The following is a 288,358-nucleotide window of genomic DNA, read 5'->3' on the forward strand; positions in this document are numbered from 1 at the left end:
TCTGTCTTCCTTGGGTCAATCAGAGACAGTTGTTGCCCAGGTGGGAAGTAGGAGAGATCTTCTGATGCAGTCTAACACCAATCACCATCTTCAGTACCTCCCAAGAATAGAACTAAGTTTCACCATCCTGATGTTTCTCAGTCATCTCTAAGTCAATTGGCACTGGGTCTCATCAGAGGCTGTGAAAGACCACTCTTCAGTACTATGTAAAAAGACCCATGCTTCTGAGTTGACCACTTCAGTACCATTTACATTGTATACCATCTGTGTCAGTACTGATTCTTTTTGCTATGCAGACAGCTTTTACAATTCCTGATGATATAGTGAATACTCTGGAACTGGAGTCCTTGCTCTTAGAAATCAAAAAATGCCTGTTTCTCAGATGATAGAATCTGGATTTCTTAGCTCTGTTGTAATACCTATGAGATATGCACCACCGAGGAAGAAGTTTTTGCTCTTCTGTGTTCTCATCATCTTGTGATGATAGCAGCCCTTCTTGTGGATTTTCTTCTCATTCTCAGAGTCTGATTCCTGAAAAGGACATGAGAAGGAGTCCCTTTTGTCATAGATACCATACTTCTGAGAGGTCTCAGCATTTCGCTTTTCACCCTTGTGACATTACATGCCTTACTGGTTAGAATGGAACCTCTACAGTTTCCAGGTCCATCTTCATCCAGATCAAGGACCTGGTAAGGAACCATTGAAACCAGTACAACCATCTGACCAGGTAGTTGCTCATAAACTTTAACATCATAAGGGACTATCATGATCATCTAATTTGACCCCCTGCACATTTCAGGCCACAGAACCTCACCCACACACTCCTGAAATAGACCTCTAACCTCTGGCTGAGTTACTGAAGTCCTCAAATCATGGTTTAAAGACCTCAAGTTACAAAGAATTCACCATTTACACTAGTTTAAACCTGCAAGTGACCATGCACCATGATGTAGAGGAAGGTGAAAATCCCTCAGAGCCTCTGCCAATCTATCCCGGGAAAAATTTCTTCCCGACCTCAAATATGGTGATGTTAAACCCTTAGCATGTAGGCAAGACCAACTGTAACACGGACAGATCCTGGTCGTCGGGATCAAACCTGGGATCTCTGGAGTTAAATGCATGAGCTGCTACTGCATGAACTAATAGCCATATGACTGTTAGCTAAGGCTATGGAGCAGACTCCATAATCTCTCTCTAAGTGGTCTCAGTGCCACTAGATGGGACAGAGGACCACACCCAGGAGTTGTATGAGTTACACAACCAGTCAGATTCATAGAATCATAGAATCATAGAATATCAGAGTTGGAAGGGACCTCAAGAGGCCATCTAGTCCAACCCCCTGCTCAAAGCAGGACCAATTCCCAGCTAAATCATCCCAGCCAGGGCTTTGTCAAGCCGGGCCTTAAAAACCTCCAAGGAAGGAGACTCCACCACCTCCCTAGGTAACGCATTCCAGTGTTTCACCACCCTCCTAGTGAAATAGTTTTTCCTGATATCCAACCTGGACCTCCCCCACCGCAACTTGAGACCATTGCTCCTTGTTCTGTCATCTGCCACCACTGAGAACAGCCGAGCTCCATCCTCTTTGGAACCCCCCTTCAGGTAGTTGAAGGCTGCTATCAAATCCCCCCTCATTCTGGAGACTAAACAATCCCAGTTCTCTCAGCCTCTCCTCATAAGTCATGTGCTCCAGACCCCTAATCATTTTTGTTGCCCTCCGCTGGACTCTTTCCAATTTTTCCACATCCTTCTTGTAGTGTGGGGCCCAAAACTGGACACAGTATTCCAGATGAGGCCTCACCAATGTCGAATAAAGGGGAACGATCACGTTCCTCGATCTGCTGGCAATGCCCCTACTTATACAGCCCAAAATGCCGTTAGCCTTCTTGGCAACAAGAGCACACTGTTGACTCATATCCAGCTTCTCGTCCACTGTGACCCCTAGGTCCTTTTCAGCAGAACTGCTACCTAGCCATTCGGTCCCTAGTCTGTAGCAGTGCATGGGATTCTTCCGTCCTAAGTGCAGGACTCTGCACTTGTCCTTGTTGAACCTCATCAGGTTTTTTTCTGCCCAATCCTCTAATTTGTCTAGGTCCCTCTGTATCCGATCCCTACCCTCTAGTGTATCTACCACGCCTCCTAGTTTAGTGTCATCTGCAAACTTGCTGAGAGTGCAGTCCACACCATCCTCCAGATCATTAATAAAGATATTAAACAAAACCGGCCCCAGGACCGACCCTTGGGGCACTCCGCTTGAAACCGGCTGCCAACTAGACATGGAGCCATTGATCACTACCCGTTGAGCCCGACGATCTAGCCAGCTTTCTATCCACCTTACAGTCCATTCATCCAGCCCATACTTCTTTAACTTGGTGGCAAGAATACTGTGGGAGACAGTATCAAAAGCTTTGCCAAAGTCAAGAAATAACACATCGACTGCTTTCCCCTCATCCACAGAGCCAGTTATCTCATCATAGAAGGCAATTAGGTTAGTCAGGCACGACTTCCCCTTCGTGAATCCATGCTGACTGTTCCTGATCACTTTCCTCTCCTCTAAAAGTTTCATAATTGATTCCTTGAGGACCTGCTCCATAATTTTTCCAGGGACTGAGGTGAGGCTGACTGGCCTGTAGTTCCCCGGATCCTCCTTCTTCCCTTTTTTAAAGATGGGCACTACATTAGCCTTTTTCCAGTCATCTGGGACCTCCCCCGATCGCCATGAGTTTTCAAAAATAATGGCTAATGGCTCTGCAATCTCACCCGCCAACTCCTTTAGCACCCTCGGATGCAGCGCATCCGGCCCCATGGACTTGTGCACGTCCAGTTTTTCTAAATAGTCCCGAACCACTTCTTTCTCCACAGAGGGCTGGTCACCTTCTCCCCATGCTGTACTGCCCAGTGCAGCAATCTGGGAGCTGACCTTGTGCGTGAAGACAGAGGCAAAAAAATCATTGAGTACATTAGCTTTTTCCACATCCTCGGTCACTAGGTTGCCTCCATCATTCAGTAAGGGGCCCACACTTTCCTTGATTTTCTTCTTGTTGCTAACATACCTGAAGAAACCCTTCTTGTTACTCTTAACATCTCTTGCTAACTGCAACTCCAAGTGTGATTTGGCCTTCCTGATTTCACTCCTGCACGCCTGAGCAATATTTTTATACTCCTCCCTGGTCATTTGTCCAATCTTCCACTTCTTATAAGCCTCTTTTTTGCGTTTAAGATCAGCAAGGATTTCACTGTTTAGCCAAGCTGGTCGCCTGCCATATTTACTATTCTTTCTACACATCGGGATGGTTTGTTCCTGCAACCTCAATAAGGATTCTTTAAAATACAGCCAGCTCTCCTGGACCCCTTTGCCCTTCATGTTATTCTCCCAGGGGATCCTGCCCATCTGTTCCCTGAGGGAGTCAAAGTCTGCTTTTCTGAAGTCCAGGGTCCATATTCTGCTGCTCTCCTTTCTTCCTTGTGTCAGGATCCTGAACTCGACCATCTCATGGTCACTGCCTCCCAGGTTCCCATCCACTTTTGCTTCCCCTACTAGTTCTTCCCTGTTTGTGAGCAGCAGGTCAAGAAAAGCTTTGCCCCTAGTTGGTTCCTCCAGCACTTGCACCAGGAAATTGTCCCCTACGCTTTCCAAAAATTTCCTGGATTGCCTGTGCACCGCTGTATTGCTCTCCCAGCAGATATCAGGGTGATTAAAGTCTCCCATGAGAACCAGGGCCTGCAATCTAGCAACTTCTGCTAGTTGCCAGAAGAAAGCCTCGTCCACCTCATCCCCCTGGTCTGGTGGTCTATAGCAGACTCCAACCACGACATCACCCTTGTTGCTCCCACTTCTCAACTTTATCCAGAGACTCTCAGGTTTTTCTGCAGTATCATACCGGAGCTCTGAGCAGTCATACTCCTCTCTTACATACAACGCAACTCCCCCACCTTTTCTGCCCTGCCTGTCCTTCCTGAACAGTTTATATCCATCCATGACAGTACTCCAGTCATGTGAGTTATCCCACCAAGTCTCTGTTATTCCAATCACATCATAGTTCCCTGACTGTGCCAGGACTTCCAGTTCTCCCTGCTTGTTTCCCAGGCTTCTTGCATTTGTGTATAGGCACTTAAGATAACTCAATGATCGTCCCTCTTTCTCAGCATGAGACAGGAGTCCTCCCCTCTTGCGCTCTCCTGCTTGTGCTTCCTCCCAGGATCCCATTTCCCCACTTACCTCAGGGCTTTGGTCTCCTTCCCCCGGTGAACCTAGTTTAAAGCCCTCCTCACTAGGTTAGCCAGCCTGCTGGCGAAGATGCTCTTCCCTCTCTTCGTTAGGTGGAGCCCGTCTCTGCCTAGCACTCCTTCTTCTTGGAACACAATCCCATGGTCGAAGAATCCAAAGCCTTCTCTCCGACACCACCTGCGTAGCCATTCGTTGACTTCCACGATTCGACGGTCTCTACCCCGGCCTTTTCCTTGCACAGGGAGGATGGACGAGAACACCACTTGCGCCTCAAACTCCTTTATCCTTCTTCCCAGAGCCACGTAGTCTGCAGTGATCCGCTCAAGGTCATTCTTGGCAGTATCATTGGTGCCCACGTGGAGAAGCAGGAAGGGGTAGCGATCCGAGGGCTTGATGAGTCTCGGCAGTCTCTCCGTCGCATCGTGTATCCTAGCTCCTGGCAAGCAGCAGACCTCTCGGTTTTCCCGGTCAGGGCGGAAGATAGATGACTCAGTCCCCCTGAGGAGGGAGTCCCCGACCACCACCACCCTCCTCCTCCTCTTGGGAGTGGTGGTCGTGGAACCCCCATTCCTAGGACAGTGCATCTTTTGCCTTCCAATCGGTGGAGTCTCCTTCTGCTCCCTTCCCTCAGATGGGCCATCTAGTCCACTCTCCGCATTAGCACCTGTAGAGAGAACATGGAAATGATTGCTCACCTGTATCTCCATTGCTGGTGCATGGATGCTCCTCTTTCTCCTTCTGGAGGTCACATGCTGCCAAACCTCCTCACAATCCTTCTGTCCCTGCTGCGCCTGCTCTGAATCTTCAGAACATTGTGGCCGTAGAAGCATCTCCTGACGTCTGTCCCGGAAATCTTCATTTTCCCTTATGCAACGCAGAGTCGATACTTGTTTCTCCAGCCCTTGAACCTTCTCCTCCAATATGGAGACCAGCTTGCACTTTGTACAGACAAAGTCACTTCTGTCCTGCGGAAGAAAGACAAACATGGCACAACCTGTGCAGGTTACAACAGCTGATCGCTCACCTTCCATATCACCGTCCTCTTAGGAGCGTCCTCAACTGTTGCAGGAACTACTCGGAGAAGCCTGCAGCTGAAAGCCTCAGTGCGCTCTCCCCACGCGAACTCCCAGGCAAACTCCCGCTGTTAGCCTCTGCTGTTCGCCGCTCAGCTGGTTCGCTGCTGACTAATTCCTGCAAAAGAATTCTCTTTAGTAAATCAGAGCACTCCCTATCTAGTGTCCTGTCTCCAGCCATTGGGTATTTTTGCTACTGGCAGTTGCCGATGGCCCACATGCCATCATAGGCAGTCCCATCATACTATCCCTTCCATAAACTTATCAGGCACAGTTTTGAAGCCACTTAAGTTTTTTCCCGTCATTGCTTCCCTTGGAAGGCTGTTCCAGAACTTCACTCCTGTGATGGTTATAAACCTTTGCCTAATTTCAATTCCAAACTTGTTGATGGCCAGTTTATATCCATTTGTTCTTGTGTCCACATTGGTGTTTAACTTAAATAACTCCTCTCTCTCCCTGGTATTTTTCCCTCCGATGTATTTATAGAGCGCAATCATATCTCCCCTCAGCCTTCTTTTGGCTTCTCTTATAAGGTAGGTTTTCCATTGCTCTTATAAGGTAGATTTTCCATTCCTCTGATCATCGTAGTAGCCCTTCTCTGCACCTATTCCAGTTTGAAATAATCTTTCTTAAACATGGGAGACCAAAATTGCACACAGTATTCCAGATGCAGTCTCACCAGTGCCTTGTATAATGGTAATAACACTCCCCTGTCTTTACTGGAAATACTTCACCTGATGCACCCTAGGACTGCACTAGTCTTTTTCTCTGCCACATCACATTTATAGCTCATAATCATCCTGTGCTCAACCAATACACCCAGCTCTTTCTCCTCCTCTATCATTTCACCAGCTTATAGCAAAAATTATTGTTATTAGTTCCTAAATGCATGACCTTGCACTTTGAACTATTACATTTCATCCCATTTCTATTACTCCAATTTACAAGGTCATCCAGATCTTCTTGTATGATATTCCAGTCCTCCTCCTTATTGGCTTTACCTCACAACTTTGTGTCATCTACAAACTTGATTAGTACACTCTCACTTTTTGTGCCAAGATCAGTAATAAAAATGTTAAGTAAGATTGGACCCAAGATCGATCCCTGAGGAACTCCACTAATAACCTTCCTCCAGCATGACAGTTCACCTTTCAGTATGAGCCATTATAGTCTCCCCTTTAACCAGTTTCTTATCCATCTTTCAATTCTCATATTTATCCCTATCTTCTCCAGGTTAACAAATAATCTCCCATGTGGAACTGTATCAAATGCCTTACTCTAATCCAGGCAAATTAGATCTACTGCATTTTCTTTGTCTAAAAAAATCAGTTATCTTCCCAAAAAAGGAGATCAGGCTGGTCTGGCACAATCTACCTTTTGTAAAACCATGTTGTATTTTATCCCAATTACCATTCACCTCTATGTCCTTAGCTACTTCTTCTTTCAAAATTTGTTCAAAGACTTTGCATGCAACTGAGGTCAAACTACAGGTCTGTAGTTTCCTGGATCACGTTTTTTCCCTTTCTTAAAAATAGGAACTATATTAGCAATTCTCTACTCAGATGGTATCACCACCGAGTTTTCAGATTCATGAAAAAAATCCTTACTATTGGGCTTGCAATTTCATGTTCCAGTTCCTTTAATATTCTTTGATGGACATTATCTGACCCCCCAATTTAGTCCCATTAAGCTGTTTGAGTTTGACTTTCACCTCGATGTGATTATTTAATAATTTCACTGTCATTAGCCACCCTGCCAATACCCCTAAGCTCTTCATTAGTTTTATTAAAAATTGAGGCAAAGTATTTGTTTAGGTGTTGGACCATGCCTAGATAATTTTTAATCTCCTCCCTATCCTCAGCACTTAGAGGTCCCACTTCTTCTTTCCTTGTTTTCGTCTTATTTATATGGCTATAGAATCTTTTACTACTGGTTTTAATTGCCTTTCCAAGGTCCAACTCTGCTTGGCTTTTGGCAGTTCTCACTCTATCCTTATACTTTCTGATCTCCAAGAGGTAGCTTTCCTTGCTGATCCCTCTCATCTTCCATTCCTTCTAGGCTTTCTGCTTTCTCTTAAGCCCCTTTCTTAGAATATTGTCCAAGGGCTCCTGATGCTTATAGGAAGAGGCTTTGTTTCCAAACTCAGAGAAATATTTCTTCCTCTGCACGTAGCACGTAATCAGAAGCTGCAGGTTTGATGCGGTCAGACAACATGATAGTGATGTAGTATACAGATAAGTCAATGCAAGATCTTCTCCCTTATATCAGGAAGGAGTTTGTTGTGGGAATGGTGCAATTTTCATTGACTTAAGATAGTAACCTTTTATCTATCTGGGACACAAAACAGTTCAGCGCATCATCGGAACAGGAAGGGCACCATCAACCACAGTAAGGAGATAAAGGACTTAGATTTAGATGAAATATTCCACGGTTGACAAGTTTCCTTAGTAGATCTTTTAGCCACTAACGTGAACAAGAAGTGTCTCATATTCTGATCCCCAGGAGTCTGGGCTCTCTTGCAGATACATTTCTAATTTTGTGGAATTGAGGGCTGCTAAATGCTTTTCCCTCCTTCCTGTTAATTCCCAATGTCCTCAAGAAGATACATCGAGGCAAAGCCCAAGTAATATTGATAGCTCCTCCTTCAGAAGCTCATCAGTTTTGGTTCTCCAGCCTGATACACCTGTTGATCTATCCACCTTACCCTTTCCCAATTCTTCTGGACATCATCTCATAGAACAAAGGCCTAGTGCTACACCCAGACCTGCAATCTCTTTATCTGAAAGCATGGAAACCAGCTGGTTTAGTTCAGTCAGAAAAATTGTTTGACAGAGGTTCATGAGGGTTTGATCCACAGCAGGCAAATTTATACAAAATGACATCTACTTGGAGTTGAAAAGTAAAGTAATTCTGCACAACTTGTTTTATACAGAAATCTTTACATTCTAGACATACCAAAGTGGTTTGGGCAGAAACGAATAGGATAATAGTAGTATAGAGATTGTATGGACAAAATTTTTCAGTAGCAACTACATATATTATAGACCTTTCTTTAAAACACTGATTGATAAATAATAAATCTATCAGACCAACCATTCTTTTTGAAAAGTGTCTTAGAATCTTTAACTTCTATCTAAACAGCCACAAGTGACATTTGTTTAAACAATCCTGCAAAAACTGGCATCTGCAAGGACTTGTCTGCATTAGGCAATTTTGCAAAAATATTTCCACTTTGGCTATCACCGTTGGTTCAGCTCCAACAGTGCTAGCAATGTAATTAAGCACTGGTGTCTGCCAGTATTTTAAGTGGATTGCGGAGGGCTACTCTGAGCAGTGCAAGATGGAACCTTGCTTAAAACAACAGCAGCTGCCTCATGACCTTTCTACATAGGTAATCCCATCATTGCTACCACCAGTGGAGTTTACCATTGTAGAAATGCTATGAAATCCTTTTGCAGAAAAGCTTAGTGTAGATACACTATAAAAATGTATCATCCCTTCTCCCCATACTGCAGTGTCAACTCAAGACTAAATATAAACCCAGTTGTTGGTATGTTGTTGCTTATATTGGTATGTAAACTGCTTATTGAGTAGTCTTAGGCTACATCTACACTACAGGGGGGGGGTCAATTTAAGATATGCAAATTCAGCTACGCTAATAGCGTAGCTGAATTCGACGTATCGCAGCCGACTTACCCCGCTGTAGGGACGGCGGCAAAATCGACTTCCCGTCGACGGCGCTTACTCCCACCTCCGCTGGTGGAGTAAGAGCATTGATTCGGGGATCGATTGTCGCGTCCCGATGGGACATGATAAATCGATCCCCAAGAGGTCGATTTCTACCCGCCAATTCAGGCGGGTAGTGTAGACCCAGCCTTATTCACTTCCTCAAGGAGGAACACCCATGAGGAGGAGTTCAGGGAAGCAAGCAGCAGGGGAACCCCAGGCAGCATGACTTCTGCAGGAGTTTTATGATGGAAGGTACATGGGAGGAGAACTGGGAGCCCAAACAGAGACATGGGGCCCTCCAGAAGCCCTCTGAAGACTCCCAGGAATCTGCTGGGATCTATCCCTCAGTGAAGTAATAGCAAGGAAACTCTGTGTATTCAAAATTGTAGACCTAGCTTTCCTGTAAGCGTAGGGGATGATAGTTCCCTGTACATTAATTGCCCAGAGGAAAAGGAATGAAGAGCAGCAGTAGATGACAAAAGCTCTAATCCCTTCAGTCTAGTTGCCATTATTTCAAAAATTAACACAGTCAGTGTGGTGGCCTGTGTATAGCTCAGGGAAGAATTTGGCTCATTATGTGTACTTTGTTAAAGGTAGCCTACCTAGTTGCAGGACCTTTTACCACAGAAGATTTTAATAATTTCAAAATCCAGGAAGATAGTCAGCCTCCTTTCAACAGCAACAGAAAATATTAAAATGGACTCCCTATTTTTTCTTTACCATCATACTGCAGGTAAAATCCAGGCCAAGATTTTTTTTTATGGTGAATTGAATCAACAAAGAAACAAGCAAAAGCCAGTGCCAAGCATCCACTTCCCTCAAAAAGATCTTCATGGCTTGAATTTCATTACTGTGTGACAAATGAAAAGATTATGTGTAATGCTACATTTAAACATTTAAAACAATTCAGCGACTGACCTTTTGGACGATTAAAAAGAAAAGGCATTGTAAGCAGACAGGGCAAATTGCAAGAGCAGAAAAGGATGAAGGAGCCTGTTCAGCATGTAATCAGTGAAACTAATTAATTATAATGATGAATTTATCAAAGCATATTCTCCATACTTGTGTGAGCAAATTTGGTAATAAACACTAGTCAACAACCACATTTTTTTTTTATCTTTGTTGTTTTGAAAGCTTTATGGACGGCATGGTTGCTTATACAGGTTATAGTAATATATAAAACACTGTGTTGTGTGTCACACTTAAGGTTGCACTGTATGTAATTAGTGAAATACAAGCCTCATTGAAGTCAACGGGAGTTTTGCCACTGACCTCAACAGAGCCAGGATGTCACTCAAACTTTAAGTTATGACTACCAACAATACATACCCTCTACTCGTCCCAGAAGTGTAGTACTATCACAATACACTACAGAGAACACATAACTCTGTCTCAGTATGGATGCCAACCTTCCAATCTCCCCTTGCCTAAATTGCATCTTCTCACCTCCACCACAAATAGACCAGATTGCCCCCTCTACTGTCTCTTCTGCACAGTTCTGTGACAACTACACACACACAGGATTGGGGGTGGTTTTTTTATGGGCAGAGCAACCCTACCTGTCACAAAACACAGTATTTATGTATTATTTTCCCAGGTTTTTCAGATAGAACCTTCAGCAAAGCATTGACTCTTTTTTCAAAAAAACAGAATCTTGATGGCTCAGGAACTTCTGACATGGCTGAATGGTTTCATGGAGGTCCTGTTCTTCATTAAAGCAACTGCTATTGTGTTAAAGATTGTGATCTTCATGAAGCCAGCTGGTTGAGGAGCAGACTGGACAGTTCCACCAAAACTCTAATCTTCAGCAAGTCAACAGCTACTATGCTGGAGATTCTGAACCAGCTAACAGTTTTATAATAACCAGGATATTTAACACAGCTGCTGTTTATTTGTATCAGAGTAGGACCTCTGTGAAACTGTTGAACTTTGCTTTTGAACTGGCTGAACAGTTCACAAACAGAATTCAAATTCTCCTTCATTAACCTAATCCAGTCCCCATGCACCACATTAACTCCCAGGACATAGCTGAGAATGTTTGGAAACATTATTGAGAGTGTGTCAAAAGTTAGTTTTATAGTCCTCTCCTAAACCATTTAAAAAGACTTTACATGCCAAAACAGAGAATGAAAGTAGGAAATGTAGCAAATGTTCTCCATTGGTTAGCAATGGCATATAAAATTCAGTTATGACATATGACACTATCATTCTGGTTAATTTAAAACACGTAATTACATAATCCTAGAGAGCCAAGCAGCCCTCACTATGTACACATTGCTTATTTTGTACAGTTATAGAGACCCCCAAAATCATGAGACTCAGAGTGAAAACTTTATCTGGGTCCAATTTTTTGTTGATTAGAACTCAGACTAATTAATCAATTTTCTTGAAGCTCCTCAGAAAATTTGGAGCAGTTACAGTGTTTTTTATATAAAACTGAGAATGAACTCCCCATACTTTAGTCACAGACAGAATTCAACTTTAACTTTGGTGTCACAACAGTTCCACCATAATGTATTTGCCTTTCAACAAAAGTCATTTTTAACCATCCTCATAGCTGACCTTTTCAAACCTGCCTATGCGTACTGTTTGTCTGAGCAATAATTTCTCACAACTTTGCCTCTCAACAGTTAAAATGTAAGCTGCTTATTCAGTAGTCTTACTGCCTTTTGAGGGTAGTTGCAGCGCATATTTTTTTCAATTCATAATTACATCTGATTACTCATATTGGTCTAGATCTGTAGATGGTGCATATTGGCATAGCTCCATTAATTTTGATACAGATATACTAACTGAGGATCTGGCCCATCATCCTAATTAGTGTTGGACCAGTGAGTTTGGGAGAAGTTCAAGAACGTCCATATATTATCAAACCATTGCCTGTCTACAAATAGTTTGGATATTTAACTATCCTTTCTAACCTACCTCCACAATGGTACTTGAAGCCACTTTGAATGGAGTCACTACAAGAAGTTCCTTCTCGGGAGCAGTACTTATTGCGAGCAATATTTGGCACTTGCTGTGCTGCACATTTTGTGACTACTTAGAACTTTATGGTGAAAGCATGGCTAGAATCTAGATTTTCTTTCTCTGAAAGCACAGGCCCCTACAAGCACATTAGGATAACCTCTGTTCTGTTAGCAGTATAGGGCCCATGAGACGCAGATGAGCAGCTGTAATTCACTCCAGAAGTGGAGAGCGGTATGCATACACCCTACCAGCCAGTTCTTTACAATATGCCAACACTAGAATTAATTCAATGGAGTAGTATCAGATCACCCCGGACACACCACACAATCCATCGTCTATAGCCAAGCGCTGAGGTACAGCCGCATTTGCTCCAACCCCTCAGACAGAGACCAACACCTACGTCTTCACCAAGCATTCTCAAAACTACAATACCTGCACGAGGAAATAAGGAAAGAAATCAACAGAGCCAGACATGTACCCAGAAGCCTCCTGCTACAAGACAAGCCCAAGAAAGAAACCAACAGAACTCCACTGACCATCACCTACAGTCCTCAGCTTAAACCTCTCCAACGTATCATCAGTGATCTACAACCCATCCTGGACAATGATCCCTCGATTTCACAGACCTTGGGAGACAGGCCAGTCCTCGCCCACAGACAACCCGCCAACCTTAAGGATATTCTCACCAGCAACCACACATCGCACCATAACAATTCTTACTCAGGAACCAATCCATGCAACAAACCTCGATGCCAACTCTGCCCACATATCTACACCAGCGACACCATCACAGGACCTAACCGGATCAGCTACAAAATCAGCAGTTCATTCACCTGCATGTCCACCAATGTTATGTACGCCATCATGTGCCAGCAATGCCCCTCTGCTACGTACATCGGCCAAACTGGACAGTCCCTACGTAAAAGGATAAATGGACACAAGTCAGATATTAGGAATGGCAATATACAAAAACCTGTAGGAGAACACTTCAACCTCCCTCGCCACACAAAAGCAGATGTAAAGATAGCTGTCTTACAGCAAAAAAACTTCAGGACCAGACTCCAAAGAGAAACTGCTGAGCTCCAGTTCATTTGCAAATTTGACACCATCAGATCAGGATTAAACAAAGACTGTGAATGGCTAGCCAACTACAAAAGCAGTTTCTCCTCCCTTGGTGTTCACACCTCAACTGCTAGAAGAGGGCCTCACCCTCCCTGATTGAACTAACCTTGTTATCTCCAGAACGATTCTTGCCTGCATATTTATACCTGCCTCTGAAAATTTCCATTACATGCGTCTGACGAAGTGGGTATTCACCCTCGAAAGCTTATGCTTCAATACATCTGTTAGTCTTTAAGATGCCACAGGACTCTTTGTTGCTTTTTATCAGATCACTGTCACTCATTACCCATCCACCTGTTTTACATGGTTAAACTTCAAATTGGTACATAACAAAATACTGGAAGGCAGAAATGAAAAAAAAATCTTCAGAAAACAAAAAAGTTTAGCTATAACCAGCAGGTTTACATCACAGCAGACACATTCTTGCTACAAATTAAAAGCCTAGAGTATGCTAGAAATTTTTTTCCTACTCCTAACATATCTATCTACTTTGTGTCTCTACAGAACTACTCTGCATACTTGTGTCATTGAAAGCAAACCATTGTATTAAAAAAGATAATATCCCAAGCATTTATTCAAGGCCTTTTCATTTTAATCACACAGCTACCAGGCCTGTTTCTTCATTTTCAATCCCCTTGCAGTTGATATGATGTCATTATGTATAGAGCCAGTCTAATTTTCTTGATATTGTACCATTATATATTGTACCATACTTAAAGAAATTAATCAGCATTTTTATCTCATTGGGAAGAAAAATTACTTCTTTCTCTTAAAAAACCCTGGAAACTTGGGTCAGCTGCTTGCTACTGTTAGTCATCCAATCACTTGTCTCTCTTTAAAACAAGATTATTCTTCGGTACACCTGCTTTTCTAGGGCAGCCATTTATACTTTGCTACAAGTAAATGAGTCAGACCATTTTACCTGATTTAACTGATCTCCCTAATGTCTGATTTAATGGAGTGTAATCACATCAGATATTTTGAGTCTATTCTGTTTGGGAAAATGGAAACCAAACAATCTTTTGTACCAATTATAAAGGTGAGAACATAAAGCAGCATTTTTTCCCTGTTACATTCTCAGTCAGTTCAGCCTAGTGTGTCTTTCAACTATGCTAATTCTCTACAACGCTCAGATGCACTTCTCGCATATTTGAAAAATGTCAACATTCACTTTTATAGCATTTGATTTCACACTTTTTAGGTCACTAAACCTTTCATAATATACAGCCATCATTCGGGAATGTGTGAAATGCAGAACTGAGGCAGCAATCAAAGTAAAAGATCAATCTACCAGACTGACAAACCCATGTTATCAATAAAGATTAAGAACTTAAAAAAAAGCACAATAGTTGCTTACTTCTGATTTCCTGTAGTATCATTAAAAATGCTAGTACGTAGCATTCCCATAACATCTTTTGTGTTCAAATGGCTGTATGTTGTGTTAGACACTTTACAAACAGAGCAGTAGACAGTACCTGCCCCCAAAGAATTTGCAATCTAAATAGACAAAACAGACACAGGGTAAAAGAAAGGGATATCACACACACATATTTTGTTTTTGTAATGGAGTGGCAGAGCTGACTACCTCATTCATATGAGTGTGTCTACTATGGCAGTATGGACTCCAGCTGCCCACCTCCCATAGAAGAGCAGTAGAACCTGAGCTGCTGTTCCCTGCTAGCCCTTCCCTTAACGCTGATAGCTATCGAAAGGAGAAGTATGGTGCCAGTGTTTGCAGTGTGATTAGCTTTATCATCAATTGCATTAAAAAGTAATCCAGAGGGATGGAAATTGCAATTTTGAACTCACAAACATGAATACGTATTGCCAGGGAGCTGAAGGATTGAAATTCTGGGAAGTAATTTTCTTTGGCAAAATTCTTTCAGATTTTGCTGTTTCAAGTTGTGTTTTGTAGGGTCTGTAAAGCCAATCAGCACTTCTGTATTGCTGTGGAAAATTGACCACACGTTTGATTTTGGATCAGACAGCCTAAGGCTCCTTTATTGATCAGTCATACATGTATGCATGGGGGAGTCAGCCAAGGCAGCCGAACCCCCCTGATGGATAAAATACGGGAGCTTATATAGGATAAAACCACAATTAGTAATACATACTTTCTTATCACCATTATTGAATGTGCTTAGCTTGACTTTTTGACTTCTGCTGTGTCAATAGGATGGATTTAGGCATGTGCTTAAGTGTGTTCCTGAATTAGGCCCTAAATTAGTTTTTGTTTCACAATAAGAACATAAGAATGGCCATACTGGATCAGACCAGTAGTCCATGTAGCCTGTCTTCTGTCAGTGACCAGCACCAGATGCTTCAGAGGGAATGATCAGAACAGGACACTTTGTTGATTGATCTACCTCCTGTCATCTAGTCCCACCTTGGAGCAATAAAATGTTTAGGGACATCAACTGTATGGGGTTGCATCCCTAACCATCTTGACTAATAGCCACTGATGGACCTATCCTCAATGAACTTATTTAATTTTCTTTTGATTTTGGTCTTCACATTATCACCTAGCAATGAGTTCCACAGATTAACTGTGCATTGTGTGCAGAAGTACTTCCTATGTTTGTTTTAAACCTGCTTCCTATTTTTTTCCTTGGGCGATCCCTAGTTCATGTGTTATGTGAAAAGGTAAATAACACTTCCCTATTCATTTTTTCCACACTATTCATGATTTTATAGACCTCTATCATATCTCCCGTCAGTTGTCTCTTCTACTAGCTGAACAGTCCCAGTCTTTTTATTCTCTCCTCAAATGGAAGCTGTTACATACCCTTAATCATTTTTGTTGCTCTTCTCTGTACTTTTTCCAATTCTAATATTTTTTTGAGATGGAGTGACCAGAACTGCATGCAGTGTTCAAGGTATGGGTGTACAATGGATTTATGTACTGGCACTGTGATATATTCTGTCTTATTATCTATCCATTTGCTAATGCTGCCTAGTGGTCTGTTAGTTTTTTTGACTGCTGCTGTACACTGAGCAGCTGTTTTCAGAGAACTATCTACAATGACTCCATGATCTCTTTCTTGAGTGGTAACACCTAATTTAGACCCTGTCATTTTACATGTATAGATTGAATTTTCCAATGCGCATTACTTTGCATTTATCAACATTGAATTTCATCTGCTATTTTCTTGCCCGGTCACCCAGTTTTGTGAGATCCCTTTGTAATTCTTCACTATCTGCTTTGGACCTAACTATCTTGAGTAATTTAATATCATCTGCAAACATTGCTACCTCACTGTTTACCCTTTCTCCCTTGAACAGCACAGGTCCCTGTACAGACCCTTGGGGGACTGCACTATTTACCTCTCTCCACTGTGAAAACTGACCATTTATTCTTACCATTTGTTTCCCATCTTTTAATCAGTTACTGATCCATGAGAGGACTTTCCCTCTTATTCCATGACTGCCTACTCTGCTTAAGAGCCTTTGGTGAGGGACCTTGTCAAAAGCTTTTAAAAAGTAAGCATTTCTCTTGCAAGGTGCTCTGGTTCTTTCTTGTAAATTGGAAGAGAGACTTGGATCACACCCCCCACCCCTTGTGATTCAAGCCTTTCCACACTAGCATGTCTAAACTGAGTTAAAGAACCTAGTTAATGTGGTTTAAAAGTGGGTTGCACAGTTGGCAGATTGCAGCTTTGAATATATCCTAGGAACAAACAACAGAACTATGGACATGTGCCTGATCCAAACAGAGATTAGAGTAGAGACCATGTTCATGGTGTACTAGTGTGAATGGATTAAACCAGTTTTGAAAGTGTTTTCAGGAGTACAGTTTTCAAAAACAGTTTAGCTTATAGCTGTCATGGCGATGGCTTAAGAGAGCCAGTCAGCTGTGCGTATCTGGAGAGAAGCAATTTAGAAACTGCTTCAGTGAAAGGAAATGAAATTTAAACTAAATCATCGGAGCTCTCAAAATAATAAATCCTGATAGGAAAAAAAGGCTCAAACCAGTAAATCCAACCAAAGCATTCAGATCTAGAACTGATATCGTTGTTGAGGAAAAGATGGTTGAAAGCATTAAAGCAGCAGGAAGCCTGACTTGATTTTTTTGGAATTGTATAGTACAAGGTAAGATTGGCAGGTACATTATATACTGGAAAAACCCCTACTGTGAACTAGGGAGACATGTCTTTTTTATGAACTATCCGTTGACATCTCTAAAGACATTGATAAGATAAGGTTGCTTCCAGCTACAGTGAATTTCAATGACGGCTGGCTATTGAGTGAGGTTTTTCAAAGGAAGAACCCAATCCATCTTTACATCAAGTCAGCCCTTTCCAGGAAGAGATTTAACCTTTCCAAGTGTAAAAAAAGTAATTGCAAATTAAAAGTTTAAATAGCTAAACACTGAAGCTACTTTAAATCCTTTATATTTAGAAGAAGAAGGAGAACAACTTTCGGCAGTCTGTGAGTGATGTAAATCTACAATTTAGTCACATTTTTGCAGGAAATTTCTTCCCACAAACGTCCACATTCTTCCTACCTCAGTTAACACAGTTTGACATGCACAATGGGCTGCAATGTGGGGATGGTACTAGAAGCACTTGGGTTCTGCAATTTTGAACCCACTAGCACATTGCAGACTCTAAATTTTTCATATACCTTAATTTTATCATAGCTAAGGTGTGTTTAATGCTCCACCTTTTAATCATGCTCACATACTAGCCAGTTTACTAATGTACCTTCTCACATACATGAAGAGGAAAGCCAGGACTGATTATCAGGTATCAGGACTGCCTGATTTGCAAATAATACAATTTTATACAGTGCCTTTCATCAAGGTTCAAAAAGCAATTTGAAAGTTTGGTAGGAAGTAATATCCACATAGATGGAGAAACCAAGACACTGAGAGGTTTACAATGGACCATGGGAAACCAGAAAGAGATTCAAAAGTGATGTGGGATAGGAGGGATGTTGTCTGAACAGTAGTAAGGGATGAAGAAACAAATCACTTCACCTACCAAGGATAAGTCGCTAGGTAGTGTGGAAATAGTATCTGTGTAACACTGAATAACAGCACCACAACAATTGTGACAGGAAGGAAAAAGGCATAACTGTTACCTGTCAGCTCTGTGTTCTTGGGGAACCAAGGTCCAGTACCCAGCCTGTCTGACTCATGAAAGACCTTCCGCCCACCCCCAACTTCTGCTTGAACCAAAGCCGATCAGAAGAAAGACTTACAAAAAGCAATGAAAAGGCAGTGGGAGGCACACCTAAACCCCTCCAGACAAAGGTAACAGGATTAAGGAAACTCCCCTAGCCTTATTTGCAGCGAAGATGGGACAGGGAGGCATCTCCATTAGCATACAGAATGGAGAACAGAGATTCCAAGACAAGAACTGAACTATGGAACCAGAAAAGCAGGAGAGCATTGCATGATGGGGGATCTCTGCTCCAGATGTTAACGAACCCACGCCTGCATACACCCAGCTCAGTAGTTATCAGACCTATTCTAGTGATAAATCCTTTATTGATATCCAAAATACAGAAGCTGCCTAATTGCATTGTGAGCTCCCTGGAAGGAACACCGCCCACAGCCAGGAATGATCCACTCCTATTGTCTAGCCTGAATAAAACAACTTTAGTACACTCACTTGAGCCATCAGTTTACCCATAATCAAATCTAGTATTCTCCCTTGAACCACCGTTGTTTCCCTACAAAAACTCCTACCCATGTTCAAGTAAGTGTTCTGATGCCTGTATCCAACATCTACATGATTCCATTGGGACTTCATCTTCTCCTGACTGATCGTGCTGGGGGCTCTGCCTGTCTCCAGCACTCCGGACCCTCAGCTACCACCACCATCTGGGAACCCCGATTGATTCAAGTTTCATGGAGTGGTGAGAACCCAGGTTTCTCTCTCTCTCTCTCTCTCTCTCTCTCTGTATAGCCTTCTGACCCTGACTTGTGTGATCAGTTAGTTTTCTAAACCTGACTTTTATAATCAAATTTAAGTTAGATTTAATATTATAACTGTTTTGTTTGTTTGGCTCCCCTTGTATGGTTATTACCTGGCAATAAATAACTTTCATGGTTAAGTTTGTTGCTTCTCCTTCTCTCTCCCTCCCCCTTGAGGGTGTTTTTTGGCTTCCCCATTCTCTCTGCAGCAATGCTCTTCATACCTAAGCTAAAGATCCCTGCAGCACCCAAAAATCCTGTGGAGTTTGCTCATCAAGTGGGTTACTACCAGAACAACTGTAACATGACAGTGGGGATAGGGATGTGCTGAATCTGTGACATATGAGGGTGGCAGATTGAAAGTGCTGCTTAACCCAACCTGCTTTATTCCGGTGCGGTGCCCCTGGCATATGAGGGTGACAGCTTGGAGGTGCTGTTCGACCCAGCCTGCTGAATCCAATGGCCTATGTGGCTGATAGTTTGGAAAGGCTGCTTGACCCAGCCTACTGACTCCAGGGACATATAAGGGGTCAGCTTGGGAGTGCTGATTAACCCGGTCCTCTCAGACGTGCTCTATTTAATCTGTATGTTTGTGTGTGTGTGTGTGTGTGTGTGTGTGTGTGTGTGTGTGTGTGTGTTAGTCTGATTCTGGGGCTGGAAGAACCCAGCCCTGGGGAATCTAGGTCCTGTAGGATAGCTCTATTGGGAGGGAACTTGCAGAAAGGAGAAGTAGAGCTCCGTATTAGAACACAAGTGACACAAGCGGTAAATTGATAGAATTACAGAACATCACCCCCCACCCCCCAGAAGAGTAAACCTAATAAATGAGTGTACCCCAAAGTAATGGGCAAATCTGATAACATAACTTATTCAATGGAATCTGCAGTGGATAACAACTGTACCTGTGTTAGGAATTGGTCATAATCCATCCTTCCTACTTTAAGAAAAAGGGCAATGGGATATTTAATGACTACAAGTGGTCACACTCTGAGCTTTACCTCATCTTAAAGGTGTCACCTCAATACCACACTGCTCCTCTAGCATTGCACTGGGAAATTGGTTTGCTACTTATTCAGGGGGAAGAGTTCCATCAATACCACTTCCTGCACCATCTATGTATTCTGGATTTTTTTTCCTATCCAAATACTGATAGATTCCAGTGTTAGAGGCATTCCAGAGGAAATGGTCAGCAAAAATTTACCAGTTAATACTCTGTGAGGCTGGGAAGTACAAGTGCATGAAGGGCAGTCCCTCTCACCAAGCCCTGTTTCCTCAGATACTACAAGACTGGAGGCAGAATATTATGATGCCTCCCTCTTCCACCCCAGTCGACAGGATTTTCATCCCCTCCCCCCATGACTCCTCTTGACTCATGTGGTGGTGGTGGTGGTGGTGTCTATTATTTGTATTTCTGTAGCTCTTAGAGTCCTCAATCGGGGATCAGGGCCCTCTTTGTGTTAGGGGTTATACACAGTTTGAATTTCTGTTGAGGCGTCATCAATTGGGTAAGATATTTCAGCAAGACACTTTAAATTTGTCTTTAAGTTTACGTCCTCATAAAGATGCTGAGGCATTTTCTTGCCCTCTACATCGGACTTCTGCTTGTCCACTCCCTTCAGTTCCTGGACATGAATATCCAATGATTTGTACTCTGTAGTCATTTGCACTTGTACAGTGTTGGTGGAAAATGTTACTATTCTGATTTGATAGTACTTTGAACCCATTTTGCACAGGTCTGAATTACAGCAGCTTGCAAAGCAGTACAGAGCCCTACCTGGAAGAAAAGAGAGAGGCCCCGTGTCTTTGGAGTATTTATATATTTCTTCCATTAAATTCATCTCTGTCATTAGAACATGGAAGTCCTTGACCCTTTTTTACCAGACACAGGCACAGATTGCTGTAGGAAAGGACAAAAAGAAGTCATCTGTGACTTTGCATTTCAGTATTCTGACTGAGTAATGCTTAGTAATTAGTTGTGACTTTTCCCCTCTGTGGTTAGCTATTATATGTTCCTGCTCTATACCTTCCATTCATTATATTTCTGGGGATTTTTAAAAAAATCATTTTCTTTGCTTCATTTTTGGGGATGGTGCTCTGGCAGGTTAATATGTACAAACTTGTGTTCTGTATTTGCTCCTCTTGATATATGTGCTGAATACTAGTAATTGTTTTTCTCAAAATTGTAATTTTCAAACTTTCACAGAATGCAACAAATAACTGTACACAGAAATGTACAGTGTTAATGTATGATTAGAACATGACTCATATCACCAATGTAAAGGCTTTGTTTTTTTAAAGAGAAAAAGATTAAGCTCATTGTATATTGTCCAGCACCAGTGATGCTCCTTACTCTCCCACTCAAATATACCAGTATATCTGATAATTAATTAGAGAGAAGAAGATCTTCAAGCTCAATTGAAAGTTTCCAGGAAGATTTCACAGTAGGATTATTGCTTTTTTAATTAGCTGAACTCCATAATAACATATTAAAACTGTTGAAAGCAGGCTCCTCAGTGCTTCACAAACCAAAGCAATTCAGTATCTCATTTACATTCCTCTCCCAGTCTCTGCAGCAGCTCTATAAATAGAATAGACTATACACAGAAATTTATTACTGCAGCTGATAGCAATTTTCTTTTTTAAAGGTGTCTGGAGGCATTATTCAGGAGGATTCATTCTGGTAGACTTTCCAGCTGAGATTCTCCCTCTCCTGGAACTGTGGGTGGTCAGTTTTGAAATACACTAATGCACTGTTAGAAACAAAGACTGTCAGCAGAGTTATTTATTGTCTTCAGTTAATAATTGCTGGAGTTCTCTCAGCTCTAGATTATTTCCTCTAATCGGACTGTCTGCATTTTGTAAGCAGTGAACATATTTTGTAAAGTCACATTCCTTTGACTTTTTATCACTAAACTTTCTAAGGATTATGTTATTATCAGGAAAAACATAATGGCTGTGGTTTGACATGGCTCACGTCACGTCTTCTGCAATCAGACCCGTAGGCATGTATGACCTTATCAAGTGCAGAACAGATGTGTTTGCAAGTTCAGTATATTGAGAATCTGTAGCAACCATACAAACCAATCTGTCTTGTTGTCAACCTAATTTCTATCATAAATCAAGAAAAAAAATCAGGAGCTTTTAATGACAGTGATCCTAATAATACACAATACCTGAGATGCATGGCATGCATTTCAGTCATTAATATAGCATCTTATTCACATGCAAATCTCTATCCATTTAGGCATTTATACCACACACCCCACCATGGTATGTATGTACGCTAAAAATAATGTATATGAATGGCCTAACTCAACTGCCTAATATTTGTTTCCTCACCCCATTCAAAAGAAAATAAGATTGGTTAGAACTTAATTTTTCTCTTATCCTTCTGAATTCATTTAATGTCTCCATAAATGATAGCATAGGAAGTATGCAGGAAGACATGTTACTTTTCAATATTCTGGTTCAATTTAAATGTATATCTTCTTTCAGGTCCTACTGTATTGTCAAGTGCGATTTCAAATACTTAAATATATATCCAGATGCTCTGAGTGCATTAACATTTCTCTCTCTCTCTCTCTCTCTTTCTCTCTCCTTTTAAGACATTAGGGAACAGCAGTTTTTTTCTTTAACAGTTATTTTAAGCTTTATTTCCAAAGGCAGGACCACAAGTACTTAATGAGAAGCTCTGAAAAAAGTCACATACTGTGAAATTAAAGGAGAAATAAATTAAAAATATAGTATGGATTGTTGAAAGTAGAGCTTTTTAAGTCAAGTAACCTATAAAGCAGTTATCCATTTCCAGTGTAAGTTACATAAGCTGAAAAAATGCTTATATTTGAAGCATGAGCTAAGAGCAAAGAGGAAAAATCGTTTCAATAATAAAGCTGAAATTACTTGGGTTTTTATGAAAGTGAAGAAAATGCTTTTTCTTTTAAGAATATTTTGATATTTATAGGTTTTTTATTTAAATCTATCAGTGATACAGAAAACTGGTTCTGTGAGTGCCCTGGACTCTACTCTGGAAAACTTTGTCAGTTCACAACTTGTGATGAGAATCCATGTGGGAATGGTGCTACTTGTTTTCCAAAATCCAGCCAAGATGCGGTTTGCCTCTGTCCTTATGGAAAAACTGGAATCCTCTGCAATGATGGTAAGGATGATATAAAATTTAGCAAGTGTTTTGACATGAGTCAATGGACAGGAGCAGGAGGATAGATGGGAATTAGTAATGTTACTCAAGTAGGTTGATTTGATTCATATAAAGATGACAATATTTCTACTTTTTATCTTTGCCTTTTTAAATATCTGTTCCTGAGATTCACTGACCATACAGATGCTATTCGTACTTAGGAATTAGGCATTAAATAAGCATTATCTGTTGTCTACAAAGAAAAGCTGTTTAGCATATTGCAGTGGATCTCAAACATTATTGTAAGGGGATATACTGCCCCTTTAAGGCCAGAGAGGGAACTTTGGGAGGCCAGGCTACCCCTATTCCAAGAATTCTGGAGGAGCAGACAAGGGCATAGAAACTGGCAGCAGCAGGTGCTGGGGGAAAGGAAAACCCAGCCTACAGTTTCTTTAAAGGACCAGTACAAGGAGCCCAGTAGTACAGGGTGGGATAAGGCTGCTCTCTTTCTCAGCAAAACCAGCCATGATAAATTCTAGAAATGAGGGCGGCATATAACGTGCCTCTTCCCTCATAGGGAGAGACATTAGCAGTGAAAGGACTGCTTGCCTGCTGATCTCTCCCATCCCAGGGGAGAAATGACTGGTGGTGTGATCTGGTCTCCAAGTAGGGGAGGAAGGCGGGAAGACTGCACCCCAGCAGAGATGCCTGGGAGGGAAAGACGTTTGTTAAGAAGGCTTTGTTTTGCATTCTGTTTGTTTTTGAAAGGCATTGGTGCTAGCATGAGGGGAACTGAGGGCAATTTAAAAGGGCCAGCTGGGAGAAGTCACCTTAAGGACCTTAGCCTGCTACAATCATATTTAAGGAATACACAAGCCTTCAATTGACCATTTAAATTGTAGGTTTTATGGCTGCTATTATCAATCCAAGTGATTAAATAAATAATATTTCAGGGATAGAAGTGAACTGAGCCTGGACTGAGTCACAGAGGGCCCAATACTGTAACTCTTAGCCGTGTCAAAACTCTATGATATCAATCAGAGTTGCAGGTTACAGTGACAGCAAGATAAGACGCATTATCTAATCCAGTAAAAATGATCATTAAACAGTAAATGCATCTCACAAGATAAATAAATACATAGTTTGATTACATCATGGGTGCAGAGTTCTAAACCTGAGGAAACTATAGAGCTATTGCAGGGAATTCAAATTATAATATTAAATATGTCAAGAAATAATTTGCATGAAATGTCACACACTGAGTGTCACAGAATTTAGCAGCTGTGATATTGTGTACTTGTGGGAATGCGGTGGTGGTAAGAGAAGACAGAAATCCTGAGTTCTGTTGTAGCAATTCACCCTGCTTTATTTTCTAGTCTCTTAAAAGTCACAAACCCAACAGCTGCCTGCTAAGGATTCTCGGTAGTATAGCCCAACAAGTGTTCTCCCTGTACTAGGTAATGTTATAATTAGAACGACCAGCTTGGTCTATTTTACCTTCCACTAGATTAGTTCAACTTCTAAGAATTTAGTGGCAGTTTCACCCTTCTAATTAACAGCAGAATTGTAACCTACGTCAACAATTTTGTGAATTACAAGTAGTCGCTGTCTTAAACAAAAGTGCAGCTGCCTCTAGGATAGAAAACAACAACCATTTAACAGTTCACATCAACACTACACCGTAGTTTGGAACAGAAAGTAAAGAATACTTTATTCAGTTTAAAAATAGAGAGAATTTTACATAAACAGAATATAATTACTCAAATATGTATTTGGCCAGATAACTAGGGATTACATGAAAGCAAGGCCATGGATTTTTAATGGTCTTAAATTGTCAAAGGCCTCAGCATAGAGTAATGGAGGTTAAGGTCAGAAGGGATCACCAGAACATTTAGTCTGACCGCCTATATTTCACAGGCCACCAACATCAGCCAGCGCCCTCTCACTGAAACTAGACCAAAGTGTTACAGCCCATAGAAGACTAAACTATTATGTATCATAAACAGAGGAGGGACTGAGCCCTCCCTTTGCCCGTTGGCGTGCTCGGACCCTGTCCCTGGCAGCCAAGCCCGGGCAGGGAGCAGGCTGCTGCCGCCTCCCTGCCAGGCTCTCTCAGGCAGAAGCGGTTCCATCATGCTCCCTGCCTGGCTGCCAGGGAAAGGCAAGAGGGAAATGTAAAGTTCTAATTCTATTACAAGGTTCTGGTGAACTCACAAACCCTGAAAGTGAGACAAAAGTGGTCTATTTAGTTATTGAAGCCCCAGAATGGAAGTATACACTTCTAGTTCCTACATGTATTTTTCAAAATTGCATATTAGGCAAGAATATGACACTGGATCCAAAGTGTTAGTCACAACAATGTATACCATTGTAAGGAGCAGGGTGGGGAGGAATACCAGGAAGCATTGAGTCAGAGCTAACAGAAAGGACAGAGCTCTCATGTAATCAAAAGCAAGAATAAATCCTGCACAGGTAAGCAAATGTATGTATTACAGTGTTTTAGACCAAGCCTCAGTGTTTGATATTTCTTCTTTGCAATATAAAGATATGCAAGTGAGGCTATATTATGGGATCCATAATTATGTTGTTATATGTGTTACAACACATGAATAAAGAAGCCATCCCTCCCAGTGGATTATCACCTATGCATATATTACTCACAATGATACATATTTTAAACTACATTTTCTGGTAATATTGGCCATTCTGAAGGCTCAGTACATTTTTCATGTGAAATATATTCCCCCCTTCCCCCCAATGTATTCAACCAACTTTAAAATGCTGAAATGGGAATACAAGCTCCAAGTTACAAAGCTTTATGGAATGAAAATCTGTCTGCAAGTGAGTTGCTCATATTTAGCTATGTTTGTTACACAATGTCACCTTCAGAGTACTGCAGGTCTACAGTCTAAATGTAGCACCTTGTTGACAGTAGATGTCCAAGGGGAATTTCCTTAGGTAGAAAGCTGCATGATTGTAAGGGTTCGGGCCAGTGTTGAGAGAGCTGCTTGGATGATGATCAGATTTGCTGTTCCTTCTACTTAGAGACATTTTTCCAGGTCACTTGCTGTCAGCCCAGTTCTAATGCCCTCTCCACTCCATAAAATGTAAACAGAACACAATGCAAGCAGGTATATCATTAAGGAAGTGGTTAGCATAAAGGCCCAGATGTTTTTCAGGTAGGGAGAGGGTCTCCAAAGGAAGATACAGAGAGGCAGTTTCCTCCTTTTCTATTTCTCCTTTTCATTACTTATAAAATCATTTTATTAATGCCTCCATTTTGCTTCCAAGTGTGAGATGAGAATCTGGCCTAAGCAATGTATTGAGCTATGGTTAAACACAGAGGGCCAGATTCTGAGCTCTCTTATACTAGTGTAAATAAGGAATATGCCATTAAAGTATAAATGAATTTGTCCATGGTAGTTTGGGAGTGATGAATATTCTGTAACAGGCATATGAAAGAGACAAATGATAAAGACAATCAGTCAAATTCAGCCTCAAGTAGGTAAGTATAACTCCACTGAAATCTCATCTAAATCTTGTGGTGATGGAAAGAATATAAGCATGGATGGGTGGAATTATTTTAGAGGATTATTCCATTGATTGTGGTCCAAGCCTATTCTTTTAAAAATTCAAAAAGTACATTGTTAAATTTTGTTTCGTATTTGCCTTGCCATACATAACTGTTGGCTTACTATTACAATGCATAGATAGTTTCATAAATGAGTCTTAGGCTCTTAAATTGCTTAGGGGCTTTTGAAAGTTTTAACTGTAATCTTCATTTGCTGAACCCAGACCACTATATAAGTGGTATCATTACCAAGCAGATCTTTGGAAACAACACAGAGAAAAGAGAACACACAACTAATGCTATATTGAGGAAACTCAAATAAAAGTTAGGAATGACATCAATAGAATTACTCAGACCTCTCAACCTAGAAAATTGGCAGTGTGAGACACAACTCATTGTAATATGTGAAATTACCTAAAAGTGGAACACCTGTATGTTGTTGTGCATCATGCTATAAATGACAGGTTATAATGGTTTATAAGAATCAAATCTGTTTTGTAATCTGTAATAGATTAATGTGAAGGAGTGTTACCAATTACAAAACTGATTTATATAAATTACATAGTGAAAAAAACTTAATTCTATATGCATCTTATAATAATATGTACTAAAAGCCAATAAATCTATTGTTTACAGTGTGATGTATGAAAAACACAGGTGCTTCACACTTTGGTCATTTGGGGCCCTGGTACAGGGGTTGCAGGGGTCCTTGTCCTGGTTTGGAGAGAAAATCATCCTGTCAGTTAAACCAGGGTGCTTATTTTTCACTGTCCCAATTGCCCTCTCCCAATTAACATCAGATACCATCTTCCTTCCCTCCATTAGTTAGTTAGTTCTTGCCTATCTCTCTTTGCCTGCTGGATGGGGACAGAAGGTGGTGGCTGCTGGGTGCTGTAAGACTGTAAGGCTTTTCTGGAGCCCAGGTACTCCCAGCCTTCTTGCAGCTTTGGGCACCCCGCTTTTCTCTCGCCTTCCCCTCCAAAAAGCCTGCAACGGGAGACAGAGAGCTGTCCTGGAGACAACAGTAGATAGAGGAAGGGTGAATAGGAAGAAGCTGTGCTGGCTGACATTATTCACAGGAGCTAGGTAGAGAGGATAGCAAAGTCCAGCAGCTCAAAATCAGCTCAGCTCCCTTCCCCCTTCACCTTCGTCCCATTGTGTGAATAAGGTGTAGGTCCTGCTTCCTCCTCACCCCTTCTCTATATACAAACTGTGGTTGGTCCCTGCCCCTCTCCAGCTTTACAGACCTCTCTCTCTCCTCCTGGGACACAAGGAGCAGGAAACCTAAGAGTAGAAGCAGACGTATCTCCTGCCTCCACTTGCCAGCTAGCAGCTCCCTGTCTTGACTGAGTAAGCTTTATAGTGGGATAGGGAGCCTACAGTGTATACAGTGTGGAATGTACCACACAATGCAGTACGCTTGAGAGTGTCTGGAGTCACACTGGTATAAAGGCCCTGATTCAGTAGACTAGCCCTGTTCATGTGCTTAAAATTATGTATTAGATCTGGTCAATATTATTTCCCCTAAAAAATGATGTTTTATCAAAAGTGAAAATTGTCATGGGAAAATATTGTGTTCAATTGGTTTTTTTTTAATGATGAGAAATTTTCAAATGAAACAAAATGAAAATGTTCATACTTTTCACATTTAAATTTTCATTTCGGTTTTCAAAAATTTTCTAAACTTGAGGAAGTTTTGAAAAGTTACAGAGTAGAAAAAAAGTGGGGATAAAACCTATACATCCTCCATTCTATTGCATTTGGGGGAGATCTGAAATGTTTCAGATTTTACAAATTGAACTGAAATGAAACAGTTTACTTCGTTTTGAATTAAAACAACAAAAATATTGTTTTGTTTCATTTCAAAAGTTTCCCACAAAAAATTAAAAAATCAAAGGAAAAATTTGTCTGAGGAAAAATGTTTGAATAAAGTGAAACAAAGTGTGTCTGTGGGCAATGTCCAAAACATATGTGACAAGGTACTTGATTTAATTCTGTGCTGTTGACACAGATGATGATGGATAGAATCATAGAATCATAGAAGATTAGAGTTGGAAGAGACCTCAGGAGGTCATCTAGTACAACCCCAACTAAATCATCGAAGCCAGGGCTTTGTCAAGCCCAATAGTGGATTTACCATGGAGTCACTGGCACAGCCACACTCCAAGGGGGCCCCGACCAGGGCCACTCTTCTCCGTCCCCCCACTCTCTCCTGCAGGGGGCAGAAGCTTGGTGCTCCTGGCACTGAGGCTCCTGCTGCAGTAGGGCAGCCAAGCTCCCCCTCCCCGCCTCTTCTCACAGCTTGCTCCCTTCCCACCCTCCCCCTCCCTGCCGCCGATTAGCTGTTTCGATCAGCTGTTTGCCAGCAGGAGGGTGGCGGAGGAGCACAGCCACAGCATGCTCACCTGGGGAGAGGAGGCAGAGAAGAAGCAGGGGTGAGGTCTTGGGGAGGGGGGTGGAAGGAGCAAACCTACTCTGACTGCAGAGCTGCACAGCCAGGCTGAAAAAAGAAGGTGCTGCTCAGCTCCCGGGACTTCGCAGCTGGACACCACCTTCTGGGTCCTAGTGCTGGTTGAGCTCCCTTCTGTGTGCTGGGAGCCATCCTTCATCCTGTACAACAGTGAGTGCCCGTGGTGGGGCAGGCAGGGCAGGGGGACAGAGGCAGTGGGGAAGGAAGGGGGTGGGATGGGGCAGAGATGGAGTGGTGGGGAAGGGGCATGGGATGGGGAAGAGAAGGGGATAGGGCAGGGATCGGCAACCTTTGGCCTGCGGCCCGCCAGGGTAAGCCCCCTGGTGGGCCGGGCCAGTTTGTTTACCTGCCGTGTCTGCAGGTTCGGCCGATCACAGCTCCAGGCCAATGGGGGGCTGCAGGACAAGGGATGTGTTGGCTGTGGCTTCTCGCAGCCCTCCATTGGCCTGGAGCGGCAAACCACAGCCCGTGGGAGCCGCAATCGGCCGTACCTGTGGACGGGGCAAGTAAACATACCAGCCCGGCCCACCAGGGGGCTTATCCTGGTGGACCGCGTGCCAAAGGTTGCCAATCCCTGGGATAGGGGAAACGGGGGCCCAGCATGCGGATCCCTTTGGCAGCAGCTGGGGCTCCCGTGTTAAGCAGGCCCATCAAACCCTCACCCTGACAAGCCCCACCTCTCCTGCATCTGTACCACCCCGATGAGCCCACACACACACCCTCCCCACTGAGCCCCAACCACCTACACCTAGACCCCCACCCAAATGAACCCTGTAGATAAATCTCTGTATTAAGCATCTTCACATAACTTTCATATGACTTTGTATTATGCCTCTTCATATAACCCTGTATTAAACTATTTTCATACAACTTTGTATCAAGTCCTTTGATATAGGAACTTTGTATCAGATCCCTATGTAGAAAAACTTATAGAAAACTTTTTGTTAAGCCTTGGTATAATGTTATAGCCCCTAAGGATAGTTAAAGTAGAAGAAAAATGTCTTTTTGCTAGGAGTAGAATAAGATTCCCCCTCCCCACACTCCCTTAATCAATTGGCATGTTGAATGAGGCATAATGAGCAAGGCGTGGAAGGCAAGCACCTCCAGACAGCTAGTTGGAGAGGGGATGGAAGCCAGACCCAAGGACAATCAAACTTGTCAAGTGGGCTCACTAAAGAAGAGCAGACATATTGATGGCCTCGGGGGGGGGGCGGGGTTAGAATCAAGCACCTTCTTTTGGAAACAACCTCTTTGAACAGTATTGGGACAACACCCAGAAGGAAGCAGCATAAAGGACCAGTGGACACAGATTTTGAATTTGGTATATATTTGCATGAGAGGGAAGCTGCTATAAATGTGAGGTGTCTTGCAGAGGACCCTGGGTCTTGTCAACATCGGCGCATTGATCCAGATCAGCAGAAACCCGGCTCCACCCCGTCCCCCATCTAACTCACCTGGCCAGTGAAGTTAAGGGGAGCAACTAGTTGGTAACCACAACAAGACGGAGTGTGTTTGTGTATGTGTATGTGAATGCATGAGTGTAATGTAGATCATATGCATATGATGCAGTGTTGATTGATGCATGTATTACCAATGAATGTGCGTCTAGCAGTTTGGGGTTTGTAAACAGTGCCCTTGTGCTGGGCTGAGTGGAGCCACTCCTGCTGCGCTGTGTTTCATTGCCCCCAACCGGCCTCTCGCTCTGCGGACCGCCCCCCATCACATGCCCTATTTCCCCAATGGGGGCCCACAAATATGTTTGGCGCCACAGAAAGTTAATCTGGCCCTGGGTCAAGACAGGCCTTAGAAATCTCTAAGGATAGAGATTCCCCCATCTCCCTAGGTCACCCATTCCAGTGCTTCACCACCCTCCTAGTGAAATAGTTTTTCCTAATATCCAACCTAGACCTCCCCCAATGCAACTTGAGACCATTGCTCCTTGTTCTGTAATCTGTCACCACTGAGAACAGCCTAGCTGCATCCTCTTTGGAATCTCTGAAGGCTGCTATCAAATCCCCTCTCACTCTTCTTTTCTGCAGACTAAATAAGCCCAGTTCCCTCAGCCTCTCCTCATAAGTCATGTGCCCCTGCCCCACTGGACTCTTTCCAATTTGTCCACATCCTTTCTGTAGTGGGGGGCCCAAACTGGACACAATACTCCAGATGTCGAAGAGAGGGGAAGAATCACTTCACTCAATCTGTTGGCAATGCTCCTACTAATGCAGCCCAGTATGCCATTAGCCTTCTTGACAACAAGGACGCATTATTGACTCATATCCAGCTTCTCGTCCACTGTAATCCCCAGGTCCTTTTCTGCAGAATGGCCGCTTATAGCCAGTCAGTCCCCAGCCTGTAGCAGCACATGGGATTCTTCCTTCCTAAGTGCAGGACTCTGCACTTGTCCTTGGAGAACCTCATCAGATTTCTTTTGGTCCAATCCTCCAATTTGTCTAGGTCACTCTGGACCCTATCCTTGCCCTCCAGCATTTCTACCTCTCCCCCCAGCTTGGTGTCTTCTGCAAACTTGCTGAGGGTGCAATCCATCCCATCATCCATATCCTTATTGAAGATGTTGAACAAACCAGCCCCAGTACCGAAACTTGGGGCACTCCGCTTTATACCGGCTTCCAACTAGACATCGAGCTATTGATCACTACCCACTGAGCCTGATGATCTAGCCAGCTTTCTATCCACCTTATAGTCCATTCATCCAATCCATCTGTGGGAGACCGTATCAAAATCTTTGCTAAAGTCAAGGTATATCAAGTCCACCGCTTTCCCCATATCCACAGAGCCAGTTATCTCATCATAGAAGACAATCAGGTTGGTCAGGCATGACTTGCCCTTGGTGAATCCATGTTGACTGTTCCTAATCACCTTCCTCTCCAAGTGCTTCAAAATGGATTCCTTGAGGACTTGCTCCATTATTTTTCCAGGTACTGAGGTGAGGTTGACCAGTCTGTAGTTCCCCAGATTCTCCTTCTTTCCTTTTTTAAAGATGGGCACTATATTTGCCTTTTTCCAATCGTCCAGGACCTCCCCCGATCGCCACGAGTTTTCAAAGATTATGACCAATGGCTCTGCAATCATATTAGCCAACTCCCTCAGCACCCAAAGATGCATTGCATCCGGCCCCATGGACTTGTGCATGTCCAGATTTTCTAAATAGTCCTTAACCTGTTATTTCACCACTGAGGGCTGCTCACCTCCTCCCCATATTGTGCTGTCCAATGCAGCAGTCTGGGAGCTGACCTTGTCTGTGAAGACTGAGGCAAAAAAAGCATTGAGTACTTCAGCTTTTTCCACATCATCTGTCACTAGGTTGCCTCTCCCATTAAGTAAGGGTCCCACACTTTCCTTGACCTTCTTCTTGTTGCTAATATACCTGTAGAACCCCTTCTTGTTACCCTTCACATCCCTTGCTAGCTGCAACTCCAATTGTGCTTTGGTCTTCCTGAGTACACCCTCCACTTATAAAACAAACAAACAAACAATCAAAAAATCTGGCAGATGGTTCTCTAGCCAGGAAATAGAAAGCTACCATGGAGCCAGATATGGTCAGTTGTGCTCTGTGCTGTTCTGTCAGCTTTTTAACTAATTTATAAATACCATTTTTAAGGACTGAATTTTCAAAGAAAAGAGAGCTAAGTTCCTACTCATAATATTTTGTCCCATATAATAACTCCTTCTTCTACAGTGAAAAGGGAGAGAATAAAAGGGTAAAGGGAGAAAAGAGGAAGCTATTTCTCTTGTCACAATGTCAGTGCAATGTTCCAAATATATAAAAGTAAACCAAAGTATTCTCTGTTTAAATCAAAAGAAGACAAAAAATTGTTGGCAATCAGAGTTGAGAGGGGCATGGAAAATGCTTCCAAAATGGGTGACATAACTTTTACCAGCATAAGTGCTCGTGTGCACAGTGGTCTGTCAGCAGAAGACGCTCTCCTGCCAACATAGCTACCACCACTTGTTGAGCTGGTTTTATTATGTCGATGGGAGAGCTTTCTCCCATTAGCATAATGTGGCTATGCGAATGCTCTCACAGCTGTAAGTTTATAAGTGTAGACATGCCTTAATGAGAACCTCTGATTTTGAGGTGAGGGTGAATAAGGACCTGCTGTCTGTTCACAGCAATGTTGACTATGGAATAGAATTGTGTTAAAATGGGATTATGAAGGTCTACAAGCTACAGTCCAAATGCAAACAAAGATGTGGAATGGATGTCATCTAGCAGGTCAGAATCTATCTGTCCAGAAATGTAAGCCTTTGAAAGTAAGTTAATTACCATCCCTAAAAGATCTTTTTGCCCTCCCTAGACAATTAGCCTAATACAAATTGTTTAGAAGCAAACATCTCTTGTGGATGTCTATCTGGTTGGGGTAAAAGTAGAGTAGATAACTACTGTGATAGACCCAGGTGAGTTTGGTACAGCAGAGTAGCGGAAGGCAGATATACTGGCCACTGGATTAACAGTTTTCTGTTCCCTGACTGACCAGAGCAGAGGCCGCTCCAGGCTAATGAGAACACCTGACTCCAATTAACCTGCAAAGAGTCAGGTGAGTCCATTAAACTAATGTGAGCACCTGACTCTAATTAAGGCCCCTCTGATACTATAAAAGGGCTCTGCCAGTCAGGCAGAGAAGAGCTAGAGGAGAGGAAGTGCGGTTGAAGGGCTGGTTAATGAAGACACCCTCAAGCCCTTGTTAAGGGAGCCCTAAGGTAAGGGTGTAGAAGAGAGAAGCAGGAGAGCTGTGGGGAAGTTGCCCAGAGAAATGTAGCAACTCTGGCAGTGAAAGGTTGGCTGCCAACAGCTGCTACCATTATGGTCCCTGGGCCGGAAACAGGAGTAGAGGGCGGGCCTGGGTTCCCCCAACCCACTACTACAGGAACACCTCCTGGGAGGGGAAGACAGGCCCTTGTCAGGACAGGAGGTTAAAGTGTTGTGAAACAAGCCCCTAGGGACAACAGAGACTGTGGGAGTTCTCTCACCAACCTCCTTGCTGGCTTATGATGAAAAGGGCTCAGTAGACTGTAACCCTGGCCCTAGAGAGAAAGGGCTACATGGAGGGTCACAGAGAGCCACTGAGGATAGTATATCCGCCTGGAAGTGTGGGACCCACGGAGACAAGGTCAGAGCTCTGCCACACTACATATTGTGTTTTATTGTGAATGGATTTGGGAAACAACACTTTGTTTGGGGGAACAGGAGAGGCTTTCTGGTAAGACAAACCAAAGTAATGAATAAAGCCTTTGTTAAGACATGGGGTATGATACTGAACTCTGAAAAAACCCATGGCCATCAAAGAACTGAACCCGGGACTTGAAAAACAGGCTCTAAAGGGCAGAGGTGAGAAATTTGGGGCAACAAGGAATGGAGATTAATTGCTAACAGGAGGTCTTGGTCAAAAGTGACCTCTCCTGTTTTGAAAGGGGCTGTGGTCAGACAAACCAAACAAAGGGAGAAGCCAAAGGTTTAAAGAGGAAGGAAGGCTGGTTCAATGGTTATTGCATTAGTCTGGCACTTCAAAGAGCTGGGTTCAATTCCCTGATCTGTCCCAGACTTCCTATGTGACATCGTGCAAGTTACTTAGTTTGTGCCTCAGTTTCTCTTCTGTAAAATCAGGTTAAAAATACTCCCTTACCTAAAGGTTCATGTGAGAATAATGATAGAAATACAATACATAGCGTAGATGCAAGTTGGGGGACAGATGCAGGAGACAGTGGGTGTACATCAGATTGGTGGCTACCTTGTGGGGGCTTCACCTTCCTATGGGGCATGGGTTGCTTGCTGGGATTAGCTGCATATATTTCACTTAATTCATTCCTTGCTATTACTGAGGGTCAGGCATAGGTGCACATTGGTTCTGCGTGTGACATGTAATAGTTTAGTTTAGTCTCCTAGACACTGTAATATTTTGGTTTAATGCTGGTTGTTGGGTTGATTGGTGGTGGTAGTGTCTGTTATGCAGCAGGTTAGACTAGATGAGTTGGTGGTCCCTTCTAGCCTTAAATGCTGTGACTCTAAATCAGTGCTAACAAGTGCAAGTGTCATTGATCCTCCAAATATGAGATGTGCTTTACTAAATAGAACTATAATAAAAATAAATTAAGTAATAAAACAGTGTGATAATTATTTAAATATTAATGTGAAAGAAAATCTGTTTGTATTGCCATATAGTAATTGTCAAGTATCAGAGATTCCCGTAACGGCGTGTGCATAAGACAGCTGTAGAGGGACTCATGTATTGTACTTGCTCTCCCCACCTCTAAATGCTCCTCAACCCCAATAACACTGGAGACTTTCAAAGTAAAGCATACTTGTTGGGCCTGATTCTGAGTTCACACCAGCACAAGTCAAAATAGAATCTAACCCAGTACTTCTAGAGGAATATCTGGGTTGGGACTATCATCAACATCATCACTCCCATAACTGCATTGGTCGTTGGGGCACCATCATTGATGAGCAATCAACCAATTGTCTCCACCCCTGACAATTGTGTATCAGTGTTTGAGTCTCCATGAAGTCCATTCCTATCCACTCTTTTATGTTGTCAGTCTCTTCTTCTGTCTACCTCTTCTTCTCTTCCCTGTACTGTCCCTTGAAAGATGATCTTGGATAGGCCAGAAGATCTTGTTACATAGCCGTACCATATTGCGCTTCTTTACAGTAATCAGGAGATCTTTGTATGACCCAGTGCGTTGGGTGATGATGTTGCAGGACCTCTTCATTAGTGATGTGGTCAAAGTAGGAGATGCCCAGGATTTTACGAAAATATCTCATCTCTACTACCTGTATTTTCTGTTCAAGTTCTTCCATAAGGGTCCATGTCTCACATTCATACAGAAAAATGGAGATGACCAGTATTGGAAAGTCATCCTCCTCTGCTAAATCTGGGCTGTCTAGGACACTAGAATCTCCATTTGTCTCGTCATTGTATAGATCAGAGCAGTAGTTGGTCCATCTATTGATGATGTCCCTTTCTTCTGTAAAACTTTCCCTTCTTTGTCTTGAATTGCGTTAGCTTTGATCCATCTTTCCTTTGTCAGATCTTTTACAATCTGGAAGGCCCATTTGCTATTTTTATTATTGATACACGCTTCAATTTTAAAGCATTGCTTTTTGATCCATATCTCCTTGGCCACCTTCATTCTTTTCTTGATCTTTCTGCCAATCGCTCTGTATTCATCAGCTTCCTCAGTGCTGTTCTTGTCTCTCTTGTCGTCTTGACTTCTCTTCTAAGGTCATACATTTGTGACCCAAGGTTTTTTCTTCTTATGGTGTTTCCCAAAGATATCCATTGCTGCCTCATTAATTACAGTGTTGAAATTGTTGGTCATTCTTTCTACATCTTCCTCTAGAGCAAGCACCAGGGCAAATTTTTTGCCGATCATTGCTTGGAATGACTGCAATGCTTTGGTCTCTAAATCTTTCTAAGTCAAACTTGATTCTGGTGAACTTTGGCCTGATTATTTTCTTTAGCCACAGCCAAAAGTTTAGCATCACAAGGTTGTGATCACTTCCAATATCAGTACCGGGGAAGCTCCTTGTTTTAGCTCTGTTGATCCCAGAACAAAATCAGTTTTGTACCATGATGTAGTCAATCTTTAGCATTCCGATCTCCCTCCAATCAGGATATCTTTCTTGTGTAGCTTATTGATGATGTCTTTGAAGATTTTTACAATGAGCTCCGTTTGCTCATTGTCATAGTCTGTTGTAGGGGGGTAGACTTGTACCACTGTGATATTTAATGGTACCACTTTTAGATGGATGGAAATAAGCCTGCTGGATATTGGGCAGCATTCTAATACTGAATTCTTGATATCTTTTTATGCACAAGAAATCCTACGCTGTTGACATGTTTGTCCTTTCCACTGTAATAGAGTACATGGCCTTCTTCTGTTAGGCCAAAGTTCTTCCATCTGACCTCAGATATTTCTAGGAGGAGCCAGGTGTACTGTTCCATTTCGTACATGAGTTATTTCAACCTCCCTATTTTTCTCAATGTCCTTACATTCCATGTGGCTATGGTGATATCTCTTCCACTGATCCTCTTCGTTGGGTTTACACCAGTAGTATACTTGTTGTGTCCACCCTGTTGGGAGATGGATGGCACGGTCATTATTAACCCAGGCTGCAACCAATCCGGTATGGACATGGTTGACTTGCTCATCATATGGTGTGTCTTGGGCAAATTTCTAACCTGGCATCCCTCTCCAGGCAGCCTCCTTTTAGTCGCCTCTTATGATATGCAGGAGGATCAGTGGGCCTATTCTGTTGCCAGGCCCACAGGGTTGTGACTATAGTCTCTTCCTATCTCCCTCACACAAAGGCTATTGCTACACTATGAGGCTTTTAGCAACACAGCTGTGCCACTACAGCCGTGCTGCTAAAATGCATGCAGCGTAGCTGCTGTTTGTCAGCAGGCAAGAGCTTGCCTGACAACAAAAAACTTCCACCTCCCCACGAGCAGTAGCAGCTTTGTCGACAAGAGAGCGCTCCTGCCAACAAAGTGCTGTTCACACCGGCGCTTTTCTTCGATAAAACTTTTGTCATTTGAGGGGGCGTTTTTTAACACCCCTGAACGACAAAAGTTTTGCCAACAAAGTGCCAGTGTAAACAAACCCAAATACAAAGTAAAGATCATGGGAACAATCAGTTCTTTCAGGTGTCCTCAAAACAGCTGTCCTGCCTACAGCTACTCTCAAGTTATGTGTAATATGTTGACAGTCTCAGAACTACATTCTTCAGTATGGTTTTCTTTCCTTGCACAATTCTGTTCCAAAACATGTCACTTCTGTCTAAGGTATTTCTGAGGTGTTTCTCAAACTAGTGTCACTAAGATTCCAGAGTGATGCCTCTATGAATGATTTTAAACCTACTTGACAGTGTTCATGAAGTTCAGATGTGCTGCAGATATCTAAATATGTGATTTACCTGCAGTCTCAGAATGTCCCCATCTATATTTAGAGGTGCTTTGTACTTTTGTTGAAGCTGTTTAACCCATCTGTGACCTTTATTTGTTTAAGCATTGTTACAAAGTTCCGCTCTCAGTTTGGTCTTCTAAATCTCGTTCTCAAACCTCTTTCCCCAGAGCACCTCCCAAATATAAAATTTGAAAGCAACACTAGAAAAGGCTGAGTGATGACTGTAACACTCTGGTACCCCAATATTCACGACTGTCATGTAATTAGGATATGTTTTGTACAAAGTATGCCTTGTGAGGTATCATTCTAAGTCTTGATCTGCTAGACATTAATATCTCATTGGATTCTATGTGCTATCGTCATATGTGAAGTTATGAAGTTTGGCTATGTATGTGTTACTGAAACATTTTGTGAGGTTGAAAACAAACACAAAACACCCACCTTCCAGGTACAACAGTAAAAAGGCCAAACCATGTTAATGGCTCACTGAGAAAATGTACACAAGCACACAGATTACCCCAGGAACTGGGTACAATAGAAACCTCTCAGAGATAGCACTATACAATGGGAACTGTTTGACCCAGGTCTCAGCAAAAGAGCTTTCCAGCAAGTGGGAAGAAAATATAAAAGGGGGAATATGACATCATGATGGTACCTCACTACCCCCTACAACAACACACCTGGAAACAACTGAGGAAAAAAGACTGAACTGTGGGAAGTGATGGTCCCAGACTAGAGAGATTTCCAGCCTGGGTATGAAAACCTGGGAAAGCCAAGGAAGATTGTACCTCAAGAATCTGCCAGCCTGTTTATCGCTCAAAATATGAATTAGCAAATTCTCATCCTATCTATCTAGTGTGAGCTCCGTTTTCAGTTTTGTTTATTTATTAAGGTAGTCTGCTTTGATCTGCTTCCTATCACTTATAATCAGTTAAAATCTATCTTTTGTAGTTAAAATTGTTTTTGATTTGTCTAAAACCAGTGTGTGGAAATCATACTTGGGGCAGAAAGCTATTGCATATCTTCCTCCACATTGAGGGAAGGGGCAAATTTCATGAGCTTAAGCTGTACAGTTCTCTGTGCAGTGCAAGATGGTATAATTTTGGCTTTGCCTTCAAAGGGGAGTGTGCACTTGAGTAATTGGGCAGTTCCTTAGCTGAGCCTTCCCATGCAGAGCTGATCTCAGCATCTGTGTGAAGCTGCAGCTGGGTGTGTCCCTACCTGTGTGAATGCTGGTGAAAGAGCAAGCTTGGAGGGCTTTGCAACTTGTCACAGCAGCACAGTGTGAGAGGGAGCCCAGACTGGTGGGTCAGGCAGGCTCAGTGGCATCCCAAGGGAACCTGTCATTAATGTCATTATGGCATTTAATATCATGATGACATTAAATCCTAGAAAATAAACAGTTAACTCTATGTATTATCATTATATGATACAGAGCTGATTTTAATTATTTTTCATTTACCAAAAGCAATTTAGAATATTTCACAATTGTGTCAAAAGACTTTGGCCAGCTCTGTATAATACACATATCAAAAATGTCCCTCAGTATAGTATCTGGACACTCGTATATATTTGCCTTGTGCAGTGCGGGCAGTCTAGTCAACATGCAGACCTATGTTGCCTGTCATACACAAATAAATGAATAATGTCCAGACTTTATTTCTCATGTTTGGCCCTAAATAACAAAGGATGGGGGGAACGGTTATTAATACATGTCCCCTGAGCAATGCAATATAAATAAATTCTGAAACTCCCTTTCATATATAGGAAATCACAATCTTGTCCCAATTCTTACCTGCTGAAAGTCACATGCATGATCCAGCGTTGTTGATATTTTTTTAAAAAATCATGTTTCCCTTGCCATACTCTTGGGAAGAAATCAGTAAATAATTGATTTGTGGGTGGGGGAAGGAAGGGTTGTCAAATCAAGTCTGGGTGTTTGTTTGTTTGTTTTTTTTCAGTTTTTCTCACCAAAATGAAAAACCAAAATAATTTCAGTGTAAATTCAAAACATAAAAAATCAATACCCAAAGACAAATGATTTACTCACTGTTGTAAATTATAGAATTTTTGGTATATTTATTGCCTCTGTATCTATGTTCCCTGTAAGGTGTGCACCTGCACGGCCGTGCAGGAGGTCACAGAGGGCTGCACACTTAATTAGCAAAGCCGCGCAGGCGTGCACACTGCACTCAGAGGCATGGCCATAGGTGGTCCTGAAAGATGGCAGTGGGATGAGGTGGGGAATAATGGATAGATGGGGGCAGTGGGATGAGGTGGGGGGTGGAGATAGGGGAGCTTGGGACGTGCGGGGCTATGGCGATTTCCCCAGCCCCGGGGCTAAGTGGGGCGAGACGCCTCTCTCCCAGCCCCAGGGCTGTGGAGGGGAGAGATGCCTCTCCACCCCAATCCCAGAGCTACACAGGGCCAGACCCATCTCTCCCAACTCTGGAGCTGCAGCGGAAAGAGAGGACTCCCCTAGCCCTGGGAATGCAGTGGGGCGAGACATCTCTTCCCTCCCCCCCAGTCCCAGAGCTGCGGTGGGACCAGACACCTCTTCCCCCTAGCCCTGGGGCTGCAGCGGGGTGGGACATTTCTCCCCACCAGCCCCGGGCTGCTGCAGGGAGAGAGGTCTGTTTACTTTTGGATTCAGATCAACTTACTGCAAACTTATCCTCATGTTACTACTTTTTTATTAATTCATATCCCTCTAATACATTTCTGTATGTCTCATTCATATATGTGTAGGAGAGAGTGTTGCTTAATTGAAGAATTTCCTTTGTGGCCTTTCTTTTGTGTCTCTCAGCATTAAATAGTAAATGGTGCAGCTTGGTCCTAGATACAAGTAATACCTTCCCAGGACCAGCAGATGGCATCAATTGCTAATAATTCAGTTGTAAAATAGCCCCATTTATAAAGGCTTAATGGTAATGTTAGAAGAATTCAGGTGAAAGGTGGGTGTGTGTGTAAATCTGATGTACAGCACAATAGAGTAAATGATTATTAGTATTTATTAGTTTTCAAGTACAAAAATGGATTTCTACATTCTTTTTAAAAAAAATCTTTTGCCAGATTTGCTGTAACACTTAATTTCTTTGTTTTTATGCAGCTATTAATATTAGCCACCCCAGTTTCAATGGCACAGATGTCTTTGGCTACACCTCATTCCTTGCCTTTTCTGCAATCCCAAATATCAGCTTCTACTATGAATTCCGCCTGAAATTTCAACTGGCAAACCGCAACTCAGCAGTACAAGATAATCTGATATTTTTCACTGGACAGAAAGGCCAGGGTAAGTTACTTATCTCTTACAGGATATTCCTAGATAAATCTACAAAGGGAAAAAAGTTACTTTCATATTATTATTTTTGTTAAGGAGAATTCCAAATCTTATGGAACAAATAGGAGGGAAGTATGAATAGATTTTTCATAGTGTTTTCTTGGTTTTGATATATTTGTATTAGAAGGAAAATCTCTTTAATGAGTGTTTCTTTTGTAAACAAACATCAATCTGCTAAAAACAAATGATACAGTTATTTCATAAAGAAAACCTAATGCCATTAGTGGTGATTAACATTAGCAAAGCAATTCCTGCTTCAACTAGTAAATTTCACGACAGTTTACTATTTATTTTGGGTGAACGAGTCCTGAAAAGCTACTTCAATTCCTGTTTTCTTCATTGGGAAATCGATTCATGCGTGATAGACATGTTTGGGATTGAATTAAACACATGAACTGCTACAGTTTGAGTGAAAGAACCTTGGCTGGAAAGGGAGTGGCTGCAACAAGTCATATCCTCTGTGGAGTGGTGCAGCAGGAGCCTTGAAATATGCACCCACCAGAGGATTATAGATTGAAGTAGTGTCATTTTAAAACCTACTCTACATAAAACGTTAAGCCCTATCCACACTGCAATTAGAACTGTACTAGTGTGATTTGGTAACTCCATTATAAGAAACAAAAATGTACATCAGTGCTATTCAGAGAAACCGTGCTGGAATTCTGTTCGCAACAGCCATTCTTTCAGAGCTTTGTGGCTCTGTCTACACTAGCCTTATTTGGGAATTCTCCCACAGTTCTACTACCACTAATGCATCTCCTCCAATAGGAGCAAAGTGATGAAAATGTTAGAGTAGCAAGGCTTCCGTTTGTACCACTGTGACATCTAGGTTCTGAACAGGGTTAGACAACAAAATGGATGGTGCTTTGGTCCATTTCACTACCAGCTGTGGACCTGCCACAGTGGTGGTAAAAAGGTAAGAAAATCCCCAGAGAACGTTAATGTAGACACAGCCAGAGTAGACATGAGTTTAGAGTTAATAGGTTAAAAGAAAGACATTATTTATTCCTCCTGTATGCTGAGGCACTCATTTCTGAAATTTGAGCTGGGCCTAACTTTTGTGCTTTGGGGTTTTGTGTCTTTTCTTGGGAATATGTCTTCATATTTAAATCCACTTATTTCAGTCCAGGTCTACACTATAAGCTCTTGCTGGCATAGAGCTGTACCAGCAAAAGCCCATAGTGTAGACACAATTATACTGGAAAAAGCTCAGTTTTGCCCCAATATAAACTGCATCCACACTAGATGTGCTTTTCCAATATACTATACCAGTATAGTATACCAACAAAGTGCTCGTAGTGTAGACCTGGTTTAAGAGTGACTTGTTCCGTTTCATTGTTCAGGATGGGGGAAATGAAAACAATAAACAAATGCCATAAATGATTAAAAGAAAATGAGATTTCAGAAATGTTCTGTATTCATCTAAGATACTATTAATAAAATGAGGATTTTATATTAATTTAATCTTGACAACATTCTTTTAAATCCCTCTGTATAGGTATAGTTTTATTCAGTCCCTTCATGTTGAATAGTAAGTCCTGTTTCAGTCACATAGTTTTTAAAATGCCCATGTACACTATGGGTACATCTACACTACAGGGGGGAGTCGATTTAAGATGCGCAAATTCAGCTACGTGAATAGCGTAGCTGAATTCGACGTATCGCAGCCGACTTACCCCGTTGTGAGGACGGCAGCAAAATCGACTTCTGCGGCTTTCTGTCGGCGGCGCTTACTACCACCTCCGCTGGTGGAGTAAGAGCGCCGATTCGGGGATCGATTGTCGCGTCCCAACGGGACGCGATAAATCGATCCCCGAGAGGTCGATTTCTACCCGCCGATTCAGGCGGGTAGTATAGACCTAGCCTGAATGATGTGAGCCATATGTACAAATATAGGTAACAGTCATTATTGTCACGGACATATTTGGCTGCCTTGATCTAAAAAGAGACTTCTAAAGTGAAGTTCCATGGTTTCATTTTTTTATTAACCAGAATATTAACATTCTAAGTTAACTATACAACTGAGAAAAAAGGCAAAACTGGGACCTTATTATTTTGCAAACTTTTTTATAATCAATACAGTTGGAGGGGAAAAACTTAAAACAGATAGGTGCACTTTCATGTTTCAGCACCAGAGGGCACCAGAGCAAATGCAAAACTGGAAAATAAAGGAAGCCCGTCTAGATCTCTGCATAGTGGTCTAGTAATGTTTTAAGTATCTTCTGTTGAAATTGACTGGGTGGAGGGACTGGGCAAACTGCCCCCACTCATCCTCAAAAACCAGTACCTCTTCCTGAGAGGAATTCACTTCTTTCTTAGAGGAGCCATACTATGGTTTTGACAAATAAGGTTTTAAATATCCCAAGCAATAGAACTTCCACCTTTCTTGGGGAGACAATTCCACAGACTAAAAGATCGTCCTGTTAGAATATTTCCTAAATATTCAGTTCATCTGATGATTCCTGGTTAACATTCCCTTGTACATAGCCTCTTAATTTTAGCCTTCCTTCTTCATTAAAAATAAATTAAATAAAGGGTGAATCTAACTATGATCTCTGCATTTCCTGATCAGACGCCTGCTTCTCAGTACTTTTTATTATTATCCTTAGAGTACAGTCTTTGAGCCAGCTTTCAATTCACATGAATTTTCATACTCAGGACAATTTGAATCAATCTTGATACTGACATTTTTTTTCAGACACCATCTATGTTTTTCTAAAATTCCCATTCCCTTCCCTTTCTTTAAAGGGTACGTCTATACTTACCTCCGGGTCCGGCAGTAAGCAATCTATCTTCTGGGATCGATTTATCGCGTCTTGTCTAGACACAATAAATCAATCCCGGATCGATCCCGGAAGTGCTCGCCGTCGACGCCGGTACGCCTGCTTGGCGAGAGGAGTACGCGGAGTCGACAGGGGAGCCTGCCTGCCGCGTGTGGACCCGCGTTAAGTTCGAACTAAGATAGTTCGACTTCAGCTACATGAATAACGTAGCTGAAGTTGCGTATCTTAGTTCGAAGTGGGGGGTTAGTGTGGACCAGCCCTATCAGTAATTTTGCAATTCTATCAGAAAAGTCATCCATAGTGTCCTAATGCCTCATTTAATTTAATATCACATTGAGCCTAATAACCCTTCATATTCCTTCACAGACCTTTTGTGGGGGGTTTTCCTTTAATGGCCTTTCATTACCATTATAAAATGTAATTTAACATTGGATGCCAGTGTTGAAACCCTCTTGCTAACAACAAGCCACTAGTTTTATCATTTCTTCAGGACATTATTCTGAATGGAGGTGGGGTGGGGTTCTTGAAACAAGCAAAAAAACAGATGTCTTCCGTGTTTATCCAGTCTATAGTACAGTGTCCTAGATAATTGTTTGTGTTCAGGTTTCCCAGAAGTGAAGTACAATATGTCCTGGAACAAAAAAGTGTCATTTGTGGATAATTACAGTATTTGTATCAGTTCTTTGCTTTTACAGAATGTACAGAGCTTGGAACTTTCCCATTTGAGAGATCACCTTTCTCCCAGTCCCAGTGTGATTCTGCTGCAGTTGTAATCAGTGGAGGCGCTTGTGCAGGAGTCCTGGATGCGGGGAGTGGAGGGCGGACTATGGGCAGGGTGTGCTCCCTGAGGAGCCTTTGCCTTTGGAATTCATTCCACCCTTGGTCCAGAATAGACCAAATGTGCTGACCTTCAAAGTAGACCACAAAGCCCATTTATCATCCCAGGTCTTTGGAGAGGGGGTGAGGAGAGGAGCTTTTGGTGAGCACAGAGAATGTTAAGCTTTAATCATTTTGTTGGTAATCCCATGTGCATATGGTTTAGGATAGGCTGATGTATTTGTTACTTTTTGTATGGATTGTTTTAAAACATGCTTCAGAAGCAGTTGCAGCTTGGGTTATGTGCTTTTTATTTTGTATAGAAATAAAACCAAATGAAATACATAGAGATGCCATTTTCATTATAAAGTCATCAGCTGCAAAAAGGCATTACTATCCATGAAATTCCCATGAATCTTGGGGGGGTGTGAGTTATGTTACTAAACTTAATTAGATCCATCAGGTCATAGATGACAGGTTTGGAAGGGACCTGTACCAAACAGAACAGGCCCTCTCTAGCTTTTTTCATAAAGTAGCTATGGGCTAAATAGCAGATTCTGGATAGCATACATATTGATTACAGTATCATAGATATATTTATCTTATGTTGTCAGTAATCCTTAAATATTTGTAAATAATTACTTGATTCTTATTTAACATATAGTAATTGTCTTATTAAATCAAAATTAAAATAGTGTGTGCCTTTTGCCATATACATTTTTAGATGGCTGTGTGGGGTAAATGGGCAGAACTTTCTTTTAAGATCATCTTTAAATCAAAATGATGAATTTTCCTTACTACTTTTCAGTGCTTCTTGCTGGCTGAACCCACAAGAAAATCTTTATTTAGGTTGAATTAATGTTCCCTCCCTTACCTACAATCTAGAAATGTAGCTGTAGTGGAATAAAAAATTTATCCTCAAACTGTCTGCAACACAGTTCGGTGTAAGGGCCCAATTCTGCCAGCACTTACATATTATGATTAATTCTACTACCTTGAGTTACACCTGTGTGTGTAGGATTGAGCCAATGGAAGTAAACAGTATTAGCTAGGTTCAGTGACTAAAGTCTGGAAGGAGAAAACTACATTATTCATTTGACTGGGAAAGAAATTAGTCTCAGAAAATGGCAAAGCTCTTGGTATAAAGGCATGTACAGCTAATGAAGTTAGAGTTTTGTCAAAATGTGATATTTGCAACTCAAGCATGAGATTATTTGCATATACTCAGGCCAAACATTTGCTCTCAAAGTAATTTTCTAATGAGGTAATGAGAGTCTTAACATACAGAAAATCTAAAGCATAATATGTGTTTAAAAGTGAAAGCCTAAGAAATGTTCAGAGAATGAAAGAATATGACTGTTCCAGGCAGAGAAGTTGTATTAACAAGTATACTAATGGGCCAATATGTGGCCAGTGCTCATGTAACCCACATACCTCCTGGGTGTGGTGCTCTATCCCATCTAGTAGCACTGAGACCACTTAAAGAGACAGAGAAAATGAGTCTGACCTACAGCCTTAGCTAACAGCCAGTTAGCTTTTGGCTCAAGCAGTAAGCTCCAGAGATCCCAGGTTCGATCCTGCCTGCCGTCGACTGGAGTCTGTTGGCATTCCTCAGCTAGGGGAAGTATGTAACCCACACACCTCCTGGTGTGGTGTTCAGTCCCATCTAGTGGCATCAAGACCACTTAGAGAGAGAGAGAGAGATAAAACAAGTCTGCCCTAGAGCCTTGGCTAACAGCCAGTTAGCTTTTAGCTCATGCAGGTGAGGCTCATGCACTAAGTTTCAGAGACTCCAGGTTCAATCCCACCCACCGACGACCGGGGTCTGGCAGTGTTACACTTAGATGGAGCAACAGAAAATTCAACTTCCTGGTAATGCTCCTTGCGTGCATATGCCAGTATGTACTCTACTGAATAACAGTCTGGCAGCCAGCGATGTTCTGATGTGCTGTACTAGTCATTACATTTACAACCTCTAAAAACATTAAATGTGAAAACATTTGGGCTTGATTTCCTTTTTCTTATATCAGTGTAAATGAGAATTAACTGCAAAGCAGTTAGTGATATTATACCAGTGTAAAACTGGATTAAGAGTAAAATAAGACCCTTATTGTTAGTTTAAACATTTGTTCAGTAACTAACAGACCTAAAAGTGAATTAAAATGGCTTGGTTTCCTGGAATCTTATCTGGAAATATATGTTGCATTAGTTTCATTTGAGGTGGGGAAAGAAAGATAAAAAAGCAGTGCGACAAGAGCCAGTAAAATCAGATTGGCCTATGCAGACATATGATGAACATTATCTTTGCCATCAGCCATTCCATAGCATAGTGTCATTTCACAATCAGCAATTGTGTCCCATGCTTCATTTTCTTATAACAAAGAAAAACATCTATCATTTCCTTTGTCAGGATGACTAAAACTAGAGCTAGACATAACTCTACCATAAAAATACAAGCCAGTAAAGCTTGAAGGATCACTAGAGTAGATATGGGGACAGAGTAGGCAACAGGATTTGTTATACAGGGATTGGTTCCCTGCAAATACTCATCAGCAACTACACACCACACCACAGAAACACTAACCCAGGAACCAATCCCTGAAACAAACCCCGTTGCCTACAGTGTCCCCATATCTACTCTAGCGACACCATCAGAGGACCTAACCACATCAGCCACCCTATGAGGGGCTCATTCACCTGCACATCTACTAATGTGATATATGCCATCATGTGCCAGCAATGCCCCTCTGCCATGTACATTCTCTATGAAAAAGAATAAATGGACACAAATCAGACATCAGGAATAAGGATATATTATATCTCCTAGAACTGGAAGGGACCTTGAAAGGTCATTGAGTCTAGCCCCCTGCCTTCATTAGCAGGACCAAGTACTGATTTTGCCCAGATCCCTAAGTGGCCTCCCCTCAAGGATTGAACTCACAACCCTGGGTTTAGCAGGCCAATGCTCAAACCACTGAGATATCCCTCCCCCCTATTGGGGGCGTGGTGGTAACATACAAAAGCCAGTAGGAGAGTACTTCAATCTCCCTGGACATTCAATAACAGATTTAAAAGTAGCCAGCCTTCAACAACAAAAATTCAAAAACAGACTTCAAAGAGAAACTGCAGAACTACAATTCATTTGCAAAAGTAACACCATTAATTTGGGCTTGAATAGGGACTGGGAGTGGCTGGCTCACTACAAAAGCAATTTTCCTTCTCTTGGTATTGACCCCTCCTCATCAGTTATTGGGAGTGGACCACATCCATCCTGACTGAATTGACCTTGTCAGCATTGGTTCTCCACTTGTAAGGTAACTCCCTTCTCTTCATGTGTCAGTATATTTATGCCTGCATCTGTAATTTTCACTCCATGCATCTAAAGGAGTGGGGGAAGGGGGGTGCTACCCATGAAAGCTTTTGCCCAAATAAATCTGTTAGTCTTTAAGGTGCCACCAGACTCCTCGTTATTTTTGTGGATACAGACTAACACAGCTACCCCTTCTGATACTTAACTCCCTTTAATATCAATGGGAGTTAGGTGTCTAAATACATTTGAGGATTTGGGCCCAAATGCATTATGGTTGCTTGTTGGGATTCCCTCTGAGACTGCTTTCAACTCAACTTTCCAAGAACTCAGTTTGACTCTGGCCTTCATTACTCAGGTATCTTTATTTCATGTACAGCAGTGCTATGCTCAGATGATCAATTCAAATGCAAGAGGGATGGATACAGGGTACATCAGAGTTTCCCAGAAACCCTCTCCTTTTACATCCATTACATACCTTATTGCATTTACTATATAACATCACACACTTTTTGATTGGCTTCGTTACTTTGCAGGAACCAATCCCCGTACAGCATGCATGGTCCATGCACTGTCCATGGTTCGATGTCCTCTTTACCTCATCTCTACGTTCTTAACTTATTTTGTCTCTTGTTATCCAGTTCATAGTAAATAGTTCCCTGGGTGTTCTCCCTCTTATCTTAGTTGGCTCAGACATTCTGTCTTCTTAGCCTACTGACATATTTACTTGTCTTATTTAGCACAAACATTCTGTTTTCAACCTGATGATTGATTTACTTCCCTAATTCTGTCTTCCAAAAGATGAGGCCTCCCTCCATGTGTAAATTACTCATGTCAGGCCAGGCCTCAGCTACAGTGTTAAGTAAGTAATGATGATAAAGGTTTCCCTCAGTGACAGTTTTGGAATCCTATTGCTTTCAGTGGGGATGCCCAGATATAAATGAGGGCAGTGAGGTTAAAAAGATGATCATTAACAAGTCTGTCAAAGATAGTGAATCATAAAATAAACCATTTTGCCCTCCACGTAATGAGTTGGTTCTCAGGGCTAAGGTTAATGACACTATTATATCTTTTCCTTTTAATACATTAAACAAGCAGTTATGGCTGGAAACAGGAGGAACAAATCTGCTGAATGTCAACCTGCCATTTTTTACAGCATCAGTTTTCAGTTTTATGAGCACGGTGCTCTTCCATTGAAGTTCATGTGACTTTTCCCATCACTTCAGCTGAAGAAAGAGAAGGCTCTAAATGCCACTTGTCAGTTACTCACCCTGATTTCTGTAATTACACCATGTGGCTCAAAAGACCAGGAGCCTTAAAAGCGCATTTATTATTAATTATTGCAAAAAAATTAGTGTTTGACTAGAGCAATGTGGTGTGAGTGAATATCTGACCTCAATGTTAATTTGTCCTTTAAGTACTGTGCTACCAGATGTAGTAAGAACATGTCACTTGTGTCTGTATAAAGTAACTCATGTGATCTTTTGTAGTTTTACTCTGACATTTATACATTGCAGTTTCATTCTGGTTTTTATTTGTAAAGAACTTTTAAAAGCTTTAAAGAATAAAAAATTTGGGCCACATCTTTGTTGACATCAATGGGGCTTCACTGTCCTACACCAGCTTAGGATCTTATTTCACAGTTGTACCGGTGATATCAATTCTGAGACTGTGTCTGATTCTTCATAAGAAGTTCAATTAAGCAGTAATCATGTGTATCACATAATCGGTGATTGTGACAAATGCTATTATTAAGCCACATTCTGAGTTATTTGTGAGATGTACACAGTCCCCGGGCAATCTGGTTAAATTGGTTTGAAGTTACTGCCAACATTAAACTTTTTTACTACCAGTTTGAATAAGTATTGAATAAAAAAGTATGAAAATAAATGATGATCTACTATCCCAATGAAATAACATTCTCTGAGCAATATAATCTTCCACAGTTCTCCTTTCCTTCTGTTCCCCCATTCTGATCATCTCTGACCTCCTGTATAATACAGGCCATAGACCTTCCCCAAAATAATTCCTAGAGCATATCATTTAGAAAAAATATTCAATCTTGATTTTTAAAATGGTCAGTGATGGAGAATCATCTACACCCTTGGCAAATTGTTCCAAGGATTAATAACTGATCATTAAAAATGTATACCTTATTTGCAGTCTGAATTTGTCTGGCTTCAACTTCCAGCCATTGGATAATGTTACACCTTCCTCTGCTCGACTGAGGAGCCCATTATTAAATATTTGTTCCCCATGTGGGTACTGTAATCAAGTCACCCCTTAATCTTCTCTTTGTTAAACTACATTTTTATGTTCCTTGAGTCTATCACTAAAGGCATGTTTTCCAATCCTTTAATTATTCTCATGGCTCTTTTTGAATTGTGGGCACCAGAACTGGACATGGTATTTCAGCAGCAGTAGCACCCAGGCCAAATACAGAGGTAAAATAACCTCTCTACTCCTACTCGAAATTCCCCTGTTTATGCATCCCGGGATTGCATTAGCTCTTCTAGCAATGGCATCTCACTAGGAACTCGTATTCAGCTGATTATCCAGCATAGCCCCCAAATCTTTTTCAGAGTCACTGCTTCGCAGGTTAGAGTGCTCCATTCTATAAGTATGTCCTACATTCTTTGTTCCCACATGTATGCCTTTATATTTAGCCATATTAAAACACATGTTGTTTGCTTGCTCTGTTTACCAAGCAATGTAGATCACTCTGAATCAGTGACCTGTCCTCTTCATTATTTTTCACTTCCCTAATTTTTTTGTCATCTGAAAACTATCAGTGATAATTTTATGTTTTCTTCCAGGTCATTGATAAAGATGTTAAACAGCACAGGGCCAAGAACCTATTGCTGTGGGAACCCACTGCAAACAGACCTGCTCGATGACAATTTCTCATTTACAGTTACATTTTGAGAACAGTTAGCCAGTTTTTAATCCATTTAATGTGTGCCATATTAATTTTATGCTATTCTAGTTTTTTAATCAAAATGTCACCAAGTCAAACTCCTTACTGAAGCCTTGGTACATTATGTCAATACTATTACCTTTATCGACCAAACTTCTAATCTCATAAAAAGAAGATATCAAGTTAGACTGACAGGATCTATTTTCCATAAACCCGTACTGATTGGCATTAATTATTATGCCCTTCTTTCATTCATTATTAATTATGGTAAGTCCTTTATCAGCCACTCCATCTTGCCGTGGATTGATGTCAGACTTTCAGGCATATACTTACCTGGGTCATCCCACTTACCCTTTTTAAAAAATTGGCACAATATTGGCTTTCTTTCAGTCTTTTGGAACATCTCCAGTGATCCAAGACTTATTGAAAATCATCATTAATGGTCCAGCAAGCTCCTCGGCCAGCTCTTTTAAAACTCTTGGATTCAAAGTTATGTCGACCTGCTGATTTTAAAATGCCTAACTTTATTAGCTTTGTTTAACATCCTCCAAAGCTACAAGTGGGATGGAAAGAGTGTTATCATAACCATATGATGAGATTGCATCATCTGTTTTTCCACAAGTATAGAACAAAAATATTTATTGAACCCATCTGCCTTTCTGTATTATTATTGATAATTCTACCATTTCCATCTAGCAATGGACTGAAATCACAGGGATTCCAAATTCCCCCTTCAGGATTCAGAAAATCCTTGTGTAAATAGCCGTGCTGTTCTTGTTTTTGCAGGTCTCAATGGAGATGATTTCCTGGTGCTAGGCCTGCGTAATGGCAGTGTGGTATACAGCTACAATCTGGGCTCTGGCACGGCCACTCTCATTAGTCAGCCACTCGATCTGACACTCAGTATTCATGTGATCCATCTTGGCAGATCTCTCCGAGCAGGCTGGCTGAAGGTAAGGGATCATACCTTTTTTTTTGAGAGACAGCTATCAAACTGAAAGTGGTTTTCCCTAAAGGACAGTGTGATCTTTACCATACCCCTGTAAATGTGCCATCAAAAGAAACTGTTAAATAGCTACAGGAAATGAAAAGTTTTTAAAATTATTTTATTCATGTGTTTCTTTATTAAGATAATTGGGAAGCAAAGGGGAATCTCTTGCTGAAACATGCCCATTAGGAATCATTTCCTTTGTTGTAAGTAGTGTAAATGTTTTTATCGACAGGTGGATGATCATAAGAATAAATCCATCACATCCCCAGGAAGGCTGGTTGGGCTCAATGTCTTCAGTCAATTTTATGTAGGCGGCTACATTGAATACACTCCTGAACTCTTACCAAATGGATCCAAATTTGAGAATGGCTTTCAAGGTAAGAACCATTTTAAAGAACCTCCTAATACTATTTTCATCATAATATTTGTAATGCCTATAAAACAATTATGTAAAAATAGGTTGTCTTTTTTTGGAAAAAAAAAAGTTTCTTCATTTGAATAGCTTAGGCGAGGGTTTATATTTCATTTTTTTTTTCATATTTCATTTTGATAAGAAGCAGGATGCTTGTAAAATGTCCCCATTGTTGCTAGTATACATTACTATGTTTGTCATGATTAGCTGTTACATTTGTTTTAGTGAATGGGAACACATAGGAAGGATATCTCCATGGTTTTAAGGCATGAGATTAAGACACAGGAGAGTTAAATTCTATTTCCAGATATCAGTGATTTGGGAAAATCCTTTAACTTCTTTGTTTTTTCTTTCCTAAAAATTGAGAGCATAACTCTTCCCTGCCTCTTGGGGGGGTTTAGCGAGACAAGGTGGGTGAAGTAATATCTTTTATTGGACTTCTGTGTGTGAAACAAGCTTTCGAGCTTAAATCGAGCTCTTCTTTAAGGGAGGATGTAAATTGTTCAAGTTGTCTCTTTAATGTTTGTAAAGTGTTCTGAGACCCTTAGATGAAAAATGCTGTCGAAGTGGAAAGCATTGTCATTTATTATTTTGTTTTGATTTTAATTAGTGTAAGCAAAGTTCCAAAAAAATTGTGAAGGTTCAATTGCCAGGTAGATACGAGCCCAAGATGCTTCTCTAAAGCTATTGTAACTCTTTTTTTTTTTTTTTTTTTTTTAAATGCTGACAAGTCTCACAAAAAGAAGCTTTATTATGAGATTTTCAGTACATGTTTCAGGGCAGGCTGGAAACACCATGAAAACAGCCCTTCCTAGAGTCCATGCCATTCCTTCTTCCTCACATTATCCTCTGCCCTCGTACTTCAGCCGTGATCAGGAATGGACTACCTTTCATTATGAGAGGTAGTTCAGACTCTTCTCCCATCCAGATTTTAGTTTCTTTGGATACTCTCATTAGCAGGAGTGGTGCTAGCTGTGTAATGGTGATGTGGACAGTTGCCTGCTAGAAACTATAATTAGGTTGCCAAATCTATGGTATTTTTTCCTATAAAGCAGGAATCTTTTGAAGTTCACCAATTATTAATTGTGCTTTGCAAATGTCTTTATGTATTTGTATTTCTTACTATTTATTTTTTTAAAAGGTTCTGACCCATGCTCTGAGTGTTAATATACTACATTTACACATATGGTGTCAAAATATAAATTCATAATATAAATGATCAAATAGACTGCTCATAATTACTGCTAAAACTTAAATATTAGCTCCCCCACCTGTTTTCCTATCTAACCGATTTACTGTTTTCTTCCAGTTTGGGCCACTTTACTGTATTTTCTACTCTATTTTCCCAGGCCCAGTTACGCAAACAAACACTCCTTTAAACAGAGGTCCAACCTTATGTCTTGCTGTTCCTTTTCTCTATACTGTGTCCTTTTCTTTTCCTGGATTTTCTGGTCCTCTCAATTTTCTGTGCTTTCTTTTCCTTTCATGCTCATCTTTGCCTCACTGTTCCAAATGTTGCTGGTATAATAGTTCCAATCCAGAGTGATTCTGTTGGAATCAACAGCTTTACACTGATGGTGTAAATGAGTGCAAAATTTGGCATTGCCAAATTTGGCTCAGATCTACACATTTTCTCTCCCTCCCTTGCCTTCACCAACACCATCAATTCACCTATTTTCTGCAGTTCATTCCATGACGCCACTCACATCAGATCATCCCATTTCTACCCTCCAGATCACGTTCCTAATCACCCAGTCATACAAACCCATCCAAAGTCAGGCTCGGAAACACTCCTCCTCAGAGTTCCCACAATCCCCTCCCTGCCTGTTCTTCCAGTTTAGAAATTACCCTAAATTCAAGATCATATGTACATTCCAGGGTCAGAAATCCAACCATCCCTCAGGCTCAGAAACAACATCCTTCCCCTCCCCTATACGCTTCTCTGTTGCTGGGATTGAAATAGTAGGAGCAAAGATAGCAGGGAAACTTGGAATGAGGTACATCAGCGCTTCAATGTCCCTCCTGTTCCCAGTGGTGCAAGGAAGCAGGTATGGTCAGGTACAACATACCATTCAGATATTTATTATACCAGAAAGACACATTTTCAGAACCGCAGGGCTCTCCTGGGAACCGCAGCAGCGAAAGGAGCAGAACGTGAGGCCAGCAGGGGGCCCTCAGCCCTGCTCCCAGCCTGGTCCTCCAGTGGGTCTGTACAGACCCCAGACAGAAAAGAGGAGACGCAACTGCATTGAAGGGCTGGGGATCAGATATCAGATTTCAATTGACCCTGAGTCTAAACCAAGATAAAGCAAATCCGATGTTTGAAGCCATCTCTTTGCTTTGAAAAGAGATACTCATTGCTCCTTAAAATTTATCACCACACTTCCGAGTCTACCATGTGATCTAGTCAGCACTGACAATGTGTTTTAAAGTATGCCTAAAAATAAATCTCTAACCTAAATCTTCCTTGTTGCAAATTAAGCCCATTACTACTTGTTCTACCTTCAGTGGACATGGAGAACAATTGATCATAGTCCAATTTCTAACAGCCCTTAACATATCAGATGTTCCACCCCAAATCTTCTTTTTGCAAGACTAAACATGGCCAGTTTTTTAACATTTACTCAAAGGCCAGGTTTTCTAAACCTTTTATCTTTTTTGTTGCTCTCTTCTGGAGTCTCTCCAAATTTGTCCACATCTTTCCTGAAGTGTGGTGCTCAAAACTGGACATAATCCTCCTGCTGAGGCCTCACCACTGCCAAAAGGATCCAGGCAATTACCTTCCATTATTTTACAGACAACACTCCTCTTAATACAGCCCAGAATGATTTTTTTTTTTTTTTTTTTTTTTTTTTTGCAACTGCATTATATTTTTAATTCAGATTCAATTTATGGTCCGCTAGAACCTCTCAGATCTTTTTCAGCAGTCCTACTGCCTAGCCAGTTATTCACCATTTTATAGTTGTGAATTTGATTTTTCCTTCCTAAGTGATGCTCTTTGCACTTGTCTTAAATGCATTTCATCTTGTTGATTTCAGACCAGTTCTCCGATTTGTCAAGGTCGTTTTGAATTCTAATCCTGGTCTCCATAGTGCTTGCAATCCCTTCCAGCTTGGTATCCTCTACAGATTTTATAGTTTCCACTCCATTATTCAAGTCATTAATGAAAATATTGAATAGTACCAGACCCAGGACTGATCCCTGCAGGACCACACTAGATACATCCTCACAGTCTGACAGCAAATCATTGATAACTACTCTTTGAGTATACTCAGCCAGTTCTGCACCCATTTGATAGTAATTTCATCTAGACTACATTTCCCTAGTTTGCTTATGAGAATGTCATGTGGGATGGTGTCAAAAGCCTTACTAAAGTCAAGATATATCACATCTACTGCTTCCTCCCTATTCACTAGGCCAGTAACCCTGTCAAAGAAGAAATAAGTTTGGTTTAACATTATTTGTTCTTGACAAATCCATGGTGGCTATTCCTTATAATCCTATTATCCTTTAGGTGCTTACAAATTCATTGTTTAATAACTTGTTCCAGTATCTTTCCAGATATTGAAGTTAAGGTGACTGGGCTACATGTCCCTGGGTCCTCTTTGTTCTCCCTTTTAAAGAAAGGTACTATGTTTGCCCTCCCACATTCCTCTGGGACCTCACCCATCCTCCAGGATTCCTCAAGGATAATTGCTAACAGTTCCAAGATTGCTTCAACTAGTTCCTTCAGTACCCTAGGATGAATTTCATCAGGCCCTGCCAATTTGAATACATCTAACTTATGTATGCATTCTTTTAAATGTTCTTTCTCTATTTTGGCTTGTGTTGTTTCCATCTTGTTAATTTTAATTGTCGAGTGGTCCTTTTTAAGAAGAACAGGAGTACTTGTGGCACCTTAGAGACTAACAAATTTATTAGAGCATAAGCTTTCGTGGACTACAGCCCACTTCTTCGGATGCATAGTCCACGAAAGCTTATGCTCTAATAAATTTGTTAGTCTCTAAGGTGCCACAAGTACTCCTGTTCTTCTTTTTGCGGATACAGACTAACACGGCTGTTACTCTGAAACTGGTCCTTTTTAGTGAAGACTGAAGCAAAATAGACATTAAACACCTCAGCCTTCTTGATGTCGTCGTTATTAGCTCTCCTTCTCCACTAAGTAGATGACCTACACTTTCCTTCATCTTTCTCTTGCTCCTCATGTATTTAAAGAACCTCATCTTATTCCCTTTTTGTAGCTCTTGCTAGTGCAGCACATTTTGTGCCTTAGCCTTCCTGATTTTGTCCCTACATGCTTTTGCTATTCTCTTGTTTCTCCTTAGCTTCTCTCACTCCTTCCTTTCCTTAGAATCATGAAATCTGTCATTTCATGATCACTTTCACCCACATGTTATCTTCCACACACATGTGGGAGTTACTTACTTAGCCCATAAACTTAGTCTTAGAGTTTTTGTGGCTGCAATGCCAGGGAGACAGCGAACAAGAATAAGACCTTGAGGGAAGATCCTTACTACAACTATTCTGCAACTCTCTGGCATAGTGTTGGATGTTTTTCTTTTTTGGCTTTATTTATCAAAATAGTTTAATTGTGTGCAGCAGGCATAAGGGTATGCGGCCTTGTGGAGCCTACGTGCCTTATATACCACAGGTATTTTGGTCTTGAAAGGACCCTTATATAACAACACCTTTCATCATTCATCCCACCAAGGAAATTTAACCAACAATGTCCAAAAAGGACACAGTCTGTGGAAGTGAAAGGTGATCTAGAGCAAATAAAACAAATAGATACATAGCAGAGGTGCCAAGCAAAGGGCTAAATTATGCTTGCCCGTTCATAGATGCAATAAGGTGGAAGCCCTTCCTTTTCCCTTCCCCCAATGCACTGAGGCAGATATAATTTGGGCCTAGAGGGAAGATAGTGCTGCCAGTAGAGTAGCACCCAAAGAGTATTTCAAGGCTTAGATGGGGCCATTACCCTGACTTCCCTTTGTGCCAGATGGGCATCACATCTCCCCCAAGTGACCTCTTGCTCTGGCAGCACTTCTTCTTCCTAGTACATGTCCACATCATAAAAGGCGTAATTTGGCCCTAAGCAATGGGGCAATTAGATATGTATAGTTACAGCGTGGGGGGAGTTGCCTGCTTGCGATGCCTTGAAGCGATCTGGAAATTCATGATTGATCATCGATTCCATGCATGGCCCTTGTGATGTGGACATCCTTCTGATCTCGAGCTCTAACAATAACATAGTCAAGAAGGTGCCAATGCCTGGAGCGAGGGTGTCTCCAAGTGGTCTTATGCTTCTCATTTTGTCTAAAGAGGGTGTTCATGATGACTAGGCCATGTTCTACACATTTGCTCAGGAAGAGGATGCCATTGGAGTTAGCCTTTCCTACTCCTTCTTTTCCAATAGTGCCATTCCAGAGATCTGACTCCCACCCGACTCTAGCGTTAAAATCTCTGAGGAGAATGATTTTGTCCTCCTGGGGAATGTTTGTCAAGACTCTGTCAAGATCTGTATATAATTCTTCCTTGATATCCTCGATAGAATCAAGCATTGGGGCATATGCACCGATGACAGTAGCAGACTGATTTTTGCTGAGTTCAAGAGGAAGTCATAAGACGTTCATTGATTCCTAAAGGAAATTCTGTAAACTGACTGACAAACTTATTCCTAATTACAAAACTGACACCATGAATATGCCTGTTCTCTGCAGATTTTCCTTTCCAGAAAAAGGTGTAGCCTCCACCTTCTCTCAGTTGACCTTCAACTGGGCACCTTGTCTCACTCAGGGCAGTGACATCGATGTTATATCTCACAAGTTCCCTGGCAACGATAGCAGTTCTTCTGGGGGAATAATCACTTCCTTCGATCTGCTGGCAATGCTCCCACTAATACAGCCCAATATGCTGTTGGCTTTCTTGGCAATGAAGGCATGCTGCTGACTCATATCCAGCTTCTCGTCAACTGTAATCCCCAGGTCCTTTTCTGCAGAACTGCTGCTTAGCCAGTCGGTCCCCAGCCTGTAGCAGTGCATGGGATTCTTCCTTCCTAAGTGCAGGACTCTGCACTTTTCCTTGTTGAACCTCATCAAATTTCTTTTGGCCCAATCCTCCAATTTGTCTAGGTCACTCTAGACCCTATCCCTACCTTCTAGCATATCTACCTCTCCCCCCAGCTTAATGTCATCTGTGAACTTGCTGAGGGTGCAATTAATCCCATCATCCAGATCATTAATAAAGATGTTGAACAAAACCGACCCCTGGGACACTCTGCTTGATACTGGCTGCCAACTAGACATTGAGCCGTTGATCACTACCCGTTGAGCCTGACAATCTAGTCAGCTGTCTAGTCACCTTATAATCCATTCATCCAATCCATACTTCTTTAACTTGCTGGCAAGAATACTGTGGGAGACTGTATCAAAAGCTTTGCTAAAGTCAAGATATATCACATCCACTGCTTTCCCCATATCCACAGAGCCAGTTATCTCATCATAGAATGCAATCAGGTTGGTCAGGCATGACTTTCCCTTGGTGAATTCCATGTTGACTGTTCCTGATCCCGTGGGACAACCGATATGATCTTCATTGCCCACTAAATCCACGAAAAGTCTTGGGAGCAAAATCAGGACCAGTACATGGCCTTCTTTGATTTGACAAAGGCCTTTGACTCTGTCAGTCACAAAGCCCTGTGGAAGGTGTTGGCCAGATTTGGCTGCCCTCTAAAATTTATTAAGGTCCTAAGGTTTTTCCATTATCCGATGACTACCACGGTTCTCTGTAATAGCCTTGAGACAGAACCTTTTGTCATCAAAATTGGGGTTAATCAAGGATGCGTTATTGCCCCAACCTTGTTCTCCATTTATATTGCAGTCATTTTGGTCCTCATCAAAGATCACCTCCCCAATGGAGTTGACATTCAATACAGAATGGATGGGCAGCTTTTTAATCTTCGACATCTCCGCTCGAAGTCTAAAGTCTTCAGGGCATCCATTACTGATCTTCAGTATACTGATGACTCTGTCATCTTCATGCACACTGAGAATGACTTTCAGTTCATATTGGATTTTCTTGCACAAGCTTACCGAAGCCTAGGACTCTCACCCAATATTGAGAAGACTAAAGTGCTCTATCAACCTGCTTCAGGCCTTGCACATGACCCACCACAAATCACCATCGAGGGGGTCAGATTTTGGAGACAGTCGAGCACATTTGCTACTTCAGCAGCCAACTTTCTCAAAACACAAAAATAGACAGTGAGACCAGTACAGGATCCAGTGCGCAAGTGCTTCCTTTGGGAAATTGCTCAGATATGTTTTCATGAACCGTGACCTACGACAGGACACCAAGATCTAGGTCTATAAGACAGTTGTTGTTCCTACGCTCCTCTATGATTGTGAAACCTGGGTGACCTATTGATAGCACCTCAAGAGTCTGGAGAGCCAATGATGACTCCAGAAGATCCTTCGTGTCAAGTAGCAAGATTGCCGCACTAACGCCAGCATCCTTGCTGAATCCAATTTCATCAAAATTGTACCAGCTTCACTGGGCTGGACATTGTGTGCAGATGCCAGACTCTTGCCTCCCAAAACAAGTCCTCTACTCTCAGTTCATCCATGGTCAGAGATCCCGGGGTGGTCTGAGGAAATGCTACAAAGACACACTGAAAGCATATCTTAAAAAAAAAAAAAAAAAAAAAAATGTGACATCACAAGCTGGGAGGAGCAAGCCACCAACCGACCCCAATGGTGCCATATCCTCCATCAGGCAGTGTCTCACTTTGAGGACAAGCACCTTGCCCTCGATGCTGAAAAGAGAGAGAAGGAAGGAAAAAAGAGAACTTTGTCCCAGCAGGCAGTTGGCCCGCCACGAAATGTCTGTACTTACTGTAGGTAGATTTGCCATTCCAGGATCGGACTCCTGAGTCATCCCATATGTGAATCCATGGTAGTGATCCTCGTCTAATCAAGGGATCACCAATCAATCAATCACAGCAGAGTGACTGAAGCTTACACTTCAGATAGGTTGGTGTAGACTGTAAGCTCCTCTGGGCAGGGGATTCTATTTTTCCCTATGTTTGTATAGCACTGAACGTTCCAATGGTGTTCAGTAATAACAACAAACTGGCACTTGAGTGAGTTTTTTTACCAATGGCTGCTCCCAGTGAGACATTTGCTTCCTGTGTACTGGTGTGCCTGGGCAGTCTGGCTGTTTGGATGGCTGAGATGAACAGGCCGGGGTAGAGGCCATCCAACTGATATTGCTAGAACACATATTCCATTACCAACAAAAAACTAAGGAGCACTGCATAGCACAAAACACTGTGGGACATGTGGTCCATCTTCATGCAGGCCATAGCTGCATATCTCAATGCAGGCTACATTTCCCAGCTTTGCTGATTGCAGTTTTGGGTACCCTTGCCTGAAAATATGTATTTTTTTGGTCAGTTTAGTTCCAGTTAGGATAAAGGCTGTTTGAGCTCATCAGTTGCTCAAACAAAAGTGACAAGTTTTCTGACGGAACATTTGTATAAGAAGCGTAGTGGGAGAAGATTAAAAAAAATCTATTTTAAGAATATCACAAAAACATGTTCTGAAGACTTTTTTTTTGCTATTTGCTCATTAAAACAACCAACCCCAGAAGTAATAAAGGGAAAGGACTAAAGAGAGATAAAAGAGGCCAAAAAATGAGACTAAGAAGAAAATAACGCAGCAAACAAACAAAAGCTGCATCTTTTTTTAAAAAAAGATAGAAAGTGACAAACCAGATTAAGAGATGAGCAAGGATTAAGGGGAGCAGGTTGCACAATTAAGGCCCAGACCTACGTTTGGGGTGTCTTGCAGCCAAAGTAATCTGAAAAGAGATTGGGGAGTACCCTTTCGGGGTATAATATGTCTCCTTTGGAGCACAGTCATTGCTATTTTCCTGATCCCTTGTGTGAGGCAAAAGGGAGCAGGAAGGCTCCTTGTGCTCTGAGTTTTCTACCCTGTGCAAAGGCTGGGCTTATATATTAAACTCAAAGGTCAGAGGTAGGGAGTGAAAATTCAGAGACTAAGAAGAAACTGGAGAAAAAATAAAATAAGTGAATCGAAAAGGAAATATGTGGCCAGTAGGCTATACACTACCTTTTCCGTGTGAAAAAACAGGGCCAGCTTCTGATGTCAGATTATTTCAATTGATTTACTTCAGCATCTGACCTCTGGGATCAAACTGAGCTGAGCTCACAAGTGGAAGTGGATTAGGTGGTTTCATTTTAGTCCTTATCTTGTCCTGTCCAAACTTATCAGCTAACCTCCCACAATTCGGCTCAGTTCTCTGCTCAAAAGAGGCCCAAAACTGGGAGAGTAAGGGGAATGCATGTCAGAACTGAAGGGGCATTTATTAGCAAAGCTCCCTCGGGGAGTTTGCATGACACCTGCCTCCACTGTTCCAGGCTCAAATTGTTAATGTTAGTCCCTCATCAGCACTCACAGATTTAAAAAAAAAAAATGGGAAAATGTAAACGAGAACTCAGTTGAACTCATGAGGCCAAGCAAGAGACTCCCTAGCACACTTAGTAACTGCTTTATTTACATTTGTTCGGGAAGCTGTTTCTAAACTGGATGCTTTGCAGGTAAGTATACAGTTAAACCATCTGTCACTACCAATGCCACCTTATTTTCCATGATGACCTTATCAAATCTTTAGAACTTGCTGTGCTTTCCTTCAGTGTTTACTGTTTACACACGTCTCCGGGAGAGGTTTAATTGGTATTCTAGCAGGATCTGAGGGAACAGAACATGCTTTATCCGTTGCTGACAAACAGCAGAAACATTAGTTAGGTTTGACTGAATGTGTGTTGAACAAAAAGTAACAGGATTAAAAGTATTGCAAATAGTCATCAAACTAGGTTATGGTTACTTAACGTACATTCTAAAATTATGTTAGGTGGAAGTATAAACAAAACTGAAAAAAAAATCTTGTCTAAGAACAGGGGAAAGGCACTTTTTTCAAAAATACATATTTTTAAACAAATCATTAGTTCATCTTTCCACAAAAAGCTAAGCAAGGATTATACTCAATGGTATTCAATACCAATACTTTCTACTAGACACATTTTTTGGTTATAATCTGTAAAGAGATAGCAATATCCCAAAATTAAAGGAAAAGGTTTTACTTTGGGGTGTAAAATTAGGTACCTAAATGAAGGAAGTCTGATTTTCAGAAATGCTAAACATCTGCAATTCCAGTGATTTCAATGGGGGTTGAGAATGCGCAGCGTGTTTTCAAATCAGGTCATTTATTATATGTCTGGCTGTAGGCACCCAACTTTGAACATTCTGGCCACAGTTTTTTTGATTAGTCATCAGAATGGCCAGCTTTGCTGGAGGTGGGGTGGGTGTGTGTGTGCGTGCAGTCTGGCTGTTTGGATCACTGGGACCTGCGTGGGTAGGTGGATAATCCAGCTGGATCACCTCAGCAGCAATCACCCAGCGTCGGTCAGGCTAGGTCTACACTACCCGCCTGAATCGGCGGGTAGAAATCGACCTCTCGGGGATCGATTTATCGCGTCCCGATGGGACACGACAATCGATCCCCTAATCGACGCTCTTACTCCACCAGTGGAGGTGGGAGTAAGCGCCGTCGACAGGAAGCTGCGGAGGTCAATTTTGCCACGGTCCTCACGGGGGTAAGTCGGCTGCAATATGTCGAATTCAGCTACGCTATTCACGTAGCTGAATTTGTGTATCTTAAATCGACTCCCCCCTGTAGTGTAGATGTAGCCTTAGTTTCCTCACCCTATCCTCAGGGCCCAGCTGTGAATTTCTAGGCTCATTGGAATGATAGTGGCAAAAGCAAGATCAGAGTGGCTGATGATTTTCACCAAAACTCCACTGTCGCACCAGTCTTTTCTGGTACCATCCCCAAGAATCCAATCAAGTGGTGTATCAAATAGTAGCTGATAATGATACTATGCACTGGTGTGTGAGCTCTAAGAGGAGTTTGGAGATGTCTACCTGGAGACAGGACTATCAGGTCCTAACAGGAGGCCTTACCCAGCTCAATCCATGGTAAAAGGAATGTTAAGAAAGGAACTGAATCATCAGGGCTTCTCAGTAGGTTAGTTTAAAGCATATTGTCTAGCAGAAGAAGATAAATTGACAATTAAACCTAAACCCAAGTCCTAAAGGGAGGTGATGAAGGGTGTGTTCATCAGATTATCACATGAAGCTGTATACAGTGTTTTATGCAGTGTTGTTGTAGCTGTGTTGGTTCCAGGCTATTAGAGAGATAAGGTGGGTGAGGTAATACCTTTTATTGGACCATCTTCTGCTGGTGAGAGAGACAAGCCTTCGAGCCACACAGAGCTCTTCTTCAAGTCTGGGAAAGATACTCAGAGTGTGACAGCTAAATACAAGGTGGAACAGATTGTTTAGCATGAATAGTTAACGCATATTTCAAGGAACCTGAGAGGTGGTAGGGTCTCAGAGCTTGGGCTTCAGCCAGAGCCTGAACATCTACACTGCAATTAAACAGCCCCTTAACTGGAACCACGCAAGGCTGAGTCACTTGACATGGGCCAACTCCAGGAGTTTAACTGCAGTGTAGACATACCGTGAGCTTCACTCACCAGTCACCTTCAGAGAGTGAGCAAGATCCAGACCCCAGAGCTCATTTTGAGAATGTGGAAAAAGGGGCTGAGTGGAAGAGCACTGGTGTCTGCCTCAAAAAAAAAAAAGTGCCTTTTCCTTTAGGGGCTGGTGATCAGGGCAGCCACTTTAGGTGCCAACATTCATTTTCTGTTTTTTGCAACAGTTTTGCTTGATGCCCTCTCTCTCTCTCTTGCATCTTTTGGGGGGAAGTATGGGAAAGTGCGGGCATCGAAACATTTTTTTGCCCTGGGCAGAAAAACACCAAGGGTGGTCCTGCTGACACTACTTCCTCCATAAGCGAGTACCAGCCCTGCCTACTGAAGGGGAGAAGGGAAATGCTGGATTAAACTTAAATTTTGCTGCATTTCCTCCATCTCTGCTGCAGCAGTGTGCAGGGAAGATGGGTTAGTGCTGCTCTGAGCTCCTGCCAACTGGTTTCCCTCTTCCTCAGACTAGTGGCCTGCAGAATAAGGAGGGGACTATAGCATGTGGGAAAGGACAGAAGACCTAGCGTTGGAGGGGAAAGAGCTATGAGATGGGGCCAATAGAGCCGGAAGAAATCTGGATGTGGGTGGGAATTGGAGAAGAGAGCAGACTGGCGTAGTGTGTGAATGGAAGAGAGACAATGGTGTAAAAAAGAGGAGGACACAAAAGAGAGTAGGGAAAAACACTGTAGATAAATATACGTAAGGGGAGAAAATATATGAGGAAAATGCAAGTATTCTATGACCCAAAAGGTTTGCTGAATATGAGAGGGTAGCCATGTTAGTCTGTATCCACAAAAATAATGAGGAGTCCGGTGGCACTTAGACTAACAGATTTATTTGGGCATAAGCTTGGTTTTTTATCCACGAAAGCTTATGCCCAAGTAAATCTGTTAGTCTTTAAGGTGCCATTGAACTCCTTGTTTTTTAAAAGGTTTGCTGTCTGTGCTAACTAAATATTTAGAATCTGAGATGGGGTGCTGGAACAATTTATACAATGGGGGTGCTGAGTCATTGAACCAAACTGTAAACTCTGTATATAATGGAATCCACTTCAAGCCAGGGGGTGCTGCAGAACCCCCAATATCTCTAGTTCCAGCATTTATGACCTGAGAAATGACCACACTCCACACAGTTTTTGCAGTCTGGCACAAGGTTCTTAAGAATGTCTAAGGTGACGCGCCCTATTCTGCACCCCTCGTCGCCCAACTACTCAAGAATGTGAAGAGCTAGGTGTTATGAATTACAAACTGTGTAGAATTTTTAGTTTTTAACATACTATGCTTATGTCATGCTATAATATGCTTATGTCACTCATCTGTAGATATCTGGGAATCTGGCAACTCTATAAGGGACAAAACTACCTGCAGAACTTATAGTAGCCTGTCTTTAACCTACTAAATGCCAGCAATTGCCTGTGTCACTGGAGCATGAAAAGGTCCCTGTGCTCTACCAATTCTTAATTCATAAATAGTCTGGCCCAAGGGAGAAATCCAAGACTACAAATAGTAAAAAGGATTTGAAAGTCAAATCTCCTAGTGATGAATGTGTACATACATGCAGCCAGATCAGGATTATATCCATACATTTTAAGCATAGAGAAATTACATTCAACTTTATTCCCAGCAAGGATATGAGGCTGCATGGGTGCATACAATAAATAGAATGTTGATGATAAATACCCGGACTGAGACAGACATTGGGAATATTTAGTACGTTCTCTGTAACTGTTGAAAGTGCACGAATACTGGCATTGGGTAAACCCCTTGACATCCATCATGTCTATCAGTTGCAAATTTGCTTCCTCTATGATTTCAACAAATCATGCAAAATTTAAGGTAGGGCCTAATCCCTGCAGTGCTGAACACCTGCCATTCCCATTTCAATGGGTGCTGTGGGTATTCAGTATCTCTCAAACTTAACTGCCACAAACCAGGTTGAAAAAGGTGTGTGTCCCTGCCCAAAGTTACACTGATTAACTAGAGCAATTTAAAATTGGACCTGTAGTTTAAACCAGTAAATGTTTGTGAGTAGCTCAGGGGTAAAATTTGCCCAGATTTCTAAACATACGTAAGAGTTGCTCTGATCATCACCACAAGGCCTAAATGGCTAATTCCAATTTTTGAAAATGCCTTGGTCTCAGATCACAAATGTAGTTAAGTGCCCAAGTCCCACTGAAATCAATGGTAGTTAGGTGCCTAAATACATTGAGGATTTGGGCCTTAGATGCGTGGAGCTAGAGCCACAAAGGTACTTAGGCACTTAACTGTCTCCTTAGGTGCCTGCATCCAACATCAAGTGAAAGGTCCTCTCACGGATCAGTAACTGGTTAAAAAGCAGAAAACAAAGCGTAGGAATAAATGGTCAGTTTTCAGAATGGAGAGAAGTAAATAATCATGTCCCCCTGGGATCTATACTGGAACCTGTGCTGTTCAACAGATTCATAACTGATCTAAGGGTAAACAGTGAGGTGGCAAAATTTGCAGACAATACAAAATTACTCAAGATAGTTAAATTCAAAGCAGACAGAAGAGTTAGGAAGGGATCTGCCAAAACTGGATGACTGGGCAACAAAATGGCAGATATAATTCAGTGTTGATAAATGCAAAGTAATGCACATTGGAAAAAATATTCCCAACTATACATACAAAATTATGAGGTCTAAATTAGCTGTTACCACTCAAAAAAGAGAGCTTGGGGTTATTGTGCATAGTTCTCTAAAACAGTCACTCAATGTGCAGTGGCTGTCAAAAAAGCTAACAGAGTGTTAGTAACCATGAGGAAAGGGATCGATAAAACAGAAAAGCTCATCATACCACTATACAAGTCCACAGTAGGCCCTCACTTTGAATACTGCATGCAGTTCTGGTCACCCCATCTCTAAAAAGATATATTAGAATGGAAAAAGTAAAGAGAAGGGCAACAAAAATTATTAGGGGTATGGAACAGCTTTGGTAGGAGGAGAGATTAAAAAGACTGGGATTTTTCCTATTGGAAAAGAGATGACTAAGGGGTGATATGATAGAGGCCTATAAAGTTGTGAATGGTGTGGAGAAACTGAATAGGGAAGTGTTCTTTATTCCCTCACATAACAAGAACCAGTGGTCACCCAATGAAATTAATAGGCAGCAGGTTGAAAACAAATAAAAGGAAGTACTTCTTCCTACAATGCACAGTCAACCTTTGGAATTCACTGCCAGGGGATGTTGTGAAGGCCAAATTTATAAAGAACTAGATAAGTTCATGGAGGATAGGTCCATCAGTGGCTATTAGCCAAGTTGGTCAGGGATGCAACCCCATGCTCTGAATGCCCCTAGGCTCTGATTGCCTGAAGCTGGGATTGGACGACTTGGGATGGATCAGTAAATGATTGCCTGTTCTGTTCATTCTCTCTGAAGCATCTGGCACTGGCCACTGTTGGAAGACAGGATACTGGGCTAGATAGACCTTTGGCCTAACCCAGTAGGGACATTCTTGTGTTCTTATTAAAGTACCATTGACTTTCTCAAGATCACTTCTCTGCTGCTGCCCAACCCTATAGATTCCTACATTTCTGCTGGTGGGCATGCACAAAGCTGCTCAAGTCCTGACACCACTCCATCATTAACAAGCTTCTCAGGGACCTTCCTCATACCTAAACCGCGGGAGGTTTCTCAGATTAGGCATTCTCCCACCCGTGAGGCCAAGCAGGTAGCCATGCTCAGAGCACACCTAACTCACACAAAAGCCAGCTGGCAAGGGCGGGAGTATGTCTCAGAATATCCAGTAGCCAGTACACTCACCTGGGGACACAAGACCCCATTTCAAATCTCTTGATTTGGAGCAGGAACTTGAACGTGACTTTCCCACATCTCAGGTGAGTGCACCAGCCACTGGGCTATAAAGTCAATCTCTGGCCTACTGACTATTAAATTGTTACACATAGTGGAAAAGCTTCAAAAGGGGAGACCGAGAGAAACCCAATCCAGAATACCCTATAGCTGGGGCCACGCAACCTCCTGCATAGCAAACACAACCATACTCCTTCTTTTGCTTTGACTTTCTGTTTGTATTTTGAGGCTTATTCCCTTCGCTTTTCTTTTATTTTTTTCCAGGATGCATTTTTGACATAGAAGTTCGCACTGGAAAGGATCACCGATTTAAATCACCAGGGACTCCGGAAGGCCATCCCAACTCAGGTCGCAGTGTAGGACAATGTGAAGATTCCCCATGCAGTTTAATAAAATGCAGAAATGGTGGAATGTGCATGGAAAGTGGCTCTACTGTTTAGTGAGTATTATTTCAGTATACTAAAACATGAACGTGCTATATTTGAATGTTCATAGAGTGAGTTGAAAATAAAAATGGAAATCCATGTTACTTGTGAAGAAAAAAATATATGTTGGAGGACTGGTTGGCTTAGGATCTGGTTAAGGTACATAGAGCATGTCAACATTTTTAATACTAGAGTACTAAAATAATAATATTGGTTTTTGTTGCATGGGACTCTCAAAAGTGCTCAGCATTGTCTAACTCTGCTCTGGTTAATGTTAATGGGAGTTTTATCATTCACTTTAAATGAAACAGAGTTAGGCTAACCCTCGGTGATTTTGAAAATTCCAGCTACAGTTAGTTAATAGTTGACATAGCCAAACATGTAAAAACAATTAAAGATGTATTGCTATCCCAAAGAGGAGGCACTCTAAATGTAATATGCATGGTACAGCCCTGGCTGAGTTCCCCTTCCAGAAGGTCACCAGGCTGTTATAACTAGACCCAACCATTGGACCCTCCACCATGCTTTCACACCACCTGGATCCAAGCAGTGTCCAAAAGTTCTTGGCCTCTAGGGCACACTCCCAGGATACAGACTCCCTGTCTGGCACCCCTGTTTGGGATATGAGCCCCCTCCCCCCCCAGTCCACCTGACCTTGACCCTGAGACCAGTGTATGTTCTCCCAGAGTCCACCTTTGTGGGCACTCTGGATTATAGTTTAACTCTTTGGGGACTCATGGCAGTTAAAGTAAGGAGCGTGGGTTTCACAAAGGAACATCTTAAACACACACTTTACTCATAAATATTACAAGAGTTATAGATCCAGGCAAAACAGCAAACTCCTGAACACAATCCCCCTTAATATGGTCTCACCCCTTTTTGTGATTCTCTATGTTTGGTCCAAGTTCTTAAGGGAGGCCACTCCTTCAGCCTCACTCCTCCTGCTGAGTCTTCTGGTTCTGGTGACTAAATGGCTCCTCTTGCTCAGCAAGCATGTCACTTAAAATAGTCTGACTTTCCTTCTGCTGGAATTTTCAAGGCTGCAACCCCATACGGGATTGCCAACAGAAAGTCATTAAAAGTCAATGGCTATGGCTGTACAGGGTATAGTTATTCAGTGTTGATGATTCTTTGATGGCCCTGTTTCAGTTCCCCAAATATAGCCTGTTTCTATTACAAAATAGACATTCTAATCCACATGGAAGGTTACAATCATAATTGCTATATAATAAAGAGGAATTTATATTTGAACACAGATATAGTCCCCAAACTGTTACAAAGATACAAGAGGTGAAGGTAATAAACAGCCCAAAAACATGGAATGGAGAATGTGGGCAACGGTCGTGCCATCAATAATACACACGCATGCCATGATGGTTTTGCCAACTAATTATGGGATTGGGGTTTATTTTTTCCTTTTCTTTCACCTCAGGTCTCGTAGGCAAGATGGTAGAAGTGAGATTTTAGGAAAATTTGAAAGAGGTAAGGGAGGATGGCATCTTAGATATGGAGGTTCTATTTCCTGATGCACCATAGACTTCCTACATGATCTTAAGCAAGACACTTGTTTCTCTGAGCCTGTAAAATGGGGATAATAGTGCTTCCCCACCTCACAGGGATATTATGAGGATAAAAATATTAACGATTGTGAGGAACTCAGATACTATATTGATGGGGGCCATATAAGTACTCCGATAGATTAACAGAGTCTATCTGTACAGTTTTATGGTTTCCTATCCACTCTGGGAAGAAACTCTTGTAGAATGGAAGCTAGAGACCTCTTGTTCCAGATGTTGCAACCAACCAGTATGATTAAATGTTATAAAATGCCTGTGATGAGCTGTTTTGTGTGGACACAAACTACTTTTTAGAATTCAGTATTGCAGCTGTGGGTCAGCACTTCCATTGAAATGAACCTTGGTTTTGCAATAGATTATAACTCAACTGTAAAAATTTTGCTCTGTGTGGAAACTTGGCTTTAAAGGTATTTACTGGGAGAAGATTATTATTTTTTACTTTGTTCATTTATTAGATACTTAATATAACTTTCTACAAAGATGTACTGATTTAAATCACTTAAGAAAACATAACACAGGAAAAGGGATACATACATTTTACATAATAAACTCTGTGTATGCACAATGTGTATGTAAAATATAGCCATACAGCTCCAGAAAATCAAATAACAATGTGGTGTGAGGGAAAAGGATTGCACACCTGACAAAGCCTGTGCTGATTTTGTGCTGCTGTTTTATCCCTTAAACTCCTGCAGAGCAGCAATCTATTTGTGATTTGGTTCTAATCACTCAGCCATAGTGCATTCCTATATTAAGTGTCACATCCCTACTGGCACAAGTGCAGGACCTTTCCTGATCCCTCCAGAGCCACAAAATCCTTATCACCATCTACACTGTGCTCTTTCTGAAGAGCAAAGCCTCAGAAAATCATATTAAAGCTTCATTTTCATTTACAGAAGCATATGTGAAAAGAGGTCAGTTGCCAGCCAGAAAGACACGAGTGGCCAAAAAAATAGGCTGAAGCCCGGAACACTGGCAGCCTCCTTCAAGCTGCCCACCTGCAGCCTCTCTGCTCAGCAGCTCTTGTGGCTCTGTTCTGAGTCACATGCCCCTCCAACATTCCTGAGGAACACAGAGCCTCTGTCAAGTGTGTGCATGTGTGTGGAGGGAGGCAGCAGTTGGGGAACATTTGGAGAGAGGACAGAAAGCCAAGGTGCTGGTGGGAGGGTTTGATACTATGGGGATTTTTATCTACCTTTTAATATTTTTAAAACATGATTTTTTTAAACTCTAGCTTAGGTTATGGCTTGTGCTAGTGTTACATTGATTTTCACTTAGCATGGTCCTTACTAAACAGTACCGGTCTGCTGTACTAATTCAGATGGAATAAATGTGCCCAAAGATTCAAAGGTGTTAACATCACTCAGTCACTATCTGACATAAAACAGTTTTAAACAAGTTTGGAGTTTTGGTAGACAGAGACCTCTACCTACTTAGTACCATGGCAAACACATTATTAAAAAATCCTTCTATTTAAGATACAGAAAAAGCAGGAAAACCAGTTAAAGTATTTGAAATTTAAATACCATCCACCCGCATCAATGGGTGGGGGAACTTGATAGGGCTGGAGGTCCCAGCAGTAGGGGACGGAGACACTTGCCAAGGGATAATAAAGAGCTCCTACCTCTGGGAGGCTCTGGCAACCATTGGCTGGCTGAGGCAGAGGGGTATTGATTGGTCAGCAGTCCCCAGCTCCCAGGATTTAACCCAGTGCAAGAATGATATGGAACCTCTTTGGGTTCCATTCCAGCAGCCCACCTGAACCAGGAATTGGAAAACAGCCTGAGAGATGCTGCAGGTCTAGCCAATCACCTGTTATAGGAATCAGGAAGGATTTTGTTCTGGGCCAGTTGGCAAAGGACTATGGAGCTTTTTGCCTTCCTCACAGCACTTTCAAGCCACAAGTGGGTTGAGTAGGAACATGCTTAGTACCAACTGAGGTACTGGGGTGGAGTTGTTTATTCTAGTGTGGTTAAGAGAATAAAATTCAGAGGTAGAAGACATGCAATTTTGGCATTGGGCTTTGGGCGCATGTGATAGGATGAGACCTTGTGGCCTTCATAGGCTGAGGTCAGACCTTGTGGCTCTTGCGGGCTGAGGTCCCCACTTTGCTCCACCCTCTGTCCTGTGGGGGGAGGGTGCTATGGCTCAAAAAATGCTGAGTCCTGAGGCATAGGCTGAGGATATCCTACCCCACATTATGGGTTATATCTTAAGGAGCCCTGTAATCCTGCCGCGAGTTATGGGTAATACAGTAAGAATCCCTGACACCTGTATGGGTTATATGGCAAGGAGCCCTGTAGCCCCTGCACTGGAACCAGTAAATGCCTGGTATAGGCGAGTATGGTGATGGGTGGGTAGCACCCCTCTCCTGTGTTAAAATTTAATAAAAGTTGCGGCCTGCTGCTTAATTCCATGCATGTGTCTGTCCTCATGTTGCTCCTGTGTCCAAATCAAAGTATTAAGTAAGGCTTTAATCTTAACAACTTCCCTTTCTCTTTAGCAGGAGAGAGTCTTTAAAGGGGGGAAAAACAAACATCCCTTGTTTGACATCGCTTACGTGGTATTAAGGGTGGTAACTACTCTCCTTTTGGGGAAAAGAGAAGTTAGTTGAGATGGACTTGAGATGTAGTTGCTGCTGGTTTTGTTACAGTCCGATCCCATTTCTTGGAAGGCAAAACAAGACCGAAAAAAGAAAGAAAAGAAAAGATGTAGCTTCTGATTCTGGTGTTGACAGATTCTGGTGCAGATTCTGATTCATTTGCAGTCTCACTGCTTGAAAAACACAGGCACAGCCACTCAGAGACCTGGCAAACTCATACCAGCCTCAGGCTGTTTAGGGCATTGCTTTTAGCTGCTTCTTTCTGGTCACTGGCTTACATCAGTGTAGAAAAATATACAGTCTTGGCCAGCCACGCCAGATGCTTATTAAATAGAAGGTGAGAGAGCAGGAGGTCAGACTAGATGATCATGATGGTCTCTTCTGGCCTTTGAGAGGGATAGGAGAGAGGAAAAAAGAGAAGTGGGTGGGGATGTGAGACAGGTGGTGTTCAGGATCCAACCAACACTGGTGGACGTGGTGATGTCATCTGGCGTCTTCTCTCTGGCCCAGTCTGCTCAAGACATCTTTCAGGATTGGGATGAAGAAGGTCTAGGGGCCCGAAAGATGGTGTGGGGGGGATAGCAGCCATGATAGTGAAGCTCACTCCCGTAGCCAATTTTTCTCCCCAAAGTCATGTTCTTTAAAGATCAAAAAAAGGAGTAATGAGTGGAATAGTTCACCCCTCATCCCCATTATTTTTGCCACCAATTAGGCTCATTTCCAGCACACCAATTCTGGTTCAATGATTTCAGACTCCACCCTTTTCTTGTTTACCAAGTGTGATCTTAACACAAACCTTGGGTTTTATCAAGAGGCCTTTTTGTTTGTTTAGACGTACTGAGTCTTTCTTTTGCACCTTTGCCCATAAACAGTGGTTGTTATAGTTAATTGTGACATTTAATGAACTTTCACTTCTCACAGTTGAGCTCACAATTAGGGCAAATTTGTAAGCCCAGTTATCACAGCAGGCCCATCATATCTGTCTCTCATGTGTATTGTGTGTACACGTATGTATGTCTTTTTAATGTTACTTCAGTCATTTCCTAAACAATTACACTCCCTGAATTCCCCTTGGCCACAGAAAGTGCAGCACCTTGACAACGTGGCAGCTCTATAGCTCGTGTGATTTTTGTCGGTGTACAATATCCGACAATACCAGCTTACACAGGCTCTGTGGGTGCTGCTTTCTCTTTTAAAATCATCTGTGGCCCTCTGAAGAGGGGGTCTTTCGGGAAATTTGGTTTGTGTTCAAATATTTTGAGTCTCCTGAAAATGATTTCCCTCTGGAGATTTTGTTGTTGCTGGTTTGAGCTATTTCTGCACTTTGCCCACACCTCCACATGGGAAGAATGTACAGTGTAGTTAAACTGGAGATTCAGTTGCTATGGGGATGGTGCTTCAGATTTAAGTAGCAGCAGAAATGTACAGCATTTTCTGTGATCTTTCAGTTAAACTTTACATTCCAGTCAGCAGTAGGGCAGCCACCAGTTTTTTAAGTAAATGAAGACCCACTATTTGAAAAATACAACAGGTTTTTTTTATTATTTTTAAAGGGCACTAATACCTGTCAGTATTCTATTTGCGGGCCAAAGTTGTATATGCTAGAAAATCATATATTTGCATCATATTCTATGATGCCTTGCATGATTCTTGCTGAAATAGGGAACAAAGTGTGTCTTTGCCCAGGACAAGGGACTTTATACCCCATTAGGGATACTCTTAAAATGAGGGATTTGTATTTTGATCATTAGAAAGAGCCCTTTTTGATCTGATTCCAGGAGTGGGGCCTATATGTTTATAGGTGGAAAAGTGAAATAGAATCCCTCAGTGTAATTATTATGATTAGATTAGTAGAAAGTCTCACTTTTATTCAGTATATTTAATAGGTCTCCAGATTAAGGACCATTGGTTGCCTTCACTCTTTATGCAATGCCTATTCGTTTGAATAACCATTGTGCATGCAGACAGAGCAATACAAGGTTGCTATTCCCCTACACTGGTTTAGGTGAGTCTGTTTCACCGCTTAGCATTTCTTCTAATCAGTGAAGATCAGCGACCTAGATGGCAATGGGGCATCTGTTTCAGGCATTACAACTGCTTGACTTTTTTGTATCATATCTTACGCCAAGTGTGTCATTAGAGTAAAATCAGTCTGCTTTTTTACTTACACAATGCAAAGAAAAAGAAGTCACATGCTTTGCTGAGGTAGAGATTTCAGAAGCCTTTATTTTCTCTAGTGTCAGTTCTGCAGCCCTTCAGAAGGTTCTTTGTTTACAAATAGTGATGTTTTCTATCAGAATGCATTTCTCTCTCCATGCTCCATCTTTGGTTGACTATTTTCCCTCAATGTTCTAGTTCAGTATTCCCACAACAGGTTCCAGCTCCTCCTGTGGGATTCCCAGGCCAGCCAAGAGATATAATCCCTCCAGCATGTCCTGGGTCAGCCTCCGGGCCTCCTCCCAGTGGGATATACCTGGTAGAGTTCCAAAGGAAACCTCCCAAGGGGCATCCATCCTTATCAGGTGGCTGAACCACCTCAGCTGGCTCCTTTCAATCCAGAGGAGTAGCAGCTCTACTTTGAGGCTCAACCTGTCTCAAAGAGTAAGCCCAGCCATGCTGTGGAGAAACCTCATTTCCACTGCTGGTACTCGTCATCTCATCCTTTTGGTCATTACCCAAAGTTCATGACCATAGGTGAAGATGGGGACATAAATCACCCTGTAAATCAAGAGCTTCGTTCAAGAACTCAGCTCCCACTTCTCTTCCACGGATTGGTACAGTGCCTGCATCACTGCCGCCGCCACACCAATCCACTGGTTGATCTCCTGCTTACCATCATTTGGGAACAAGACCCCTAGATACTTGAACTCTTCCACTAAGGGCAGCTGCTCCCATCTCACCTGGAGAGAACAGTCCACTTTCTTCCGGGAGAAGACCATGACCTCTGATTTGGAGGTGCAGATTCTCATCCCAGCTGCTTCACACTGGGCAGGAAAACATTCAAGTGCACAACAGAGCTCACAGGTTGAAGAAATTAAACCTTAAATTTGTAAATCCAGAGTTTGGATTTTTAAAATCTCTTTGGTTCCTGCACACTGTTGTTGATATATTTACAATATATATATAAACATATAAATATATCATATAAATATATTTTGTAAATATATCAACAATAACTGTTGATATATTTAGAAAACGTGTGTGTATTAATAAGGTAAACCTACATCATGAAGATGCACAGTGAATAGGAATAAATGTGGAAAGATCTGGTAGAGAAAAAGTTGAGAGATTTTCTTCAGTCTCTCGGAAAATACGGGAGGTGCTGACTATGTCAGTTCAGTTTTGGCTTTTTTCAGATTATAACTTTTTATTTCCCAGAATACCTTTCTCTGGATCAGATTGTAATATGCTTACTCAGTTTAGGTTGTTCCTTACCTCAGAATTGCCCCATTGATTTCAGTGTGATTACTCATGATATAAAATACTATTCAACATAAAATTATCACAATATGGCCAAACGTTTTGCTGCTGTGATGCTGTGTAGTCTGTCTGATCCGTAGACGGTTTCCAAGTTCCAAAAAGCATACAGAAGGTTCATAGAGGAGATTCTCGGGGTTTTATAAAATCCTCCCATTCCTAATTACTGCAAATTGCATAGTTGTGTCCTGGCCTAACACAGATGATGTATGCCTACTATTCAAGAAGTAATGTACAGCGCTGCTTTCTAATAAATTATACATATTTCTTGACATCTTTCTAAATTCCTTTCACAAATGTATGATTAATATTTAAGAGCCTCTTATCCTAAAGAGAAGAAATTTGCAATCAAATTGAATTAATGTACGATAATATATGAATCATTCTTACTGAGTAAAGCCCTGATCTCATGACTTTTAGGGTTTAAACAGTGACTCATTTCACTTGTTAGAGTTTGAGTAAATATGAGAGGATCCCTGGGGTATTTGTTTTTCTGTGATTAACTATGACTTGTTTTCTTTGATTCACATTCCTATCTAACAAGACACACTTTCAAGGATGCTTTGTGTTTAATGCAGGAAGATGTGTTTAATGGAAGCAGCTGTTTTAAGAACTTCAGAAAAAGCCATAAGGCACAGGGGTCAATATTACACCTTGTAGTTTACTGTCATGTAGGTGCCAGGAAATGCAACACAATTGCACAAGCTTCAATGATGTAAGATACAGACTTAGTATGAAATTAATAAAGAGACATTTTGGAAGATACTGAATAGCGTAGATACATTATACTTTAGTTATGGGTCCCAATTTGGCAGTGACATACAGAGGCCCAGCTCTCCTTAACTCAAACAGGACTTGTGCTGCTTACTTCAGGGCTGAATTTGGTCCCTGGTACGGTCCCTTAAGCCTATGAAATCACTGTATGAGGGTATTTATACTGAGTGTTGTCAGGTATGTAAGTGGCAGGGCTGGGTGAACTGTTTCAGAAAAGTATGACACCCTGAAATATGAACCAAAGTGCAAATGTTACAAAACTTTAACCTGTATCTGAGACTTACAGATGGATCCGTCAGTCCAAAGTGATCTTTTTGTTTCATTCCTTTGGGGGTTGTGTGTTTGAGCTCCTTTCTCCTTCTGCTGGACCTGCTCCCCCACATCTGCCTTGTGCAGCACCTCTCTTAGGTACGTCTACAGTACAAAATTAATTTGAACTTATTCTATTCGAATTTTCGGAAGTGATTTTATACATTCGGTGTTGTGTCCCCACTAACGCGCATGAATTCGGCGGAGTGCGTCCACAGTACCGAGGCTAGCATTGAATGTCGGAGCGGTGCTGTCAAGGTTCCTTCCCCACTCTGAACTTTAGGATACAGATGTAGGGACCTCTAAGCTTCTCTACCAGCTTAGATCTGCTTTTGCTGCCACCACTCCCAGTGTGCTAATTCCCTTCCCTGGGTAGCCTTGAGAGACTTCTTCACCAATTTCCTGGTGAACACCGATCCAAACCCTTGGATCTTAACACAAGTAGAATTTAACTATCCCCCCTCCTTTCCCCGACCAGTTTCTGGTGAGTCCAAATCCAACCCCTTGGATCTTAAAACAAGGAAAAATCAATCAGGTTCTTAAAAAAGACTTTTAATTAAAGAAAAGGTAAAAATCATCTCTGTAAAATCAGGATGGAAAATAACTTTGCAGGGTAATCAAATTCAAAGAGCCCAGAGGCACCCCCTCTAGCCTTAGGTTCAAAGTTACAGCAAACAGAGATAAACACTCTAGCAAAAGGAACATTTACAAGTTGAGAAAACAAAGATAAAACTAACATGCCTTGCCTGGCTGTTACTTACAAGTTTGAAATATGAGAGACTTGTTCAGAAAGATTTGGAGAGCATGGATTGATGTCTGGTCCCTCTTAGTCCCAAGAGCGAACAACCCCCAAAACAAAGAGCACAAACAAAAGCCTCCCCCCCCCAAGATTTGAAAGTATCCTGTCCCCTTATTGGTCCTTTGGGTCAGGTGTCAGCCAGGTTACCTGAGCTTCTTAACCCTTTACAGGTAAAAGGATTTTGGGGTCTCTGACCAGCAGGGATTATAGTATTGTACACAGGAGGGCTGTTACCCTTCCCTTTTAGTTATGACAGGTCCATTGTGGGAAGCTATCCCACAGTTCCTGCAGTCCCTGCCACCCATTGGAATTGTGGGTTAAGCTCCCAGTGCATGATGGGGCAAAAACATTCTCACGGGTGTTTCTGGGTGTGTGCCATCACTCGCTCCTCCTTCCATGAAAGCTACGGCAGACGCCATACTGCCAGCAGACGGTGCAGTACGGTGCACCGCCTGTCTCCTGGTACTATGAATCCAACGTGCATGTCCTCTCGTCTTTTGATCTACTCTTTTATCTAATTATTTCCTGCCTTTTTTCAGCTACCGTGAACCGAGCAGCACAGCTTCCGCCACAAACTCTGCTCTCCCGCTCTTGCATCGCTAACTAATTTTTCCATGTTGTCTGTCCTGGGCTCACATGGAAGCTACAGACGGCAACAATTCCCCGCTGTTTTTCGGCCATCGTGAACTAAGCCGCACAGCTTCCACCGCTTTTTCCATGTTGTCAGTCCTGGGCTCCCGTGGAAGCTACAGACGGCAACATTTCCCCGCCGTTTTTTGGCCATGGTGAACAGCTTCCACCGCAAACTCTGCTCTCGCAGCTCTAGCGAGCTTCCCGTCTCTGTGAAAGCTACAGAAGACAACCATTTACCGCCTTTTATCGGCCATCTTGAACTGAACAGCTCTCCTACGTTTCACGCTCTTTTTCCAGGATTACCCATGCAGGCGTCATAGCGCGGCAAACATGGAGCCCACTCAGCTCTCCGCTGCAGTTTTGACCATTGTAAATATCTCACGCATTATCCAGCAGTATGTGCAGTACCTGCAAAACCGGGTGAGGAAGCGACGACAGTGCGATTACTATACTGATGAGGACATGGACACAGACGTTCCTAGAAGCATGGCATGTGGCAATTGGGAGATCATGGTGGCATTGGGCCAGGTTCATGCCATGGAAGGCCGATTCTGGGCCGGGGAAACAAGCACAGACTGGTAGGACCGCATAGTGTTACAGGTCTGGGATGATTCCCAGTGGCTGCGAAACTTTCGTATGCATAGGGCCATTTTCATGGAACTTTGTGACTTGCTATCCCCTGCCCTGAAGCGCAAAGACACCAAAATGAGAGCAGCCCTCACAGTTGAGAAGTGAGTGGCCATAGCACTGTGGAAGCTTGCAACGCCCGACAGCTACCGGTCAGTCGGGAATCAATTTGGAGTGGGCAAATCTACTGTAGGCGCTGCTGTGCTGCAAGTAGCCAATGCAATCATTGACCAGCTGCTATCAAGGGTAGTGACTTTGGGAAATGTGCAAACCATTGTGGATGGCTTTAATGCGCTGGGGTTCCCTAACTGCGGCGGGGCGATAGATGGAACGCGTATCCCTAAACCGCAAGGGGTACTTTTCCATGGTGCTGCAAGCACTGGTGGATCACAAGGGATGTTTCACCGACATCAGCGTAGGATGGCCGGGAAAGGTGCATGACGCTCGCATCTTCAGGAACTCTGGTCTGTTTGAACAGTTGCAGGAAGGGACCAGAAAATTACTGTTGGGGGTGTTGAAATGCCTATAGTTATCCTCAGGGACCCAGCCTACCCCTTAATGCCATGGCTCATGAAGCCGTATACAGGCACCCTGGACAGTAGTAAGGAGCAGTTCAACTATAGGCTGAGCAAGTGCAGAATGGTAGTAGAATGTGCTTTTGGACATTTGAAAGCGCGCTGGCACAGTTTACTGACTCGGTTAGATCTCAGCACAACCAATATTCCAATTGTAATTGCTGCTTGTTGTGTGCTCCACAATATCTGAGAGTAAGGGGGAGATGTTTATGGTGGGGTGGGAGGTTGAGGCGACTTGCTCGGTGGGCAATTTCGCACAGCCAGACAACAGGGCGGTTAGAAGAGCACAGCAGGGCGCACTGCGCATCAGAGAAGCTTTGAAAGCCAGTTTCATGACTGGCCAGGGTACGGTGTGACAGTTGTGTTTGTTTTTCTTGAAGTTATCCACCCCGTATATATATATATGAAAGGAAATAAAGTCAAAATTGTTTAAAAACTGTTCTTTATTATTTGTTGCACAACACATTGAGAGAAATCAGAAGGTAGACCGGGGGAGGAGGGGAGTGTATTGGGTTAGGGGGCTGGAGGAAGAGGGAAGGACAAGTCCAGAAACCAAATCAAAAGTTCGCATATGCCAGCTTTCTGTTGCTTGGGCGATCCTCTGGGATTGAGTGTGTGGGTCCCCGTAGCCAGGGGTGGCTCTAACTTTTTTGCCGCCCCAAGCAGCAAAAAAAAAAAAAGCACTGTCCCGTCGTAACACCAGCCTCCACCCCCCAGCACCGCCCTGCCCGACCGAGTGCCGCGCCGCCGAACCTCCCCACCCCCGCCACTCTGCTGAACACCCCACGTGGAGCGCCGCCAAACACCCCCCGCCGAGCACCGCACTGCCGAAAACCCCACCCCCCGTGGAGCACCGCGCTGCCGAACCCCCCGCCGAGCACCGCGCCGCCAAACATCCCCGAGCGCCGCGCTGCCGAACACCACCCCCCCGCAGAGTGCCACACTGCCGAAACCCTCCCCCCTGCGCGGAGCACTGACAAACACCCCCTGGCGAGCGCTGTGCTGCCAGAACCCCCCCCCCGCCGAGCGCCCTGCTGCCCCCCGCCACCCCAAGTTTGGCCGCCCCTTACCAGGTGCCACCCCAAGCATGTGCTTGGTTGGCTGGTGCCTGGAGCCAGCCCTGGCTGTAGCCTCCCCCCTCGTGTTCTTGGGCATCTGGTTGAGGAGGCTATGGAACTTGGGGAGGAGGGAGGGCAGTTATACAGGGGCTGCAGCAGCAGTCTGTGGTCTTGCTGCCTTTCCCGCATTAGATCCACCATACAGCGGAGTATGTCAGTTTGATCCTCCATGAGCTTGACCATAGCATCCTGCCTGCTCTCATCGCGCGCATCCCTCCTCTCTTCGTGTACCTGTAATGCTTTATGGGACTCCGCAATTGTTTGCCTCCACACATTCAACTGGGCCCTATCAGTGCGGGAGGACTGCATGAGCTCAGTGAACACGTCGTCCTGAGTTCGTTTTTTCTGTCTTCTAATCTGGACCAGCCTCTGGGACGGAGTAGGTAGGGGCCTCATAGAAACATTTGCACCCGCGGGAGGAGAAAAAGGGAGGGTAGTATTTTAAAAGCTACATTTCAGAGACCAAAGGGGACGCTTTGGTGTGAGTAAGCCATAACACACGGCCAGGCAACAGAATTCAGCTTGCAGGCAGCAAGGGGCACACGGGGTTCCAGATCCAAACTTTGTGAGTTAGTGCTCTCTCTAGTATGAGCCTGAACCAGAACCCAAAATCCACACAACTCTGAACTTTGGGAAAGTCTGGGTGCAAATCTATAATCAAATTGCTAAGCTGAGGCACATCTGTCCTACCATTGATACGGGGTGATGTGTGTTCATGGCACTTGACATGTATGGAAGAAGGAAGCTGATCAAATTCAACCCTCATGCAGGTAGGTTTAATCCCATTTAAATCAGTAGAACTAGTATTTCACTTTTAGGTTGCAAGAAAATGTTCTGATATACGAGTGTCAAAAAGAAATATGGTGTGGAGGGGGGACAGAAAAAAAACACTCCTATGAGTCCCAGCAAGTGCAGCCACAGCTTCCAGCTCCTTAGTCCATCAGAGCACAGAAAACCAACATTTCTATCTGCCACTTAGGAAGCTAAATTACTTTCCCACCTCAATGGTTTCTATGCATCAAAGCATAATGGTTAAGGGTGAGAGAGAAAATACCCTAATGCTCAACTCTGATGGATTGAGGTGCTTTTGTTACTGTGAGGTCTTGTCCTCTTTTCCCCTTAATTTTAAGTAGCTGTTTATCATTGTGAAGAGGTTGCAGGCAGTGGTTTGCTTACCTGTTGTCCTTTGCCCTGAAGGCTTAAAGAAACAATAATAGCAGTACTGTGCCATGTTTATGAAATGTCTAGGAAATGAAAAATAGTTACAGATCATACCTGAGATCAGGATATAGCTCTTGCCACCATTTCAAAGATTCATGGATGTCCTTTGCCTAGAAACTGTGAGTTGATTGATGGAGACAATGTAGCTCAGCAAGTTTGAACTAATGTCCACGAGGGACAAAAACAAAAGCCTGAGAAAAGGACCAGTCAAAATATATGTTCTATTCTTGGCCTTGAATTTTACAGGCAATCAATAAGAGACATCCATTTAGAGCAGGGGTGGGGAAACTACTGCCCGGGGGATGCATCCGGCCCTTCAGGTGTTTTAATGTAGCTCTCAAGTTCCTGCCAGGGAGCAGCTCCCGGAAGCAGTAGCATGTCCCCCCTCTGGCTCCTATGCATAGGGGCAGACAGGGAGTTCCACACACTGCCCCTGCCCCAAACGCCATCCCCACAGCTCCCATTGGCCACCCTCTGAACCCCTCCCACCTTCCAAACCCCTCGATCCCACCCTCCTGCACCCCAGAGCCCACACCTCCAGCCGGAGCCCTCACCCCCCCCACCCCACCCCAACCCCCTGCCCCAGCCCAGAGCCCCTCCCGCACCCTGAACGCCTCATTTCTGGCCCCTCCCAAGCCCTACCCCAGCCGGATCCCTCACCCCCTCCCGCACCCCAACTCCCAATTTCATGAGCATTCATGGCCCGCCATACAATTTCCATACCCAGATGTGGCCCTTGGACCAAAAAGTTTGCCTGCCCTTGATTTAGAGAAACACTGACAAGGCATAAATCTGAGACCAAGTGGGATGAAGAAGAAGAGCTCTGGGTACAATGTTTAATTTGAAATGAAAGCAGTGCCGGGGCTCAAGCTGGGCGGCTGCTGGTCAGAGACTCGTTCTGAAGGCAGCGCAGCTACTGGCAGCAATGCAGAAATAAGGGTGGCATGGGATGGTATTGCTACCCTTACTTCTGTGCTGCTGCTGGCAGAGGTGATGCCTTCAGAGAGTGGAGGCTGCTGGCCGGGAGCCCAGAAGTGCTGGGGCTATGAACTGCCCAGGCTAGAGGTGCCAGGGCTCAGCTCCTGCAAGCCCCGGCACAAATTAAGCACTGTCTGCGTAATTCACAAGTTTGTCTCTTTCACCAACAGAATTTTGGACCTGTAAAAGATATTACCTCACCTATCTTGTCTCTCCAATATCCTGTGAGCACTATGGCTATAACAGGTCATAAAACTGCCAGTGGATGATAAAATGCAAATTTATTTAATACATGTAAACTATTAAAAAGAATTCTGCTTTCAAGGAGAAGGTCCATTTTTAAATCTCTGTATCAAGTATGTTCTCGGATTTTACAAGCTCTACAACACTCAGACTGACTTTAATATGGACAACCAGCAATATGGTTTGTTTTTCTTGTTTGATCTGAGTGATTCCCCTGGCTCTAATTAAACACAGAGGTGGGAAAGGCCAGCAGACACTTCCCTTTTCTCGGGTTCCCTCAGTATGATGATGGCATTAATGTCTGCAACTAGCAACTATATGCAACTTCTGACACAGGCCTCACTCCCCTGCAAACCTCCTACCCTCTCCTCCTTCAAACCCTTCCCCAGATCCCACTTCTGCTCTGCCTCTGAGAAGAAATCAGCCAACTAACTAGCTACCTGAGAGGCAGCCACAGAGCCTGATCTTACCACTTTTCCCTTGGGCCCACTTCATTATTTTCCCTTTCCCCCTTATTCTTTATTACACTTACTTATTGTGCCATTTCTTAATTTAGTTTGTAAGTTTTTTGGGGTAGGGACCTTGCCTTCTTCTGTGTTTTGTCTAACACCCAGCAAAAAGGAGATGCAAGTCTGGCTGGCGTTTCTGGATGTTAATACCACAATACAAATAATAAAAAATTCAAATGTCTCATTAAATACAAACAGTGATCCCAGGCTGTTAGACTAAAACAAATGTGATGTAAATTTGGGCTAATGGCTTAAAACTAAGCTGCCTAAAAATACAATCCAATGATAGACTTTAGCACCACTGAAAACCTCTGATTTAGCTGCCTAACTTTAGGCATCAGAGTCTGAAAATGTTGACTCCAAATGCTACTGAAACATTGATTTGTTCGGGTAATAATGTTGCATTGTTTCCCCTCTTTTATGTACTGTAGCTGTGACTGCCTCACTGGATGGAAAGGAGCATTTTGCACAGAGACAGTTTCAGTTTGCGATCCTGAGCACAACCCACCACATCTGTGTAGAAAAGGTGCTACCTGTGTGCCACTGCCTGATGGATACACATGCCACTGCCCTCTAGGAACTACCGGCATCTTCTGTGAACAAGGTATGCCAAAGCTAGTAGGTCTTTTCCATGTTATCCATTTGTGGTTTTTTTCTCCAAAGATTGATTTTTATTTGCATGGATCATGTAGAGAGCAAATAAAATGATGGAAGGAGAGTAATACAAATAGAAATTGGATGTTTTGGTTTCACTACCCCTCTGGCTGATCTGCACCCATGCTAGTCAATAGCAGAGCTCCAATTGACTCCTGTGCATGTGGGGTTATTCCCTTCCTGACTGTGAAGTACTCAGAAATGTGGCATTCCAGTCTTCCCAAGCAGCTGAATGTATGAAACCGTAGGTGAAATGACATGATCACAAAGCACTCTCGGGAGCCTAATAAACCTTTGTAGAAAATTCATCTTAGGACGAAACTGTCCTTTATTTGCTTTTGGTTCTTTGTAAAAAAAATAAAAATCAGTTAGTGTAAATGGCCAAACAAAGAAGCACAAATGCAGGGCCACACTTCCTAAAGGCCTCAGACTCCAGCCTACTTTTAAACAACCTTTAAAAGGTCCAGTGGATAGGGCACTGGACATGGAGTCAGGCGTCTCTGGGACCTTGGACAAGTCACAGCATCTCTCTGTGACTCGGTTTCTCCACCTGTCAAGTGGAGATAACACTTAGCCACTTAGATGAAAAGTGTGATGTACGAAGTCAGTACAAAGTGTATTTATTTCATAAATGAAACCAAGTGGCATCCCAGCTTTGTGTTTAAAAAAAAAAAAGTCTCTTAAAACCATTGGTCCTAACCCAGTGATTGCTGACTCTGTGCTTACACTTATTTTCAACTACCTCATTTTTCCAGGTCCTTAAAATTATTGGAGCTGCAAATTCACACACCCTTTGTAAGTTTGTCAGAAAATGAGTGCATATTAGGCACTGTGAAAGCAGCATTATGGTCTACCTGGCTTTATTCCCATTCAGAGCCCCAGGAGTGCTGTACACCTGAGGTCTGATTCTATGTTTCCCATTGACATTGATGGAAACATTCCTGTTGACTTTAATGGGCATTGGATTAGGCCTCAGGATTAGGGTAATGATAAAACAGGCAAACCTTTTTGAGCACATTCATACATCACAACACTAATAGTTATTAGTTGCCAATCTCAGAGGAGATGTCTATGCTCCCTTGCCTCCCTTTCACTGAAAGGCTTTGCATCTGTCTGCTGCCTCTCCCCCTTAAAAAAAAAAAAAAAAAAAAAAAAAGTCTTCAGCCTTGTCTGCCTCATTTTTCTCAGGCCCCTCTTTAGGGCTCCTTTGAAGGGTTTTTGTTTGTCCTTTACAGTACGTGCTGAGGCCTGGCCTCCCTCGCTGAATCCACAAAGCAAACTGTGGGCACAGAACTGACTACACCACTCACTATGTGAGTTGCACTCCCCATCTGGAAGTCTGATTTGGGTCCAAAACTGAATTGCACAACTCAGGTGCAAATTTGCCAGCTCAAACTCTGCTCACAAACCACTTTCTGAAAAGTCACTGCTAAATCCTTCATTCCCTGTAAGAATACTGCTTGCAGCACTGACTCTGCTGAAGCAGCCTTTCAGGGGTCTTAGTATTAACGCTTAAGCTTTGAATTTGCTTCTCATTAGGGGTTTATAATTGTGATACCATCTGGATTCAGGACAGCAGACAATATAGGAAATATGCTTCACACAAAGCAGATAATTTAGCTTGTAATAAGTCCTATGTACCAGGACTTCAAACAGGTTTTGCTCTTTTTGCAATGTTCAGTACTGCAGGTACTCACGTTGGAGCCTATGGCCTGGTCCACACTAACCCCCCACTTCGGACTAAGTTAATAACGTAGCTGAATTCAAAGTACCTTAGTCCGAACTTACCGCGGGTCCAGACGCGGCAGGCAGGCTCCCCCGTCGATGCCGCATACTCCTCTCGCCGAGCTGGAGTACCGGCGTCGACGGCAAGCACTTCCGGGATTGATCCGGGATCGACAAGACGCGATAAATCGATCCCAGAAGATCGATTGCCTGCTGCCGAACCAGGAAGTAAGTGTAGACCCACCCAAGAGAAACTGTGCTGCTCATAGTTTGTTATTCTTTTAATAAATCCTAATCCTGTAACTGGAAAGCACACAGGAAGGCATCCGTTGTACTTTGGCTTTAGTATGAACTGGAATTACTATACTTGGCCAAAACCCTTTGACCATCATTTCACCTTACTATGGCAGAGTAGTGAATTATCATATTTTTTAAAGTACGGTTTTCACTTTTAATGGATGGCAAACTGCTAAAAAACAGCTGTTTACCGAGACTGAATATCCCTTCCCTGGAATGATGGTGTGTGTTGGATGAGGGAAAAAGAGAGAACAAAGGAAGATAAAGTGATGAAGACTAATGAACACCAAGGAAAGAAAGAGGGAGTGAGGGAAAAGAGCAGTGGACATATATGAGGCACAACAGAAAAAACAGCATAGAAGAACAACAATAAAAACAAGCAGGCCAATGGACAAGGGCCAGTAAACACAGGGCAGTGATGTGGGTCATATACTGATGAGACCAAGGCAGGCAAAGTCAGCAAGAATAGCGTACAGAACAAGCATGGGCTCATAAAGAATGATGCTTATGGTGACACAGTTTTGTTAATTTGGGCAATCTATCTGAGTACAATTTATGAATTTTGAGTTTATGAACTCTGTTTCTTCATCAAGCTGCAAGCGCCATTATGAATGTGGGGTTTGTTGGCCTTCTCTGTTTGTCCATCGTGGAGATAGGAGGCAAACTCCAGGGGGTAGTGGCCCATAGCTAACAATAAAGAGTCATTAAATGTTGATGGTCCTCCATTCAAAAAGAAACACCTTAAAGAAGAAAGACCCTTACCCAGGAGAACTGGTTTACCAAAGGAGAGGCCACCTGTCAATGAAGTCATCAGGCAGGGGTCTTTGGTCACCTGCTGAGGCAGATCAGTGTGTCTCAAGACAAAGGAGGCTAGTGGTTATAAGACAAAAGGTAACAGAGGAAGAAAAGACCCGAGACTGGATGTTATGGAGAGAGGTCATGTGCCGGAGGGTAGAGGGGAGAGGAAATATCCGGGACTCCTTAGAAGACTTTAGCCTGTGCCCAAAAAATTCTCCAAGGCAGTGAGGGGACTGAGCGAAATGTATACTGTTGTGTTTATTATTTTGTATGGATCAGTGTATTTGTCATGATACCAAGTAAAGAGTAATGATGTTTTAGAATCCTATGTAAAGTCATTCTGTATATCTGTTGACTCTCTTTATCATGTACCCCAGGAGAGGTAAACAGTGAACCTTTGGTGGGATTCTGGGGAACATGGAAGAGTTGCTGGAGAGGCTAGGGGGAGACAGAACTGGTTTCAAGGCCTAAGCAATTGGACTTTGGGAGTCCCCATTGCCAAGAGGGGTATCAGACACGAGGTCTGTACCTAGAGTGAATGCCGATAGGGCCAAAGCCAGTGCTAAGCTCTATATAGCCCCAGTAAGATGAGGTGGGATTCAGGGTTTGGATCCCTCACAGCAGGCTAGCGCATATCCAACAGGGGGTGCTTTACCCGATCTGTGGGAACAGTTCACACTGCAAATGTGAAAGATAGTTTAACCGAGCCTGACTGAAGTCATTAGACACATTAAATACCATATCTAACAAGCACTAATACCTGTTTTGATCTGGAAAGTAAGAATCGGCTGTCTATAGTTACCCATTTCTTGTGTGCATAAGGAAGTTGAGCAAAATGTGTTAAAAATCAACACATAACTGTCCTCAAAATGCTTTGCAGAACATTTGCATGTACAACAGAGGAGTCAACAATACTACCAAGAATGAAACAATTTCCCAAATGGAACTGGGACTTGATACAGCACAGTTGAATGATAAAACTTGAGGTTGTAAGTACATAACTGTACAATAGTAAATCAGCTAAATCTGAAGTTGTATAAACCCCGGAAAAGCAGGATCACCTATGGAAAATGCTCTTATTATTCAGATAAGTCAAATCCTGTCAAATCTTACTCAGGGAAATTCTCACTGACTTCATTGCCTGATAAGTACTGTGTGTAAATACTGAGCAAAGCCCTTAGAAGACTGCGTAAAGAAGCAAATTAAAGCATATTTTTAAAAGAGGGAAAAATAAGTCAAGCCTCCTTTTCACAAGCTTGAACAAACTAAGATTGTCCTCAGTGATGTTGAGCACCCTCCGTTTTTAATAATGCTAATAGGAGCTGGATCAGGCCCTACGTATCCAATGGTAAAGTGATTTAAAGGGGTATGATTTATTTGTTGCTTAGAAACAAGAGCTGCTGTAATGAAATAGGAAGGACCAAATCAGGCAACATTAGAATCTTTTCTTAATGTTAACATCACCATTAGGACTTACTTAGAATTCCTCTAAGATATTGTGACTCAAGTATCAACAGATCATTCTGATCCAATGGCTTTAAAGCTCACAACTATAATAGTAATACAAGAAATTGAGCCCAGCTGCTGGAGTGCAAAAGCATTCAACCGAATATTGTCAGGAGCTGACACTGTACCAGTTCTCAGTTACCAAAACCCCTCAAGGACTAAGAACATGAAAAAAGAAATTGAGGAAACTTCATCAAAGTAATGATGTTTTACAGAACACCAAAATGGAATTTTATGTTAATAAAGTCTAGTTTTTATCATTTAACTACAACTTGGCAAATAAAGAAATGGCTGGCACTAAACTATATAGAATTTGAGAAAATTAACTTTAAACTGTAACCCAGAATAATAAGAAACTAAGGCTGGTCACTTCAATACCATTGCATTCAAAACAAACAAAATACTCCAATTCCCAGCACCACTGCTAAAAGGTAGAGGAGCCTACTGCATAACTGTGTGTGTGAAGGATGTGCTCTACCTAAACCAAAATGGAACCAGATTGCTGGCACATAAATTTTAAAAGGTCATAGAGGAGTTTTTTAAACTAAGGGCGGAGGGGCGCACAGTTTGGACAGACACATTGCTTAGGGGAGAATTGATTAAAGAAGATATTCTATATCCTAGTAAAGAGGAGAGGATAGAAGTTGATAAAATACAGTTAGGAACTGAAAAGAAACAGTAAAACAAAAGAGAGTCCCATTCAGTTACATCACATGAAGGCAGAAATCTAAATAGTGACAAATTTTATAGGTGCATATATACAAATGCAATAAGTCTAAATACTAGGATGGGTGGACTTAAGTGTCTGGTATTTAAATGAGGATATTGATATAGTAGGCTTCACAGAAATTTGGTGGAATGATGATGATCAATCATATCAGGGTACAAAATATATAGGAATGGCAGAGTAGGTCGTGGGTATGGGAGTGACCGTATACAGACTCTCCCTAACTTACGCAAGTGTTCCATTCCAGAATGCCTTGCGTAAGTCGAATTTTGCGTAAGTCAGGAATGCATACCCAATAATTACGGGGGGGCGGAGGGGGGAAGAGCTTACAGAAGTTGCGGAGCTTTTTCTGTAAGTGCAGATTTGCATAAGTCGGGTCTTGCGTAACCCGGAGAGCATCTGTATGTGGAAGCAAGCATAGAGTCAAACAGTAAAAATCTTTAAATGAACCAAACTATGCTATAGAATCTCTCTGGCTAGAAATTCCATGTTTGAATAATAAGAGTATAGTAGTTGGAATATACCAGTGACCACCTGACCAGGATGGTGATTGGGAGATGCTCAAGGAGAGGCTACAAAAACTGAAATGGGGCATTTCAACTATTCTCATATTGACTGGGGACACGTCACCTCAGGACAGAATGTAGAGATAAAACTTCTAGACACCATTAATGACTGCTTCTTGGAGCAGCTAGTCCTGGAATCTGCAAAGGGAGAGGCAATTCTTAATTTAGTCCTAAATTGCACACAGGATGTGGTCGAAGAGGTGAATATAGCTGAACTTCTTGGTAATTATGACCATAATGTAATTAAATTTAACATCCTTGTGGGGGGGGGGACCAAAGAAACCCACCATATTAGCATTTACCTTCCAAAAGGGGAATTATACAAAAATGAAGAAGCTAGTTAAATGGAAATTAAAAGGAAAAGTCACAAAAGTGAAATGACTGCAAGCTGCATGGAAACTTTTTAAAAACATCATAATAGAGGCTCAAGCTATATGTATACCCCAAATAATAATAAAAAACCTGTAAGAGGACCAATAAACCTCCATTGTAACTAAACAACTGAGTAAAAGAGGTGGTTAGGGACAAAAAGGCATCCTTTAAAAAATAAAAGTCAAATCCTATTGAGGAAAATTAGACTTGACTTGCCAGAGTTTAAGTATAATTAGGCAGGGCAAAAAAGAATTTGAAGAGCAACTAGCAAAAGACAAAAAAAATGCTGTTAGAGTTTGTAAGTACATCAAAAGCAGGAAGCTTGCTGGTGGACAATTGAAGTGTTAAAGGAGCACTCAAAGACAAGGCTATTGTGGAGAAGCTAAATGAATTCTTTTGATCAGTTTTCACTGCAAAGGATGAGGGAGATTCCCACACCTAAGCAATTTGTTTTAAGGGTCACATATGAGGTTTCAGTAAAGGTGGTTTTGGAACATATTGATAAATGAAATAGTAATAAGACACCAGAATCAGATGGTATTCACCCAAGAGTTCTGCAGGAATGAAAATATGAAATTGCAGAACTACTAACTGTGGTATGTAACCTATCACTTAAATCAGCCTCTGTACCAGATTGCAAATGTGATGATGATTTTTTTTTTAAAGGCTCCAGAATCAATCCTGTGAATTACAGGCCAGTATGCCTAACTTCTGTAGCAGGAAAACTGGTTGAAACTATAGTGAAGAACAGAATTATCAGACACACAGATGAACAAAAAACAATGTGCTGGGGAAGAGTCAACACGGCTTCTGTAAAGGGAAATCATGACTCACCAATATATCAAGATTCATGGAGGAGGGGTCAACAAACACATAGACTAGAGTGAACCAGTAGATATAATGTACCTGGACTTTTCTGGAAGTCCCTCACCAATGGCTCTTAAGCAGCCATGGGATAAGAGGAAAGGTCCTCTCATGGGTCAGTAACTGGTTAAAAGAAAGAAAACAAAGGGTAGGAATAAATGCTCAGTTTTCACAGTGGAGAGAGGTAATAGTGGGGTCCCCCCACTATATCTATTGGTACCAGTGCTGTTCAATATATTCATAATGATCTGGTAAAAGGGGTAAACAGTGAGGTGGGAAAGTTTGCTGATGATGCATAGTTACTTAAGATAGTTAAATTCGAATCAGACTGCAAAGAGATCTCACAAAACTTGAAGACTGGGCAAGAAAATGGCACATGAAATTCAATGCTGATAAATGTAAAGAAATACACATTGGAAAACAATCCTAACTATCCATACAAAATAATGGGGTCTAAATTGCTGTTACAACTCAAGAAAGAATTCTTGGAATTATTGTGAGTAGTTCTATGAAAACTTCTTCTCAATGTGCTGCACAGTCAAAAAAGCTAACAATGTTAGGAACCATTAGGCAAGGGATAGAGGATAAGACAAAAAGGCTCAGAATGTTACTATATAAATCCATGGCATGCCCACAATTTGAATACTGTGTGCAGTTCAGGTCATCCCTTCTCAAATAAATAAATAAATAAAATATTAGAATTGGAAAAAGTACAGAGAAGGGCAACAACAATGATTAGGAGTATGGAACAGCTTCTGTGGGAGGAGAGATTAAAAAGAGTGGGATTGTTCATCTGAGCAAAGAGACAAATTGGCGGGGGGTGGGAGGGATATGATAGAGGTCTAAACAATCATGACTGGTATGGAGAAAGTGAATAAGGTAGTGTTATTTACCCCTTCATATAACACAAAAACCAGTGTTCATCCAATGAAATTAATAGTCAGCAGGCTTAAAAAAACATAAGGAAGTACTTCTTCACACAACACACTGCCAACCTTTGGAACTTGTTGCCAGGGGATGTTGTGAAGTCCAAAATTACAACTGGATTCATAAAAGAATTACAGTAGATAAATTAATGGAGGATAGATTCATCAATGGCTATTAGCCAAGATGGTCTGGAACACAACCCCTATGCCTGTGTGTCCCTAAACCTCTAACTGCTAGACGCTGGGACTGGACAACAGGGAAGGGATCACCTGATAAATTGCCCTGTTCTGTTCATTCCCTCTGAAGCATCTGGGCACTGGCCACAGTGAGAAGACAGGATACTGAACTAGATGGACCATTGGTCTGACCCAGAATGGCCGTTCTTAAGACTTTTGAAACACCCACTTCCAGTTTATTCTCTGCCAAATAATTCACTTTGCAATTAGACTGACAAACTCTAAGAATCCTGTCTTGTCAGCTCTTCCTTATGTGAGTAGCAGTCTCACATATGACTCCTCAGATGAGGAACAGTGGGCAGAATCAGGCCCAAAGATGCCTCTTTCTCTGCAAAAAGAAATAATCTAAAAATGTTTTTCTGTATCAAGAATGTGTGGCTCTATCATGCATCATTATTTATAAATGGCATAACATTACCTTCTTTCATTGTCACTGAAAGACTCTCTGAAGTTCAACTATATAGACACAGAAAACTTCCATAACCAATGTGCACATTTTATAACAGTGAGCCTAAACAATACTAAGCCATATAAACACAGACTTTCCTTCTTTGCTTTTTATTCCTCTTCTCTTTCCTCTCCTCAGTTAGCATGGAGTACATTTGGTTCATCTTCCTCATATGAGTAGTGCTGTTTAAACAACTAAAGCTACTTGGCCCAAAGTAATTTGGAGTGGAAACAGCAGGAAGACGCAATGATGCTTCCTTGACAAAGCTATAGGAGTGCTGAACTATAGTATTTGAATTGATCCGTTGGAATTCCTCTGGGTACCCAGCCAAACAGTCTATAATCTAGACACAGTTTAGGAGATTCTTAAAAGAGTGGGGGGAGCTGTACTCTCAGACCATATTAGCAGGTTACCTGGTTGTAGTGCCTGATACTTTGTTTTGGTGCCAATGGCGTAATATGTCAAAAGACGCTGTAGATGGCAGTATTGGAGAACTGTTGTATATGGCTTTTAAAAAAAAAATCACAAAACATGTATAAACTTTAATCCAGATTTGTTCAGCAATTTGCTACGCTTCCAGGGAAATTACTGGACTGTATGTTGTAGTCAGTACGCTGAGATGCAATGGTGATCAGATCCACATATAGACATACACATACTATTTTTTCCCATGTACTGTACAATATAACTGGGCTCATGGGAAGATTAATATTTACCATAATAGGTGTTTAAAGGGCTTGATCAGGTGCTTTTGCAAAAATCAATTTAAATCGTTTTCTTTGGTTTCAAGGAAGCATAATGGAAGGATAATGCTATTTTGGGAATCAAAGCAGTTCAGCTAACAAGTAGACTATTTATCTATGTAACAGTCCCTTAACTCTCCACAGCTACAAACACGGATTGTCTGCGTTGCTCATGAGGAAAAGACAGCGAACCTGTATCTTGCATTGCTGCACACCTGACTTAACACGCTCAAATACTCCCCCAACTAGTAAAAGGATTCCCTGATAAACACATGAAATAGACACCAATCACAAGGTGAACTGGCCATGTTTGTCAGCTCACATGCAGTTCTAAGCTAGCTCATCATTCTTGTAGTGTTTGCAACCAAAACATTACAAAATTGTGCTAATGCATGAGAACCTGAAGATAAAAATGGCTAGGAACCAAAAGTCAACTAGCTAGTCCGTTTTCATTATTCAAGTTGAATAACTCGAAAGAGAGCACACACTAACTGGTGAAATTAATATTTGACTTTTAAAATCCTTAGATTTATTAAAATAAAGGCATTATTTTAAAAAACACACGTCAAATCTTCTTACTTGTATTATTATATTAGGCCAAATTAATCCCTAGTGTGATTGCTTTGAAGATGGCCCATGATTTTTAGTCTAACAAATGTATATTCTGTACTATATATATACTGTATATAAATGTGGGAGGGGGAGAGGGTGCTTATCTGATGGCACAGTTGTTCCTAAGTGCTGAATCTGCAGACTATTTTGGACTTGGAGGAATGCAGTACTGTATTGCTGTTCCAATGCATTTCAATCATTTAAAAAATGTAACTGCAGGCACTTATTTACTTGTTATTTTGAGACATAGTAAGTATTGTTTCTCTTAGTAATTCATGCAACCAATCAAGCTCTATGATTCACCGGAGATTTTTGAAACCTGGTGGTAACATGCCAAAAAATACCTCTGCATGGTTGCTATGGCAATCATGCTCTCTAAGGATAAAACACACTTTTAAGTTTTGTCTACAAAGAAAAAGCATCTGAACTTTCAGATTTATCATCACCAGCCCAGTACATTTAGTATTCACAGAGGGGACACATGGAAAAAACATGCATTTACAAAAAAGAAAAAAATCTCTCTATAATTTATAGTGCCAAGTAGAATAAAGTGCTGTCGTCGGGCTAAATTCATGTTGTGGTTTAATACCGTACATAAACTCCTTGGTGGTGGAAAGGAGGCTGGTGAAAGGCAAAACAGTTGTAACCTCCTTCATACTGAGGTGATCATGGGTGTTACACTGGCAGAAATGTAGTTATGTTGATCTAGCACCTCTCTCAATGATCTCATCAAGAAGAATTAAAGCTGTGACCAGCTAACATGCATTCAGAAAGATGGTGGTAGTAATATCCCACCACCTGATCCCCATCAGGATCAATGACGCTGAGCCATAAGGGGCCTCACAGGACCAGGGAGCAGGGCCGGCTCCAGGCACCAGCTTGCCAAGCAGGTGCTTGGGGCACCCACTCCGGAGAGGGGTGGCACGTCCAGCTATTCAGCAGCAATTCGGTGGACGGTCCCTCACTCCCACTTGTAGCGAACGACCTCCCGCCGAATTGCCACCGCAGATCACGATCGCGGCTATTTATTTATTTATTTATTTTGCGCCGCTTGGAGCGGCAAAATCCCTGGAGCCAGCCCTGCCAGGGAGGTGTAATTTACATATCCCTGCACCATATTTATCCCAGCTGATCCATATACCTTAAGTTATGATTGAAATCTATTAAATGATTTATCTTGTGGAGGTATTTAAATTTGGAAACTAGACAAGGTTTACCACTTTGCTGGCCTGGCTATGAAATAGCTCATATCTTATTAGCATAGGGCCAAATCCTGAGTTCCTTACTTACTTCTTCCTCACAGCACAGTCACTGTGAAATCAAAGTCAGTTAGCCCAAGGAATGACTTAGGGCATGTCTACAGACTTAAGTCAAGCTATGTTAGGTCGCCTTACAGGCACTGCTGAATTACTACGGTGGCTCATGTCCACACTATCCTCTTTCTCTCAGTGGTGCACTTCCTGGGCTCTCAGCTGCCTGCTCCCAGCTCTTCTCACCTCCCTGTTCCCCACCAGAAGCAGGGGGCAGCTGCCCAGGTTTCTCGGCTCTCTAAGCCAGTGGTCTCCAAATTTTTTTGATCGCGCACCACTATCAGTAAAAAAAATTTTGAGCACACCCCCCCTGCTGCACTGGCTCTACTATTTTTGCCAAAGCAAAAAAAAAAAAGCCACTCGGACGAAGAAACTAACAAACCAAAAAACCGCTTCTCCTGCTGCGTACCACCAAGGATCCTCTTGCGCACCCCACTTTGGAGACCACTGCTCTAATCAGGGAGCGGGGAGCAGCGCAGGCCTCAGCCCAGCTAAGAGTGGGGAGCCAGGGGCAGCTGGGCTCTAGCTGCCCAGCTTCCTTGTCAATTTCATGGCTCCAGCATGGAGCCAACAGCTAATGTAAGTAAGGCAATGTCTACATAGACACTCTGTTGCCCTAACTATACCAACGTAAGCCCTACACCTCTTGTGGATGTGCAGTTATGATGTTGGTATAATAGGGCACTTACATCAGTGGGGCAAGGTAGGGTTGCCAACTTTCTTATCACACAAAACCAAACACCCTAGGGCCGCCCCTTCCCTGTAGTACCACCCCTTCTGGAGGGCTCGCCCTCCACTCACTCCAGCCCCCCTCTCTTGGGGGCTTGCTCTCCCCCACCCTCACTCACTCTCACTGTGCTGGGGCAGGGGGTTAGGGTGCCGGAGGGGGTGACAGCTTCAGGGTGTGGCCAGAAATGAGGGGTTCAGAGTGCAGAAGGGGGCTCCGGGCTGGGGTGAGGGCTCTAGCTGGGGGTGCAGGCTCTGGGGTGGGGCTGGAGATGAGGGGTTTGGGGTGCAGAAGGGGGCTCCAGGCTGGGGGGCGGGGCTGTGGGATTTAGTATGCAGGAGGGGGCTGTGGGTTGGGGCCGGGGATAAGGGGTTAAGGATGTGGGAAGAGGCTCTGGGCTGGGGCAATGGGTCCTGGTCGCCTGGGAGCAACCGCTCAGGATCCAGCCCTGGTTCAGGGCAAGATTCCCTGATGGTGGGACAGGTTCATAGATTAATTCATAGAATATCAGGGTTGGAAGGGACCTCAGGAGGTCATCTAGTCCAACTCCCTGCTCAAAGCAGGACCAATCCCCAGACAGATTTTTGCCCCAGATCCCTAAATGGCCTCCTCAAGGATTGAGATCACAACCCTGGGTTTAGCAGGCCAATGCTCAAACCACTGAGCTATCCCTCACCCCTAGTTCCGGTATCAGCTACATTGTCGACACCAAAACCGGCCCTGTGGCCTTAGGCACAGTGGCCGGCGCTGTGGTATGCATGGAACCTGTGGGGGTTCACCCAGGCCTACCGCTCGATGTCTGGAGCCTCAGAGACCAGCTGCCTCTCTCTCCCACCCTCCTCCGGTGCACGAAGCCTTGGGCGCAAGGACCCCACAAGTCCACGAGGGAGTAGGGGAGCAAGCCACTGGGTCACCAATGGTGCTGTAGGGTCCTCCACAACTGGCATCCTCCTTGTCATCACCAGAGGAGGCTATAACAGAGCCCCCTCCCCCAGTTCCTCTGTATGACGCTAAGGCACACCAGCAACTACTGAGGAGGGTCGCCGCCAACCTGAGTCCTCAGGTGGAGGAGTTAGAAGAGCCCTCAGACTCTCTCTTCAATGTCCTCTGCTCCACTGCACTGGCCAGGGTGGCTTTGCCCCTTCATGAAGGGGTCTCAAAGATCACCAATGCCCTGTGCAAACTCCTTCCTCCCTTCCCCCCATCTCCAAGAGGGCTGAGTGCAAGTACTTTGTGCCATCCAAAGGCCACAAGTACCTGTACACCCACCCTGCTCCCAACTCCCTAGTGGTAGAGGCGGTTAACCACAGGGAGTGACAGGGTCAGCCTGGGGCTATCCCTAAGAATAAAGGACTCCAAGAGACTAGACTTGTTTGGGCGTAAGGTTTATTCATCTTCTAGTCTCCAGTTGAGGGTGCCAACCATCAGGCCCTCCTGGGACGCTATGACTTTAACATGTGGCAACCTATGACCAATTTCTGGGAAGGAGTTCAGGGCAATCATAGAGGAGGGCATGAAAGTGGACTGGGTGATGCTCCAGGCAGCGTCAGATGTGGCGGACGCCGCCACCTGAACCTGGGCCTCAGCCATCGCTATGCGCTGGGCATCCTGGCTGCTCCACTCCAGTGTGTCCAGGGATGCTCAGCAGTTGATGCAAGAGCTTCCCTTCAATGGGCAAGCCCTGTTTGTGTAACAGATGGACAATAAGCTCCATGGCCTCAAGGATCCCGCACGACTCTTAAAACATTGGGACTGTATGTTCCCAGCCCTCCCCACAAGTGGTTCAAGCCTCAGCAGCCTCAGGGCTAGGGGAGCCACCCTCGCCAGGAGCCTCCCCATAAGAAATCCAGAGGCTACAAGCAGTGTCCTAGCCACCAGCCTTCTCAGGCTTCTCAGTTGAGCTTGGCCTGCAATAAGCTGGCGGGCAAGTGCTCATTTTGAGGGTACGCCCAAGGGTGACCTACCGGACTGTTCCCAGGATCCTTCCTCCCCTATTTTTGCCAACCACCGTTCTCCTTTCCTCCCTGCGTGGGCATCTATAACATCAGGCTGATGGGTCCTCAGTACTCTGGCACGGGGTACACCGTTCAGTTACTTTCTACCCTCCTTCCCACTTCCTCTCCCTGTCCCTCTTCAGGGACCCTTCTCACAAGAGTCTCCTCGCACAGGAGGTAGAGGGGTTACTGCAGCTAGGTGCAGTGGAGGTCGTTCCTCCAGAGTACAGGAACAAGGGGTTCCATTCCTGTTACTTTTTAATCCCAAAGGTGGTGTGCGACCTATCCTGGACCTGCGAGAACTGAACTGCTTCCTAGTGAAGCTGAAGTTCCCCAGAGTGTCCCTGGCCTCCAGGAGACTGGTACGCTGCCCTCAATATGAAGGATATGTGCTTTCACATCGCCATCTTCGAGAGACACAGATGCTTCCTTTGGTTTACAGGAGGTCCCAACCACTGTCAGTTTGTGGTCCTCCTATTTGGCCTAGCGACAGCACCACAGGTATTTACGAAGTGCATGCCAGTGGTGGCAGCTTATCTCAGACATCAGGGTGTCCAGATCTACCCGTACCTCAACAACTGGCTCACCAGAGGTAGCTCCAGGTCCAAAGGGATGTTGCGATGTTGTTAACCACTTGCCGTTGCCTCAGCCTGTTGGTAAACAACAAAAAATCCACGTTAGTTCTGGTACTGAGGATAGAGTTCATTGGAGCGATGCTCGACTTGACCTGCTCCTGGTTGTTCATGTCGCTGGAGAGATTCATGGCATTGACAGATCTCATCACGGAAGTCTCCACGTTTCCCCGTACACAGGTTTGCCTGTGCCTCCTAGGTCACATGGCAGTGTGCACATATGTGGTGCACCATGCCAGGCTCCAGATGCAACCCCTGAAGCAATGGCTGGCGCCAGTCTACTCCCAGTCAAAGGACCACCTGAAAAAGGTTGTTACCATCCCTGTGATGGTACTTACCTCACTGCGATGGTAGACTGACCCCGGAAAGTTCTGGAAGGAGTTCCCTTCATTGGCACTCCTCACTCAGTCAAGTTGGTTTCAGATGCCTCGGACCTTGGCTGGGGGGGCACACCTTGGCACTCTCCAGACCCAGGGTATGTGCTCCCCAGAGGAAATGACACTACACATAAATGTCAAAGAGCTCAGGGCAGTGCACAGGGCATGCGTGGTCTTCCTTCCTCACCTGTCGGGCAGAGTGGTCAGAGTCTTGACAGACAACATAGCTTCAATGTTCTACATCAACGGACAAGGGGGAGTGCGATCCTCGGCCCTCTGCCAAGAGGCACTCCATCTCTGCAATTTCTGGATTGACCACAGAATCCATCTAGAAGAGTGTCACCTTCCAAGAACATGCTAGCAGATTACCTAAGCAGGGACTTCTCCTCTCACCATGAGTGGGTGCTCCCCCCGGAGGTAGCCGGCACGATCTTCCAGAAGTGGGGAACTCCCCAAGTGGATTTGTTCACCACCAGGCAGAACAGGAGGTGCCACAGGTTTTGCTCCAGATGGGGTCCGGGCTAGGGCTCCCTTTCCGATGCCTTCCTCCTGCCATGCACAGAAAGCCTAACGTACGAGTTCCCTCCGATTCCGCTCATCAGCAAGGTCCTAGCAAAAATCAAGAGCAAGAAGGTGCAGGTTATCATGATCGCCCCGGTGTGGCCTCGCCAGCACTGATTCGGGACACTGTCGAGTCTGGCAGCAATCCCTCCATGGCCCCTGCCGAACTGACCGAACCTGCTATCACAGGATCACGGTCGACTCTTGCACCCAAATCTCACATCCCTCCACCTCATGGTGTGGATGTTGCATGGCTGAACCCTGAGGAACAGGCCTGTTTGGAAGGGGTCCAGAAGGTCTTCCTCGAGAGTAGAAAGCTCTAGACCAGACAGACTTACTTGGCAAAGTGGATGAGGTTCTCCCGCTGGACAGCCGAACGGGGCATCTCCCCTTCGCATTCTTTGGTGCAGTCCATCTTAGACTACCTACTTCATTTGAGGAACCAGGGCCTGGCACACTCCTCTATCAGGGTACATGTAGGGGCCATTTCTGCTTTCATCCGCCAATCCAGGGGCAGACAGTGTTCTCCCATGACATGACATTCAGGTTCCTCAGAGGTATTGAGAGACTTTTTCCACAAGTTCGGTCCTTCAGTGGGATCTCAACTTGGTTCTGTCCTGGCTCACAGGCCTGCCCTTTGAGCCTTTGACCTCATGCTCCATCTCACCTATCATGGAAGATAGCTTTCCTGATGGTGGTGACGTCAGCGAGGCGAGTCTCTGAGCTGCAAGCCCTGACCTCAGAACCGCCATACACGGTCTTCTATAAGGACAAGGTCCAGCTCCGGCCCCATGCAGCCTTCCTTCCCAAGGTGGTGTCTACTTTCCACATGAGCCAGGACATCTTCCTTCTGGTCTTCTGGCCCCAAGAACCATGAGACTGGTGAAGAGAGGCACCTTTATGCTTTGGATGTAAGAAGGGCCCTGGCTGTCTACCTAGATCGGACAAAGCCCTTCTGTAAATTGACTCAGCTTTTCATCTCTACAGCTGATAGAATGAAGGGCCTCCTGGCGTCCACACAGAGGATTTCTAACTGGATCACCTCTTGCATTCACACCTGCTATGAGTTGGCAGGCGTCCCTCCACCACTGATCGTCAGAGCCCACTTGACCAGAGCGTAGGCATCTTCGGTGGCCTTCCTGGCACACTTCCCGATCCAGTACAGCTGTTGAGCTGTGATGTGGTCCTCAGTGCACATGTTCATGGCCCGCTACGCCATCACTCAGCGGGCCAAAGGCGATGCTGGGTTCAGCAGAGCTGTGTTGCAATCTACGCATCCGTGAACTCCTACCCACCTCCACGGGGTACTGCTTGGGAGTCACCTAAGTTGAATGAACATGAGCAAGCACTCTAAGAAGAAAAGACAGTTACCTTTTTCCATAACTGGTGTTCTTCGAGATGTGTTGCTCCATTGCACAACCCATCCTCCTTCCCCACTGTCAGAATTTCTGGCAACAAGGAACTGAGGGTGGGAGGAGCCGGCAGCACCCTATATACCGCAGCATACGTGCACACTCCAGGGGGTGCCGGAGCCAGTCCCCTACGGATACTGATGAGCGGGCAAACTTCCGGCACCGGTGCATGTGGCAAGCACACACACCTAAGCTGCATGGACATAAGCAATGCATCTCGAAGGACACGTTACGGAAAAAGGTAACTGTCTTTTTCCAATTCACTTCTTTTGACCATGGGGCCTAACTCATTACCGATTATTTGTCTTATTTCACAAAACATTCCACCGTGTGACCATCTTTTATTATTATATCACTTCCAACCCTTCTCGCTTAAAAGGTTGCAAGAGTCAGGAGAAGATTCCAGTGAAAGAGGCCTTGCTAATAGATCTGAGGCAAAGAGCTGTCAGAGGAAGCTATTGCAACTGCACAGGCAGTGTGCTGGGAATGTGCTTAAGCACCCCATTTACACCTGTTGGGAATTGGGCTGCAAGAATCGCCTAGAGAACTCAATGACGATAGCAATGGACAGGACAGGACATCTGAGCACGGCAGGATTGGCCAACAGGGCATAGTACAGGGAACCTAACAGATAATAATGAGTACTAAAGGGAAAGAAGAATGTGCTTCAGCAATAGTAGTTGCAGCAACAACATGCTCCTGGAACTCTAATTGGTCTAGAGGGATTTAGAGTTTAATTCTCTTTATAACATTTAGAGATGTGCTGGCTTCATTAGATACCTACTTTTTGAGCTATCTACTGGTAACTACAGACAGTCTGGTATTTATTTTTATTTATAATGGAGATATCCCATCTCCTAGAACTGGAAGGGACCTTGAAAGGTCATCAAGTCCAGCCCCCTGCCTTCACTAGCAGGACCAAGTACTGATTTTGCCCCAGATTCCCAAGTGGCCCCCTCAAGGATTGAACTCACAACCCTGGGTTTAGCAGGCCAATGCTCAAACCACTGAGCTATCCCTCCCCCCCATACTCCTGGTATGGAACAGGAGTGTTTGTTTAAATATCGATTGTGCTTATTTTAAATGCAATTAAACTGCATAATGAGATATTTGGTGGCCTAATTAGAACAATATTGTGATACAGCACTATTCCTGCAAACTTGGCTTCTGAAAGGACTGACACAGAAGTCCATTTTTCTTAGCTGTTTTGGTTTAAAATATCTCTCAAATGTGTATGCTGAGTACGAAAATCATCCTGTTGCCACTAAGTCCCACCAGTCAAACATCTTATTTTCAAAGCTCAGCAAAAAAATAGGTGAAGTGCATTGCTAAGCACACAGCAGTCAGGCAGTACTGCATTTGACATGATGATACTTTTGCATATACCTGTCCTAAGATAAATTTAAGAACCTACATTGTCTTATTTTTTGACTTAAGAGTTTTATAATATACTGTTATTATAAAGCTGAAATGTTATTCTAAACTAGAGCTGTGCAAATAACTGATGTGTGTGTGTGTGTGTGTGTGTGTGTGTGTTGGCAGTTTGCAAATGAGTTGTCTGAAAAACTTCAGCAAGCTCTAACCTGAGCATCTCTGTTCTCAAATATACTTAAAGCCATGTGATCTCAGCAATATGGGTTCATATTTCCATGTATATGTCAAAGCACATAATTTTCATGCATGCAGTAGCTCATTTTACAAGATAATGTACAAGCATTTAAGTTGGTCTGAAGCACTCCAGTACTTCAGCTAGTCAGTCCTATTGCATTGTGATGACATGAATGGCTTATTTTCTGAGACTGGATATTAGCTGTATTAGAAAGAATTTATTTTACACTAATAGAAATAAATGCTTATCTCAGAAGTGTCAGCATAAGGTATGTAAAATGAGATATCTACTCCTTTTTTGCAAAATAAAAAATCATGGATCTTCTGTGTTCTTTGTGTGGTCCTTTGAAATCACTACTTTTCCATCCTTATACGCTCTCTCCTCAAAGGCCCTGTATCATAGCCATTTTTGTTCAATATAGTCTGTCTGTGCCCAGCTTCCAGAGCTCCTCAATGCAGTTCCATTGTCCAAAAGAGGATACTAAATAGCAGTGAAACACTCCATCCTCTGGAGTTGAGCCGTTTGTATCCACAGTCTCCACAGTCCTTGCTGATGCCCTAGGGAGGATGGACTGAACTAAACTCAAAGCGAAACTGGATCCCTCATGCTGACAGCCAGACACAGTTGATCTGTGTACTCTTTACCCAATGTCTCCGTTTGAAAAGCAACATATTTAAACATAGGGTTGACTCTTACAACATAGACCTTCTCCATATAATTCAGGCTGTGAGTATTTTTTCTAACAGAAGAATAATTCTGAAACCCTGGGGAAAGCAAAGAACATACATTTAAAAACAAGTGACTTTTAAACAAAAATCAGCATGATGATTGTTTACTAACCTGATAATGGAAACTACATTTATTACATATTGTAAAACCAAGGACTGGAAACTCCAGAAGAGGGAGATTTTTTTAATAGCCTTTCATGCTACCTTTTGTACTCTGTTTTCATGTATCGGGGGTAGCCGTGTTAGTCTGTATCCACAAAAACAACAAGGAGTCCGGTGGCACCTTAAAGCCTAACAGATTTCTTTGGGCATAAGTTTTCGTGGGTAAAAAACCTCACTTCTTCAGATGCATGGAGTGAAAGTTACAGATGCAGGCATTATATAATGACACATGAAGAGAAGGGAGTACCTCACAAGTGGAGAACCAGTGTTGACAGGGCCAATTCAATCAGGGTGGATGTAGTCCACTCCCAATAATAGATGAGGAGGTGTCAATTCCAGGAGAGGCAAAGCTGCTTCTGTAATGAGCCAGCCACTCCCAGTCCCTATTCAAGCCCAAATTAATGGTGTTAAATTTGTAAATGAATTTTAGTTCCTCACCCACAACCATTTCAGATTTGGGGACAACTTATACCTTCAAGTCAGTGGCACTGCTATGGGTACCTGCATGGTCCCACCATATGCCAACATTTTTATGGCTGCCTTAGAACAACACTTCCTCAGCTCTCGCATCCTAGTGCCCTTCCTCTACTTGCACTACGCTGATGACATCTTCATCATATGGACCCACAGAAAGGAGGCCCTTGAAGAATTCCACCTGGATTTCAACAATTTCCACCCCACCATCAACCTCAGCCTGGACCAGTCCACACAAGAGATCCACTTCCTCGACACTACAGTGCAAATAAGTGATGGTCACATAACCACCACCCTATATCGGAAACCTATTAACCGCTACACTTACCTACATGCCTCCAACTTCCATCCAGGACACATCACACGATCCATTGTCTAGAGCCAAGCCCTAAGATACAACCGAATTTGCTCCAATCCCTCAGACAGAGATAAACACTTACAAGATCTTTATCAAGCATTCTTAAAACTACAATATCCACCTGGGGAAGTGAGGAAACAGATTAACAGAGTGAGACGGGTACCCAGAAATCACCTACTACAGGACAGGCCCAATAAAGAAAATAACAGAACACCACTGGCCATCACATACAGCCCCCAGCTAAATCCTCTCCAGTGAATTATCAAAGATCTACAACCTATCCTGGAAAACGATCCCTCACTCTCACAGACCTTGGGAGGCAGGCCAGTCCTTGCTTACAGACAACCCCACAACCTGAAGCAAATACTCACCAGCAACTACATACCACACCACAGAAACACCAACCCAGGAACCAATCCCTGTAGCAAACCTCATTGCCTACTCTGTCTCCATATCTACTCTGGCGACACCATCAGAGGACCCAACCACATCAGCCACACCATCAAGGGTTCGTTCACCTGCAAGTCTACTTATATATGCCATCATGTGCCAGCAATGCCCCTCTGCCATGTACATTGTCCAAACCGGACAGTCCCTACGTAAAAGAATAAATGGACACAAATCGGACATCAGGAATGGTAACATACAAAAACCAGTAGGAGAACACTTCAAACTCCCTGGACATTCTATAACAGATTTAAAAGTCACTATTCTTGAACAAAAAAACTTCAGAAATAGACTTCAAAGAGAAACAGCTAAACAAATTCATTTGCAAATTTAACACCATTAATTTGGGCTTGAATAGGGACTGGGAGTGGCTGGCTCATTACAGAAGCAGCTTTGCCTCTCCTGGAATTGACACCTCATCTATTATTGGGAGTGGACCACATCCACCCTGATTGAATTGGCCCTATCAACACTGGTTCTCCACTTGTGAGGTACTCCCTTCTCTTCATGTGTCATTATATAATGCCTGCATCTGTAACTTTCACTCCATGCATCTGAAGAAGTGAGGTTTTTTACCCATGAAAGCTTATGCCCAAATAAATCTGTTAGGCTTTAAGGTGCCACCGGACTCCTTGTTGTTTCCATTTTCATGGTGTGTTTTAGTGGCATAGTTTACATTAAATGTGGTTGGCAGCTTTTATTACTGCTAATTATTAACTAATAATTGCTACTATTGGGAGCATGTCTTCATCATTGATGTGTCATCTTTCTAGTATAGTGGCCAGAAACTTTATATTTGTGACAAAAATATTCCTAACTATATACTCTATCTAGATTTTTATACCAGGTCTACCACCATGGTATCTGTGCATTGGGGCATGTTCATTTGTTTAATATGTTTGTATGTATTAAACTGAGATGGTCAGATTTTGATCACAGTTATACCAATGTAAATCCAAAGTAACTCTGGTATAATTGGGATCAGAACCTGACATTTATTATGTATCATTACAAAGATGTGAATTATTTGGTTGATAAATTGAGGGCATTTTCTCAAAGGTAATAACTAAAACCTATAAAAAAATCTAAGTATGAAGCTAAATGCCAAGGCAAGGTATCATTATTATTATCTGTACAGCAGGGATCCTCAAGTTATTGTACTGCTTTGTCCAATGATTAACCTAATTATGTCTCAAATTTTTAATAATGGCTATCTTTTCACTGGAAGAAAAGCTGAAACAGTTTAGAGCAGTATAAACAAAACAGGGTGAAAGTGGTCGATCCAGCCATGTTTATTGTGGGCATAGGGAAGATGACTACTAAGGACAATAACAAATCAGAGTAACAGACCTGTGCACAGTCCATCAGTCTACATCAGATCTTCTGTCATATTGACTGAGACTCCTCCATGCCAGTATAATGTAGAATAATTTGAGCTACAGAGTGGTTCAGTGTAATTATCCAAAAGTACTTTTTAATTGTCAGAAAAATTCCTATATTAAAGTTTGCTTCTGCATATGGAAGAAAACATTGCTTATTTGTACTCCTGGAAAAAATAGCTTAATACTTAACTTTTAAAAGATTTTTAAATTATACCTAAATTTCACTGAAGCTGAAGTCTACAGAGTTTCCATTATGTATTAATTTCACCATGAGGACCATGGACTGGACATCTTATTGAAAATAATGTACCAAAAAATAAAATGGCATGGCATCCTCTCGCTATTGATTTCAAATCTGTGCTCAGGTTATGTTTAGTCTTGTGGAAGGAGACTAACTGAAAATATTGCACTTATGAACAATGTAAAAAGGCTACAGAGAATCAGTTCTACCATGACAGATTCCCCTCCACTAAAAAAACCCCAACCTTTTTATAAAATATATTTTTCCTTCCTGTATTTTCCAGCCTTATCCATAAGCGATGCATCTTTCAGAAGTAATGAATCATCGTGGATGTCATTTGCTTCCTTTCATATCCGACACAAGACTCACATCCAACTACAATTTCAGCCTCTTTCTGCAGATGGTATCCTTTTTTATACTGCCCAGCACCTTAGTCCTCGATCAGGTAAGGACATTCAGGGCTCTGTCCACAAGTACTGGGTCTGTATCATATAGGAGGGTCCTTTCTTTAAAAAGAAAAAAAACATAAATGTAAACAGTACAAATGTTCAGTCTTCATATTAGTGTTCAACGTCCATTTGAGTGCCAGTGGCTTTTGAACTTTTCAACCAAGCTCTTAAAAAGTGGCATAATGTACCAAGTTTTGGGTGGATCCAAAGCAAGCATGTACTTTTTTTGTCTTAATGGAAATGGACCAACAAATATACTTTGAAGGATTTAAATATAGACATTGGAGCCAGCCCCCCAGCTGCTGTACTCTTGCATAGCTCCGTAGGCTACAATGAAGTTATACCAATTTACATCAACTGAAGATTTAGCCCATATTTTTAAGACACCAAAAATAAGGAAATGCAGAAGTTAGCTGAACTGAAGCTCAGAGAACGTAAATGGAATACAGAGAGCTCATGAAGTTCATGAAGAGTTTAAATATTTATTATACCTAAAGATGGATCAATGCTGACAAGTTTGCGGTTGCTAGAAAAATATTTACCTCAGTAAAACATCTGAGTCCTGTACTTGCTAGGCAGGCAGAATGATACAATTAGAAGTAGTCAAGTACAACTGTTTTACTATGTATAAAATATTTTAAAACCTTGATAAGTTACAATCACATTTTTAAAACAAAAAGAACAGGAGTACTTGTGGCACCTTAGAGACTAACAAATTTATTAGAGCATAAGCTTTCGTGGACTACAGCCCACTTCTTCGGATGCATACAGAGTGGAACAAATATTGAGGAGATATATAGACACACATACAGAGAGCATGAACAGGTGGGAGTTGTCTTACCAACTCCGAGAGGCCAATTAAGTAAGAGAAAAAAAAACTTTTGGAAGTGATAATCAAAAGTTTTTTTTCTCTTACTTAATTGGCCTCTCAGAGTTGGTAAGACAACTCCCACCTGTTCATGCTCTCTGTATGTGTGTCTATATATCTCCTCAATATTTGTTCCACTCTGTATGCATCCGAAGAAGTGGGCTGTAGTCCACGAAAGCTTATGCTCTAATAAATTTGTTAGTCTCTAAGGTGCCACAAGTACTCCTGTTCTTTTTGCGGATACAGACTAACATGGCTGCTACTCTGAAACCTATTTTTAAAACAGTATGGCATAAAATCTTATTTGCCAAGCCATGTATATAAATTTTCAAATCTAGTCTTTTAATTGTATACGGAAAATTACTTTATTTATGTATCTTAACTTTATAGTATATTCCTCTAGTGTCTTTCATGATTTTAGACAGAAACATTTCATATCACTGCATAAGCTATTATTAACATTAAGGCACTGGTGAAACTTCCCAACTGGATGTCAAACGGTAAGTTATGCAGAAATAGGGATTTATGTACTGGAAAATAAATAAATAGTTTGTCATATTTTTAGATTCCTTTGTTCAAAGCCTAAAGGATTTTAGAATTTTCAATAACATGCTCAGCCATATGCACAAATATTACCACCTTCTCATTCCCTACACAGATGTCTTAATGGGCTACTGCCAGGTGAAATTGATATGGGCATCAGACAATAACAGTACCACCTGTTCAAATTATGACCCCAATATAGAAATGCAGTTTCAAAGAAAATAGATGGCACAATGTGTAACACAAATATATTTTTTGCTAAGAATCCTATTTTCTACTAGGCATCTTTTGTAGGTTTATAATTTAAAAAACAGTCTGGGGTTCTACATGAATAATTTCCTCCCATTCAAACTAAACAATTTCATGTGTCAAAAGATCTCAGAAAATTAGAGAAAAAGAAAAAAAAACTACAATTTATCTAGCTCAAAAGAAATAAAAAAAGTCAAAGGCCATGATAACAGCTAATACAGACAGAAAGTAACCACCCCTTTGGAGAGATAAAAGGGAGTGCACTAAGAGATTCTACAGCCTTTTTAAGTTAGGCTGCAACTGGTTAGCATGAATATGCTCTATTTCTATTGCTATTAGTGAGAATGTTTAGTCTGTTCAGGAGAGAACATTTCTTAAAACCATCATCCTGAGCCATACAAATTTCATTTCAAATGTTTTTCCCAAAAAATACTTCCCCTTCCCCTTAACAAAAGTTGCTGTCTATGGAGTAATTTAATTGCTTTACAACTTTCATACCCCTCATTCTCATTACACTGAAGTTTTGAAGGCTAATCTTGCAAGCTCTTTACATATGCCTTCATATAATCCCGTCAAATCCAGACAGAATTAGACTAATGAAAGACTCAAAGTATTCTTAGCAGCCAACAGATGTGAAAAGGCTTTCTTTTGCAGATTAGTTTACAAAGCACTTTATATAATGCCTTTTCTTTTTACCTAGTTATGTAACATTTAATAAATGAATTGGTTGCACAAAGCACAAGGAATTTTAGAAAATTCCTTGTCTAATGGGGAATAATTGAAAAGCTTCTCTTTTCTATTCTCCTCTCTCACTACAATGGACTGTTCTTGAAAATCACCTCTGACTTCACAACTAATTTAGAGGTGCTAGTGACACACAGGCTATCTTCACTGGCACAGCTGTACAGGAGTTGTTACTAGTTTGCTTCCGAGCTTCAGACTGGGCTGGAGACACAGGCTTTTGTTGTCATACTGAGCTCCTAGAGGCATTGCTGCCACCTGTGATTTTGCTGCCTGAGCCAGTTTTAGGGTTTTCCTATGACATATATGCTGTCCTTCCTTTGGGACTTCTGCGACAAGGATGGATGAAAGAAATGTTGCTATCTGCTGTTGTCCCCATAGTCCTTTCTCGAGGCACTGAGTGGAGATGGAAGGGAATACTTCAGTTTGGATGTGTTGTCTGTATTTTTTTCTGTAAAGAGAGAACCCATGAATTTAGTGCTCAGGATTTGTTTGGTGTGGGTATCTGTAGTCCAGGGGTATGTGGCCAAATTAGGGTGACCAGACAGAAAGTGTGAAAAATTGGGACCGGGGGTGGGGGGTAATAGGAGCCCATATTAAAAAAAGCCCCAAATATCGGGACTGTCCCTATAACATTGGGACATCTGGTCACCCTAGGCCAAATGTGGAACCTGGCTGTTCAGATGGATGCCATGGCCCTATCTGAGAAGCTCATCTTGTCCATTGAGGTCTCTGCAACAACCACCTTTGCCAGGGATATTTTCTTAAGGATGGATCTGTAATCAAGATGGTCTCTGTTGTCTAGGTCCTTTATGTTAGCCAGACAGGACATCATGGTTCTGGCCCAGACAACTAAGAATTGCTAATGACGACTTAAAATCCCTCCTGAGTCTTCCACCTTCCTGTCTGTTGTGTTCTTGTGAAGGGGGAAAAAAATCCCTTCCTGGAGCAATTATCATATCCTTCGCTAGTGATACCACCACAGCATCTACCTTTGGTATCTCTGTAATTTTAGAGGGCATGGGGGTTGGTGCTTGCATCTTTTAAAATTTGATTGCATGTCTACTTATAAGGCATTTCCTTTAATCTCTGATTACATCGTCGAAGGAGTATTGCTAGTTTGGGCTGAGATTTAGCTGACGAGGCTTTGCCCTTTGCCTTTTCACCTAAAACCTCATTGTCAGGCTGGATCTAAACAGTGGATGCTAATTTCCTGCACCCAGAAACAAATTTTGAGGGGAGTTGGGTGGAAATGGGGTGAGGTAGGGAGAATTCTTTCCAGTTTTTCCCCCCCCCCGTTTGCCATATTCTGAGCCCAAATCAGAAAGCTGTCCTCCCTCACTAAAGAAGATGGAATCTGAGTACATGGACAAGTATTGCTCAGCCTTTTAATATTTTCTTTCTCTTTGTGTGTTTCCAAGATTTGTGGGCTCTTTTTCCCTTTTTCACAAAGTTGCTATACGGCTGTGGCCAGAGCAGGGTCTCTTTTGGCCTTTATACCACGAGCCTTAATCTCTTGACTAGATCTCCCTCTGCATCCTCCTCCTCTGGATCTAAAGCCTACATTTTGTGTGGGTGTCTTTTCATAAGAATCCCTAACACACCTTGGGAAGAAGGGGAGGTTAGCAGGAACCCTGTTTCTTTCCCGAGGGTGCTAAAAAACTATGTAAACGTGATGGGGAGCAAAGGGGACTTTACGAGGCTTTTTCTTGCAGATTTGGGTTGCTGCAGAACTTACCCCCACGGGATTTGGTTGAATAGCATTCCCCAGACCCTCTCCATGAGGCTATCAGCTCACACCTTTCTGCAGTGGAGGTGTGGTGGCTACATGGGAGAAGGGATGCCCTCAGATGCTGGTCTGACCTTGAGCCCCATGCCTCAAGCCAGCGGATAAATCACCCTTTTCGGAGCCTGCAAAAGCTGCCTCATAGATAGAGCACTACTGTGATTTAGTCTAGCAATTGCAGGTTTGCTGTGCATACCTGAGAGGGAACAGAAGAGTCCCCCAGGGGAGGCATTGCAGCAGCAGATCCAGGTCATTGACACCAACATGCTGCCAACTGGGAAAAGGAGGGTAGAGCTTAAAGTACTTGCTGCTGCCTGAAAGGCTTTAAAAAAAATCAAAGTTGGCAAGAAAGCATCTGGAAGCAAAGCAAACTGCCACTGACTGGTGCTGCAAAGCCAGATGTTCTGGCAGGCTCCATGACAGGGCATGGTCAAGTACTGACTCCAGACTGCAATGGTGAATTGTTTCCAGAAATAGCAGAGAGAAAGGGACAGCTCACATGCAGAACTGCAGGAGATGGTGGGCTGCAGCCATAGATGGTGGAAGCTCAGTTTTAATGGGGAGGAACTAAGGAATAGCAGGATGGGTGCTCTGCAGAGGCTGTTACTGAGACCAAGTTGGAGGAGAGTAGGAAGTGCCAGCTCCAAACTGGAAGGTAGGGGCCTGGCGGTTTGTTTCTCTCTCACCAGCTGCAGGGGTAGCTGGTCCCAGTCCTACCCCAATCACCCTGGTTCCTACTTGCTCTGTAGAGCAATGGCCAGCCCTGTGACAGCCACTTCAGCCCCTCTGGATAATGCTCTTGCTTCTGTCTCCCCATACGACTTATACGTAACATTGGGTCCCAGTATATATAGTGGAACAACTAAGGGAGCAAAAATATAGATCAGCCCACACAATACTTCCAATGCAGGGGTGTTAGCCCCCACTGTCCCTCCCCATTCCACCACGCCTGGCAGTAGATATTTAACACAGCGTGAGGAGCTGAACTGTCATGGTAGGGGAAGATTGCAAAGCTGATAGGAAGATATCATCCTTCCTTACTGCACCATTGATCCAGCCTTCCTGCCGCCGCACAGATCGCTCTGGGGGAAGAGCTCCATGTGGCAGGGGGCTATTCACAATCAGGCCGTGGGATATTCTTACTTTACTTTAAGGATTTTTAGAAACTGAGCATTAACTCTGTGTGCTTTTGTATATACACACACACAACACACTATTATGCTTGTCTAGGGTGCACTGAAACCATAAATAAAGTCCTTCCATAAGTGCCCACTGCCCACCTTGATGGATTTATATTTTCACAACAGCCTGCTCTAAAACTTAACATTGCTCTAGGTCAGCTCTTCATTCAATAGTTAAAAATACCAGTTTACAGTCTGTCTCTTGTAGTCCACTGGTTTGAATCCAGTCTAAGGCAGGAGGGATAAATGTCATTGCCGCATGATAGCATGAAATAAAGTTTTGTTTTCCTAATCTGATTTTCTTTGAATGTACATTACAATAACCAGATTAGTAGTCAGTAGAGGGCAAAGATTGAGTGGGCATGTGGAGACAGTCCTACCTTTGCTGCCTTAGAGTATGTACGCTTTGAGTTGGGCGATGGGATTCCCACCTTGCATAGTCATACTTGTGCTAGCTCTCAAGTTAACAAGCTAAAAACAGAATGCAGCTGTGGAAGTGCAAGCTGAGGAACAAGCTAGACACCTCAAGTACATGGCCATTGAAACCTAGTCACATACTGGGGACAGTTAGCCTGGCCCCCTGCTCATGCAAGTATGTCTCCTTGCGCTGGGAATCACACCCCAGCTTGCAATGCAGACACCCTTAGAAGTAGTCCTTGCAGGCTTAAGACCCATGAACTAGGGTAGCTCTCGGAATGCACTTTTTGCTTCACTTTTTTTCAGTCCCCACACCATCCCCCAAATACTTGAACCCCAAGAAAGGAACAAATGGCCAAATAAAAATGGTGGCAGATCAAATATAAATTTTATATTCACCTAAATATGCGACCTGCAAACTTTCTGAATATGCTTGCCTCTAGTTCAATGTAGTTCAATTTGACAATCCCAGCTACCACCCACACCATTATTTATGCTATTGTTTAAAGTAAAAAAAAAAATAATTTAAGTCAGTCACAGCTGAATTTTCGCTAGATCTTATGCAGTTTTAAAAGATTTAGGAAAGCTAATTTTAAAGATTGTGTTATTATAGCAGCAGTTAGGTGTTAACATTGAATAACAATAGATAAACTTCTACCTGTACTTTTTATATACAATTAAAAATTTTGAAGGCCAGTAAATACAGGCCAGAAAATCTCCAGTACTTAAGCACTTTTCCCACATATCAATAGATAGGGTAACATGTGTATTCTTTAGTTACTACAGGGTACCGTGAGTATTACAAATAGTTATCTAATAGTACACACTAAATTATCTAAATTTAAGTATCACTACTGTACTTGCCAGCCTGAAATATGATGTACCCAAGTCCTGCCCAAATTGTAATCAAAATAGATTTATGGTGTTCAAACCCTTATGGGTGTGGTGACATTTACAAATCCCACATAAAGCCAAAGCAATCAGGCTTTATACAGATGTACTGCAGGCAGCTGAAGGCACAACTTGCTCATCAATCTGGGATCCTAAGGCTTCAGGGCAAGCTCTTCATGACCCTTTACAGCTGCTGCACTGGTCACAGCTCTGCTATTCTCCCCATTTTAATTCCCAGGATACTGGATCCATCACACAAGTGCTGACCCAGTAGCCTTTCTCCATTTTCCCCTTAATATTTCCCTCTCTGCTATCATGTTCTGAGCTGGTGGAAAGCCCACCTGTCTCCCATGTGTGGGGTGCTGAGATCAGTCTTGTGGGCAATCACTATGATGGCCACAGCAAAGAGTGTATTAAAGAAACTCTTTTAATTTACAACCAGTATTTATTTTTAGAAATGTGATATTCACATTCCCACTCCCTTAAGTTGCTTCCTGAGACATCAACCCTCTCCTCCATAAATTAACAAAAAATAATAATTTTGTGAGTTATACATATTCCCCGGGAGAACATTATCTTAAGCCGTTCCATGCCCCGTCACTTATACTACAGCAATGATAACTGTGTTACATGCTAATCAATAATAACTTTGCAGTGCAACAAATTATTTTAAGCCTAAATACCAGTCCTCACCACCTTCACTCCTTGGGTATACAAGGCCCCAAAGTCAATGGAATCAGTGCAGTCAGACAGTGTGGGGAAAGATGGCTCCCCCATCTTTCTCACCCTTGAACTGTGCTCCATAAGGATCTATCCACAGTATTATGAATGGTGGCTCTTGAGTGAGGTTGTGGCCAGTTGCTGCATAATTCCATAGATCTAGCTATTGCACACAGTGTGAAAGGGGGTGCAGTTACCATAGTTGCAGAGGTGCTGCAGTAGTCGCAGAGGAGAGGCTGCACTGCCATTTGGAGACGGGCTTCTGTCTCTTCTCCCTGACAAGCCTGAAAACAGGTTCAGGTTAGGATTTGACCCTAAATGATAAATCCCTTGAGCAGCCACTTGAATAAAGCAGAATCAAAAAGTCTGCTGCAAGATACAAGCATATGTATTTATTTTATAAAATTATTACTGTTTTTTGTGACAAGCAACTAAAATTAAATGTCATCAAATTTTTTGTTTAACTCTTTTGAGAGGAAGGGACTCTTCTCAAATAGAAGTATTAAAATGAATAAATTATTGGCAGAAATTTGACAGAGAACATGAAAAAATGGGTGTTGCCAAACCAACTCTAATGAGATTAATCAATTAATTAAAGTTCCTGAATAGATAAGGCTGTCACAGCTCTGACATTCACATGGCAGATGTGACAGTTAAGAAACAAGTCAATGGATAAATAAAAGGCTGACACTGAAGTCAGAGGCTCAAAATGATGGCTTGTCAGAGCCCTAAAACCTAGCAGTAGGTTCCATTTTGGAAAGTTTCCTGACTGCCAGTCTGGCTAATCAGAAGGCCCCAAGGAATGCTACCCGTGGATTGTCTTCCAAGGAGACTTAGGATCTTACGAATAGCACACTACTAAGAGCAGACAACTGATGTGCAATGGTACTGGGATGAAGGCCTCTGTCTATGCCTTTTTGGAGAAAGTGCAGAATGGTTGGCATTCCTGAATTTGCATTGTGCTCTTGGTACCACTTGTTGAATCTGGATCACACGGAGGATTACCCTTTTAGTGTTGATACTCTCCTAGATGAAAATAATGTCTTAATGACTATGAAGGTCAGGTTGAGACCTTTTAGTGCCTCCCTTTCAATTGTCAGGCTGTTAGTTAAAATTGTTTGGGGTCTGGATGAAGAAGACGACTTTGTGAGAGGATGTCTGGTCTCCATGGATGGTGGAGTGCGGGCTCCAATGTCAGCTCTATCAGGTTTGAGAATCAAGGTCTCCTTGGCCAATGGGAAGTTATCAGTATTACTGTTGCCTGTTCTTTTATTTTCTGGACCACTTTCCCAAGTAACAGAGAGTGGAATCATGTAAAGTAGGCCCCGAGGCCAACTGGGTGATAAGGCATCTGTCCCCATGGATCTGTGGTCTGCTTCCCTTGTGAAGTATTTTGGCCTCTTCGCATTTGTATGATTTGCGAACAGATTGGTTGAAGGGAGACTGAAAGATGAAACTGAAAATCTCCAGAGTCGGGCACCATTTGAAGTTGTTGATCCTGCACCAGCTGAGCCTGTCTTTCGTTCAGATTCCATGTGATGTGGATCGCTCTGGGAAAAAGGAGGAACTGTTCTGCCCACTTCATTATATCCACTGCGTCCACACACAGTGCTAGACTCCTTATTGTCCCTTGGTTGTTTAAATTTGTGACCACTATCATATTGGCATATTGAACCAGGACATGGTTTCCCCTTAGAGGGACTGGCACTTTTGTAGAGCTGGCTTGACTGCTCTCAGCAGCTTAGGATGAGAGCCTTTTCATCCTCACTCCAGAGGTCCTGAGCTGTTTGGGTCTCCGAGCAAGCTCCCCAGCCCTCCAAGCTGGCGTCAGTTGCAAGGACTAAAGGATCTGGAAGGCAGATAAGCATGACTTTGTAGTTATATTCATGGGCTGACCGCACTTGTAAGGAGTTGAGCATCTGTGTTGGAATCAGTACTTGATCTTTCATGTGTTCCAAGGAGTGGTCCCACACCTTTAGTGTGAATGCTTGAAGATTTCTGATGTGTGATTACTCCATGGAGTAATCTCTAGTCATGACACCAGGAGTACTAGAAGTTGGAGGCAGCTCTGGAGCAAGAAAATAAATTCCTGGATGGAACCAGAGAACTTTTCTTGTCACTAATGATGAAGCCATGAATCTGAAGGAGATTCAATGTTCAAGACATGGCCCTATACAATGCTGACTGTGATGCAGCTCTGATCAGGATGTTGTCCAGGAAGGACTACAGGTGAGCTCCCTGCTACTCAAGTCTGGCTATTATCACCACCAGCATTTTAGTAAATACCTGGGGGGCCAAAGGCAGGCCAAATGGGAATGTTAGGTACTAATAAGGTTTCCTGCTGTATGTGAACCTCAGAAGTCTGTGGTGGCACAGTCTGATAGGGACAAGGAGATATGCATCTGCTAAATCTACTGAAGTAATGAAGTACCCCCATGACAGAGAAGGTCATTTTCTTCATCCACTTGTTGAGCCTTCTGAGATTGCAAATGGCTCTAATATCCCCCCCATGAACTTCTGTAAAATGAAAAAGATGGCATGGAACCTAGAGAACCTTTCATCTGAAGGAACACTATCATTCCCATATCCAGATCGCAGCCAGAGATGCTTGGAAGGTAACTGAGGAGGCTTTGAAGCCCCTTTTTTGAGCGTGGCCTCCATCTTTCTACCCACGGGGTATCCTTCTGAGGGAATAACCATAACCCTGGTGAGGTATGTCACAGCAGCATCCATCTTCGGTAGCTCAGCAATAGAGCCCTTTTGTTCTTGAATGTCACAGAGCCTGAGGACACTCTTGTTAACGTGCTTGCCCTTGTCAGACTTGTTCCATTCATCCCTAATCACTTCATCAAATGAGGAATAAAGGGGTACCTGCAGCCTCATGAGAGGATTTTGAGGGGAGAAATTTACACTGAGACTCACTCTCAGGAACCTGCTCAGGTTTCAGAGCCAGACAACTCACCCTCCTCAGTGGATGAGAGGGAAGAGAACTTAGCTCCTGGAGTTTTTCTGCTTTTTCTTTCAATATTTAGGCTTTTTTTATTTAACCTTTTTTGCGGGCTTTGGGAGCATAGCTTTCATGAAGTCTTATGAGACTTATCTTTTTTAGGGCCTGTAGCCCTCGAGAGGTCTGTCTCTGAATCCTCACACACGGAGTCCCATTCCCCCTGGGAGGAGAGAACTCAACATCAGAGTCCTCCTGGTCAGCTTGGGAAGGAGGGAGGTTGATTAGAAGCCCTGTTTCTTTCCCCAGAGTGCTCAGGACCCACTTTAAAACTTGGGGGAGGGAGGGCTCAGTTTTGAAGGGGTCCCCTGGGACTTATCCATCAACTCAAATGCTCAGAGTCCTCCTTGCTTCTGGAGTCTTATCCAGCTCTGCATTGGCATGCCTGGTCCATTTTTCCCCTGGTGGTATGGCAGCTGCTTCAGAAGGTCAGGTACCACACCCTCCTGTCCGACTTGTAGTTCTGGGATTTAACAGAGTTATGGACAGACGGCTGGGTACATCTGCTGAGCCTGGGAAAGCTGCCTTATATATAGAAAACCACTTGGTGCTTTCTTGATCACTCTGCTAGGCCTTTAAAGGACAGAGGAGCTGGCAGGGAGATGCTGCAGTGGAGGCTCAGGGACAGTTAAACCCCTGAGTTAACTGATCAGTAGAGGAGGAAGAATACTAGTCCCCACTGCCCAAAACACTAGACAGAAAAGTTAAAAAAGAAAGGAGTAAAGATGGTAGCAAAATAAACCACCGTCTGCTGCAGTGGAGGCAGATAATCTGGCAGCAAGCCAGAGCAGAAGGGGCATGGCCAAACTATACGGCACCAAAACATGGATCCACCTCTCTTAACTGCAGAGAGGAGAGCAGCCCAGACAGCCAGAATTGTCATGGATGCTGAGCTGCAGAAGCAGAATTATCTTCATTGAAACTAACATGCAAAAGCATCAAAAACTGATGTTTTGTCGTATCAATATATTATGCCAGGCTTACTGTGGAAACAGCAGATGTAAAATGGATGCACATCCTAGTTTTGTACTTTTGTTTCCTTTATTATTGTGCAATTTTCATGCAAGGCTTTGCAAAATGTGTATACCACTTACTTCAACCCCAAGATGAGAGGGTATTTGCATAGTACAAGTTGTGCAGGGTAACAGGTCCAGTAAATAAAAATATCAAACTATAAATCCATATTCTCACATTTGATTTAAAATGACGTGTGTTCATGGGAAAGATTTAGTGAGACCGGTATCAATCAACATACAATGAACCATTAGATTTAAACAGATCATTCTATTTTTTGCACATGGTAGGTAAAGTAATTCACCTTTCTCTCAAACTGAACTTGTATGACATGTCCTGCACATTCCCAGCTTGTGAACTGTTCCATGACTGAGATGGTGAAACTCTGCCTCATTTGCTGCAGACTTATAAAACCAATGTTAAAAACATTCATTCCCCACTGTAACTCCATTAAAGTCAATGCAGTTCTCCTGGGATGCATGTGATCTACTCAAAATAAAGAATCAGACTGAGTTTCTCTAACAGAGAAATTAGTCATTCATGAATTTAATCCTAACGAACTCATCACTGGTAGGTGATTTCATTTTTAAGCATGATGAATCACAATAAAAAAATACCATATTTAATTTTCTTACATTTTAATGTCAATTTTACTGATAAAAGGCTACAGAGGGGGAAAGCGCCTGTTTGATAGAACTGTCATTTATATCTATTACAGACAAGAAAAACTACATTAGAAGAAAATTAAGTTGCAAAGTCAAGCACTCAAATGTTAGGAAATGCAAGTGTTAAGGTTACCGTTCCAACCTCAATTTGGCACCCATTGTGTGCATGCATAATGATAGTCCTTAATTTCATGACCACATACTATTTTCCTGCCTCATCCCATGAACAGAATAAGCAGTGCAGTTATTTCTTCTCTTGTCCCCCACCTCAATTCCTGCCCATGTTCTCCCCTCCCTACTTCTATTCCCCCTGCCCCCATCTCCAGCTCCTGCCCTCCCATAATCCCCAGCTCCTTTCCTTAGCAACTATGCCCCACTCCTGTCTTCTGCCCGTCCTCCCAGTCTTGGCTCCTGCTGCTAACACAACTGCTGTTCTCCATTTCTTCACCCTCCTCCACACTGTTCTTCACCCCTCTGCTTTCAACTCAGGCTGTTCCTTTTCCTCCTCCTCCATGCTGCCTGGATGTAGAAGAAACATGGAGAGCACATCTTCCTCCTCAGGCCCTGTGCCTGGTGCCACAGCAGTCCCAGGGAGAAGCAACTGTAAGGGACTTGAACCCCTTGGATGAGGCATGCTCAGATGTGCTGGGGATAGCACATGCACAATCTGGTTGCAGACAGGAAGGGATAAGGCACGTTCAGTCAGTGAAGACAGAATCTTCAGGGAATTTAGCTTCTAAATTCTAGCAAGCCTCTGCTGAGCACTTTTAAATTGAAATTTTTCTGGGACTTATAACTTGGCCACATTTGGACAGTTTTTCAGGGACTGCACAACACATTGTGGATATGAGGGCAATCTTTCCAATCTCCCCTTCCACCTTGCCAAATTTCAAATCCCTGCTCCAAAGTGTGGCAACAGAGCTTCTCAAGCAGTTGTAAGACTTTAACACAGGCCAAAAATAATAATAATAATACATTTTCCCTAATCTCATTCTCAGAAATAGCTGAAATACATTATTAAAAAAAATGCTGACAGAGGCACACCCCCAACATGGAAAATTTCAGCTTGAATGGTTTGAGTCTGGTAAAGTTACAAGAAATTGAAAAGAGGGTATTAAAATGAAGTGTCAGGACACCTTAACTATATGAGTTGCTACCTAAACCATCTCAAAGTAAAATCTATTTGACATCAAGTTAATTTATCTCCACAGGTGACTTTCTATGTATATCCTTAGTAAATGGATTTGTACAACTACGCTACAGCCTTGGCGACAAGATAGTCATCTTACAGTCTCTTCAAAACGTATGTACAAATGGAAGTACATGGCATTTCCTTAAAGCAGGAAGAGTAGGTAATGAAGGTTACCTGGATCTGGATGGCATCAACATTACCCAGAAAGCCAGTGCTGGAATGACTGCCCTCGACATAAACACAGATTTCTATGTCGGAGGAGTGTCATCCTTAAATCTGGTCAATTCAATGGCAATAGAGAATGAACCCATAGGTTTCAGTGGGTGTATACGAGAAATTATTATAAACCACAGAGAACTAAAACTCACTGAGACAGACCCTAAAGATGGTTCCAATGTAGGTGACTGTGATGGAACTGTTTGCGGGTACACAGTGTGCAAAAATAATGGTAAATGTCAAGTTCAAAACTCAGGCTTTTCTTGCTTATGTCCTCAACCCTGGACAGGGAACACATGTGAACAATCCGTTTATTGTTCACAGAATGTGTGTCTGCACCAGGCTCTTTGTATTCCTGATCCCATTTTATTTTCATACAGTTGTGCATGTACACTAGGATGGTCAGGTAGATACTGTGACAATGAAATCTCATTTTCTACAGCAAAATTTGCAGGTAATTCATACATCAAATACATGGATCCTCATTATGGAAAGAGAGACCTCAGATTTACCAGTGTATCTCTAAATTTTACTACTAGTCAGAGTGAAGGCTTAATTTTATGGATGGGAAAAGCTGAAAATGAAGACAATGATTTCCTTGCAGTTGGTCTTACTAATGGGACCTTGAAAGTTGTGGTTAATCTTGGAGAAAAAATCTCTGTCCCTTTAATTCACAGTAAACATTCCCTTTGTTGCAAGAGATGGCATTTTGTCACCATAGCTCAAAACCAGACTTCTATTAAAGTGTACCTTGATGAATATCTGGTTCTCTTTGAAGATATTGATCCACAAAGAAAATACATTGCTCTAAACTATGGAGGCATTTGCTATTTTGGGGGGTTTGAACTTGGCAGAAAAGTAAACATCGTCACTTCAGGGCTTTTTAGTCAGGAGCTAGTTGGTAAAATTAAAGATGTTGTACTCTTTCAAGATTCTAAAACAATCCAATTAATTAAGGCAGAAGGCTACAATGTTTATGATGGAGATCGGGATTAACTGAAAAAAATTAGGGATAAACCCCCCCACATGAACAGATGAGTAGGTTTATGCTCCACTCTGTCTACTGGCTAGTAATATTAGAAAGACTCCTTTTTAGTAATATGCTTAGTAGTATTACGCACATGCTGTAACTACTTGCTTGCTACTATAAACTACCTAACTTTTTATATGGTTGGGTGAATAGCACAGATGAAAAATGGTCGAATTTACTTATGCTACTAATCTCATTTCTAGATACTGTTTTGAAAACAGGAAACTTTGATTTTATAAGTTTATTTTGCGTGAGACAGTTTTGTACTCTGAAAGTGAGTTTACAAGAAGAACTGCCCTGAGAAATGTTTAAATTACTCCCTCCTTTCCAGTTTCTTTAGCCCAGCATTCTCAAGTACACTGTATTAGTAAAGAAATAGAAAGGCAGACATCAGAAACCAGTTCTCAGGGAGGGTGATGGAGTACAGGTTGCCTAGTTTTACCTGGAATTCCTGGAAACCAACTGGCAATAGTATACAAAAAATTAACTACATTTTCCTGAGTTTTATTTCACACACACAAATCTGTCTACTACTGTCATCCAGAATTCAGTACTTTTCCCATTTATTTTAATACCAGAAAGTTTATCCAAGTCTTAGTTTCTCTTACAAATTGCCTGTAAAGCATGAAAAAGTCAGCATTTGTGGAATAACTTCATGCATACACAGCATTTCATAGGAAAACACTGGAGTTTTCCTTCAGTGTAGGTTCAGATTTTCCAAGATGTCTAGGGGATATAGCCACACATCTCCCTGAAGTTCAATCCTCGTGTCAACTTAAAACCTCAACCATAGATAAAACCCCAAAGTAAACAAGTTTAATTCATTTTGCAAATGCCTAGTTATCATTACTTTAATGATCAGTACTTTAATCAACAAGAAATAAAACAGATACTTGTGTTATATTTAATGTGCTCAGTTATGATATGGCCTCCAAAGCCATTTAAATTTTTAATTTCAATCGACTGCTATTAATTTACTGTATAAATAAAATGTTTACATCAAAACAAAAGTGGTGGATTTCTACCTTCTTCCCTTTTATTACAGCTCAGGATCAAGCTCTCTTCTCATATTAGAAATTAACTATATATACACACACACACACACATATATATACACACTCTGTACTCAACTGCAGAGAAGAGAAATTACATGGATTTATTTCAAGATACAAATCCAGCTACTCAACAAGAATCATATAAGTAAAAGGCTGGATGCCTTCTAAGGAGACAATATAAATAATTTAAATCTATCTGAAGTACTCAGTGACACGCCAAATTTCCAGGCCCATTTCAGGATACATATAAAGCAGCAATGTCTCCCCTATTCATCAAACTATTTCTTAAATATTAAGGGACAACAGTCAATACTGTGGGACAGACACTTGCTTGGTCCACTTCTTTATGCTGCTCAGGCAATGCAAAGGGAGCGGAAACTGCTCACAAGTCCTTTGCTGGGGATTTCTCCAGTGTAAGGTTGTCCTCAATGAGCACAGAGGTTCCTATGCCTCACACTTCCCAGTAGAGATATCAGAAATAGAGAGAAGAGTAGCTGAAGAATATTGCTTTCCAGCTACCCCCCAATGGACTGTTGCCATTTAGCAAGTTAAAGAAGCCTACTAGGATAACTGGAGCCAAGAAGCAGGGAGGAGTAACAGGTATATTAGGGAGGTTATTGGTTCTCAGCTATTCCTCTTTCCCAGGCTCTCTCTTGGTGGGAGGGGAAGGGAGCCATCTATCCTGCTCTCTTCCCCAAGTCTCCCAGAGCCTAGCAGCTAGCCAGACAATGGAGTAACCAGTTACTCTCTCCCCTTCTCCCACCATGTGATGCAGCAGGGGAACAGTTAACAGCTGCTCACAGCACTCCCAGCTCACACCTGAGGAACTCCCATGGCTACAGGGGAGAATATGGGAGGCAAACTGGGGAGGCAGCACCCTATACTACCACTCTATAGTGATGAGACGTATTCAAACATTTCAGTTTAGAACTGAAGGGCAGGACTCTGGGAACAGATTTCCCAGTCATCATCAACTAAAAATGTTCTTAATACAGGTGTCTTTGAAAGCCACAATTGAGAGCTACACGGTGGATACCACTGTTACCCTATATCCACTGACCCAGTTTTTGAAAATGTGATGCAGCATGGGCCAAGCTATCATGTTCACAAATTACCTTTTCAAGCAAACCATCTTAACATAATTAGGCATGCTAATTTTTTTTAAAGGGTAGCAGTTCAGTTTTACTGGTACTGAATTATTTTTATGATACAAACAGAATATGAGGTGGCTTGTGAGTACCAGCAGATTGGGAAGAAGACTACTACTAGGCAGATTAAAAGAAAGCCTATACAACAGACATCTAGTACAGATATTGAAATTATTTAAATCTTAATCCCATAAACAAAATCACCACTTTAAATCAGAATATAAATCTAATAAACACAAAACATTACCTACTTCAAAATGAATATAAAGGAATGGTATTATGCATATAGACCCCCAAAGGAAAAGGATATTTAAACTTAGATTTCTTGGCCGAGAGAACCCAATTTGTTGACATGCTAAGCAACACCACAATGCTTGCAATTTATTACCACCCATGAAATTAATAGCCCAACCACCACTTCAATTATTGAACCAATTTTGAACAGAATGATTTGAGTCCTGTAGTCCATAGGCCATGTAGGATTCTTAAATTAACGTTTTAAATATGGCTTTCAGTTCCTAATTTAGTTGAGAAATTATTTTGTGAATCTTCAGAGCTATTGGCCTAGGAATAATTATACAATAAAAGCTACCACCACCTTTATTTGGTATAAAACATTTTTAATTTTAACCTTATTTAATTTGGCTGTAAAGCTATGTGCAATGTCTGCAAATAAGAAGCTACTTTTAAATATATGACCAATTAAAAAAGTTAACAATTATTGTCTTTTAATCACATATCTGTTATTGGAAAGAAGAGGTTTATTCTACACCAAAGTGCAAAAAGCTGTGTTCATAGGTAAGGCAATGTATTCAAACTTCTTTATACACAATATTCTTAAGTAAAAATAATTAGACCAAATACTGCAAAATAGTATGATGGACAGAATAATGTAATGGTAGACTATTTGTTTTTCAAAAGCAGATTCAACAAAATGAGCAATATATTGTATTTTTTTTTTTGAAAGTATAAGAGTAATATTTTGGTTTAAAAAAAAGTATCAGTGGATGCCAGTCACCATAAAATCTGAACTGCTCTGTTTATTAAAAGCCCTGACATGGTCAAAAAAAAAAAAAAAAAATCACTAGTCATTAAGTGTAAAGCAAAGCTACAAGAGTCATTCTACATCTTGTTTGTTGTATTGTTTAGTCTACTGCTTCATACCTATGAAATCAAACACACAAAGTATGTGAGAAAGTTTTATCATTTTTAGAATCAAAATATCCCTTAAAATATTTACATTTTACAGTAAAAAGGATAGCAAAACACAAGATAATGTACAAGCTTAGGTATTCAAGTTTTTGAAGCATGAAAAATTATGGGAAAATTAACTGACTAGTAACAAATCAAAGTTTAAAGAATATAGTTTAAAAATGTTCTTATTAAAACAAGTGCAGTTTAAAGCAATAACATTTGGACAGCTCAGCCTTCTAATTTCTGGTCACAAACTGCTTCAGATGCTTGGGAAATACTTGATTACTACTGGAAATAATGCTGAATTCTTTTATTGTATTACTGAATCATTAAAAAAACTTCACACTACTCAACGTATGTTGTATTTTGTGTTGTAATGTATGAGGGATACTAAGACTCTGCTACAGTCCTCAAAAACAGTGCAATTTAAAAACAAGGCTATTATGTGAAATTCATTTTTAAATTTACTGGAGCATCTTAAAACAGAAGAGAGCACAAATTACCAAAGGCAGCAACTATAATGCATACTTGACTAAAGCCAACTTCATCAACTAAGAAATTTCTAAGCCTTTATTGCATATTAATAAAAGAAATCTTTAAAATTTTGAATATACAGCAATGTAAAATTCTGAAAAATATTAAACTATTTCTAGGTATAGTCGGTATAATGTAAAAGAAGATGAGTATTGGTACACAGCTTTGTACCAAAACACAGACTTGTTTTTGCAAAACACCAACAATGAATAAAAAAAGATGGCACAATCCTAGCAGGCATTTTTACAAAACTTTAGGACACAACTAACAATTATTTAAATAGGATTTTGAAAGACTGCCTGCTCTTTTTACCTTTTGCTTTTAGCTCTGTCATTGTGGTCCCTGTCTTTGTGATGTCTGTCTCTGTTCTTTTCACTTTCTCGTTCTCTATGTCTCTCCCTACTTTTCTCCCTCTCTTTATCCTTTTCATGAGAATGTTCTTCACTTTTAGGTTTATCTATCTTTTTTTCTGGATTTCTACTCTCCCTAGAGGATTTTCCATCAGATCCCCTATCACTGTGTGAAAGTCGTAACCTCTCTTTGTCTCTATGTCCTTCCTCTCTGCTTTTTTTCTCCCTCTCTTTTTCCTGGTTTCTGTCTTTCCGTCTATTCCTTTCAGAATCCTGTTCCCAGTATTTTTCACTGTTGCACTCTTTTTCATGTCTGTCTTTCTTTTGGTGGTGGGATTCACTATAAAACCTTTGTCTATGCTGATCAGTTTTTCCCCTACTGAACCCTCTCTCTAAATGTTGTTCTTGTCTGCCCCAAGGGTCACTATGGCGTCTTTCTGGTCTCTTATTGTCTTTACTCTGATAAAAGTTTTCTGGCCCTGGAAATCTTGATTGTTTATGAGCCAGCGATGGCCCTTGCACAATGGGTCCAACGTAATTTGGTGGCTGACCTGATAAATGAACAACAGGTGGCCATGGCATCATAGGATTTTGAGCAAAACCAAAACCTGGAGGAGGAAGAAGTGGAGGTGGTAGATGAGGAGGAAATCCAAACATGGGGCTGTTCTGGGGGGGGAAGTTAGGAGGTGAAAGTGTTTGAAACTGAAATCCAGGTAAATTAGATTTAAGATGCTGAAAATTGTGCTGCTGAGGTCTAACTGGTGAGAAGTTTCCACTCATAACTGGGCTGGGGACTTTGGAAGTGAATTCAGAATGAGAAGAATTTTCTTTTTCAAAATGAGATGAGGTTATTGCTGGTCCTCTTCTAAATGAGTGCACTGTTTCAATATTTTTCATCGGTGTATCTTCCTGTAAGTGTTTTGTCTCTTCCATTTGTGAAGCACATACATTATCTGTTTTAGTTGGAGCAGAGGTACACTGCATCTCAGATGTCTGACTACCACTTTGATACACGTTTAAGCCCTTTTCTCCCGACTGTTTATTTTCCATCTCCATTTGCTCACTTCCAGAGATGTCTGATTGTATATTTTGTCTTTCTTCATTTCTGTTAGTGTCCCCTTCCTTATTTTCTGAAGCATTAATCTGTTGGCTTCGTCCAGCTGCTTGTCTTGGGTCCCTTTTAAGATTAATGAACTGTGGAGATTTGGAAGTATTAGCAATTATACTTTCAGCAGAACCTATGTTAACATTGTTATCACCACTTGCTTTACCTGCATTTGATGAGGAAGAAGAGAAGCTAGAATTTGTGGTCCTTTTGCTTTCTTGCAAAACATTCTCTGTGTCATACAGCTGCCACTTTGGATCATTTTCTTTACACTCCTCAGTTTCCTTGCTCTGTGATTGAACAGATAAGTTTGTTAAAAATGCTTCTGTAGAAACATCTGGTGGTTTTCCCTTAAGACTTAAACTTATCAGAGTTCCTACAGTTCCTGCAGAACATGAGGTCCCTGCAACTGATGTGTCCATTGTTACTGTAACATCAGTGGATTCTTGTGAATCATCTAGTCTAGTCTTAGTTTCTATAGCTTCATCAGCAGTTTCTTCAGCAACATTCATTTTTTCTTCTTTTAAGCTTGTTTGTTCAGCAAATAAAGGCATTTCTTGACTAGCACACTGGTCCACCACTGACTGATGGTGTTCATATATCTGTCCTGTAGTACCCAAAAGACTTTGAAGAATATCATCTACAGGCAGTGGTTTATTTGCTAGTTCAAGAGTAGAAGACTGATTTTCCCATCCAACAAGAACTCCAGGAAGAAATCTCAGTGGCTTTGGTGGCTCATGTTTGATGCTTTCTACTACAGGTTCAATAACTGCTGGCATTTCTTCTGTATTAGATTGTTGAGGCTTATTTCTCTGCTTATGTAACACAGTTGTGAAGGAATTAAAAAAATCATTTTCTTCCTCCTCTTCTTCTACTACTACTTCAGTACTAGAGACATCAGGCTTGCTCGATTTGCTTTTTTTTTCTGGAGGCAAGTTACTCGGGGCATTTTCAGGGATTTCATCCACAACGCTAGTGCTAGCACTAATCTGTCTCTTCATTTTTTGACGAATTATCAAACCCAACAACAGATTCGGTCGATGTATTTCAATCCCTGCATAAAATCATAAAAAGCAATTAATAAATGAAATACATTTATCTGGAGACAATCATTTTAATAAAAGGATAACCTATCATATGTCTATAGTATTCTTTGGGTCCCATCAGCCCCCCTCACCCAAAAGAGCTGTTCTATGTGAAAAATCAGTTACACTTCTTCACGCTTCTTAAACGATGTAGCAAGGACTGCTTCCCAGTATGCTCTCTCCTGTATCTAAAGGTACTGTATGTTTCAAAGGCATAAGGCAACCAGACAGCTGGCTCAAGCAGTGCACCTCATTTTCATGCCATTGCCTCATAGGAGGCAAATTCTGCCCATCAGGTAGTTTGGGATAACTTAGGTTCCCTTAAAAATGTGGGTCTCCTTTTAGCAATCTGAGTCAAACATATGGGCAATGATAATGCAAGCTTACCATCAACTCTGCAGAACAATGCACCATATTAAAACATAGCAAAAGGTTTAATTTCGGATATTTTTAAATATACCTAAAATGAGCATAAGTAAACTTGATATCCAGAAGGACTGGCTTAAATATAGGTAATGGCTATCCTACAATCAAAACACAAACACTGTCAATCTCTTGCCCTCATATTTAAATGAATTTAGCCCAGGGAAATCCTTCAAAAATAAAAATGAACAACACTCAAATATCTTGGCCCAGATCCCCAGCCCTACTACAGCAGAAAGGGGACATAAAATCCACCTTAACTAGTTACTTGGGTTCCCCCCAATTCAAAGTAGAGGTAATCCTTTGGTGGCACAAACTCCCCTTTCCAGGACTCCAGCATAATCAGAATGGCCAAGCAAAAGCAGGTATGGTTGGAACATCAGTGTTTTCATTAAGAAGAAAACTGAATATAAAAATAGCATAACAAATACATAATTTTTCAAAGGATCAATGTCAAGGTTGTTCAGCCTAAAAAAAAAAAACAGCTCTACACAAAAATGTCTTACCATAAAGAATATATGTATATATTTTTAGGTTGGCTAAGCCTTGCTACTATGTAAATAAGTAAAAATTTCAAATGCCTGACTTGGAATGCAAAATCTAAGTATACAGCTTGTCATTCTGTAACTAATATTCATGTATACAAGTGCTAACTGATTTTTTAGCATAGAATTTCTCACAAGTTTCACTTAAATAATAATGATTCAATTGAGGTTTATTCAGATTTTTGCATGTGTAGGGATTCACAATATTAACTTCCAGAATAAAGAAGTGAAACAAATAGACCTTAAAGGGAAGAATGCCAGCTGTTCTACTGAACATTCTATGCCCAACAATCATTTCCCCAAATGGGAACAGAGAATCATAGAATCGTAGGACTAGAATGGACTTCGAGAGGTCTTTTAGTTCAGTGCCCTGAACTCACGGCAGGACTAAGTATTATCTAGACCATCCCTGACAGGTGTTTGTCTAACCTGCTCTTAAAAAGCTCCAATGACAGTGATTCCATAACTTCCCTAGGCAATTTATTCCAGTGCTTAACTACCTTGATAGTTAGGAAGTTTTTCCTAATGTCCAACCTAAACCTCCCTTGCTGTAATTTAAGCCCATTGTTTCTTGTCCTATCCTCAGAGGTTAAAGAGAAAAAAAATCTCCCTCCTCCTTGTAAAAACCTTTTATGTACTTGAAAACTTATGTCCCCACTCAGTCTTCTCTTCTCCAGACTAAACAAACCCATCTTTTTAATCTTTCCTCACAGGTCATGTTTTCTCGACCTTTAATCATTTTTGCTACTTCCCTCTGGACTTTTCCAATGTGTCCACATCTTTCCTAAAATGTGGTGCCCAGAACTGGCCATAATACTCCCAGTGAGGCCTTATCAGCACAGAGTAGAGCAGAAGAATTACTTATCACATCATGCTTACAACACTCCTGCTAATACTTCCCAGAATTATGGTTTGTTTGTTTTTTTTTTCCAACTCCTCACTCTCAATTAGCTTGTGATCCACTATGACCCCTAGATCACTTTCTGCAGTACTCCTTCCTAGGCAGTCATTTCCCATTTTGTGTGTGCACAAGTGATTGTTCCCTTCTAAGTGGAGTACTTTGCATTTGTCCTTACTAAATTTCATCCTATTTACTTCAGACCATTTCTCCAGTTTGTCCAGATCAGTTTGAATTTGAATCCTATCCTCCAAAGCACTTGCAACCTCTCCTAGCTCGGTATCATCCACAAACTTTATAAGCGTGCTCTCTCTGCCGTTATCTAAGTAATTGATGAAGATATTAAACAGAACCAAACCCAGGACTGATTCCTGCAGGACCCCATTCAATATGCCCTTCCAGCTGGACTGTGAATCACTGATGAATATTCTCTAGGAACAGTTTTCCAACCAGTTATGCATGCACCTTGTAGTAGTTCCATCTAGGTTGTATTTCCCTAGTTTGTTTATGAGAAGGGCATGTGAGACAGTATCAAAAGCCTTACTAAAGTCAAGATAGACCACATCTATCGCTTTTCCCCCTATCCACAAGGTTTGTTACCCTGTCAAAGAAAGCTACTAGGTTGGTATGACATGATTTGTTCTTGACAAATCTATGCTGATTGTTACCTATCACCTTATTATGTTCTAGATGTTTGCAAAATGCTTAATTATTTGCTCCATTACCTTTCCAGGTATTGAAGTTAAACTGACTAGTCTGTAATTTCCCGGGTTGTCCTTATTTCTCTTTTTATAGATTGGCACTAAAGTTGCCCTTTTACAGTCCTCTGGAATCTATCCCATCTTCTATTAGTTTTCAAAAATAATCACTAATGGCTCAGATATCGCCTCAGTCAGCTCCTTGAGTATTCTAAGATGTATTTCATCAGGCCCTGCCAACTTGAAGACACTTATCTAAGTAATTTTTAACTTGTTCTTTCCCTATTTTAGCCTCAGATCCTACCTTATTTTCACTGGCGTTCACTATATTAGATGTCCAATCGCTACTAACCTTTTTGGTGAAAACAAACAAAAAAGTCATTTAGCACTTCTGCCATTTCCACATTTTGTGTTATTGTTTTCCCCCCCACATTGAGTAATGGGCCTACCCTGTCCTTGGTCTTCCTCTTGCTTCTAATGTTTTCTTGTTACCTTTTATGTCTCTAGCTAGTTTAATGTTATTCTGTGCCTTGGCCTCTCTAATTCTGTCCCTACATGCTTGTGTTGTTTGTTTATATTCATCCATTATAATTTAGCCTAGTTTCCACTTTTTGTAGGTCTCTTATTGAGCTTCAGATCACTGAAGATATCCTGGTTAAGCCACAATGGTCTCTTGCCATACATCCTATCTTTCGTACACAATGGGACAGTTTGCTCTTGTGCCCTTAATAATGTCTCTTTGAACAACTGTCAATTCTCTTGAACTGTTTTTCCCCTTAGACCTCCTTCCCATGGGATCCTACCTACCAACTCCCTGAATTTGCTGAAGGCTGCCTTCTTGAAATCCATTGTCTTTATTGCACTGTTTTCCCTGCTACCATTCCTTAGAATCATGAATTCTATCATTTCATGATCACTTTCACTCAAGATGACTTCCACTTTCAAATTGTCAACCAGTTCCTCCCTATTTGTCAAAATCAAATTTAGAACAGCCTCTCCCCTAGGAGCTTTCTCCACCTTCTGAAATAAAAAATGGTCTCCAATATATTCCAAGAACTTATTGGATAATCTGTGCCCTGCTGTGTTATTTTCCCAACATATGTCTGGGTAGCTGAAGTCCCGCATTACCACCAAGTCCTGTGCTTTGGATGATTTTGTTACGATTTTTTTTTTTTTTTAAAGCCTCATCCACCTCTTGTTCTACCATGACATCACCCTTGTTTTTTACCCATTTTATCCTTATCCAGAGACTTTCAACAAGACTTTCAACAGACCACCACTGCAGTGGACCTGGGCACCAAAGGTGCACATATAGGTGAGTTTTCTTCCCCACAATCCAGAACTCTCAGTATCTATAAAAGCTGCCCCAGACTCACACTACTGCTGGCCCCAAGCAGGACCAAGGAACCAGAGACATGACTTCACAATGCTTACACATTATGGGTTCACTTCTTCAAGCTGCACTTCCCTCACCTAAAGCCTTTGTCTAAACAAGAAACTAGCCTGGTTTAACTAAAAAGGGTTTTTGACTCAATTTAAGGTTTATCTACATGAGAACATCCACGAAAATAAATCAGAGTGAATGTGAATAAACCTCTTCCAGAAGTCACTTGCATCACTCTATTCACTGAGCTGTACTAAATATCAGACTTTCTCTCACCTTTCCCTCTATCCCCTGCCACCTGGCAATGTGGGTTAAACATTACTCACAAGACATTTTTTGGATTAAATATTTAAACACATTAATCCAAATAATTGTATGGGTTGGAAACTGGTTTCCAATCTGTTACAAAAGATTCTCATAATACCAGGACGATCAGTAATGTTTTATTCAAATAAGATGTGCAATACTCAGTTTGCTCAAAAACACTGTTGTAACTTAAAACGTTAAATTTTAATTTTCAGGTACATTTCGTATTCCATTCACGGGGGAGGTGCTACTATATGTAAATTTCCAAGATCTCTATTGTACTTACCAGGTCCATCAAAAGGTACAAGATGATGTGGAATTTTGTCTGAGGCACCTAAAGGGATAAGATACAAATCCTTCACTTGCTTCATGTTATTGGCAGCTACACCATAACGCTTCCTGCTGCTGAAGTATGCAAACAGCAAAGCATAGGAAATTTGATCCTCTTCAGTTACCGGGGTGAAGCGAACTACACAAATTTCCTGTTTAAAAAGGGAAAAAAGATAGTGCGAAGTGTTTACAAATTTTTTTTTTTTAAAGTAAATTTTAATAGTGCTTGGTCTTCAAGTAAATATACAATCCACAGAAAAGGGGAAACAACTGACTAGAAAAAGGAGGAGATGACAAAATACAGTAGAGAGACAGAAGAGTAGGAGACAGCAGAAGAAAGTCTCTCTGAAGCATTAAGAGAAAACAGAATGAGAAGCTTCCAGAAAAAAAAATTACTGATTGTACATGACAAAAAATTAAAATATTTTCTCTGTCTGCTGATTCTTGTATACCAGCTTTTTCAGAAGGCATGCCAAATTTTGAATATTTCAAATTTTATTCTACCAACCCTCCTTAGGAATATGTATTCTGCACTATTTTTAGTGTTTAAGATATATCATTAATTGCTACAGTGGAAAGGCAAGAACCCTAACACCAGGTATGGGAAAGGGGAAGGAGAAGGAGGAACTCCTTGTGTTTTCTCGCACACAAGGGCAAATCAGAACTGCCTGACTAATGTCTGTATTGACTTCAGCTGGGTGAAAACTGGAGAGAGGGGAACAGAGGAGTGACAAGCCAGAAATTAACAGTAGGAAGAAGGGATAAGATACACTATCAACTCCAAACTCCAGGTCCCAACAAAAAATATCAACTACCCTCAAATTGGATTATTTATATTTAAACATCACAGTAGAAATGGTTCTTCAAGAGGGATTTGAGCAGTGAGAGGATAGCAGCCTCATGTATCAATTTTTGCTGTGTACATAAAGTCATACTATTTTCAACAGAGAACTGTTTGAAAACATTATATATACACAATATTGACACTGCAGCAGACAGTTAAAGTCTTCTAATTTAAAGTATAAGTTTCTTCCTTACCTTGGTTCCTGAAGCTTTTATTTTTTCTACATACTCCCAAACAGTGTGAGGTGATATCCTGCCACCTACTTGGATACTATCTGGCAAGTCCTGTCAGAAAATCAGATATATAATTTGAACCCACTGTATCTACTGAAATAGATTTCAAAATAATAGAGGAACTTGACTCCTAAACACTTATATTACATAGGATTTAGTTTATCAGCAGAAGTTATGCCACTTCAGGGAAACAAACTAGTTTGCATTAAACCATGGAGTTGGGTTTTTCAATATAAAATCAATAATGTGTAATGGAATCCACAGTACCTCTTGCACACTTCTACACCTGTAATTATACATCACTAACAAAAGGTATAAATAAAAGATTTTCAGTAGGGCTGTCGATTAATTGCAGTTAACTCACGCGATTAACTCAAAAAAATTAATCGCAGTTTTAATCACACTGTTAAAGAACAGAATACCAATTGAAATTTATTAAATATTTTCACATATATTGTATTGTGTTATAATTCAAATAAAAGTGTATATTTTTATTATAAATATTTGTACTGTAAAAATGATAAACAAAAGAAATAGTATTTTTCAATTCACCTCATACAAGTACTACAGTGCAACCTCTTTGTCGTGAAAGTGCAACTTACAATTGTAGAATTTTTTTGTTACGTAACTGCACGTAAAAACAAAACAAGGTAAAACTTCAGAGCCTACAAGTCCACTCAGTACTACTTCTTGTTCAGCCAATCGCTAAGACAAACAAGCTTGTTTACATTTACAGGAGATAATGCTGCCCTCTTCTTATTTACGTCACCAGAAAAGCGAGAACAGACATTTGCATGGCACTTTTGTAGCCAGCACTGCAAAGTATTTACATGCCAGATATGCTAAATATCCGTATGCCCCTTCATGCTTCAGCCACCATTCCAAAGGACATGCTTCCATGCTGATGACGCTCATTAAAAAAATAATGCATTAATTAAATTTGTGACTGAACTCCTTGGGGAAGAATTCTGTCCTCTGCTGTTTTACCCACATTCTGCCATATATTGCATATTATAAGCTGTCTCAGATGATGACCCAGAATGTGGTATTCATTCTAAGAACAATTTCACTGCAGATTTGACAAAATGCAAAGAAGGTACCAATGTGCGATTTCTAAAGATAGCTACAGCACTCAACTCAAGGCTTAAGAATCTGAAGTGCCTTTCAAAATATGAGAGGGACGAAATGAGGAGTATGCTTTCAGAAGTCTCAACCTTCTCCTGGTGGCATCTGACTTAGATAATGAAAACAAACATGAAAAAAATAATTGTTTGAAATTGAGACACAGGAGTCTCCATAAACCGTGTAGGGGTTTTATAACATATCTTCCTATAATGCTAAAGTGTATTGCATGCTTTGCACTGCACTAAGTAAATGTAATCATGGTAACAGAGAATCTAACTCTGATTATAAAGCTGAAAAGGGTACTGTGTCTGATTCACCTTGCACAAATATAGAGCATTGTGATACCTTTGATCATATTTTTATTCCCAAAGATTACTGTTATAAACATTTTATAACCCCATCATCATCTTCCCTGTCTCAGATTGTGAAGAGAATATAACAATGAAAAATGACAAAATTTAATCTATAAAAAGGTACAAAAAATCAATTTATATTCTGGTATAAGAATTCAGACCATAACTGCAGAAGGACTTATAACAAAGGATGCAGTTTATGTTATACAAATTGTGATTGCCCGCATGCTCAGCAGGAACCACAGTGGGCACTCTTCCGCCATATAACAAGGTTTTTGCTTGCTTAAAGAAAAATTTGTTTAATGTAAAACTGACCTAGCACTTCCTCACCAGAACATGAACACCACTGAGGCTGTTCTTTCAAAGGCCAGTTTTGTCTTGCCTCTTTCCTGCACTCTGCAGAGAGAGTGTTGTACGTTATGGAGAAGAAGAAAGGGCACCAAAGCAAGGTAAGGATAGTTTAATCTTCACAAGAGCAGCCTTGGAAGTGTTATTGCTCAGATTGGTATGGCAATCATTTTAATAGACAGTTCACATAAGTTTAAAATTTAAGGAAAAACAAATGTATGCTTAGCAAACATATATTAACATGTCTAGTTGATTCTTCAATCCTCTGATTATTCGGATTCACTTGCTTTGGTTGGCTTTACAACTACCCCTATATTTGGAAAGATATTTCAAGAAACACAAAATAGGAGAGGAATGTCCTTAAACACTCCAAAAAAGCTTATATCTTGGTTAGAGAGACCAGACAGCAAGTGTGAAAAATTGGAACAGGGGGTGGGGGGTAATAGGAGCCTATATAAGAAAAAGACCCAAAAATCAGGACTGTCCCTATAAAATCAGGACATCTGGTCACCCTAATCTTGGTAAACCATGGGATCCTTTGAGGCAAGATTAAGTATACTTACTGTTAAATAAATAAATACTTATCTAAGTCAATCTGCCAGTACAGTATTTAACATAATGATCAGACTTCACTTTTCATCTCAGTACAACTATGATCCCTTTATTTGATCCCAAATAAGTGACAAAGCAAATGAATAAATAGTTTAAATTAAATTTTCATTCTTCATGGTAAATATAAATGTTTGAACAAACATACGGTACCTCAGTTAAATACTCAAAAGAGCCAGAGACTGGGTAGGCCTTGATAACAAACTTCGCTACAGAAGGCATATTGATAAAACCTTTCCAGATGAAGTTCAGTCGAGCCAAGAACAGAGTTTCACTTTCAACAGTACCAGGCGTCTCTGATCTAAAGAAAACGGGTTAAAAAAAAAAATAATGACTAGACTGTGCCCCTTATAAATATATGTGATCAGGAAAATTAGTACAATACTTGAAATCCACCTCACTAAAAGTAGCTATATGAAAGTAAGATCTGTAGCATCCTTAGAATTATAGGGCTAGAAGGGACCAAAAGGGTCATCAAGTCTGTCATGGGGTATTGAATTTGCAGTTATTTTGTTGAGGAACTTGTGTAGTTGATCATAAGGGAAAGGGGTAGACAGCCAGATTTTTGAGCTTCCAGTGCAGTTTCTAAAAATTACACGAAGGGTTGTCAGGTAATATATAATACCTTATTTTGCCAGTCTCTCTTCTAAGGCTACTCAATTTCTCCAGATTGAGAAGATATTTAGCAGAGAGCTACAAGTGTACCTTCACAGGTTTTTTCAAACTTACTTTTTAAACCTTGTCCATTTGCCACTCCCCATCGTTATCATCACACCCCTTTTCTGCATCACACCGTCTGTCCTTCCCCATCCCTTCTCTCCACTGACATCATTTCCCCATCCTGGTATCCTCTCCCTTCTACAGTTTTTATCAGCTCTACCTGATCCTCTCCTTCTCCATCCCAATCTCCACCCCAGCACACACAAAGATCCTAAATCCACACCCTCCTCTTTATCTCTGGTGACATTTGCTCAACCCCAGCCTCTATTCCCACCACCTCTACCTCCCACAACCAGCCCCACCCCTCTCAATTCACCATTCCTAACCTCACACATATTCCCTTCGTTCCCCACTCTCCTTCTTTCACTTTCTCTGGGGCGCCCGCTCCATCTTTAAAAAGATCAGAGCCATTCACAATCAGAACGATCTATTAATATACTGCTCCCGCCCACTTCTGGCTCAAAGAGACCTGGTTCCCTTCATCTGACTCTACTCTGCAGCTGCCCTCTCTCACAGAAGCCTCTCCTCTCACGTTCTGCTCCCTGAATCTGACAGTGGTGGGGGCGTTCAGCTTCTCCTCTGCAAGTCCCGCCAATTCCAACCCCTCCCCCTCCTGTCACTTCTCATGGCCTAATCTTTTGAAGAGCACTGACTCCTCTCCTCCTCCATGTTGCTGTCACCTACTATCAGCCCAAATCCTCCCCATCGGCCTTCCGCTCTGATTTCAACTCCTGGCTCGCTCTCTACTATCTTAAAAAAAAAAGCCCACCCTTGACCTCATTTGCTTCTCTAACTACTGCACCCTCTCCCTTCTATCTCTAAGCTCACTAAATGTTCTGTTACAATCACTGTCTGGAGTTCTCCTCCTCCAATTTAATTCCCAGATCCTCTATAATTTGGCTTCCACTCTCACTAAAGTCTATTAATGACCTCTTCGTACCCAAATCTCAGAACCAGTACTCCGTCCTCATTCTCCTTGACCTGGTCAGCTGCTTTTGATGCAGCTGATCATATTCTTTTCCTTGAAATCTTGTCCTTTCTTGGCTTCCATGACTCTATCCTCTCATAATTCTCGTACCTACACATCACATTCACCACTTTTGCTGACCAACTCCACCTCCATTAAATTATATAAATGCCCAACATGTACAGTAACACAATTCACACCACATTCCTCACCACTGCACTAGAACACAAACTCTTAATTCCAACCTTAACAACATCAACATACATGTCTTCTAAGCATCCCTGCACTGGTGAACTGTACAATGCATTATTTTCCAATGAGAAAATGTAAGGATGGAGTTAAGGTTTGTAATCACTGCAACCTATGCAATGTTATTATTTATACAAGAGTATATCATGTTTTACAGAGACAGCGCATGCCTAACAAAAAAATTACAACCTCATCTATGCACAAATGCATGAATTATAAATAGCCACATAAATTTAAAGTAAACTAATCAGAGATAATGCTAGCGATGAAGAAATCTGTAAACAATAGAATCTCAAACCCGACAAACTAATCTCAATCAAACAAAATCCTGAGGGCCTGATTTTCAAAGGTGCAGAGCATCCTCAAAACCCCTTACATTAACTAAAGCTTCAGGTAATCAGCATTTCTGAAAATTATGCCCTGAATGAATGCACTCAAAAATATTAACACACTTAGGCTTTATTTGATTAGGAGAGGTTAGGGTCAATGGGCACCCCCAGATCCTCTAAATTAGAGACTTTCAACAAGAGAATCCCCATCTGATCATTACTGTCAGGAGAGAGAGACAGACATGGGGGGGGAGGGGGAGAGGAGGAGGACCTATCTCCAGGACAGCTAGAATCCCCATGTTTAGCTTTATACATCAAAAGTAGAAACCAAGCCATATTTAGTTTTATATATCAAAACCAATGCAATCTTTAACAAAGAACTTTACCTTTACACTTTGCCATGTCATTTATAGGCATGTTCTGTATCCATCATCAGAAAATGTATGGTGGATCAATTTAATGAATAAAGATAAAGAATATGGGAAATTGAAGTTCAGATTCTTTGAAGGTTGGAAAGGGAGATTTCATTGAAAATTCTCAAAGAACCAGACACCGCTTTTGGAAAATTGCATTTTTCCTATTATTTTGAAATATTTTAGAACTGCAACTGGTCTGTCAAAGTAATGCCACTTTACACTAGAAGAAGTACAAAAAGCCAGTTACTTAAAGAAGCATTTAGACAGTTTGATCACTGTTATGGGGTGTACCAGACCCTCTTAGGCCACCTGCTGGAGGCCTCCTGGCCCTGTCACACCCCACTCCAGAAAAGGGCAGTGGACAGGGTCCTCCAAGCTGCCTAGAGTGGCTATGTGGGACACAGACAATCAGAAAGGGGCTGCAGGGAGCAGCCAATCAGCATCCAACCATCTAGTATAAGAGCTGCAGGGCCAGAGTGAGTTCAGTTCCCTGCTGGAGCTGGATGGGCATGAATGGAGTGTGGCTGGCTGAGGGAGCTGCAAGACCTCCGACAGGACAGTGCTGGCAGAAGCCAGGGAGAGTGAGAAAGAGCTCCAGGTTGGTTGCGGGGACTCCATCGGGACAAAGCCCTGAAGTAATGGTGAAGAAGGTGCAGGGCCGCAGGGAAGTGGCCCGGGTGAATTAGAGCAGTGGCGCAGCTTAAAGGGACATGGCAGACAGCTGCTATATACAGGGTCCCTGGGCTGGGACCCAAAGTAGTGTGCAGGACTGGGTCCCTCCCACCCCCATTAGCCACTGGGGGAAGTGGCCTGGATTTTAAGGCACCTCAGAAGGGGAACTGAACTCTTTAGTGGCCCAGCAAAAGACCTGGGGCCTGAACCGCCCAGGCACGGTGAGGACATTGCTTCCCAGGAAAAGTCCTGCAATACGGCTCAATACCAAGGCTGAGATCACTGACTACAGGACTAATTAAAGACCTAAGCCCAAGGAGGGCCACAAGGAGAGAAAATGAAGACCAACACACACTTGACTAGGGGGTGCTCGCGAGAGGTGAGTGTGCCCCACTAGTCACACAGCATTCTCTATTTATAACTCATCATATTTCAAGTTTTTACTTACATTACTTAAATTAATCTTAGCTTGACCGAACAATCATAAGGTTTTTTTTATACAGATATCACAAGAAGTTTATTGTTACCTTGGGATAGATGAGAATGCTGGCTTTGACAATTCTTGTTTATCGTCTTCTAATAATTCAGAGGCTAAAATATTTGACGTTGCAGAAAGTGCATCTGCTATGTTTTCTGCTTCATTGTCTGACTGTTTACGTGCAACTCCTACAGACACTTTCACATTTTTTGCAGAAAGGTCATCAGTAGGTGGTGCCATTCGACCTTGAGAAAGGGAATTAAAAAAATAATTTTCTACTAATAAAGAATTGGTCTTTATCTGAAAATAGGGAAAAGATACCAAACACTATCAAACCTGGAAGAACTAAAGAAAAGCTAGAGCAGCAACGAGACAGGCACAGTTCCTATGGGAGCTCCTTCATTGACCATGTCGCCCTATCAACTTTCATACTGTCTGTAGGCCTTGCTGGACCATGACTAACCAAAGTCCGGAGGTGAACCAGTTCAGGACTTGACAGAATACCAGCTAACCGAGTAAGCGCATTCCTGACCTGCAAGGATGGTACAGGAGCACACAGACCCCTCATAAAATAAGGAGGGAATGACAGGATAATAGATGAGGATATTTTGTTCAAACTATAGGGTACAAAAACAAGGACGGTCACTAATAACATATGGAATGTAAAACATAACTTGTTTGTATCAATGTATAAAAGGAGGAGCAGCTTTGCATCAGTGTAGCAGACAACACTATATTCACTGTGACGTTACCTTGTCACGGGCACATATGCGTTAAGTGTCCCTGTGACCCATTGGACAGGGTGCTAATATTGTGCTTTGCTGACAATAAACCTAGCCAAGCCTTCATCATGAAGCCAAGCCTGTGGTCTTTATTTATGAGTAACATCGAGGTATGCTGAATAAGTAAGCTATGCTGGTGCAGCTAACGCCAGTGCTCCATGAACAGCACAGACACAAAGCAGAATTAACAGCTCTGTCTCTTTAAAGTTTACTAGAAAAGTAAGATGATGCTCCTTCCTTATCTGCAAATTGGGGGGATAATGAGGTTTATCCAATTTTTTTTGTTTGTTTTGTTACTTTTAAGATATATGTTTGGAAAGCATTACTTATGTGGTAAGTGTTATTAATTTTAATACACTTTTACTATAATTACCTATGCAGATTTTACAGTTAAGATCAAAGAGATGATTTTTGTGTTGACTTGTTGTATCCGAAAATGAAGATTCATCTACTTCTTTATCTTTTTCAATCTCTTCTGTCTTCTCTACCAGCTTTATCATAGTAGGTTCCTGTGAAAGGTCAAGCAATCAATTTCAGTTAATAGAAGACAATAACATTTATGTTCTATCAGAAATTCTTAATTGTAATGTTATTTCAATTACCTCAGAGTCAACCACTTGGAAACTTTCAACACTTTCTTCTTCTCCTCAAGTGAGAGACTTTTACTTTGATTACAGTTTATTATTATTTTAAAAAACACCACAGGTGCACACACACCACAAGCATTTCAAAAGATTTAAGAAAAGTTAGGCTATCAAATGTCATGATTTGATTTCGCCACAGTAATAAATTAAGGTACGATTTAAAACCTGACTGTTGCCAGAGAATCACAAGAACACAACAAAAAGCCCTTAAAATTTAGGAGTTAAAAAACCACTACTAAAACCCTCTGTATAAAGAACAAAATAAAATTGTTATTTTAATATACTTTTAAAACAAAATTATATATAAACCATCTGTATTATTTATGCACGATAATTATATTGCCCTTTTTATTTTATTTTTTTAATAAAAATCAACCTTCTCTTAGAATTAAAATAAAGTACCTGAATTTCCATAGCTACTTCTTGTTCTTTTATTGGAGCATCACTCTCAATTTCTATTTCTCCTTTGTGAGTAATTTTTGTTATTGGTCGCCTTTCGACTTCCCTCTGCTCTTTCTCAATCATTTCAATTGTCTATAAAACAGTAATATTACATATATTTACACTACATTAGACGTGATATGGCATTAGACGTGAATGCTTTGACTCTGAAATACTGAAATAGGACAAAAAAATTCCAGTTCACAGGTAATTTTAAGGAAGGCAAGTAGTTTTATGAAATACATACCCACTATAGTGTGTCAAATCTTCACCTGCCATGCCAATGATTGTATATATCCATGTATCAAAATAAATTACAAGCAAGTCCCTCTCCACGCATTTTAGGACATGCTACTTTAAGTTTTCAATAGCTAAAGAACATTTTGCTAGCCCTTGCCCCACAGTTTGTGTGTGTGTTTATCTATATAAATACAACTTCGAGGACAAACTAAGAGATGTAGCATCTTTCTGTTTCATTTTTAATCACATAGTCCCAATCTGGTTAACAGATTTCAGGTGTTATCTACAAAACAAATATCTATCTGCCAAACAATTCTGTTAGGGATCACTTCATGAATTTTGCAACAGGTTCCATCACAGAGTCAAAAAGCAGACAATTATGTTCTGAAACACATTCCATCTGATAGACAACAACTCTCTCTCTACCAGGAACATATTTCAAGAATAGGATAACTTGCCTTGCCCTTCCTACTGATTCAAAGAACTCAAAAAACTAATAAAGAGAATGAATCATTATATTTGCTCTAAAATAATTCTGTTGCCCAGTGCATGAGACAGAATATTTAACCATTATAATGGCAAAACTGAAAAACTTTACACGAGGGCTTTACAACTAAGGTGTTTCCAGTTACATCTGTACAGTAACTAGCACAATGGGGGCCTCTAGAAGCTGCCACAATAAATAATAAAATTTTCCATTTTCTCACTATATCTACTTATTTCCTCACCAACTCTTATCGAGGCAGCATCACTCAAAATTAAAAAAACCCACCCGTCAGCTTGTTTGCACAGGTAATTTGCTACTATAACAAAAAGGCCCCAAGTTTCTCTAGTGTATGGCAGAACATGCTAGGTTTAAATTCTCCAGCAAGGCCTCTGGCGTAGCAGATCAGAAATTCTGTGGCAGCCTCATAAAATTAAATCAGTACAGCATCCACGGTTATTGGAAAGGCACAGGAAGAAGTTTTAGATAAGTATATTAATTCTTTGGGGCGGGGAACTTTTTTTGTTGTTTGTATAGTGCCTTGCACAATTGGCAACATGACTGGGACTCCAAGGCACTATTGCAATACAAACAACAAAATGTTAAATATTTAATCTTGAAATTTAAATCATCATCGAGTTTCAGAATAAGCATCCCATTGTGCAGAACAAGGGCTGCTCACACTTCTCCAAGGTTTCATTGTGACTGCAAACTCAGCCAAACAGCACTTAATTGGCTTACACCAATTCTGAGCTGGAACATTTTTTTCACAAGCTTAGATTCTGGTGAACAACTCTGCAGCAAAGGATGTGCTTACAGTCGCAATCAAACACAGGAACCAGAGTATGATTTCAGTTTACTGTGAAGAAGATATATTTTAAAAATTGAGATGTCAAGTGATCAAGGTCTGATTATATCTGAAACAGCTACTAGCCTAAGGGTACAGAATACAAGTCAATTTACACTGTTTAACTTATGTACCTGTCAACCTTACTAAAAGGTACACTCAGGTGGCATAAATCAGTTACAAAAATCCTGTGCTCACAAAACTGCCTCTTCAACACATTTGCCCTCTGTATTAAGATTATATTCTCAGCATTCTCCACAGACTATTCATGGTAAATCCACTGCCAGCTGTGGACCCTGTCCTTAAAAAGTCTGACTACAGGCATCAAAGTTTCATGACCAACCAGCCAGAGAATCAGGAGGAGTTACCACAATTACAGGAAGATGCATTCAATATCACAAGTGCCTAGAATGCAAGCAACAGTACAAATTATCCATCTAGTGATTCAACTCATGAGGACTAAGTTTATCTGAATTCACACACATGCAAAACTGTCTTACAATTTTACAACAAACACTATGGGGAGCTACATCTTCAGCTGGTGTAAAATAATGTAGCAGTACTGAAGTCAGCAGTCTAAGCCCTGGTCCACACAACAAGGTTAGGTCGAATTTAGCCACATTAGGTCAATTTTAAAATGAATGCGTCCACACAACCAACCCCGTTGCGTCAACTTAAAGGGCTCTTAAAATCGACTTCTGTACTCCTCCCCGGCGAGGGGAGTAGCACTAAAATCGACCTTGCTGGGTCGAATTTGGGGTAGTACAGACGCAAATTGACAGTACTGTCCTCCAGGAGCTATTCCAGAGTGCTCTATTGTGACTGCTCTGGACAGCACTTTGGTACACTCAGGTGGCATACATCAGTTACAAAAATCCTGTGCACTAGCCAAGTACACAGGAAAAGCCCCGGGAACTTTTGAATTTCATTTCCTGTTTGGCCAGAGTGGCAAACTCAGCAGCACAGATGACCATGCAGTCCCCCCAGAATCATAGAACTTAGGATGTTTCTACACTCCCTCTATCATCTCCGTCCCTGAGGTTACCGCAGATTAGAAGGTGAAAAACACGCACTTGCAATGACATGTTTTCTGAGCTCATGCAGTCCTCCCCCACTGATAGGGCACAGCTTAATGCATGGAGGCATTCAGTGGCAGAGGCCCGGAAAGAATTAAGTGAGAATGAAGAGCGGAGGCAGGATGCGATGCTGAAGCTAATGGGGGAGCAAACGGACATGATGAAGCGTCTGTTGGAGCTGCAGGAAAGCCAACAAGAGCACAGACCCCCGCTGCATCCATTGTATAACCGCCTATCCTCCTCTCCATGTTCCATAGCCTCCTCACCCAGACGCCCAAGAATGCGGGGCGGGGGGAGGCTCTGGGCACCCAGCCACTCCACTCCAGAGGATGGCCCAAGCAACAGAAGGCTGTCAAACAGTTTGATTTTTAGTGTGGATACAATAAGCAATGTGGCCTTTTCCTTCCCTCCTCCCCCACGCCACCCAGGCTACCTTGTCCGTTATCGAATTTTTTTTTAATTAATAAAGAAAGAATGCATGGTTTCAAAACAATAGTTACTTTATTTTGAAGGGGGAAGGGTGGTTGGCTTACAGGGAATTAAAATCAACAAAGGGGGCAGGTTTGCATCAAGGAGAAACACACACAACTGTCACACTGAAGCTTGGCCAGTCATGAAACTGGTTTTCAAAGCCTCTCTGATGTGCAGCACACCTTGCTGTGCTCTTCTAATTGCCCTGGTGTCTGGCTGCTCAAAATTGGACGCCAGGCGATTTGCCTCAACCTCCCATCCCGCCATAAATGTTTCCCCCTTACTCTCACAGATATTATGGAGCACACAGCAAGCAGCAATAACAATGGGAATGTTGGTTGCGCTGAGGTGTGACCTAGTCAGCAAACAGCGCCAGTGAGCTTTTAAATTCCAAAGGCACAGTCTACCACCATTTTGCACTTGCTCCACCTATAGTTGAACTGCTCCTTACTACTGTCCAGGCTTCATGAGCCACAGGAGCAAGGGGTAGGCTGGGGTAGGTGTGACCGTGTGCTGCTGCGGCTGGGAGAGCAGCCTGAGGCAGAAGCCTCCAGCTCGTATGATATTCCAGGCAGGACTGAATCTCCATGAGACGAAACTTAAAGAAAAGAATGACCTGTAGTCTCTGGCTCCCATTTGGTGCTCTAAGAAGAGGATAGCCATGTCTGTCCATCGACCTCACCGAGGTCTGCCAGGAGCACCCAGGAGATGTACGACTGCTATCAGTCCTACTTCACCATCTGCCCCGAAGGCAAGGAGCTGCTGCTGTGTAGCAATGCAGTACTGTGTCGCCAGCAGCACCCAGGAGACATACGGTGACAGTGAGCTGAGCGGGCTCCATGCTTACCGTGGTATGGTGTCTACACGGGTAACCCAAGAAAAAAAGGCGCGAAATGATTGTCTACTGTTACTTTCATGGAGGAAGGGAGAGAGGGGGGCCTGACGACATGTACCCAAAACCACTCGCGAAAATGTTTTTGCCCCATCAGGCATTGGAAGCTTAATCTAGAATTCCAATGGGCTGCAGAGATTGCGGGAACTGTGGGATAGCTTCTCACAGTGCATCCCTCTGTAAGTCGACGCTAGCCACAGTAGTGAAGACTCATTCCGTCGACTTAATGCACTTAGTGTGGACATACGCAATCGACTGTATAAAATCAGTTTCTAAAAATCGACTTCTATAAAATCAACTTAATTTCGTAGTGTAGACATACCCTAAGTTACTCCAACTGCTTCAGATTTGTCAGGAACTGTAGGTACGGCTAAGATTTTGTCATGCATATTTTTAGTAAAAGTTAGGGACAGGTCACGGGCAAAAAAGAAATATTAACCGAAGTCGTGACTTGTCCTTGACTTTTACTAAGAATATCCTGGACAAAATGGGGATCTGCAGATCCCTATACCGTCTGAAGGGGGGCAACCGTGCAGGGGCTAGGAGCCCTCTGCAGCAGCTGGGGGCTGCAAGGTAAACCTGCCACCTGCAGCTCCAGGGGTCCCTGTCCCTGCTGCCCGTGGGGGCCGGGTGTTGCAGGGTACCCCCATCACCTGCAGCTCCCGGGGCCTGCTGCGGCGGGGAGCTCGGGGTGCCACTGTCATCCACGAGCTTGGGGGTGCCACCACTGCTGCCTGGGAGTTCCCTTGCCGCCCAGGATCCCTGAAACCTCTATGACTAAATCGGAGCCTTAGCTGTATGATATAAAGGGTTAAATTAAATTAAAAAAAAATACATAGTTCTGTAGGTTATAAGAACTAAAGAATATAAGAACAGCCATTTTGGGTCAGACCAATCGTCCATCTAGCCCAGTATCCTGTCTTCCGACAGCGGCCAATGCCAGATGCTTGAGAGAGAATGAACAGAACAGGTAATCATCAAGTGATCTGTCTCCTGCTGCCGATTCCCAGCTTCTGGCAAACAGAGGCTAGGGACACCATCCCCATCCATCCTGACTAATAGCCATTGATGGACCTATCCTCCATGAACTTAGCTAGTTCTTTTTTGAACGCTGTTATAGTCTTGGCCTTCACAACATCCTCTGGCAAAGAGTTCCACAGGTTGACTGTACGTTGTATGAAGAAATACTTCATTTTGTTTTAAACCTTCTGCCTATTAATTTTATTTTGTGACCCCCATTTCTTGTGTTATGAGGAATAAATAACACTTCCTTATTTACTACTTTCTCAATACCAGTCATGATTTTGTAGACCTTTAACAGATCCCCCCTTAGTCATCTCTTTTCCAAGCTGAAAAGTGACAGTCTTATTAATCTCTCCTCATATGGAAGCTGTTTCATAACCCTAATCATTTTTGTTGCCCTTTTCTGAACCTTTTCCAATTCCAATACATCTTTTCTGAGATGGGGTGAACACATCTGCATGCAGTATTCAAGATATGGGCACACCATGGATATAAGGACATACAAGGACAATATGATATTTTCTGTCTTCTTATCTATCCCTTTCTTAATGATTCCCAAAATTCTGTTAGCATTTTTTTTCTTTTTTTTGAACAGCCACTGCACATTGAGTGGATATTTTCAGAGAATTATCCACAATGAGTCCAAGATCTCTTTGAGTGATAACAGTTAATTTAGACCCAATCATTTATAGTTCAAGTTTGTTAGAACTCATAGGAAGGCCTTGGGGAAAAAAGTGACTTATTTGGAAAAACTGGACCTGAAAGATAACTGATAAGATAGAAGTAGAGGCCCCAATTATTAAAGATAGTTAATAAGAAAAGATTGTGCATGTTGAACCAATACTGACCACAAATTGGCCAAAAACTGATTTTACCTAAGTTAGCAATAGAATATGACATCATTTGTTTGTTAAAGGACATAAAAGGATGAACTCTTAGAAGGTTTATTGCTAATACCTGCCTGATTAAGTTGGAGCTGACCAATATGAGTCTAAACATTCCTGGCTTTAGTCTGTTGGTTAGTAGGGAGGGGCATCTCTCCCCTCAACAGCCCTGAGCGCCTGAGTGGCATTTAATAGGTGTCTTCCCAATAAAACAGGACCATCTGTAATCTCGTTCCCCCTTTCAACCTATGGCCAGAGTAACAGCTGCAGGAGACTTAAATGTGGATGTCTATTTTGAGATCACCAATGCTTTTCAAACTAAACTATTAAACTCCCTATAGTTTGAAGAAATTATTTCACTGTAGATCATTCTCTTAAAACTGACCAGTCAGATTTTTAGCCTCTACTTAGTTTTTTTGTTGGTGCAGGGGACTGCTCTGATGATGTGTCAGATATCAATAACAGATGCCTAAGCTAGGATTGTCAGATATGAAAAGTGTCTCCCCTCTTGAGGAAATCTGTATAAGTGTTAGTGTGACCCCAGAATCTTGCTACTAAATGAGGGTGAGGAGGAAGACATCAATCTTAAGACAGAACAGAAGGAGAGCAGTAGAAGCATCTGTACTGGGAAGGGGAAAATATCCGACTCCTGGTTTGGATGCAGAAGCTACCCCCTTATTTCACTGACACTACAGTTCAGTAAACCCTGCTCACCAACTCCTGTCCCCTTTCAAAGCAGCAACTGTCTGCATCTCTCACTAGGTGGGACTGTGGGATTCTTGGACCACCAATCAGTAACATCAAATAGTTGGTTCACCTACTTTAAATCCTTCTCACCACAAAATGACTGAAATGATCCCATAATCCAGCTCTTCACTCTTCTTTTCAAATCATAGAATCATAGAATATCAGGGTTGGAAGGGACCTCAGGAGATCATCTAGGCCAACCCCCTGCTCAAAGCAGAACCAATTCCCAACTAAATCATACCAGCCAGGGCTTTGTCAAGCCTGACCTTAAAAACTTCTAAGGAAGGAAATTCCACCACCTCCCTAGGTAACCCATTTCAGTGCTTCACTACCCTCCTAGTGAAAAAGTTTTTCCTAATATCCAACTTAAAACTCCCCCACTACAACTTGAGACCATTACTCCTTGTTCTGTCATTTGGTACCACTGAGAACAGTCTAGATCCATCCTCTGTGGAACCCCCTTTCAGGTAGCTGAAAGCAGCTATCAAATCCCCCCCTCATTCTTCTCTTCTGCAGACTAAACAATCCCATTTCCCTCAGCCTCTCCGCATAAGTCATGTGTTCCAGCCCCCTAATCATTTTTGTTGCCCTCCTCTGGACTCTTTCCAATTTTTCCACATCCTTCTTGTAGTGTGGGGCCCAAAACTGGACACAGTACTCCAGATGAGGCCTCACCAATGTTGAATAGAGGGGAATGATCACATCCCTCGATCTGCTGGCAATGCCCCATCTTATACAGGCCAAAATGCCATTAGCCTTCTTGGCAACAAGGGCACACTGTCGACTCATATCCAGCTTCTCGTCCACTGTAACCCCTAGATCCTTTTCTGCAGAACTGCTGCCTAGCCATTTGGTCCCTAGTCTAGCAGTGCATGGGATTCTTTCGTCCTAAGTGCAGGACTCTGCACTTGTCCTTGTTGAACCTCATCAGGTTTCTTTTGGCCCAATCCTCTAATTTGTCTAGGTCCCTCTGTATCCTATCCCTACCCTCCAGCGTATCTACCACTCCTCCCAGTTTAGTGTTATCTGCAAACTTCCAGATCATTAATGAAGATATTGAACAAAACCGGCCCCAAGACCGACCCTTGGAGCACTTCGTTTGATGCCGGGCTGCCAACTAGACGTGGAGCCATTGATCACTACCTGTTGAGCCCGACGATCTAGCCAGCTTTCTAGCCACCTTACAGTCCATTCATCCAGCCCATACTTCTTTAACTTGCTGGCAAGAATACTGTGGGAGACCGTATCAAAAGCTTTATACACCTTTGAATGTAATAGTTATAGGGGAGTCGTTTCTTACGCAGGGGTTAGGTTCTGAAGTCAGCGTGTAAGGCGAAAATCGCGTATAGTCAAAACCTCATTGAGTGGAATGGCAGGCGGAATCGCCCGCACTACAGGTACAGTATTTAAATTGCTATTTTTCTCTTTTTTGTTTTTGTTTTGCCGAGCGCGTATAGTTAAAATAGCGTAAGTTAAATGCGCCTATGATGCGATTCCACTGTTCTACATTCACCTCTCTGGGCTTAGCAGATGGGAGTACGGTCTCTGCTCTTCCTTCCTCTCCTTAGCCAAGTCAAGTCCTATCCAATCGGATTTTTTTCAATAAGTATTTTGAATTTCTGAAAGTGTACAGGTAACTTGAAAACCAAATAAAACTGAAAGATCATTACACATCTCACTCTACAGCTGTAGTTGACAAATCTTACGTGTCTGTTTTCTCTTTGTCTCCAAGCAGCTAGCTCTTTAGAAGCCAGCTCTTCTGGGCTCATTCTTATGAGATGATCAGGGGTAACCTCTCCTTTCAGTACTCTCTTAAATAATATCTGGAAGAAGGACAAACATTAACTAGTGATGTAAAAAAAAACAGTTGATTTCTAACAACAAATCAATAAGCAGCAAATTAAAACAACTAGAGTAGCAGAATAACCTTTGGGAATATATTCTATACTTGATGCCAGCACTATACATTCTTATCTATAACCCATTATTCCTGGGAATACAAATTACTTTACAGCAATTCCAGACCTTAAGAGGTATTATTGTGGAAAGTATTAATGGGTTTTGTGGAGAGAAACAAATCTGTAGGCCATTAATTTTTTTCTTCACAGCAAAGCCAAAAATTGGTTAAACTTTTTTCTTTAAACATTTCATATTTACAATTACGGAAACACATAATAAGATGACGTTCAAAGGAAAAATTAGCATAGACCAACTGCAGTAGTGATTTCATGAAAGATATTTTTCAGATCTTTAAAAAGAATGTAGCAAATTCCATACAGTACTCAGCAGAAAAAGGGTTGGAGGAAGAACTATAGAGGCTAGAGTCTGTACATACTTTTTATACCAATTTAAATCACTTTAATTAAATGGGTGCAATCCACTTGGGCAGCTGTGTAAAGCAGATAAGAAAAACTAGTTCTTTGTACTACCGAAGGAGAATCTGTAGAACTTTGTGTATTACCCACTGAACAGTGAGCTCAAAGTTGCATCTTTCAAGTCACCAGCATTGGACTTTATATAGTGATCTATGTACCAAGACAGGGACACGTAGTTATGGAGGAGATACAAGAATGGTGAAACAGAAAATGGTCAAGAACAGAGCAATGGATAGAGTTCCATGAACCAGGACAATTTTCTTGTTAAAAATCCTGATCTTGAAGACAAGAAGCATAATGGCTGGTAGTGGGTGGGTGGGAGGGAAGGGAGGTGATGCAGCCTAATGGAATGTCTTCACAGGAAAATGTTATTATAGTAGTGGTGTGGATTAGGGGATTGATAATTCTGAAATGAATGGAATAAAGGTGAAATGGAAGGATAGGCTGCTGGACAGAACTGAAAGTGGATGTGGGTAAAATGGGATTATGTGGAAAGCAGTGGCTGAAAGAGACAATGAAAGGAGAGAAACAGACTAAAAGGGTTGGACAATGGAAGGAATATGGCAGCATGGGCAAGAAGTCATGGGGAAATGTGGACATTGGAGATTCAAAGGTCTTAACTGAACAGGGAAAGGAGAAAAGAATATGGAGAAAGATGAAAGGAGAGGACTTATGTAGAATAAGAGAAAGGAAAAGAAGGAGACGACCAGAATGTGGAACAGTTAATCAGATATAATTCTGTGAAAGAATTATAGATGAAGAACACATACATTATTTTTAGGATCCTTTAGATTGAACATCAAACTTCTGTATTTGTTCTTATATTTAGAATCTGTGTCCCGAAAAAAAGAAAACAGTTCTTTTTCAATCCTTGTGGCAACTTTTGCTGCTCTTTCCTCAGGAATCTTCAAACTGGAGTCTGTAAGTCTGAAAAAAAGAGTATAGAATTTTTTAAAATAACTAACTATATATGAAAACAGACAATTCATCTGGCAATGTACCTATACCTTTTCATCAGAATTTCTTTAAGAGACTGTCTGACACTTTGTCTTATCTGATCAGCAGAAGGTTTGGAAGCTGGCACAGCTGGTGGAGGTATATTACCAGTTGATCCCCCTTTCTCAGTTTTCTTTTTCTTGAATTCTTGTTTCTCGTGAACACCTAAATCAAAATATGCTAAAAATTAAAATCTTAAAAGATAATTTTACAGTAGCTTGAATGTGGGTTTTTTTTAAACACTATCTATCTTAGAACATTAGGGATAACCAGCAAATTAATGGAAAGATCTTTATTCAGTCAGTCTTAAAACTCTGGGGGAAGCTGTTGGTTTCTATTTAACACCAACACCCAACAAACGTTTGGAGAAAGAATGTCTTTGTTAAGAGTTTTAAACAATCTCACCCCTTCAAAGACTTACGCCGTGGCTACACTCGAAACTTCAAAGCGCTGCTGCAGGAGCGCTCCTACGGCAGCGCTCTGAAGTGAGAGTGTGGTCGCACGCTGCAGGTACTCCACCTCCATGAGGGGATTAGCTTACAGTGCTGGGAGCGTGGCGCTTTACAGTGCTGTAACTTGCTGCGCTCACACCCCTGAGCGAGAAAGTTGCAGTGCTGTAAACGCCAGTGTAGCCATAGCCTTAATGACATCAGTAAACAAGAGCAGAAAATACAGTTAGTTGCCTGTTGTGTTTTGGGTATTTGTTATATCAATTACTGCACCTCTGTTCTAATAATGCAATTTCTGTATTGTTACCATTGAAATGCTATCACTATTTCTGAAAGATGATCCAAAAAGAACTGATGTTATTAAATATATTAATTTACAGCAATGAATCCACATCAGACATGCCTTTGCCTTATGTCCAAAGGAGAATAGTGTACAATAATGAGAAAATATTTATTTTAAAGTATCAACTTTACTATCTAGAAAAATAAACTGTATTAATTTTTATACAGAACATGTTCATCCCTTTCATATATAAAGAGTACTGAAGAAAAATGTCCTTAAAATGTAATTATTTTAAGAAACCATGTAAATTATCAGAATCCCAAGAAAATTTTTCAAGACGTCTAGAACACCTCTCAGTTACTGCCACTTTTGAGAAACAAAAATATTCCCAGGCTTCTGTAGCCCGTTGGTTTACGGATTTTTTCTTCCGCATATAGCCAACCAGAAAGAAAATAGGCCAGCTTTTATTAGTTTGACTTTATTTAGTTTATTTTATTAGTCTGACTTTTTAGTTCAGATGTTCATGAATCTCTCTAATAATGCACACTGAATTGTTCAGTGAAATAAACTGAAAATTATAGTGGAAAGCACTTATCTGTGCATAAAATTTCATTTTAATCTAAAGTAAACTTTCCCACTGAAAGGTTATTTATGTTTCTAAGCATATGAAATTTCAAACAGCAGTAGTAAATTAAATTGGCATTCTTTTCCCTGTAAGAATTTATGAGGAGAAAAAGAATAAAACCATTTATTTTCGGTTTCATTTTTCAGATAAGGGATCAACAATTCAGAATTGAAGAAATAGATGGATGTGTTTTTGTAACAGTTACAATACTTTTCTTTTTAGCAGCACTTTCATATGATTTCAAAACATTTTACATACATTAATTAATGAGTCACATTCATAAGAGATTTAGTATGTCCTTTTTAGGTCATTATGGAGACAATCCCTGACTTAACCATTAGGAGTACTCCGTGGTTGTGTCCTCAGCTCCCCCGACTTGCTACCTGACCCCTGGGCAAATCACAGACACCCTCCCCGCCTCAAAACTGACACATCCATGACACAGTAGCAACTTGCCTGCCAAATTTCAAGTCCCTGCTCCAAAGCATGAAGGGACTAGAGCTTCTCAGCAAAACAGTCAAAAGATTTAACACACACATTTTTTTTTAACCTCTAATCTCCTTTATCGAAATATGACTGAACTATTTTTGCTGAAACTTAAAAATAATTAGACTGAGGCAGGCACCATGGAAAATTTCTGCATGAAGTTTGGGAGAAATATGGAACTGAAAACCAGATCCTATAAAGTGTCAAGCAATCTTAAGAACAAACAATGCTACGAGCTCCTATAATCTAGGAGAAAAAATAAAGCCTTAATTAATACCCAGTTAAAGATTAAGGATCCATTTAATAAAGGTATTTAGGCGTTGTTGTGCTCAGCATTGCAAAACCAACTGATTTAGGAGCCTCTCATTTTTCAAAAGGGCTCTTAAGTGCCTAAATCACTGCCCATGGGATTTAAGCTTCTAAATCCCTCCTGAAAATGAGGCTTAGGCATTGCAATGCTGAGCACAGCAACACCAAAATACCTTTTAAAAATCTGGGCCTAACTGCCAAACTAATAAGGTCTATGTTTAACCATTTATGTGCTAAAGGACCTCACCAATAATTCCTATGTTAAAGGAATATAGCATAGAAATGTAATTTAACAACTTTTTAATATTTTTTCCTTTCTTTACTTTAAAATCCTCTTGCTACTTCCTGATTCACTGGAAGTATTCCAGAATGTATCAGTGAGATCACATCTACCAGAAGTCTCATTCTTATCCCTGCAATTCATGGTATCAAGGATGTCCAAGAATCCTGCAAACTGACATTTTAGCAAACCAAGAATTATAAGGATTTCTCAGGGATTAGGAAGGAAGAATTTTTTAACTTTACTGGTGCTATTTAGCACATACGTTTTCATTTAAAATATGCATTTATTTGTAAGGTTTCAAATATATTCTTCCAACCAAAAACATAATTACTAGAATGCCAGTGTTAGAGATGGTCCAAGAAACAATTCTTGCAATTAGCTCAACATTATATGTAGGCTAGGTTCAGAGTTTGTGTTCAAGGATTAACCAGTCAGCTGTAGTTATATGGCACCAAAATTTCATGAGTTGCTCTCAGAAGATTTCTGTCCCAAATTTTGTAAATTTCACAAGATAAAAATCTTGTAAGATTATTCTTTGTGTAATATTTCTGACACATTAGTTTGTACCTTAATTGGAGTTGGAAAATATACCCCTTACAACTTCTGATGCAATTTAGAAATAAAATTTTATGGGTCATTTGGATAAGAACACTCTTCTCCACCCCCCTTTTCCAATGAAATTTGGGGCAAGGGACCCAGGTGATATTTTCGATACAGAAGAATAAAGAAATTCAAATATCCTATTATATCCTACAACAACCATAACATGTAAGCTCATACACATAGTATTTCGTATTTTTCTAGAGCAGCGATTCTTGATGTTTTTCAATGTAGACCAAACTTCGTAGACTGTGAGCATTTCCTCTCCCATTCTTGATAGCACAGACCACCTCTCCTTCCATTCACAATCATATAATACTTGTGCAGCAATTATAGAAGCTGCTTAAATGGGAAAGTAACATTAGGAAAGTTTTTCATGCATTTTCAACTGGTAAAGAACATTAAAAGAAGCAAAAAAACAAAAGATTCAGCACCACGTAAGCAGCCTGCTCTCTGCAGACCACAAGCAAGTGTTCCATGCCCCAAAATGTAAACAGAGCTGCTATACATAGAACTTTCATGTCTTGCTGACTATAGTTGCTGTTTGGAGTCTTATTACCTGATTTTACGGTCTTTTCACTTGAGCAAGAAACACTAAGAGAATCTTTATTTATTTTTTCACTTTTCTCTTCAGAGCATCGACGAGGAAGTGTAACTGTTTGTCCCATCTTCCGAATAGGAACTTGCCCTTTTTTATTATCAGAATCTCTGCATTCTGACAAATTCCTCACATCACCTGATTCCTGAAACAAATACTTTAACATATTAGTATGGTAACAAATGTGAAGATGAACTAAACTGCTACAAATCTTCCCCAAAGTATATTTTAAAAATAAAAATGTTGTATAATAAAAATCTCAAACTGATATGATATAAAGACATGCTCCTTAAAAAGCTATTGAAAAAGATGTCACAATTTACCACGAAGCAGTGTTTAACCGTTACTTCAAAAATTGGGTTCTTTGGTCTTGTGTTGTATTACCAAGGTAGCATTCCAGAGAACATGCAGTAAGTTCCTTGTTGAAAGCAGCTGTATTTTCTCAGTTAACAGTTTAAAATTTTTTAAAGTATATCATATGTAGAGATAGATTACACCTGTCAGCGAAGCAATTCATATGCAATAAACCTGGCAAATGTGCACAGCAAACAAGATCTAGTTAGAAAGGAAATAAATATTACTCAAAAGGAAAATCAAAAGTATTCTCTAAATCTCAATTTAAAGACTCCCACTGACTTCAATTCAGTTAGTATGAGTGCAGGGGGATGTTAAAAGGCCTAATTCCCATTTAAGATCCCAGAGAAGGGCTCAAAAGGGTTTATTATTATTATTTTGTTGAATAAAGTTTATTGTTTTTTAAATCCACCAAGTGAACTGTAAATGATAAGATGAAGATGGACATAAAGAACATACAAAACTTTCTCAATAGTTACATTATAAAAAGAAAAAGTGAATAAAAACCAAATATACTTGGAAGAAGTATTTTAAAAACATTTTAATTCAGACTAGTTAAAAACTTGTATTTATAATCTTCTGTTGAAAGAACTAAGGATTCTAATCTTTAAAACTGACCAAACCAAATCAGTTGCTATTTGTAGTGTTGCAGCCATTTTGGTCCCAGAATATGAGAGACAAGATGGATGAGGAAATATAGAAGATATCACCTCACTCCCCTTGTCAAACCCAATCAGTGTAATTTGTGGAATATATAATGTATATTTTCAGAATGGGCATCACAAAAGGATTCATGAAACATGCATTAGAAGTTGAGACAGTTTTATTTCCCCTTAGTTAATCTTACATGCTGGTTTTGGTTATCTTCTTCAGCTGAATTCTAAATAATATAATTTATATACAGATTACAATGAATATAAATTAGGGTTGGGTTTTTTAACTAAACGTTAACTATCGCATTCATAATTTTAATCATATACTAAAAATAAAGAATCTGAATAACTCATTAAACTAAGCCATTTCATTGCTTTAAACATTAGGTACTGATTGGTCAAAATGAGATCCAGAAAATAAATAATTTGAAACGGGGAGGGGGCAAGGATTACAATTAGTTGTTTAAATCTTTTTTCCCCTTCTGCTATTAAATTCATGATATAAACCACAATGCTGAAAAAAGCTTAAATTGCTTAAACAAACAAAACTAAAAAGTGTTGCTTTCATTTGATGTCTCAGTCACACTGACATGATCCTCCTAAGTAGTATGGGACTAGCTCTGGGGTGATCAGTTAAACAATGTCACCTGGTATTAGACAAATTCCTGATAAGGAATCTGACCTAATTTAACAAACTGGACAGGGAATGAGAAGGTAATAGTATCTTTGGGTAAAACAAACAAATAAACAAAAAAAACACATATCCGTTTTAATTGAGTATTATATCGAAGGGCAGTGAAATCCATGAGCTCTAGATAGCTATGTAAGAATGACTGCATTGAGAGGTGACTAAACCTAATTACCTCCAGAAAAAAGTTAATTGGAAAGTTGGTTTACAAGACATTTCCATGAACATCAGACACAAAAAACAAAAAGTAATAAGGAAAGATCATGAAGTATTCTGATCAAGTGTTTAAAGCCCTGTTGCACAAGTACTTAAATGTACTGAGATAGATGGAGTTGGCAATTGAACAGAAGGGAAATTTAAATAAGATCTTTATTATTATGAACTGAAAAAGTTTTTAGAAATACCATCCTTCACCACCAAACCTTGGACATGTATTCACTGGGAGAGCTCTGAACCTCTTTGGGAGTGAGAACATCTCCAGGAATTTTCCCTCCTGCAGAACTATACTGCCTCTTCATCTCTGTTAAGGAGCCAGCTTGCTCTAGGGAAGCAAGCTGGCTCTTCCTCATCTCCAGAAGCTGCCATGCAAGATAATGGTTATTACAGGATAATGGTTAAGATGGGGGAGGGTTTGCAAAATCATATTTTTCAATGCGTGCGCACACACACAAAAAACAAGGTAACGGCAGTTTAGCAATAGTACTCACTTCAAAATAGCCAAACCAGTTTAAAGGAACTAATTGGAACAGTATGCCTATAGCAAAATATTAGATGACAAGTTTTAGCCTAGACTGAAGTTTTATGAAGAGTTATAAACCTGGGGGGAATTATTTTAATTGAAAGGAATAAGTACTATAATATTTCAAATAGTAAAGAATATTTTTAAAGGAACTTTAACATCTTAAATAAGCCTTACCCGTCTAAAAATTTTGACTTTGTGCTTCATTGTCTCATCTGTCTGCTTAGCTCTCTCATTTGTTACACTGGGATTACCAGTATGAGTTTGCTTTGACATCCCAGGTTTTTCACATTCCATTGTTCTATCTTCTCTATATGCTTCAAGTTTCAGTTGAGTGTCCAGTATATTTTGATCACAAGATTCTGTTTTTTTGTCTTCTTCAGCACAACATTTCACACACACATATTCTTTATCTTCTTCTCCCATTCGTTGTGCTTGAGAAAGACTCAACCCAACACAGTCACCATGAAACCAATCATCACACCTACCACAGCCTACCATAAACCTGAAAATAAAACAAAACAGTATCAATCAATGCACACAGGGAGGTAGAATTTCATATCAACTATAGCCTACTTGTTAAATAATTTATCAAAACAGAGCAATTTGTTCTTACCTGTTAAATTTTCTTTAAGCTTTACATCCATTACTCCAGCCTTATGACATGGTTAGATCTTCCCATGTGAAACTGAGAAAATGTGGCATAATAGTCCAGGAGATCACAACTTCAACATGAATTCCCACCCATAACCCCACACAGACAAAGAAATCCTCTTTATGAATACAGTTTAGAGAAAAAGTCATAGGAAAATAAAAGAAGGCTCAAGACTGATGAACATAAGACTTAAAAAGATAATATGCTCAGACAAGAAAAAGTTAACTCTCTGCACTGGCATCAAGGAATCCAACCTGTCAATAGGCAACGTCCCAAATATTGAACTAGCATAGGCTGCCAAAGCATAAGGAAAATGTTCAAAAATTTTGACAATGAACAAAACTCAGCTAAATCCACTGCTTAAACCTCAAGCCATTAAAAAGCTGATAGAATAAACCAACAGACAGTATATGACAGATTTCAGCAAATTGTTACATTTTGTTTTATTCCTCTGTAGTTTTGTGGGACACAGGCTCATTTTCAAACCATGGCTGGTTTGGCCATCATTTTCATGGACATGCTATGTTTTTCTACTACATTGCAAAACTTTGTACTTTTATTCACCCAAGTCAGTGGACATTTGAGAAAACTTTTCAACCCCTGAAATGTAGACCTCTAAAAATGTACGTCATCTCATTTGGTCTTCTCATAGATCTGCTTTTGTATTTTGTATGCAGAGATAACTTTAGTTAAAGTTAATAACATCCATTTTCTAATGTCTACAAAGACCCTGGGTATCTAACAAGGTTATGATTTTGCAAGTATTTTGGTATATTGTGAAGTCCTCCATTCTCTGCTCATCTGGTGCAATGGTCTAGTCAAATTACTTTTGAAGAATGCAGAAAACAATCTCTCCCTAAGTTAGAGACTTAATACATGAATGTATCTGTCTTGAAATACTATTCCTGTTAGCAGTTTCTTTTCTTTTTTTTTTTTTTTTAAATAACCCCTCACCTTAAAATTGAGACAGGCTAACTCTAAGGACCATTATTCAACTGATGTGAAATTTCAGCGTTCTCATGTCTGAACCCATCTTTCCCTTCTGAGCTTTTTTCTATTTCATTTTTAAGAGTCTAGAAAACAAAAATGAAGTTAAATTTTGAATGAATTAAATCTACACTGGTCACAAGAATATCCTTATAAGTATAGATAGCATTAAAGAACCTGAGCACCTTGATCAGGGAATTTGTACTAATTAAATAGAAGACAACATTAATTTTAAAGTAATACAGTGCAAAGCTGACAATCAGCTCAAATAGTTTTATGGCAAGTGCTTTAGAAGCAAGATAAATATAATGATTTACAAACCCTAATCTGCTCTAACCAGAAAGTCCCAAGAGTTCTAACAACTCCCTTTTGTCAAAAGACCCCAAGGAACCAGAAAGAAAGAAGAAAGAAATATGGAGATATACCTATCTCATAGAACTGGCAGGGACCCTGAAAGGTCATTGAGTGCAGCCACCTGCCTTCACTAGCAGGACCAAGTACTGATTTTGCCCCAGATCCCCAAGTGGCCCCCTCAACCAGATTCCTATTCACCTACCTGCCTTCCTCTCACAGTTGCGATGCTGAAGCTATCTGATGACTCACCTACTTTGCAAGAATATATTTCTATCATAAATTATGTTGAGAGGTTTGGAAATTCTTTGATTCTCATTCACTAGGAAACTGAAGGTAAACATTCCAGATGGCTCTGAGACACTGGCAGTTGGTCTAAGAAACTACAGGAACCTCAAAAGACCAAAAAACCTGAAAGCCTATGTGTCTAATACTAGAAACTTGAGACCCTAGAGTAGGAAGTTAGTCAATATGGTTGTCTTGGTTCTGATCACTCTTATAACCAGTATAAATCAGCAGTAAAGTCAATGGAGGTGTGAAATTGGTTTAAGAGGAGAATTAGGTCCAGAAGTTTTAGGGGAAAAAATCACTTCCAACTAGCTGATTTCTCTGAGATTCCAACTTTACTTGACATAATGACTGTTTTCCTGTTGCAAACAATCCAGTTATCTGGATCAGAAAAGCAATCTTTTCACTATTGTTTGTGTATACTTAGTTCATGAGCACTTATTTTGCCTAAAACATGCTGGCAAGCACTCATAGATGTGTTCAGTTCCAATCATAAAGCTACAAGTTCCTGAAAGCTTTCTATGAGTATGATATTAGTATTTTCAGATCTACATTCTGGCAAAATGAAGAATTCAGGAGAAAGTTGGTTACATTTGGAGGTAATCACTTTTCACAGCCTCATTACAACCACAACCAAAATATTCATGAACATACTCCAAGTCAGAGAGAGATTGAAGGGAAGTTAAACTCCTGAAAATTATTGTTCTTTACTGTCAATCCTAGAGCACACACCTGATGGGAGTATACATAATATGAATTTCTGTTTTACAATTCAATGATCCACAGGAATATGTTCCACTTAGACAACAGACATCTGCCTCATCGTAAGAAAATATTGGTCAAGATCTGGGACACCAAAAATGGATACAAAAACAACCCCCGAAACATATAAGAAAACAATGTAATGTTTCAACTGTAGTTGAAAAAAAGACTTTTAAAAGCAAACAGTCAATTTTTTAAATTTTCCTCATGTTTAAATAAAGATGTTTATATCCATTTTTGGTGTACCAAAGCACTATTAATTCATTTTGGTTAAAATTTGAAGGAAACAAGGAATGTAATGTCCAGGAGCAGTGACTGGCCCTTAAAGTAGAATTAAATTTAGATACAGTTTAACTCTCATCTTCTAATTTGATATGGAAATGCAAGCATGTTAAATGCAAGACCAGACAACGTCAGATTTTTTTTAAAGGAACAAGGAAACTATAGGCTTTATCTTTGAGAATTTTTCTGCAACTAATGGCCATTAAGTTTTTTGAGATACTAAGAAAACATTTTAATTACTTTCTAGATGAAGAAAATAGATTAAGATGATCAAGCATGGAGAAAGGATCTCCATAGACTGATATTTGAATAGTATTTGGACTGATATGTGGTCAGCACTGTTCCTTTCCCAGGAGGAATACCAACGTCCCAAACATAAGAAGGTACTGAGCACCCTCAACTCTGGAGTTAAGGCACTCAGGACCTGGTCCTCTGAGGTTCTAACAGGCTACCTATTTTTAAAAGTAGAGTGGTGGACAGGTCTAAGAGCTAGGTGATTAAGTATGATGTCTTATTTTTCAGAGCCTTGAATACTGGCAGCTTTGTTAACCTGCAAGAGTTTATTCTGTAAAATGAGGACTGTAACTTTGATTTGGCCTGTCTGAAATCTACACTAGAAAAATCTAGACCATTCTTTAACAATAATGAAAATAAGGCAAGTTTGACGTTTCAAGTGAATTTCTCTAACTATATCTAAACTGCTATCGGGGTAGCCGTGTTAGTCTGTATCCACAAAAACGAGGAGTCCGGTGGCACCTTAAAGACTAACATTTATTCAGGCATAAGCTTTCGTGGGCAAAAAACCCACTTCTTCAGATGCATCGTGCACCTGAAGAAGTGGGTTTTTTAACCACGAAAGCTTATGCCCAAATAAATCTGTTAGTCTTTAAGGTGCCACCGGACTCCTCGTTGTTCTTATATCTAATTAGGATAATTTCAAGCCATGAAGTACATCTAATGGCCTAGGTGGTTTTCAAAGGAGAAACTGACTGTTGCTCAAAGCCCCAGATATTTGTGGTTTATTGGAGAAACATATGCTGTCAATGGTATATTTTCTATTGGTTAAAGATCAATGCAGACAAAATAAGACACTCTCTCTCTTCAGACAGGGCCTATAGCATTCTGAAATCAGGATGAATGTTGCATACTTCTGTTATGACATCACTCTGAACTGTCTGGAGTGAAGTGAACTATCAAAAGAAATGACTGTCTGGTGACAGAGGTATCCTTAATTAGCTTTTTTGGGAACTTGATGAGAAGACCCAACTTTTAGTGCATTTAAGATTGCACAAAAAAAGCATCCTAATACTAATTAAGGCTATAAGGTTGTGCCCAAAATAGGAAATCTGGTACCTCATAACTCTCCACTCTTAGTAGCAATTACGGAGGCTGTAACTCAGGAATTTACATTTACACTCTTTTGTCTAATCCTACTCAGAGAAGATGGAATTGTAATAAATATATTTGTGTTCTACCTACACTATAACTTCCACTCTTTCTACCAGTGAATCTGCACCACTGGTAAACTGCAGGTCCTTATTTTCCTAGTGTAGACAAGTCTTAAATTTTCTACTCATTTTAAATTATTTTTTCAATGTATTTATTTGCAAATCAAGAAAAAAATTCACTAGAAATTTCAACTCTGGCACATAGATGATCTAGCTATTTCCCACACAGTTACAAGGGTTGAAAGAAAGGGAATAAAGGTTCCTATTTGAGCACTAGAATGGGAATAATTTGATTTTCCATGGGACCTTTTCTAATCTTTATCCACATTCTGGGTGTTTTTCTGCACCAACAAAATTAGTTTAGGTAATAGGAGTTATGGTTGGATAATGGAGAAGCTAGATAATGCGCAAAGATTAATAAAGGAGTCAAGAAGGGCTGAGGCCTGGCTTGAAGGATCAAGGATTTCTTCTTGCACAGCTGTCACACACTTGTGATTGAAGATGTTCTGATATCCTGGACTATTAACACCAAAAATTCTGACTGTAGACTGCTTCATAGTTTGAAGTGTGAGGAGCTTTACCCATGTTGTAAGGCTGGATTGGAAGATGTAAAGCTGAAAGAGAAAGAAATATGTTTTGAAATATTAATTCACACCAACATATTGAGTAAATCATAGAAGAATCAGAAGATTAGGGTTGGAAGAGACCTCAGGTCATCTAGCCCAACCCTCTGCTCAAAGCAGGACCAACACCAACTAAATCATCCCACCTCAGATGGTCAGGACTGCTTTCTTGTATTTTAATTTAAAAGTTCAGTAATATACAAGAATCACCACAAAATAGTTGATGGTACACCTCTATCCCGATATAACACGAATTCGGATATAACGCGGTAAAGCAGTGCTCCGGGGGCGGGGGGGGAAGAGCTGCGCACTCCGGCGGATCAAAGCAAGTTTGATATAACACAGTTTCACCTATAACACGGTAAGATTTTTTGGCTCCCGAGGACAGCGTTATATCAGGGTAAAGGTGTATATAGAAATAGTAATGTCCCCAGAAGGCACCTCCTTTAATTCAATAGAACTTTTGAGTGGAAAAAAAAAAGTTCTCTCTTATTCCCCTTAGAGAGGGATGCCTGCCTGTCTCCATATACCAAGATGAAGAGATACAGTCAGCTGAAGTATCTAATATTAAAAAGGAATTGGATTATACAAAGAAAAGATTGAGAGTAATGAAAACCTTCTATTATTTCCTTTAGGATTAGCACATCTTTTCAAATCTCTTGGCATACACATTCATTTAGAGGACGATTCATTTCAAAGATAGAAAAAATACAGCCTGGACATTTTTAACACTAGTTATAACAAATGGAATGTGTTCAAGCCAAAGCAGATTGCTGAATGGCTGACAATTATTGAGGAATAAGAGCTTAAAAATACATCAGCCAGAAGTCAGTTTATTCATAAATCATTTGCTTTAGAAACGGTACTCATTAATAAAACCACACACACACAAAACAGAAAGGGTTCTATAAATCAGTCAAAATGAAGATCAATAATGGTCAGTGTTCAGCATCATTTGATAGAGTTAATAAATGTAAATAAGTACATCATCAATGGAAGTCATTTGCTTAGCATTTTGTATTTGCAGTATATAGCAACAGGAGATCACGGACAACAGATCACTACTGCCATCTTGTAACAGTGTTTCATTCCAGCATTCTCTCTATTAATGGGAGCAAGGCCCCAATCTCAAAAATTTACACAAGTCAAGGTGCTACTCAGGTGTGTAAAATTAAGCACATGCATGTTTGCAGAATTGGGGACTTACTTGGAAAGAAAAAAAGGAAAATAAAAACAGCAGTAAAGTGTAATTAATCTAAAAAAATTTTAAAATCACTCCAAATTTTAATAACCATTATTTTCCATGTGTACATAATGCAAGAAATATTTTAACAGTCCTATTTTAAAAATAGTCTCAGTATAAAGATTCATTCACCTTCTGGAAATTTATTTTATGAAACAATTTGTCTACCACTGGCTCAGTTGTGTTATACCTGTATCACATTGCACAGCTCAGCAGGAGACACAGGATGGAAAGCAATTTTTATATTATCTTTTCCTGAATTAATAGAGATCTAGCTAGGTGAAGAATTAACTAATGGTGAATGACTGCACTCTTAGTCAACCATCACCTTGATACACACACACATTCAGAGATCTTCACAGGAGCTTTAGAGGAGTCTGCATGTTCCACCCTAACAAGCAACTATAGCCAATGGAAAGACTACTGACTTCAGTGGGCTCTGATTCAGACTAACTGTGAAAGATAGTTCATTTTCGAGGAGACCCCCAGTAAATAAATTAGTACATGTTCTCTTGTCATCAAAGCATCTATGTGCCTGCATTGGTTTGTTTATTGCAAGTCTAGCTATGGAGTTTTTGATTTTGTAGCAGCAGGAACAACCTGACTTTTAAAAATGTATCATCCGATCTTCTGGATGGCACTCATAGCAAGGCAACAGAGCAATGTCAATTTATTATTTTTTTACACCAAGTTTCAATAGAACAACATTTAAGTAGTTTGACTTTTTTTTTTTTAAAGAAAGAAAAATCAGAAGAAAATCTTCCTTCTGAATGTCTAATGTTACAAGGAGCTTTTCAGCAAGGAAGAAAGGGCGGGTCAAGAGCAAAAATCAAAAAAGCATAGTGAGAGAGACAGGACCATCAACAAAATGATGAACTTAACTAAACAAAGTGAAGTCAAATGCAAAAAGTAATGAAACTGAAAACAAAAACATTCTCCAATTTTTCAGTAATTTTAGACACCAATTCTGCAAGAGAACTACGATGGCAAGATCAGGGCCTTAGGTGTTACATGTAACTAAAAAAGCAAAAAAAATATTGCAGACAAATTTGATTTTCAAATTGATGTTCCTTTATTTTGTAGGCCTACCGATACCAACTTTAATAGTGTCCCTTTAATTTTATTTCCTACTGATGTAAACTAGCACAAATAATGTATGTGCCCATACAAAAAACTATAGTGTCAGAATCTTCAGTGTGTACAGTATAGAACTCTGCCACCTGGTGATTATGCATTACAATGCTGTTTTTAAATTATACTATCATATTAAACAAATTTTCCAGTCACAGCTATACGAAAGTAATATTTGTATACTTGTGGTCAATTAACAAATATAAATCATATCATCTGTGTCATGCTTGTTTTAAGTTCTGGTCATCACACTCATTCATTTACCTATGTAGGCACCAATTCTGAAAACTTATACCTATGCTTAACTTTAAAAAGCGTTTGCAGGGTCTTCATCTCTTTCCTTGCCTACAGGGACATAGAATTTAATTTCTGATCCACTGACATAATGATCTCTCAGAGAAAAGCCCTTATGGTGCTGCATTATGTGTATAAATATTCTATTTCAGGGATGGCCAAACTTACCGACCCTCCAATCTTCAGAAGTTCGAGAGAAGGAGTGCACCTAATGGGGCTCAAGACTTCAGCCCTGGCAGGTATGCCCCATGGGGCTGAAGCCCTGAGAGAGAGAAACACACACACGCTGCCAGAGGCAACACGTGGGGGGAGGCACATGGGGTCCCATGCTCCCCCCCCCAATTTTTGCAAGGGTTTGCTGGCCCCACTTGGTCACATGATGTTGCCGGGCTCAGCAAGCTTGGAGCTGTGGCCATGGGGAGAGGCAGCAGCAAACAGCTGGGAGCTACAGGGAGAGCTGCTGCCTCTCCCCATGGAGCTAAAGCAGTTGCCCCTTCCTGGAATTCCCAGCCATTTGCTGCTGCCTCTTCACAGGAAGCTAACACCTGGGAGCTGCAGGGAGAGAACACAGAGTAAGGCATGACTCAAGATGCTGGGGGTGAGAAAGGGGGCTGATCCTTTAAATTGTGCCACCTCCCCACTCTCAGCAGGCACCAGTTGTCTCTCACAGAAACCCCTATCCCCAACACCCTGACATAGGGCAGAAGCCCTGAGCTCATCCCTCCTCCCCCCCAAGTCTGGTAGGCAGAGAATGGGGGGGATGAGAGGGGCTCTGCAAGCCACACTAACTGTAAAAGAGCAGCATTAAGCTCACAAGCCGCAGTTTGGCCACCCCATTCTCTTTCTTTACTATGTATGTTTTATATGTCTCATATCCCCTAACCTCAAAGTATCAATATAGTTTAAATATTATTTCCACACAGTAATGGATGCAATTGTTTTAGGTGAAAACTGTATAATTTCACAAGGAAAAATTTAAGCCTAAATATTTTTCCAACTTCACAAGTAAACTAGACAGAAAACTAGTTTTCTGTAATGTTTTCAAAAAAAAAAAAAATCTATTAGCGGAATATTATGAGACCACTTATATAGACTATTTACACATAAGTAGTCAGAGATAAGGTTACAGGTTTCAGAGTGGTAGCCATAGTAGTCTGTATCAGCAAAAAGAACGAGGAGTACTTGTGGCACCTTAGAGACTAACAAATTTATTTGAGCATAAGCTTTCGTGGGCTAAAACCCACTTCATCGGATGTTTGCTACACCTTAATGTCTGCATTTTCAAATTGCCTTCCTGTGCAACCTTAAGATTTGTACTTATTTCAAAATCCAACTAAAGCCTTGATCCTGCAATTTGTTACACACAGGTAGACTGTTGCACATAACCCCAATTACTTCCATTGGGCTCTGCATGGGTACAGCAATCTGCCCAAAAACAAACTACAAGATCAGATACCAAGTGCATTAATAGAGATTTTAAAAAGTAAATAAATATATAACATTCAATCCAAAGGAATTGAAAGTCGTTTGAAAAAAGTTAAAGAATTGAAAGATATATTATTTTTAAAATCTAGCAAGGATGTTGCAATTTCATTACAACGATAACAGTTCCTCCAATGGAGGTTTTCCTTATGTAAAAACAACATACATTAGGTAATTTAATTTATTAACTAGGCATTTGGTGAGCCCTGGTCCATTAAGGAAAAATTCAAGGGGGCCAGAAGAGAGGAAAGTTTGCAATGTTTCCCTTGTGAAGCTTCCCACAGATTTGTAATATATGGTTAGGATTTGCCAGCCTGTAAAAAAGGCAGGGAGTTCAAGCCCCAAAGCCTGTAGATCTTAGGCACTGATGTAAAAGCCAGGGACACTGGAAACAATATAATAGAAGAGAATGCTGTTCTTATGTTTTCTACAAGCACAGGGATGAATATAGGATTCCTTCTGTGTGCAGATTCCAGGATTTATCTGGCTCTACCTAAAGAAAAACAAAACTTTTTGTTCTTATATAAGTTGCAAGACATACGAGCTACCTTCAGAAAAAAGTAAACTTGGAACTACTCCCTTTATTATTCTTCCTATTCTGCTAGTGCCATGAAAGTATATTCACTTGGTCAAAATCCAGAAACCTAGTCCATTTCAACAACAGCATTTACAGAAAGTGGAAGGAAGAATTCCTCACATATAAATGCTGCAATCATACATAAAGATATGTTATTGGCTGAGGTGGGAGGGAGAAGGAACACCTCAGCATTAATATAGGATTAAAGTTTCAAAATCAAACAAGTTAGGAAATCCAAAAAGTTATGGTTTCTCATTAAAACTAACTCCGACACATGGTATACCCCATATACATATTATGATATGTATTATTAAAAAAATCAAACCTCACAGTTTACACTGAGCAAGGAAAACAAATAGGAAATATGTGGTGGAAATGGGCAACTACATGGCAGTACACCATAACCAGCACTTCTGTTCCTGAAGAACTTAATCTTTTATTTATAAAAAAATTTCTAGCTGTTACACTGCAAAGATATCACTTTGAATAGAAACAATAGTACTAATGCCAAAAGCTGCCCCCCTCCACACTTCATAGATAAATAGATCCAAAGCATGCTGCTACTACCTTGGTTCCACTGAGGGTGGTGAGGTAAGAGGAAGAGACACCATGTACAGAAACTATGCAGAGAGGTTATAAAAAAATAAAATCAACAGGCACAATCCCCAGCAGAAGATACATTTGGGCTCCAATTGCTATTACTGATCGCGCTACAGTTTTCATGTCTATAAAGCCTATCCACACTGAGGGAAAGGACTCCTGCTCTATATTCCAATCAACCTCTTTTAGGTCCCCTGTGCAAAGTACATATATTTTACCTTTGCACTTGGTAGCAGAATGACAGCATCTGTTCCTAAAAGGTGAACTGTCCAATAATCTCAATATAGTACTGACCCTGAAGATGAACAATGTTAACTAATTTATTACTGTTACAGTAGAACCTCAGAGTTACAAACTGACCAGTCAACCACATGGCATTTGAAATCGGGAGTATGCAATCAGGCAGCAGCAGAGACAAAAAAAGCAAATACAGTACAGTACTGTGTTAAATGAAAACTACTAAAAAATAAAGGGAAAGTTTAAAAAAAGATTTGACAAGGTAAGAAAACTGTTTGTGCTTGTTTCTTTTAAGTTGGTTAAAAGCAGCATTTTTCTTCTGCATAGTAAATTTTCAAAGCTGTATTAAGCCAATGTTCAGTTATAAACTTTTGAAAGAACCATAACGTTTTGTTCAAAGTTACGAACATTTCGGAGTTCCAAACAGCCTCCATTCCTGAGATATCCGTAACTGAGGATCTACTGTATTTTAACAGACATATCCATCTTAGCATATGATTGTGAGAGACCTTATTACAATACCTCAAAATGTGATCCTTGTACATGCAAGAGAATCCCAAATTAACACTGAAGGAGAAACCTCAACATTTGGTATTTTTTGACTTAACTGATTAATTTTTGCAACCTTGGTTTTGCATTTTGGTAAGGGGGGGCAATTTGCGTTTGCATAGTATGTTAAAATGAAAATTTTTTCCAACCTTAATTCAAGTTGTATTTCATTAACATGAAACCAAACTTGCTAGTCATAAATTAGAAAGCTCTTGGCACACATTTTCCTAATTTGGGACTCCACTTCAGTTCCATTTCTTGTTTTTCATACCATCTACAACATAGCATTGACAAGCAACATCTACCAATGTTTAGAGAATTGTAAAAAGCAACACCGTGAACTTAAAATCTAGGTAGTTTTTAAAAATTGAGTTAAGTTCCCAACTCGAAGTGTTTTTTCATTTCTCCCTTTTCCTATGCAATGAGTCACACAAAAAAAGAGGGAAAACTGGCTAAACTAGCTGCTTATACAGGGGAAATGGAGAAACTGAACAAACAAATGTCGTTAAATGCAAAGTAAACAATTTTTTGGAGCTCTCTCAGTTTTAGTACTTGTGTGTTGTACTTTTAACAATATTCAGTAAAAACATTTCAGATAGGTACAGTTTTTAAGCTTCTGTCCCTTTTAAAAGCAGGTTTAATTACTGCTGCAGTAACAAGCACAAATAATGTAACAACACACTGTCCCTGCTTAGGAACATATTATAGAGAAGTTTTGCTTCCTCTTCTATTCTAAGCTCAACCTAGTTTTTGAGATGAACACTTTAAGGATGTATGTTCAAATTAAACATATAAGTCCAAAATGAAGTAAAAAGTAATTCAAAAAACAAAAACAGAAATGCTCCACGGTTTTGTTTTTCTGTTTGTAAAAACAACTGAAAAAGTGTGTGTGTGTGTGTGTGTGTGTGTGTGTGTGTGTGTGTGTAAAAACCACCAAGCCTGGGCAACAATGGAAGCTTCCTCAATCACCAATCTGTTCTGTATATACCATCTTTGGGAATGAGAGTGTGGTTCAATTCAAAGCCTATTTGATCCTGGACCTTTCTGCTAATATTGTTGAATGTTTCAATTTGTGCCAACTGTAGTAACAGTTCAATGATACAGGAACCTGTCCAAAAGAAATGGACTGACACCACAAAACTCATGACACTTAACAGCTATCAGATGGTGGCAACTCCTGTGTCCTGCCAACCTGCATGGTGATTGAACCAGAGAATATATTATTTGTACAATATAACACCTAGAGGCCTCCAAATAAAAATGGCTCCCCATTGCACTACACAATGTACCAACACACAGTATACAAACATACTGTCTAAATTAAATGTTTCCTATCCCATTACAATTCCCCACGACATCCTGTTCCTAGTTAAGTTTTAAACATTTGTAACTTTGATTTTAAACTGAAAGCTCTGAGTCAAAGTAGAAATGGACCAATTCATTCCACCTTAACCGCCAGCCCCCACATGCCTATTAGTGATCAGATTCTCTAGCCACAACTGAACTTCACAGCTTAATTTTAAAACAAAGTGTTTTGAAGGTCTCTTACTAACTAGACATTCAGAATAGGAAGAAAAAAATTAAACATCCACAAAAAAGACAAGAAACACAGACACGTTTCAATTCAGTATCAATTGAAGGGACACTGTCAAAATAATTTAGGCCAAAAATTTACATTTTGCATTAAAAATGTTTTACAGAACATTTCAATTTATGTATTTAAAGCAATTTGATTAAGTTTAAACATTCCACTGAATTTTTTGCAATCCAAACACTTGCACCATGCGCTAGTGAATAAGAATCCGATAATAAAGCAAAAGTGAAACTAAATAAAATCTATATTCATTGTCCAATCTGAGTGAAATAATGGTAAACACAAAAAGCATAAATGGCAAAAAGGAGTCCAGTTTATCCCAACAAAAATGTTAAGTCTACAATATAAACAGTAAAAAGATGTTTAAAAATATATGTTAAAGCGTGACAGTGTCCCTCCAATCAAGTATTCCACAATAATCTTAAAATCCTTAGAGTATTATTTAGTTTTCTATTATTTTATTCTTATAAATTCATCTTCTTCACATGAATTACTAATTTGCAGATTACTCTAGCTGCACTGTAAATATTAAAATACACATTTACTTCATGAATGTTCTGACAAGTAATCATGAAATACTGGAACATGAAGGACATTTCTTGGATGCAAATGCTGAATTTATATATAGTATGGTCCTTCAAATGCCTAAATATGATATAAACTTTAATCAACGAAATTATATATTCCTTGTTTCAGTCAGAAAAATGGAGTTCTACAGTATTCGTAGAATAATAGGAATTTCTATAAAGTGAACAGGTAAGGACTGATTCGACACTTATCTGATTGGTAGTGAAAGCACTTCATGCTCCATCTAGTTCAAAAGGTAGATAGGCAAAACTACTTTTAAAGTCAGAAATAAGAACAATTCTTCATAAATATATATCGTGGCAATAATGTAAAAAGTGAGACAAAAGGACTCATGTTATTGAACTAATACTTCTGTCTCATTAGAACATAATGCCTTGTTTCACTCCATCCACAACATGCTGAAAATGAACATTTTATTCAGTGAAAGGAGGACACCGTTAGCATCAGATGTGATCCATTTTTTTAAGTGAGCTAAATACAATTTCAAATACCACACCTGCATGCAAGTCCCATAAAAAAAACTGTGGCTTTGTCATTTTTTAAAACGTTTTCTTCTCTCACTGTTGTATGAAAGACTCACAGAAACAATGATATTGACTAATCCACAAAGTAAACTAAAAGGAGAAAAAATATTCTCCCTAATCTTTTAGGCATAGTAAACAGAGTTAGTTATAACAATAAAACACTTTCAAACTATTGTTTGACTTTTAAGTTGATCATGACCCTTTTAGCTTGGAGTGTAACATTCACTTTTACCAGTTTTCAGGCAAAATAACTATTACAAATCACTCTGAAACACTTAAACCTTACTTTGATGTTTTCCAAGACGTGATAGTTTAGCAGAATTACATATCCCGCTAAAGCAGAGCATTCATATAATAAAAAAAGATAGACTTCTAGTAATATTTCCTTTTGACCAAGCCTTTACTGTGCTATTTAGCTTGTTTTAAAAGTTGGAGCAAAAGGGTGCGGCGGTACACAGGTAGGCAATTCATAGTATGACTGATACAGATTTCCATTAGAAAGGTTGTGCCTGTTTTTTTGTTTGATGTGACAAAGATGAACTAAGACACGAACAGCAGCAGAAACCTGAATGTAAAAAAAAAAAACACTTATCTTTTGAAACCAACAAAAACACTGTATATCCCAAACCACACACCTGTTGCCATGCGGCTTTCTGCAAAAACCGCACTGCTTGGTGGGAACCCATACATATTTGCTTTCGCTTGGAGAGGTATGTTCTGAGCCTTCACGTTTTACAGTAGAAATGTTATCTGGAATGAACAAGGGAGGTTCATCAAGTGAAAGGCTTTTACTGCTTCTTCTCTGGCGAGGTTGAAGATTCTTCTCAATCTTTTTCAATTTCAGTTTTTCTTTTTCATCCTCCTTCAAATGTTCTAAACCTGTGGGATTTGTCTCTCTTTCTTCTTTTACATAACTATTTGTTTTAAGTGCAATTGCAAGTTGATGTTTCTGTGTTTGTTTCTGATTTTGATGTAGCAAATGACCTGACAGTGGATGCACTGACGCTGAGGCAGGATGGTGGATTTCTTTTGAACAACCCTGGTGATTAAGAGACTTGTCACTCACATTCTGAACTGATGTCTTTTGCACAGGTGTTTGGACGCGTGATACTTTTTTCACCAAGGTATGGGTCTGCTTCTTCACTGTGACCCCCATATCAAAGCTCTGTGCTTTCACATCTTTATCAGTTTGTTTTTTCCTAACTTTAACTGTTTTGTGAAAATGCTGCCACCTCTCTTGCTCATCTGCACTCCTTTTCAGACTTATTGAAGATGCACTGTGAAAACTTGAAACACTAACACCAACTCTTGGTTTTGAATGGCTTATTTGTTGTTTAGTTGTGAGTAATTTTCGTCCTGCACCTGCAGTCACATTTTGTTTCATCTGTACCATGGATTTAATGTGTTTGGACTTCACAGTTTTGGGACTTTTTGTTGAAATTCTATTATCATCCTGAAGCTTTGTTGCCTCATATCCTTCCATTTTAATATAGCTGTCCTGCTGCTGTACATTTTGGCTTGGATAATCATGAACAATACTGCCTTCTAAAATATTACTTCCTGCTTCAGCAGAAATAGTACTTTTCAAGGCTGTTTTATCAAATTCTGTACTGTCCAAGTGTTTGCTAGATGGATTAATATTTTTATCGGCCTCTTTAGGGTCATCTAAAGGCTCAGTTTTACAGTCTTTTAATGACATAACATTTTTACCAGAAGCTTCCACAGTAGTCAGTGGATCTAACCTACATTTTGTCTTCTCCTCTACAGATCTGGATAGAACTGAAGGGATCTCATGGATGTCACTTGAATTCATGCAAACTGTTGTAACAGATGAAATAGTAGTCATTTCACTTATCTTGCTTTGGTCATTTTCTTTAGGTGTCTCCTCTGTTTCCTTGATTTTGTATTCAGTCTTTTCTTCTGAAGAGGTATCAGAACCTATTTCACCAACCATAGTTTCATCCACTTTATTTTTAAATATATCGATATTTTTTACTTTATTAGCTTCATTATTTGCAGAGGTTACAAAATCCAGCCTTGTTTTTGTAACAGGCTCTGTTTTGCTTTCTGCTTCTTCAGTAGAAGAACAAGTGTCTGTTGAAAGAGAACCACCTCTTAATTCATGGAACGTTTCATCCAATTTTCCTTGCTTGAAAGTTTCAGATTTTACTTCATCCATCTTTTCATGACAAGCAGACTGTTTTGAACTACTTGGAGAAGGTGATGACGCTTCTTCTGTTTCCTCTGTCTGACCAGATAGTCTACTACTACGCCTAACCTCTTTAAGATGTTCTAGTTTCATTGGTATACTAACTTCTTCCTGTTTAGTTTGACCCTTGTCTTGCTGTTTCGGTCCTCCCTTTTGGGCACATCCAGATTTTACAGCTGCTTTCTTGATATTAGCAAGAGGTGCAACGTTTGAACGCTTTGCTATAGTACTTTGCCGCAAACTTCGTACTGGTTCTATTAAAGAAAAAAAGAGAATCTCTTAGGTATATTTCACTCTTTTCCTGGCAAACACAAGATTAGACTACAGTGAAAATAATTTATGACTCAACAAAATTTAACTTACAAAATGTTTAATTTACAAGATTAACTGACAAAATGTTAGATCATTGTTTCTTGATTTCAAGAAACATTATTAAAATTTAAAACTAATACAAAAGATTTTTATTTCAATTTGACATTGTCACTGTTTAGACAAATGTAAATGGCCATGCAAGTTCTGGACAGCAAGCGAGAAACCAGAATTTCTTACATCTAAAAGGTCATACTATCACTGAAATAGGAAGAGTATTTAATTGTCCTTCTAAACTTCTATATGAAGAAAGTATCATACAAATAAAGTTTCTTGTCACTAAAACAAAAACACAGTAGTTAAATTACATATAATTTTGGGATTCTTAACGTAATCTGACATCCATTAAAGTTCATATTTGATGTGAACTCTTATACTTTAAAAGTTAATCATTTGTAAAGCATGTTGAAATCTTTGGATGAATGACTTTTATACAAGATCAAACTATTAATAAGATAACAACCTTACTTAAAATCCACAAAAGGAAACAGCAAAAACATTGAAAATAAGGACCTACAGAACGTATTGAATTTCAAATCAAATTTTTACATTTAAAGAAAATTGTGAAAATTATTTTGTATATATTATAAATCAGGCATTTCCAAATCTCATACGTAGTTTTAAAATGCAGTTCAATCTATACTGCTTCAACTCTGATGTATTTTCTTTTCTCCATCACCCTCCCACACGTAATACTTACATGAAATAATGTACTTCCAAAAATTCTAAGTTTTAATAGAATACTGCGCTATACAGAGACACAGCCCGATATTGGTCAGATTGCCTAAAAACTCCAATTTTGAAGTCAATGGTTTACTTCAATGCTGTTTGAATATATAAAATGGCTCCACTAATTAGTATCTTATCTCTTTACCGGGGTCATAGTTCACATCTTTCTGACCTCTTTACATGAGTCAGGTTAATGGCACCATCACCTCCTTCACTAAAATTATACCCCAAAACTGAGTTATTTGGAACCTTTAGCAATAGGTCCATTTTTCCAAAATCATTAAATGTTTACAACATTAATGCTGTTAAATAGTTCTGATGAAAAATAATTTCAAAATATTTATATTATCCTTCACATAACCAAGTGATTAACAACATTGACTTAAAGTTTAAAATAGAGAAAAAAAGTTGTAAAACCCCCAAATGTCCCCAGACATGCAAATCTTTGCATTATTTGAATGATCACCTTGTGCCATTAAACGTGGTGATTTTCTTGGTGACTTGTTGACTGAAGTGTCATCCAATTGGTCCCTTAAATTCCTGTTAGGTAAAATTACGTCATCTTCATCAATGGTATCGTTACCACTTTCTTTAACTCCTTCTTCATCCATAGTATCATCAAGACCAATAACTGAAAAAAATAAAAACAAAAAAGAGCCTAAAACTTAAAAGTATCTAGTTATAAGAGGCTGGGAAGGGTGGGGGGGCCAGAAAAGGGGGAAGGCCAGATTAAAAAAAAAATAAAAATAAGCGGGGGCATTTGAGACAAACAAAATGAAAAATGAGGACGTGAGATAGAAAATTCTCATATGAGGCAGTTTCAGTGTAGAAAAAGCTATCACCCAAAGCTTATCATTTCTGAGGCGGTCCTTGTCAAAGAGTCATGCCACTTGCAGTGGACTCACTTTTATTTTATTTTATTAAAAAACAACAACAGGGGAAGGTACCCAAGCCTTATAGGATTCAGCTGTCCCTTGCTGTCCATTCCCACCTAAGTGAAGAAAAGGAGAACAGTAGAAAGAGCTGATCCAAAAATGCAGAAAGTTTAAGCCACATTGTTGTTCTAGGACACAGTTTTTAAATTTTAAATTCCAATTACATATATCTGCATCTGTGAGTCACTAATGCCACTAGGAAGAGCAACTGAGCACAGCATGCACTAGTCTTCCAGCCAGAGACTGAGAACATAGTCTGTCACATTCCTAGCCTCCACTAACCTGAGAAGGATCCCAGAGGTTGCTCCTGAACATAGGTTTCCTAAGAGGCAGTCAAGCCACTGTACCAGCCACTCTCCTCACTTTCTCTAAGTATGGTTCTGCAATGGTAGCCTCTCCTATCCCAAGATCCTATGTGTGATTAATGAATCCTGGTCCCTGTGGGATGCGAAATCTGTGAGATCAATCCAAGTACCCAAGTGATTTTGCAGAACAAGTAGCAGGGTTTAACAAATACAGCACAGACTCCAGACAACTGATACAACTGCCTGAACAGTAGAAAGCTATCTAGAAGCATTTCAAGGCAAACTAATTTATATGACAAATAGGATCTTTAAAAATTTCTGATAAATGGTTAAAAATGGTTATTTAAAACTGTGACATAACACAATATATTTGTCTTGAAAATTAGAGAAAGCAGCTGTTAAAGGGACTTAAATAACCATTAAAATTTGTAGACTGTCCCATCAGAAAATATCAACTGTCTTTTTTCAACTCTGTGTTTGCAATATTCGCAAGAAAAAAAAAAAGACAATGAAATCTGTGAAAGTTGTTCAATGTTGACTATTCTCTTAAGATACTCCAAATGTAAAAGGGATAAACTGCAAGACATTGATACAGCTAACCGAACAATGGTCAATAAACAAGCTTTAACAGCAAGAGGTCCCCCACCCTCGATTTTTCTACCATGAAGGGAGAAAAATTAATATTTTAGCGAAATATTTGACAGTTTTTATACAGCCGGGATTACACAGATTAACCCTGGTACAGTGCAAACAATAAATGTGACTCTTCGGAAGATTTACACTTGAATTTGCTATTTGAACTTAATTCTGGACAATGGACAATCAATCAGGAAGCTAGAGTTAAGAGTTTCCAGAACCAACAGTAATTTACTTCTATTGGCTTTTATTCAATTTGTATTTTGACAATCTTTTGGCATTACACTGTATGCCTAAGATTGCTGGAAGACATGTCTTTGTGCAAATCAGTGTCAGTTTTCAAATATAAATTCACATACCCAACAATATTTTGACTCTGTTCAGTCAAGCTTTTTTATATACTTATGTATGCGACAAGACTGATGATAATAGTTACATCCTGCTCACTTGAATGAATGTTATTCAAATAATTCTGCACTCAGTTTATAATAATGTACCCAATCACTTTCAGATTAGTCTTACATGTAAAGTATTCTCTCTCTTCCATGTGGAATTACATTTCCTTCCCCAAGATGAGATGATGCATGAAAACTGCTTAGTCAAATAACTTCTGAAACATACTTTTGGAGTGCTTCTCAGAGCTTGCATTAATGTCCCAGGTTTTCTGATATTTGTGCTCAGAATGTATCATGTGCACAGAGTTAATGCCCTTCTTATTATTACAGGCAAGGGGAAATATGCAGCTGCTGCTGCGAGATATTAGAGACCCTCAATTGGAGCATAAGAACTAAAACATACTAACAGACTATGTGCTGCAATTTCCATCTTATAGGGGAATCAGCACCATAGAATCTTGTTAATTTCAAGCCACTTGAGCTGCAATGCAACTACACCTCTACCCCGATATAATGCTGTCCTTTGGAGCCAAAAAAATCTTGCCACGCTATAGGTGAAACCACGTTATATCGAACTTGCTTTGATCCGCCGGAGTGCGCAGCCCCGCCCCCCCAGAGCACTGCTTTACCGCATTATAGTCGAATTAGTGTTATATCGGGTCATGTTATATCGGGGTAGAGGTGTATTTCAACTGTCAGACTGAATGAGGAGCATTCAACACAGAATCTTGCTGGGAAAATGATGAGAAAAAGTGACAGTAGAAATGCATATTGAGAAAGACAGACAGAAAGACAGAGACCTGAGAAAAGGGCAAAGATAGCAACAAGTAACAGAAATAAATGAAGAAACAGAGGGCTACAGTACAGACACAAACTGATACTAAGCAAGGCAAGAGAAGAACTAAAGATGGAAAGATCAACAACAGAAAATAAGCAAGAGTAAGAAAGTGAAAATCACTGAGGAGAATATAACAAACAAAAAACCAAGGGTTTTTTCCATGTCTGAAAGACAAGTGGGTTATACAGGGATGGGCAATTTGAACAAAATGGAAAGACAAGGGGAAAAAAATCTGAGTAAGATGTAAAATAGAACATACAGAAAGATGTAATACCGGCAATCAATTTAATGTTTTAAAATACTTTGGATTACCGATATTTAAGAATTTTTAAAACTACAACAGTAGTGTATTAATGTCTCATATTAGTGGTTATTTGCACCATACAGATGTAACTATTTATTTTTACTTACAACTTTTAAAAAAAATCCATTTCTACAAAAAGTAAAAAATTACAGCTATTTTCTATTATTTCGTTAATGGAATATTTAAAAAAACAAGACTTCCACAGTATCCTGAGAGGGAAAAAAACAAATTACATTCAAAACTCTGAACTGAACTATAAAATGTACAATTTCACTGGTTTATATGTTCAGTAAAATAATTCTTTCCTCCATTATCCATTATATTAAAAAAGTTACTTAGACTAAATGGAGATGGTTATACCTTTTGACACGAGACAAGGTAATTCCAAACTGTGGTTCCAAGCCAGTTTTCCTAGGGCTGCAGATTTCCATAGCAGGTTTGATTTTTTTCTTATCTCAGTTTAATTTTTTGGGGGGGAGGGAGCTGATTATTAGGAACAAAACACCATTATTGCTGCTTTATACTGTTCTTGTCTGCTGCCTCCATCTCTGTTAACTAATGGTAACAATAGGAGCAAATATACCTAAGTTGCTCCAAGTTTGACTTCAACATATGCTATAAATGCTGCACAATTTAATATTTCTACCATGTTGTATATTGTGATTTGATGCAATAGGCCATCAGCATAGAAGGTGAGGGGATCTAATAGGGAAAGCAGCAACTATTGTACCATACGCCTGTGCAAGCCTTAGAGTTGGATGAAGGATTTGTAAAACAGGGAATAATTAATATTCAAGTGAATAAAGCTTTCATTAACTTGAAGTTATGCAAATGAAAGTGGATCTTCCTATACTAGTGTGCCATTTCTTAGAATGATCTGCAATACCAAGATGCAAGAATCTGAATTAAGATTATTCTTTAATTGATAGAGAAAAAAATCAGTTTTCCACAGATCTTCAAATTAGGTCACTACTTATATAATTTACACCAACAATCCAAATTCCATATATTTTATTAATTTATCCTCCACTCTGTTTTAAAGTATATTCGTTTAGATCAAAGAGGGTCTGCTTGTCAATACCCTGTAGAGACACTCAGTGAACAGTGCTAACAATGTCCCCCAGTCAATACTGCCAAAACTAAGGAAGAAAAAAAAAAACTACAAAAGAAAAACCATTTAGATCTCAGAACATCGGGTTGGACACTTGTTCCTCTCCTTCACCCCAAAAAAGTATTAAATGAAAGATTTGCCATCTCCTTGCTCTCTCAGAGCAGAAAATCTGAAGAGAAGGATCAAATTACCATCCCTGTGCAGCCAGCCATTCAGAAGTAGCCAAAGTAATAATCCAGTATGGGGCTTGATGAAGCACTGAATTCCCATTTAGAAAAGGCAGTTCTATAATATGGAAACTGACTTCACAATTGTCAGTCATGGTAATCTGCTGTTCTGTCAAGTTTGGAAGTAGCAAACAAAGAACATCCTCCAACAATTTCAAGTAAAAAAGTTAAAAATGTCTGAAGTAGAAATATTAAGCCAAATGATACAAAGAAACTGAATTTATTACTGTATATTTTATTCTTAAAACAGAAGGGCTCTCATTTGAAGGAACACAGGAAGAACAAAAGACTATATGCAAAGGCAAAATCAAATGAGGAATGTCAATTTTGTAGTGCTTTATGAATGTATGATACACACATCAATGGAACTGCCCTGAAATCTCGATGTTTCATGATTCTCCACCCACCAAGTTGTACTCCAAAAGAGTAAGCATTTAAACCTTCAAAAGGAGGTTCAATTAAAGTTGAAAAATAGGTCAATGGTCAACTAGAAATAGAAATGGGTACAGCAAAGCATCAAAATCCTCTATGTCCCAGATGTAATACCAATCAAAATCAATACAGCAGACATTTCCTCCATCATTTACTTTTGGCAAACCCAAATTTTATTACCTTGAAAACATGTAAAGCATTTTTGTTTTGCCAAGACATGAGAAAATTTAGGGAAAGAAAATTGATTGGTTAACTGACCAACCCAATTTCTCTAAAGAGCCAAACTAGCCTTAGAAACAGCGTATCGGGGAGGAAATGAAGGTAAGGTTGCTTTTAATGGAAGCAGCCAAATAGTGCTAAAATATCTAGCCAATGTGTTGCTCAAAAGAAGGCAAACTTTAGTCAGAAACCATAAATACATTTCATCCAATAGTTCAAAACAAGATTTAGTAAATACTAGCCTATGCTTCCATTATACTCAATAGTCCTTGAAGCGATCCTCCTTTTAGAATGGAGGATGAATCAGCTGGATAGAATGGGAAGGGGTCGGATGTACCGCATGCAGTACAGACACTCTCACTTTCCACGTAGTGACCCTTATGAAAAAATCATCTAAGAAGAAGTCTTTTTGTAGACTCACTCTCTCGCCTTCCTCCTCATGTACCATGAATATCAGGTCCTCCATATGCTCCTAAAAACTTGCTTGGGAGGAGGTTTTTCTGAATTTAAGGAGTGAATCAACCAGCTCAAAAGTAACTATGTTTTAGGAAGTATGACCATTCAGGTTCCACAAAGTAAGCATTAGACACTTAAGGTGTGGGTGAGTTTAGGAGCTCTGGTGAATGAGGTCCTGAGAGACTGGAAGTAGCCATGGTAGACATACTGATATGTGCATGGGCACTGGTTTAGGAAAGTTGGATCAGGATTACTGAAGTTTGCACTGATGTTTCTGGCTACACTGGATGTGAAGAGAAAAGCTGGTAATATTAATGGAGACAAAAGAATAATAGGGTGTCCTCTTCACGCCTATAGTTGTCAATGCGAGAAGGAGAATGTAATTATCTTTGTTGGACTGAGTTGTGAAGAGGCACACACGGAAATCTCAATGAAATCTGCTCAAAAACTTGCTTGGTTAGCTCTCATTTTCCCTCATCCAGATTACAGTATCTGAGCCAATCAGCAAGACTGTTGGTTTTACAGCAGGTGTATGTGGCAATATGGTGCAGACCCAAATGTAGAAATCTTTCTAGCCTCTGTTTTGGCTTTCACTTTTTTTGCGTCTTGATGGTTGAGATAAGCCATTGTGGCACTAGTCAGTCTTCACATGAATGACTATAAAGGAGACTGAGTTATGGGGTGGGAGTTCAGATTGGAATCGCTCAATAAATTTATAGATTGCTGGAATATCTATTATAAGTTTTCCCTTGAAGAGATGATGAGGTGATCATTTCTAATGGACCTCTGAAAGTTCAGAGTAATTCTCAACAGATGATCCAATATCCTGTATCTGGGAGTTTCAATGCCTGATCAGGAAGTTCTGAAGGAGGCAGAGGAGGAGTATAGAGATTGTGCTACACAAACCACCACCACCACAATGAGCAGCAGATGACACTGGTGTGCCGATACCTAAAGGGGTGTAAGGAATTGTTCAATAAAAGGCCTAAATTTTGTTTTATTTCTCCTCAGGCAATACTACGAAACCATGTTAATTTGAATACAACTCCCAGATGCAAGCGTTTCTGAGATGTGATAAGGGAACTCTTCTGATGGTTCACTAGGCACTCAAAGTGTTCCCCAGGAGCTTGATGGTGCAGAGCACATTGAAACCTGTCAACTTGCATTACTTTACTTTCTCCAGTAGCTAGTCCAGGTTACAGTGAGCTGCATAGTCTCTCACACAGACTACCAAATCTGCCATCAGCTACATGAACACTCAGTGAGTGGGGACTGGCAGAAAAACATTGCTTGGAAATGATAATGGTTGTTCCAACTGCAAAGCATAGCCACTGCTGGTGCAAGATCACCTTTAGAATACGATACGCCTTCCTTGAGATTGATAAAGAAAAAGTAAGACCAGATGCATACCATTATCCCATTGAATCCTCATTGCATGACAGAACTGCACCCCAAAATATAAGTTTTCATTTATTTATTTATTTAAAAGTATGTTTCTAGCCTTTAGGGTTTGAAAGAAAACCATGACAATGTGAACAGAGTATAAACCAACACAATTCAAGTCTGCAGACAGCCTGAAACAATAGCTATCAAAAGGATGAATTGAGTCATTATTTTCAATGGCATGGTAAGCTTGAAATTTAAATATCCGTATTGTTAATTACCACTTCTGATCATTTTAGCAAAAACATCCAGCTACTGTGCCAAAAGCCCCAACTCCTCTCCATGCAGCTGCCAAATCCTCCAGCTTTGTCCTGACAATTTCTACAATGCAAGTTGTTAAAACAAAAATATTTGGAATACTGAGAGGTACAAGTGTAGGAACAGCACAAAATAAATGGACTTTAATATAAAAAGATCTTCTGTCCTTATTGTATTATTCATTTTCATATTTCATTCGTTAAAAATTCCACTTATAAATTTAAAAAACAGCTGTCGCAGAATTTCCACTACAGTGCCACAGAATCCAAGAATGTTACTGCAGAATTTAGGTTCAACTTGCTATGGAGTACATGGAAATGTGAGCATAAGAAATCTTTGTGCGGGGGGGAGGGGAGGGGAAGAGGGGACTACTACTTGGATTAGAAGAATTGAAGCCTCCGTCCTGAAATATATTTTGTATACTGATGTTTTGATGAAGTCTGGCCATATTTCTAATCTTTCTACGACTAGGTTTCATTTCTGTTTCCTCACGTCTTTACAAGATAGGTATACACTTATATACACATGACTATGCAGAACATGTGTACCCAAGAGGATGTGCAATATTGACATATCTTAGGATAAGATTCAGCATCCCCAGCAATATCTGGAGGAAATGGAGCAGTAACTCCATAACAGATAACTGACTTGTGCATCATTACTATTCATATAATCCAAATTTTGTCCAAGTCCATGAGATAGTGAGGATTCCATATGTCTAATGTGAAAAACAGTTAGGATTTTTTTTGGGGGGGGGGGGGGGGAGAGCATTGTAGGTTGAGGGACTACGGGGGAGTGAAGAAGGGCGTGGGGGAAGATATTATCTGAGGCTGTCTTTAGTCATCATGAAGATGCAGTAAAGGTCAAAATATTTAGTGTTTGCTTTACAGTTCATTTCTAGAAATACCCTTGTTGTTACTTTCCTTGATCTGTTAGCTGGAGCTATAAAACAGAAAATTGAGTTAAGATGAGAATCTATTCTAGGTTCTGCAGTAACATAACTCGCTTCCTCACTGTGATGAGGAAATGGTTTTTGTTTTTTTGAGGAGGGAGGGGGGTTGGAAAAAAACTGATTAAAGTACTTGACGATATGATATCAGCATTTTCAGATCTATAGCTCAAACACTGCAAAGCACTACTGAAATTTCAGCAATGTTATCCATATCAAGATTCTGTTTGTACTACCAATCAACCATGAAATCTTTGAACTTTTAACCATAAGGATACATGAATAGTGGGCCAGATTTACAATTAATTCAATGTAAATATTCTGTCAATGTAAATGAAATTAAAAACTGGCCCAGTGGCTTTTAATAACTTTCAAAAATGTTGCAATACACTTTTCAATAACCATTAAACAATGGTATTCCTCTTTTAAACATTGCTACGAACTGGTTCTAATTCAAATATATCCCAACTATTACAAAGAACACTGTTAGCGATGGCAATGGTTTGGTTTGAAACCAACCAAAGCAGAAAACCTTGGGATTCGGTATCACCTGAGTACTAGAAAGCCTAGAATTATCAGAGTATCTCAGAGCTCTCAGGAATAGTTTGCATCATTCAAGCACTCCTACTGCTAACTCTGCATTGTTGCAATTCTGAAGGCAGCTGGCTACTTTTGCTGGTTAGGTGTAGTACTTATGCAAAGCTTATCACTGCTTCGGTGGGAAATAAAGAACAGCCTGTGTTTTAATGCCTGGGGCCTAAGTCATAAAATAGAAGGGGAAAAACCCCAACTCATCATTTTCTACATTAGCAAAAAGGGATGGCACTAAGTATTTTAAATTGTAATCTTAAAAAATTGTAAGATTTACCTGTTGAACAAGGCATCTGGAAATTGGGATCATTGCTATCCAAAACAGGCAAACAGAACTGGGCACTTGCAGATCCTAGCATAGGATCCTTATCGCTGAGCATGTTCTTCAGCGAATCCTCTAAGAGATTCTGACTTGTACTAAAATCCTCACAGACTTCATTCTCCAGGTTGGATCCTAGAAATAGGGCATCATCTAAGTGTTCAGTAGGAATTAAATGGTTAAATGTATCAACTATATCCATGAAGACTCCTGTGTGTCTTTCAGCCCTATAGAAAGATAAGAAAAATACCATAAGAAAATAAGCTACAAATTGTAAATAACCTAAGAAACCAACAAGCTGTTTTGGTGGTTGTGTCACTGATTTCACTATTTGTTATTAACTTTAAGTTGCTATGTTGTATAAGCAAGCCCCAGTGTACTCTACTAGCAAGCTGCACCTATATTATGTGACAAGACCTGTCCTGGTTTCTGTAATACTTCTGTATGACAAATTGGAAATTCTGCTGCAGATTCAGTAATTAATAAAAAAGTCGAGTTTAACTAAATATTAAAAATGAACAGTTAATATATTTTTAATTTTATATTGTCCTCATGTTGTCAGTATGCTCCATATTTTTGGAACGAAGACAGATAACTGCATTGTACAAGGAGACAGGGATACAGAGAAGGCTGCTATGTACAATAGCTGGGTAGCGGAAAGTTGGCATGTTGGCACACAACAAGGTTTTGATAGACTATAGGTTTTGGCAGCCAGAAAGTAGTTGAGGCTTTTGGAGAAGGGAAGAAGATGCATATCCTCTCTTGTTCTCTCCTCACCTCATAACCTCATAAGATACCAAGCAACAGATACAGGACACAATGGTTGTGAAATCTGCCCTGAATATGTAACTGCAACGGAAATGCTCATGCATTATTACAAACAGTTGTGTGTGTGCGGACACAAGGTGCTCAAAAGTGTTAAGGGTTTAGAATTCACTTACAACACTGAAATCCTCTATGCCTTTTCCATACTAGGGAAGTTTTCTAAGTTTCCCCATGGCTGTTGGCACCAGTCAAGTGACATGGTTGTTCACAACATGTAACTGCTAATAGAGTTGAACCATTGTTAACATACTGTACACGGAGTAGTTTTAAATGGCACATTGTTAAAAAAGATGGCAAGCTGGACACCCTACCCTAGACAATGTTGCCAACACTAATGTAGTTGAACAGACTACAAATTCAACCATGGGATTTAAAAAAAAAAAAAAAAATTGGTGTAGATAATGCTGAAGAACCATGCACCAGTCTAGGCCTCTTAAAAGGATTTAAACATGATTAGCTGCCACAATAGCTAATTGTGTTTGCGGACACAAGCCATGTTTACAGCCAACGACACTAACTGATCACAAACACCAGGCTATTCTTAATTTTTATAAACAAAAGCTTCTATTTTGGAGCACAATTCTATATCAAGTTTTTCAGCCACAGGCCCTGTTTATAACAAAAACATACAAACAGAATACTCTTAATATTCAAAAACCTATGTCCTCAAAAGCAAGATCAACAATTAAGATTATAGGTCATAGACCCGTGGAGGGGGGGGGGGGGGGAAAGAGAACAGGCATGAAAGTATGATTCAACTCTGACCCACTGTCATTTGTTCCAGTAATAGAAGTTTTGAACTTTTCTGCAATAATTTATACAGCATTGTATGAAATTCAGAAAAATGTTTCTGCTGCTATGGATTCAAATGTCATACCTGTATATCTCATTGTCAGTGTCCTTCAGAATCTATATTCCATACTGTACAAATATTATATAGAAACATCTACTGCAGATAAGTTACTTTTCACACAGTACCTAATGAATTTTGAGGAAGTTTTTTGTTTTACTTTTAACATCCTTCCAATGAGAGTATATTCCATGCATTAGCAAAATTAGGAGTTAAACTTCTGTTCTAAACAAGGCACTTTTCTGCCCTTAGGGGTTAATGGCTGTTTTTAACATCACTTTTTTTTTTAATTTTCAACCTTAATTTCTAGATTCTCTTTAGGAACAAAATGTAGGTCCACATCACAGATATTTATTGTAGGAACTTGTCAGTCTTCCACAGTTTCAGCTAACTTAAAATCTGTCTAGGTTCTCTCTGTCTCATTGCTTTAACCTGTCCTTTCCCATTTTCCCTATTTCCAGCTCGTAAAATTCATTTTTTTGTGCCACAAAATAAGCATAATTGAGGTCTCTGTATCCCAAAGAATGCTTGACTAAAATATTGTTATGGTATTATTAAGTGTGGCAGAGATTCATATTGCACAGTATCCAGCCAGAATTACATTAAAAGTAGTCCACAATGATTATGATTTCCAAGAGAAAGGAATTCACATATCAAATTTCTCCTCCTTCAAACCAGCTTTGCAGGAGGGAAAAAAAGCATATCGGAGGAAGGTGGTGTCCACACAAACTCTTCTTAAGTGTACTTGTCTGCAAAGGAACGTTACAGATTAGAACAGTCCACCTCAAATTACACTATTGGTCTTTAATTATACTTTCCGTTTACATATTCTGGATTTTCTTTGGATACATTTAACTTTAATGTATTCTTTAGCTGCCTTTTTCTTTAAGTATAAGCTTTTATTTTTTTCAATAGTCTACCTCCACTTACTGTTAGCTTATTATGTAAATCAGGTTTCATATTTTTCTTAGTTGATGTTAACTATAATTTACCTTTCTCAAAACCTTTTTTTTTAAACTTGCTACTGCTCTGCATATATTCATTTTATATTCCTAAATTTATATTAGCCAAATTTCATACAGTCAAACTTTTAAGTCAAGTGGTCTCAGATGAAGACAGAGAATCAAGTTCACTTTTTTAAACGTAAAGTATAACATAAATTTAACTCAGGCTATGAATAATGGAATCTGGCAGAACCTAAACTGAAGGAAAAAGCAAAATTTACAGAGGTTTAAAATGTTCCTTATGTAACTGCTAATTAGAATGCTAAATGTTGACAATGGTATTAGCTGAGCTAATCAACTAAGTCTTCTGCTGCTGTGGACTCCTAATGTATTAAGGATCAGATATAATTAGTTCCATTATTTTTATATATTTTTCTGAATAGTGTTAATGAGGTCCCCTGGAACAAGTGTGCATATTTTGTGTAGAGTATATGATTGTACTAAGGCACTTGCTGGGGTAGACCCATGCGCACATATGTAGTCATTTGTGGGACCAGGGCCTAAGTCTCATACACTAAACAATGCAGCCTTTTCAACAAGGACTTTGTTGTCTTTGAGACTAGTCAATGACCAAAGTTTTAAAAAAAACATCTAGACACACTCATGGGAAATGAGTTGGACCCTATATGCAGACTCCACAATAAAGGCCAGAAAATGTTATCAAATGGTATATAGCCCTACTATGATAAAATGTCAGACTGGGAGGCAAAAGAAGAAAGCTCCATCGTAGCTGGTATGAAATTAACTACATACAGAAAAATCCTTTTTAACCTTATGCTGCATGCTGTACCTTAAATAACCCAAGTGAAAGGAGCATTCATCATATTAAATTTAGTTTACCTCCCCCCCCAACTCCCCCAGGATTATAAATATCCAGAGCCACCACAGATTGATGACAGCCTGGGAGACCTTGGTTACATCACATCCACCAATGAATTTCATTTCAGAGAGGAGACACTCAGTAGAAATAAGTAAGTTTTAAAACCACCTGTCCTTTTATAATCAAAGCAAACAAAAAGATAATATGGGTTTGATACTCCTCTAATTCAAGTTACTGTGGGTTTGTATTTTAATGCCAGAAGCTATTATTTGTATTACAGCAGTGCTTAGAGGCCCAAACTGAGAGAAAGCCTAATTGTACCAGGCACTGTACTGACACACAGCAAGTGTCTATGCCCCACAGTGTTTACAATCTAAACAGATGAGAAACAAAATGTTCGAAGGGGAACAGAGGTATAAGATGTGAAGTGACTTGCTCGAGGTCACACAGCATGTTAGTGGCAGAATGGATAATAGCACTCAGATCTCATGACTCCAAGGCCAATGTGGCTTATCCACTGGACCACTCTGCCTCAAGTACAATAATCAAGAGCAACTAATACACATCACAGAGAAAAAAATATTTGGTATGACCACCAATTTATTTTAAGCATCTGAATTCCTACATAACTACAGGAAAATAGTTTTAAAGATATAAAATTTATCTTGGCAGTGTCCTTTAAAAAAAAAAAATACAAAGCTAGGTGGAAACATGGCTGAATGTGGTCTCTTTCCAGCTGTTCTTCAATTTTATTCCAATCACAAAGCCATCAAAAAAAATGTGCCTAATAGTCTCTACTCAAAAGATTACCATCAGTACTAGTATAGTTGTAGGTCAGGTCTAAGGCACATTGGCCATACTGTATGGGAGAAGTTTGCCCAGCTCTCAGTCCCTTACTTTCATTCATAGATCCCAAGACCAGAATGGACAACTGTGATCATCTAGTCTGAAGTCCTGTACAATAAAGACCATAGACCTTTCCCAAAATAATTCCTAGAGTATATCATGACCCTTGGTAAACTGTTCCAACAGTTAACTATGCTCACCAATAAGAACGTATGCCAGTCTGAATTTGTCTAGCTTCTACTTCCAGCCACTGGATTGCATTAATTCCTCTCTCTGTAGAGTGAAGAGCCCATTATTAAATATTTGTTCCCTGTATACGTACTTATGAACTATAATCATGTCACCCCTTAACCTTCTCTTTGGTAAGTTAAATATATTGAGCTCCTTGCATCAGTGTAAGGCATGTTTTTTAACCCTTTAATTGGTGTTATGGCTCTTCACTGAACCCTCTCCAATTTATCAACATCCTTCTTGAATTATGGGCACCAGAACTGGACACAGTATTCCAGCAGCAGTTACACCAGTGCCAAATACAGAGGTAAAATGACCTCTCTTCTCTTACTCAAGATTCCCGTGTATTCATCCCAGGATCACATTAGCTCTTCTGGCCATAGCGTCACACTAGGAGCTCATGCTCAGCTGACTGTCCAACACACCACCAAAATCCTTTCCACAGTCACTGCTTCCCAGGATAGATGCTTCCCCATCCTGTAAGTATTGTCTATGTATGTATACATTTACATTTAGCCATATTAAAACACATATTGTTTGCTTGTGCCCATATTACCAAGCAATCCAGATCACTCTGAATTAGTGACCCGCCCTCTTCATTATTTACCACACCCCATTTTGAGTGTCATCTGCAAACTTTATCAGTAACTATTTTATGTTTTCTTCCAGGTTATTGATAAAGATATTAAACAGTACAGGGCCAAAACCACTCCTTGCAGGACCCCACTGGAAACACACCCGCTTCATGACAATTCCCCATTTACAGTTAGATACCTATCAGTTAGTCAGACAGTTTTAACTCCTTTAACACATGCCACGTTAATTTCATATTGTTCCATGTTTTTTAATCAAAATATCATGCAGTATCAAGTGAAACACCTTACTGAAGTCTAAGTAAATTACATCAAGATTATTACTTTTATCCAGGGCTTTGGAGCTGTGCTCTGGCTCCACTACAGCTCCAGGCAAAAACCTGCAACTCCGCTGCTCCAGAGCTGCTCCGCGCTTCAGCCCTGCTTTTATCAACCAAACTTGCAATCTCAACATCAAAAGATATCAAGTAGTTTGACAGGACCTATTTCAAATAAACCCATGTTGATTTCCATTAATTACATTATCTTCCTTTAATTCTCTCTTACATGAGTCCTGTATCAGCCATTCCATTATCTTGCCTGAGATTGGTGTCAGGCTGACAGGCCTATAAGTACCTGGGTCATCCCATTAAAAATTGGCACATTAACTTTCTTCCAGTCTCCTGAACTTCCTCAATGCTCCAAGACTTATTGAAAATCAACATTGATGGTCCAACATGCGCCTCAGCAAGCTCTTTTAGAACTATTGGATGCAAATTATCTTGACCTGCTGATTTTAAATGGCTAACTTCAGTAACTTCCGTTTAGCAACCTCCAGAGATACCAGTGATAAGACTACAGCTTCTGTTCCCTCCATCCCCCAATACAGAACTGAAATATTTATTGAACACTTCTGCCTTTTCTGCATCATTATAATTTTACCATTTCCATCTAGTACTGGACCAATATCATTGTTAGAATTCTTTGTGTTCCTAATATATTTTGGAAACTCCTTACTGTCCTTAATTCTGCTGACCATAGATTTCTCCATGTCCCTTTGCTTCACTTATCAGTTTCTACAACTCCTAACACCTGATTTATATTCATTACCATCAACTTCTCCTTTCTTCCATTTGTTGTTTTATTATTATTATTATTTTATAGCTGCCTTCACTTTCCCTCTAAACCAGATCAATTTTGTAACCTGTGCACCTTCTTCCTCAATTGTGGCTTTTGGGGCATCTAGTGAGGTGTTCTTAAATGATTCCCAATTACCATTTTTTCTAATTAAATTCTTCCATGCTGATTTGACTCAATTGTTTTTAAGCTTTGGAAATTAGCCTTATTTTAGCTACAAGTATTACTGGACTTGACTCTTCATCACATTGTTTTCTGACTCTCCTAACCTGCTCTTCTCTTTCTTCACCCTACCTTAAAGTTCTTTATAAATGAGTCTACCAGAAGCATATGCTAATGATAGAGCTGTTGAAATGTCAACAGCCTGACAAGTCAGAGGTTCTGGAACAGCTTCCCAACAGACATTTTAGGGGCAAACAATTTAACTAGTTTTAAGAAAGAACTGGACAAATTTATGAGTGCTATTGTATGACACAGTTGCTTGTAATGGGAGGGGGCAGTGCTCAGCAGCTCCAGGGGCTAACGTCCAGTCTATGTCCCAGTTTTATGTTCCTAAAATGCTCACGCTTCAGCCATCCAACTGCAGGGGTCATGAAGGGATTCCTTCCCCCACTCTCTCTCTCTCTCCCCCAGTTTTATTCTGATTCTGTTTGTTTGTTTTGTCTCCTTCCTATGAAGCATCAGAGGTGGAGCTAGGGCACTGGATGGAGTGGACCAGTCTCTAAGTTGGGCACCAAGCATTCTTTATCAAGTATTTGCTGGATGGTTACTGCTCACCTGCTCAGGGTCTAACTGTTCACCACATGTTGGGTCAGGAAGGAATTTTCCCCGAGGAAAACCCTCCAGTTACATCGGATGTGATCTTGGAGGGGTTTTGGCTTCTTGTGCAGGTCACTTGCTGGGATTACCTGGTATCTCACTTACTCATTGCCATGCCATTGCAGGGGCCTTAGGCATTGGTGCACCTTAATCTTGCATGTTCTCCCTGTGGCACGTAATAGTCTAGTCTTCTGTGGGCTGCTATACTTTGGTTTAATTTTGGTTGTTGGGTGCTGGGTTTAGTATGTGGGGCTGGATGGTGTTGGTGGCCTGTGATATACAGGAGATCAGACTAGGTGATGTATGTCCCTTCTGACCTTAAATTCTATAACTCTATATTAAGTCAATTAAAACTAACTAAAGTAGGTAGAATTCTTTATATGAGTATCTTGAACATTCAGCCTTTCAACACTGATGGACAGCAGACCCCTCAGAACTAGCTTCCTCAGTATTTCAAAGGAAGCACCTAAGCAGTCAAAAAGGTATTTTAGGGTATTTCTCTAACAAAGAGATCCAGTAAGCATGATCCAAGATAATTATGTTAATAAACCAGAACTAGGTAAAGGTCTCAGTCAGAAGGGAGATATGTTTTTTAAAATGGCAAGGAGCTGGAAAGGAAGACAGAAAGGAGAAAGACGGTACTCACAAAAGTGAAACCTTTCACAATCACTTACAAGATCCCACCAGCAATGTTCTACCTTGAACAGATTAGCCCCTGCTACCACCCATTCCCTACTCAACAAAATATGCCTCTTTCCCTTTTTTTGCAGCAAGAAGAGGTTCAACTACATCCATTTTAAAGTTTTCTATATTAATTGTTATCATATTACTCATTATACGCCTTGACCACACAAAGTAGCTATTCTCCTTGGTTTTTACACCCATATTGTCAAAAACTTATTATAAAGCATTTAAAAACTATACATGCTGTAAATGCTAAGTATTAGTCATAACATGTCAAACTGTACATATTTCTTTTAGTGCTAATAGGTCAATCCATCCAGCCCCATAATAATTTTGTTCAGAAATTACTTTAAACTTATGAACAGCATTCTGATAAAGAGTTGCTCTGAACTACACTTAGAGTCAATTTTACAAAATATTTAGGCACCTGAAAATGCAGCCTACTGGAATTTTCAAAAGCTCCTAAGTAAGTCCCCTTGTATGACGATGTTTCTCTAGTGCAATACAAACAGGGGTATTTATCCCATGCCTCTTTTACATGCCATCCAATTTTTTTTTTATTAGTTTTGTGATCAGATCACAATGTAAGCTCATAACCAAACTGCTTTGCATTGCAACAAAATGTTTTATGACCTTATTGCTTTCCAAAACTTTCCCATATGCATAAGATCAATTTTCCCAAATGCACAAATGCAAGTTAATACATGTTTTGTATCTCCTGCACATATTCCTTTCCTTACTGGTGTGTGCCACACCTTGATTAAGTATAGTTTGTAAATTGAATATTTTTATAGGTTTCCATTTCATCACATATTTAAACTAAAAACGGGGCTAAAATAATTCCATATGGCACCAAACTGGACTGTTCCACAGTTTACCCTTTATTTACAGTCTAAGTCAGTTTTAGTCTATGTGCTGAAGCCAATGCCAATTTAAATTAATTATTAGGAAATGAAGGGAATGTAATGGATATAGTAGATCTAGGCTACAACTAAAGATCTCGAAACAGAAGTTTTCAATTAAGATTATTTTGAGACAGTAATTCAACAAGTTACAGTCCAGCAAGTGACTGTGCTGTGTTAAATCTATCCAATATCCTACACATACTGATATGCTGTTAACTTCTAGAGGTAACAAGCAGTTGCAAGGTTAATTGACTGGGCAACATATTGCAGTTCATATAGGCGAAGTCATCCAGTTTTTTTCCCAGTCTAAATGGTAATGATTGCTAAGAAATAGAGCGAGTTTTGAATCCAGATTTAGAATGTATCTAAAGTAATTTGTACAGAAAATAGAGTTACAGCTTTTCAAGAAAAGGATGGCTGAGAGATGACATACATGGCTGTGGGAATACTATTATGGGTAAATGTAAAACCTAACATCCTCACCCATTTATTGGACAGTTTAATAATTATTCCAAGTAATATAAAACCCAACATTTTAAAATGTTCCTATATATAAAATGCTTAACTACATAATATAATTGTATTAGTATGTTTAATACATTTATTAAACCAATTCAAGTGCAAATCTACTATTTTAATTGGGAGGAGTTACACATTTACTTACACTTGCACCAAAAATATTTTTATTAGTTTCAGTGAATTTGTATTAATTTTTAAAAGCTACCAAAAGATGGAGCAAATCTGTAGTGTCTAGAAATCAAATCTATTTATAAAATATATGAAAGCAGGTACAAAAATTAAACTTTGAATACTCTATTCTGTATAAATATTGCATTATGTGCTGACCCTCTACAGCTTTCATTCTGCAGAACACTTCATGAGAGTTACCCATAAACAGAGCCCCCAAATACCCCACTCCATGGTCCGCAGCATCTTTCAGACTACAGACAGTGAGGAAGGGACACACAATATATATGCTAATTTGGGAATAGCTACCATAATGCATAATGTGTATGACACTTTGACAAACTCTGTTCATCTGGGCAGGAAAGGTGGGTTATTTTCACTCATCTCTTTTACTTGTAACCCCCATGCAAGAAGTACTGTAGAAAGATGCAGAGATTTTTATCTGTTCTGATGCCAGGCTTAGGACTATGGTGGGGAGAAATAAATCAATGGAGGTCAGGGGGGAAAATAGAAGGGTCTGAGTCACTGGAGATTGTCGTTTTTTTGGGGGGGAAGGGGGAGATGGAATAGCAAGGGATGGTTGAGCAGACACTGAAGGGAGTGAGAGGAGCTGCAGAAGGTCCAATCATCATTCATCTGGGATTGATGGGAGTAAGAATGTGTGTGGCAAGAGTTAACTGCAGCAGGATTTGGTTCAGCAGTGGTGTAGAGGCAGGTGCTAGAGAAGGGCCTCAGATCAGTATGGGTGGTCTGTGTATGGAGGAGGTGGAGATACAGCAGTTGGTCCTGCGGAAGGGTATAACAGGGTCCAGATTGGCAGCATGATGTGTCCTGGGGAAGTACAGTAATGGGTGCTGGTGCAGTGTGTGTGTGTATTGGGAGGGGGAGATACAGCAATGGATGTAGGACTGGGTCTAGCAGGCCCAAGTCAGTAGCACGCCTTCAGGGAGGGGGGGGGGGTGGAAGAGTGTATAGTAGGCCCAGGTCAGTAGTAGGGGGAGGGGGATAGGGAGAAGAGTGTAGGACATGCGGACAAGAAGGAGTGAGGGAAGGATAGGAGGCCCAGGTCAGTAACAGACCCCAGGGGAAGTGTGTGTAGTAGGCCCCAGGGGACAGATGGGAGGACAGAGTAGCAGACACAGGTCAGTGGTGGGGGAGGGGGAAAGGCAGCAGGCCCGGGACAGGAGGGAGGACCACAGGGCAGGAGAAGGCCCGAGGGAGCTGGGGAGAAGGGCAGTAGGCCCTAGGCAGGAGAAGGCCCGAGGGAGGGGAGGGGGAAGGTAGGAGAACCACAGGGCAGGAGAAGGCCGAGGCCTGAGGGTATCCAGGGCCGGGCGGCGCCGGCTCCAGCTTGCTTCAGGGCGGCCAGCATATCCCGGGGCCGCCCCCTTGAAAGGGGCGGAGACGACTCTAGCTCGGTGCCCAGCGGCCCCGGGCTCCCCCCGGCCAGTGCCAGCGTGGTGGCGGGGCGGAGGCCTCACGCCGGAGCGGATGGAGGCCCATGGCAGCCAACGCAGAGGCCCCTGCTCCAGGCCGCGCCACCTTCCCGCCGCTGCTTCGGGCCCAGGAGGCCCGGAAGGTGAACGCAGAGGTGCCCGACGCGGCCGCACAGCCGCCCTTCGCCCCTGTGCCCCGGGGCGGTAACTCACCCTTGCTCCGCCGCCCAGCGCTGCCCCGCGGCCAAGGTCCGGGAGGAGGACGGCGGCGGCCGCACAGGAGGAGGCGGTGGGGGCGCGCGCGCGCGCGCGGCTCGCTCCTTGTTGGGGGGGTGCGCTCAGGTGCCCACCCCCCGTCGACCCTTGCCTCAGGTGGTCCCGCCCGCTCGGCCTGGCGCTCGCTGCCGACAGCCGCGTGCCCGTGTACGCGCCCCCCGTCCCGCCGCGTGCGTGAGGGGAGCGGAGCCGCGCAGGCCAGCTCACGTGACCGCTGTGTTTACTAGAGGCAGGTTACGGGGCGCATGCGTAACAGCCTCAAGGGCAGAGCGCCGAAGGCAACGTCTCGGGCAGCGCGGGTGTGAGTCCAACGGCGCGCGAGGGTAGAGGTGCTGAACTGACCAGTCTCGGTGCCTGCTTCGCTGCAGCCCCGGCTGTAGCTTCACACGTTACCCTCCGGCTCCCCGTGGGCGGGTCAGCGGCGCCCAGCTCCCGCCGCACAATCCAGCGGGATCCTGGTGCGAGCCCCGCCTCAGCTCCTGGCGCCGCCTGAGCAGTGTGGCCGTGCCGCCCTGCCGGACAGCTGTCCTGGCCGGGCAAGGGGCTCGGCCGCTTCCGACTGTCACCGAGGGCACTGGCGGGCCGTTGGCGCTGAAGGACTGAGCTCCGGGCCCTCCCCGTGGAGCTGCGGGCTTTCCGCGCAGAGGCCCACAGGGCAGAGAGGCAGATACTAGTGAGGAGGCCCTGAGCCCACAACACTGAGACCCTACTTAAGAACTGGGGGAGAGGGTCGCTCTGCCCAGGTCGGTGATCGCGCATGCAAGGGGCCCTGTGGCGACCCTTTCCGTCTTGGATACACTGATCAGTCACAACAGGTGCAAACTCCGTCTCGGGGCGGGTCTAGCTTCAGCCTTTTGGTTGCAAAGAACTTTGAACGTTTGAGTGTTTTAACAGTAAAGTAACTGTGGTTAAGAAACTCCTTCGCTAAGCCTGTGTCTTCTGCTTTCCTGACATGTTAGCCCCAAAGGGGTTGACCACCCAGACCAGCCTAGGTGGAGCTCTGCACCGTGCATGCAAGCAGCTGGAAGGCACAGGAGGTCTCAGTGACACAGATTTCTTCCTACTGCAGTAGCATCCCACAGAAGGGCTAAAACAAGAGTGCTGAGCCAGTCGGTGTGCCCTATAGACCTAGAGCAAGAAACTAACTGGCTTGGAAGGGAAGTATGTAGGACTTAGTGATTGAATCTCCTCACAGTGATTGAATCACCTCACGGCAGACTGGTATATGTATGGAGTGGTACTGGGCCAGGTTATACAGTGCCACATGACTAGCAGGGACTGACAAAGATAATTACACTCGTGCAATTTTCTCTTACGTAGACAGGGCTGCATGTTTTACTAGAGACCAGACAGCATTATGGAGTCAAACTGCAGGCCTCTTTAAAGCATGAATTTAGGTATTATTCAGCTGCCAGACTGTCAAAAAGAGATGCACTACACAATGACTTGGTAAACAGATTCATATTTAATACAAGAGATTTTAAACTGTTTAAGATTCATCTGAAAAGATCTTTTATAAATAACTAATTGGCATTCAGATTACCTGCCAAAGAATAATCCTGCCAATACAGATTTTTACACTCTGTGTATTCACTGAACAATGCTATCAAACCCAAGTGATCAAAATTGACATTTTTGAAGTAATTTTGGGGTTCTCGCTCTTCTGGTGATGGAGTCCTGAAGATTCATGTTCCCCAAGCTTTTCTCTGCCACCATATGAGCTAGACGTGTGCTTTACTTTTATAAGTAAATTAAAGCTAAAGTTCTCAGATGATCTCATTGCACTAGGACCAGGATATTTAAACAGAAAAAACACCAAGTATCGTAAGACTTGTGATATAAGTCATAAGAGTTGGCAATACAACATCTGCATTGCAGGTGTAGTTTCAGCGGGATATTTACACTTTTGTTGTAGGACCCATTCTTCTTCCCACGTTAATCTTCTCCAGAGACAAGTTATTCACCAGGTTATGGCATGTGATAAGTAAAACTGCAGTTTTAGCTAGTAGCCCATAAAATTCTGCCTTTTAAACTACAGAAGAGCTGGTTTGTGAATCATTTAAGCCACCAGCAAACTCATCTGCACAGGCATCAAGTATCAGAGAAGTAGCCATGTTAGTCTGTATCCACAAAAACGAGGAGGCCAGTGGCACCTTAAAGACTAATAGATTTATTTGACCATAAGCTTTCGTGGGTAAAAAAACCCACTTCTTCAGATGCATGGAGTGAAAATTATAGATGCAGACATAAATATACTGACTCATGAAGAGAAGGGAGTTACCTTACAAGTGGAGAACCCGTGTTGACAGGGCCAGTTCAATCAGGGTGGATGTGGTCCACTCCCAATAATTGATGAGGAGGTGTCACTACCAAGAGAGGGAAAATTGCTCTTGTACTGAGCCAGAGGAGGATTTGCTCTTACTTTGTCTGGTCTGATACGAGTCTTGTCTGTTGCTGCATTGTTACAATTTTTGAGATGCAGCTGGTCTCCTCCTTGACCTTAGTTTATATAGTGAAACTTGAGTCCTGCTTAGCTATACCTTGACCAATCATTTTACTAAGATATTACAAAATAATTCTTTGACCAATTCTAACATACCGTAAAATAATTCTTTACCCAATCACCTTAGTTGATTTAAATCTTGTAAAATTAATTATGCAACAGACAGAAACAATCAAAGAATCAGGCAGAGACCATAAAGGTAAAACCATAAAGAAGAAGAGATTTCACACCCACAACTGTTGGTAAGTTATTCCTTACCAGGTGGAATGTTGTCAAACAAAGTTTTCTTTAAACATCTTAAGATCTGATCTTTTATCTGGTGATGGTGGGTACTGTTAGGAGGGGCACTTCGTAACAGCCCGATATTACATTGTTTTGATATAATTTAGAAGGAATGTGAAGATGTGACTTTCTGTTCTTGGGTCATGGCTGTTGCTCATAGAATCATAGAAAACCAGTGTTGGAAGGGACCTCAGGAGGTCCTCTACTCCAATCCCCAACTAAATCCATCCCAGCCAGGGCTTTGTCAAGCCTGGCCTTAAAACATCTAAGGAAGGAGATTCCACTACCTCCCTAGGTAAACCATTCCAGTGCTTCACCACCATCCTAGTGAAAAAGTTTTTCCTAATATCCAACCTAAACCTCCCCCACTGCAACTTGAGACCATTACTTCTTGTTCTGTCATCTGGTACCACTGAGAATAGTCTAGATCCATCCTCTTTGGAACCTCCTTTCAGGTAGTTGAAAGCAGCTATTAAATCCCCCCTCATTCTTCTCTTCTGCAGACTAAATAACCCTAGTTCCATCAGCCTCTCCTCATAAGTCATGTGCTCCAGCCCCCTAATCATTTTTGTTGCCTTCTGCTGGACTATTTCCAATTTTTCCACATCCTTCTTGTAGTGTGGGACCCAAAACTGGACACACTCCAGATGAGGCCTCACCAATGCCGAACAGAGGGGAATGATCACGTCCCTCGATCTGCTGGCAATGCTACTACTTATACGGCCCCAAATGTCATTAGCCTTCTTGGCAACAAGGGCACACTGTTGACTCATATCCAGTTTCTCATCCACTGTAACGCCTAGGTCCTTTTCTGCAAAACTGCTGCCTAGCCACTCAGTCCCTAGTCTGTAGCAGTGCATGGGGTTCTTCCGTCCTAAGTGCAGGACTCTGCACTTGTCCTTGTTGAACCTCATCAGATTTCTTTTGGCCCAATCCTCTAATTTGTCTAGGTCCCTCTCTATCCTATCCCTACCTTCCAGCATATCTACCACTCCTCCCAGTTTAGTGTCATCTGCAAACTTGCTGAGGTTGCAATCCACTCCATCTGCCATATCATTAATGAAAATATTGAACAAAACCAGCCCCAGGACCGACCCTTGGGGCACTCCGCTTGATACGACTGCCAACTAGACATGGAGCCACTGATCACTACCCATTGAGCCCGATGATCTAGCCAGCTTTCTATCCACCTTATAGTCCATTCATCCAGCATATATTTCTTTTACTTGCTGGCAAGAATACTGTGGGAGACCATATCAAAAGCTTTGCTAAAGTCAAGGAATAACACGTCCACTGCTTTCCCCTCATCCACAGAGCCAGTTATCTCATCCTAATATGATTGCAGAAAAAGGCCTCAGACCTTACAATACTGGGAAGTATTGGGCATCTTTAATAATAGGTGGTCCTACCAGTCCCATCTACATGATTATTTGTATTCTCTCACACTCTATCACCCCTCCCCCTTTAATTTCTCACTCTTACTTTCTCCCACATTACACACACTCAACATCAATCTCTACAGCAAGGACCTGGCTGATTTCTGCATACAAATGAAACAGGTATTGTTGTATTAAAATCTCATAAGACTACAAACTTCTGACAGCAAAAGTTTCAAATGAAAATGAAGGTTAAAAATGAAGACAATAGCAAGCTTACTCTGATTGCATGTTATGTTGCTACCAGTGCTGTCGATTAATCGCAGTTAGCTCAAGCGATTAACTCAAAAAAATTAATTGTGATTTATCACAGTTTTAGCGTACTGTTAAACACTACCAATTGAAATTTATTAAATATTTTGGATGCTTTTCTATATTTTCAAACATATTGATTTATATTACAACACAGAATACAAAGTGCACACTGCTCATTTTATATTGTTATTTTTATTACAAATATTTGCACTGTAAAAATGATAAACAAAAGAAATAGTATTTTTCAGTTTACCTCATACAAGTACCGTAATGCAATCTCTTTATCGTAAATGTGCAAATGTAGATTTTTTTTGTTACATAACTGCATTCAAAAACAAAACAATGTAAAACTTTAGAGCCTACAAAGTCCACTCAGTCTTACTTCATATTCAGCCAATCGCTAAGACAAACAAGTTTGTTTACATTTATGGGAGATAATGCTGTTCTTGTCTTATTTACAATGGCACCTGAAATTGAGAACAGGCATTCACATGACACTTTTCTAGCCAGCATTGTAAAGTATTTACGTACCGGATATACTGAACATTCTTATGCTCCTTCATGCTTCAGCCACCATTCCAAAGGACATGCTTCCATGCTGATGATGCTCATTAGAAAAATGTGTTAATTAAATTTTGACTGAACTCCTTGGGGGAGAATAGTATGTCTCCTGTTCTGTTTTACCTGCATTCTGCCATGTATTTCATGTTATAGCAGTCTCGGATGATGACCCAGCACATGTTGTTTGTTTTAAAAATACTTTCACTGCAGATTTGACAAAATGCAAAGAAGGTACCAATGTGAGATTTCTATAGATAGCTATAGCACTTGATTTAAGTGCTAGGTTTAAGAATCTGATGTGCCTTCCAAAATCTGAGCAAGACAAGGTGTGGAGCATGCTTTCAGAAGTCTTAAAAGAGCAACAGTCTGATGCGGAAACTACAGAACCCAAACTACCAAAAAAGAAAATCAACCTTCTGCTGGTGGCATCTGACTCAGATGATGAAAGTGCACATGCATTGGTCTGCACTGCTTTGGATTGTTATTGAGCAGAACCCGTCATCAGCCTGGACGCATGTCCTCTGGAATGGTGGTTGAAGCATGAAGGGACATATGAATCTTTAGCACATCTGGTACCATAGCTCCGAGGCTGGAGCACCCATTGGGAAAAATTGCTGGATGCTCTGCAACCACCGGCAGCTCCCCGCCCCAGCTCACCTCTGCCTCCACTCCGCCTCCTCCCCTGCGCACCACGTGCCCGCTTTTCCCCCCTGGCTCCCAACACTTGCGCCACAAAACAGCTGTTTTGCGCAGCAAGCATGGGAGGGATGGAGGAGGAGAGGGAATGTGACACGCTTGGGGAAGAGGCGGGGCCAGGGTGGGGATTTGGGGAAGGATTCCAATAGGGGCAGGGAGTTGGGGCGGGGACTTTGGGGAAGGGGTTGGAATGGGGGCAGGGCAGGGGCAGGGAAAGGGTGTAGTTGAGCGGGGCCAAGGGGTGCGAGCACCCTCCGGCACCAGGGAAAGTTGGTGCCTATGTCTGGTATGTAAATATCTTGGGATGCCGGCTACAACAGTCACATGCGAACGCCTGTTCTCACTTTCAGGTGACACTGTAAACAAGAAGCGGGCAGCATTATCTCCTGCAAATGTAAACAAACTCGTTTGTCTGAGTGAGTGACTGGCTGAACAAGAAGTAGGACTGAGTAGACCTGTAGATTCTAAAGTTTTACATTGTTTTATTTTTAAATGCACTTATTTTTGTACATAATTCTACATTTGTAAGTTCAACACTCATGATAGAGATCGCATTATAGTACTTTTATGAGGTTAATTGAAAAATAGTATTTCCTTGTTTTTACAGCACAAATAAAAATACACTTTGTATTCTGTGTTATAATTGAAATCAATATATTTGAAAATACAGAAAACATCCAAAATATTTAAGTAAATGGTATTTATTATTGTTTAACAGTGCAACTAATCGCGATTAATTTTTTAAATTGATTGACAGCCCTAGTTTCTACATAAAACCAGGAAGTCAATCCTTATCTAGTCTGACTCCCTCTGGCTAGTGTCTATTTCATCCCCATTATCACCTTTTTATCTAAAAGTTGAATAAAATTATGAAGGATAAAGGCAACAAAAGAAAAGAGAAATTTACTTTTTCTATTCCCCAGGAATGTGCTTAACAGTTCAGAGGCTTGTTTAAATGGTTGTTCTGGTTGGGGAAAGGCTTTTTTGAAAAGGTGTGTCTTACATTTCAGTTCAAATACAATCTAGCTCAGTCTAGTCTTTTCTAGCATAGAGTTCCAAAGCTGGGGTCAAGCTGCTGAGAATGCTGTGCCCCCAGCATCTAATAACCTAAGGCCATGTCTATACATGCACTGATGCAGCTGCATCACTGTAAACTCTCCTGTCAACTTAATTACTCCAGCCCCTGCAAGCAACAATAGGTATGTCGGCGATAACACTGTCCACACCTGTGCTTAAATCGGCATATTACGTCACTCATGGCTGGCTAATTCACATCCCTGAACAACATAACTTATGTCGACTTAAGTTGTAGTGTAGCCATAGCCTTAAAGTGGTTGCATTCAGCCCCAGATACAGATACTTTAATCTGTAGGAGATGGAAGCATGGATCACAGTGGCTTAGATCCTCATCCAAGAGGAAAGGGTGAAGTTTCTGGTTAGTTGAAGATGGAGGAAAGCATTCCTTAATACTGTGGTAATTTGTATGTCCAGGAATAGTGCTGCACCTTGCATAACCCAGGGGCATTGCATGACTGCCAAGTCAGTGTTAATGCAGTGTTGTAGCTGTGTTGGTCCCAGGATATCAGAGAGACAAGCTGTGTGAGGTAATATCTTTTATTGGACCAACTTGTGTTGGTGAAAGAGATAACCTTTTGAGTTACACAAAGCCAAGACTTGTAGAAGAGCTCTGTGTAAATCAAAAGCTTGTCTCTTTTTCCAACACAAGTTGGTCCAATAAAAGATATTACCTCACCCAGCTTGTCTCTCTAAAGCCTGTGTTAACTTATGCAGGTTTCTGCTTGCTGTGTTCACTGCCTGGAGTTATCCTAGCAGCTATCTAAAATAGGGTTACCATATTTCAATAGTGCAAAAAGAGGACACTCCACCGGGCCCCGCCCCAACTCTGCCCCTTCCCCACCCCAACTCCGCCCCCTCCCCTGAGCACCCCACATTCCCCCTCCTTCCTCCCGCCCCCCGGCTGCTACTGCGCTGGGGAAGTTGCTTTGGCCCCCGCCACGGTGGAGAGCGGCGGGAGCCGCAAAAGTTGGAGCCGGGAGAGGAGGCGGCTGCACGCTCGGATGCCGCCCACCGCCTCTGTGCCCCTGCAGATTGGGGGAGTTGTTCGTTTTGCTGCAGCCACTCGCACTTGGGGTCCCCTGAGCGTCTTTTGCCCGAGTGCGAGTGGCTACAGCAAAACTAACAACTGCCCCGATCTGCGGGGGCACAGAGGTGGCGGGCGGCATCCGAGCGTGCAGCCGCCTCCTCCCTGGGCTCTGGCTGCTGCTGCCCTGGGGAAGTTGCTTTGGTCCCCGCCACGGTGGAGAGCAGCGGGAGTCGGGAAAGTTGGAGCCTGGGGAGGAGGCGGTCCCCTTACCATGCTTCCCTATTTTCCCGGACCTGTTTGGCTTTTTGGAAATTCCTCCCGGACGGGGATTTGAGGACCAAAAAGTCAGACATGTCTGGGAAAATCCGGATGTATGGTAACCCTACCTCTGACACTCACCTCTCCCTCCACTGGAGGGACTCCCCTGTCCATACCTGTCCCGGGGCCTTCCTTTAAAGGGGCATCCCCATATCAGCGGGGTCTACTTGAAAAAGATAATATTTACTCCCTTGTGTGGCTCAGCTGGGCTGTGACAATCCAACCAACCCATCATGAGTACTGTGAGAAATGGGACACAACACTAACCAAGGCAGTGTCATTTCAGGGACTATATGGGTCTCGAAGTTCAAACAAACAAACAAACTATATAAAGTCCTTTTCTTTACTGGCAAGCCAAATGGAAGTTTTTCTAGAAGGGTATTTTTAGAAATCTCAATATAATGACAAATTTCAAGCTCAGTTAAATAACTTTTTTGTGAAATGATGCAGAGCACAATTAGTACAGAGACATGAATAGTGAGAGATCCAAGCTGGTTTGCCTGATATTGTGTAAAAATGTGTGTAACTTTGATATAGAAGGCCTTGCCAAACTAATTATCGAAGCATATGCAACCATCATCGTTGGCACAGGTACTTAGCATTTGATTAGATGCTCAGAGCTGAAATCAGTACGAGGGAGCTGATATGAAAAAAGTATTTGATCTTTAAATTTTCACTGTTGCAACAAACCATGTTCATGTGTCTTTTTTTACACGTACAACTGATCTCATGTAACAAAGTATAAAAGCTGAGATTTAAAAGGAGCCACACATTTTTGGACTGGAATCCTCCCATCCCACACACTTATAATTGAGGATTCTGAGAAGAATATCTAAAACTTAAATATTTTCACATGAATAATGTAAATTCATTTAGCCGCTATTGAAATAAATAATACTTTTCGTTTCTGCAGCACCTTTCACATGAGGAAATTAAAATAACTTACAACCATTAAGGGCCAGATTTTGAACCAATTACTCCCATAAGTACCTGCTCACCAGTGTGAATAAGGGGTTCACAACTATGCATTACTACACTCTTGTGATGCATGTATTGTTATCTCCGTCTGCAGATGGAGAAACTGAGTAAACTTGCCTGTGTGTGGGATGAGGTCTGAGGAAAGGATGTAACTGAGAAGTACCTAAAACTTAAATTTGGTTTCTTTATAGCAAGATTATAAATATTACAAATTAAAACAAATTATTCCACCTAAAATGTTAAAGAAATAGGGCCAGATCTTTGGCTGGTGTAAATTGGCATAAGTCCATTTACTTCAATAGATCTATGTCATGATGCAAAATTTCTCTAATTCAGTGGTTCTCAACCAGGGGTATGCAAAGGTCTTCCGGGGGTACATCAACTCATTTAGATAGTTGCCTAGTTTTACAACATACTACAAAAAATGCACCAGTGAAGTCAATACAAACTAAAATTTCATACAGACAGTGACTTGTTTATACTGCTCTATATACTATAACAGTGTTTCTCAATCTGGGAGTCGTGATTTATTTGATAATTTATATGGTAAAAATGAGAAAATAAACAATTTTTCAGTAATACTGTGCTGTGATACTTGTATTTTTATGTCTGATTTTGTAAGCAAGTAGTTTTTAAGTGAGAGGTACTCAAGACAAATCAGCCTCCTGAAAGAGGTACAGTAGTCTGGAAACATTGATAACCACTGCTCTAATTGACCTGGATCAAGAATGTCTTTGTTTTACTTTCTATTTCTATAGTAAGGCTATTGGGATCTTAGCATTAAAATACAGTCTTAGAAGGATTTTTTGAATCATGTTTTTAAGAAATTTCATAAATGGACCACTGCACTTCCCCCAAATTAATGAGTCTGATGTTTCATTTTTTAAGACCAAAGGACCCTGCATCTTCCAAGTATTAGAGTGAGTTGTTTTCCAGAAACCCAAAAGTGGAAGCTCATTAGCAATCTATTTGTGTGTAATACATTTTATAGTAACAAATAAAAAGAAAGTTACAACCGGTCTAATCAAATTTGCTTCCTGCCCTCTAGTCAGGGACATATCTCCCTGCTGTCAACAGTTCTCTCCGGAAACAGCAAAAGAAAGATCCCAGATCAATCTATGAAACTGAAAAGGGTATTCCCAGAAACACTGAGAAAATGAATGCCAAGGGCTTTTGTTACACTTTACCAGGGAGATCAGGAGTGAATGCACCAAACAGAAAACTCACTGCTGTGGAAATAAAAACTCAGGGCTAGACTCTGCTTGGAGACAGCAGAATCTGCTACCATTTGCTGCTCTGAGGTGTACAGTGCCTCACAGAGCTGGGGAAAGGAGGCAAGACCGTGGCTGGCAGTGCAGGAGAGAGTAAGGTGCATCGCTGGCCTCCCCTCTGAGCTGCTATGGTGCCGAGCACCCCCCTCGCTGGGCCCCCCAGGCGGGGGTGAGGTGACACCCCCACGTGCCCCGGGCTGGGCCAAGCTACGGTGTGGTCCGTGTCTCTTTAAGAGTGGGGCTGGGCTGAGCCGAGCCGGCAGGGGGTGGCTCTGCACCCCGCTGCAGGCTGATGCCAGAGACTGGGCTGAGAACCAACCTCGTCTCCTGCACCAGCTCCGGACGAGGCTTTGCTGTGGCTCCCCCAGTCCTCCCAGGCCGGGCCGTCCCATGGTAGGGCAGGACCCGGTGGGGCCGAGGGCTGAACAGGCCCGGCAGGGCGGTGCGGGGGCTGTTGGAGGGGGAAAGGGTGGCACGGCCTCAACCCCCTGGGGCTGCCTGCCCTGTGGAGGAGGCAGAGGGGCGCAAGGCGCAGCAGGACCCCAGCCCCCCAGGGGAAGGGATCTGGGGCCAGCCCGGGGAGGCAGGAGCAGCCCCGGGGGTGCTGGGCGCGTGCAGGGCAGAGCCCCGGGAGAGCCCCAGCCCCGCGGCGGGCAGTGCTGCAGAGGAGGAGCCCGTGCCCTGCGGCGGGCGAGGGGAGCCCCGGGCAGGGGGAGCCAGGCCGCCCGCACCCACCTCTCGCGGCCACTCCATGCTGCTCCCGGTACCGCTTTCCGCCGGCGCGGCTGCCCTGTCAGCCGCTTTTGGGACTTTAAATAGCCGTCCAGGGAGAAATCCCAGACATTTTAGCTTTTTACAAATTCCCCCCGGACGGCTATTTAAAGACCCAAAAGCTGGACATGTCCGGGGAAACCCAGACGTATGGTAACCCTATCTAAAAGCCTTGTCTACCCTGGGAATATTTCCACCAAATTTAAAAAAACAATTGAAGCACTAGTGTAGACTTAGCTCTGGCAGTCAGAACTGTTTTTATAACTGGTTACATTACATCTGCTCTCAGTAGATTTAACTAAATTGGCTATAAAAATGGTACTGCCTGCCAGGCCTATCTACAGTAGTGCTCCAAGCAGGTTTTAAAACCAATTTGAATTTTTGAGAAAATCTCTATAGTGCAGACTAGAGTTTAGGAAAAGTATCAATTGCTGACAAGTTATGTCTGAGCAGGTTTTAACCAGTTTCTGAAATAGTGCTGCACATAGTTCGTAGTTAAATTGTGTTAATCAGCTGTTCAATTGCACCCATTGCTGATGCCCATGTCAGCAATGGGTAATATTTGAGGTACCCATAAGATTAGAGATCCCTTCAGCTTGCCATCTTGCTGCTGGTGCTGCTGAGATAGCAAGTATCTGAAGACCTTACCCACAAATCAGCAGTTCTTCTTCGAGTGCTTACTCATGTCCATTCCAATTAGGTGTGTGTGCAGTGCGTGCACAGTTGCCGGAAGGTTTTTCCCTTAGCAGTACCCGTCAGGTCAGCTGTGGAGCCCCTTGGAGTCACGCTTTCATGCGCCGCATATAGGGCCCTGTCTACCCGCTGCCTGTCCAGTTCCTTCTTATATATCCTGTAAATAGTTAAGAATAGTTTTTTAGTATTAGAGTAGTTTGAACCCTTGTTACCAGAGGTTTTCTCCTGTTTCTCTTCTTTCTCCTGGGGCCGGGGCATGCCTCGGTCCCGGGGTTTAAACCATGTGGGGCGTGCCAGAAGCTGATGAAGTGCCTGGGGGAGTCCCACCAAGTGGACAGGTGCAAAATTTGTAGAGGATTCCGCCACCGCACCAAAAGAGAAAGGGACCACAGGCTGAGGCTGCTGCTGATGGAAGCAGCTCTTCGGCCACAGTCGGAATTGAGCCCCATGGATGCGGCATCGGGCTCCTTGGCATTGTTGCACAGTGCACTGGCTTCAATCTGGGATGCAGCGCCAAGGAAGGACTCTCAGGTCAGAGACTCTCAGCACCGGTACTCCTCGGCACCAAAGACTGCTTTGCGGGCGGAATCGCAGCACTGTTCTCAGTTGCCTGTGCCACGCTGTAGCGGTCTCAGCCGAGGTTCGGCCCTCAGTGGGGCTGTGGGGTATCCCACCACCTCGCTCTGGTCCGCCGTTAGTCCTGGTCCGGCGGTAGTGTGGGACAGCAAACACACGGTTAGGGGCTCAGATCCTTAAGCAGGGGCTGAGCCAATAGTTCAGGAAAAGCCCCAGGCCCTCAATCAGGGCAGGCAGCAACCATGCAGTCTGGGGCTCAGGCCCTTAAGCAGGGGCTGAGCCAATAGGTCAGGAACCCAGGCTCTTAAGCAGAGCTGAGTCAATGGGTTTGTAGTGGCCCAGGCCCTAGGTCAGGGCGGGGCAGCAATCAAATAGTCAGGAACCCAGGCCCTTAAGCAGGGGCTGAGTCAATGAGCAAGAGGTCCCAGCCTCTCTAGGCCAGGGAAAGGGGGAGTCTGCCACCCAAGGAGTGGGTGGCAGGGGGGCACAGGCCCTCCCACTCCACTGCGTCCCAGCCCGGGGCCCTAGCAGCGGCGGAAACTCGCTACTGTCAGTGGGGATCCTGGCCTCAACACACTGACATAGGCTCTGGCAGTGCTGCAGCCAGATTGGGGTTGGCTGCCCCCGGGCTACTTCCACACTCCCCCTTGTAGGGTACCTGGGCCGTACTAGTGTCCTCGGTGGTCTCCACAAGCATCAGTTCCTCCGGGTAGGTAGTGAAGGGTAGGTTCGGCTCCTCCTCGGGATAGCTGGAAAGGGGCAGGCTCGGCTCCTCCTCGGGGTAGCTGGAAAGGGGCAGGCTCGGCCAATCCTCCTCAGGGTAACGGGCAAGGGGTAGGCTCGGCTGGCCTGGTGAGTCCTCAGGCCGGTCGCGGCCTGCTGCTGTCTCCCAAGCGGGAGCTCGGCCACACACGTCTGCTCTCTCCGGCGGCTTGTTCTCCACTAAGCTCTGCAGGCGGGCTTTTATACTTCCGGGTCGGCGTCGTGACCACTGAGGGGCAGACGCCGGACCCAGTGGCTCCACCCACATTGGTGTTAGGGGAGGTTCAGCCCTCAGCAGGGCTGTGGGGTATCCCACCACCTCGCTACACATGCAAAAAGCACAGGAAGATGGAAAGGGAGCACTCCCCTTCTCAAGCACCAGAGCGTCAGACACCTAAGGGAGTGCAACCTATGCTGGGCCACTCTTCCCCACCTGTACAGCAGTTGGCCCTGGGCTCACAGCGGGACCTGTCTGACGCCACTGGTGGAGGGCCAAGTGGAGGACTTAGACCTTTCCTCCACACCAGAGACCTTTGAGGCAGTCAGGGATCTCATAGCCCTGATGGGTCTGTACTCTCCCGACCAGCATGAGAGGGCACTGGCCCCAAATTCTCCGGCGCCGCAGAGACCACCGGTGCAGTCCAAGGGGAAACCGGCAATGACACGGCACCACTCTCCATCTCTCCGGCACCGATCCCCAGCACCAACGGGCATGGTGCCACCTTGGTCACCATATATGGACCCTTGGAGTCCGATTCTGATGCAGACTCCTATGTGTTGCAAAGGAGCTGGAACCGGGGTCGGTGGCACGCTCAGACTGTGAGTATGGTGCAGACCTGTCCTCTGGTGCCATGGCCAATGCAATGGCAGGTGCCAGCACAAATGCCAACACAGTGGCCCTTCTGGACCCCTTGGGTGTACCATCAGTCCCAGGGGTTCGTCTCCGGATGCTCCTTCTCGGTCGCATCCAAGGGAAGGGCTGTGTCCAGGACTAGGGACCCTTCATGGGCATCTGCCATGGCTAATGCATCCAGTACCTCCACCAGCACCACCTCTGGCACTGACACTGTGTCTGGCATCAGCACTGGCATTGCTACCATGGCCAGTGCCACAGAGGGTGGCTGACACCCAGTTGGGTGCAGCTACAGGGAACCAGGGCTGCTTTGATGAGTCGGACTGTCAAGAAGAATCCTCTCTGGCATGTGCCTCGTCATCACCTTCACCCAATGAGGCAGTGGCAGGAACCTCCTTGGGGCCTCCCTCACTGGACAGCAGAGCCTACCTGGAAGTCCTGACATGGGTGACACAGAATCTGGGCATCCAGATGGAGGAGATCAATGAGGTGGTGGACCCAATGGTGGACATTTTATCCCCAGTGAGCCTCACCAGGGTGACACGTCCCCTGATTAAGACTATTCAGGACAACACTAAGTCCCTGTGGCAAACTCTGGCCTCTCTTACCCCCACAGCGAAGGGAGTCAAGAGAAAATATTTCATGCCCTCCAAAGGTTATGAGTATCTTTATACATACACCCCACCAGACTCGGTGGTGGTGGCAGCGGACAATGAGCTGGAAAGGCATGGACAGCAAGGGCCTCCTCCTCAAGCTAAGGACACTTAGGAGCTGGATCTCTTCGGAAGGAAGATATACTCCACCAGAGGGCTCCAGCTTCGTATTGCAAATCAGCAGGCGATCCTTAGCCGCTACAATTTTAAATCATGGGACACGATATCCAAATTTTCGGACGTTGTCCCGACAGACTCCAAGTCCAAATTCTCAGCTCTTGTGGATGAGGGCTAGCTAAGCTATGACAAGGACATTGCTGCAGGTCACGCTGGACTCATCAGACTCGGCAACTCGCGCCATGTCCTCAGCCATCGCGATGTGACATTGCTCCTGGCTGCAGGCCTCAAACCTCCCAGGGGGGAGGTCCAACAAATGATAAAAGATCTCCCTTTTGAAGGAACCACTCTGTTCTCAGAGAAAATGGACTCAAAGCTGCATAGCTTAAAAAACTCTGGAGCCACTCTGAGATCGCTGGGGCTGCACATGCCCACCACCCAACCTAGACACTGTAGGCCTCAGCCTATGCCCTGCCTGTATCAAGGTCAGCCTCAGCAAGATCACAACCGCAAATGGGGCAGAAACCAGAACCAGTGTCACCAGCCTCAACCCCTGAACAACTGGGGTCTGGGTCGTTGAGGCAACCGCCGGGCCCCAGGCAGGCCTTTTGAAGATGCGCCCGGGGGCAACATACCAACCCGAGGACTGGATCCCTGTGCAAGAGGTATGAACCTACCTATTGGCAGGAGCTGTGGAGGAGGTTCTGCTGGAGCTTAGGGGCAAGGGGTTCTACTCCCAGTATTTCCTAATACCGAAAGCAAAGGGGGGCCTCAGACCCATCTTGGACCTGCGCAACCTCAACAGGTTCATGAAGAAGCTAAAGTTTCAGATAGTCTCTTTGGCCACCATTATCTCATCCCTGGATCCAGGAGATTGTATGCCGCCCTCGACTAGAAGGACACATTCTTCCACATTTCCATAACCCCGCCTCACAGGCGCTTCCTAAAATTTGTAGGGGGGGGGACAGGACACTCACTACCAATTCATAGTACTTCCATTTGGCCCATCATCGGCATCTTGGGTATTCACCAAATGCATGTCACTCATGGCCGTCTTCCTCCAGAAAAGGCAAGTTCAGATATTCCCATACCTCGACGACTGGTTAGTAAAGGGCCATTCCAGGACACAAGTGGATCAACAGGTCAGCTTGATAAGATCCACATTCGACAAACTGGGTGTCCTGTTAAACACACAAAAGTCATCGCTCCCCCACATTCAGAGAATAGAGTTCATAGGGGCAGTGTTAGACTCAAGGCAAACCAGAGCATTCCTACCTCATTCCCGTTTCCAGGCTATGCACTACATCATACAAGACCTCAGACCGTACCCCATAACCACGGCAAGGAATTGCTTAAAACTCCTTTGGCATATGGCGTCTTGCATGTTCGTGGTGCAACATGCGAGGCTCAGACTCAGACTTCTCCAGGTCTGGCTAGCGTCCGTGTATTGACTGAGCAGAGACAGCCTAGACAAGGTAATCATACTTGCACCACAGGTTCTCGAGTCGCTTCAGTGGTGGCTTGATCCACAATTGGTGGTGGGGTACATAGGGGTCACATTCTCCAAGCCATGCCCCTCATTGTGTCTGGTCACCGATGCATCGGCAATGAGGTGGGGAGCGCACCTCGGAGAGCTCAGAACTCAGAGCCTCTGGTCTCCAGCAGAGCTGTTGTTTCACAGCAACATCAGGGAGCTGAAAGCATTTCATCTGGCGTGTCAGACCTTCCGCCCTCATCTGGAGGGCAGATGCGGATCAGTCCTGACGAGCAACATAACAGTGATTTTTTATATTAACAGACAGGGTGGAGCACACTGTTCTCCCCTATGTCAGTAAGCCCTCCAGCTCTGGGATTTCTGCATAGCACACTCGATATTCCTGGAGGCCTCCTACCTCCCCGGATCTCAGAACGAGCTAGCGGACCATCTCAGCAGGTCTTTTCACAATCATGAGTTGTTGTTTATCATGTCTGGGTGAATGGACATCTTCCAACGGTGGTGAGTTCCCCAGATCTACTTGTTTGCTATAAAGGGCAACAGGAAGTGCCTTCAATTCTGCTCTTTCCTGAATCACAGCCCAGGTTTGCTGACAGACACATTTCTTCTTCCATGGAAGGACCACCTCTTCTACACATCTACTTCAGTCTTGCATCTGAAGAAGTGAGGTTCTTACCCACGAAAGCTTATGCTCCCAGTACTTCTGTTAGTCTCAAAGGTGCCACAGGACCCTCTGTTGCTCTTCTACACATTTCCTCCTGTTCCGCTCATTCACAAGGTCCTCCTCAAGATCTGGAGGGACGGGGCCTCGGTGATCCTGGTGGCACCAGCCTGGCCACAACAGCATTGTTACACTATGCTGCTGGAGTTATCAGTGGAAACTCCTGTGACGATGCGGTTCTGGCGGGACCCAACTGAGAGTGCCAATTCAGGACAAATTGCTAAAACAGGGCAGTCACAGCCCAAGGCTGGGGTTTTTCCACCTCTAAGGCAAACCAAACCAGCCAAACTAAGAGGACTTCGGTCTCACCCCACTGGCTAACCACAAGTCTCACAAGCAATTCCCTTAGACTCTCCAGTTTCCCAGTATCACCACCAGTGCCACTCGTTATGGGGATGAATGATTATGAAAACCAATACCCCAGAAAAAGAAAAAAGGTTCTCCTGATCCCATAGGACCAAGCCCCAGACCCAGGTCAATATACAAATCAGATCTTACCCACAAATCACGCTGTTGCCAATCCTTTAGAATCTAAAATCTAAAGGTTTATTTATAAAAGAAAAAAGATAGAGATGAGAGCTAGAATTGGTTAAATGGAATCAATTACATACAATAACGGCAAAGTTCTTGGTTCAGGCTTGCAGCAGCGATAGAATAAACTGCAAGTTCAAATCAAGTCTCTGGAACATCCCCAGCTGGGATGGGTCATCAGTCCTTTGTTCAGAGATTCAGTTGTAGCAAAGTCCCTCCAGAGATAAGAAGCAGGATTGAAGACAAAATGGAGATGAGGCATCAGCCTTATATAGTCTTTTCCAGGTGTAAGAACACCTCTTTGTTCTTACTGTGGAAAATTACAGCAAAATGGAGTCTGGAGTCACATGGGCCAGTCCCTGCATACTTTGCCGAGTCTCAAGGCATATTTGCCTTTTCTCAATGAGTCCATTGTATAGCTGATGGTTCTTAATGGGCCATCAAGCAGGCTAGGCAGAGCTAACACCAGCTTGTCTGGGATGTCACCCAGAAGCATAGCATAAGTTTGCAATACAGACAGTATAGAGCCAATATTCATAACTTCAACTATAAAACTGATACACACATATAGACAGCATAATCATAACCAGTAAACCATAACCTTGTCTTAGACACCCTTTATACAAGATTTGGGTGCCACTACAGGACCTTGGTTGCAACAATGATCTATATGGTCCCAGATTATATCAATAACGTCACAACCCCACTCACCCTACCGTTAGTTCCAGACCTGATTGCTCGTCATCACGGCCAGCTCCAGTACCCCAATCTTGAGTCTCTCTACCTCACAGTTTCGAAACTGCGTGGTTGAATCTGCTAGAGCTCACATGCTCAGACCCCATTAGAGAGGTTCTTCTTGGTAGTAGAAAACCATCGACCAGGGCTACCTACTTAGCCAAGAGGAAGAGATTCTTGATCTGGTGTTCACAGAGCCATATCACTCTGACGTAGTCTTCAATTCCCTTTATCTTGGACTACCTGCTAGAGTCAAAACAGCAGGATTTGTCACTCTTGTTGATAAAGGTTCACCTGGCCGCCATCTTGGCTTTTCACCCAGGCGAGGCTAGCCACTCTGTCTTTGCATATGATGGTATGGTGCTTTCTTAAAGGACTAGATAGACTATACCCTCAAATCTGGTGGTCAACCCTGGCTTGGGACCTTAACCTGGTACTCTCAAGGCTGATGGAGACTCCGTTCGAGCCCATAGCAACATGCTCACTGCTCTATCTATCATATAAAGTCACGATAACTTCAGCCAGAAGGGTGTCTAAGCTCAAGGCCCTCACACTGGATCCTCCTTATACCATCCTTTAAAATGACAAAGTGCAGCTTCGACTGCACCCGGTGTTCCTCCTGAAGGTGATCTCAAATTTCCACACCAATGAAGACATATTTCTTCCAGTTTTTTTCCCGAAGCCTTATGCTAACAGCTGTGAGCAGAGGCTCCACTCCCTGGATGTTCGGCGGGCATTGGCTTTTTATATTGAATGAACCAAGCCGTTCTGCAAGTCGAACCAGCTCTTTGTTGCGGTAGCGGACAGGATGAAGGCCTCCCAATGTCCTCCCAAAGGATATCATCGTGGATCACATCCTGTATCTGGGCTTGCTATGACCTGGCGAAGATCCTTGCCCCCGCACTGACAACACAGTCCATCAGAGCCCAGGCGTCCTTGGCATCTTTCCTGGCCCAGGTCCCAGTACAGGAGGTCTGTAGAGCGGAAACGTGGTCTCGCTCCACACTTTCCATTATGCTATTACCCAGCATGCCAGGGATGATGCAGCATTCGGCAAAGCTGTGCTTCAATCAGCGATTCCATGAACTCCGACCCCACCTCCTAGGTGAGGCTTGGGAGTCACCTAATTGGAATAGAGCAAGCACTCAAAGAATAAAAAAAGTTACTTACCTCTCGTAACTGTTGTTCTTCGAGATGTGTTGCTCCTGTCCATTCCAAACCCACCTGCCTTTCCCTCTGTCGGAGTAATCCAGCAAGAAGGAATTGGAGAGGTGGCGGGTCAGCAGGGCCCTATATGGGGCGCCATGAAGGCGCGACTCCAGGCGGCTCCACAGCCAACCCGATGGGTACTGATAGGGGAAAAAGCTTCCGGCGACTGTGCATGCGGCACACATGTAATCATGTCTATGTCTATACTCGGTATCACTTAAGCCTATGACCTTTCATTTAATAAACTTGTTACCTCTACTATAAACCAATTGAGTGCTTTGATTGAAATAAAAGTATTTATCAAACCCCAGTTAAATTAATGTGCTGCTGTTTACTGACTCTTTAAAGGAACAAAACTTCTGTGAGTGTTCCCTGAGAGAGCTAGACATCACAGGGCAGAATTTTGGTGAAATTTGGGATTGGGCGGGGCAGGGTGTTAGGTAGGGTTACCATATTTCAGCAAGCAAAAAAGAGGACGGGAGGAGCCCCGCCCCCGTCCTGCCCTAGCCCCGCCCCTGCTCCTCCCACCCCCCCTCAGAACTCCCAACCCTCCCCCTGCCCCTTGTCCCCTGACTGCTCCCTCCTGGGACCCCTGCCCCTAACTGCCCCCCAGGATTCCACCCCATACCTAAGCCTCCCTGCCTCTTGTCCCCTGACTGCCCCCTCCTGAGAACCTCCCCCCATCCTTACTGGCCCCCTAGGACGCTACTCCCTACCTGTACCCTGACTGCCCCAAACCTTATCCCCATCCCCAGACCCCTGGGACTCCCATGCCCCATCCAACCTGACAGCCCCCCAGAACTCCCAACCCATCTAAACCCCTCTGCTCCCTGTCCCGACTGCTCTGATCCCTCTCCCCACTCCTGCCCCGACAGGCCCGCCCGCAGAACTCCCAACCCCGCCCCCCCGCTCCTTGTCCCCTGACTGCCCCCTCCTGGGACCCCTGCTCCTAACTGCCCTCCAGAACCCCACTCCCTACCTGTTCCTTGTCCCCTAACTGCCCCCTCCTAAGACCCCCCCACCCTAACTGCCCCCCAGGACCCTACCCCCTACCTGTATCCTGACTGCCCAAAACCTTATCCACACCACCCCCTAGAAAGCCCCCCCCAAACTCCTGACACCCCCCCCATCTCTTGACTGCCCCCTCCAGAACCTCCCTGCCCCTTCTCCGACCCCCTGGCCCCCTTGTTGTTGGCCTTCGCCTAACGTCTCTGTGAACTTGCTCAGGAACGGCCTGAGCCGTTCGTCCCGGCACGCTGGACAGCAGCGGTGGAGGAGCGAGGGAGGAGCTCCAGACTGCTGGAGGTGATCTGCGAATGCAGGGAGGGAGTGATCTCTGCTGCAGGGGAAGCGGAGGAGGGGCTCTCTGTGACTGTCGGAGCCTCACGTAAATGGCACCAGCCGGCCGGCTGCCCTGTTAGCCACTCGCGCTCTGCTTGAGGGGTGGGGGCGGAGGGGAAGTCCGGACATTTACAAATTCCCCCAGACGCTATTTTTAGCTTAAAAAGCCGGACGTGTCCGGGGGAATCTGGACGAATGGTAATCCTAGTGTTCGTATTCGGCTTATGAACGAGAATATACGGTATTCTTTAGAACTCAGTTAATTTTCTATTTTCTTAAGTTATTCTGTGCTAACTACTCTGGTTATATAGGGACTAACCTCTTCCTCAAAGAAATCTTTCAGAGGTCGCTGTAGCATGGCAAGAATAGGTAAGAAATTGCTGAGACACCCATTTTATGTACATCTAAATGTTCTGATTTTCTTCTTTTATTAAAATGCAGAATACATACCAAATTTGATCAGTGCTTTAATTGTGCAGCAGAAGTAATGCATGCAAAAATAAATAACGCACTTTTTTTTTTTTTAAGCCAACAGGGAGAAATGGGGACATACATCCAAGGCTACTGTCAGAGACTAACTCAGGTGCACAAAATTTATTACTGGTAAGAGCTTCCAGCTTCTCATCAGTATGCTATCTACATCACCACACTCATTTTGGAAACCTACATTTAAGCAGGTTTCAGTTCTGAAATATTTTTGGGGTACATTATTTGGGGCATAGTGTCAACCGTGTCAATGTAGAATTGTTTCAGATTATTCTTTTACAATTCTTTGATACACATTTTTGCAGTCTCAAGGGACCCAAGTGTCGTTATACAGAGCCATGTAGTGTTCCTTTACATTTGCAGTCATCTTTGCGACATGAGCTCTAATTTAACATTAAAGAAGCTACTTCAAACTTGATTGTCAATTAAAATACTTGCCCTTAGGAAGCAAAGAGTCCTGTGGCACCTTATAGACCAGGGGTCGGCAATGTTTGGCACGCGGCTTGCCAGGGTAAGCACCCTGGCAGGCCAGGCCAGTTTATTTACCTGCTGGTCCCGGGCCAATGGGGGTGGCGAAAAGCGGCGTGGGCGAGTGATGTGCTGGCTGCGGCTTCCCGCCGCCCCTATTGGCTCGGGACGGCGAACAGGTGCTTACCCTGGCGAGCCGCGTGCCAAACGTTGCCGACCCTTGTTATAGGCTTACAGACGAATTGGAGCAAAAGCTTTCACGGGTGAATACCCACAGACGAAGTGGGTATTCACCCACAAAAGCTTATGCTCCAATATGTCTGTTAGTCTATAAGGTGCCACAGGACTCTATCGCTTTTTTACAGATCCAGACTAACATGGCTACCCCTCTGATATTTTAATTGAGTGTCAGTGGCAGCTATTTTGTATGAATGTGTGGTATACATTTATTAATTTTTTTATCTTCTTACAGAAGTGAGAACACTTGGGTCAAGATAAACAAATGGATGCCTAAAGTTAAGCTCCTAAATCCATATTTAGGATTTCTGATTGAGTAAACACGTAAGTCTTAAAAGCCTCTATAAATATTTCAGCAGACTCACTAAGTGCATTTCAGTATTTATTTAGATGTTTAAGCTCTCGCACTAGATTTTACAAGCTGGTGAACACTGGCAAAATTATTTCTCCCACAGAACTATAACCACACATTCCCAAGACAGTATAAATATATGGTTGAACTAACATTAGTACACACCACCATTTTATCAATTACATAATAAAACAAATTATCAAGTATCCAAATATTAAGTTACGCAGCTCAAAAGGCATACAAAATATTACAGGTCTGCCCAGTTGATAGCAGAAACTCAAGGGAAAAACAAAAACAAAACAAAAATAATCACACTTTCAACAAAGCAATAGTTGGTAAACAACTTTCAAGAGGTACAGTAAAAGAAATTACAAGATCTTCAGAAATTTTATGATTAAGAATTGTTTTAGCTACAATAACTAAGCATTTCTACATTTTAAAAAAATATTTACTAAAGTAAAGGGCATATTCTATACTTCCTGCACAAGACAAAGGCAACATTTTACTAGAAATATTAAATAGCCCCTCCCATCCTTTTCAGGCCCTCTGTTAAGTTGCACATGAAGTGCCAAGATCGATTTAAAATGTAAGGCTTTTTGTCAGGAGACATTAAAGACTGTGTGCTTCTGTACAATGTAAAGAATTATTTTCTACACGAGTAACCAGAGAATTGATTTATTTGTAAAATGCAGAGGTTTAGATAATGGAAGGAAAGGGTTACTGAAAGACACCAAAAAAGTCATTGTAAGTCTTAGTAAAAATCAAAGATTGTGCAAATCCTGATATTCTAGTGTGATTGTGGGAGACAAACATATAGTGAGAGCAAGCAGATTACCATATAGGCCCTATCCTCAATATTGAAATGATTGTAGGAAAAAGGACAATGTAAGGTCCAGATAGTTGTAGTTCATGCATCACAAGAACCACACTGTAATGTAGAGAAAAAAATATAGCTATTGTGCTGGGTTTTTTGGCACCTAAACTCTCTACACTTCACACCAATACAGATTTTATTATTGGGAAATAGATTAATAAGACTCAACTACATGATTCAAAGACAATTCAGTTGATACAAATTATGACCAAGGAGACATTTCAAAGACAGCATACAGCAAAACATTTACTAGTTCTCCAAACAGGTGGATATTAACCTACACAGACAAGTTGCATTTCTGCCATATTTTTAACCTATAAAGACTCCTAAAGAAGCTTCATTTAGACTATTTATCAGCCCTACATGTCTTTCTGCATGTAGTTTGCCTAATTCTAGTTTCCATCCTCTAGCTCCAAAGCAGCAGCTCCAAGGCAGCCTGGCTTTACTGGATACAACAGTTGTTTCGGTGACCATTGGAGTCTTTAAAACGCAGGCGCATTTTAGGACGATATTTCTCCAAATACAGAAGTTGCTTGCTATTAAAGGCTCCACGTCGCTTCCTAAATGGCAGAGATAGTTGTTAGAAGATCATCTTTAGAAATAAAACAAGGTCACTTTCTGAAATAAAATATACTTCCTGAAATAGGCTGACCAGATAACAAGTGTGAAAAATTGGGACAGAGGGTGGGGGGTAATAGGTGCCTATATAAGAGAAAGCCTCAAATATTGGAACTGTTCCTATAAAATCGGGACATCTGGTCACCCTATACTGAAATAACAATCTTCATGGGAAAAAAAAAAATCATTAAAAATCCCCATTCTTTAAGACAGTTGAGGGCAAACAATAGTTAATGGGATGGTAACCAGAGCAAGGGAAATTTTTTTGTTTCTTTTGAAGTACCAAGTTGCAGTCACTGTAGTTTTTTGAGCTTATGTAAACCATATTGTAATCTCCTTTTCAGGTGGCATTCAGAATTTGGTGCTTCAGCGGATGTACTCTAAGGCAAGGCTTAGGCACACTGAGCATTCTCCTGCATCTTGGGAAACCCTCAGGAGAAAAGTTTCATGTAGTTGTAGGCACTGTCAAAGCTGTTCTTTTGTACTAAAAGAATGTTAACTACACTTGCTTAATACCTCATTGATAAATTCATTCAAAACACTAAGTCATTGGAAAAATTCCTCTACTTTGGAAAAAGTGTATTGCATTTGAACCAGAAGCTGGTGGTAGTGATAAGAGCACATTCCATTTATGCAACCCTACAAAAAAGTTGCCACACATGTGGCCTTTTTAAGAATTTTGAACATATGGTTATTTGGAACCCAACTTTGTCAACCTTCATAGCATGGTTTAAGGCTGACCTATACAGCTTTTTGCTGGAGGTGGTGGTATACCAGTAGTATTCTGTTTTGTTTTAGGTGAGTACAAACCGGGAAGTTTGTGAAAATGGACACAAGACAGACTCAAATTAAGCTTACAAACATTAAGCTGTCAGAGTGTTAAACAAAACCAATTCAAAACTGGACTGAACTGTGGCAGCATCTCTCAAGTGTAGTTAAGATCAGAAAATTGGTAACTGAAATCATGTATCCATATTTACTCTTGAACACTGTTATGAAAATGAGATTTACAATTCAAGAGGAATTGTTTCCAGCTATCAGTACTAGATTCAACCTGAGTTCCAAGTGTATTATTTCTCTTGCATACCTGCCACTCTGCAGATATGACTAAGGAAAAGGATGTATTAAAGGTGTCATGTTTGGAAGCTTATCTTTGCAATTATGAAGGCTAAAAAGTTTAAAAACTGAGAGCCTGAAGCCAAAGTTAACATTTCATATGGCTCATGTAAATACATCAAGTGGGTGGGATCTGGCCTATGGGCCACGGGTTTAATGTCACTGATTCAAAACCTTTAATTGTTTTTTCAATATTACTTAGGAAATAAAATGTACTGTATGTTTAAATCTCAAAAACAAGTTTAATAGCACCATATTCTCTTTATTGTCCAGATTCCTACTCAAGGGCATTGTGTATATGGGTTATGTTTGATAGATCAGTCTCTCCTCACTATCTACTTTAGCCTTAAAAAAATAAGCACACACTAGTTTAATACTTACTGCCTTATAAACTGCACTGCATCTTCATACTTCATTCCACATTCAATCAGTGCAAGGGCAACTAACACTGGAGCTCTGGAAGAACAAGAGAAATCTTTAAAATGTACATGGCAAAAGAGTCAAATTTTAAGCCTCAGCAGTTCCTTTTCAAAGCATATAAAATGGCTCTTCTATATGGATTTAAGTCTTTTGTGTCTTCTTGATTATGACATAGTATACCAATTGTTTTTGAAACTACTCTAAGAAATTAGGAGAAGCAATATGTTAACGAGATTGACCAAAAGTGATATTTCAGGAGATGAAGGACTATGGCAGGAATAAAGTAGCTACATTTTTATGTGTTCATTTTCAGACTCTGCAATTTTTGCAAGAAATCTCTTTGGAGACCATGTTTTCCTCATGTGAGTCCACTGACTAACTGACACTTTCAACCCATTTCCCAACTCAGTTTTGTCTAACAGTTGTAATGATCACAACTATTTAGAAACAAAACTTAAAATTTAGTTGGAGGTAATTCTTCTCAATGAAATCTATGCTCTAAAGCAAATTTTTAAAAGCAGCTGCAAGGTGGAATACAGAGAATACCTGAGAAGTCTTAACTGGTGAAAGTCAAATTATTTATTCCCGAATATCTTTAAACAAGAGACAATTTTTCCCAACTTGCCAAAGTGTTCTTCAGGTTGAGAAGTACGAGATATTTCAGTCCAAAGTGAAATGTTTTCACAGTTAAACACTCAAAAATACAAATTTATAATGGAATATGTAATTATGGCCAAGAAGTCACTTTTGTATCCAAGAAGTTGAATCTTAAGTAGTGAAGTCAAACAACTAATATTTGGTATTGCTGTCAAGGTTTGAAAGTCAACTTACATGTCAAAGATTTATGAGCAATTGCTGTTAACTTCTGCAGAATATGAGCTCAATTAAAAAATAATGTCTAACTTACAACTGAAATAAGCCTTCAAAGAGAAATAGAATTCTCCACACTGCAGACAGCTCCAATGCTTGCTGATGCTGGATACTATCTTGGGCACCAGAAAGAAAAACTGACTAGTCTTATCCGTTTTCACTGTTATTCAAAAGACTAGGCAGTAACTGAAGCTGACAAGAATTAGGTCCATTTCACTCTACTATTGTTTCGGAAAGCTAAAAGCAGCAAACACACATGGGAGCTAGTCACCCAGGAAGACTTAAAACTCAAAGGCCTACACAGGAGGAGTAGAGCACCAGAGACACTCCCTCACAGCAGTCAGAAAACTTGAGTAGTAGACACACACAACCAGGAAGCTCTGGAGTGGGAAAGGAAAGGGGAAAAGGTATCCCTTCCATAGGCCAGAGAAGAAAGTCTTGAAATTTAATCATTTATATGATAGCCCATGACTAGTAGGAATAAGATAGAGTCCCCAAAAAGGATCTAGGGACTGAGCTCTGAGACAAAAAAAATCTCAACACTTACACTCTTTCCCAGCTACCGGTAGGCAGGTGCTTGATTCTCACCAAATGTTATCTCTGGACAGTGCCATCACCATCCTTCTCACTATCCCACATCCATCTGTGGCTATAGTTATAAGTCCTCTAGCTACTAGGATTCTGGCAATATTTCCAAACAGGAGGAATGGAAAAAGATAACAAAAAAGGTGTGACACTGGGAACAACTCAGATACCTTAAGGTCATTAAAGAGCCAGAAAGGAAATGACAAGAGCAAGGGATGTAGCTAGCTGAACTATTCAAATAATACTATTAATATATTCAATAATTTTCACTCGTATTTTCTGAATAAATTATTCAACAAGCTTTTTTGTACTATTTGACCAGTTCTATATGCTGGTCAAGTACTATTCAGCAAATAGACTAAATACATTAAAAAAATTTCTGCTATTTGACCAGCACTAGTAGCAAGTTTATATATTAAAGAAAAAAAAAAGTTGATAAGGTTAAATTTAGAGCATACTGCTGTTTTATTCCTTTAAGTATCAAGAAACAGTTGAAAAAGCATGAAAGCACAGGTATTTTCACACTATCTACTAGGTTTAGGGCTTGCCTACCATGGTGTTATTCTAGAATAGCTATTCTGCTTTAAAATTCACATCCTACCGTAATCCAGAATAAGGGTTTGTATAAACATGAGAACTAATCTCCATCTCCCAGCCTATAAATTCCAAGTAAATTCTGAGGCTTGACTGCTTAGGACTTCTTATATTTCTACAAAGAAACATGCATGCCAAAAGAACTGAAAAAGCCTTAGCTATCTCTGTTCCAAAGGGTTCTGATTGTTTTAAAGTTTCACTTACCTCCCAAGACCAGCAACACAGTGTACAGCAATACAACAACCAGGTTCTTCACGGAATTTAACTTTCAGGAGGTTTAGCCAATCATCAACAATCTGGTTGGATGGTGGAGCACCATCATCAAAGGGCCAATCCTAGAATGAAAGGCAAATTTCTTCCATATAAAGAATCAGATTCTACTATAGCTGGGAACATTAACCACTATGAGAAAGTAAAGTAGTTTCCTCAATTGTCAATCCATCCCTCAATATAACCCCTTAGACTAAAGTTCCTGTCATTAGACTTAATGAAATATGATTTGTATTAGGAGGTAGTTCATTCAATTAAAGACTGACATCTCTGTCAAATACAAATCTCTTTATTCTATGTTTACTTATGTTGGTTACTGGAATACAATACAAAAAAAGTTTCATGCATGTTAAATATCTTGTAACATACACCATACCTCCCCCTTTTTGGGAAATCTCATTTTAGTGGATAATACCCCAGGGTCAGTTCTTGACAAGTTGGCAATACAATACCAACAGTAAACTAGCTTCAGTGGATATGTATTTAAAGTTTTCTGAACTATCTGCTTTTAAATAACAAAAGTGTATATTCACTTTTCAAAATTAAGGTAGCTGACTAGCTACTCCGCTCTCCAACTTTGGGATTTGTACATAGTTTCAAGAGTGTACAAAATCAGATGCAAAGAGGGATAAAACAGTGCTGCTAGCTTAGCATAAGCAATAAAGAAAAATAGGCTTTTCAATATGCATACATATGTAATAAGATACATCCCATTTTGAAGTCTACAGTATTATTGTTTGCACAGCAATGCTTCATATGGCCCATCACTGTACTGAGCCATTCTCTGCTGTGCCCCAAACTCAAACTGAAGCAATTTAGAGCGATATGTGGGGTTGCTCTGAACTACACTAGCTGGTAACAACCACCCCACTCACCAGCTGAGAACAGGCAGAGCATTGTAGCAATCTGAACAGAGGGTAAGAGGGATGTGTGGCCAAATATTCAGTGTTTCCACTGCGTAGAAATCCAAGGCTGCTCCACACTAGGGGAATTCTCAACATGAAGATAAGGTTGCCTTCTGGCACCTTTGCACTCCTGGAGCAGACATCTGTGCTAGCCTTTTTGGTCTCAAATTTTCATCATTGCTACAGTCAGTTCAGTTCCTGCAGTAGCAACAATGGTTTTTAACTTTTTACAGAGACATACCCCTGCCACCTTTGTAATGAATATCCAACCAGAACTCATCTCCCACTTAGCCATATGCAAGGTCTTGACCATCTTGTCCCCAGCATCTGTTCATGTCACCACATTAAGAACCCACGGAACAGTGGATGGGCTGGTGTAGAAAAGACTTCAGGAAGTCTCCAGAGTTCGACACTATCATCTAACCATGCTCAGACAGGTCTTAACAGTTCTATACTTGGCACTGAGGCAGGTGCCAGTGCCTTGTCTACATTAGCACTCTCCACCACTGAACTGCTAGGGAGCTGAACCCGTGTGAGCAATTGCGGGAAATTTTGGCTGGGTGTGGCTCCCCAAATTCTGCCCTCTCCTGTTTTCGTGGCAGAACCATATCAGTTCCAATGTTAGGGGACCCTCTACTTCCACTTACCTTTGCCCCAAAGACATTAGACCAAATTCAGCCCCTAGATAAGTATGATATTCCTATTAATAAGCTTTAAATGCAAAAAAAAAAAAAAAAAAAAAAAAAAAAAGCTAAACAAGCCTTGAATTTCCTGTGTTTATAAGCCAACTTTTGGGAAGGGACAGAGCACTATACTACAGTTCACACTGGTTATCTGTCCACCCTAAGCACTTAACGTTGCTCACACCAACTTAGCTGAAATAGTGTTACCAAGTGGATAATTATTCCAGAGTTTCCCTAGCATAGCCTGCAGATTGTAAATTCCTTAGCATAGGCACATTATATTGTTCTATGTTTATTAAGTGCCATCTCCACCTACCAAGTACAGCTACTCAGGATGATTTGGGCTTTTAAGTGATAAGTCTCACCTTTCAACTCTTAATTTAAGTGCTAGGTTTTTCTTCTCCCCCCGTCAAAAAAAGTTAAAGTAAGGAAGCTCCATGAGAAATCTTAAAATTAAAGAGAGTTTAGGTCATTCATGAACTTGCAGTAGACATTAAGAGCTTGTGAATGTTACATGTCTGATAAAGCCTTAAAGTGGGTCTTTTTAAGCCACTCACCAAAACCTGAATGCCTTCTTTTTCCACTGGTGCGGTGTCATACGTGGCTTCACATACTCTTACTACTGTGGTAACGCCATACTTCTTAAGTTCCTAAGAAGGAAAAAATTACCTTGTTTTACAATCAGCTGACGTGACTCTCTCAGTAAGGCAAAGCCAAAGTATTTTTTGTACTTTAACAGTATTAACATCTTTCGGAAGTTTCAATAAGATTCCCCTCTACCCACCCCACAACTGTCTTCCATTTGGAAAATAATGTTTAAAGTGTAGCTCTTGTTATTTTGTTTACCTCATTGTAAAATCAGCATCAGATGCTGATCCTTAAAAAAAATTCTCAAAATATAAAGTTTGCGAGTTCCTTAAATTGGTTCTACCTTTGGTAGCACAGAGTTCTAAACAATGAATTGTGTATTACAGTAATAACAAGAGGCTCCAATCAGTATCCCATTATGCTAGACACTGGACAGATTAAGAGATGGCCCCTCCTGTGAAGAGTTTACAGTCTAAACCAGATTAGTTTAAATTTTAAGCAACATATACTTAAAATCTCAACTGGCATTTCCATAGTTAGTTTTAAGACAATATGGGAAACACTGATATGCTTCTTCCTGTGACGCTTTGGGCAAATCACTTAATTTTTTGACTCAGTATCCAATCTGTAAAGCGAGCATATTACTGCAGAACCAATTATTTTAGCACAAAAGAATGAGCACTGACATTAATGTTACTCCCAGCTGGTCACTGCAGGAGTGCTGCTTGCTTACTGCCAGAAGCATTCAGTGTAAAGTTAGTTCTCACTGATTATCAAGTCAGTAATAATCTACAGTGAATGCTTCCAGACTGTCAAAAGGTAAAGAGTTAAATTACTCTAGTCATATTTATTCTTTATGGTATGTTAGGAGCTATGCTAGAAACAGATGCAAAAATAAATCTATATGATGCCATTGAATGAGAATTGCTGTTATTATTTTTAAAGTAGTTTTAGGGTTCCCCGCCCTAATGTTTTAATGAAATGCAAGTACCTCCATCTCTGGGTTTTTATTACTCAGGAAGCTGTAGTTAGCCTTTCAGCATTTTAGTTGTCTTTAGCTAAAGCAAGCTTCTGTTTGTAACTGGTCATTATGGAAGCTTTATCTTGTATTGCTTTATGATAGCTTTTTCTTTGTTAAGTTTCACTAATACATCTTCAGCTGACTCTGTTCTATAAATCACTCCCTGGGTAGCAAAAACTACAACTGCAGATAGGAAAATAGTCTTCATCTAACTAACTTCAACATCCCCTGGTTACTATGTTCAGTACAAAGGAAACTAATGTGAAGAAAACACTAATAGAGATGGTTTTCTATGGAATGCTTAAGTGATAGCTAAACATTAAGTGATTTGGAATAACTGAGGTGCACACATTGTCAGCCTGTGTAACTCCATATTATGTTACCTCTTCTTCCATCCCACCTACTGTTTCTTACATTCATCTGTCTTTAAACTGTAAGCTCTTTGGTGGAAGGAACTTGTCTATTCCTTTGTTTGTATAGTGCCTAGTATGACTGGGACTTTTGAACACTGCTGTACTACAAAATTAAGGGACTCATGAATAATCCTGAACTAGTATTCCATGATGAAAGCTAAGATAATGAGCAAATTAGTAAAAGAGCCTTAGCTTCATAGTAGATATGAATGAAGCACTGATGTTGCTTGCCTGTTAAGATTGTTTCTCTTATATACTCAGGATCTTATTCAGTGATTAAAGCACAGGAATGGGAATCCGATCTCGGTTACATACGTCTGCCAAAAGTTTCTTGCATGATCAGCAAGACAAACTGTGACCTCTTTCCCACAAATGTAAAGCGAAGACAAAACACCTACCACACTTTGAACTGAATTGAAACCATGTGACTTTGATCCTTTGGAAGGAAGACACCATTAATTGTACAGAAAGTGCATATACAGTACAGCTTGCAACCACATTGTCCTGGGCTGTGCTGTTACTTATGCAGGGCCAGACTTCCATGGGAAAACCCAAGTACTTCAGAAGCTATGGTATGTGGCACTTCTCCCTCAATATCATTATTGAATCAGTGGCAGTGAAGAACTGTGCTGCTTAAAATGAGACAACGCTAGTGCCCTTACTGACCACTCATTAACAACTTTTTCAAACAAGGAGGAGATAACCAAGACACAGTCTGGGTTCTGCATTGCTTCAGTTAGATCACATTCTCTGCTTCCTGTCTGTTCTGCAAGTGTTTGTTGATGACAGCATCACTAGGTTTCACTTCAAAAATGGATGAGGAATGATCTCCATATTTATAATTTGGAACTCTGTAAAGCATGCCTCATTGCTTGAAAAGTTTCTATGTCAGTGGTTTTCAACCTTTTTTCCATTTGAGGACCCCCAAAAATTTTGAATAGAGATGCAGACCCCTTTGGAAATCTTAGACATAGTCTGCAGACATACCCCCCCAAACCAAGGTTGAAAACTGCTCTATTAAGTCTTAAAGCAATATGAAGAGTAATTAAGAGTTAAGTTTGATTGGTTAAAACAGATTACTATTAAATATGAACTAGTGTAAGCATTACATGTATTGTAAATAAGCATTCCATCCAACAGATCTTACCTCTATAAATTTGTTTAAGGTTGCATTGGTTGGATTGTGTGTGATAAGAAATCTCATGTTCTTGTAGGTGATTTCCACAGGAGCTGGGCGGTTCATTCGTGCCATATTAATTTAGTTAAAAAACGTGCAACAAGATTGTGAAAGGATTAAAAAAATTCTAATACAGAAATGATGTAGTGAAACTGAAGTCTATTTCAATATACTCCACTTGAAAATTTTCAGTGCTGGCAAGTATGAAATTGGGAGCAATGGAAAATGAAATGAACCTCCTAACAAGAAGCAGCAATTCTTCAATCCAGTAATACTGAGGCAAAAAGGCAGTGCGCTGAGGTTTACCCCATCCAGGCTTGAACTCCTTTGTCAAATGCTCTGCCAATTTCAATTCAACACTTCTTATCCTGGTTAATCGCTCTTAGGGGGGCTTCTTGGTGGAGTAGTAATGAATTTCTACAGTTCACTTGTCTGCATAGAGGTCGTGCTGTGCCTGGCAGTAGTCTCCACTGCCCTTCAGAAACTCCATAAATGTGTGACCAAGAACACCACAGAACTGCTGTAAAAAGGGGAAGGAAATAAACAAAAACAAGAAGTTACTTCTGTCACTGTCTTAAAGTACAAGTTACTTGAAGACACTAATATCTATACAAAAAAGTAGTCTCACTTGGAATATCTTACAATCTTGTACAACTAAAGCGGTCCTCAAAGAAATTACCTTTTTTTTTTTTAACCCTAGGTATCACAGTAATACAAATGAGTAATATTTGGACTTCAGAATTATATTTGCAAAGATCAGGGTACAGAATAATATAACTGGAAGGAAAGATCATTTACTCCAGTCCCCTGAACTCATGGCAGGACAAAAAACAGTATTTCTAAGTTAGATAATCCACCAACGTTTTAAAAGTGCCATAAATGAGAGTTCTAACCAAATTTTTATTCAACAGTTGTATTTTTAGAAAAAGGTTACTTTTAAGAGCACCCAGAACAATCTGAAGATATTCTTGTCTTGATTTAAAAGCATATCAGAAAGCAGACACTGAAATTATATTCACTGGAGATTAGTGGATCTTTAAAGTCATATTAACTTTATATACTGCAGATATTGGAAGCACTGTGCATGAAATACTTTCCAGTTTACACAGAATGCCCAACCCCCTACATGGAATTCACACCCTTTAAAGGATAAGGCAAAAACAGAAGACTTGTTACCATAACATATGTGCTTTGAGTGCAAGCATCACTAATTCCCATTCAGTAGAGCTGTTGTGAAACAGTGCCTATTACATAAATTCAAAACTTCCACGTGTGCTTCCATATGTAAGTATGTAAGAAAACACATGACCAATTAATGTTTCCAGAAATAATATAGCATTTTAAAAGATAGGAAGATTAAAGTTGTCTAATGAAGAGTAATGTTGCAAGACAAACATATGCATTTCAACATTAAAGATGGAAGTCAGCCAGATTGGGAGTACACTGAAGAGAGGTCTAAAACTGAAGCAAGGCCTTCTTGTTAGAATGGATGTACACTGTCAGTTTTCTGGGTACCTGCTGGATTTATGCCTGCGTTAGCCAGTTTTATTAGTCTAACCACCACCGCTTTCTTCACTGCCAAATCATTAAACAAAACCCACTAGTTTTACTAGATATAACAATGCACAACAGGTCTACTAAAGTAGCATTATTCCTGGCCGCTACACTTGCTTTATGCTTCAAAGTGAAGATACTTTATGGTATATATTGCATTGTTGGGCAGCAAAAAGGGATGTAAGGATACCATGAATGCTGCTTTGAAGCAAATGAGCATTCATACGCAAGCAGGGATACTTGAAAGATGTAGTAATGTCATTTAAAAAACGTCAGTTATTTCGTACTTAGTTTACTGTGGAGTCTCATTGCAAGGATCCGCTTTGTGCCCAAACTACAACATTAACAATGCATGTAATCCTTTGCAGTTCTCTGTTCAACCGATATATAAAAGAGAAAAGGGGAAAGGAAGAACTCAGGGGGAGGTAAGAAAGTTGTAGAGCCACCACCAGATAACTATATTATCTAGAGGTGGATACAAAAGTGCAGTTTCCACCAGAGACAATGCCTCAGGAAGAACTCTAGCCATCTCCAAATTACTGGGCATAGGGAGGATCCAGGGATTTCAATCAAAGTCTAACCCTGGATCCTTCAAGCTACACATCAGCCAGACTATTAAGTATAAACAATGTAAATAAAGTTCCACCCTGTTCACTGGAGCATAGGAGTTGTGTTTCTTCACCCTATCAAAAGTCTCTTTGATGATGTGATGGTCTTTGTGTTCATTGCCAAAAAGATGGCATCTTAACAACAACAAAAAACAAAAACACAAAAACACCCACCCACAGAGCAAGGTAACTAATGCATTAGCTATCTTGCTGCAAGACCACTCTCTCTCATGGCCTTCCCAACATAAGCAGCATGAAAACTGACATGATTAGGAGTTTTACTGTTGTAAACTGGATACTGAATATCAAAAGTGACACAGACTAGTGTCTCAAAATAGAATTTCTGACTAGCAAAACTTATAGCAACAGAGGTACTAACGCCATCTGCAGATTCAGCAGGACTACAAAGCATTAGTTAACCTTCTGAGATATAGCTGAATATAATCTCAACAGCTAGGAATTCAGGATTTAATGAAAGCTCGTGTATTGCAGAAATTGATGGTGTAAATCATATTGTCTACTGTCAACAGATTTGAAGACTTGACAGAATAGACATACTCTATTGTTTAAACTGAGCCTTGTCTTCAGTGATTATACACACCAATGCCATGCATGAGCTTTCATATAAACACGGCGTGATATCAGGCTAGTTAGTGATGGGTCAAATCTATACCATATGTTACTAGTGGGACAACAGAAAGCACCCAGTACTCCCAATCCCAACAATGCAAAGGCCTTAAACATAGCTACTAAATACTAGCGTGGCTTCTACTGCTGCTCTTCTTGAGAGCAGGAGTGTCCGCTGGGGCTGCAACAGTGGCCTGCATAACTAAGTTTGTACCTCTCTTCCCCAAAGGTATAGGAGGGCAGAACCCCTCAATTCCCTTATTAAAACCAGTATCTCAGATAAAGAGGACTGACAGCATCCGTCTGAAAGGTGTAACTGAGTAGCCTTGATAGTTAATAATTAAAACTGTGATTGTAGCACTACCCTTCTGAACTAAACATCAAGTATTGTTGCTAACTCAAGGGCACAATACTTGACAAAAGTCAAGGGTAACTACATATCGCCGCATTTTAGATACGGCAATGCTCTTAAAAGAGGATGTAGCTTGTGCTGTGAATCTGTAAGGAAAGGTTCAACAGGCATTTGGAAGCAGATAGATATGCACTGCCTCATCCATTCTGAGATCCCCCTCGGAGACGATAGCTTGATCTTTTAAAGAAAAAAAAGATGGTGATGAAGAGACAAAACCACCCACCATAAGCCCCTGAAATATCTGAAGTGTTAAGTTTCTCCTCTCCTGGAGCAGAATGATGTTTAGGGAAGAAAACAGGTAAACTAATGGACTGGTGCAAATGAATTTCCAAAACCACTTTATCCTAAATTTAAACATGACTTTGTCTCTGTGACACTGTGTGCTTGGTGAGGGATGGAGGAAGCCAAAAGAACATGGGAGTTGTCAAGCCCTCGTAGCTGATGTGATGGTTACTAAGTCCTGAGGAAGGTGGTGTATGAATTGCACTGAGTTATCCAAAAGAGGGATTCATGAAGTTCGTAAGGACAATATTAAGATCTCATTCAGGTAACCAAATAATAATCACATCAGAAATCTGGATGCAGTAGATGGTGAAAAATAATGAGTGAACAGATGAATGATATGCAGAGATTACTGCAAGGTATACTTTGATGGAACTGATTGAAATGCAGGATATAGTCATAGATCTTTAGTATAGGAGCCTCCAATGTGTCAAGATGATGCTTGGCTGCCCAAACTGGACAGGAACTTATTTCAAGGAATAAGTTTTCCTGGTGGAAGGCTTTATAGTTTGTAGAAGAATCTCTTGCACTCGTAGAAAGCAGTCTCTATCAGCAGTACTCAACGAGCCAACATCCAAGATGACAGATGCATTGACTTCAGGTATGGATGCAGCATCTGACCTTGATACTTTGAAATTATGTCTAAATAATTCTGAAGTCAGACCAGAGGCTTAATTGACCCCTCTGGAGAACTGTTGAACAGCTATCATGATTAATGTGACTTTGTCCCTTCTGATGCCGCATAACGCTCTGGGAATTAGAGGAATCAGAGCGAAAGCATACGAGACCATGATATAAGGAAGGCAACTTACAACAAATCCAGTCTCATGCTTCCCCTGGAACAAAAGAGTAAGCATTTAGTATTACCCTTGGTGGCCAACAGGCCTATCACAGGATGCCCCCCCCACCCACAATGGTGCAATGTCAGCTCTATGATGGACTTCATGATAGTCTCCAGCTTCCTTAAGCAGGCAGTCAGTTGCTGACCCAAGGGAGGCAGAGAACTATGGAGATTATCCCACATTGCTGACACCATGTCCATAGCTTGTTGATGAACGAGTTCCTCTCTACTTGTTCATGTAATACATTGTAAATGTGTTTTCTAAGCTCTGGCCTACTAAATTTTGTAGCATGGGTTGGAATGTTTGTAGTTCCAGGGCATATATGTTGAGAGTCAAAAGTCCTTTTGAGAGAAGGACTAGATTCAGAAGAGGGAATTATGCATTGTAATGCTAAACTTTTAGGTGCCCTACCGCTTAAAGGAACTCACATCCCTAAGCTAGGCCCCCAGGCTCCCAACAGAATACCTGGGGAAAGTAAGGCACCTTAAAAAGGTTCACAGAAGCCTGCATGTTGAAAAAGAGCCATCAAAACTAGCCAGCAGGAAATGCAAAGTAGAAGGGTGTGACCCAATCTCCACCTCCTTACCACTCAGGATTCACAGCCATGAATCTTCTCCTGGAGCTAGGTGCCTGAATCAAGTCAGCCCTTATCCCAGTGGTTAGTGCACAAACCCAGGATATAGGAGACTCAGGATCAAATCCCCCTCTGCCTGATGTAGAACAGGGACTTGAACACAGTGCTCCCACCTCCCAGGCAAGTGCCCTAAATGTAGGGTAATCTGGGTGAGAGTCTCAGTCACTTTTGTTGAAGCTGGTGCACTTGGTAAGATATACTTAAATAATGGCTGGACCAGAAAAAATGACTATAGCCCAGTGGTTAACATTAGGGCTGCCAATTAATAGCAGTTAATTTTTTTTAAGTTAATCATGTGAGTTAATTACAATTAAAAAATTAATCACGATTAATCACATTGTTAAACAATAGAATACCAATGGAAACTTATTAAATATTTTTGGATTTTTCCTACATTTTCAATTATATCAATTGCCATTACAACACAGAATACAGAGTGTACAGTGCTCGCTTTATATTATTTTTTATTACAAATATTTGCACTGTAAAATTGAAACAAAAGAAATAGTAATTTTCAGTTCATCTCATACAATAGTGCAGGGGTAGGCCACCTATGGCACACATACCGAAGGTGGCACACAAGCTGATTTTCAGTGGCACTCACTGCCCAGGTCCTGGCCACTGGTCCGGGGGGCTCTGCATTTTAATCTAATTTTAAATGAAGCTTCTTAAGTATTTTAAAAACCTTACTTTTACTTTACATATAACAATAGTTTAGTTATATATTATAGACTTATAGAAAGAGACCTTCTAAAAACATTAAAATATATTGCTGGCACGTGAAACCTTAAATTAGAGTGAATAAATGAAGACTCGGCACACCACTTCTGAAAGATTGCTGACCCCTGCTGTAGTGCAATCTCTATCACGAAAGTGTAACTTACAAATATAGGTTTTTTGTTACATAACTGCATTCAAAAACAAAACAATGTAAAACTTCAGAGCCTACAAGTACACTCAGTCCTACTTCTTGCTCAGACAATCACTAAGACAAACAAGTGTGTTTACATTTACAAGAGATAATGCTGCCCTCTTCTTATTTACAATGTCACCAGAAGGTGAGACTAGGCGTTCGCATGGCACTGTTATAGCTGGCATTGCAAGATATTTACGTGCCCGATGCGCTAAATATTCATATGCCTCTTCATGCTTTGGCCATCATTCCAGAGGACATGCTTCCATGCGGATGACACTCGTTAAAAAAACAGTGAGTTAATTAAATTTGTGACTGAACTTCTTGGAGGGAATTGTATGTCTCCTGCTGTGTTTCACCCGCATACTGCCATATATTTCATGTTATAGCAGTCTTGGATGATGACCCAGCACATGTTGTTCATTTTAAGAACACTTTCACTGCAAATTTGACATAATGCAAAGAACATACCAAAGTGAAATTTTTAAAGATAGCACTCGATCCAAGATTTAAGAATATGAAGTGTCTTTCAAAATCTGAGTGGCATGAGGTGTGAAGTATGCTTTCAGAAGTGTTAAAAGAACAATATTGATACGGAAACTACAAAACCCAAACCGCCAAAAAAGAAAATCAACTGGCTGCTGGTGGCGTCTGACTCAAATGATGAAAATAAATATGCGTCGGTCCGCACTGCTTTAGATCGTTATTGAGAAGAGCCCATCATCAGCATGGACGCATGTCCTTTGGAATGGTGGTTGAAGCATCAAGGGACATATGAAACTTTAGCGCATCTGGCATGTAAATACCTTACGCGCCAGTGTCATAAACAGACAGTTAAGGGTTAATTCCTCTTTTACCTATAAAGGGTTAAGAAGTTCACATAGCCTAGCTGACACCTGACCAGAGGAACCAATGGGGGGACAAGATGTTTCAAGAGGAAGGAGGGAAGTTCTTCTTTTGTTCTATTCATTAAGTTCTGTGCCGGAGTGAAAAGATCCAGGAATCAATCAGGGTAGTGAGTATTAGAGAAGGAATGAATTAGCTTATGTTTATTTCCTTTTGTGACTGTGTCTTTTTGCATTAGAGGGATAATCAAATTGGGTTTTCTTTTGTGTAACTAAGGTTTTTGCCCAGGGGAACATCCTCCGTGTTTTGAATCTGTTGTCTGTGAGAGTAGCTTACATGCTAATCTCACAGAGGTATTCCTTTCACCCTTTTTCTTTAATTGAAAGTCTTCTTTTTATGAACCTGATTGATTTTTCCTTGTTTTAAGATCCAAGGGGTTTGGATCAGTGTTCACCAGGAAATTCGTGGAAAAGTCTCTCAAGGTTACCCAGGGAAGGGTTATAGTACTTGGGAGGGAGATATTTTTTTGGGGGGGGGGAGGGGGGGAGGGAGAGGAAGACAAAGTTCCCAAATAATTCAAACGGTTGTTTAAATGATTTGGTGGTGGCAGCATATGGATCTAGGCGGGTAATTAAGCTTAGGGGTTCTCATGCAGGTCCCCACATCTGTACCCTAAAGTTCTGAGTGGGCATGAAACCTATGACAGCCGGCTACGACAGTGCCATGCAAATACCTGTTCTCACTTTCAGGTGACATTGTAAACAAGAAGCGGGCAGCATTACTTTCTGCAAATGTAAACAAACTTGTCTGTCCGAGCTATTGGCTGAATAAGAAGTAGGACTGATTGGACTTGAAGGCTCTGAAGTTTGACATAGTTTTGTTTTTTAATACAGATTTTTTGTACATAACTACATTTGTAAGTTCAACTTTCATGATAAAAAGATTGTACTACAGTATTTGTATTAGGTGAATTGAAAAATACTCTCGTTTTTTACAGAACAAATATTTGTAATAAAAAAATATGAAGTGACCACTGTACACTTTGTATTCTGTGTCGTAATTGAAATCAATATACAGTACAGGCCCATACCTCCCAGTGCTACCTATTTAACACGCGAGACTTGTCAACACATGGGACAGGAACTTGCTGTGTAGCGCTACAGATTTGCTCACAAACTCACTGACTTAGAAATTGATAGGAAGTGCGGAGCGGAAACTTTTGTATGTCTTTACCGCCGATAGGGGGGTGGGAGTGGGGGAGGGAGGGGCAGCTTTTCAAGGATGGTCCTTTGCCGTGGCAGCGTTTAAGGACAGTCCTTTGCTGCAGCAGTACTGGGCCGCCGACCGGGGGTGGGGTGGGAGGGGGGTGGAGGAGGGGAAGAGGGCAGCAACATTCAAGCGCTGCCACGACAAAGGACCCTGCAGCGCTTTAAGGTCCTGCCCCCTTTGACCCCCCACAGCCGCCGACAGGGAGGTGAGTGTGGGGCAAAGGGAGCAGCTGTCCCGGGGCCGGGGATTTAAAAGGACCCAGGGCTTTGGACGCTGCTACTGCAGAAGCGGCATTCAGAGCCCTGGGCCCTTTAAATCAGCATGGGAACCCTGGGCGGCGCAGACCAGGTGGCCTTAAAGGGCTGGCTGGGGGATGCGGACCCCTAGACCCACCCCTTATGCCCGAAGACCTGCCCCTTCCGGGGGCCAGAGTCGCCCCCACACCGGTAAGTGTCCTGAGTTACTTTCACCCCGTGTAGTAATAATAGTGTTTTTATTAGATTACACATTTGAATTTATATTCTTGCAAAGCGCTGTTAACAAATAGGCCTGCAATATTTGGGATGCTGTGAATACGTATGTAATCCTAGATAATTATATATGTATATATAGATATCTTAAGATATTTCAGCATAGTCCTCTTAACCCACCTTCGTGACAGCTTGACTCCCGACATCCACGCATAAATGGGTCTGTACTGTATTTGAAAATGTAGAAAACATCCACAAATATTTAAATAAATGGTGTTCTCTTATTGTTTAATCACGCAATTCATTAATTTTTTTAACCGCTTGACAGCGCTAGTTAGCAGTCACCTGGGAGACTCAGGTTCCAGCCCCCACTCCAGTAAATGCTTAAGTATTTTATACAATATACAAAGTGGAACAGCTTCCACAGGAGGGGCTCAAAAACGCACTCCAGAATACCACATATCCCAGCAGTTAGGGCATTCACCTGGGAGATGGGAGACCTGGGTTCAAATCCCTGCTTCAGATCAGGCAGGGGGAAACTGAATTCAGGTCTCGCAGGTGATGGGTGAATGCTCTAACCACTGAGCTACTACGTAAAAGGGCAAAGCACCACTTCCACTGGCTCAATTCCGGGGGGACTCAATCCAGTAGACATGCTTTTATGCAGACTCTGGATCATGCCCCACAGACAAGATAAGCAGGTGAATGCCTAGTTTGTAAATCCTGCCGGAGTTCAGGCATGAGTTATGTGGCAGTGCACCCGCCCACCAGCAGAAATTTAGACACCTAGGGAACTTTAGCAGTGGAAATGTATGCGCCTACAGGGTTAGGCAGTATCTGAACAGCGATTTTATGAATACCAGTAGAACCTAAATGTTGGATTTGCATGCAAGTATGCCCTACCCCGAGGTACCTTTAAACTAGAGAAGTCATGTCTAATCAAGGTCATCCTGAAGAAAGGGTAGACAAGAGTACCTCTTAGTGAATGTTTTCTGGAACTGTAACAATGAACAGGAAACTAATTTAGTTCTAATTTGCTAGCAAGACAAATCACTATTAGGTGAACACGGCTAGTTATGGGTTCATGATGACAGACAGTAAGAAGGAACTGAAAAATGGTTATCGCCACCATGCCTTTAGGAAGAGAGACATGGGGGAATAGGCCTGCACCCTGCATGACTGGTCCCAAACACTGCTGTTCCAAAGATTTCAATCTTCATGTAACCAAAGAGTGTTAACCATACTGATGTACATGAAGAGAAACCATCCATGCTTTTCAGTCATAAAATCGACCTATTCCTTGGAAGAAAACTTGTCCATATATCACTTCAAGCAGATGGTTCCTTGTGTCTGGAACACAACATACTATATGCTGGAAATGCTCAAGGAGGAATGATGTTCTTGTGGTTAAAACATAGGACTGAGCTGGAAGATTGCCAGACTTTCCTGAATTCTCCCATGTAGTCAAGCCCTAGTTCGAAATTACTCCTTTCCTCTCAGTTGTCCAGTGCTTCCTGTCCACTTCTCCAATTGTAAAATTATTCAGGGCAAGGACTGTTTTTTGTCTTGTACAGTATCATCTAAGCATATTATTGATAGTTAAACAGCAAACCGCTAGAATCCTGTTAGCTTAATTAAGCATCTTCCATCCTTTTGAAATGAAAACATGTTACACAGACATGGTGATATATATATTTGCAGATTCATGAACCATAAATCTTTGTAATAACAAAATTCTGTTTCTCAAGATTTAAAAAGATAGAATTTTTGCCTAATACTGTATTATCTCACTTCTGTTAAATTAATAGTTAAACTGCATATTTGAATACACACACACACACACATCTGAGGACAGTTATAAGCATAGCCCCTTAGCAACATGGGTTGCATATGTAATGTGTAATTAATTAAATCTTAACTAAAATTTGTATTGCTTATATAACAGGATAATTTGCTGCATTAATTTAGAATTAAGTAATAACCAAAAAAAATGTTTTCCCCTGAGATGTTCAAAGCAGTGCACTATTTAGTGAGGAGTCTGTAGCTGGGGCTCATTTTGAAGAGAGGAATGGATTTTGTTTAGTTGTGGTCTGTGGGTCAGAATATAAATTCAGTACTCCCTACATACCTCAATCCACAGCAGATCTCCTTTTGAGGTCAGCGTGAGATAGCACAGAGACCAAAGAGAAAGAGCTTTTCTTTTACAACTAAACTTATCTATTTAGTATTTTATTGACACATTCAGTATCACTCACTGAGAAAATATGCTCTCTTCTGGTCTGCTGCTATTTCTGCTCTTGGTTTCTCCATCTTTTAGGTCCTTCTCTCTAAATTTCCTTCCCTCCCAACCCTTTTCCCGTTCCATCTGCTAACGGAATCAGCAATGGAATAATTAATGTTGCACACTTAAGTGTCATCATTGGGCTTCCGAGTTGACAGCCCAATGAGATTAGTAGATGAAACAGGTGGAATTATGACTGCTGAGTCATTGTTTCTGTCAGTGTGCAGATTCAAGTAGACATAACACTGGAAGGCTCCCTCTGGAGCCATGAGAGCTAAAAACACTTGAAAACAAATTAGAATCCTAATATATCACACAAGTTAGATATTTGACTACCTCTATTGTTTGTAAAAATAATATAGCTGGTTCGCTATCAACTGACACGTGTGCATAAAATGTCACTGCTTTGACTTTCAAAGATTACCATCTGCTAGTTGCTTGGTTTAGCTTTTGCCCTCCTTCAAGCACTCCCTCTCTCCCCTTTCACACGCTTTCCCTCTTTACTAGTGATGATACTTAGTCTCTCATCAGAAGTCTTAATTAATACATACCCTGGTGAAGTAGCAAATATTAAAATATTGTCCACGTTACTGATAAGGAAATGGAAGCAGAAAAATTAACTGACTCAGTCACAGTAAAGACATCCTGACACTAATCTTTTCATTTACTCACAAGACAACCCACCGTGACATCTCTTGATACCAGATACAACTACAACAGTCTCAGTCAAGTTACCAGGTACATTCACAGTAGATGTCTAACCAACATGCTCTGTAATTTTCACTCCATGCATCTGAAGAAGTGGATTTTTTACCCACGAAAGCTTATGCCCAAATAAATTTGTTAGCTTTTAAGGTGCCACCGACCCCCTCTTTGTTTTAACAAACATTGAGCAAGTCAGGTATTTTTGAGTCTGCAAAGAAGCTACTGGAAGTTGACAATGCACTTATGAAAATACCTATATTAATACATGTTTAAAACAAGGCTATCTCGACTGACATCCCCTCTCAAAGCAAAAGAATACAAATAAAGGGGTTCCAAAAATCTAGTCGGAAGTAGACTAGCTAGACACTTCAACAGAGAAACAGGCCTCATATTTCTTGGACAAAGGAGTGCTACACGAGGTGTCAGTGGCTCTGGTTTCCCAGCCTGACGCAGGTACGTCTCTAACAAAGGCAGTAACTCGTCGGGTCTGAGCGGGGGTTATCCATGGACCTGGCAGTAAGTTGCACACAGCCACGAGTGACCCACGTCACGGCTCAATCGTGACTTTCTAGCGGCCCCCCCTCCCGCGTGTAGTGAGTCACTTTCCAGCCCTCGGCTCCCTGCGACACCGCCCGGCCGACGGACGCCCACGCCTCGTCCTCGGACAAGCTACGGCTTGTCTCGGCGCTTTCCCAGCCCGGGTCAGTGTGAAACCCCGGCCATTCACCCCGCCCTGGTACCTTCCACACCGGGAAGGGCACCGGGGGGGCTCTCGCCCCCGGCAGATGAAGCGCGCTAGGCGGGCCGCACGAGGCGTCCAGGGGACGAGCTGGGGTCGATCCCGGGCTTGAATCACGCTTCAATCAGGCTCCTGACACGAAGCCATTTTGCCACCCGGCCCCGGCGGGGAGCGGCCGCTTCCCGGGGCTGCGGGCTCGGCCGTTAGGGATACGGAGAGAAAGCAGCGGCTGGACACGCACCGAGGGGAGGCGAGTGGGGCCGGCGGCAGCCGCGCTCACAAAGCGGCTTTGTGTCGAGCCGCCGCCTTGCCCAGGAAGAGAGCCGGGGGTGGGGGGACCCAGAGCTCCGCCATCCCCCTCCTCTGCTGCCGGCCCGGCCCCGTCCGCTGCTCCCCGCCGGGGAGGAGCCACCGCCCGGCGGGGAAAGGACTCAAGGAGCCGCCGGAGCCAGCAGAACAAAGAGCCAACATGGAGGAGCCGGGAGGGGGGCGAAGCGCGGGCGGCCCCGCAGGCGAGAGCCGGGCACACGGGCGGGGGCGGCAAGGCCGCCGGGGGCAAGGGGTGGCGGGGCCGGTACTCACAGGAAGATGGTTACTCATTGAAGACTGTAGCCTGATCATACAGCCGGGGTGCGGGCGCCACCGCCGGGGCCAGAAAGAGCAGAACCAGGAGGCGCTGGAGGCCGGGGAGCTGGCGGAGGGGGTGCGGCGGCGGAGCGGCGCTGGACCATACAGCTGCGACGGCGGCAGCAAGTGGGCAGCTCTGCAGAGCGCGGTGCCAACGCGGACGAAGCTGCACAAGAGGGGAGGGGACCCGCCAGCGCCGCCTTCCTCCCGCACAGGCGTTTCTTGACACACACACACACTGTTCCGTAACGGGCGTCGCGCACCACCAATCAGAGCTGTCGCTTGGACACCAGGGGCGGGGCCTAAAGTGGAGAGGCGGGGGCGGGAGGGTGTCGAGTGACGGAGACAGCCGGTGAGAACCGGTTAGTGAATGAACCAGCGGTGGCCGGGTTGAGAGCCCGAGGGAGTGGGGGCCCCGGAGGGGCGGGAGCGGGGAGCCCAGGAATTGCCTCATAGCAGGGTCAGAGGAGAAGTGGTCACTGCAATGCCTCGTGTCTCCCTCTGACTGGCCAGCCCCAGCTGTTCCAGGGGAAAGTGCTAGGAAGCCTCTGCTGGCTTGACCCGCCCATGGGAGGGAGGGGGAGTGGGGTTGCGCTTCACCCACACTCGGTGGTGGTGGTGGTATTTTTGCGCCCGTCTAAAAATATCCCCAGACCTGCGCCAGCTTGTCTCATGTAGCTGAGGCGGAGGGTGAATTGGAGCTGACTGGGAGCGGAGGCAGCTCAGGCAGGGGTCAGTGGAAGGGCTTGGAGGGAAACACTGCGCAGGGAGGTGGCCGGGGGCTGGGTGGCAGAAAGGTTATTTTACTTTGGTGCCTTTTAGCTAACAAAGGGGTAGTTACAGTCCCTGCGCAGCTCACTGGGTGCCAGAGTCCTGATTTTTTTAATAAGCCTGTGCTGATCACGTATGTGAGGAACCATAGATCTGCAGGTACGAGGAGAACATCCTGCATTTTTATAGCTTCTTTACTCCTGAAGGAACCCCAAAACTGCTAATGAACTAATAAACTATACAGAGAGATGGCTTCATGCAGCACTGAAAAGCAGCCATCTCTCCAGTGATATTGTGGGAAATACCTTTAGAGAGACAAGATGGGTAAGGTAATATCTTTTAATTGACCAACTGTGACATTACTAAATCATGTTACTGATAGAGGAATGTGTAGCACAATCCGTAGCTAAATACCACAAAGCACGGAAAATACCTTAACCTACCTTTATGTGTGCCAACTCCACCTTTATACATAATTGACTATTTTAGCTTCATGGTTGCTTCTCATACTGTTCCAGATTAAACTAGTTCAGCCCTCCCTCATCTGTAATATAAAGGTGTGACCTGCATAATTTAGTTCCCAGCATATATGAAGCTTAATTTTGGACTAAGAAACCAGACTGCTCAGATTTAGTGTTTAAAACTCAGTATTTTCCACTGCATTATCCAATAATTCAGTTGTTTTGCCAGTTTCCCTATGTTGTACTATCACCTGTGATGCTCTATCAGTGAGAGGATTAGTACAGAGAAGGCTTTGGTGGCCCCTGCCACTTTAATAACTGTGTCATATAGACCTGATCAGACCAGGTTTAGACAATGTGATGATTAAAAGGCCAGCGTTCACCTGAAGCACTCTCCCACTATTGCCACTCCATTGGTGGTAGTTACAGTCGGAAATTTTAGGGGGGAAAAGATTGGGGTAGACACAGACACTCTATATCTTGGGTAAAAGTCTGAGGAATTCAGGGTAGAGTCCTGGGAAGGATTAAACAGGCTGTTTTTCCTCTAACAATACAAGCTTTTGTTTACTGTTTTCACTGCACATTAGACTGATCAGGGCTTTAGGGATCAAGTTACTTTCTTCCTTAGAATGTTCCAGCACCGTTAAAGTATTATGGTAGCTTATACTATAGGTAAGGGTCACTGGCTATTCCTTTGAAAATCCCTAATTCCCAAAGTAGGAAAGGGTTAACCCCCACAAACATCTACTGTTGGAACTATTATTATGTATTATTTTTGTTACAGTGCTGGGGAGCCCTAGTCGTGGACCAGGACCCCATTGTGCTAGATGCTGTACAAACACAGAACAAAAAGACAGCCCCTAGATTTTAGCATTTTGTCAAAAGATGGGTGTGCTATTTTAAAAATGAATTATTATTTATGTATTATTTGTGTAGAGTAGCACCTGGAGGCCTCTGTCAGGATGGGGTTTCTGTTGTATTATGCACTACATAAATAGACAGCTACAATCTATGTTCCAAGTACAATCTGAGGTCTGGTCTACATTTAAAAGGTTGGCATAGATACAGTGCTCAGGTGTGTGAAAAATTAACATTCATGAGAGCTATAGCTAAGCTGACCTAACCCCCAGTACAGTCATGGCCTAGGAATGCTTCTGTCAACGTAGCTACTTCCAGGCCTGGAGGTAGATTATCTACAGTGAGGGGAAACCCCTTCCCCTCACGGTAGGAAGCATCTAATGGCTTTTTAAAAAAATAATGAAATAAAACCATCTCAGCTATCCCTGGCTTTTCCTGAGCCTGTACTTTCTTGTTGATGTTGCAGAAGAGGTGGATCTTGGAGGGATTTGAATTAGAAGACAGTTTAGGAAGTGCATTTCATGCATATTCATAGCATAGAGGAAGGTGCAAAAATACTTTTTGGAGGATGCAAGTGACCACAGCTAATATAATTTATGGAACAGAGTAGGTGTAGAAGGGGTGACACAAAAAGAAATAGAGCAGATAAGTACAGAGGGGCAGAGCTCTGAGGGTCTTGAATGTGAAAAGAGGGATTCAGAAGAGGGTGACGTGGTTGGAATGACAGGCAAGGATCTTTGCAACTGCGTTTGAGTGAACTGAAGTGTAGAGAATGTGGATATCAGAATGGGTGGTGAGAAAGAGGTTATAGTTATGTTATTCAAAGACAGTAGATGACGAAGGCCAAGACAAAAGTTTGATTAGATCTTAAAGACATTATAGATAGGGCCCTACCAAATTCATGGTCCATTTTGGTCAGTTTCACGGCCATAAGGTTTTAAAAATAGTACATTTCATGATTTCAGCTAATCTGAAATTTCACAGTATTATAATAGTATTTGATGCATAAACTACATGAAAACTACTGAAAAATTTGTTTGCTATTGTAGTAAGAGGAGGCCCTGAGATATAAACCTTGGTATCAGAGGCCCAGTATGAGGCCTGAGGCCTGAACTAAAGTAATGGTCAAGACTTTGCTAACATAAAGCAAAGTTAAGCTGTGAGCCAGAGGCAGGCCCTGCTCACAGAAGCTGGCAAGGAAAGGGCTGATGTTGCAGAAATACATATTCATTTAGCATAGTTACAGTATAAACATGGTACCAAGATACACTATACCGGAACATTCCACAGATAACAGGGAACAGACCGACCCATCCCAATGACGGGCAAAAGGGTAAAATGATGGATAGAGTTGTTTTGATCGAAGGTGCGAGGCGGCACCTTACTGCGTAGAGGGGTTGCACCTCAATACGTCAGGAGTGATGTGTAACTTGTTTGTACCTGTGTATAAGAATGTGTCCCTGGGGTGGTGTCTTTGTCTGGCTGAGGGGGCAGTGGAAAGTCCCGCCACTGAGCTGAGTCCATTGCCAAGCGGCACTTTCTAGCAGTATGCTCAGTAAACTAAGTAATCTATGGGAAACTGAAATTGTGTCAGGGTCGCAATAAACCTGGCCGAGGTGCCTTTGTTCCTTACTAGACTCTGTGGTTATTGGGGGTTCTCGTCGGGTCTGCTGTGTCAGCTATCTGCAGAGCTGGGGCAGCACACAGAGGGAACACACGCACGCAGCCGAGTGATATCAACAGGAGAAAGCAGAAGCACTACACCGGTAGCCTCTCACAACAGCTATTACATTACCTTTTACATTGTGTATATCCCTATAATTAAGTTACCTATCAAACATGATTGGAGCCTTGGAAATGTAAATGAAGAAGAGTGCTAAACTCAAAACAAGGGACATTCTGTTTGACAATGGAAATTCACTGCCCCACATGGATGAAGATATCATTCAGATTTTCTTCCATGAGCAGAAACTACAAATACTGATTCAAAGGAATAATCCTTATCTCTGACTGTTTGAACTTTTATAGGGAAGATACCAAATTAAAGTGGAGATCCCCAGAAACATCTGGATTCCCTAAAAAGACTTTAGGGAAACAGAGATTACTACATCTCTGCTATCATTTTGGATTTATGAAGTTTGACTCACCTGTTAATGAATTTTACCTGCTTTAACCTCTTAATAACTCTCATTTCTTTTCTTAGCTAATAAATCTTTCGTTAATTTATTAGAGAATTGGCTGCTAGTGTTGTTTTTGATGTGAAATCCAGAGAACCATCTATCTATCTATCTATACACACACACACACATTATACCAGTATATTTCGGCATGCAGACAAGACCTTATTTACTGTAGGATTCCCATTCAAGATAGATTTCTTTTCAAGACTCAAACATTTTACAATTATATTATATTATATTTTGAGGACAGATTGATTTTTTTCTCACTCTGGGAGGTGGAAGTCCAAAGCATGCTTCTTGCTTCATCATCATAAGTATATTATCGTCCCTGCAGAATGGAATGATGAAGTAGAAAACTGTAGGATATCAAGATTACTAACATGATCAAACAATGCTGAGGAAGTTATTTCTGTGCACTATGTGGCTGCTGCTCGTTTCAGTAATAACGTGTAGTGAAATGTAAACTGGACCTTTATAATAGGAGTAATTGACAGCAGTTGATGGGGAAATTTAGGATTTTCTTGCATAATGAAAACTGTTTCAGTTGACGGTGACAGTGACTTAATAGTATGACGATATATATCTTAATAGATTATTTCCTCTCCCCCATCAGAGGCACTGGGCCTCTTTTGGGTTAAGCATTGTATAAAATCATCTAAACATAGAGCTGAGGGGCCTTTATGATACCCTCAAATGAAGAAACAAAGAGGTTGAGCACATATTAAATACACAGAGGATAAGTAGATTTGGTTGTCATTTATTCAAGATCAAAGTACAAGCACCCCAAAAAATGACAGCACTCCTATCTAGTTTTTCTTTTACTATTAACATTTGATAGACATGTCTGGTTTGATAAATTTAAGTAGTTTTGTTCAATTTAATAAAATCATTAGAAACAACACATTCTGGATGGTGGAAAGAGGTTCATTCAGTAATATGGTAACACCCTGTTAAATAGAGGATTTTATTATTATTATATTACTCCATAAGATTTCTTAAAACAAAAAGTAAGCTCATTGTTTCAATTATTATAATTTTGTTTCTGGTATTTACATAACAATGATTTGTAAACTTGTCATAATATCCTAAATAAATAGTTTTGGGGCTTTTTGAAAAAAAGAATAGATAGTGTTTAGATCAACTTCTTTATCCATTTTAACCGTACAGGGCCTGATCCTACAAGCCCTCTATATGTAGAATTCCAATTGAAATCAATGGGAGTTCCTCAGCAGCATATGAACTTTACACCAGCGTAGTCAATGTAGCTGTCATAAACTACAGCATCTCCTTCCATTGCTCTTCACAGTGAGAAAAGGAAACGAAGAATTGTATAGTCTATGATAACTGGTTTTGAGCTCCATTAAACGTACTTTAAATATAGTACATATTTATGTTTGTTTCAGGACACTTTTGAAAATTTGGCCTTAAAATGATATGCCCAAATTCACACAGCAAGTCAGTGGTAGACCCTATCCTCTAAAAGAACACAGCTGAAATTTTCTCTGGTGTGAAAATTTCAAGGCGGATGATACATATTGTTAAGAACACTTTGGAATGTCTTGGTGAGAAACTTGACAATGAAATTTGTGATACAGGGGTGTCAGTGATAGAGGGGAAATATATAAACCCAAGGCTAATTAAGGCGTGGTTCCTTGGAGACTAGGGAGGGTGGCTTCAGGTTAATTGGAGCATCTACAGTCAATTAAGACCCTTTCAGGAACCTAATAAAACTCCCTGTTTCAGGCAGTCAGAGAGAAGGAGGAAGGAGAGAGTACTGGAGCTTGGAGGTGTGATGTAAGACTTGAAAGATTAGAGAACTGAAGTAAGGGAGACCCTGCCCTAGCAGGGGAGGGGGAGACTCCCTTCCCCAGCATCTAAGTACCGAAGGTACCCCACCCAAGGAGGAAGAGAGTAAGAACCTGCAGGGGTTGAGAGGGGCTGGGGCTCAGAGTGAGGAGCAAACTCAGACCCCTCCCCCTGCTTCCCTCCTTTACCACTTTCCTGGGCCACTAGTGGGGCCCTCGGTGCTCCAAGAGCAGAGGCAAGGAGTGGCATCTTAGCCCCTGCCAAGAAAAGCGCAGGACCCACCATACTAACATCAGCCATCTTGTCACAGAGTTTATTGCAGGCCTACAAAAACATGTTTCAGTTGAAGAGTGTCTGTATATTAACTCTTGGAACCCTTGTTTTCAGTAAACTAAGCAAAGCTGAAGATTCATATATTTCTCTTTGCAGTGATTTCCACATAGGTACCCAGTCTAATTCGTTTCTTGCTGTTTAACCCTTTCAGTGCTCCTCATGTATCTCAGTGCTCTCCAACCTGCTGGATGTAGCCACGTTTTCCCCTTCTAGACAAATGGCCTAACCCAAAACGCTATACAGTTGGATAACTCTCTCAATATAGCAAATGCCCTGGCATGATCTTCCTCTTGAAGCCTTCAGAGCCCCTTGCTATCTCCTCATGATGAATTCTAGAGCTTAATGCTCTCCTCTCAACTGTCAAACTCTGATATAGTTCAGAATAAGGAATTCAGAAAATCCAAGATTATGTTCACAACAAAGGCAAGAAGGGTGAAACAGCTCTCATTGACTTCAATAGGGACAGGATTTCATCTAGTCTCTCATAGCCTGTTGTAGATAATTGATACACCAAAAGAAATTGTACAAAGCTAGGAAACCTATGTTGAAGAAAGAAACTGACAGAATACAGAGAAGATTAATTTCAACTTCTTAGATGCAAATAGATAGAAAAGTCGTTCTACAGTCTTTCAGAGTAACAAAAAAACAGTGACACAGGGAAGTAGGCACATGTTTTAATTCCAGAACACATCTAAGAAACATGCCACAAATTAAGATTCGATTTTGTGAGCAGGAGACATACTGAAAATTTCAGAAATCTACACAAACTACAGTCTGAGAACAACTTGCATTACAAACTGTGACAGGAAAGGATTTGAAAGCAGACACATCATATCGTTCAGTGGGCACAAAATCAGAACAAAGCCTAGAACGCTTTGCCATCCATGTTTATGCTACCATAAAGAAATCCATGAGCCATACAATTTAGGAAGCTGCTTTTCAAAACTCTATAGCAATTCAGCAAGTCCAACCTTCAATAGAAACTTCCAGAACCAGTAACCTTTTGAACAGGACAAAAAGGTACAACAAAACACCTCTAGTAAATGGAAACTCAGAAGTCACTATGTTCATAGTTATCAATACTGTTGTTTACAAAACTTGCCACAAATACTGTTTTACTGTTTTGTGTTTTCACATGTTTGGAGAACCACCTCACTTTCTACTTTTGATGTGCTGTTGCTAGCCTTTATTAATAAAACAGCATCTTTTCTATTTTAACATTATTAATTTCAGACCACATCCTGAGGTCCTTATCTAGTTTTTACTCAGTCCTGATGGGAATTTGACTGAGTAAAAACTGAGTAAGAACTTCAGGAGCTGGCTTTTAGACAATTTAAAAGATTATGGGTAAAGTTTTCAAAAAGTGCCTAAGTGACTTAAGAGCCTAAATCCTATTTTCAAAAGAGAGTTAGAGTTAGGGTTAGACACTTAGGAGTGGGATTTTTTGAACATTTTATCCCATAGATATTTATAACATTTCTGAGCAAATCCTGCATCTCCTGATGTTGATGGCCCATTAGGCAGTGGGAATGATGCAGTTCTGCTGTGTCTGGAAGGAGCCAGGATGTGGAGAGCCTCTACAGGTCATCTCCTAGATGTTTTTTCTTGTAGACTATGGTGAAAGGATTAAAAGACAACCTGTTACAGCTCAGTATATATCACAATGGATTTCTGACTGTAACAAGCTCTGCTATGATCTAGCTACAGTCTCCTCCTCCTCTAAGGACAACAGCCCATTCTACTGAGATTCATTCCACTTTGACAGCCTTATTCAGCAACATACCTATAGTGGACATTTGTAAAGCAACAATGTGGTTGTCGGTATGCTTAGGCTCTTAAATCACTTAAAATATCTCTAATGCTACTGCTGCTGTGTCAGACATGATCTTTTGATGTTCCTTGGACTAACCAATCATTCAGGTAAGGAAAATTTGAATGCTGGAACAACAGAGATGGGCCACTACCCACTGACATATACTCGGTGAACAGCCTTGGGGCTGAGGATAGACCAAAAGGCAATACTATAGTGCATGTTCCCAACAGCGAATCAAAGGTATTTTCTGTGGCCGGGATGTACCACCACATGAAAGTATGCATTCCTGTAAATCAAGGGTATTATATCAGTGTCCAGGTGAGGTAAAATAGACATAAGGGTGATCATCCTAAATTTGATTTTCTTGATGAACATGTTCCATTTTCTCAAATCCAAAACCACATCAGGGGAAGATGAAGGAATGTGGGGAGGTAGATCTGTAGATTCCTCCCTGGGCTACTCTTTGTCAGTTGGTCCCAATGTAGGGGATGGCTGATGGACTGGGAGGGCGTCTTCCCTGACAGGAGCAGAGGCTGGAGATGCTGACTTTTTTCTTGGCCATGCTGAAGATGAAGATCTAGAAGTTCTGGGAGCAGTCCACAGTGCCCAGTATGGACAGGATGGGTAGCCCAATCTCTATACTCCTTATAATGGTGGATACCACTCTGGAACATCACTATAAGGGTAGTGCTTCTGTTCTATACCACAGGTCTGAGCAGTGTCCCTAGAATATGAAGATTAAGGTGACCTGAAAGACTCTGCAAGAGAAATTGGATTCAGAGCATGTCCGACGTAAGACGAAGAGATATAGTTCTCTTCTGGAAAAAGAGGAGCTCCTCCAGTGGGTGTCAGTAAAGGCCTCATCACTGATGATGCATGCTATTCCACTATTGGTACTGACAACATTGAAGCTGGCTCTATCAGCCAGATGGAGGCTGCTGCAGAGGACAAAATGTTGACTGGTATCCAGACTATGCTGACAAAGCAGGCAAGGTGTTGATGAGTTCACTGCTATCAGTCAGACAGTGAAGTAATGGTGACTCAGGCACAGAAAGGCACAATAAGTCTTTGTTTGCAAAGAATACCAGCATTGTCAATGATACCAAAATAGAGAGTAAGTGCTTCGTAGACAGTACAAGTAGTACTGGACCCGACGGTGTCAGAGTTGAAGTAGGTTTCAGAGTGGTAGCCGTGTTAGTCTGTATCATTGTTAGCAAAAACAATGAGGAGTCCTTGTGGCACCTTAGACTCTAAGGTGCCACAAGGACTCCTTGTTGTTTTTTTTAGAGTTGAAGTAGTTGACCAATAGAAAAGATGAAGGCAACGGTCTTGACAGCACTACCAGAGCTGGGATCAGTGGTGCCACTTTAGTACCAATGAACACAGATGTTTATTCATAGATTCATAGATTCTAGGACTGGAAGGGACCTCAAGAGGTCATCGAGTCCAGTCCCCTGCCCGCATGGCAGGACCAAATACTGCCTAGACCATCCCTAATAGACATTTATCTAACCTACTCTTAAATATCTCCAGAGACGGAGATTCCACAACCTCCCTAGGCAATTTGTTCCAGTGTTTAACCACCCTGACAGTTAGGAACTTTTTCCTAATGTCCAATCTAGACCTCCCTTGCTTTGACTCTGTACCGGAGGACTTTTTAGATGATTTGTCCCAGGTGTGGGAAGAAGTATAAAACCTATGCAGTCTATCAGCCTCAGAGGATGAAGAAATGTTTTCTGCATCAAGAAGGCAAGAGGAGAAGAACAACGTCTCTTTTCTCCAGATACAGGTTTTGGGGCCAGAGCAGCTCTGAGTGCACTTCTCATAGAAGATCTCTCCATCCTCATGTAGTCATGGTCAGATTCTGAAGAGAGACACATTGCCTTCTCTAACAAACAGACTCTGCCGTGGAATTCCCTTGACTTCTTTGGCCTTGCTGGGAAAGAAGTATGTATGGGGCATTTGTATCTAATTTGTTCCTTCCCCCAAATAAATCAGATACTTTGAGTGTCTATCATGCACAGGTATCACAACCCTGCAAGTGGTACACTGTTTAAATTTTGGGGATTTGTGCAAGGAAAGAGAGACATGCAGAGCACAAAGCATAAAACTATCTAATCAAACTACAACAATACAAACTCTGAAAACCCCTGACATTTCAACCTTGTTACCAATTCCTCCCGGACGGCTATTTAGAGACACAAAAGCTGGACATGTCCGGGGAAATATGGACGGATGGGAACCCTATAGAAGGTGGATGCAATGTATGTGAATTTCCAGAGAGCACAGTAATTCTCGCCCCCCCTCTTGTAGGACTTCAACACTTTTTAGTTGGTGGCTCTGAAGCTGAAGAATAGCATAACATTTATGACCTTAATAACTAACGTCACATGTACATTAATTTGAGGGCCTAAGAAAATATAGGCCCAAATTTTCAAACATATGTGCCCGAAGTTAGACACATGTATCTGTATTTCTTTTCATTAATGGGACTTGTGCTCCTTAATCCCTAAGGTACATTTGAAAGTCCCTTCTTCTATCCAGATCTCCTGAGACCCAGTCTGGTACCTTAATCATGAGACCACCTTATTCAACTAAATGGAAAGCATTAATGTTCAGCATCTCTGAAAACCAGGCCACTTATTTAGGTGTCTAAGTATGGACTGACATCAGGCATTCAAGTTTGAAAATTTGGCCCATGGCAGCCATTACCTTTGGACATATGTATCTGACTAGTTCATTTGTCACATAAAAAGGAATAGGATTCTGAATTATTTAAAAATGGCTTACATCTTACACATCTTACTTGTTGCCTATACCTTATATGGTTGTAGTATTGTTGGTTTGACTCACTTATCTTACTTAAGAATAAATAACAACAATATTTAAAAAATAAAATGCAGGGGCAGAGTTGTAGGTCTCTGCTACCATTTGCTTGTATATCAGTGACAATAATAAAATCTCTGACTAGCAATGTGACAGAGAGGACATGCTTCCTCTATCATCTTTTCTGTGTAGACAAGTGAAATCCTAAAACTTTCATTTTGTTAGTGAAAAATCATTGTATAATCCATCTCTGCTACCTCTAAGCCCAGAACACTCAAGGTTCATTTCAAGCCTAATTTTGATTTTGTCAAAAATCACAGTGACAATATTTAGTGGACACATCTGTTTGCATGTGAATATCCAAGAGTATTGTCCATTTTCTTTATTATTTTCACCATAACCTCAGTAGATCAGTTAACTCAAGTTGTACAACTTCCAGGTCTGAACCAGAATCCGCAATGCTGGAAGTGGAAAAGATCTGATACTTTAAAAATTAAACATCAAATTAGTCAAGTGCAAATTCAGCAAAAGAGAGTTAAAAAAGGTTCTGACTTACCTCTTGATTTCCACCCCTACGCAGACACCAATCTTTGTTTGCTCTCTGTCCCAAAACTACTTTTGGGCTTGATTTTCCACTTCTTTTCACCCTGTGTAGTCATTTACACCTGTTCATTGTGAATGCAAAATGGGTGAAACTGTGACCTAATTAGAATGGTATCACTTTATACCTATTTTGCACAAGTGTAAATATATACAAAAGATGCAAGGAAGTGGAAAATCAGGCCTTTGGAGTCCAATTCAGCTGCCAGTGAAGTAAATGAGAGAACTCCTTTAACTGAGCATTTACAAATCCAGGCTTCAAAGGCCTGGATGTAATTTTTTTTATCAACCCATTCTGTTTGGCTAAAATTTCTGGTTGCTGAATTAGTAAGAATGAGGAACAGTAACAATCCAGTATTACAAGAAGTTATGTAGCATAATGAAAGACCAAAGAGCCAAAGGGTTAGAAATTGTATTAATTTCAGAGGAAAGAGGGACTAGTCCTGGAGCTGAAGTTCTGGAGCCACAGTTTTTTTTACTGTAGCTGTGAGGAGGACTCTGTGTTCTGGCTATTGGCAGACTGCACCCAGCAGAAGGCAATCTGAACATTTGTGCTTCCTGGCTTCTGCTCTTAAAGGGCAAAACCCAAGTTTTAAAATGCTCATTTAAAAAAAAGTGTTTCCAACCCTACATGATTTTCAAAGAAGGGATATTACATGTGGGTTTAAAGTAAAGTGGGTTTATGCTTTTTAGTGCTCTTTGAAGTGTATTTTAAAACTGAAATACAGGTTTAGAGACCACCATTTTCTTTCCCAAGATTTCCAGTTCTTTGATGATATAGGGAGATAATAGAATACTGCTTATTGATTAGTATCTTTTGAAATCTCCCTCTCTTTTAATGTAAACTTTTTTTGCCGCCTTTTGCTATAAGTAGACAAAATATAACATTTTCTGATTTCTATTTAAGGTCTTTTTAAATCAGCTGTCCATATTAAATATAACATTTAAAAAACAAGTTTAAAGTAAGTATTGACAGATAAATTAGGCTGATTAAATAGCTTCTTGTCAACATCCATGTCTGTTGGACTCAGATGCATCTGGACTCTGCTTACTTCTTGCATCCTATTGTTGGCAGTACTCAACCACTTGTTTGGTTAAAGATCTAGGCTTGCTGCCTTGGAGACTTAGTTTTCAAGGTACAGTGCTCCATTTTTTTCCAGGATAAAATATTAGGTTATTTCTGAAAGTTCTTTTAGTTTAAAATAAATTTTAAATTACTACATTATCTTTACTTTGTTTCAGATATGTTTTAATTTACTTACATTTTGTACAGACTTTTCATTGAAGTCAATGGGATTACTCATGGTCGTAAGCTACTGTGATCCAGGACCTCTTGGTGCCAACAGACAGAGGGGACAGGGGTGTTACAAGGATCTCCTGCGTCTGGTATCTACATACAAATTTGCCAAAGATTGTCATGTAAGGTCTCTGCTGAAAGTGTGTGTCACACTTGTCCCCACTGTGAAATGTATGTATGGATATTACATAAGTAGTGATGTACATACACTGCAAATTATGTTCTTAATGTTTGTGACTTGGGGATTGTCACCAAAACAGGAGATGCAAGTTTCTTTCAGGCAAGAGATGTTTATCTGTCTGGTTACATGTAAATTGAGTATCGTATGGTTCACAATGGATGCCCATTTACAATCTGAGCGAAATGCTAATGAAGGGACTGTGAAATCTTCCAGAAAGGGAATTTACAGGAAGAAATAAACCCAGAGGAGATAGTCCTGTTTACAAGTGAAGACAATGGATTTTTGGACTGTAACTAGAGGTACAAAGCTGCATCCTTTACTGAGGGGACAAGCTGAGAGTGTGGCTTATGAAATGGAAAAGAGATTGCAGCGTACAGGGTTGAAAAAATGCTGATGAGAAAAACTAGGTTCTAGAATGTGTGTGAATGTTTTATTTTGTATGTAACCATTTGGTCCCATTTATTCTACTCGCTTCTTCTAAAGTCTCTGTTCTTTGGGCTGGTCTACACTGGGGGGGCGGGGATCGATCCAAGATACGCAACTTCAGCTACGTGAATGGCGTAGCTGAAGTTGAAGTATCTTGGATCGAATTACCTGGGGTCCAGATGGCGCGAGATCGATGGCTGCGGCTCCCCTGTCGACTGCACTACCACCACTCGCTCTGGTGGAGTTCTGGAGTCGACGGTGAGCGCTTTCGGGGACCGATATATCGCGTCTTATTGAGACGCTATATATCGATCCCGGATAAATCGATTGCTACCCGCTGATACGACAGGTAGTGAAGACGTACCCTTTGTTAAATAAATTTCTTGTTTTTACTATAAACACATCTGGGAGTTGAGCAGAGTGGTGGTCCTGACATGAAACTGGTAAACTGGAGTGTACTATTCCTTTGGGAGTAAAGGATATGTGAATTCTATGAATGCCCAGTGGAACGGGGGTTTGGCATTCCAAGGGCACGCTTGGAGGACTTGGCAGTTGGAATGTTCCTGTCATTAACCTGGAAAGAGAGAGTCCTAGAAGGCAGTGGTTGTATTGCCAGAGGCTGGTAGAGTTGGGATACTGACCCACAATAGGCACAGGCAAGGCAACCTCATGCTAAGGGCAGGTGGTAGCAAGGTACCTCACAACCCTAGGTACCCCCAGGGAGCATCACAGCTAGAACATGGGGGAAAGAAGAGGCCTGGTAGTCATTCCTCTCTAGTCTTAGATGATGCCATATCCCAGAAACAAAAACATTTGAGTGCCTCCATATGACCTTTGAGGCAAAGGACAAAAGAAACCTAGGACTCCTAGTGTCTACAGATATCCAGCTCAAGACATTGTTTTCTAGAGCAACTAATAGACCTCTGCTCATCATGGTGTTGAAATTCCCTAGGTTTGTCATCCACAGCAGGATTTCACATAGACAATGCCCAGGATACATTAGCAATCAATCAATCAATCAATCAATCAACTATCACCCCACATGGAAACCATAGGTTTCACATATGCCACTTCTGTACTAACATACCATTAGGACTAGAAATTTTGATTTAAAAAGTAAGCTGAGATTCTTACAAAATAAAATGACTTCAGAAGCTAATGCTTTAAGAAAAACACCAAATAGCAAACAATTTGCTTTGAAATTGCAATAGCTGGCAAAACTGATCTTCATGCATGACCAGTCAAGAAAGTCCTCTGAGACAATGCAGCTTACAAAGTGTGAGACAGAATGCATGAGGGGTGGCCATAAAACATTTTTAGTCTGGAAAGTTCAGCCCCTAGAATGGTGCAGCAGCAGCTACATGCCCATTCTTCTGAGAGATCTCGCTGTGCTGGTGTGATAGCCCAGATAGCCTCTGGAGGCAATATGGTGGCATAAGTGTTCAGGAAAAAAACCTGGCTCCTAGTCCTGTGCACCATTCTTAAACCTGCATAGCACAGAGGTAGGAATAATGCCTCTAGATCTGATCTGAGAGAATGAGCTCACAGGTGGTCCATGCTACACCTTTGGAAAATATATGCCTTGTGCTCCCCCACTAATACCAAGAAGGGGAAGATCCACAATTATTCCTTCATTCTGCTCAAATGTGCCCCCTCTATAGCACCCAACAATGCCAGCACTGTGAGCACCCCTAGGGGAGTGCATGCAGTCATATGTCTTCTTCATGAGTGAGGGTGCTTGGGCGGGGAAAGGATTCCACCTTCCTCCTCTAGCATACCTGCACTGGGAAGCAATAATTTCTCTCAGATGATGAGCAATCTGATGAATATCAACGTCACCCTTGTAGTTTATTGTTTAGCAAATGAACTACTCCACTATTTTGAATGAGAGAAAAAAATAAACAAGGGAAAACTTGCCACCTGTACTGCACTGTCTGTCTGTGACAGATTGACAGTTATGTCCTGAATGCTCCTATTGGCTCAGTTTGGAGTCTGAGTGATTCACATCACAGTTAGAGTTCATCTTACTCAATGTCGTACTAAACTCTGCTTATTTCTGTACAGTCAACATTGATGCAAAAAAGATAGCCATTACATTCTCCCACCCTCTGTCTGCTCTTGCCACTGGTTCATTCAGACTTCACCAGACACACAGGAATTGCACTTGTAAACACAAAACTCTTCCTTTGGCTAAAGTGGTAGTGAAATGTATGTGATGAATTATTGACACAAATACTTGTTATCAACACTTGATGGACAGGCTTAAATGAAGAGAGCCTTTGCTCACAGGAACTGGCTACAGCAACTGCATCCTGATGGAGGATTGTGTAGGTTAAGCAGTCATTTTTCTAAATGGGGATATGCAGGAAAGCCAAACATGACTTTGAGGAGTTTCTTCATGTTATAGAACTACTGGACAGCAGTGGGAGTTAATAGCTATGTCCACTTGAGTTAGTCCATTCTCAGCATGGAGGACATTGGACTTCATGCCTTCACGCTGTATGGTCTTAGGCTAAGGGTTTCCCAAGCAAGAATACAGGGGCACACAGGAACAAACAGTATGCTGAGAAACCCTGGGCCAATGAGACAATGTTGTCTGGGCACAGGACTGGACCTAATGGAGTCTTCACTAGGCTTTTTGCAGGTGGAATTGTCTGGAGTGGCTTTGCTTTCCATTTTTGCCATCTCTATGTAAGATAAACAGGACTTGTATTGTGAATAAAAATAGAATAGGAGAAAAACAGATACACAGCTTCTTGCAACAGGAAATTGACACTGCAAAGTTCTAAAATCTGCTGCTGCTTGGCCAAGGGACACCACCATGTTTAGGCTTTTAAGATCAGTACTACATACACAACTCTCTCTATCCCACATATGTTGGCCAAATAATATCTAATTTGGTAGCACTTCTCCTCAGGGATGTCAGATCACATGCAATATTTACAATCTATGAGCCAGATTCTGGATCCAAGAATGTGTCTTTGTGTTTCTCCCCTGGCATAGGATCAGCACCTCCCATCGCCCCCAACCTTAGGGACACTGTGTCCCCGGGGAAGCAGGAATTGCATAATACCTGTTCCTTTGCTCCCCAGAGTACAAGGGCTGTAATTCTGTTTGGCTTTTACTTGAGCCATAGGTGTGGGGAAAGTCCCACATCCTCCATCACCCACTAGGTACCAATGTACATATCAGAAAGAATCTTCCCTGTAAAAACCTAAATGCCACTTTAAGGGAAAGCTAAACAAGATTCTTTTGAAATCCCAAACGTTCTGGGCTGTATATACCTTAATCTGATTCTAATTTTACATTAACAGTTAACAAATCATGGCCACAAAATCCTGGACAAGTGGAAAAAGACAAAGTTTACATGTAAAGCATATACTTTGAATGCTACTGCCACATAAATAATAATTACAGCCCACAAATCAAGCAGGATAGTTCTTATCACTAGTGCCATCCTGTTAGCTTTATGGCCTTTTACCTGCTTTGGACAGAACACCACAAGTGTTTATAAACTGGAAGTTGAACACAAGGAGAGCTTTGTGTTCTCTACGTATAATTATAGTGTCAAGGACAGCAATCCTGCACTTAAAGTGGAGGTGGAATTTATAAAGCCCTATTTTCATTTGTTCTTAATGGTTTCAGTTATTTTGGTGATTGAAATATCTCATACTTATACATGCCCATGTGATTTCTTCCAATCTGTCCCCCCCAAAATAAAAGGTTTTAGAAAGTCTGATTATTTTTGAGAGAAGCAAACTTGGGACTGGTCAAAAGTTGGATGGGAGATGCACAGTGAGAAAAAGAAGTCTTTAGGAGCACAAATATGTTTTAATATATCATGTTATAGGCCAAGGTCTGCTCTGAGTGAGACCAGTCTAAATCTGGGTATTTCTGTTCACTTCAGTAGAATTGCTCCAGATTTAGACTGATGCCCCTGAGAGCAGAATCTGGTCTAGCCATAATTCTGTCACCTGTGGAAACTTCCATTGTAGTTCTAGCTACATTTCTTCCTCTCAGTCTTTTGTTGTTGCAGTTTTTATGGGTCTGATCTTTCAGTTGCTACTCAGGCAAATAGGCTCACGCTTATTTCCTTTAAAATATTATATGCAAGAGTTCTTTTAAGACAATATTAAGTTTGAGATTTTAACTTCACAAGTCCGTACCTACAGAGCTAATAGTTTCCAATGCACTCTGAAAGTTGAACTGCAAATAGGATCTGACTGTCCCATGGTGCTTCAGATGCTGAAAGCTCCTGAGCCAGTCTGGTAAGTGGCCTGTCGATTTGCTTAGCTGAGCACTTTTTAAATTTTACCCATGTACAGCTAGTCAAAAGCACAGGCCATTTACCAGATGGGTGAAGAGGCCAAATGGAGAATCTTGCACTGTTGAGACAGTTGAGTTGGGCTGGTGGGTTTGAGTTCATGTGTAAATCTGCACTAGAGGAGAAAACACATCTGCTGGGCCTGTGCTTGTAGCATAGCATCCTGGACTGTTATCCAGTCACTCCTCCTCTGACTACACATATAATTCCCAAACTTCTGTTTGTTTCCTTTAGGGAAGAAGACATTCAAGCAGGGGAATGAACTAACTGCAAATATCAAATCTGACTCACTGTTTGCCCTGTCAGGAGGGCATGATTCCAAGACTTTGTGGACGAAAGCTCTTCTCTAGAACATTTGCCACCGGTGCCTGCTGTTTCAAGTGGAATAATGGGTTTGCAGCAGTGCTGGGTTCTTGGAATCATTATCAGGTGTATGCTGACTTCTCAGAAGCAAAGTAACATAAGAAACCTTAGGGTATGTCTACACTACGGGATTAATCCAAATTTATATAATTTGAATTTTGGAAACAGATTGTATAAAGTCGAATGTATGCGGCCACACTAAGCACATTAATTCAGCGATGTGCGTCCATGTACCGGGGCTAGTGTCGATTTCCGGAGCATTGCACTGTGGGTAGCTATCCCATAGCTATCCCATAGTTCCCGCAGTCTCCTCCGCCCATTGGAATTCTGGGTTGAGATCCCAATGCCTGATGGGGCCAAAAACATTGTCGCGGGTGGTTCTGGGTACATCCTCCCGCCTCTCCAGGGAAGCAACGACAGACAACCGTTTCGCGCCTTTTTCCTGGGTGAACAGTGCAGACGCTATACCACGGCAAGCATGGAGCCTGCTCAGTTCAAGACAGCAGTCATGAATATTGTAAACACCTCGTGCGTTATCGTGCAGTTTGTGCTGAACCAGAACCTGCAAAAACAGGCGGCAAGGAGTAGGCTACGGCAGCGCGGCGGCGAGAGTGATGAGGACATGGACATGGAATTCAAACCACGGTCCCCGGTGCTTTGGAGATCATGCTGTTAATGGGGCAGGTTATAGCCGTGGAATGCCGATTCTGGGCCCGGGAAACAAGCACAGACTGGTGGGACCGCATAGTATTGCAGGTGTGGAATGATTCCCAGTGGCTGCGAAACTTTCGCATGCGTAAGGGCACTTTCTTGGAACTTTGTGACTTGCTTTCCCCTGCCCTGAAGTGCCAGAATATCAAGATGAGAGCAGCCCTCACAGTTGAGAAGCCAGTGGCGATAGCCCTGTGGAAGCTTGCAATGCCAGACAGCTACCGGTCAGTTGGGAATCAATTTGGAGTGGGCAAATCTACTGTGGGGGCTGCTGTGATGCAAGTAGCCAAAGCAATCACTGAGCTGCTGCTACGAAAGGTAGTGACTCTGGGAAATGTGCAGGTCATAGTGGATGGCTTTTCTGCAATGGGATTCCCTAACTGTGGTGGGGTGATAGATGGAACCCATATCCCTATCTTGGCACTGGAGCACCAGGGTACCCAGTACATAATCCGCAAGGGGTACTTTTCAATGGTGCTGCAAGCACTGGTGGATCACAATGGACGTTTCACCAACATCAACATGGGATGGCCAGGAAGGGTTCATGACACTCGCGTCTTCAGGAACACTACTCTGTTTAAACGGCTGCAGCAAGGGACTTACTTCCCAGACCAGAAAATAACTGTTGGGGATGTTGAAATGCCTATAGTTATCCTTGGGGACCCAGCCTACCCCTTAATGCCATGGCTCATGAAGCCATACACAAGCAGCTGGACAGGAGTCAGGAGCTGTTCAACTACAGGCTGAGCAAGTGGAGAATGGTGGTAGAATGTGCATTTGGCCGTTTAAAAGGTCGCTGGCGCTCGTTACTGACTCGGTCAGACCTCGGCCAAATCAATATCCCCATTGTTATTGCTGCTTGCTGTGTGCTCCACAATCTCTGTGAGAGTAACGGGGAGACCTTTATGGCGGGGTGGGAGGCTGAGGCAAATTGCCTGGCTGCTGCTTATGCACAGCCAGACACCAGGGCGATTAGAAGATCACACCAGGAAGCGCTGCACATCAGAGAAGCTTTGAAAACCAGTTTCATGACTGGCCAGGCTACGGTGTGAAAATTCTGTTTGTTGAAAACCTGCCCCCTTGATTGACTCATTCCCTGTAAGCAAACCATCCTCCCCCACTTAAATCACAGCTTGCTTTTAAAGGAAATAAAGTCATTATCATTTAAAAATCATGTATTCTTTATTAATTGATTATAAACATAGGGAGAGAACCGACAAGGTAACATGGGTGAGGTTTGGGAGGAGGATAGGAGGGAAGTAAAAGGCCACTGAAAAAATTCAATATAATGACAGGTTTTTGGTTGGGCTGTCCACTGGGGTGGAGTGGGAGAGTGCATGGAGCCTCCCCCCACCCGCGTTCACACATCTGGGTGAGGAGGATATGGAACATGGTGAGGGGGAGGGAGGTTATACAGCGGCTGCAGCGGCAGTCTGTTATCCTACTGCCGTTCCTGAAGCTCCACCAGATGCTGGAGCATGTCCGTTTGTCCCCGCGCTTGGCTAACTGCAGGGAAGGATTTCTTTTCAGCCACAGACAAACAGCCCAGTAGGAACGGCCACCTCTGTCCCCTGAATTAAATTCCCGTATTTCAACCAGGTTACAGGGAGCGATATCACTCTCCTGAGAATTACACAGCGAGATAAAGAACGGATGTTGCTTGAATGCCAGCAAACACCAGGACCATATGCTGCCAGGCTTTGTCATGCAATGATACCAGATTACTTGCTACTAGCATGGCGTGGTCAAGTGCCCTACCATGGAGGACGGAATAAGGCTGCACTGCCCAGAAACCTTCTGCAAAGGCTTTTGGAGTACTTCCAGGAGAGCTTCGTGGAGATGTCCCGGGAGGATTTCTGCTCCATCCCCAGACATGTTAACAGACTTTTCCAGTAGCTGTACTGGCCGCGAATGCATCCCAAGTCCTCAGGGCAAATTAATCATTAAAAAACGCTTGCTTTTAAATCATGTTTTATATTTTAAAAGGAAAACTCACCTGAGGTCCCTTCCATGGGGTCATGGTCTTGGATACTGGCTTGGGAGGGTTGGGAGGGTACTTCAGTCAGGCTGAGAAAAAGATCCTGGCTGTTGGGGAGAACAGAGTGCTGGGTGCTCTCTGCAAGCTTGTCCTCCTTCTCCTCTTCCTCTTACCCATCAGCAGAATCCTCAGGTGTGGCTGATGAGATTACCCCCGCCTCGGAATCCACGGTCAGAGGTGGGGTCGTGGTGGCGGCCCCCCCTAGAATTGCATGCAGCTCAGTGTAGAAGCGGCACGTTTGCCTCCTTTGTTTTCTGATAGGCTTGTCTGAGCTCCTTGACTTTCATGCGGCACTGCTCTGAGTCCCTATTGTGGCCTCTCTCCATCATGCTCTTGGAGATTTTTTCAAAAGTTTTGGCATTTCGTCTTTTCGAACGAAGTTCTGCTAGCACTGAATCCTCTCCCCATATAGCGATCAGATCCAGTACCTCCTGTACGGTCCATGCTGGTGCTCTTTTTCGATTATCGGCCTGCATGGTTACCTCTGCTGATGAGCTGTCTGTGGTCACCTGTGCTCTCCTGTGCTGGGCAAACAGGAAATGAAATTCAAATGTTCGCGGGGCTTTTCCTGTCTACCTGGCCAATGCATCTGAGTTCAGATTGCTGTCCAGAGCGGTCACAATGTTGCACTGTGGGATAGCTCCTGGAGGCCAATACCATCGAATTGCGGCCACACTAACCCTAATTTGAAATGACAATATTGATTTTGGCACTACTCCGCTCTTCGGGGAGGAGTACAGAAATCAATTTTAAGAGCCCTTTATTTAGAAATAAATGGCTTCATTGTGTGGACGGGGTGCGGGGTTAATTCAATTTAACGCTGCTAAATTTGAATTAAACTCATAGTGTAGACCAGGTCTTAGTTGTTTAGTAATTGCTGAAATTTTGCCATACTGTTAAAGCTCTTTTGGATATATTAGGGAAAAATGCTACAGAAAACTAGAAGTGAAAACTGTCAAATTGACCTGTGACTGAACAGTCAGATTCTACCACTCAGGCAAAAAATTGCAGCCTGATGTGCCATATGCATTTGCCAAGCTGGCATTAAGGAACAGAACATTACAGGACTTCTTGGATTTTCTAAGAAAACAGTGTTTAAAATCAGCCAGAAAAATCCTTCAGAGTTGGCAGGGTATTTGTCTCTCTCATTTTGAAAGGACTGACAATGTAGGACAAGGACATGCTTTATTCCCTTCTCAAAAAGTCACAAGGAAAGTTTGCTGCCTCTATATACAGTCACTTGGAGGTGGCATTTAATGCAGTGTGTTGCTTACCACTCCATAGGAAAAATGTCTTTAAAGCCCAATGTCTTATAAAGCCCAGTATTTGTTTTCACTATATACAGATATCTTGAAAGAGACAGTGAGAGATTAGTCATCGTGGCTCAAAATCCAGGAATGTGCTATAAATGACCAAAAAAGGGTTGGAGTAATTACAGTATAAAAACACTTCACCTGGAAACCCTTCAAAAACCAAAACAGAGCAAGATAAAGATAACTTCTAAAGTTCCCACAAAATTATTAATAATAAAGGCACTTAGAGTGCTTTTAAAATTCAAAGCAATTATATTCAGTTCCTAATTAACTATTCATTATCACTATCTTAGTGATAGGGAAACGGAAACAGAAGGGTAAGGTGTCTTGACTGTATTCTCTGGTTCACTACGTCCACTTTGTGCTGATTGTGCCAGCTGCCCCCTACACTTGGGAGAAAGAAAAGCAGGTGCATGTTGGCAGTGTGGCAGAGTGGATCTCCCCTATACCCAGTTCTCCAGTGTTGTAAGGTCACCTTGTGTCAGTGGCATGAGTTACAGCTGCTTTTCAGCAGCTCTAGCTTATGCCAAGGCACAGGATCAAGGGGTTGCAGCCAGCTCTCTGATGGCTTCCCACATCACCATATCCAAGTTCTAGAGGCAGATGAGAATTTGGTCCTTTGTATCTTGTACTGGCATTTTGATATTTTCCTGCTATAACTTTTCCTTTTGTTCTGACTCTAACATATTTTCAGTTACTTCAGAACAGTCTTTAGTTCTTAGTCTTTGCACTATTTTCAATATGGATTTAGATGTTGTCTAAAGTGAATCAGAACTGGCAAGGGTATGGTACACACTAACCAAATCCACTGACTGTTAGTCTCCTCCATTCTCAGGGTTACCTATATGGAAATGTAGTGTATGACAGGGATAGTCTATTTTTTATCAAGGTCCAAATTTCTTGGTCAAGGTATAGTCAAGGTCCAGACTCCAGAGAAACATTTTTTCACACTGCAATAACGATAACAATAATAATAAAGGCAAGTATACACTACAAAATTAAGTCAACCTAAATTAGGTCAATGTACAGCCACTGCAGTCATTTCTGCAGTTTTTCATGTCTACATTATGATCCCTCTGTCGGCAATGCACGTCCTCACCACAAATGCTTCCACTGATTTAACTGACAGTGTGGAGCATTGTGGGGCACATTGTGGTCAGCCCCGGGCTTACATCCTTATTGCTGCCTTTGACAGCCTTTGACAGTCAAAGGCAGCAACAGGCAATGTAAGCATAGGTAAATAAAAGGATTTTGCAATCCCTTCAAAGGCGTCTGGCAGTCTGGATTTAGCCAGCAGTCTGCCTATTGACTACCCCTGTTCTATGATTTTCCCTTTTCCACAGTCATTGCGTTTTCTCATTTTGTTTGGCTTAAAGTATAGATTGCTAACTCAGCTGAATTTACCAATCTCTCTTTAGAAGTATATTTTAATTTCAAGTATCAGAGGGATAGCCATGTTAGTCTGTATCCACAAAAACAATGAGGAGTCCAAATAAATATGCCAAATAAATCTGTTAATATTTAAGGTGCCACCGGACTCCTCGTTATTTTAATTTCATTTCCTTTGACTGTAATGTTGTTGTTAGGAACAGATCTTTATTTCTCCACTTTTTTGTGTTGCTTCTTGAGTTTTATGGTTTTGTAAAAATATGAATAAAATTAAGGGAAAGCTAGAGAAATAAAGGGTAACAAGAAAACATTCTATGAATACATTAGAAGCAAGGGGAATACCAAGGACAGAGCAGTCCCATTACTCAGTGTGTGTGGGGGAATAATAATAATAGAAAATGTGGAAATGGCAGAAGTGCTAAATGATTTTTTTGTTTCAGTTTTCACCAAAAAGTTTAGTGGCAATTGGACATCTAACTTAATGAATGCCAGTGAAAATGATATAGGATCAGAGGCTAAAATAGGGAAAGAACAAGTTAAAAATTACTTAGACAAATTAGATGTCTTCAAGTCACTAGAGCATGACTGAGGAGATATCTGAGCCATTAGCGATTATCTTCAAAAAGTCATGGAAGACAGAAGAAATTCCAGAGGACTGGAAAAGCGCAAATATAGTGCCAATCTATAAAAAGGGGAATAAGGACAACGTGGGGAATAAGAGATCAGTAAGATTAATTTGAATACCAAGAAAGATAATGGAGCAAACAATTAAGCAATCAACTTGGAGACACCTAGAACAGTGTTTTTCAGACTTCGGGTTATGACCCAGTACTGGGTCATGGAATGCAAGGCACTGGGTTATCTTGCTCAGCACCCAGGGATACTGGCAACTGGCCAGTAAAAACTAGTAGTCCCTACCTGTTCTGACACCGCGCTGCGCCCCAGAAGCAGCCAGCAGCAGGTCCAGCTCCTAGGCAGGAGGGCTACAGGGCTCTGTGCACTGCCCCCACCCCAAGCACTGGCTCCACACTCCCATTGTCCAGGAACCAGCCAATGGGACTTGGGGAGGAGGGACGGTGCCTGCAGGCGAGAGCCACCTGGAGCCACTTGCATGTCTCTGGCTAGGACCTGGACCTGCTGCTGGCCACTTCCAGGGTGTAGTGCTGTCCATGGTTCCAGGACAGGCGAGAAGCCTGCCTCTGCACCATGGCTGCGCCGCTGACTGGGAGCCACCAGAGGTAAGCCTGCGCCCCAATATCCTGCCCCAGCTCTGAGCCCCCCAAACCCAGAGCCCCCTCCTGCACCCCAAACCCCTCATCCCTGTCCCCACCCCAGAGCCTGCATCCCCAGCCCAGAGACCTGACCCTCTTCCCACACCCCAACTGCCTGCCCCAGCCCAGAGCCCCCAACCACGCCCTGAACCCCTCATTCCTGGCCCAACCCCACAGCCCTCACCCCCACACCCCAACCCTCTTCCCTAGCCCTGAGCCCTTTCCTACATCCCAAGCCCCTCATTCCTAGCTCTGTTGGGTCGCAGGCATCAACAATTTTCTTCAACTGGGTCGCCAGAAAAAAAGTTTGAAAACCACTGACCTAGAAGGTAATAAGGTGATGAGTAACAGTCAGGACAGATTTGTCAAGAATAAATCATGCCAAAGCAACCTAACAGCTTTCTTTGACAGGGTAACAACCCTTGTGGATGTGGGGGAAGCAGTAGATGTGGTATATCTTGACTTTAGTAAGGTTTTTGATACTGTCTCGCATGGCCTTCTCATAAACAAATTAGGGCAATACAACCAGATGGTGGGTGCATAACTAATTTGAAAATCATTCTCAGAGAGTTGTTATCAGTGGTTCATAATCAAGAAGGAAGGGGCATATCAAATGGGGTCTTGCAGGGATAAATCTCGGTCTGTTTATTATCTTCATCAATGATGTAGTTAATGGCATATAGAGTACACTTATAAAGTCTGCAGATATCAAGCTGGAAGGGATTGCAAGTGCTTTGGAGGATAGGATTAAAATTCAAAATGATCCGGACAAACTGGAGAAATGGTCTGAAGTAAATAGGATGCAATTCAACAAGGACAAATGCAAAGTACTTAACTTAGGAAGGAACAATCAGTTTCATGCATACAAAATGGGAAATGACTGCCTAGGAAAAAGTACTGCAGAAGAGGATTTGGGGGTTCTAGTGGATCACAAGCTAAATATGAGTCAACAATGTAGTACTGTTGTAAAAATAAAAGCGACATTCTGCGATGTATTAGCAGAAGTGTTGTAAGCAAGACACTAGAAGTAATTCTTCCACTCTATTCCATGCTGATTAGGTCTCAACTGGACTGTGGTGTCCTGTTCTGGGCACCACGTTTCAGGAAAAATGTGGACAAATTGGAGAAAGTCCAGAGAAGAGCAACAAAAATGATTAAAGATCTAGAAAACATTACCTATGAGGGAAGATTGAAAAAAAAATGGGTTTGTTTAGTTTGGAGAAGAGAAGACTGAGTAGGGACATGATAACAGTTTTCAAGTACATAAAAGGTTGTTACAAGGAGCAGGGAGAAAATTTGTTTTCTTTAACCTCTGAGGATAGGACAAGAAGCAATGGGTTTATATAGCAGCAAAGCCGGTTTAGGTTGGACATTAGGAAAAAAATCCTAACTGTCAGGGTGGTTAAGCAGTGGAATAAATTGCCTAGGGAGGTTGTAGATTCTCCATCATTGGGGATTTTTTAGAGCAGGTTAGACAAACACCTGTCAGGGATGGTCTAGATCAGGGATCGGCAACCTTTGGCACACGGCTCGCCAGGGTAAGCACCCTGGCGGGCCAGGCCGGTTTGTTTATCTGCCGCATCTGCAGGTTTGGCCAATCGCGGCTCCCACTGGCTGTGGTTCGCCGCTCCAGGCCAATGGGGGCGGTGGGAAGCAGCGGCCAGCACATCCCTCGGCCTGCGCCACTTCCCACCGCCCCCATTGGCCTGGAACGGCAAACCGCAGCCAGGGGGAGCCACGATCGGCCGAACCTGCGGACACGACAGGTAAACAAACCGGCCCAGCCCGCCAGGGTGCTTACCCTGGCAACCTGCATGCCAAAGGTTGCCAATCCCTGGTCTAGATAATACTTAGTCTTGCCTTGAGTGCAGGGAACTGTATTAGAAGACCTCTTGAGGTCCCTTCCAGTCCTACCATTCTATGATTCTAAGAGAAATCACTGAAAACAATATCAATTGTTAGCAGTGGGTAAGTACTGGAAAAAAAGTTACCATAAATATTCCTGCAAACATTAATGAAAGTGAATTTTATTGGCACAAATGATCAAGGAAAGAGAACTTCAAAATCACATGCTGAGTATATGCTGACTCTAAATTTTGAATTCACTTGCTAAAGTATTTGGCCTGGAAGTATTTGGGCCTTCAGCTAACTATGGGAAAGAAAATCATGTGATTTATGTGACTAATCACAAATGATCAACACATATTAACTAAGAAATACTGATATTCACAGAGAACCTTTTTCATTCAACCCTTAGAGTAAAAAAAAAAATCTTCAAAATACTGACAATTTTGAATTATGAACACATTTAAAGAAATTACAGTTTGATTGCAAATATTCAGTGAACAGAGGAAGAAGCTAGAGTCAGCAGCTAACCTATTTGTTGTTAATTATTTAATGAACTGTAGATATATTGAGAGAGAAGAGAAATGTGTGCATATACTTCTGCTGTACTATACTGCACTGTTGAGGCTGATATCAGTTTTTCCCACTTGCTAAAGGGAAATCCATTAAAGATATTGATGTGAGTTGTTATATGCAAAATATTCTAATAGTTTAGTAATCATTTATCCCTGTAATTTTGTTGGTACACATACAAATGGCGATGTAGCTCAGGGATCTGTCTAGCTGTAGCAAAGACCTCATAAAATCTTGTGATAACTGATGAGACCAGTGGACAGTATAATTGGATTTAGGGCCTAATCAATTGAAGTCGATTGGGAATTTTCCTGTTGACCTCAATGGGCATTGGATTATGCTGTATGTCACAGAGTTTTCTGAAGTACTGGAGGCACATATGCTCTGTTTTTCAAGAAGCCAGTAGTTATTAACTTAAATCTTTAAAATCACTTCTAAAGTAGTGTAATATTCACCCGGCAGCATAGCATCAACATTTTGCTATATCTGTGGGCAAGGTGTTCCTGCCTGCTCCAACACGTCGTCTGTTTGTATTATAGAGTGTCTCATGAGTAGTTCCATTTTGTGGTTCGTGTTGAAGCTAAGTGGCTTTCCTAAACCTTAATGACCCAACTGTGAAGAAACTCTCTAAATATAAAACTTCTGAGTGCCACATAAATTGACTATAAAAGCAAGAAGGTTGAAATTAAAAAAAAACAACCAAAACAAAACATATATTGCAAATAAAATATTCCTGCCCCATGCAGTCAACAACAGAAAAATCAGGGCAGGATTCAGGCAGGATCCCTGTATCCTTTGGATCCAGGTCTTGCAAGTACAGTGGACCTGAGCAGTAGAAAGTTGGTGAGCAAGAGATGTCGGTCTATGCAGTTGACTGTGTGCCAAACCACCTCCTGCTATCTTAGGACCCAGAATAAGTATGCACCCCTACATCCTTGTTCTCTGCTCAATACCTCAGAGTAGGTTACCAGGGGAGAGGGAAAAGGCAGGCAGAAGCTTGGTGTCATGTAGCCTACATCTGTACTCACTACATAACTACTTTCTCTTTGAGTGATGGCAAAGAGTCATTTAAATGTATGACAGGAGCAAATACTGGTGGATTTAAAACCAATATAGTCTTAATCCACTGCTGAGAATTGTAATTATAAGAATGGATTCTTGACCACTATTTTGAATAATCAAAGGTGAGACTTCCTCCAGAGAATCCATTTCTATTGAACTCACTGCTTACCAGAACAGGATTTTGGAAGTTAATCTGTACTATGTAAATACAGTGACCAGTAAAGCTCAGAGTATATGTACCTCACCATCAATGCTCAGTGCTGTGATTTAAGGAACTCCCCAGTAACCAGGGACATAAAAAAACCTGTCCTTATTAGCACCCATTCCTCTTCATGAGGCATTTGAATTCAATCTCCTAGTCCCCTAATCTGATTGACTGAATGTGAGTTAATGATTTATAGTTAAAAAAGAAACGTTGCTTTGTTCTACATCAGGGATCGGCAACCTCTGGCATGCGGCTCGCCAGGGTAAGCCCCCTGGAGGGCCGGGCCGGTTTGTTTACCTGCTGTATCTGCAGGTTCAGCCGATCGTGGCTCCAGGACAAGGGGGTGGTGGGAAGCGGCGGCCAGCACATCCCTCAGCCCGCGCCACTTCCCGCAGCCCCCATTGGCCTGGAGCGGCAAACTGCGGCCAGTGGGAGCCGCGATTGACTGAACCTGCGGACACAGCAGATAAACAAACTGGCCTGGCCCGCCAGAGGGCTTACCCTAGCGAACCGTGTGCCAAAGGTTGCTGACCCCTGTTCTACATAATAATCTAAGGAGAAGGATAATGCTCATGACTGGGATTTTCAGAAGTGTTTAAGGGAACTCCCTTCAGTTCAATGGGAGTTGGTCTTCTAGCTCTCTATGGCTGGGTATGTCTACGCTGCAGTTAAAAACCTGGGGCTGACCTGTGCCATTTGGCTTGGGCTTGAGCTCAGGCTCAGGGGCTATTTAATTGCAGTGTAGACATTTGGGCTCGGGCTGGAGCCCGGGCTCTAGCCTGAGCCCAAATGTCTACACTGCAGTTAAACAGCCCCTTAGCCCAAGCCCAAGTCAGCTGGTGCGGGCCAGCCACAGGTGTCTAATTGCCATGTAGGCCTACCCTCAGGCTCCTTTGAAAAATCCCAGTCCTTGTAATTAAATTACTGGCTTGGACTAAGGAAATCTAGGGGGCAGATCTTTAGCTGGTGTAAACCAACAGTTTACACCATTAGAGGATCCAGTCCCTACAATCAATTCTTGCTTGGTCACAGACTTCCTGTGAGACCCTGGGCAAATCAATTAATCTCTGTGCATTACCTCAAAGTGATGGTTGTGAGAATAAAAATGATGTGGAGCCATGTATGTACATATATAGAAATATGATACATTCTAACTTTTGAAATTAGAGCATATTCTTGCTCATAATAAAAGATGTAATATTCCTGTTGATAAACAATTAGTGCTTTGGAGCAAGTTTCTTTTTATATAAGAGTGTCATTTCAATCACAATCCTTGCAAGAGAAATGCAATCTCTGCTTCAAGGTCCTTTGGCACATACAGATAGAGTGTGAAAACGTATAGTACATACATAGCAAGATAGCTGGTACTTGTCCTATGATTCTAAGACATGAAGGTGGTCTCATGAATACTAGTAATCTGCTCTAAAACATAATTACAACACTGGCTAAAGTATTTTCAGTGTGTTTCTTTTTTCTTTGTTTAAACAAAAAAGGAGAAATTGGGGAAACACCCGATCAAGTTTCTTCAAATTCCATTCCGACCCTTGTTAGCCCTCTTAGGGTATGTCTACACTATGAAATTAGGTCGATTTTATAGAAGTCGATTTTTTAGAATTCGATTTTATACAGTCTATTGCGTATGTCCATACTAAGTGCATTAAGTTGGTGGAGTGCATCCTCACTATCGCAGCTAGCATCGATTTACAGAGCGGTGCACTGTGGGTAGCTATCCCACAGTTCCCGCAGTCTCCGCTGGCCATTGGAATTCTGGGTTAAGCTCCCAATACCTGATGGGGCAAAAACTTTGTCGCAAGTGGTTTTGGATACATGTGGTCAGCCCCTCACCCCCTTCTGTGAAAGCAACGGCAGACAATCGTTTTGCACCTTTTTTCCGGGGTCCCATCTGCCGGATCCGCTCAACCCGCTGCCTGCCTGGATGATTGGAACCCCAGGCAGGCAGCGGGCTGAGCGGGGCCGATGGACGGAGCCCCAGACCGGTAGCAGGTTGAGCGGCTCAGCCCGCTGCTGGTCTGCGGTTCTGTTCGCCGGCTCCTGCCAGCCGGGGTCCTGCTCAGCCCCGCTCAGCTGGCAGACCTCAGTGAGGTCGATCGGGGTGCCTGGACAGACATGGCTATCCTCCTCTTAGAGCACCGAATGGGAGTGACTCCAGGTCATTCTCTTCTTTAAGTTTTGTCTCATGGAGATTCAGTCCTGCCTGGAATATCATGCGAGCTGGAGGTTTCTGCCTCAGGCTGCTCTCCCAGCTGCCAGCACTGCGCGGTCACACCTACCCCTACCTCATGAAGCCTGGACAGTAATAAGGAGCAGTTCAACTTGTGGAATGACAAATCCAGAACGAAGGATTGCACTCTATGGGCCACGTTAAGATTATTTCAGAGTCCTAGATAGCATTTAGTCCCTATAAAAGGCTTTATGAAAATTTCCCCCCGCCCCTAACAAAAATGTTAATTTATCAGAGCAGCTGACAGGGTAAGGAACCTGGGATTATAACTCAGAGAGAGCTTCCATATTATTTAACTCATAATTGATATAATTCAAAGTAAAATTTCACAGCGCAGTCTATTCTAAGACTAAAAATGCAGGAGGGGATTCAGAAAAAGGAACAGTGACCTGTTTCTGCCCAGTTTCAAACTGGGAATGTTTCGTGTGCTAGGTGAACGTGATAACAACTACACTACGGGGCTTCTCTTTTTTTGCCACAGACTTTGCCGAATTCACAGGAATGTTTTCTCTAGCTACAGAAGTTTCCTAATGTAATGTCTATATCTGTGGCCTTCCTGCTCACAAAGCGGTCATGCCACCGCCCAAGGCTGACACAGCGTGGAGTGCATGTGACACGGCGACCTGGCTCGGGCAGGATTGCTAGCGAGGCATGATACTTTTGCCGTTAAGCAAACACAGCAATTCTTTCCTGGCCTCTGCCACTGAATGCCTCCATGCATTACGCTGTGCCCTATCAGTGCGGGAGGACTGCATGAGCTCGGAAAACATGTCATTGCGAGTGCGTTTTTTCGCCTTCTAATCTGCGATAACCTCAGGGACAGAGATGATAGGAGGAGCGTAGAAACATTTTGGGGGGACTGCATGGTCACCTGTGCTGCTGAGTGCTGCTGAGTTCGCCATGCTGGCCAAACAGGAAATGAAATTCAAAAGTTCCCTGGGCTTTTCCTGTGTACCTGGCTAGTGCAGCTGAGTTCAAAGTGCTGTCCAGAACGGTCACAATGGAGCACTCTGGGATAGCTCCTAGAGGCCAATACTGTCGAATTGTGTCCACACTACCCCAAATTCAACCCGGTGATGTCGATTTCAGTGCTAATGCCCTTGTCGGGGAGGAGTACAGAAATTGATGTTAAGAGCCCTTTAAGTCGACAAAAATGGCTTTGTCATGTGGATGGGTGCAGGGTTAAATCGATCTAATGCTGCTAAATTCGACCTATATTCGTAGTGTAGACCAGGGCTTTGAAAGGTATGTTGTGCAGACTTGTTGCCTTAGCTAGTCTGTTTTTAGAAACTCACCTTTCATAATTATTTGTGGGTCTACTGTCCACATAACCTGTTTTGCATCTCATAAAAATTGGTGGAGATTGGGTGAAATTACAAATAAATGTCACAGAAGGGGGACTAATCATTTGCAATATCCTAACCAAGCAATTTACATATGGAAATATAATGCTATTTTGGACATTGCAAATGAGGAATACGTTTTAGATAAAAAGAAGAACAGGAGTACTTGTGGCACCTTAGAGACTAACAAATTTATTAGAGCATAAGCTTTCGTGGACTACAGCCCACTTCTTCGGATGCATATAGAATGGAACATATATTGAGGAGATATATATACACACATACAGAGAGCATAAACAGGTGGGAGTTGTCTTACCAACTCTGAGAGGCCAATTAATTAAGAGAAAAAAAACTTTTGAAGTGATAATCAAGCTAGCCGAGTACAGACAGTTTGATAAGAAGTGTGAGAGTACTTACAAGGGGAGATAGAGTCAACGTTTGTAATGGCTCAGCCATTCCCAGTCCTTATTCAAACCGGAGTTGATTGTGTCTAGTTTGCATATCAATTCTAGCTCTGCAGTCTCTCTTTGGAGTCTGTTTTTGAAGTTTTTCTGTTGTAATATAGCCACCCGCAGGTCTGTCACTGAATGACCAGACAGGTTAAAGTGTTCTCCCACTGGTTTTTGAGTATTTTGATTCCTGATGTCAGATTTGTGTCCATTAATTCTTTTGCGTAGAGACTGTCCGGTTTGGCCAATGTACATGGCAGAGGGGCATTGCTGGCACATGATGGCATATATCACATTGGTAGATGTGCAGGTGAACGAGCCCCTGATGGTATGGCTGATGTGATTAGGTCCTATGATGATGTCACTTGAATAGATATGTGGACAGAGTTGGCATCGGGGTTTGTTACAAGGATAGGTTCCTGGGTTAGTGGTTTTGTTCAGTGATGTGTGTTTGCCGGTGAGTATTTGCTTTAGGTTGGGGGGTTGTCTGTAAGCGAGGACAGGTCTGTCTCCCAAGATCTGTGAGAGTAAAGGATCATCTTTCAGGATAGGTTGTAGATCTCTGATGATGCGCTGGAGAGGTTTTAGTTGGGGGCTGAAGGTGACAGCTAGTGGTGTTCTGTTATTTTCTTTGTTGGGCCTGTCTTGTAGGAGGTGACTTCTGGGTACTCGTCTGGCTCTGTCAATCTGTTTTTTCACTTCAGCAGGTGGGTATTGTAGTTTTAAGAATGCTTGATAGAGATCTTGTAGGTGCTTGTCTCTATCCGAGGGATTGGAGCAAATGCGGTTATATCTTAGAGCTTGGCTGTAGACAATGGATCGTGTTTTAGATAAAGTTATGACAAAAAGATTATTTGAAAAGTCAAATACAAATTAGAGATTTATCTGGGAGTCAGGAGTCTGGAGTTCTATTCCCAGGTCTGTCACCGACCTGCTATGCGACATTGGGCAAGTCCCTTCACTTCTTGACTTTAGTAAAGCTTTTGATACTGGCTCACACAAGCTTCTCATAAACAAAACAAATAGAAATATAGCCTAGATCAGAGATTGGCAACCTTTGGCTCGCAGCCCACCAGGGTAAGCACCCTGGCGGGCCGGGCCAGTTTATTTACCTGCCGCGTCTGCAGGTTCGGCCAATCGCGGCTCCCACTGGCCATGGTTCGCTGCTCCAGACCAATGGGGGCGGCGGGAAGCGGTGCAGGCCTAGATGAGCCTACTATCAGGTGGATGCACAACTGGCTGAAAAACCTTAATCAGGGAATAGTTAACAATGGATCACAAATGAGCTGGAAGCATATATTGAGTGGGGACCTGCAAAGATCTTTTCTGGATCTGGTTTTATTCAATACCTTCATAAATGATTTAGATAATGGCATAGAGAGTACACTTATAAAGGTTGCAGACAATACAAAGACGGGAGGGGTTACAAGTTCTTTGGCAAACTGGAGAAATGGTTTTAATTAAATAGGATGAAATTCAATAAGAGCAAAATGCAAAGTACTACACTTAGGAAAGCAAAATCAATTGCACAAATACAAAATGGGAAATGACTGCCTAAGAAGGAGTACTGCAGAAGAGGATTTGGATGTTCTAGTGGATCACAAATTAAATATGAGTCAACAATATAGCACTGTTGTAAAAAAAAAAAAAAGCAACATTCTGGGATATATTACCAGGAGTGTTGTAAGCAAGACACAAGAAGTAATTCTTCCACCCCACTCCACACTGATAAGTCCTCAACTAGAGTATTCTGTCCAGTTCTGGGCACCACACTTTGGGAAAGATGTGGAAAAATTGGAGAGTCCAGAGGAGAGCAACAAAAATTATTAAAGGCCTAGAAAACATGATTTGTGAGGAAAGATTGAAAAAGTTGAGTTTGCTTAGTCTGGAGAAGAGAAGACTAAGGTCTTCAAGTATACAAAAAAGTTATTACAAAAGAGGAGGTTGATAAACTGTTCTCCTTAACTACTGAGGACAGGACAAGAAGTAATGGGCTGAAATTGCAGCAAGGGAGATTTAGGTTAGACATCAGGAAAAACTTCTTCACTTGTAAGGGTAGATAAACAGTGGAACAAATTACTTAGGGAGGTTGTGACATCTCCTTCATTGGAGGTTTTTAAGAAATGGACAGACAAACACCTGCCAGGTACAGACAGTCTATATAAAAATACTTAGTCCTGCTTCAGTGCAGGGGACTGTACTAGATGGTCTATCAAGGCCCTTCCAGTCCTCCATTTCTATGATTCTCTGTGCCTGCTTCCTGTCCAGCCTTTGTATTGTTTATTTAGATTATAAGTTCCTCCAGGAAGAGGCTGTCTTTTATTATATATCTGTACAGTACTTAGCACAATAAGTCCCTGCTCTTAGTAGGGACTTCTATGTGCTATTATACTACAAATAAAGCAACAAATAACAAAATTGATCTAAACTAAGAAGCTTGTAACACTTGGTGAAACTCTCAAGAAGATTATGTCTCATCGGCATCCGGTAAAATCTGCAGTGAGCACAGAGAGGACTTTGATAAATATACACATGTTTGCACAATAACAGAGGGACTGTCCAGAGGTGTTGGACAGATTTGACAGATTACAGACTGATGAGACATTTGTCACACTCAGTGGAAATCTGATTTGATCTAATTCAGAACAGAGAAATGGAATCATACATGAGTAAAATCAGAATATGATTTTGTAATACCCTCTATCCACCCTCTATCCTCCCTTAGTACCAATCTCCTTATGGGTTCTTCTGGATCTGCCTCCTGCTCAGCAGGGTGTAAGTTTTTTTTCTTCTTTCCATATGAATATATTTAGTGGTGCTTCCAACCACCCTCTCTCCTTCCTGGCAGCGTCACCAGGGCAGGTTGTGAGGAAAATTCTAATCACAGGGTAACCCCCACTTACTTGCCAGATAGTTGGAGACTTCCAAGAAATAACACAAACATGTATCATGTATTCAACACAGTAATTATATTAAATAGGAGATAAATATGACATAACATGATAAACCACTATTCTCAGGATCACCATTGCCCATGCTGATAAATGAATTTCCTTAGTTACGTGATCTGATATAGCAAACATAAAAATTAGTCTTGGTGATATGTGTACTTTGTAGGGGCCCTTGAAGACCTGTGACCTCAATATCTTCCGTGCAGCAGTTAGCAAGTTGGGTGACTAGATTCAGTATAGCCCCAAAAAACTCACAAATGGGATAAGGTGGTAAGTCCTTCCACAGGTTTAATAGGCAGCAGGTAATTAAATCTGCAAACCCTTAACCCCTGGCTTGAGGTCACAGTTCAGGGAGTAAGGGGGTCTCCCAAACAATTTCCCTATCTAACTAAAAGATGGTGCACTCGTAACTCCACAGTGTTTTAATGCTGTGCTAGCATCTTAAATTGCTGTTAATCTTAATAGCACCGTAATTTTATTAAGGATAAAACTGCAGTGGCAACATGGATACAGCAGAGAGAAATCACCAATTTTTTTTCTGGAAAACAAATCTAATAGAAACTTTCACTCGTGAAACAAACTCAGAATGAATAGTGGCTAGATTGCAAGCTCTCTGGAACAATGACAATGCCTCCATATGTGTTTTGTACAATTTTAGTACAATGGGGCCTTAAGTCTGACTGAAGCCCTGGGTGCTACCATAATGTAAATATTAAATAAAAATGATATCTGGTTATCCCTGATATTTTGGTTCATCTAAAGGTTTGTGATTTATAGTTTAATTTTTAACATTTAAATTTAAAGCAAGGACTGTATTTAAAATTTAACTTACATAAGTTGCAGCGCTAGTTGGAGTTGTTTTTGTTCCCCAATACTATGCATTATTTTCTCCCTCCTGTTTTTAATTTTGTTGCTAGCTTATCATTGGAGATAGTAATCTGATAGTGTAAAATTGATATACTGTAATGAATTTCTCCTGCTGCAATTTTAATCTTCGTTGATCTGGATTTATCTTGACCTCTTTGAAAAACTGTTTCAGCTAACCAGCCTTTTTCAGATGGGTTTAAAGGATTGCTTCAGCTAATCTGAGTTTTGCTTCCCCTTCTGGTTCAGTTTTCATCTTCAGGATTATTTAGCTCTCTCTGTGTTGTGCTGCTTGAGGTGCTGTTTTCTTGGTGACCTTACTAGCCTTCGCCATGTCTATACCTTGACAGTTTGTTTGCCCTTCTTTTGGATGGACACACTGTCTTCCCTGTTTGATCAGTGATCTACTCTTCAGAATAGAAACTATCTTTTATTTTCAGATTGTCAAATTATTATTTTTTGCAACAGACTAACTCTCTCAATACTTTTATACCTTGGTTATCACCGTGGTATTAGAGTGTATAGAACAATCATTTCATCTTTGCCAAGAAGTTTACTGACAACTACAATTTCAATTTTATTCATTATTTAAAAAAAATATTTCAAAGTGTGGCTTTCCTCTGAAAAGTGATTATATACAAAAATGGCACCTTCTTACTTAACAGATCTGCTCCTTGTGTGAATTCAGAGACATGTCTGCTAGAGTTAGCCAGCGCAGAACATAGTGAAATATATATCCACCCAGCCTCACCCTGCTCCTCTTCACCCAGTGCAACACCAGAGGAAAGTTTATGCAGCTGATTCACAACTCGTGTAAGTGAAATGAGAACCAGGCTCAGCAACCTATAGCACAGAAAATTACTAGAACTGTCTAACCCACTTCAAAATTGCATGATCTTGAACTAGTACAGAAGCTAGCAATAATGTAATTACTTGTATAGCAGAATCAGAACAAGAAGTGGTAAAATGTCATCTGCTTTGTAGTTCATTCATATGATTTCATAACCTTTTGGCAAAAGTTTGGGAGTAAACATTTTGTCCTATACTGTATCAGTAAGTTTATTTCACATATGCTCTATAATTACAGATCTAAAACAGTTAGAAACAAAGCTCTCTACATCAGCCCTGATTTCAGTGAGCATGCTGCAGGCTGACAAGGGACAGCGTCTCCACAGTAACTCATTAAGTCTCATAGGATTTAATTTATAAACATACAAAGCATGCAATGAAAAAAAAACAAGATCAACCAAAACCACAACAGTCAATAATAGGATAATAATAAGGACTAACAAATGTGCATATCATAAACAAGTTCCGTTGCTTACTGAGGTTCTAGAATTTGCCATCAGCCATGTAATTAAGATGCTGCTGATACAGAATTCCCCGTTTTTTAAGATTACACACAAAAAGGTACTTTAAAAGAACATTAAGTTTGCAAAGTCAAGCACTCAAGAGTTAGAAATTGTCTGTGCAACTTAATTCAACCCCCTTATGTCGGTACGTTGTGACACAATTTTTAATTACATGATTGCGTACTATTTTTTCCACAGGCCCCCTGCCTCATTCAGTACAGGATGGACAAGGGTCATTTAATGAGTGGCTATTTGATATTGCTTTATCTTTATTGAACAGTGTGTGGTACTAGGCATAGGCGCCGATTCCGTGGGTGCTCTGGGGCTGGAACTCCCATGGGGAAAAATTAGTGGGTGCTCTGCACCCACCGTCAGCCAAGCTCCCCTCTTCCTATTCCTCCTCCTCCTCCCCTGAGTGCGCCGCGTCCCCGCTCCTCCGCCTACCTCCCAGCGCCTCTCGCCCAGCCGCCGCCAAATAGCTGTTTGGCAGTGTTAGCACACTCTGGGAGGAGGGGAGGAGCGGGAACATGGCATGCTCAGGGGAGGAGGTGGGGCTGGGGCAGGGATTTGGGGAAGGAGTTGGAATAGGGGCAGGGAGAGGGTGGAATTGGGGCAGGGACTTTGGGGAAGGGGTTGGAATGGGGGTGGGGCAGGGATGTAAAGGGGCAGGGTAGGAGCAGGGCCTCATGGAAGGAGTGGAGTGGGGGCGGGACTGGGGGCAGAGTGGGGGTCGAGCGCCCAGAGGAAAGGGGGGAGTCGGCGCCTATGGTACTAAGGCATATTTAATGTATTTTATTCAAACCCTGCTCTGAAGACAGAATTATGTTTTCTGCTGGGATCATCACTCAGATCCCACCCCCTCTAACATCCCATCACAGGCCATTGGTCATAACAGATACCAGGAGATCAGATTCTGAGACAGGCTGGCGAGCAAACCAAAAGTTGAGTGTCAGGAGGCAGGTAGGATCACATTACCAAGAGATCAGAAGCTGGAGACAAACTTGAAGCAGAACCACAAATCAGTAACCAGAGTCAGGTCAGGTCAGGAGGACAGGAAGTCAAGCCAGGGAGCAGGAGCAAGAAGTACAAGACGCGGTCCAGAGCAAAGTGAATCCCAGTTGCATGCAGTGGTGCTGGACCTAGGGGTGCTGCCATACCCCTAGGTTTGAAATAGTAATAACAAACACCAAATACACGGTTTCCATCATCAGCACTCACACTATAAAAATTGTTTCAGCACCACTGGTTGCATGGACAATTTCCTGTTCCTGTGCTGGGTTTATACAGAAGTTGTGAACCAATCTGGACCCCCGGCATTCTGCCAGTCTGATTCCTGGACTGGAGTCCCCTGCGGGGGGTTACACCAGAGTAGGAATGGCATAAGTGAGAGAAGAACCATGCTCACTACTATGAAATTACTCTGGATTTACACTGATAAAAGAGAAATTGACCCATTACACTGCTCTACAGCCAAAATGCTTCTGAAATAAATGTAGTCAAACTTTACTAATTCTGGATCACTGAGAACGAAAATGATGCTTAAAATTGTTGATTGGCTCTAGTTTTCAAGATATGCTATTGGGTCAGTATATACGACCCTTGACTTGGGAATGGCGGAGGATAAGTGAGTTATAAAGGGAAGGGATCTCAATTTAAACCAGAAATGACTAAAATACATCTTTGACTGGAGCTATGAATAAATCTATGACTGGGTTTGGACAGTACTTGCTTTTTAGGCGAAACAATGAATGATGCAATCTGAAGCTGGTATTGCGTCATACATTATATGAATTGCCTCATATTATTCCTAGAAGTCATGGATGATGCAATCATAACGAAGCTTACATCACTCTGCTGAACAAATTGCCCTATATCAGCTCTAGAAATCATACAGTGTCGTGCTCTCTTATTTGTCAGTGTTTGATTTTGCAAAGGGACACATTTCTGTTTAGCCAAAGTGAGCAGAGATGCCTCGTACTTGTGTGAACAGTGCAGATAACTTCTGCTATGTTTGTGGTGAAGTGACTTTTGCATCACAAAAGCGCAGTATAACCACTATGATTAAGAAAGCCTATCACCTTTATTTTGGCTGCAAAATTGGAGATCAGGACAAGAGGTGGGCCCCACACATATGCTGCAACACTTGTGCAACAAATCTTCGCCAGTGGTTGAATAGGAAAAGGAAATCTATGCCTTTTGCAGTGCCAATGATTTGGAGAGAGCCAACAGATCATACCAGCAATTGTTACTTCTGCATGGTGCCTCCAGTTGGGAAAGGTGTGTCAAAGAAGAAAAAGTGGACTGTGCATTATCCAAACATTCCATCAGCTATACGCCCAGTACCCCACGGAGAAGGACTGCTGGTTCCTGATGCACCAGAATCATTCTCACTTGAGTCAGACGAGGAAGAGGAAGAGGATGAAACTTCTGGTCCTGAACCATCAATGTCACAGGACCCACATTTTCTCCCATCCTCCTCCTCTGAACCACACCTCATAACACAAGGTGAACTGAATGACTGTCAAGGCTGGATCCCCACTTTGAACTTTAGGGTACAAATGTAGGGGCCTGCATGAAAACTTCTAAGCTTAACTACCAGCTTAGCTCTGGTTCTGCTGCCACCATTTCAAGGCTAATTTTCTTCCTGGGAAGCCTTGAAAAACCTTCACCAATTCCCTGGTGAATACAGATCCAAACCCCTTGGATCTTAAAACAAGGAAAAATCAATCAGGTTCTTAAAAAGAAGGTTTTTAATTAAAGAAAAAGGTAAAAATCATCTCTGTAAAATCAGTATGGAAATTAACCTTATAGGGTAATCAAACTTAAAGAGCTCAGAGGGCTCCCCTCTAGTCTCAGGTTCAAAGTACAGCAAACAAAGATAAACACTCTGGTAAAAGGTACATTTACAAGTTGAGAAAACAAAGGAAAACTAACACGCCTTGCCTGGCTATTTACTTACAAGTTTGAAATAGGAGAGACTTGTTTAGAAAGATATGGAGAACCTGGATTGATGTCTGGTCCCTCTCAGTCCCGAGAACGAACACACTCTCCAACAAAGAACACAAACAAAAGCCTTCCCCCCCCAAGATTTGAAAGTATCTTGTCCCCTTATTGGTCCTTTAGGTCAGATGCCAGCCAGGTTACCTGAGCTTCTTAACCCTTTACAGGGAAAAGGATTTTGGAGTCTCTGGCCAGGAGGGATTTTATAGTACTGTACACAGGACAGCTGTTACCCTTCCCTTTATAGTTATGACAATGACCTTGTCAGGAATTTGGAACTACCCAAGAGTAAGGCAGAGCTGTTGGGCTCCAGACTACAGCAGTGGAATCTCCTGGCAGGTGATGTTAGGGTTTCCATGTTCCGTGACCGTCAAAAGGATCTTGTCCCATTCTTCTTCAGGGAAGGTTATCTTGTAGCCTGAAACAACATCGATGGTGTGATGGAAGCCCTCAACATCGTTCACGATCCAGATGAGTGGAGACTGTTCATTGATTCATTGAAGACACGTCTTAAAGCTGTTTTACTGCATAATGGCAATGTTTTGCCATCAATTCCAGTTGATCATGCAGTCCATATGAAGGAAACCGATGACAACATGAAACAACTTCTGAGGTGCATAAACTATGACTAACATCAGTGGCAGCTTTGTGGTGATTTGAAGGTTGTTGCTCTCTTGCTTGGTCTGCAGACTGGATACACAAAGTACTGCTGTTTTCTCTGCGAATGGAATAGTCGTGCAAGACATTCCCACTACATCAAGAAAGACTGGTCACTCCGACAGTCATTGGAGCCTGGGAGGAAAAGTGTTCAGCATCCACCACTTGTTGAATCAAGGAAGATTTTGTTACCACCCTTACACATCAAGCTGGGTCTGATGAAGAACTTTGTCAAGGCCATTGACAAAACACAAGCAACTTTCAAGTACCTCTGTGGAAAATTTCCAAGGTTAAGTGAAGCTAAGATAGAGGAAGGTGTCTTTGTTGGTCCTCAGATTCATGAACTTCTTCGAGATGATGCATTTGACCATGCACTGCGTGGCAAGGAAAAGACGGCATGGAAAACCTTCCAGTTAGTGGCAATACATTTTCTCGGAAACAACAAGGCAGACAACTACAGGTTGTTGGTGGAAAACCTCCTCAAGGCATACAAAAGCCTTGGTTGCAACATGTCACTAAAGATACATTTTTTGCACTCTCATCTAGATTTTCTTCCACCGAACTGCGGAGCAGTGAGTGACGAGCACGGCGAGCGATTTCACCAGGACATTGCAACAATGGAGAAATGCTATCAGGGCAAATGGAGCCCATCAGTGCTTGCAGACTATTGCTGGACAGTGACAAGAGATGCTCCATTTAATGAATACAAGAGACAAGCCAAGAAGCGCCGAGTAGACACTGAATAGGACTAAACTATGTACATAATAGTTTTTTACCCTTTGTTTCCTAATAAATTTTATTTATATAACCCTTTTGCTGATTTTTAAAGTGTTACATAAACAGGACAGGTGAAATATTATCATGTAAAGCAACCATAAAATCATGAAAAGACCTAGGTTTACAATTTATGATTAAAACTCTACTATCTACACAATATACATAGACATAAAATGTAAAATCTTAAATATCTTAGAAACAGTAGCCAATCAGTTGTTTTAATTGTCATATTTGAATTCAGCACATCAAAATACATAATAAATAGCACATTTTATCTCTGAAGCAGATGACTTCTCAAAAATTGTAGACCAGTGTTATCAGTAAAACAAGTATCCCTTTCACCAGAGGGGCAAGGTGGGAAAACTTTAATATATACCAATATTTAGTGGATGCTAATGAAAAGGAGGGGAATAGTGGAATATGAAGAAATGTTTGTGACTGTTACAGTCTATCTATACCAGCGATACTTAGTCATCAGTGTTTCAGGAGCCAGATTAGTGATTAACACTACCCAAAAGAGCCACAGCAGTGAGAATTCATTATATATTATTCTCACAACAAAATGACTGACCACGTATTCTACAATTGGTTAATAACATAATAAAAGCATTCTGATTGGTTAATAATTAAATCAAGCAGTATTTTAATATCATGTGATGCAAAGAGCTGCGGGAGACACATTGAAGAGCCACTTGCAGCTCCCGAGCCTCAATCTGAGTTACACTGATCTGTACATTTACTGATGGTTGGTCAAACTGAACATAAGAATGGTCATACTGGTCAGACCAAAGGTCCATCTAGCCCAGTATCCTGTCTTCCAACAGTGGCCAATGCCAGGTGCCCCAGAAGGAATGAACAGAAGAGGTAATCATCAAGTGATCCATCCCCTGTCGCCCATTCCCAGCTTCTGGCAAACAGAGGCTAGGGACACCATCCCTGCCCATCCTGGCTAATAGCCATTGATGGACCTATCCTCCATGAACTTATCTAGTTCTTTATTGAACCCTGTTATAGTCTTGACCTTCACAACATCCTCTGGCAAGGAGTTCCACAGGTTGACTGCTTGATCCAAATGGGGGTATTCTAACTTACAAGTCTTACACTGATGTTTATATACCCTGAAACTTTCTTTTATTCTGACACAATGGCATGGGTGGTTAAATGTACATGAATGTGTTGAATCCCTAACATAATGGTACTCACCAACTAAGCCACTATTATAAACATCCTTAGACAAGACCATAACATTTGCCTTACAATTGATGTAACTGGTAACTAAGCACGATGATGACTAGTATCCTATTTATGTTGCCTTTTAGTTTCTAGCTTATTAGGCTGTCAGGAGTATCAGATCACAGGCTGTGACTTTGAACAGATCTGGAGCTGAGCCAGAGGTCTCACACACATACACTAATGACTTTACATCATGCCACCACTTGACATTCTTTCCCAACACCCTTTCCTTCAGTCGTGATTTTTCATTTATTGTTCTCTCAAGCAAAATCCTGATTTATGTTTTCCTCTCTTTTGCACATAAGTCAAGGATATGCTGATTTTGAATTTTAATAATCATCATACCGATCCACTGCAGACATCACATAAGTTAAACAAAGGTTTATTTTTAAGTGCATCATTACTTCTAAAATAACAAATGGACACAGTATATAAACTTTCCTATTTCTGCAGTGTTTGTTGTAACACAGCATGTTATGCACATATGTAGTCACCGTTATCAATACTTTTAAGGAGCGCATCATCACATTATCTAGGCGCCATTATATAATTGTAGAAAAGTAGCAATTCCTTCTCAGAAAAGAACCAAAGGTCTCTTCCGTCCCACTGATTTAAAGACTCTTGATTGGGTCAGATCAAAGGCTCACCACCCGTTTTTAATTTTTTAAACATAATGAACATCTGTAGAAAGATGTCTTATAATTTTCCCTTGGTTACAAGTAAAGGTGGTAAAAACAAAAAAATCTTTAAAAAGTGGCCTCTCTCTAAACAAGAAAAAACAGTGAAAAATGTTAATTTAAAAAGTGTTCTTTTCCCCCTGAAATACCAAATTAAATACAAATTTGTTTTTGGTTTTCCCCTTTTCCCTGAAGTTGAAGAAAAGTTGGGGGTTGGGGGGTGGAGAAGGAGGGAATAAAAGGAAAAAAACCTAAAAATAAATAAAAGAAACTGAAATTTTGATTTAAAAAATCACAAAAAAGTTTCAAATAAAACTTAAAGTTATTCCTTTTCAAAACCTCCAGAATGAAAATTATTTCAAAAATTGATGAAGAGTCTTGCACATTTTGACAAACTCTAGTTACAAGACTTAGGCTCGGCGTGATTTCTGCTAATAACGAGTTCCATATCTGGGGGTTGCCTAGTGATAGGAATGACCTACCCCTAGTCCACACAAATGAGATCCTCAGCCCCACTCCAGCCCCTATACACGGGATAAAAGGCTGGAGAAGTATAAAGAGGCCCTAAAAGCCCCATGTCTGCCTTGGGAGGCATTGCAGAAGACAGCTATAAAACTGCTTTCCAAGAACTCTTCCACAATCCCTGGCATAGGGGTGGGAGGAGTATATTGGGATGGGTGGGGCCACAGCACTATCAAGATTTTGGGTAGCCAATGAAGGCTACTAAATTTAAGCCCTTAAAGTATCTAAATTATGCTGCGGATGCTGGAACAGTCCAGGATTGGAGGGCACAAATGTGGCTTAAAGCTCACAGGGTTTGTCCACACAGCAGCTGGGAGGTGTAATTCCCATTTTGGGTAGATGTACACATACTAGCTTGAGCTAAAATAATAATGCAGGGGCAGTGGCATAGGTGGCAGCTCAGGCTAACTGCCCAAGTACACACCCAGGGGTCAGGCAGGATTGTATTCAGATGGCTAGTCTGAACTGTCACCCATGCCATTATGGCCACATTGCTATTTTGTAACACACTAGCTCAAGCAGAGCTAACAGTGTTATATCGACTCAAACTGGGAATTAAACTTCCCAGCTGCTGTGTAGACATACCCTTAGAGGTGCACCATGGAATCTCTGTGAGTTCAATCCTCAGCGCTGTCAGATATAGCAGAGCTGCTGCAGTGGAATAGGGAGGGAGAGGAAGTAGACACAACCTAACATACAGATTAGGAGCAAGACCTTGAAGTAGGCTCAGGACTGGTAACTCATGCAGAATGTCACTTTCTCGCCTAGTAGTCTTCCATATATGTTGATTAGGAGAGGCAATAGGATTGAGGCTGCAGGATTTAGAGCAGTTTTAGCTCAATCTTTTGTTTTCTTTTCTTAGGAGGGTGAGACATCAGAAGGTTCTTGCATCTATTATTAATGTCATGGATGTTCCATTACACTAAATTGCTCATGAGGCCTGTGTCTTCACTGACTGATGGGATTTTCATTGGGAAAAAAAAGTCATAAGTAAAAACTGTTTTATACCTAGCTTTGACTGCTTCTCTGTTAAAAAAAAAATCAGGCCAATTGTCCATCCAAAACTACTGTCGGGTTTGTTCACCCCTTTCTGCCAAGTAACTATACCCACCTTCATAAGAACAAAAATGAAAAACGAATGAGAACTTCCCTTCCCCAGTCCCATTTTTATTGTCAACCCAATGGCAAGAGTGGCAAGTCCAAACTTTCACATAACAGTGTCACCGAGTTTAAGGCCAGAAGGGACCATTAGATCACATGGTCTGACCTCTTGTATGTCACAGGCCACCAAACACCACACAGACATCCCCCAACCAACCCCAATAACCAGAACTAGACCAAAGTACTACACCCCTTAGTAGACTAAACTATCATGGACAGGCAGAGAACATGAGGGACCAGAGTGCACCAATCAATACCCAAGGACTCTGCAATGGCAGGGAATTCATTAAGTGAGATATACCGAGGTGATCCTAGCAAGTGACCTATGCCCCACACTGTAGAGCAGTGGTTCTCAACATTTTGGGGCTCAGGACCCATTGTAAATGTCTATGGCTTGTTGCAACCCAGTAAATAGTTTGGGGATGGAGGCACTTGGGTGGTTTTGATTATGTCCAGCCCCCCAGGGGGGGTTGGGTCCTGCCCGGCACTCACCCACAGTGGTGGCTCCTACAGTTTCTGTGCTGTGGGGCTGGTTGGGCTTGGCTCTCAGCTCTGAGCGTTGCATCCTCCGGGATTGCAGTGCCAGTCAGGTTAGGCCCCAACCCCTGCCTGGGCCACATGTGTGAAAGTGGAGTTGTGACCTGGCTTATGGGGTTGCAGTGCCACTCACCCACATTTGGCCTACCTGGACTCCTGTCATCATGATGGCTGGGCCAAACCTGAGTGGCACTGTGACCCCAGGTGTTGCAGTGCTTGGAGCAGAGAGGCAAGCCCAGCCTGCCCTGTGGAACAGGAGCCAAAGGAGCTGCCATGCGACTCTTTGAAACATTCCCCTGATTCTCTCTCCCCCCTTA

The 288,358-nt window shown here is 41.7% G+C and overlaps 3 protein-coding genes across 9 annotated transcripts; 1 reads left to right on the forward strand and 2 right to left on the reverse strand.

The window, feature by feature from the left end:
* The first annotated feature begins 20,895 nt into the window (after positions 1–20,895).
* On the forward strand, positions 20,896–125,007 carry LOC128834279 (protein eyes shut homolog). The gene is made up of 9 exons (XM_054022888.1): positions 20,896–20,941; positions 23,004–23,198; positions 41,253–41,435; positions 52,093–52,259; positions 52,530–52,674; positions 68,427–68,601; positions 84,461–84,633; positions 107,202–107,363; positions 120,658–125,007. The coding sequence occupies exons 1-9, from the start codon at positions 20,896–20,898 to the stop codon at positions 121,848–121,850; spliced, it is 2,439 nt and encodes an 812-aa protein (XP_053878863.1). The 3' UTR covers positions 121,851–125,007.
* Positions 125,008–125,273: 266 nt separating this feature from the next.
* On the reverse strand, positions 125,274–196,453 carry PHF3 (PHD finger protein 3). Of its 6 annotated transcripts, none has more exons than XM_054023533.1 (16): positions 196,221–196,453; positions 176,991–177,146; positions 176,240–176,404; positions 173,102–174,929; positions 158,429–158,756; positions 155,779–155,962; positions 152,196–152,349; positions 151,959–152,115; positions 150,520–150,636; positions 142,111–142,242; positions 141,438–141,573; positions 140,332–140,527; positions 136,605–136,752; positions 133,978–134,067; positions 132,896–133,091; positions 125,274–128,324 (listed from the first exon to the last, which is right to left on the reverse strand). In XM_054023533.1, exons 3-16 carry the CDS (start codon positions 176,382–176,384, stop codon positions 126,124–126,126), a joined length of 6,012 nt encoding a protein of 2,003 aa, XP_053879508.1. In that variant the 5' UTR covers positions 176,385–176,404; positions 176,991–177,146; positions 196,221–196,453; the 3' UTR covers positions 125,274–126,123. The 6 variants fall into 6 exon arrangements, with proteins under 6 accessions (XP_053879508.1, XP_053879505.1, XP_053879506.1 ...); XM_054023530.1 differs by lacking the exon at positions 176,991–177,146 and adding an exon at positions 185,150–185,418; XM_054023531.1 differs by lacking the exon at positions 176,991–177,146.
* Positions 196,454–218,704: 22,251 nt separating this feature from the next.
* PTP4A1 (protein tyrosine phosphatase 4A1) lies at positions 218,705–229,231 on the reverse strand. Of its 2 annotated transcripts, none has more exons than XM_054021925.1 (5): positions 228,792–228,908; positions 226,180–226,272; positions 223,969–224,099; positions 221,677–221,751; positions 218,705–220,117 (listed from the first exon to the last, which is right to left on the reverse strand). In XM_054021925.1, the coding sequence occupies exons 1-5, from the start codon at positions 228,894–228,896 to the stop codon at positions 219,871–219,873; spliced, it is 651 nt and encodes a 216-aa protein (XP_053877900.1). In that variant the 5' UTR covers positions 228,897–228,908; the 3' UTR covers positions 218,705–219,870. The 2 variants fall into 2 exon arrangements, with proteins under 2 accessions (XP_053877900.1, XP_053877899.1); XM_054021924.1 differs by having other exon boundaries at positions 219,916–220,121; positions 228,792–229,231.
* Positions 229,232–288,358: the final 59,127 nt, after the last annotated feature.

This window comes from Malaclemys terrapin, chromosome 3 (assembly GCF_027887155.1).
Source record: "Malaclemys terrapin pileata isolate rMalTer1 chromosome 3, rMalTer1.hap1, whole genome shotgun sequence".
NCBI classification, from domain to species: domain Eukaryota; kingdom Metazoa; phylum Chordata; order Testudines; family Emydidae; genus Malaclemys; species Malaclemys terrapin.

Coding starts and splice junctions, on each gene's coding strand:
- PHF3 (XM_054023530.1), bottom strand. CDS start 185,393: ATGGATATAGTTGATACATTTAACCATTTAATTCCTACTGAACACTTA. Junction 176,405..185,149: donor CCAGATGCCTTGTTCAACAG/GTAAATCTTACA, acceptor TATTTTTTTCAG/TTATTGGTCTTGATGATACT. Junction 158,757..173,101: donor AGAAAGCCGCATGGCAACAG/GTGTGTGGTTTG, acceptor TTTTATTTTCAG/GTTTATGGTAGGCTGTGGTA.
- PTP4A1 (XM_054021925.1), bottom strand. CDS start 228,896: ATGGCACGAATGAACCGCCCAGCTCCTGTGGAAATCACCTACAAGAAC. Junction 221,752..223,968: donor TGTGTTGCTGGTCTTGGGAG/GTAAGTGAAACT, acceptor TTGTTCTTCCAG/AGCTCCAGTGTTAGTTGCCC. Junction 220,118..221,676: donor GCAGTGCAGTTTATAAGGCA/GTAAGTATTAAA, acceptor CCATTTAGGAAG/CGACGTGGAGCCTTTAATAG.
- LOC128834279 (XM_054022888.1), top strand. CDS start 20,896: ATGGAAGTCCTTGACCCTTTTTTACCAGACACAGGCACAGATTGCT. Junction 20,942..23,003: donor AGACACAGGCACAGATTGCT/GTAGGAAAGGAC, acceptor TGATATTTATAG/GTTTTTTATTTAAATCTATC. Junction 52,260..52,529: donor TCCGAGCAGGCTGGCTGAAG/GTAAGGGATCAT, acceptor TTTTATCGACAG/GTGGATGATCATAAGAATAA.